Source organism: Globicephala melas, chromosome 18 (genome assembly GCF_963455315.2).
Source record: "Globicephala melas chromosome 18, mGloMel1.2, whole genome shotgun sequence".
Taxonomy (NCBI): Eukaryota; Metazoa; Chordata; class Mammalia; order Artiodactyla; family Delphinidae; genus Globicephala; species Globicephala melas.
In genome coordinates this window covers 24732735-24980686 of record NC_083331.1, presented here as the reverse complement: position 1 = coordinate 24980686, position 247952 = coordinate 24732735, and the positions used below count along the sequence as shown (strand labels likewise).

Genomic DNA, 247952 nt, shown 5'->3' with positions numbered 1-247952 from the left:
TTCTTAGGTAAAAGGGAATTTTTAGAACAGTTTTAAGTTCACAGCAAAATTGAAAGGAAGGTACAGAGAGTTCCTATATACCCCTTGTCTGCACACATGCACAGCCTCCACCAATATCAATATCCTTCACCCAAGTGGTACACTGTTTACAACTGATGAACCTATACTGACACATCATAATCACCCTAAGTCCATAGCTTACATTAGCATTTACTCTTGGTGCGTACAGTTCTCAGATATTCTGTTCCAGTGTTGTGGCTGTGGTTGTTTTTTGTTTGTTTTCCTTTTATTTCTTTGCATTTCACTTTGGGAGGTTTCTATGGACATACCTTCAAGCTGGCTGCTAACTTGACCATGCCCAGACTACTGAAGAGCTCATCAAAGGCATTCTTCATTTTTAGTGTTTTTTATTTCTAGCATTTCCTTTGGAATCTTTGAATTTCCATCTCCCTGTTCCCACATGTTGCCCACTTTCTCCATTAGAGCCATTAGCACATCAATCATAGTTATTTTAAATTCCTGTTCAGATAATTCCTCTAGAAATTCCTTCTTGAATAGGATCTGAGCCTTTGCAGTTCTTTCAGCTGAAATCCTTTGTTAAGATACCGGAATCGTATCAATGTGGTGGTAAAGTTTAGCGCAAGGGAAGCAGTCTATAATCTGATGATTAAGTCTCAGTCTTTTGGTGAGCCTGTTTCCCTGGGTTGCGACCTTCACAAATGCTTCTCAGCTTCCCCTCTCCCCCACGTAGGTGATACAGGAAGACTGGAGGGTCCTGGAGTTGAATATTTCCCTTCTTCCCTGCTCACATTAGCTATGGCTCTGGTAAAGCGGTTTCCCCTGATAGCAGGCCTTAATATGAAAAATGATACTCTTGGGGATATTTCAAAATGCTTCTTCCCCTGGGCATATTTCAAAAGGATTAATTTTCCCAGACCAAACAAGAGGGAACTCTTCTCAGGTCTTCACTAGGAGAACAGACAATGCTCCCGGAGAGTAAAATTAAAGACTGGGCTCCCAGGAGTTAACTCTAAACTAGTCCACACTCAGCCTCCAGCAATTCGTCAATTACCTCTTGAATATTTCTATCAGTCCTGGGTCCAGTGCTTCTACTTCAGGTAAGCTGACTTTTGTTCTCTGTATTTATCTGTCTCTCCAATTTGGGGGAATGGTGGATTGTCCTGTGACCTCAGTCCTCTGACTGATCTAAGAAAAGTTCTTGATTTTTAAGTTTGTTCAACTTATTTCTTCTTGTGAGGGCTGGAGTGATGACTATAAGCTCTTTACATGTTAAAGCTATGGCTCTACCAATTTTAAATGGCACTTGTTATGAATAGAATCGTGTTTTTCCAAAGTAATATGTTGAAGCCTTAACTCCCCAGTACCTCAGAATATGACTGAATTTGGAAATAGAACCTTTAAGTTAATTAAGTTAAAATGAGGCAATTAGCATGGGCCATAATCCAATATGATTATTGTTCTTGTAAAAAGAAGACATTAGGATATACAGAGAGAGACACCAGGTATGCACACCCACACAGAAAAGACCATGCCAGGACATACCAAGAAGGCGGCCATCTGCAAGCTGAGAGGTGCCTCAGGAGAAACCAACTCTGCTGGCACCTTGATCTCAGAATTCTAGCCTCCAGAGCTGTTAGGAAATAAATTCCTGCTATCAAAGCCACTCGGTGTGTGGTATTTAGTTATGGCAGCCCTAGCAAATTAATACAACACTGTAGATTTGAGACATTTGTGACAGAGTTTTTAAGGTCCTAATTTTTTTATTTAAAACTTCAAGATTTGTTCCAGATGGCAGAGTAGAAGGACATGCACTCACTCCCTCTTCCGAGAGCACCGGAATCACAACTAACTACGGAACAATCATCAACAGGACGACACTGGAACTCACCAAAAAAGATATCCCACATCCAAAGACAAAGGAGAAGCCACAGTGAGATGGTAGGAGGGGTGCAATCACAATAAAATTAAATCCCATAATCACTAGGTGGGCGACTCACAAACTGGAAAGCAATTATACCACAGAAGTCCACCCACTGGAGTGAAGGTTCTGAGTCCCACATCAGGCTTCCCAACCTGGGGGTCCGGCAACAGGAGGAAGAATTCCCAGAGAATCAGACTTTGAAGGCTACTGGGATTTGATTGCAGAACTTCAACAGGACTGGGGGAAACAGAGACTCCACTCTTGGAGGGCACACACAAAGTAGTGTGCACACCAGGACCCGGGGGAAGGAGCAGTGACCCATAGGAGAATGAACCAGACCTACCTGCTACTACTGCAGCATCTCCGGCAGAGGCAGGGGGTGGCTGTGGCTCACCGTTGGGACAAGGACACTGGCAGCAGAAGTTCTGGGAAGTACTCCTAGGTGTGAGCCCTCCCAGAGTCCGCCATTAGCCCCACTAAAGAGCCCGGTAGGCTCCAGTGCTGGGTTGCCTCAGGCCAAACATCCAACAGGGAGGGAACCCAGCTCCACCCATCAGCACACAAGTGGTTTAAAGTTTTACTGAGCTCTGCCCACCAGAGCAATGCCCAGTTCTACCCACCATCAGTCCCTCACATCAGGAAGCTTGCACAAGCCTCTTAGACAGCCTCATCCACCAGAGGACAGACAGCAGAAGCAGGAAGAACTATAATCCTGCAGCCTGTGGAATGAAAACCACATTCACAGAAAGATAGACAACATGAAAAGGCAGAGGACTATGTACCAGATGAAGGAACAAAATAAAACCCCAGAAAAACAACTAAATGAAGTGGAGATAGGAAACCTTCCAGAAAAAGAATTCAGAATAAAGATAGTGAAGATGATCCAGGACCTCGGAAAAAGAATGGTGGCAAAGATCGAGAAGATGCAAGAAATGTTTAACACAGACCTAGAAGAATTAAAGAACAAACAGAGATGAACAATACAATAACTGAAATGAAAAATACACTAGAAGGAATCAATAGCAGAATAACTGAGGCAGAAGAACAGATAAGTGACCTGGAAGACAGAATGGTGGAATTCACTGCCATGGAACAGAATAAAGAAAAAAGAATGAAAAGAAATGAAGACACACTAAGAGATCTCTGGGACAACATTAAACGAAACAACGTTCGCATTATAGGGGTCAAGGAGGAGAAGAGAGAAAGGACCCTAGAAAATATTTGAAGACATTATAGTTGAAAACTTCCCTAACGTGGAAAAGGAAATAGCACCCAAGTCGATGAAGCACAGAGAGTCCCAGGCAGGATAAATCCAAGGAGAAACATGCCAAGACACATAGGAATCAAACTGACAAGAATTAAAGACAAAGAAAAATTATTAAAAGCAACAAGGGAAAAACGACAACGTACAAGGGAGCTCCCACGAGGTTAACAGCTGATTTCTCAGCAGAAACTCTACAAGCCAGAAGGGAATGGCACGATATATTTAAAGTGATGAAAGGCAAAAACCTACAACCAAGATTACTCTACCAAGCAAGGATCTCATTCAGATTCAACAGAGAAATCAAAAGCTTTACAGACAAGGAAAAGCTAAGAGAATTCAGCACCACCAAACCAGCTATACAACAGACGCTAAAGGAACTTCTCGAAGTGGGAAACACAAGAGAAGAAAAGGACCTACAAAAACAAACCCAAAATAATTAAGAAAATGGTAACAGGAACATACATATCGATATTACCTTAAATGTAAATGGATTAAATCCTCCAGCCAAAAGACACAGACGTGCTGAATGGATACAAAAACAAGACCCACATATATGTTGTCTACAAGAGACCCACTTCAGACCTAGGGACACATACAGACTGAAAGTGAGGGGATGGAAAAAGATATTCCATTCAAATGGAAATCAAAAGAAAGCTGGAGTAGCAATACTCATTTCAGATAAAATAGACTTTAAAATAAAGAATGTTACAAGAGCTAAGAAAGGCAGTATATAATGACGAAGGGATCAACCCAAGAAGAAGATGTAACAATTATGCACATATATGCACCCAACATAGGAGCAGTTCAATACATAAGGCAAATGCTAACAGCTATAAAAGAGGAAATTGACAGTAACACAATAATAGTGGGGGACTTTTAACACCTCACTTACACCATTAGACAGATCATCCAGACAGAAAATTAATAAGGAAACACAAGCTTTAAACGACACCATAGACCAGATAGATTTAATTGATATTTATAGGACAGTCCATTCGAGAACAGCAGATCACACTTTCTTCTCAAGTGCACATGGAAAATTCTCCAGGATAGATCACATCCTGGGTCACAAACCAAGCCTCGGTAAATTTAAGAAAATTGAAATCATATCAACCATCTTTTCCCACCACAACACTATGAGATTAGAAATCAATTACAGGGAAAAAAACGTAAAAACCACAAACACATGGAGGCTAAACAATACGTTACTAACTAACCAAGACATCACTGAAGAAATCGAAGAGGAAATCAAAAAATACCTAGAGACAAATTACAACGAAAACACGACCAACCAAAACCTATGGGAGGCAGCAAAAGCAGTTCTAAGAGGGAAGTTTATAGCAATACTATCCTACCTCAAGAAACAAGAAAAATCTCAAATTAACAATCTAACTTTACACCTAAAGGAACCAGAGAAAGAAGAACAAACAAAACCCGTAGTTAGTATAAGGAAAGAAATCATAAAAATCAGAGCAGAAATAAATGAAATAGAAACAAAGAAAACAATAGCAAAGATAAATAAAACTAAAAGATGGTCTTTGAGACGAAAAATAAAATTGAGAAACCTTTAGCCAGACTCATCAAGAAAAAGAGGGAGAGGACTCAAATCAATAAAATTAGAAACGAAAAAGGAGAAGTTACAATGGACACCGCAGAAATACAAAGCATCCTAAGAGACTACTACAAGCAACTCTATGCCAATAAAAGGGACAACCTGGAAGAAATGGACAAATTCTTAGAAAGGTATAACCTTCCGAGACTGAACCAGGAAGAAACAGAAAATATAAACAGACCAATCACAAGTAATGAAATTGAAACTGTGATTAAAAATCTTCCAACACAGACCTACTACAGAATGGACTTGAGGATACGGGGAGGGGGAATGTTAAGCTGTGACAAAGCGAGAGAGAGGCATGGACATATATACACTACCAAACGTAAGGCAGATAGCTAGTGGGAAGCAGCCGCATAGCACAGGGAGATCAGCTCGGTGCTTTGTGACCGCCTGGAGGGGTGGGATAGGGAGGGTGGGAGAGAGGGAGACGCAAGCGGGAAGAGATATGGGAACATATGTATATATATAACTGATTCATTTTCTTGTGAAGCAGAAACTAACACACCATTGTAAAGCAATTATACTCCAATAAAGATGTTTAAAAAAATTTTTTAAAAAATCATCCAACAAACAAAAGTCCAGGACCAGATGGCTTCACAGGTGAATTCTATCAAACATTTAGAGAAGAATTAACAGCCATCCTTCTCAAACTCTTCCAAAAAGTTGCAGAGGAAAGAACACTCCCAAACTCATTCTATGAGGCCACCATCACCCTGATACCAAAACCAAAGATTCTACAAAAAAGGAAAATTACAGACCAATATCACTGATGAATATAGATGCAAAAATCCTCAACAAAATACTAGCAAACAGAATCCAACAACACATTAAAAGGATCATACACCATGATCACGTGGGATTCATCCCAGGGATGCAAGGATTCTTCAATATACGTAAATCAATCAATGTGATACACCATATTAACAAACTAAAAATAAAAACCATATGATCATTTCAATTGATGCAGAAAAAGCTTTTCACAAAATTCAACACCCATTTATGATTAAAAAAAACTCTCCAGAAAGTAGGCATAGAGTGAACCTACCTCAACATAATAAAGGCCATATATGACAAACACACAGCAAACATCATTCTCAATGGTGAAAAACTGAAAGCATTTCCTCTAAGATCAGGAAGAAGACAAGGATGTCCACTCTCGCCACTACTATTCAACATAGTTTTGGAAGTTCTAAACACAGCAGCCAGAGAAAAAAAAGAAATAAAAGGAATACAAATAGGAAAAGAAGAAATAAAACTGTCACTGTTTGCAGATGACATGATACTATACATAGAGAATCCTAAAGATGACACCAGAAAACTACTAGACCTAATCAATGAATTTGGTTAAGTTGTAGGATACAAAATTAATACACAGAAATCTCTTGCATTGCTGTACACTAACAATGAAAGATCAGAAAGAGAAATTAAGGCAACAATCCCATTCACCACTGCAACAAAAAGAATAAAATACCTAGGAATAAACCTACCTAAGAAGGTAAACGACCTGTACTCAGAAAACTATAAGACACTGATGAAAGAAATCAAAGATGACATAAACAGATGGAGAGATATACCATGTTCTTGGATTGGAAGTATCAATATTGTGAATATTACTATACTACCCAAAGCAATCTATGGATTCAATGCAATCCCTATCAAATTACCAATGGAATTTTTTATAGAACTAGAACAAAAAATCTTAAAATGTGTATGGAGACACAAAAGACCCTGAATAGCCAAAGCAGTCTTGATGGAAAAACATGGAGCTGGAGCAATGAGACTCCCTGACTTCACACTATACTACAAAGCTACAGTAATCAAGACAATATGGCACTGGCATAAAAACAAAAACATAGATCAATGGAACAGGATAGAAAGCACAGAGATAAACCCATGCACCTATGGTCAACTGGTCTATGACAGGGGAGGTGGGGATATACAATGGAGAAAGGACAGTCTCTTCAGTGAGTGGTGCTGGGAAAACTCTACAGCTACATGTAGAAGAATGAAATTGGAACACTCTCTAACACCATACACAAAAATAAACTCAGGGTTGATTGGAGACCTAAATGTAAGACCGGACACTATGGAACTCTTGGAGGAAAACATAGGAAGAACACTCTTCGACATAAATCACACCAAGATCTTTTTTGACCCACCTCCTAGGGTAATGGACATAAGAACAAATGGGACCTAATGAAACAGAAGCTTTTGCACATCAAAGGAAACTATAAACAAGACGAAAGGACAACCCTCAGAATGGGAGAAAATATTTGCAAACGAATCACTGGACAAAGGATTAATCTCCAGAATATATAGACAGCTCATGCAGCTCAATATTAATAAAACAGACAACCCAATCAGAAAATGGGCAGAAGACCTAAATAGACATTTTTCCAGGGAGGACATGCAGAAGGCCAAGAGGCACATGAAAGCTGCTCAGCATCACTAATTATTAGAGAAATGTAGATCAGAACTACAGTGAGGTATCACCTCACACCAGTTAGAATGGGCATTATCAGAAAATCTACAAACAACAAATGCTGGAGAGGGTGTGGAGAAAAGGGAACCCTCTTGCACTGTTGGTGGGAATGTAAACTGATACAGCCACTGTAGAGAACAGTACGGAGGTTCCTTAAAAAACTAAAAATAGAATTACCATATGACCCAGCAATCCCACTACTGGGCATATACCCAGAGAAAACCATATTTCAAAGAGACACATGCACCCCAATGTTCATTGCAGCACTGTTTACAATAGCCAGGTCATGGAAGCAACATAAATGCCCATCGATAGACAAATGGATAAAGAAGATGTGGTACATATGTACAGTGGAATATGACTCAGCCATAAAAAGGAGCAAAACTGGGTCATTTGTAGAGGCGTGGATGGACCTAGAGTCTGTCATACAGAGTGAAGTTTGGTGGCAGCAGAGGGACTGAAGGAGACTTCTGATGGCTTCAGGGACAATGAAAAACACAGGTGGCAAGCAAAAACAGCATTGATCTGGTGTCCCTGGAAGTTCTTCCAAGTGACCTAGCAAGACCAGAACAGCTTGGAAGAAACAGCCTGCCTACTCAATCATCCCATGCTGTCAGAAAGGACTTCTAGATTCAGCATCTTCACGTGTGCCGTGTTCCAAAGACTATCACACAGCGGCAGAGGCAACAGAACTACCATCACCTCTTGAGCTGAGCCGGTCTGCGAGGGTGCTTGGCCCCAGAGCCTAAAGATCCAGAGAAGCTGAAGAAGGTTCTCTAAAGCCGTGGGGCCACCACGGAAGCCACTGCCAGGAGCTGAGACGTGAGGCTTCTCGTTGGCCGTTCATGAAGCAATACAGCCACTCTAGAGAGGAAGGATTTTTAGCTGTCACACCCAGGCCTTTTGCTAGTGGAATCGAGGGGGCCTGAATGCAGTGGGTTTAGAAAGTTTGAGAGAAAACTTAGAGTCAGCGAGTGTAGACAACACTTTCAGGTAATTTTATTGCCAAAAGGGTGAAGAGAGCAAAAAAACAGGGAAGTAAGTGGCTGGCAAAGTCAATGAAAGTTCTTCTTTTTTAAAGATAGAAATAGTAGGGCTTCCCTGGTGGCGCAGTGGCTGAGAGTCCGCCTGCCGATGCAGGGGACACGGGTTCGTGCCCCGGTCCGGGAAGATCCCACATGCCGCGGAGCGGCTGGGCCCGTGAGCCGTGGCCGCTGAGCCTGCGCGTCCGGAGCCTGTGCCCCACAACGGGAGAGGCCACAACAGTGAGAGGCCCGCGTACTGCAAAAAAAAAAAAAAAAGAAAAAAACGAAATAGTAGCAGTTGGGATGTATGATTCAGAGTTGCATGGACTATTATGGATATATCTCAAAAGCATAATGAGCAGTGAAAAAAGCAAGTACAGAATAGTACAAATATGATATATTTTTTTTAGAAATATGTCTTTTTAAAATAAATTTGTTTGGTTTTGGCTCTGTTGGGTCTTCGTTGCTGCGCGCGGGCTTGCTCTGTTTGCGGCGGGCAGGGCCTGCTCTTCATTGCAGTGCACGGGTTTCTCATTGCGGTGGCTTCTCTTGTTGAGGAGTGTGGGCTCTAGGTAAATGTAATATATGCTCATAGTAAAAAATTCCAATAATAATCAAGTGTATGAGGGAGAAAGTTAAGGTGTTTCCCTAACCTCTGACAACTCCTGCATCCAGAGGTAACCAGCCACTGTCTAGAATGTATCCTTCCAGATATTTCTTTTGGACACCTACATGCATGTGATTTTGTTTTGATTTTTGTTTTTATAAAAATGAGAGGGCTTCCCTGGTGGCGCAGTGGTTGAGAGTCCGCCTGCCGATGCAGGGGACACGGGTTCGTGACCCGGTCTGGGAAGATCCCACATGCCGCGGAGCGGCTGGGCCCGTGAGCCATGGCCGCTGAGCCTGCGCGTCCGGAGCCTGTGCTCCGCAACGGGGGAGGCCACGGCAGCGAGAGGCCCGCAAACCGCAAAAAAAGAAAAAAAAAAAAAAATGAGAATCACCAGGGAATTCCCTGGCAGTCCAGTGGTTAGGACTCCACACTTCCACTGCAGTGGGCCCAGGTTCCATCCCTGGTCGGAGAACTAAGATCCCGCTAGCCAGTCAGAGCGGCCAAAAAAAAAAAAAAAAGGAATCACCGTAAGCGTGTTATTCCTCAACTTAATTTTGCTCTGAACAATGTATCATAGACATCATACCAGTCTAGATTCTTGGTTGCAAACAACAGAAACTTCCTCTGGTTAATTTTAAAAAAAAAGAAAGAAAGAAAGAAAAAGGAATTTGTTGGAAAGGCAAAGAACCAGCTCAGAAAATGTGCAGGAAAACCAAGATTTCTCAGGCAGCTAGAACTAAAGTCAAAATCAAGTCAGAGCAAAATCAGTAAGTCTAATAACATATTTCGGGGAAACGGCACCATTACACATTGCTGGTGGAAGCATAAATTGGTGTAAACTTTCTGGGGGGAGGGATTTTGTAATACCTCATCAAAATTCCAAATGTACATATCCTTTGAGAAATTTATCCTACAGATATTTTGGCAGAGGCCTGAAAGATCACAAGTACGAGGGTATTCACAACAGCATTGTTTGTAAGAGCAAAAGATTGTACATCACCCAAGTATCCACCAATACAAACTGACTGAATTATAATACCTTTGTATGTATGTATGTAGTGTCTACTCTGTAGCTATAAAACAAAGAATGAACAGGTTCCTGACTTAGGATACAGAATATGCTTCAAGATCAGAAGTAGCTTATATAGTATGATGCCATTTTAGTAAAAAAAAAAAAAAAAAAAAAGGTTGGGGGAAGAGAAAGATTCACTTACTGTTGTGTATGTCCATAAAATATTTCTGGAAGGATATACACACAAAATTAAGAACATTGGAAAATAAAACCAGGTGTTTACGGGACAGGGATAAGAAGGATGGGAGAAAAGAGGGGGGACCTTTCCTTTGTACTCTTTGAATTCTGAACCAACTGTATATAATACTTTTTTTTTTAACTGATTTTTTCTTTCTTTTTTTAAAAATTGAGGTAAAATTGGTATATAACATACTGGTTTCATGTGTACAACATAACACATTTGACATTTGTATACACGATCACCACAATAAGTCTAGTTACCATCTGTCACCATACAAGTGACCCCCTTCACCCATTTCACTCTTCCTCACAACACCCTTCCCCTCTGGTCACCACCCATCTGTTCTCTGTATTTATGAGTTTGGTTTGGTTTGTTCATTTGTTTTGGTTTTAGATTCCACATATAAGTAGTATTTGTCTTTCTCTCTCTCACATATTCACTTAGCATAATCCCCTCAATGTCCATCCATGTTGTCACAAATGTGTAATACAAATTTTGAAAGTAAAAAGCCACATTAAAGGGTCTTATTTATATGCTGTTACTCTCCTGCCCCAGCACATAGATGTTCTTTCCACTACTGCTGCCATGACCAGAAAGAATTCTAAATACGCTGTTTCTTTGTGTCACTTCTTGAGATTCAAAGTACTAGAAAAGAACATACACGCTCATAAATTTTGCCCACAAGCTCTCTGCCAGGAGTCTGGGAAAGTACCTACCTGCAAACTTTTTTGCTTTTGTAGAAAAGCCCTGTCCCTAGGAGACTTCAAACAGTCTCAGGCTGTCCAAACAGGAAGGGGTTTCAGAAGTCACACAGTCCAGATAACAACAAATTCAATGGCAACAACTTTCCACATCAAAACGCACAGATCCACCTCATTCTTTTTAATGGCTGCATATAATTCTGTAGTATAAATGTTTGTTTACTGAATTTTTGTTTATATGTTTAGGATCCAAATATTTGCTGATGAACATTAATGGCGTTTTAAATATGTTGCTATTATAAATAATACGGTAATAAGCATCCTTGTATATATATAGCCTCTTTATCATATTAATTTGCGCACATGTACAATTATGTTGGGAGAACTTTTTGTGAAATAAGAAAGTATGGCAAAATCATATAAAATCATATCTATAGTATGCTATATAAAGTCTATGTAAGAAAACACTTTCAATAAAAGACTGGAAGGAAGTGTACCAAAATGAAAATAATCCAACCTGGAACATGAAAGGAACATGAAAGGAACATGTCAGTCTAAATCTATAAAATCTTGAGTGTTCCCCTTATTAGATGAGGGTGAAGCAAAGACCTTGGTTAAGCATCGAAACACATTTGAGTCAAAAGGAAAATGTTCTTCAAATCCAGCGAGCAAGTGAGCAATCAAGAATAGACTAAAAAATGTATGAACATTTTGCTTTGAGAGGTTAAATTTTATTGTCTTTGAAGTGCTCCTTAATATACATAAAACGAATTCTAATTTTGCCCCCAAAATAAGTTATATTATAACTTGTTACTCCAAAAAGGATCTATATAATCTATTTATTTTTATTTTTTTTAATTTTTATGTTTTTTATTGGAGTAGAGCTGATTTACAATGTTGTGTTAGTTTCTGCTGTACAGCAAAGTGAGTCAGTTACACATATACATATATCCATTGTTGTTTAGATTCTATTCCCATGTGGGTCATTACAGAGTACTGAAGAGAGTTCATGTATAGTCTATTTCTAAAACTAGAAAATCCCCACAAGACCTCTTCATTCTCCTGAAATTGAATCCATCTTTCCTCAAGTATAGCATGAAAAAAATATATTTAAAATTATTATACAATACTCTCAAGTTTTCTAATTTGTTTTGATACAACAATACTTGTTTCAATGTGAAGTACAATATTTTACTTTGCTATGGGCTCTTGTGCTCCACAGGGGATTTAACCATAATGCTGAATTATCACGTGTGGCCTACAAGTATTATGATGTACTTATTTACATTATGGCTTATAATCACTGGGTTGTTTAAAATAATGACACAGGAGGTCTTGAAATTGAAAAGCATTATCAGATGCAGTCATTTCATGAAATCTCTGCTGACCTGATTTTTCCAGTAGATGGTGTGGCTAATATCTGCACAATTTTTAGCAGATGACATGACAGTATTTCTCATGTAAAACAAATAATAAAAAGGTAGGTGGATTGGTGGTATGTCTAGTGGTATCCTAAATCCTAGACTCCATCTTCTTCTTCAACTTAGAAAATCTTGTGGTTTTTCTCCCCTTTTCTTTTCTTAATCCAAGCAAGGAGAAACAAATTTAGAAGAGTGAAATAATGAACTCTGTGGGAATTCCCTGGCGGTCCAGTGGTTAGGACTCCAGGCTTCCACTGCAGGGGGCACAGGTTCAATCCCTGGTCGGGGGAACTTAGATCCCACAGCCGTGCAGTGCAGCCAAAAAAAAAAAAAAAAAAAAAGAACCTTCTTCAAAATAATGAACTCTCTTTCATTGGTGGTATTCAAGCAGAATCTGAATGATCATCTATCAGGAATGCCGTGGAACTGAAACAAGCAAAACTGGTTGGTTGATTTTTAGGGTAATTTCTAAATCTATCATTTTGAGTGTTGAAATATAGAGCCAAACAATAATGTGAGATAAAATACAGACAAAAATTCAACTTCATTTGATCACTAACTGTAACTTAGTAATAAAGACAAACATCACAGACAGTCCCAATGTTTTTAGACTGGAATGTGGGGAAACCTTGGTATTATATATAGAAATGAGGAAATTACAAAAACTTGAGGATAATAAAACACATCAGAGTTAGAAATGGCTTTCCAGACCAAGTTCTGTTCCTGCCAGCAGAGTATAGGAGAAAACAGAGGGAAAAGACAGAATGTCTGCTCTTATTAAGATTACAATCCAGTAAGGGTACAGATAAGCAGACAGGCAAGTACTAACACACACAGATGGTCAGTGGAAGCACTAGAGACCGGGAGAGCTCATTGGAGAAGCCCCAGCCCAGATGTCAGGGTCAAGGAAGGCTTCCTGGAGTAAGTATGTCTAACCTGAGAACTGAAGAGTGAGTCGGCACTGGTGAGGCCATGAGGTGCAGAAAAAAGGGTTACAGGATGAGGGGCGAGCACATGCAAAGGTCTTGGCAAGGGAGAAGAAGAAGGGTGTTTTCAAGGATCTAAGAGTAGTTTACTAAGATCAGAGCACAAAGTATGAGGATGAGGCAGAGGTACAGAGACAGGCCAGAAAGGCAGGCAAGCAGTGACAATGCATACAGGAACTTACAAGCTATGGTAAGGAAACTGGACTTTCGTCTGAGGCCACGGACAGTCAGTTACAAGTTTTAATCAGTGAAGAGACATGGTCAGATTTGTGTTTTATAAAGATCATTGGCTACAACGCAGAGTAGGGCTTTTTATTTTATTTTTTTTCCTTTGAACATATTTGATAGTCTGGTGAACTCTATAGATCCCATCTCAGAAGAACTGTTTAAATGCCTGAAATAAAGGGAATTCCCTGGCGGTCCAATGGTTAGGACTCCATGTTTCCACTGCAGGAGGCACGGGTTCAATCCCTCGCTGGGGAATTAAGACCCCTGCAAGCCATGTGGCATGGCCTAAATAAATAAATAAATGCCAAAAATAAAATACATAGGATTACACTAAAAAAAAGAAATTAACATAATTCCATTCATAACCACATCAAAAAGAATAAAATACTTAGGAATAAGTTCAGGAAAATAAGTGCAAAATATGTACTCTGAAAACTACAGATCTTTGCTGAAAGAAACTGAAGAATATCTAAATAAGTGAAGGATAGCCCATGTTCACGAATTGGAAAACTTAATGGTGTTAAGATAGAAATATTCAACAAATTGATCCAGATGCAACACAATCATTATCAAAATCCTTAGCTGATCCTAAAATGCATATGGAAATGCAAGGAATTACAAATAGCCAAAACAGACTTGAAATAGAAGAACAAAGTTAGAGGACTCACACTTCCTGATTTCCAAACTTACCACAAAGCTACAGAAATCAGGACTAAGTGTGGTGCTGGTAAAAGGGAGACACATAAATTACTGAAACAGAATTGAGACTCCAGAAATAAACCTTTACTTTTATGGTCATTTGAATTTTAACAAGGGTGCCAAGCCCATTCAATGGGGGAAAGAATAGTCTTTTCAACAAGTGGTCCTGGAATCATTCAATCTCCCCATGTAAAAAGAATGAAGTAGACCCCTTCATAATACCATACACAAAAATTAATTCAAAACGGAGCATATACAGCAACCCCACTCCTGGGCATATGCTGAGACAAAACTGTAATTCAAAAAGATACACGCGCCCCTATCTTCAGAGCAGCACTATTCACAATAGCCAAGACAGGGAAACAACCTAAATGTCCATCAACAGCGGAATGGATAAAGAAGATGTGGTACGTATGTATGTATATATACACACACACACAATGGAATATTTTATATATATATATATATATATATATATATAATATACACACACAGTGGAATACACACACACAAACACTGAAATACTACTCAGCCATAAAAAAGAATGAAATAATGCCATTTGCAGCTACATGGATGGACCTAGAGGTTATCATACTAAGTGAAGTAGGTCAGAAAGAGAAAGACAAATACCATATATTATTTACATGTGGAATCTAAAATATGACACAAATGAACTTATCTATGAAACAGAAACAGACTCGCAGACATAGAGAACAGACTTGTTGCCAAGGGGGAGGGGGAAGGGGCAGGGAGGGCTTGGGAGTTGGGGATTAGCAAATGCAAACGATTATATATAGAATGGATAAACAACAAAGTCCTACTACATAGCACAGGGAACTATATTCAGTATCCTGTGATAAACCATAATGGGAAAGAATATGAAAAAGAATGTATATATATATTTATAACAATCACTTTGCTGTACAGCAGAAATTAACACAACATTGTAAATCACCTATACTTCAATAAAATAAAATTTTTAAAAATGGATCAGAGGGCTTCCCTGGTGGCACAGTGGTTGAGAGTCCGCCTGCCAATGCAGGGGACACGGGTTCGTGCCCCGGTCCGGGAAGATCCCACATGCCGTGGAGCGGCTGGGCCCGTGAGCCATGGCCGCTGGGCCTGTGCGTCCGGAGCCTGTGCTCCGCAACGGGAGAGGCCACAACAGTGAGAGGCGCACGTACCACACACACACACAAAAAAAAAAAAAAAAAAAAGGATCAGAAACCTAAATGTAAAGCTATAAAACTTTTGGAGAAGAAAATGTAGGAATAAATCTTTATGACCTAAGGATAGGGCTTTCCCTTCTTAGACATAATGCCAAAAGCACAAGAAAGAAAAAATAGATTGATTGAGCTTCAGAAAAATTAAAACCTTTTGTGCTTCAAGGGACACTATCAAGAAAGGTACTTCCCTGGCAGTCCAGTGGTTAAGACTCCGCACTCCCAATGCAGGGTGTGGGTTTGATCCCTGGTCGGGGAACTAGGATCCTGCATGCTACACTGTGAGGCCAAAAAAGAAAAAGAAGAAGAAGAAAGTGAAAAGATAACCCATGAGGTACTAGTTTTCTGGGGCTGCCATAACAAAACACCCCAGCCAGGATGGCCTCAAAACCAGAAATTAACTTTCTCACAGTTTGGGATCGAGTTGCCAGCAGGTTTGGTCTTCTCTGGGGCCTGTCTCCTTGGCTTGCAGATGGCTGCCTTCTCTCTGTATCCTCACCTGGTCTTTCCTTGTGCATGTGCATCCCTGCTGCTTCTTTGCATGTCCTGATCTCCTTATATTATAAAGACACCAGTCGGATTGGATTAGGAGGGCCTAATCCAATCTTTTTAACTGAATTTCCTCTTTCAAGGCCCTATTTCCAAATACAGTCACATTCTGAGGTACTGGGGATTAAGCTTTCAAATATACATTTTAGAGGGACACTATTCAGTCCATAACAGTTCACCATCTGGACCCCCAAATTCATGTATGTCCCACATGCAAAAGACACTCATCCCCATCCCAACAGCTCAAAAGTCTTAACCCATTCTGGCATCTGCGTGAAGTCCCAAGTTTCAACTAAGTATAATCTAAATCAAGTGTGGAGGACTTCCCTGGTGGCGCAGGGGTTAAGAATCTGCCTGCCAATGCAGGGGATGTGGGTTCGAGCCCTGTTCCGGGAAGATCCCACATGCCGCAGAGCAACTAAGCCCGTGCGCTGCAACTACTGAGCCTGAGTACCACAACTACTGAAGCCCTCGCATCCAGAGCCCATGCTCCGCAACAAGAGAAGCCACCGCAATGAGAAGCCCGCACACTGCGACGAAGAGTAGCCCCCGCTCGCCGCAACTACAGAAAGCCCGCGCACAGCAACAAAGACCTAACGCAGCCAAAAATAAATAAATAAATATTAATAAATAAATCAAGTGTGGGAGAGACTTGAGGTTTGATTCATCCTGAGGCAAAAATCCCTCTTAAGCTGTGAACCTGTAAAAGCAAATTATCTGCTTCCAAAATACAATGGTGGGACAGGCATACAATGGACATTCCTAGTCCAAGAGGAAGAAATTGGAAAGAAGAAAGGGGTCATGGGTCCCAAGCAAGCCCAAAACTTAGCAGGAAAAATTCCCTGATTTTAAAGCTCAAGAATAATATTCTTTGGCTTGATACTCTGACCTTAGGCCCACTGAAGTAGTGGCCCTACCCCCAACTCCCCCTGCCCAGGCTCCAGGGAGCAGCTCCAGCCCTGAGGCCCTGGGCAGCCTGTCCTGCTGAAACTCAGGGACCCTGTGGGAGTGGCAGCCCTCCCAGTCTCAGAATCACCCTCAGGGTCATTCTTCCCTTTTGTTGAAAGATAAGGCATGTTCACAGAGAACAGCTCTGTCATCCCCTCTGTTGAATCCCAGAAGTTCAATAGCCTTCCTCCGTTTTGTCCCCTTCCTGGCCTCTGCTGAAATGGCTGATTAGATCCAGGACTCACAGCCATAATCTCTTTATCAAGTGATTGTTCTGCTATACCCTTGATGTTCTCTCTGGAACATGCTTTCTCAATTTTTTGCAATAAGGATAGGCTGAGAACTTTCCAAATCTTCACTTTCTGGTTTCTTTTTGCTTAACATTTCCTTCTTCAGTTTCTCTCCTCTCACATTTTACTACAAGCAACAAGGAAAACCTAAGTCACACCTTGAATCCTTTGCTTAGAAATCTCAGCTGAACATCCAAGTTCATCACTCAAAGTTCTACCTTCTACAAAATACTAGAACACGATTCAGCTAAGTTCTTTGCCACTTTATAACAAAGATCAGCTTTCCTCCAATGCCCAATAACACGTTCCTTATTTCCATCTGAGGTCTTGAAACCAAGCAGCACCCTGTGGGGCTACTGGCGAAGCCTTTCCATGTCCCCCGTTTCTTGTTTGTAGGGAACAGACTCCAGCCTCCATGACTTTCCCTGAGTCCCAAAAGGCAGATTCAAACAGTTGCTAATCAGGGAAGGGAGGGGATGCAAAGACAAGGGAGGAGCAGTCAAGAAACAAGAGTGCAGCCTCAGGGCAGGGTCCTGGTTCCCACCTCAAGGGACACACATAACAATACCTTTAAGCCCTTTACAGAACTAAAACCCCCAACAAATGGAAGATGTCAGCATTCTTCATTCCAGAGAAGACCACCTGAGGCCAGATTAAAGCAACCAGAGAAGCTCATCAAAAGATTAACTGAGGGCTTCCCTGGTGGCGCAGTGGTTGAGAGTCCGCCTGCCAATGCAGGGGACACGGGTTCGTGCCCCGGTCCGGGAGGATCCCACATGCCGTGGAGCGGCTAGGCCCGTGAGCCATGGCCGCTGAGCCTGCGCGTCCTGGCCCGGAGCCTGTGCTCCGCAACGGGAGAGGCCACAAGAGTGAGAGGCCCGCATACCGCAAAAACAAACGAACAAAAAAAGATTACCTGAGACCAGATTACTGGAGTGCAGGCCCTGCACACACCCTAGTTTTATCAACCCCACACTTGAATCATTGCTATAAAACTCCTCACCAGGACTTCCCTGGTGGTGCAGTGGTTAAGAATCCGCCTGCCAATGCAGGGGACGTGGGTTCAATCCCTGGTCTGGGAAATCCCACATGCCGTGGAGTGACTAAGCCCGTGCGCCACAACTACTGAGCCTGCGCTCTAAAGCCCGCGTGCCACAATTACTGAACCTGTGAGCCACAACTACTAAAGCCCGCGTGCCTAGAGCCCGTGCTCCGCAACAAAGAGAAGCCACCACAGTGAGAAGCCTGTGCACCGCAGCAAAGAGTAGTCCCCGCTCACTGCAACTAGAGAAAAGCCCGCACACAGCAACGAAGACACAACGCAGCCAAAAATAAAAAATAAATTAATTAAAAAATAAAAAATTAAACTCCTCACCAAATCTTCCTGGGTGGGGACACACAGTTTTCAAGGGCAGAAGCCTGCTGTGTCCTCCTTTGTCTGGCAAAGCAATAAAGCTCTTCTTTTCTACTTCACCCAAAACTCTGTCTCCAAGAGTCAATTCGGCACTGGTGTAGAGAGACTGAGTTTTCAGCATTAGTCTCACCAGAAGCAACTTTAACAGCCATATTTCTACCAATAGTTTCCTCGAGGCAACCTAGGCTTTTTCTAACATGCACTCAAAATTCTTCCAGCCTCTACCCATTACCCAGTTCCAAAGCCACTTCTACATTTTTAAGCATTTAAAACAGCAGAACCTCAGTTCCAGTATCAAAATCTATATTAGTTTGGAAGGCTGCCATAACAAAATACCACAGCAAGGATGGCCTAGACAACAGAAATGTATTTTCTCACAATTCTGGAGGCTAGAGGTCCAAGTGCCAGCAAGTTTGGTTTCTTCTGAGGCCTCTCCCCTTGGCTTGCAGATGGCCACCATTGTAATGTATCCTCACATGGACTCTCCTCTGTGCACACGTATCCCTGGTGTTTTTGTATGTGTCCTAATCAACTCTTTTTATAAGGACACCAGTCAGATTGGATGAGGGTCCATCCTGGGTGTGGGTCTCATTTTAACTTAATTACCTCCATAAAGGCCCTATCCTCAAATACAGACACAAAATGAGGTACTGGGGGATTAGGGCTGCAACATACGAATTGTGAGGAGAACAGAAGTCAGCCTATAACACATAGAATGCAATAAAATATGTGCAAATCATACATCTGATAAGGCAGTAGTATCCATAATATACTAAGAACTCTTACAACTCAATAAGAAGACAACCCAATTGAGAAATGAGCAATACGTCTGAGAAGACATTTCTCTAAACAGGATATACATTTGGTCAAGAAGCACATGGAAAAATGCTCAACATCATCAGCCGTTTGATACCAGGCGAATGCACATCAAAACCACAATGAGAATGTACTTCATACCTACTAGGATGGCTATAATAAAAAAGACAGAAAAATAACAATTGTTAACGTGGAGAAATTGGAACCTTCTTACATTGCTGAAAGGATTGCAAAAGGAGGCAGCAGCTTTGGAAAAGCCTGGCGCTTCCTCAAAAAGGTAAACATATACACCCAAGAGAACTGAAAATATATGTCCACACAAAAACTCGTAGGTGAATGTTCACAGCAGCATGATTCATAATAGCCCAAAAGTGGAAAAAGCCCTAATGTCCATCTATTGAGAGCGTATAGTAAAATACGGTACGTCCAAATAATGGCATATATAATGGCATATCATCAGGCCATAAAAAGGAATGAAGTACTGACACACGCCACAGCACGGGTGAACCTTGAAACCACTATGCTAAGTAAAAGAAGCCAGACACGAAAGACCACATTTTGTATGATATGATTTCATTGGTATGAAATGTTCATAGAGACAGAAGGTAGATTATTGGTTGTCTAGGTCTTGGAGAAGGGGGTGAAGTTGAGGGAAAATGGGAAACGACTGCTAATGGATACAGGGTTTCTTTTTAAAGCGATGGGAAAAAAATTTTAATTGTAATGATGGTTGTACAACTCTGAATATACAAAAACTATTAAATTATAAGTAGGGGAATTATACAGTATGTGAATTATATCTCAATAAAACTATTAAAATACCTAGGATTACATACAAAATCATTTTAAAATATAGTTATCAAAATATTTTTAAGTACAAGACAGTATCTTACGTTTTCTCTTTGCTGAAATTCTCACTTTGTTCATGCATTGTTCTCCTGACCTTGTAAGCATTTTTATTACCATTACTTTGAGCACTTTATCAGGTAAGTCATTATCTTCATTTCATTAAGGTCTTTTTTCTGGGGTTGTATCTGGTTCTTTTGTTTGGAAAATATTCCTCTGTTTCTTAATTTTCTTTGACTCTCTGTGTTGGTTTCTGTGCATCAGATAAAACAGCCACCTCTCCCAGTTTTGTTTTTTTTGTTTGTTTGGTTGGTTGGTTTTTTTTGGTCGCTCAGCCTGTGGGATCTTAGTTCCCTGACCAGGGATTGAACCCGGACCCCGAGCAGTGGAAGCACGGAGTCCTAACCACTGGACTGCTAGGGAATTCCCCCTCTCCCAGTTTAGAAAGAGTAGCCTTGTGTTAGAGATGAATCTTGCCATTCGGCATGGCTTGAGCTCCTGATTGCCTCTCAAACTTTTTTTTTTTTAATTTATTTATTTTTGGCTGCTTTGGGTCTTCGTTGTGGTGCATGGGCTTCTCATTGTGGTGGCTTCTCTTGTTGCGGAGCACGGGCTCTAGGACGCACAGGTTCAGTAGTTGTGGCGCAGGGGCTTAGTTGCTCCGCGGCATGTGGGATCTTCCCGGGCCAGGGCTCGAACCTGTGTCCCCTGCATTGGCAGGAGGATTCTAAACCACTGCGCCACCAGGGAAGTCCCGTTTCTCAAACTTCTGTGCTTATCCAAATCACAGTCCTTATTCTTGGTGGCTTCTAGAAGATTCGGGTGTGCCAAGACCCATTATTGTTCCAAAGGCATGGGAAGTGCCCACGCACACGTTCAGGCTCCCAAACGACTACTAATTGCTTGTCCCTTCAGGTCCCCAGTGCAGGCTAATTGGAAGCCTGACCTTCAGGCAGCAACTGGGAAAGGCAGGATGTTAGCTCTACAGTCCAGCCCCTATCAAAGGGAAACCAGGAGCTGGGTATTTGAGCCTATTCACTCTGTGCTGAGCCAGAGGGAATCACTGCTGGGAACACTTGTGCACCCATATAAAAATGCCTCTTTGTTCTCTGTGGTCTCAGGGGACTCATAACTGCTGAGCCCCATCATCATCCAGAGCTAGGAGATTTAGGACCAGTCCCTCAGCTTGTAGCCATAGAAGGTGGGGTGCTAGATATGTTGACAAACTCTTTTCACAGCGTATCTGGAGACTTGGCTTTATGGCTGGGGTGAGTTAGGCGGGGAGAAGGCACAGGAAGGAGAATGCACATGCCCGTTCAGACCCTCACATGATGACTAATTATACGCCTTGTCAGCTCTCAGGTATGGGCTAATTCGAAGCCCAAACCTTGGGCAGAAGCTGGAAAATTATGCAAATACCTTCCAGGGAGAAACTGAGAGCCTTGCATTTTTGTCTGTTCCCTGTGTGTTGAGCCTGCTGACATTTCTGTATCAAACTGCCCCTTGGTTTAATGGGGCTCCAGGGTCGTTGTGGAAGCTGGGCCCTGTTGGCTTCCAGAGCAAGGTGGCTTGGCAGCCAGTCCTTCAGGTGGCAGCCAGGTAAGTTGCGGTGCTGGATGTGTGGACAAGCTCCTTCCAGAGAGAAGCTGGAGACTTGTTTGTATTGTTGGAGCGAGCTTTAGACAGCAAGCAGGGGGACTGCCCAGGGCTCCTTCAGTCTCCTGGGAGAATCCCAGTCAACATCCATACACAAGCTGATTAGAAGCTGGACCTTCAGAAAGTAGCTGGGAAAGTATGCAGTAAAGCTCCTTTCAGGGAGAAACTAGAGGAGGGGTGTTTTTGCCTGTCCCCTCTGTGCTGAGCCCATGGAAGTACTTGAGTACCCATTTGACATCACTCCTTTTTTTAATGTGGTCCTGGAGGACTTGCAAATGACAAGGCTGGCTGGTTGGTTCCCCAAGGCTCCCCAAGCTACGTGATTTGGGATGCAGGCCCTTGGGTGGCACCCTTCGAATTTGTGGCACTTGATACACGGTCCAAACTCTTCACTCCCGAGGGAAAAATTGGGCACTGGGGGCTCCCTCCTGAATGCAAAAGCTCTATTTTCTTTTTGTAAGTTAATGTATCAATATTACGGATTTTGTATATTTGTTTGATAGTTTGGTTAATCTGACTCAGTACCCAAATCCAACCAAATCAAGGTGCAGTAATTACTGAATACCCTAACTTCTACAGGAGAGAACTAGACTTGGGAATTGGTGATTTTGTCAAGAATTGTTGCAAGATCTGTGTGGCTGGACGTCTGATCCTGCCCTGGAGAACCCTTCCCTTCCATCCTGCCCTGGAGAATCCTTCCCTTCCACTGGGCCATTTTCAATTTTTACAATAGGCAGATATCTAGGTTTAGCTGTCTCAAAGTTTTGACATCTCAGCTAATGTGTAGGATTCAGAGCTTATTTAAAAGAGTAACAGTGCATGGAGATTTCTAGAAGACTAAAATGAAGTTCTTAAAAATATGTTAATCAGACTGATTCACTTTGTTATAAAGCAGAAACTAACACATCATTGTAAAGCAATTATACTCCAATAAAGATATTAAAATATATATATATATGTTAATCAAAATACCCCAGGTGTTCAGGTACCCAAATCTGCAATCTTGACATTACAGACGATACCATCCTCCCTTATCTTTCTCTTTGTCTTCCTGACAGTATCCCCATTGTATATTATTTGTTGAAGATCGTTGCATGTACTAAAGTGTTACTGCTTTTATAATGTCAAAGCCCAGTAGGTAAGCTAAATGCAGTATCACTTCTTTTAAATAAAGTTATGGGACAGTTTCCTGATGGGTATCACAACTGTATGTATAACAAAAGCATTAGAACTGCACAGAGAAAGGGTGTAGTGAAGTATTTTTCATAGGATCTACTTGGAACTAGGTGGTAACTGACTCTCCATACTGCATGTGACCAAAACCTACAGAAAAGAAAATACAGCATAACATACATGTAAAATCCCATTAAGGTATCCATCATTAGAAAATAGACTCTGCTGGGAATTCCTTGGCAGTCCAGTGTTTAGGACTCTGCGCTCTCCACTGCTGAGGGCCTGGGTTCCTTCTCTGGTCAGGGAACTAAGATCCCACAAGCCACGCAGCCAAAAAAAAAAAAAAGGAAGACTCTGCCTTTTAAAAACTACAATCATGCCTTGTTGAATGGGCCAGAAAAACCCTGTTTTATTGAACTGATAATGAGTTTTCTATGATGACTAACCCAGTTTAATAAAACTCTTCTCAATTCTTGCCACTAAAATATGAATGGAAGGAAGAATGAGGTTGGAAAAGACCTCATTTTGAAACTTTTCCGAGCAAATCTCAATTTTTGCAAGGCTATTATCATTTGCTAACTTAACATGAAATTTAAGAAACAAGCAAGGACTGGGAATTCCCTGGTGGTCCGGTGGTTAGAACTTCGTGCTTCCACTGCAGGGGGAAACAGGTTCGATCCCTGGTGGGGAACTAAGATCAGGGAGGGAGGGACGGAGGGAGGGAGGGAGGGAGGGAGGGACAGAGGGAGGGACAGAGGGAGGGAGGGAGGGACAGAGGGAGGGACAGAGGGAGGGAGGGACAGAGGAAGGAAGAAACAAGGAGGAGAAAAAGAAACTAAGCTGTAACAGAGCTTTTTTAGAGTTTGTCTTGTAGCAATTAACTTTCAAAACTTCCTTAATAACTTGGTCAGAACACCCAAGTGAATTCACAGGTGCTTATGGAAAGGTGGAGAACTTGGAGGAAATATGAAAGGGTTGAGAGGAGAGATGTGAGTCATACTGCTTAATTTCCCCTAGCCTTTGTTGATTTGAACAGACTCGTCTCTGTTCTAATTCTCTGCCATCTTTATAAAAGATAGAGAAATATAGTGTCAGAAATGTGATTTATAATAGCATCATTACTCCATAATTGAAAACGCTGCGTGTTTGGTTGTCTAGGAGAATATGCCCATCAGAAATAACCTGTAGCTCTGGAGGCCAGTGGGTTGCTATGACAACCAGACAAAAGAGTTTAATAATAGCTCTCCCTCATAGCTGGAAAATTGACAAAAAGATGAGAGCTCTGAATGCAAGTGTTTCTCATATAAATGCAAACAAGCACGAAATACATTTCTTTCTTTGTTCAACAAACATTTATGGAATGCGGATGATGTGCCCGGCACTATGTTAGGAGCTGTGGAAAAGACAGACGCGGTTCCTCCGTGAAGAGTGCACAGTTTAGTTCAGGAGACATATAATAAAGAGTGAACAGATCAATACATGGAATAACGCCAGCATGTGAGGAGGCCATACAGGAAAGTAATGGGAGTGGGATACTAAACAAGCAGTATCTAGTACAGAATATGGAGAAGAACCCAGTCACAGCATTTATCAAAAATCTTGTCTTTAGACAAGAAATGAAACAGAGAATGGAGTCATATTCTTCATTCATGTACTAATAGAAATACAACTACTAACACAAGTATTACTTACTCTTCACTTGCGGGCGGACGTTAGGGTTCCATGTGAAAATCAGGTTGTTTGAGTCTTTTTAAAATAAGTATGGCTATCTGTAATGAAAATTATGATGATAAAAGTGATATACTTGACAGAAGCAATTACTCAAAATGTTCTCTGGCAGCTGTTTTGAAGTTTTCACAAACACAAAAAGTGACACTATATGTGTATATTGCACGAACTATGATTAACCTGAAGTCAGTATAAGAATTCAAAAAAAAAAAAAGAATTCAGCAAGAAACTAAGTTTTGAATAGACTATTGTGGTTAATTGGTCTGGGCTTCAACAGAGGGGGAGAGGAGTAGCTTATATTCACACAGCACTGCAAAGATGATCCAGGCACAGAAAATGCTACAATGCTGCTAAACAGCCTATTTTGCTCTAAGAAATGTCCAGTTTTCATCATTACTCTATAATTGATATCTCACATTTTAATTAGAAGCAACGTTTGCTGTTTAAGATAATTAATACTGCCATTGATTACACAGAGCCATTTTTCAGTACTCTTTTCCTTCCTTTTAGGAAGCTGGAACATTCTACGATATAATGCCAATATAAGACTGGCTCATGATGTAGGGTACCAGTACACACTGAGCCTAGAAGGCTTTATTTAATCAAAACAATATGAAGTGCCCTTGCCTCTTCTGTACAGAGCGGCAGCGGGAGCCCAGGGAGCTCTCTGAGTGTTTCTGGGGTAGGACGGAGGCCTAGCCATCTTGCCTTGACTGCAGTAACTGCTGGGATGGTGTTATCACTCTGGCTGCCATGTGACAAAACCTGGCCTGACAGATGGTGTGATAGAGACTGCTGTTTAACCTAATAGCCTTTCCCCTCATTCTGTAAGAAGGAACCCTTGAAGTTTAACTAGATACATGTTGACCCAGAACAAAGACTACCTCTCCTAGGCACTCTTGCTGCTAGGTATGTCCATGTAGTTAAGATGTGGCCAGTGTCACGCAACTGAAGCAATGCTCACGACTTCCCTCACAGGGAAGGGTCGTGTCCTCCCCTCCCCCTTCCTCCCCTTTTAATGGCTGGAATGTGGACACAAGGGTGAACCGGCTTGGACCATGTGGGTCGGGACAACACCCCAAGGGTAGCAGAACAAGAAAACAGAAAAGCCTGGGTGCCAGTCAACTTTCTAGATGAGGGATAACACAACAGATTAGACTTTGACATGAGAAATTTCATATGAGAAACTTACTTACACAATTACAGGTCTCCATTACATACAACCGCCCCTATATTCTAATCAATGCACAAAATGAGGGAACCCATTGCCCCATGATATCTTCTCTGTACAAAGAAAGCCCTGAGGACGCTGAGACCCTGGATCAGGCTGTACCTGAAGTGAGCGCCACGGCTGAATTTTTCAGTTACAGTACGCGAAAACAAAATTCTATTCTATTTTCTTAAGATGATCTAAATTAAGGTGATATTAATTTATCTGAGAGTCCTGGCTCTTCTTTTTCTTCAAGGCACAAACATATCTGTTTTGGAAGAAATACTTTGCCTGACATTTACATAGTCCTTTTAAACTAGTTTTCCTACAATTAATGAATAGTTTGCCCAAAAGAATATTCCTGATTGATATAGTGGGTCTGAGCAGCAATTTTAGCTTTAGAGGTGAGAATGAAAAATGGTGACTCCAATACAGACAGGTGACTCCCCACAGACTAGGCTGTTTTAGGACAAAATGTCTCAGATATGGATGGAATGTTATACAACAGTATCTGTTTCCTACTCTCCCTGTGCCTTGGACCATGTTGAGTCCTCAAGGTTAAAGATGTGAGGAATGGAAGTTTGATGAAACAGATAAGAATGACAAAGGGCGCAGAGTAAAGGAGGGGGGCCCTTCCCCCTATTCTGCACAAACCTATGCCTCCATGGTACTCTGAGGTTTGGCAACTTCGGTGAACAGTGTCTTTTGCTTTTTATTATTATTAAAAAAAACAATTGGTTTGTATACATTGAACCCTCTAGTTGGTTCTAAAAATGACACTGATTCTTTTAGGTTTCTACTGATAGTCACATTTTCTGTAAGTAAGGTTGCTTCCTCATACTTCCCTGCTTTATCATATTTGCTCTAACAAATGTTCCTTTAAAGTTAGTTAGAATGATGAAAGGGTTAAAGGTTTTACGCAGGTATGGGGAGGAGAGACTGTCACAAGTGCTCTTATCTTGAGTCTGATGAGCTTCAGAAGTAGTCATACTTTTATAATTTCAGGGATGTTATGACACCGGCCTTTTTCTTGGGAGTAGATCAAAAGTGTTCCCCAGATTCTCAACAAGATCAGGTACAAATATTTCTACTTTACCCTTTTGGAAATCCTAACACCACTTATGGTTTGAACTTAAAAGAATTTTTTAAAATTGGGGTCCTCTGAACTTTTCAGACTACAGGGACAGATACGAAAGATAATTAACATCATTCTAAATCTTACAAATAGCAGTCCTACAAACATATTTATTAAAAGATGTGATTAATTGGAAAACAGAGACAAGGGTACTTTCCAGTCAAGAAGGGATTTCAACACTGCTAGTTGTCATTCACTGTACAAGCAAGGGTTTTATACATTTAACAGAAACAATGAATTAAAAAATCAGAAAGTCTAGATTCTAGTATGTTTTATTTGTAACTAATCACATACAAATCACTTATCCGTAAAATAATGATTAACAACTATTCTCTAATTCACAAATATAGCACGAAACCAAATTCTTCCCAAGAAAATCTCTTTGTAAACCAAGATATTACTACTATTTCGCTTAGGCTTTAACTTAAAGGTTGAAAATGACAATTGGAGAATCTGTCTTTTATCAATCAGTTGCACACCTTAATTCTGCAGAAGGATAGTCTGGTTGAGATCATCACTGTTCTATTTCAACCCGACAAAGGAAAAAGCTATCAACAAGAAGTTCCTGGTGAAGAAAAAGTTGGCCAAAAAAATAACCCTATTGAGAAACAGCTTTGTGTTAAGGACACTGCCGAAAACAACCCTGATGTCAAATGGAACAAAATTGAGCCTCAGGCAACTAAAAGCATGTCTGTCCTTCTGAAGGAACACATACTGGTAGGATAAGCAAGCATCTTATTTCACTAAAAATGTTGAACAGGAATGTCTTGTAGAATCTTCAAACAGCCCATCAAAATGGCTAAGAAATATCTTTAAAAAAAAAACACAACCTTTTACGTCTTCCTCTCTGTTTTCATCCTATGGTATTTCAATAAAAAATCCAGTTCCCTACCAGAAAGAGCACATTCCTCTGTACTCTGCCCGGGTGTAAGAAATGTTAGCACGCTGTCACTAGAGAATAAACACAGAAGAGGAATTATCATGTCACTGAATGAAGATTCAGGGAGATCATTCTGATTGTGTGTAGAAAAAGTTATACACCATAAACATCTGGTCACTTATCATGTATATGTATCAATAACAACTATATCTAATAAACCCTCAAGAGGTAAGCACTTATGTTTTCATGTATTTAACAATGTAAGTCTTGTGTGATTTATTCTCTATTTCTGGACTTTCTTTCCCTTACATATGCTGACAGAAACAAAGACTGGAGCATGGTTCATAGAGAAACACAGAACAGATACAAATACCATACTAAAATAGCCTTGTACACCACTGCATAGAGAAATATTTTAGACGAAATATACTTTCACTACTGGCCCCAAATGCTATCATCCACTTATGTTATTGAACTGTAAACTTTTAATAGAAAAATACCTTTAAGCTGATAATAACATTTAGCGACTTACAAAACTGACAGAATTTTTCAATGCTACACAAAACAGTTCTATACACAACTTAGAGTTTGAAAATTCTTTGCTGGCACTTGATCTTATAGTTGACAGACACAATAGCTACTGATTTCAATAAAATACTGTTCTTAACTAATACATACTTTCAAAACCAATATTACTCACAAAACAGTAAAGAATAATCACATCTTGTTGACAAATCTTCTAAGATAAACACCAAAACTGTACAGCCAAAATATTTTAAGAATCACATAAACTTTTTAGGACAGTGGATAAAAATTTTCACAATCATGTCCAGTGAAAAAAGGATTATTCCTCTGATTCAGTGAAGCATGTATCAAGTATAGATTTAAAATATGAACCTACAAAGCAAGTTACTGGGTTTTTGTTTTTTTTTTAAAAAGGTTTTTAGATGATTGGTGACACTACTAGAATGGAATTTTTTTAGATGGAAAATTGGTCACTATTTGCAAATTACACGTTATATTACAGATTTAAAACTGAAATTTCTTTTCAAAAAGTAGAATCCTGTTTTTCTGTTTTTACTTTCAGTGAGCGTATGACCATTCTATATATTATCACAAATGAAATCACCATTCAGTCACATTAAACATATGTATTTTTTTTTCACAAAAGAGGAGAAAACTGAACTAAAACTTAGCAGACTATATGTGTTAGAACACATTTTGTAAAAACCCACTAGTTTAAAGTTTTGGAAATCTACTACACTGTTCTGAAGGAAAATATATGCTTTCCAACCCTCTCTAATAATTCCTAACCAATCAGTTTTTCTATTGTAGAAATTAAAATTCAAGTTGAAGTATTTGTGGCACAAGACAGAATGTAAGATTTAATAATAGAAGACTATTGATTACAACTAACTTATATTGTCATCAAACATAAACATACTAAACAATCAACACTGGACTTTTAGAACAGTAAATTATTAAATAGGTTGATTTCTTTTAATGTTTAAATTCTGTAACATTAAATTACGTTAGTATTTCAAACAATACCCTTTCTAAACCAAACCTGAAATTAATCAACTTTTTTTCTTTTTTTTTTTCCAGCAAAACGAAAGCGTCTCTTTAAGATACCTTCCAAAGCAGTAAAAACACCTTAGAGTTTCAGCTTATCTATAACACACTCTGCTGACCCTGCGCATTTCACTGAGGGGCTACCTGAACCCACAAATCATCATCAGATAAAGAACTTGAACTTCCTGACTCAGAGTCCAGCTCACTGAATCCACCTAAATCCCACTCAGTGCTAGATTCACTGGGCACTTCTTCCTCCTCAGTGAGAAAACTCTGACCAGGTTCAAGGCAGGAAGGATAAACGCGAGCTGAGAGGCAAAAAAAGTTAGAATCAAACTGGAACAGGCCTAATGTGGTACCTATATTAATCCACTGGTCACCCCTAATATCATATTCATACACGGTCACCCGGTTCTTTTTCCACTGCGGGGTGCGTGAGGTGATCAGCAACAGTTTTTGGCCATGATTGATAATCCGGTAGTTGTTAGTCTCTGACACCAAGGGAATGTTATTAATCTGCCTCCACTCTCCTCTGACTGGATTGTAGACCTTCATGACAGGGATGTCGCAGATGCAATAGATCTCATCATTGAAGACACAGGCTTCCTGAAAATCATTGCGCTTCAGAGAAACACACTTCAGCCACATATTGTGGCTGGGATCAAAGCAGAACATGCGCTTACTATTGAGAGCGTACAGATAGTTCTGAATTACCATCAGATCGAAGGAAATAAAAGAATGGGGCAGGGGAGCCACCAGTGCCCACTGGTTCCTCTGGACACTGTAGCACTCCACCTCCTTCAGTTTAATGCCGGTAATAGGGTCTCGCCCACCCAAAATGTAAATGTAGCCATTGAGGTATGCCACATCCATGCCCTCACGGCAGAGCAGGCGGTCAGCAAGTTGCTGCCAACTATTCTGGGCTGGTTTATACACCCAGAGGTCTTTCCTGGGCTGGGCGGCCAGATAGATGTCATGGTCTGGAGAGACACAGACAGCTAAGGTGGTCACAGTCCTAGTGTGAGCAAGGCAGGTCAAAGGTGATGGCACTTTGTAAATGTCCCCCGAGTATGGGTCACAGCACAGAAAGGGATCTCTGGGATGTCCAAAGAAGATCACCATCTTCTTGGCATACACACCCAGCCTCTGGGGTGGATTTTCTGCCACCGATACAACAGAGCTGCTGCTGCAGCCGCCGCCGCCACCAGCGCCGCTAACGACACTGCTAACGCCGCCGCCGCCGCTGCTGCTGCTGCCACCGCTGCTGCTCTCTGGCTTTGGCACCAGAGACTTGCACAACGTGTCACCATATCGCATCTGCCGGGCCCCTTCAACAAGGTCCAGACAGTACTTCTTCACCATGGTGTTGGTCAACAGCCCCTCCAGGTAATTCCGATCTTCATCGGTGAAGTGTGTCCAGCGGACACACTTGAAGACTTCTGCAGCGCTGGGACCCCGCTCCTTGGGAGCCGCCTCCAACCACTGCACCGCCACGTGGCACACGGTCTGCTCATGCTCGATGTTTAGGCTGTCCAGGCGCAGGACAGTCAGAAGTTGGGCCAGGGTCAGATCTGCCAGAGACTCCTCCCGAATCGAACTCATCTGGCTGAGCTGCTTGAAGTTGTGGGCTATAAACGACTGAGCCTGTGATCGCAGCTTGCGATGGCCAAAGGCGTCGGCGAACTTGAAGATGGCCGTGCAGTTGGCCAGGTCAAGGCGGCGGGCTAGGAAGGAGGCACAGGCTTCACGCACATACTCGAGCTGCAGCATGTCGGAGGCGGCGTACAGGCGCTCCACGTTGGATTCACTCAGAGACACACGACCCGTGTAGCAGTAATCGACCAGCACCTCGAAGGACTCGGCATCCACATCGTGCATGGTCACGTTCGTCTGGTGACTTTCGTACATGCCGCCAGTGAACATGCTCTTGAAGTAGGGACACGCGGCAGCCAGCACGTTACGGTTGCAGGGGAAGAGGCGGCCCGTGCCAGGCCCGCTGCCAGGCGTGACCACCTCGATGGTCACATCACAGAGCAGCCGCGCGTCGTAGAAGGACTTGAGCTGGGCCAGCAGGGCTGCGGAATGGGCCGTGTCCTTCAGCTCCTCCGGGCCCGTGAAAAAAGCTGAAACCGTGGGTTTGTGAACCCTTTTGGGCCGCTTCCCGCCGCGGGGACTGGCAAGGCGGCGAGAGCGCGAAGCTTCTTCCCGGGACTGCATGGTGGAGATGCTGGCGGAGAGCTGAGGACGAGTACGGGTGCAAGGACCGGGCTCTGGCGCCTCCTCACCCTCTGCTCGCTGACGCTAAGACCGCGGTGTCTCCGGAGAGACTGCAGCACGGGTCCATTTATTTAAGTCAACCCTAAGCCGCGGTGCCGCCTCCCTCGACCGCGTAGACCGCGTCCGACTCACCCGTTTCCAGTTCCACGCCCTTTCTCCGCCTCAGCTCGCCCTCACAGGACCTACTGGCTGGAACCGAGCGATCCGCCACCGCCGCGCTGGCAACACCAGTAGGCGTCCAGGAGAACTACGGCTCCCAGGTTACCTTTCGCGCCTCGAGGCACGACGGGGCCCTCCGGACTCTGCGGCATAGGCTGCGGCACCAGCTGCGGCACGGGCTGCGGCACGGTAGCCGCTTTGCATGTTGGGAGTAGTAGTAGCCGCAACAACATCGCGAGATTGTCGGCTGTTCATTGTTTCGGATGACGGAGTTAGAAATCGCTAATTCTCTTCTATTCGGTGTTATGGTTTCGAACTTTGGGTGTGGAATTCAGTTTAGATACCCGTTCTAGTGTTTATTAGTTGTTTGACTTCTCAGAGTTCTTGTTTTTGAAAACGTTAATAGCAATAGTATTTCATAGCGTGTGACGATTGAACTAAATTGCGTAGGTGATATACCTCTAAACGTAGGCTGGATATACTTGCTCTGAATAAATATTTGTTGATTAGTAGAATAACATACTTATACGTAGTACCCATAATATAAAGGTTCAATAAGTTTTAGCTTTTCTTCTAACGTTTATGAAAGATGTAGCAACCTCTCATTTGAAATCATGAGCCTGTAGGAAAATGGGAAAAACCCTGCAGGTTTCTGCAGAGATACCTTTAAGTTTTGGGGGTTTTGTTTTTTTAATAAATAGATTTTAAGATCAGTTTTAGGTTTACTGGAAAATCCAACAGAAAGCTACAGGAAGCTCCCACATATTCCACCCCTTCTCAGTTTCCGCTGTTTACAACATATTGCATTAGTGTGTGCCGTTGTTACAAGTGATGAACTTAACACTGATATATCATTAATTAAAGCGTGTAGTTTAATGTTAGGGTTTACTCTTTGTGTTGTACAGGTCTATGGGTTTTGAAAAATGTATGTCATGTACCTATCATCATTACAGTAATATACAGAATCGTTTCACGGTCCTAAAAATCCTCTGTTCAATCTACTTATGCCTCCTCTTCCTTGCCCCCAGCCCCTGGGAAACATTGATCTTTTTATTGTCTAGTTTTATCTTTTCCAGAGTGTCTTGCAGTTGGAATATATCTTCTTTCACTTGGTAATATTCAGTTAAGATTCCCATGTCTTTTCACGGTTTGATAGTCATTTCTTTTTATCATTGAGTAATATTCCATTGTGTACGTATACCAGTTTACTTATCTATTTCCCTGCTAAATGACATTTTGTTAGCTTTGAATTTTTGCAATTATGAATAAAGCTGCTATAAACACTCGTGTTGGTTACTGCATGGACATAAGTTTTCAACTCATTTTGGTATACGCCAAGGACTGTGACTGCTGGATCACATGGTAATACTATGTTTAACTTTGTAAGGAAGTGCCAAAATGTTTTCCAAAGTGGTGGCTTGTACTGTTTTGCATTCCCACCAGCAATTAATGAGCGTTCCTATTGTTCCACATCCTCCCTAGCATTTGGTATTGTCAGTATTTTGGATTTTACACTGTGCAGCCTTTAAACTTGCCTCTCTGGGAGAAAATTCTGAAGGATCTGATCATATTTTAAACATCTAGCAATATCGGCAGGGCTGTTCAACTGTGGTCTCAGCAGTATGTATGAATTTTCTCAAGTACGCAAATCAAGAATTTGTGGTCTCACAAAATCTATATTTCATGTTCCAGAAGTAGGGCTGAAGTATATTTCATTAATTAAATAATTAATTCTTAATTAATTCTTAAATAATTAATGAATTAATTCATTCATTAATTAATTAAATCAAGAATTTGTGGTCTCACAAAGTCTATATTTCATGTTCCAGAAGTAGTGCTGAAGTATTTTCATTAATTAAATAATTAATTCTCTTCTAATCCAGTATAGCTCCTTTCACTACCATCCCCAAATTAACTGAAGATTCTGGAATTCTAGTTATTAAGGAGAATTTTAAATAAAAATATTTAACAAAGAGACCCTGTACTGTGTGGGATCCTAAGAGTTCAGCATCATACATACCCAAACATCCCTTGAATTAGTCTGGTCTAATGTATGCTTTACAAAAGTGTTTTTATATTTGTATTTATCAACATTGTTTCACTATAAAATCCTCAAAATAAATTGTGCTCAGTCATTGAGTTTTAACTTTTTCATATGTGCCTCTAACAGTGTAATTTGCTTTCGACTGCTTTTCACAAAATTCAAAACATTCATTAGACACTGTGCTGTAAGGCCTACAGCAGTATTGTTCAGTAACATTTTCTGTGATGACGAAAACGTTCTATGTCTGGGTTATCCATTATGGTAGCCATTAGCCACATGTGGCTCTTAAACACTTGAAATGTGGCTAATGCAACTGAGGACTGAAGTTTTCATTTTAGAAACAAAGCATTGGCAGCAACAAATCTTTTCAACAAATCTACCAAAACAACTGGATCATAATGGAAAAAAATTAACCTTGAAACTGACAGCGTTGAACTTTACCTAATCCCTGTGCCACAGGACAAACAGTGATGATTAAGAAATCTCTTCAACCGTTTTTTTTTTTTCCTCCCTGGAGATGATCCTATCCTTTTGTGATTGGAAATAGGTAACTGCGGCAAACCACCTTCTCCCGCGTGACTTAGATGAGAGTCATTGTCTACTCTTTCTCATGACTACCATAGGGCTCACAGAGGAGCCCCTTATTTACCTGTGAGAAGGTTAAACACAGACGTTTCCATTTTTGCCTGAACCTGCCAACAAGGCCAGACACAGGGTCTCTAACTCCAAGTCCTTTGTCTCATGAATGATTAACTGAGATTAGAAGTGCGCCCATGGAAATTCCCTGGCGGTCCAGTGGTTAGGACCCGGTGCTCTCACTGCTAGGCCCAGGTTTGATCCCTGGCCGGGGAACTACGATCTCACGAGATGCGCTGTGAGGCAAAAAAAAAAAAAAAGAAGTGCGCCCAAACTAGCTAGACACCAAAATACACATTTCCTAGTCAGCCGACCAAGACTTCCCCTAGTTACAAAAGCAATTCTAACTGTAAACTACTCTACCTATAACTTGTCCAAACCCTCCCTATAACAGTCTAAGGCAAACTCACCCTGCCTTTGATTCTGAACTGTTCTCCACGATGGCAATATTCTGAATAAACTCAGTCTCCTTACTCGTTTGGTTTTTGTCTTTGACAGTTTGGTGCCATTACTGGAATGGAACTAGAAGCCCACCTCTGGGCCCCCATCTTCTCCACCCCGGTCCTGAGGCTTTTTGAGCCCCTGTGCCGCTTCCCTGAAGGGCGATTTAGGGATCTCAGGCTGGAGTCCAGCCCCTGATCCATGTGCTGCAGAAAACTATCTGTGGTAGCACGGTAAGGATTTGATTTTGGTTTTGGGGGCCATCTCTCAGTTTGGTTTGGTTTTGGTGGGTTGTTTTTTTTTTTTTTTTGCGGTACGCGGGCCTCTCACTGTTGTGGCCTCTCCTGTTGCGGAGCACAGGCTCCGGACGCGCAGGCTCAGCCGCCATGGCTCACGGGCCCAGCCGCTCCGCGGCACGTGGGATCCTCCCGGACCCGGGCACGAACCCGTGTCCCCTGCATCGGCAGGCGCACTCTCAACCACTGCGCCACCAGGGAAGCCCTCTTGGTTTGGTTTTGTTGCTAGCTATTGTTTAATAGCTCTGTAGTGACCTTAATGGGAAGGAATTCTAAAAAAGAGTGGATATATGTATACGTATAATTGATTCACTTTGCTGCACAGCAGAAACTAACACAACATTGTAAAACAGCTATAGTCCAATAAAAATTAAAAAAAAAAAAAAAGACCCCTTCCCTGAGACCAAGACAACCCTGAGGGTTTCTGGGATTAGGTGCCTATTGCTGAGCCGGATCCCTAGCTTTTTCACGATCACCTCGCCTCTCTATGCCACGACCAAGGAAACAACACTGATCCCTCGAACTGGGACTCCTTCCACGTCTGTGTTTCAAAACCTGAAAAACTCTATCCTCTTCTTCCACCTTTAGACCCCTCAATTACTCGTTACCCTTTTCCCTCTTTATACACAAAAAAAGAAGGACATGTATATCCTTGTTTGCGGGATGGTTAGAAGCTTTTTTTCTGCAAACAGGCTACTGCCACAACTGTAGCTAAGCTGGTACCAGAAAGAATTTTCCCTACGTGGGGGTCCCTTTGTTCCTCTCTAGTGACAGAGGAACCCACTTCAACAGTAAGGTTATTGAGGATATTCAACAAATACTTCCACTGCTACAAAAATTTCACTGTCTTAGCCACCCTCAATCCTCTGGAAAAATAAAGCAGGCCAACAGTGCTCTTAAATTCAAACTAGCCAAACTCTCTGAGGCATCCAACCTGCCCCAAATCTTGTACTTGGTCCTGGAGATCCTCAGATCCTCCCCCTCCAGTCAACACTGATTATTCCCTTATGCATAATTATGTATTATGAAATAATACTGGCAGGCCAATGAAGATTTCTCACCTCTTCTGGACCTTACGTGACCCTAATTTGATCTAATATCTATCCTTGTATCACCTCACACTGGTCCCAACGGCCATCATCAAAAAGTCTACAAACAATGAATTCTGGAAAGGGTGTGGAGAAAAGGGAACCCTCTTGCACTGCTGGTGGGAATGTAAATTGGTACAACCGCTGTGGAGAACAGTATGGAGGTTCCTTGAAAAACTAAAAATAGAATTACCATATGATCCAGCAATCCCACTCCTGGGCAAATATCCAGAGAAAACCATAATTCGAAAAGATACATGCACCCCAATGTTCACTGCAGCACTATTTTCAATAGCCAAGACATGGAAGCAACCTAAATGTCCATCAACAGAGGAATGGTTAAAGAAGATGTGGTACATGTATACAGTGGAATATTAGCCATAAAAAAAGATGAAATAATGCCATTTGCAGCAACATGGATGGACCTAGAGATTATCATACTCAGTGAAGTAAGTCAGACAGAGAAAGACAAATATCATATGATATCACTCATATGTGGACTCATTTTTTTAAATGATATAAATGAACTTATTTACAAAACAGAAACAGACTCACAGATTTCAAAAACAAACTTATGGTTACCAAAGGGGAAAGGTAGGGGGAGGGATAAATTAGGAGCTTGGGACTAACATACACACTACTATATATAAAACAGATAACTAACAAGGACCTACTGTACAGCACAGGGAACTCTACTCAATATTCTGTAATAACCTATGTGGGAAAAGTATCTGAAAAAGAATGAATATATGCACACGTATAACTGAATCACTTTGCTATACACCTGAAACTAGCACAACATTATAAATCAACTATACTCCAATAAAATTTTTAAAAAATAATATCTATCCTTAAATATTGTTAAAGTTTTATTAAATACACTCATATTTATCATCAACAGGTCAGGTTTCCTTTCCCACCACACACCCTACATGACCTTCAAATTGGAAATTCTCTCTTCTGGAAAAGATAATACCACCAAAAGACCAACCTTGAATCCCAGTGGAAGGGATCTTACACTGTGTCCTAACCACCAATACCGCCACAAAACTACAAGGGGTACAACATGTACTTTATGTGTCACGATTAAAAAATGCAAAACAGGCACCCCCGGAGCAGGCAGCAGCATTATTCCTGCATGGGCCCCGGCTGCCGTTCGCGTGCGCGGCTGGGAGGAGGGCAGCTGACTTCCTCCAACTAAAAAAAGAGAGAAGGATGTTCCCCCAAACCCTCCCTTCTGGTCCCTGGTAGAGCGCTCAGAACTGATGACCACTTCAAAAAAGAAAAAGATGCCATCCGCAAAAAAAAAAAGAAAAAGAAAAAGAAGCAAAACAATTTCGGTTTCTCATGTAAGGGGCGTGGAAGTCACCGCTCTATCCTAACAACAATTAAAAAGCTGAATGGAGTGAAAAATCAACAACTCTTCTTGGATCCATAAGAGAGGGGAGGACACAGGGCACACGGCTGTTCCCAAGACTGGAGACGCAACAACAGGGAGTACTGGCTTACCGGGAGGGCAGACGCAGGGGCAGGAACCGTGGCAGGAACCAGGGCTGAGGTAGGAAGAATCCAAACACAACTGACAAATTGCTAGAGGCTCAGGGCAGACACCTCTGAAGTTAAAAGCTCCAGAGGACCCATTCAAAGGGGGGCCTCCGACTCTGGGAGCTTGAGAGTTTTCACGGTAAACATGGGAGAAAAATCCCCTCGTGCTTCCGAAGGGAGAGGGGAAATGGAGCCTGTTTTTAAATACCCCAGGGCACTCTCGCACCAGGCCTGCCCTCAGGAGAAACTAGTTAATCAGAGCCTAATCTGCTGGGGTCTTATAAGAGCCCGACTAAGGGAAATACCCAGCTCCACTTAACTATAGCCTTCCAGGTGGGAGAAGGAAAATACCCAACTCCAGCCCACTCTATCCCACCTAAGGGGAAGGAAAACAGTAAAAAACACACTTAAAGCTCACAGTTCAGAGGCACAGGCTCCCTAAAAGGCTGAAACCTAATCATGAACAATAGGGCTTCCCCTCCCCACTCCTCACGGCTGCATTACTACAGGCCTATTTGCTGCAGTTCCCTTTACCCAGCACATCAGGTCCCAATATCAACAAAAACTTAAAAGGCAAAACCACAATTTTTTTTTGATAGGGAAAAAAATGTTTTTTAATTGCATACTCAATCCATTTTGTGTATTTCAGAAGGTGCAGTACTTTTCTTCATTTGTCAGTGAAAAAAGTTAGAAATTAACTTAAAAAAAATCAATGGCAAATGGCAAACCAGTTTCCTTGAGAGTCAGGGTCACATATATAGTGCATCCTAGAACAGAGGAGGGGCAAGACAGATTCCAACCACTTTTCATCAGTTTCGTCAAATACTGGACCTATTCAAGGGTCAAGAGAAAAGGCAACTTTCAAAAAGAGTATATATATATATATATATATGTAAAGTTTTTCTTTTTTAGCCCCACTGCGTGGCTTGCGGGATCTTAGTTCCACCGACCAGGGATCGAACCCAGGCCTACGGCGGTGAAAGCACCAAGTCCTAAACACTGGGCCGCCAGGGAATTCCCAAAAAGGAGTATATTGTTAAATGAGGCGTTTACTATACTCCTTCCTGAGAGCACCAGGTGGGGAACATGTTTTCTAAACTAGATCTAGGAAGTAGAATGTGAAATCAATCAGTCCTCCTCCCCTTAAGGGCTGTCCAATGGTTAATGAATTAAAAAAACATGACTAAATAAAAACAAATCCCACACACACCTCCCTGCCCCACCCCCCAAAAAAGGAAAATTTAAAAAGCTAGATATCCCAGATTGCTCTCCAGAGTGGAAACCGGGAACTGTTTCAACAACCCAAATTAGTCTGTTACAGAGTCATCACAAGCATGCCTTGCTTTTAAACAAAACAACAACAACAACAAAAAATTTTTTTTGAAATGACAAAACAAAAACTAGTACTGATCATTTTTCTGACAATGCACAATCACTCAAAATTAACTATTGAGAGGGGGAAGGGGGCCATACCTATGGGCCTTGTCTCACGGGAGTGAATGTGGGTAGGTGCAGGGCATTTGTCATTATTGCAAAAACGAATCTTAATTTTTAACATTGTTTGATTTAAACATTGCTTTTAGTATGATGCCGACACCAGCTGTGCAGAAAGGCCTCTGGAGAGATGGTCATAGCAGCACACACCTGCAGCTCCTCAGTTCTGGAGGCTCCAGGGCAGCCCATATTGCTTTGTTAAATACACTCTTTAGGCCTTCCTGTATGAGTGCAGAACACTCCACATATATGACAGCCTTCAGGTCACTGGCCAGTTTTTCAGCAGCCTCTGGAGTGACAGGATTCCGTTTATTCTTGGCAAGTTTCTCAATAGTGGAGTGGTCATCTCTGAGATCAATTTGGGTCCCAATAAGCATGAAAGGAGTCTTTGGATAGTGGTAAGTTATCTCAGGCACCCCCTTTTCTTTCACATTTTGAATGAGGATGGAGAGACCACTGAAAAACAGACTAGAAATACATCTGTTTGTGGATAACTCAGAGGTTATCTGTCATAATCCTCTTGCCCTGCAGTATCAAAAAGTCCAAGAGTAGGGCTTCCCTGGTGGGGCAGTGGTTGGGAGTCTGCCTGCCGATGCAGGGGACACGGGTTTGTGCCCTGGTCCGGGAGGATCCCACATGCCACGGAGCGTCTGGGCCCGTGAGCCATGGCCGCTGAGCCTGCGCTCCGCAACGGGAGCGGCCACGGCGGTGAGGGGCCCGCGTACCACAAAAAAAAAAAAAAAAAAGTCCAAGAGTATATGGCTCTCCACCAATCATAACTGTGACTGCACAGTTGTCAAAAACAGTCCATACAGGGACTTCCCTGGTGGTCCAGTAGTTAAGACTCCATGCTTCCACCGCAGGGGCCACGGGTTCTATCCCTGGCTGGGGAACTAAGATCCCTGCATACTATGTGTGGTGTGGCAAAAAAAATTAAAAAAAAAAAAACAGTTGGTACATACTTAGATGGAAATTTGTTTGTTGTGTAGGATATCAGGAGACATGTTTTACCAACAGCACCATCGCCGACAACACACTTAATTGTCTGCGTTGCTGAAACGGTTCTGTATCCACTTTAAATATTTCAAATTTGATGCTGACCTCAGCTCCACTGCCCACAAAACCACAATTTGAAGAGACAGAGCAAGCATCAGAACCAGACATGGCAGGAATGTTGGAATTATCAGACCAGGAATTGAAAATAACTATAAATAATATGCTAAGGGTTCTAGGGATGAAATAGACAGGATGCAGGAACTGATGGGCAATGTAAGCAGAGAGATGGAAATCCTAAGAAAAAAACCAAAAAGAAATGATAGAGGTTCCGGTTCAAGATGGTGACATAGGAAAATCCTGAACTCACCTCCTCCCATGGACACACCGAATTTATGTGGAACAGTTTCCTCTGAAAGAAAGCTAAAAACTGGCAGAGCAGCCCTTCACACCTGGTAAACGAGGGCAGCCCTTCACACCTGGTAAAGCCACATGGAAGCAGGTGGGAAAGGCTGAGGCAGAATCTCACCATAAATCCCCCACCCCCAGTGCAGGGATCTGCAACAGAAGGGAACTCAAAACCCGAATCGTCTCACTGAGGAGTGAAGGGTCTGTACCCCATATTGGGCACCCCAAACTTTAAGACCTGCACCCAAGAGACAAGCCCCCAAATATCTGGCTTAGAAGACCAGCAGAGCCTGCACACGGGAGACTCATGGGCTGTAGCAAACTGAGGGCTGGTGCGCAGACCCATGGGTACCAGGGCCCAGCAAAGAAGCAGCCCTTTGAAAAGTGCCCAGGCTTTCTGTGAAAAAGGACTCACTTGCTACTTTTGACAGTGTTGGTCTGAGGGGTAGAGGCCTGCTGGGAAACTCCCTGGGGATGGAGGCTGGCGGGTGAAATATTCTGGCTCTCCCTCTTTTTTTTTAACTTTTTTTCTTTCTTTTCTTTCTTTCTCTTTCTCCCCTCCTTCCTTCTTTCCTTCCTTTCTTTTTTTGCTTTTTTTCCCCTTTTTTCTCTTTTTGGTGGGTACCATCTTTGCACTACCCTCCCCCCGCCCCACCTTGCTCCAGCCAGTGGGTGCATCACCACCCTCTCTGCTGCTCTCCAGAGCACCAGTATCTCCCAAAGGGGAAGAACTTCTATACATGTCCAGTGCCCCAGTTTGTATGTCTGGTGACCTGGTTTCTGCAGCTGCCACCCAAGGGATGCCCCTTGATAACCTGGCTCTGGAAGCCAGAGGGGCTTGCGCTCCTGGGTCCCACAGAGAGACAGTTTTTGGTAGGGTATCACCCCAGGGCGCTGCACAGATAGCAGGCTGAAACGCTTCCCCAGGTTTTCTGAGAAAGAGGCCTGTTTCCTTACTTGTATTTATTTATTTATTTATTTATTTATTTATTTATTTATTTATTTTTGGCTGCGTTGGGTCTTCATTGCTGCATGCGGGCTTTCTCCACTTGCGGCAAACGGGGTCTACTCTTTGTTGCGGTGCACGGGTTTCTCACTGCGGTGGCTTCTCTTGTCGCGGAGCATGGGCTCTAGGCACGTGGGCTTCCGTAGTTGTGGGACGCAGGCTCAGTAGTTGTGGTTCGCGGCCTCTAGAGCGCAGGCTCAGCAGTTGTGGCACACAGGCTTAGTTGCTCTGCGGCATGTGAGATCTTCCCGGATCAGGGATCAAACCTGTGTGCCCTGCCTTGGCAGGCAGATTCTTAACTACTGCTCCAGCAGGGAAGTCCCCCTGTTTCCTTCATCAGGATCTTTGCCCTAAGGGACAGGCTTCTGCTTTGGCTCACTTATGTGGGCCTATGGAGGTGCTCTCAGGGAATGGAGACCCATGGATGCAATCTTTGCTTTCTCCCTCTGTCTTGCTCCAGCTCACTGGTATCTTCCCATAAAGAGCTTATACCCTTGTCAGGTGCCCTGACTTTTGTGGCTGCTGCCAGGAGACACCTCTATATCACCCGGTTCTGCTGGCCAGTGGGGTTTATGCTCCAGGAGTCCTACAACTGGAACCAAGGAGAAAGAGTTTATAAACTCCTACCACCCCTGGGGCACGGCAGGAGGCAACAGACCCAGGAGGTCTGTCTTTCCCACAGCAAGTCGGAGAAGCCTATCGCCTTATCATTATAGCCACAGCCTGAGGGGCAGGCTTCTGATTAATGACACATCTAAGGCTGACCTTAGACCTTTCCTGAGACCTCGAGGACATGCTATCTTCATGCTTTACCTCTGCCCTGCTCCAGTGTGCCAGCATCTCTCGGAGAGGAGCTCTTCTACGTATCTGGTGCCCGTGTTTACATCTGGTGCCCTGGTTTTGGCAGCTTGATTCCTTGGCTCTGGTGGCCGGGCGGCTTGCACTCCTGCATGTGTGCAGGACTGTAACAATCCCATAGACAGTTCTTGGCAGGCTACCACGCCAGGGCACTGCCCAAACAGCTGACTGAAACACACCCCCGGGCCTTCTGTGAAAGAGGCCTACGTTTGTCCTGGAGCTTTGGCCTAGGAGCAGGCTTTACAACTGGCATGCATCTAGAGGCTACGGAGGGGCTCAAGGAATGAAGGCCAGGGGACGCCATCTTATACTGTCCCTCTGCCTCGCCACAGCTCACGGGTATCTCCTAGAAAGGAACTAATGCACTGTCTGGAGCCCTGATTTTTGTGACTGCTACCCCGAGGACGCCTCCAAGTTCCCTGGCTCTGGTAGCCAGTGGGGCTTATGCTTGCCGACAAGGGACTGTGTATGTTTGCATTCTGTAAGAGCTGCTGCCTGAGGGTCTGGCTTCTAATCAGCCTGACTCCTCTCCTTTGTCACTGACTGGTCTTGGTACAGCCTCAGTGACGGGGAGCTGTTAAAGGTAAAATAAACTGCTTGGCTCACAAAGGTTTGAGACAATGAAGAGCTAGGACAGCTAGAAAAATAAAGCTCATCTCCTACACAAGGCCAACGCTGCAAGACTGGGAGGGGTAACTGTTTCATCCAGTGCGTAGAAACCAACACAGAGCGTCAAGCAAAATGAAGAAACAGAGGAATGTGTTCCAAACAAAAGAACAAGATAAAACCTCAAGAAAAAAACCTTAATGAAGCATAGAAAAGTTAAGAAATGATAGAGGTCAAAAACGCCATAAGAGAAATGCAGAAGGCCTTTATGGGCTTGTTAGTAGACTGGACACAGCTGAGGAAAGAATCACTGAGCTTGAAGATATATCAAGCAAAACCAAAAACTAAAAAGCAAAGAGGGACTTCCCTGGTGGTGCAGTGGTTAAGAATCCGCCTGCCAATGCAGGGGACAGGGGTTCGATCCTTGGTCTGCGAAGATCCCACGTGCCGTGGAGCAACTAAGCCCGTGCGCTACAACTACTGAGCCTGTGCTCTAGAGCCCTCAAGCCACAACTACTGAGCCTGCATTCCACAACTACTGGAGCCCTCGTGCCTAGAGCACACGCTCCACAACAAGAGAAGCCAGCGCAATGAGAAGCCCGCACACCACGACGAAGAGTAGCCCCCGCTCGCCACAACTAGAGAAAGCCCGCAAGCAGCAACAAAGACCCAACGCAGCCAAAGATAAGTAAATAAAAATAAATAAATCTATTAATAAATAAATAAATAAAAATAAAAAGCAAAGAGAACAAAGACTAGAAAAAAAAAAAACTGGAACAGAATCTCCAAGGACTGTGGGAAAACTACAAAAGGTGTCACATACACACAGGGGGAATACTAGAAGGAAAGGAGAGAGCAAGAAATTTTTAAAAAAGTGAAACAATAATGACCTAGAATTTCTCCAACTTAATGTCAGACACCACTGCTGGGGGTCCGGGTTCCATCCCTGGTCAGGGAACTAAGATCCTGCAAGACGCGAAGCGTGACGGGAAAAAAAAAAAAAAAGAAATCATATAAAATATGCTCTCACACCACAGTGGAATTACTAGAAATCAATAACAGAAAAATAACTGGAAAATCTCAAAATGCTTGAAGATTAAACAACACACTTCTCCCCCATCCCCACCTTTATTGAGGTATGATTGACAAATAAAAATTATATATATGCTAAGTTCATACAACATGATTTTTAAGGCGTATAACATGATGATTTAATATATTTTGTGTAATGATTACCACAATCAAGTGAGTTAATACATCCAACACTTAACATAGTTACCTTTATACGTTTTTTATGGTGAGGACACTTAAGATCTATTCTTAGCAGATTTCAAGTATACAGTACATTATTATTAACCATAGTCACCATGCTGTACATTAGATCCCCAGAGCTTATTCATCTTACGACTGAAATTTTGTACCATTTCACCAATCCCTCCCTATTTTCTCCACCCTCAGCCACTGGCAACCACCATTATACTACTCTCTGGTTTTATGAGTTTGAGATTTTTACATTCCATATATAAGTGAGATCATACAGTATTTGTCTTTCTGTGTCTGGCTTATTTCACTTAGCAGAATGTCCTCCAGGTTTATCCATGTTGGTGCAGATGGCAGGATTTCCTTCTTTTTTGTGGCTAATATTTCATTCTCTCTCTATATGCCACATTTATTTTATCTTTTCATCCAGCGATGGACATTTAAGTTATTTCTGCTTCTTAGCTATTGTGAATAATGCTGCAGTGAACATAGGAGTGCAGATACCTCTTCAAAATACTGACTTGCTTTCCTTTGGATCTGTACCCAGAAGTGGGATTTCTGGATCACATGGTAGCTCTATTTTTAACTTTTAGAGGAACCTCCATACAATTTTCCATATTAGCCCTACCAATTTAAATTCCAAACAACAGTGCTCAAGGGTTCTCTTTTTCTCCACATCGTCCTCAACACTTGTTATCTCTCATTTTCTTAATGACATTCCAACAAGTGTGAGGTGATAGCTAATTGTGATTTTGATTTGCATTTCCCTGATGATTAGTGATGTTGAACACCTTTTTGTACACCTGTCGGCCATTTGTATGTCTTCTTTGGAAAAATGTCTATTCAGGTCCTTGCCCATTGTTTAATCGGTTCATTTGAATTTTATCAAATATTTTTCCGTATTGATTGAGATGATCATATAATTTTAATCCTTCGTTTTGTTAATGTGCTGTATCACATTTATTGATTTGTGTATGTTAAGTCAACCTTGCATCCCAGGGATAACTGCCACTTCATTATGGTGTCTGTTTTTCTAGTTTCTATCATTTATTTCTATTCTAATCTTGCTTATTTCCTTTCTTCTCATACCTTTCAGTTTAGTTTGTTCTTTCTTTAGTTCCTTGAGGTATAGTTCAACTTTAGGTTGTTTATGTGAGATAGTTCTTTTTTCTTAATTTAGACATTTATCACTATAAACCTCCCTGTTAGAACTACTTTCAGAAGTTTCCTGGTGATTTAGTGGTTAGGATTCGGCACTTTGCTGTGGCCCGGGTTCAATCCCTGGTCGGTGAACTGAGATTCTGCAAGCCACATGCCACAGCCAAAAAAAAAAAAAGAACTACTTCACTTCATCCCATATGTTTTGGAAAGTTGCATATCTATTTTTGTTTGTCTTTAAAACTTTTTGACTTTTCCTTTTGATTTCTTCTTTGACCCATATTTGTTCAGGAGTGTATTGTTTCATTTCCACATATTTGTGAATTTTCCAATTTACTTCCTGTTATTGATTTCTAGTTTCATATTGTTGTGGTCAGAAGAGACACTTATACTAATTTTATTTTCCCTTTTTCTCTCTCTCTTCTCTTTCTGGAATTCCCATAATGTCAGTGATGCTTCCTTTGATGGTATTGCATAAGTCCTGTATGCTTTCTTCACCCTTTTTCTTTTCTTCTTCTTGATCCTCTGACTGGAAAATTTCAGAAGGCTTATCTTCAAGTTCACCGATTCTTTCATCTGACTGTTGAAACTCTCTATTGAATATTTCAGGGCAGTCATTGCTTTCTTGAGTTCCAGGATTTCTGATTTTTTTCCTTTAATGATTTCTATCTCTTTGCTGAACTTCTCATTTTGTTCATGCACTGTTTTCCTATTTTTGTTTAGTTATCTCTGTGTTTTTTTCCTAATTTACTGAATTTCTTTAAGAGTTTATTCTGAATTCTTTGTTCTTCAATTCATAACTCTAACTATTTTAGGGTGAGTGGAGCTTTATTAGTTTCCTTCGATGGTGTCATGTTTACCTGATTACTTGTGATTCTTGAATCCTTGCATTGTTATCTGCATATTTGAGGAAGAGTTCTCCTTTTCCAGAGCCTACGGATTTACTTTGGCAGAGAAACCGTTCGCCAGGCAGCCCAGTCTGGGGCTCTGCATGTGTCAGCTGGGAGCACCCACAGGCAAGCAGGGCTTGCTACGGGGTCTCTACTGGGCAGGGCTGTTGCCTGTGCTCTAATGTTGCGGGGCGGGCTCTGTTCTGCAGTCAGACAATGTTACTATCTGGGCTCCCTGGTGGGGAGTCTTGTAGGCTCTGCTCCACCGTTGGGCAGGGTAACTAACCGGGGCTTTCCGTCCAGGTTCGGCTGCAGGCTATGCTCAACAAACAGGCGGGGCCCCGGGCTGCAATTCACGCGGGGCTGAAGGTTAGGCTCTACAGATTGACAGGGTTACTGTGCAGGAGCCTTACACAGGCTCCTCCGGATGGGTGGGGAGAGACAGCACGCTCTGTGTTTGGGCAAGGCTGCTAGCTTGGCTCCCTGTGCCCTTGGGGCGGTAGAATGAGCTCCATGGCCTGGCGGGACTGCTGGTTGTGTACCAAAACTGGATAGAGCTGCAGACTGTGCTCCCTGGCCAGATGGGGAGCAACTAGCTCAGATGCGTGGGTGGATGGAGTCACTGGCTGGGGCTCTGATCGGCCGCCCTCACCAGCAGGAACACCGTGCCACAGCATGATCCCTGCGCTGGTTGCTATGAGCCCTGTCCTCCTACTTTGTTTCTAGCTGACCCCATTTGGTGTAGCCCTGCTGATTCACCCAGTGTTTCCTACGAGATGAGACAGCAGCGTGCCCCCGGGGAAGCACTTCTGAATACCTGCCAAGCAGGATGTCAACCTCCGGCTCTCTTTTCCCAGCTGGAGAAACCGTAGGTGCAGGGGAACGCTGTCTGTGTGGCACTGTTCCAGCCTGGGGGAGGGGCAGGCACATGGTCAAAGTGAAACCACTCCTCTTACCCACTTAATGTGGTTTTTCTCAGTTTTGTTGTTCAAGGGGTGCTTCATCCTCAACCCTGGGTTCTAGGATTTTCACACAGGTGTAATTTTTTTGCGGGGGGGGGGCAAACCCCGGCCCTCGCAGTGAAAGCATGGAGTCCTAACCACTGGACCGCCAGGGAATTCCCCACCCAAGAAGAGTTGTGTCTGTGAATAGTTGCTTATTGGTCTTTCTGTGAGGGGGACCAAAACCTGGAACCTCCTAATCTGCCATCTTGCTTTTGAAGTGGAAATAACACTATTGATTCAAATAAGATGTAATTATCTTTCAACTCAAAAAAAATAAAAATAAAAGAAAGCTTTCTTTACAGAAGAATAGCAACTAGTAAACATAGAGTCAGGCAGTGATTGTTAGTGGATGCTAAAACCATGAGATGAACAGTTTTGGGTAAATACTTATTGTTGGAAAACAAGTAACACTCAAGTTCAGCATCTTTAAAATAAGCAACATTTATTACCCTGCAGTTTCTGCCAACCAGAAATCCAGGAAAGACTTAGGTGGGTTTTCCTGGCTCGCTGTTTCTCATGAGGTTGCAACAGCTGTAGGCCAGGGGTGCAGTCATCTCGAAACTCTACTTGCACTGCAGAACCTGTTCACAAGCTCTTTCACAAAATTGTTATCAGGCTTCAGTTTCTTAAATATGGTTGGAATGAGGGCCTCAGATTCTCCCCATACCACACTATCCCAGCATGAAAGGAGAGACAGAGAGACGGAGCCCACGTCAGAGTTTTTTCCATAACCTGATCTTGGAAGAGACGTCCCACTGCCACTGTCATACACTTTGTTAGAAGAATAGATAGATAGATAGATAGATGATAAATAGATAGATAGATTTATTACAAGGAGTTGGCATATATGAATATAAAGACTGAGAAGTAGTTCAAGTCTGAGTCCGAAGGCTTGAGAAGAAGCACTGATGGTACAAATCCCAGCCGGAGGGCGGGAGAGGACTGATGTCTCCATTCATTCAGGCGGAGAGAGTGAATTCTCTCTTCCTCTGCCCTTTTGTTCTCTTCTGGCCTTCAATGGATCGGATGATTCCCACCTACGGTGGGGTGGGCCATGTGCTTTACTGTCTATCAATTCAAATGCTAGTCTCCTCTAGAAACATCCTCACAGACACACCCAGCAAAAATATCCAGGCCAAATATCCAGGCACCTTGTGATCCACTCAAGTTGACACACAAGATTGAACATACAGTTACCAGCACTATGAGGAAGCAGCCAGACACAGCCAGAATGTAGATTGTTCTACAAAACAACTTTGCTGGATTGTTCAAAAGTCAATGTCATAGAGAAGTGTGAATCAAAACGACAATGAGGTACCACCTCACATCACTCAGAATGGCCATCATTAAAAAGTCTACAAATAAATGCTGGAGAGGATGTGGAGAAAAGGGAACCCTCCTGCACTGTTAGTGGGAATGTAAGTTGGTGTAGCCACTTGGAAAACAGTATAAAGTTTCCTCAGAAAACTAAAAATAGAATTACCATATGATCCAGCAATCCCACTCCTGGGCATATACCTGGACAAAACTATAATTCAGAAAGATACCTGCGTCCCTATGTTCATAGCAGCACTATTCACAATAGCCAAGGTATGGAAACAACCTAAATGTCCATCGACAGATGAATGGATAAAGAAGATGTGGTACCTATATATGATGGAATACTACTCAGCCATAAAAAAAAAACAATGAAAAAATGTCCTTTGCAGCAACATGGATGCAACTAGAGATTATCATACTAAGTGAAGTATGTCAGAAAGAGAAAGACAAATACCATATGATATCACTTATATGTGGAATCTAGAATATGACACAAATGAACCTATCTCTGAAACAGAAACAGAATCACAGACATAGAGAACAGACTTGTGGTTGCCAAGGGAGAGGGTGTTGGGGGAGGGATGGAGTGGGAGGCTGGGGTTAGCAGATGTCAGCTATTATATATAGAATGGATAAACAACATGTCCTACAATAAACCATAATGGAAAAGAATATATATAAAAAAAGAATGTATATATATATATGTATATATATATAACTGAATAAATGGAAGATTGGGATTGACATATACACACTGCTATATATAAAATAGATAACTAATACGGACCTACTGTATAGCACAGGGAACTCTACTTAATACTCTGCAAGGACCTATAAGGGAAAAGAATCTAAAAAAGAGTGGATATATGTATATGGATAACTGATTCACTTTGCTGTACAGCAGAAAGTAACTCAACATTGTAAATCAACTATACTCCAATAAAAATTTTTAAAAAAAGAAGTAGAGGGCTTCCCTGGTGGCACAGTGGTTGAGAGTCCGCCTGCCGATGCAGGGGACACGGGTTCGTGCCCCGGTCCGGGAAGATCCCACATGCCGCGGAGCAGCTGGGCCCGTGAGCCATGGCCGCTGAGCCTGCGCATCCAGAGCCTGTGCTCCGCAACGGGAGAGGCCGCAACAGTGAGAGGCCTGCGTATCGCAAAAAAAAAAAAAAAAAAGTAGAGCTGAGACAATACTTTAAATATTGGTTTATAGTTTATACTATATAGAATTCATTCAACTCCTAAAGAACCTTATAATCTGTATCCTGGAGCTGCTCATTGTTATTGAGTGACTCAAATTCTTCATAATTTGTAAATACTCTTTTAAAATAAAAGTAACAATGCTTCTTCCCAATTTGATCTATAGATTCAAGCAATTCCAACCAATATCCTGGAAAGTTATTTTATGGATAACAACAAACTGATTCTAAAGTTTATATGGGGAGTGACATCAGCATCACGGTGGTGTAAGACATCTCTCTTGTTTGTCCTTTTTAACAACTAGTTAAACATCCATCCATTAACAAAAGTTCCTCTGCAAATTGAGGGATCCAGCACCATCTGCCACGGGACGTGGTAGGAGTCTTGCGCACCTGTGCCTATGGTGATAGGCAGACAGTCCTCAGTATGGGCTGCAGAAACAGCAAGAGTCGGAGAACCTGCTTATCCCCTTCTAGGCTGCAGTTGGGAAAACCTAAAGAGTGCTGACTTGGGCAGAAACCCAGAGACAACAGAGACTTTGTAGAAGTGAACCTTCCCAAAGAAAGATTCCAGCACATAGTTGCAGCAAAAAAATATAAACACATACGAGTTTGGACACATAGGAGATGGTAAGAGGAACTTTGCCAGTGCCACCACTCCCCCCAGGTAACACTGCAGAACTAGCCAGCAGCGACCCTTCCCATAGCGGAGACAAAAAAGTGGTGTTTGAGTGCTCAGCTTCTCCAGCTGTATGGGATGCTGCTGGAGAAACCCGTTTCTCTCCAGTAGCATGCAGAGTACTGAGGTGGGGTGTCCGTGACTGGGGGGAGGGAGATCAGGAAAGATAAAGAATATCAAAAGGCATTAAAGGAACACAGTTCCTGATGACTGCACCCAGGATTTCTGTAGGAATTCCACCCAAGACCCTTTGGGAGTACCTCACCCTAGGATTCCCCCACGAGGCCCGAGGGCACCATCAATGCCCTGTGTGCTAAACCCACACCTCCCCCAAGTCTGTGGCTGGCTCCTTGTGTGCACTCCTGAATGCAGCAGTGAGAGTGAGCTCTGTCTGGCAGAGTCGTTGTCCAAAAAATAGACCAGGGTCTGTGGGCAAGGGAGAAACCACAAACTTGAGCTGTAGCTCCACCTTCTAGAAAACAAAAGAGAAGTTTTCAGCAGCCAGCCTGGTGAGATATAAATACCGGGAGAATGGCGGTCTAGTGGTTAGGACTCCAGGCTTTCGCTGCCGTGGGCTGGGGTTCAATCCCTGGTCGGGGAACTAAGATCCTTCAAGCTGTGTGGTGAGGCAGAAAACAAAAAACGGGAGAAGATAAAAAAGGCCTAAGAGTCCTACCATGAGAGAGAGCAAGAAGTGCATAGCAGGTGTATCTATACAAGGTCAGAGAAAAATCTCTGATATAACAGGGCCAACAAACAGTATATCCCACCTGAAGGCAACTAGTAAAGATTTGAAGAGCTTTCTGCTACTTCAAATGAGAAAGCAGCAATGGAAAACTACAAGGAACATGAAGAATCAAGGAAACATGTCATGAAAAACAGATAACAATCCTCCAATAACCAGACTCAAAGGCACAGAATTTTGTGATCTAACTGACAAAGAATTCAAAGCAGCTGTTTTGAGGAAACGCAAGGGGCTAAAAGAAAACACAAGTAGACAATTCAATGAAATGAGTAAAATAATACATGAACAAAATGAGATATTTAACAGAAATATAAATAATAAAAAAGAACCAAACAAAAATCCTGGAGCTGAGAAAAAAGCAACAAATGAATAAAGCAAAAACGCAACAGAGAGTATCCACAGCAGAGTAGACCAAATGGAAAACAGAATAAATGATCTAGAGGACAGGAACTTTGAAACAAGACAATCAGTGGAAAACAAAGAATAAAGAATGAAAAACACCAAAGAAACCCTATGTGATATATGGGACACCATCAAGTGTACAAATATTAGAATAATTAGGGTTCTGGAAGGAGAAGAGTGGGAGAAGTGGTCAGAAAGTTTATTTAAAGACATAATAGCTGAGAATGTCTCGATCCTGGGTAGAGAATTGGACATCCAAGTTCATGACATCATCCTATCATCTCAATGCAAAACAACCTTCTCCAAGACACATTATAATGAAACTGTCAAAAATCAAAGATAGTGACAGAATTCTAAAAAGAAACCAGGATAAAAAAGATCATAACCTAAAAATGAACCCCATTAGTCAGTCAGCAGATTTCTCAGGAAAAACTGTATAGGCCAAGAGAGAGTGGAATGACATATTCAAAATATTGATGGGAAAAAAAATGCCAGCCAAGAATATCCATCAAAGTTATGAAGGAGAAGTGAAGACTTTCTTGGACATACAAAAGCTGAGGGACTTCACCACCACCAGACCTGCCTTGCAATAGATGCTACATAGAGTACTTCAAGCAGAAAGGAAAAGATGCTAATTAGTGAAATGAAAACATACAAAAGTATCTAACACACTGGTAAAGTTATATATACAACCATATTTAGAAAACTCTAATTCTGTAATAGGATGGTGTATTAACCCCTTAACTATAGTATAAAGGTTAAAGGAACAGAGTAATAAAATAACTATAGCTACTATATTTGTTAATGGATATACAATTGAAAAAAGTGGTAAAGTATAACATCAAAAATATAAAAGGCCAGGGCAAAAGTGTGGAGCTTTTATATGTGATTGAATTTAATTTTCTATCAGCTTAAAATAGACTGTTTTATCTATCAGAAGTTTTATGGAAGTCTTATGATAACCACAAAGCAAAAACCTAGAGTAGATTCACAAAAGATAGAGGAAACGGAGCATGCCACCATGGAAAATCACCAATTTACAAAGATAGGCAAAAACAAGGGGAGGAGGAAACAATGGAATTACAAAAGGCCCAAAAAGCAATTAATAAGATGGCATCAGTAAATCCCTAGGTATCAACAATTACTCTAAATGTAAATGGATTGAAGTCACCAGTCAAAAGGATCAAAACAAAACTAAATAAGAACCAATTATATACTGCCTATAAGAGACTCTTCTGATGTAAGGACACACAGAGGCTCAAAGGGAAGAGATAGAGAAGTCATGAGATAAGTGAGTAATGGGGGTGAAATGTAAAGCATAGGGAATATGATCAATAATATTGTAATAACTTTGTATGATGACATAATAACTAGACTTATCATGGTGATCATTTTGTGATGTATACAAATATTGAATCACTATGCTGTGCATCTGGAACTAACAGTGTTGTAGGTTAGTTATACTTCAATTTAAAAACAAAAAGAAGAGGAAGAGACAGCAGAAGAGAAAAAAAGACCATGTGAGGACACAGAAGGTCACCATCTCCTTGATACCCCTCAAGGAGAGGGGTATCACCAGAAACCAATTTTGCTGCCACCTTGAGAAAATAAATTTCTGTTATTTACATCCCCCCCCCCAAAAAAACTCCAAAAAACAAAAACCACACACACACACACACACACAAATTTTGTGCCACTTCCTTCTGCTCGTCCTGGTTTTAGATGAGATATCATCTGTTATTCAAATTGATGTTGTCCTACAGGTAATTTGTCACTTTCCTCTGGCTTCTTTCAAGGTTTTTCTTTGTCTTTGGTTTCAAGAAGCTTAATTATGGTGTATCTTAGAAGGGATTTCTTTAGGTTTTTATCATTTGGGGTTTGCTTAGATTCTTGAATCTGTAGTTTTGTGTCTTTTAAGAAATTTGGGAAGTTTTCAGCAATTATTTCTTCCAATATTCTTTCAGTTCCATTCTGTTCCTCCCCTCATGGGACTTTCATGATACAGATGTTAGATATTTTGTTATTGTCCCACAGGCCCTTGAGGCCCTGTTCATTTTTTTCCTAGTCTATTTTCCTCTCTGTTTTTCAGACTGGGTAAATTCTATTGACATGTCCTGAAGGACACTGATTCTATCCTCTGTCATCTCCACTCTACTATTTGGCCCACCCAGTAGAGTAGCTATGATATTTTCCAACTTTATAATTTGCACTTTAAAAAATAACTTCATTTCCTTTACTGATATTTTCTGATATTCAGTTATTTCAAGAGAATTTATAGCATGTTATTAGAGCACTCTTTAGATGCCTGCTTTAAACGCTGAGATAATTCTAACAGCTGATTTATATGTGGTGAATCAGTCGATTGTCTTTTCTTATACAAGTTGTGATTTTCTTGGTTGTTGGTATGACTGATACCTGTTATTTTATGTTGAAAATTTTCTCCATAATATTATGAGGCATTAATATTTTTGATCATCTACTTCATATTAAACATTTTATCATAAGTTATCATATATTATTTCATTTAATGAGACTAAATATCTGAAGATAAATTTTGCACAAATTTGTACAATTACTACATTACTACACAAAGAATAATTTTGCTTTACACTTTTCTACCAAGATTGTGTTTTAGGTTTTCCACTTTAAGTTGAGCTGAACATAGTAATTAATCCTTCAATATTTATATATTCCAACCATGGGAAAAGCAGGATGGATTATGTTCAATATTTCAGTAAACTTATACCTAAAATTACATAGTTGATCCATCTCCAAATTTATGAAATTCATCATATACACAATCATAAAAGATGTCCTTCCCTGTGCCCTCTGCATAGTAACATTTCACAAAAATTAATAATACTAAGATGACCAAATCACTGATACATGGTTAATGATATGCTGATGATAGGTTAAAGACTTAGTAGTGCATAGAGGCCAAAAAAACACACAGGTTCCTCCACCCCCAAAACACACAAAAAATTGGAAATTGGTATATGTATACATGCCCCACAAAAACTTAAATTGCAAAGAAAATAATCAGAGAAAATATGTAATCTTAAAGAGGCAAAGTAGGTCCCACTCCACAACTTTACTATTAGTCTGATTTAGTAAATGATGTAGCTATACAAATGAAGTGAAGGAAAAATGGTAAAGCAAAGTATATGGGAACTAGAGGGATGGGGGAGTCGTACCAGTACAGAAGCCTAGGAAAGACTTAGCCATGCCATCATGGGTATTATAGATCCAGCTCTATCCAAAGAAACCGTCCATTTGGTGGGTTAAAGACCTAAATGTAAGTCCGGATACCAGAAAACTCTTAGAGGAAAACATAGGCAGAACACTCTTTGACATAAATTGCAGCAAGACCTTTTTCAATCCACCTCCTAGAGTAATGAAAATAAAAACAAAGATAAACAAATGGGACCTAATTAAACTTAAAAGCTTTTGCACAGCAAAGGGAACTATAAACAAAACAAAGAGACAACCCACAGAATGGGAGAAAATATTTGCAAACAAAGCAACTGACAAGGGATTAATCTCCAGAATATACAAACAGCTCATGCAGCTCAATATCAAAAAAACAAACAACCCAGTCAAAAAGTGAGTAGAAGACTAAATAGACATTTCTCCAAAGAAGACATACAGCTGGCCAAAAAGCACCTGAAAAGATGCTCAGCATCACTAATTATTAGAGAAATGCAAATCAAAACTACAATGAGCTATCGCCTCACACCAGTCAGAATGACCATCATCAAAAAGTCTACAAATAATAAATGCTGGAGAGGGTGTAGAGAAAAGCGAACCCTCCTACACTGTTGGTGGGAATTTAAATTGATGCGGCCACTATGGAGAACAGCACGGAGGTTCCTTAAAAAACTAAAAATATAGGTACCATGTGATCCACCTATCCCACTCCTGGGCATATATCTGGAGAAAACCATAATTTGAAAAGATACATGCACCCCAATGTTCATTGCAGCATTATTTACAATAACCAGGACATGGGAGCAACCTAAATGTCCATCAACAGAGGAATGGATAAAGAAGATGTGGTACCAAAAAAAAAAAAAAAAAAAAAAAAAAACAAAGAAAGATGTGGTACATATATAGAATGGAATATCACTCAGCCAATAAAAAGAACAAAATAATGCCATTTGCAGCAGCATGGATGTACCTAGAGATTGTCATACTGAGTGAAGTAAGTCAGACAGAGAAAGACAAATATCGTGATGTTGCTTACACGTAGAATCTTAAAAAAGGGTACAAATGAACTTATCTACAAAACAGAAATAGAGTTACAGATGTAGAAAACAAACTTATGGTTACCAGAGGGTAAGGGGTTGGGGAAGGATAAATTGGGAGATTGGGATTGACATATACACACTACTGTATATAAAATAGGTAACTAATAAGGACCTACTGTATAGCACAGGGAACTCTACTCAAAGCTCTGTAACGTCCTATATGGGAAAAGAATCTAAAAAAGAGTGGATATATGTATATGTATAACTGATTCACTTTGCTGTAAGCAGAAAGTAACACAACATTGTAAATCAACTATACGCCAATAAAAATTTAAAAGAGAAAAAGAATAAACATCCTTCATTCACTATTAAAAAGAAAAGAATATGTGCTGGTCAGAAATCATCAGTATCTATCTAGTTATGTGAAAGCCGTGTTTTCTAATTGTAAGTTAATATACCAGTATTATGGTTTTTGTACATTTGATTCTTCTTTTAAATTAATTTATTTATCATTTACTTTTGGCTGTGTTGGGTCTTTGTTGCTGCATGCGGGCTTTCTCTAGTTGCAGCGAGCAGGGGCTACTCTTCATTGTGGTACACAGGCTTCTCATTGCGGTGGCTTCTCTTTGTTGCAGAGCACGGCCTCTAGGCATGTGGGCTTCGGTAGTTGCGGTGCACGGGCTCAGTAGTTGTGGCTCACGGGCTCTAGAGTGCAGGCTCAGTAGTTGTGGCGCACAGGCTTAGTTGCTCCGCAGCATGTGGGATCTTCCCAGACCGGGGCTCAAACCCATGTCCCCTGCATTGGCAGGCAGATTCTTAACCAATGCGCCACCAGGGAAGTCCCCTGTACATTTGATTCTTGATGGTTTGGTTAATCTGATTCAGTACCCAAACCCAACCACATCAAAGTATAGTAATAACTGAATACCCAAACTTCTAAAGCAGAAAATTAGACCTGGGATACGGTGGCTCTACCAAACAATCGTTGAAAGATGTTTCTGGCTGGACATCTGATCCTTTCTTGACAAAACCTGCCATTTGAGCAGACAATTTTCAATTTTTCTCAATAGGCAGATATCTAGGTTTAGTTGTTTCAAAGGTTTGACATCTGAACTAAAATGTTGTGTAGGATTCAGTGCTTATTTAAAAAAAATTAAAAGGCATGGAGATTTCTAGAAGACTAAAATGATGTTCTTACAAATAGTAAATCAAAATACCTCAGGGGTTTAGTTACCAAAATCTGCAGTCTTGACACTAAACTCTATATTATCCCTCCTTATCTTTCTCTTTATTCTCCTGACAATATCCTCATCATACAGTACTGAAGATGGCTTCAATAATATATTGAAGTAGCTACTGCTTTTGTAATGTCAAAACCCAGTAGGTAAGCTAATTGCAGCATCACTTCTTTTAGATAAAGTTATGAGACTGTTTACTGTTTGTATTACAACCCTATATATTAGAACTGCACAGAGGAAGGGTGTAGTGAAGTATTTATTATAGAATCTACTTGGAACTGGGTGGTGCCTGACTCTCCCTAGTACAATATATGTGACCAAAACCTACAGAAGAGAAAATATAGCATAAAATACCTGTAAAATCCCCTTAGGGTATCCACCATTAGAAAACGGACTCTGCCTTTTAAAAACTACAATTGTGGCTGGTTGAATGGGCCAGGTAAATCCCATCTTACTGAACTGAAAATAATGAGCATTTTATGATGACTAACTCAGTTTAATAAAAATTTTCTCAGTTCCGGTCCCTAAAATGTGAGGAGAGAGGGATAGAGAATTACCTTACAGTGGATCTTTTCAGAGCAGAACTCAATTTTTGTAAGACTATTATCATTTACTACCTTCACATGACATTTTAAGCAAAAAGCAACAGGAGAAAATGAGAAAATATTTAAGCTGTAACAGAACTCTTTAGCGCTTATTTTGTACTATTTACCTTTCAAAACTTCTGTAACAACTTGGACAGAAAACTAAACCAAATTCACAGATGCTTATGGAAAGGTGGAGAACTTGGAGGAAAGGATTAGGGGTGGAGATGTGTGTCACACTGTTTTGTTCTGTTCTTCCTAGCATTTATCGGTTTGAACAGATTTGTTTCCTTTGTAATTCTCTGCCATTTTCATAAAAGATAAAGTGAAAACCCCATAATGCCCCTTTATAGTATGAGAAATGTGATTTACAATAGCATCGTTATCTCATAATTGAAAATGCTGTGGGACTTCTGGGAAAATAAGTGCGTCAGAATTAACTTGTAGCTCTGGAGGCCAGTGGGTTGCTATGGCAACCAGAAAAAAACGGTGCAATAATAGCTCTCCCTCACAGATAGATAACTCACTAAATGATGTGATCTATAAATGCAGGTGTTTGTCATATAAATGCAAATAAGCACCAAACACATTCGTTTATTTCTTCTTTCATGAATCCTGACTCCATGTCTGGCAATATGCTAGGAACTGGTGAAAAAGAGAGACATGGTCTCCCTTATAATGGAGTGCACATTCTAGTCGGGGAGACAGAAAATAAAGAGTAAATAAGTCAATCCACTAAAAATTCCAGCATGTGAAAAGGCCATATAAGAAATAAAACAATGGGCCTTGATACCGGACAAAGCAGAGAATGGCTGTTCTAATATAGAGCATGCATATATCATAAATCTTGACTTTTAAGGTATGTGAGCTTTAGTAAAGTGAAGGAATAAAAAATGGAGTATTTCAGTCTTTATTAAGAAAAATAATACATGTGCTAACTGATTATTATTATTATTGCTATTGTTTTGGCTTGAATTTCCCTGAAATTGGGTGGATTTAACATGAAAATGAGTTGTGTATTTTAAAAATGAGTATTGTTTCATATCAAGCAATCATGCTTTATTCATGATAGCCAAAAACTGGAAATAAATCTGAATGTCCTTCAATGTGTGAATGTTTAAACAAACTATGGTACATATATCCTCTAAAACACTATTCAGCAATAAAAAGGAAATAAAGTATTTTTTAAAATAACTTTATTGAGATATAAATTCACATATAATGAAGTTCATCTTTTTAAAGTTTACAATTCACTTCTTTTTTATTACAGTCATGATATAAAAACTAGATTTCTAAATGATTTAGATAGTTGTACAACAATCAAGACTAATTCCAAAATATTTTCATCACCCCCCAAAGAAATGCCATACCTATTACCAGTAACTATCCATTTCCTCCTAACCCTCCATATGCCCAGTCCCCCAGTCCCAGGTAACCACTAATCTACTTTCTGTCTCTGTGGATTTGACTATTCTGGATGTTTCATGCAAATGGAATCATACAATATGTGCCCTTCTCTATCTACCCTTCTTTCGCTTAATGTTTTCAAGGTTCATCAAGGTTGTAGCATGTATCAGAGCTCTGTTCCTATTTATGGCCAAATAATACTCCACTGCATTGATATTAACATTTTTCATTCATTTATCAGTGAATGGGCATTTTTTTCTACTTTTTGTCAGTTATGAATAATGCTGCTATGAACTTTTGTGTACCAGTTTCATTTTTTTCTGGAAGTATGTTTTCAATTCTCTTGGGTATACCTAGAAGTAGAATTGTTGAGTCATATATGGTAACTCTATGTTTAAATTTTTTTACTGTCTTCCAAAGAAACTGCACCATTTTACATCCCATCAGCAGGAAATGAGGGTTTTAGTTGTTCCATATCCTTGCCAACACTTGTTATTTTCCATTTGTTGTTGCTGTAGTTTGTGTATGTATGTATTTAACAAATTTCCAGTCTTTTTTATTCATATTTGTTAGATTTCCAGAACATCTTTCCTTCAAGTTCTCCTTCACTTTTATGTAAGAATCTGTTGTATATTCAAAGACTACTCCTCAGGCATATAAGAAACTTCCAGGTTGCCTAGGACTTACCTCAGGCCTACACACTTTTTTGAGCTAGGACTGCAAATTCACCTGCCAGTCATCTTCATCTAAACACAGACAGTACTCCAGCTGAAGGCAAGGCATCCATCAAAGATTGCTATTGTGTCTTCTGGTTGTTGGCTCCGCCACCAGTATTTGTCACTGTGATGATAATTATAGTTCTGGACTCTGTCTGAGTTCAACCCTTCTCTCCACTGCCACCTTCTCCTTTCATGAACTGGTTAAGTTACTGAACTCGTGTGTGCTCCAATAGTCTCATCTTTCTAGGCCTTCACTCTCTTCTCTTTCTGCCCTTCAGGGGCGCACTCTGGACACCTACACCAGCGGTCCCCAACCTTTTTGGCACTAGGGACCGGTTTTGTGGAAGACAGTTTTTCCACGGACGTGGGCGGGGCGGGGATGGTTTAGTCAGTAATGCGAGCAATGGGGAGCGAGGAAGAGCAGCAGAGGAACCTTCCCTCCTTCGCCTGCCGCCCGCCTTCTGCTGTGTGGCCTGGTTCCTAACAGGCCGCAGAGCAGTGTAGGTCCACGCCCGGGATTAGGGACCCCTGGTCTTTCACTGCGGAAACTAGAAACTGCAAATCGCTGTGCTGCCTCCAGGCATTTCCTGACCGGGGTGCGACTTTGCTGAGGAGGTACATGGTTAGATCTGCTCTCCTGGAGGTGCTATTTAAGGTCCTCATGGGGAAAATCACAGATTTATAAACAGGGAGGGAGGGAGGGAGGGAGGAGTCTTTTCTTCTTTCCAGCCACTGACATTTTAGTGGGGCCCGTTCCTCCCAGGCTGGCTAGAGCACCACTGCCTCTCCCCTGCAGCGAGGAAGTCCCAGCAAGAAGGCGCTGAGGCACCAGACCTGTGGGGCATGAGCGGGCCACTTTGTTTTGTTTTGCTTTGGTTTTGATTATAGCAATCCAGCAGGTGTGAAGTAGTATCTCATTGTGATTTTGATTAGTTTTTCCCTAATGGCTATTGATGTTGAGCATCTTTTCATGTGTTTGTTGGCCATTCGTATATCTTCTTTGGAGACATATCAGTACAAATCCTTTTTCCATTTTCGACTGGGTTATTTTTATTTTCATTATTGAATTGTATGAGTTCTGTACATATTCTAGACACAAACCCCTTATCAGAAATAAAATTTGCCCATATTTTCTCCCTTTGCACGTGTTGTCTTTTCATTTTATTGGTGCTATCATAAGAAGCATAAAAGTTTAATTTTGGGGCTTCCCTGGTGGCGCAGTGGTTGGGAGTCCGCCTGCCGATGCAGGGGACGTGGGTTCGTGCCCCAGTCCGGGAGGATCCCACATGCCGCGGAGCGGCTGGGCCCGTGAGCCATGGCCGCTGAGCCTGCGCGTCCGGAGCCTGTGCTCCGCAACGGGAGAGGCCCGCGTACCGCAAAAAAAAAAAAAAAAAAAAAAGTTTAATTTTGTTTAAATCCAATTTATCTATTTTTTTCTTTTGTTGTGCCACTGATTTTGTTTTTCTTTTTGACAAATGCTGTGTATGTCAAGCTGTTTTCACAGAGTGTACTCTGAAATAGGTCAAATGAAGACAAGTCCTGATAACAGAGCTTTTCCGTGAGCTATCAGACAAGTCAACTAGTGACAACCCTCTAGGGATAGGGCTTTTAGAGAGCTCCAAATCCATTTTGTCCCCTACAGTGGCTGCTAAACTACTGTTTTTCTCAACTACTGTAGTTGTGAAGCTGTTGAATTTCAGGCTCCCATGGTGCTGGGGAGAGAGGTGTAAACAAAGAATGTTGCCTGCCATTCCTGTTCTACAAGGATCAAGCCAATTAGCCACTGCAGTCACGCACCAAGTCACCTACACCTCATTGTGCCATGAGAGGAATTCAGGATGGAGAAAAATAGGAAGCATTCTGTGCTTTGGAAACGGCCCTAGATACTTAACATGCATATATATATATGGAATAATTTCAGTGAACCCAGATTCTTGCATCTTCCCATACATGGAAAATCACTAAAAGCATTAACTTGAGACATTTGTTCTTCCTAATTCACAGTCATCTTTTGAATTTCAACTACATGTTTTGTTTTGCTTTTTTTTTTTGTCCAGCAAAATACCCCTATATATATCCTGGACCCTCTTTGGAACAGTTCCTCAGAGCAATCTGAGAGACTGCCTCCTGGGCTATAGTCCTCAATAAGGTCCCTGAATAAAACTTAACTTACAACTTTTAAGTTGTGTGTTTTTATTCAGTAGATAGTTTTGGCAATGGCGAAGGGACCCAGAGTAGACTTCTCTCCTTTGCCCGAACTCTATGAGGATCTGGAACTTTGGTACCAGCAGAGGTCCCCTGTGCCCACCTGTCTCCTAGGTGAGTCCAGGAGAATTTAGGTGAGTCTCTCCTGGGTGCTGGATCTCCCGTTATTAGCTGCTGATCCTAAGTTTTATTCTGTGGTGGACAGACTCCTTGCTGTGAGGAATAGGTTTTCCTTGAACTTAGCTTCAGGAAGAGGTACCTGGGTTACCCCATTTGAAAAACAGAAGAGTTTGCTCAGTTGAAAGACATGGGGGTTACCCCAATTGAAAGACACTGGCAAAAAAAGAAAAACAAAACAAAACCAAGCAAAAAAAAAAAAGAAAGAAAGAAAAAGGGAATGCCCTAGCGATCCAGTGGTTAGGACTCCGAGCTTCCACTGCAGGGGTCACAGGTTCGATCCCTGTTGGGGGGAACTAAGATCCTGAAGGCCACACAGCATGGCCAAAAAAAAAAAAAAAAAAAAAAAAAAATACACTGGGATGATTTTACTCAGTTGAAAGACACTGGGTGGGTTTGGACTGGGTGATTAGCTAGGAGACTGGCCTATTGCTTTTCCTTGAATTGGCTACTTTGAGTTTGTTGGAATAAAAGTCAAGATATCACATAAGAGCTTCCACCTCTGAAGAAGAAAACATCTCCTTCTGGGCAGCAGTGGCTTTCTTAGGCAACTGAGAAACTTTCAGTAGTGGTGGAAGCAAGTCCTCATACCATGTAGCAGTCCCATAGGCAAACTCACTCATGTAATTTAAAAACTTCTTGTCCCAGGACTACATATGAGAGCTGGCCACTCAGTGTTCTGAGCACCCAGGTCAGTTTTAGACTGCTGGAGGGAGAAACCGAGACACGTAAAAGAGCTGAAATGACTCTAGGGCGACACCTAGAGGAGTTAAGCTCACAAACAGCATGTTGGCCCATCACACAATCACTAGCACTTTTATCTTGGCACACCAGCCCTGGAATGGGAAAAAAAGCTTTCAGAACCAAAGAAAAAGGAGAAACAGATTGCCAACCTCTAACTAACACCCTAGCCAGGCTCATGAACAATACGTATAGAATTTATACTTGCAAATACTTAGTTAATTGAGGAAACTATACTAAAGGAGATCTCAACCTAAAATGGCCAAATTGAGGTTCCTCTGAGATTCTAAAATTAATTTTTGTGTGTGTGCGAAGCTAGAGAAAGATGGCCATAAGATTAAATAGGCTGAATGGAATGCTTACTTTGATTGGTATTTAGAGGCTTCTAAAAGAGGAAATGATAAAGTAACTTCTTTGCAGAAAACCAACAACAACAAAATGGCTTGAAATGATATTGGAATTTTATAAAATCACTAGTGTTAACCCTGCCTCTCCCTTTGCTACTCCCTCATATCCTCTTTTATCTGGACTGCCTGACCCAGATGCTATTTCTTTCTCTCTTCTGTCACCTCTGCAACCTGCTGCTTCCTCTCCCCCAGTAAAGGAGGACATAAAATCAGAAGTAATTATAGTAAATCAACTATATTTCAATAAAATAAAAATTTAAAAAAAGAAGTAATTATAGCCCCCTTTAAAGAGATACCTATTACAGGAAGAGGTGAACCAGCCTTGGTGTCTAGGTACACAGCCTTGACATGAGCAGAACTTAGAGCTTTAGTTAAGGAATTTCCTGGTCCTAGTCAAGACCCATTGGGATTTGCTAAGGAATCTGAGTTAACCACCTGAACCTATGAGTCCAGGTTTTCAGACTGTATCAATGAATACAGCTCTTAGTTTCTGAAAGTAAGGCAAAGGAATGGATGGAGAAAGCGGAAAGGAAACACCCCTTAACAGATTCTGATTTGCATAGCCCATAGGCTTGAGTTGAATGCAAGAAATTAGGTCATAAATGGCTTGGATTTATCCCAGAGCTCTTCCCAAAAACTGTAGACTGGACAAAGATTCAGCAGTATAAACAAAGACCAGATGAATAAATTCTGGATTATTATGAGGGGCTCAAGAAAACTTTTAAACAATATTCTGGCATGACACCTGAATCATTCTCACCACGAAAATGATCCTTTGCTTAACTCTGCTGTTTCAGAAGGCATAGATGAGAAATTGGCTAATCGTGCCTAATTAAAAGGCACGGTTTAAGTTGGTCTGCATTACATACAAACACCCTTATCACAGTGGCCAAACAATGTTCCAAAACCATTAAAAAGAAGAGAAATACATCTATGAAGACTATAAACTTTCAATTGTCCCAATTAAGTAATCAAGGTCAGTCGCTGTTTAACAAACCCCTGTTCAATCCATGACTGACAAAGGAATATAGAATTTGCTTTTACTGTAGAAAATCTGGTCATGAGAGAAGGAGCTGCAGAAAAATGCAGAAAGATTTCAGGGGAAAACAGGATTTCAAACCAGAATTCCAAGCTAAGCAAGAATAGGGCTGCTCCAGGGGAACAGTGGGATTCTTTCCTTTTCTTTTCTCTAACACCCTGGGATAGTAAAAATACTACCTTGAAAATACGAGGAACAAAGCCCTCATGGATACAGGGGCCACCTTTTCAGTTTTAAACCCTACCAAAATCAAAGCCTCCCTCCCTCGGAGTAATACTTCAATGCACACGGTAGGGGTCTCTAACGTACCTATTAAGGCTCTTAAATCATTACCTTTAGAATTTTATTGACACTTAGGAGAAATTAAAGGAAGACACTCCTTTTTCCTACTAGAAAGTGCCCCTATTCATCTGATCGGTAGAGAGTTTATCAGAAACTCATGAAGCCCATATTTATTTTACTCCTAAAGGGAGAATGTTTTTAGAACTGAAGGATTAATCAGATTTCCTTCATCATATAATATTTGTGACCCATGATGAGGGTGATGCAGAACAAGAAAAATTGCTGGGCTTAGTACCTCAAGGATTACGGGCAATTAATCCTACTGACATTAGAAAAATACATTCCACATAACCCACTAAAATTACCATAGACCAGAACAACCCCCTGCCCAATGTTTGTCAATATCCATTGAGGCAGGAAGCCAGAGAAGGAATAAAATCTTTGATATCAGCTTACATTAATAAAAGTCTTATTGTGCCTTGCACCAGCCTTTGTAACACTCCCATTTTGACTGTTAAAACACTGAATAGCAAAGGTTGAAGATCTGTACAGGATTTGAGCTCTATCAATGCTATTATTAACCCTCACCATTCTGTAGTGCCAAATCTCCACACCTTACTGTTCTATATTCCTGAAAATAATGAGTTCTTTTCTGGGATAGACCTCTGCAGTGCATTCTAGTATCCCTGCACACTCTGATGACCCATATCTCTTCGCCTTCACTTGGAATGAGCAGCGATATACATGGATTGTGATGCCATAGGGCTATACTGAAAGCCACACTTACTTTTCCCAGATATTAAAAGCAGACTTAGAATATCTAGTTTTTCCACATAAGTGATTGTTGATACAATATGTAGATGATTTGTTGTTGTGTTCAAAAATTCTTTGATAAATAGTCAGCAAGACACCCTGTGCTTGCTTCAGAAGCTAGCTACAAAGGGACATAAAGTGTCCAAGAAAAAAGTTACAATTTTGTAAAGCTAATGTGAAATATTCAGGACACATGATCTCTAAAGAAGGACTTTTAAGTGATCTAGATAGAATGAAAGGCATTTTGGTGTTTCCCACCCCTAAGACAAAAAGGCAATTAAGGGGCTTTCTAGGCCTTGCAGGCTACGACAGAAACTGGATTCCAAATTTTTCCTTAGTGGTTCAACCATCATATAGTTTGCTTAAACAAGACCAACCTGGGGACTTCCCTGGTGGCACAGTGGTTAAGAATATGCCTGCCAATGCTGGGAACACAGGTTCGAGCCCTGGTCCAGGAAGATCCCACATGCCATGGAGCAACCAAGCCCATGCGCCACAACTGCTGAGCCTGCGCTCTTAAGAGCCCATGAGCCACAGCTACTGAAGCCCCTGCACCTAGAGCCCGTGCTCCGCAATAAAAAAAGCCACCGGGGCTTCCCTGGTGGCGCAGTGGTTGGGAGTCCGTCTGCCAACACAGGGGACACAGGTTCGAGACTTGGTCCGGGAGGATCCCACATGCCGCGGAGCAACTAAGGTTGTGCACCACAACTACTGAGCCTGCGCTCTGGAGCCCGCGTGCCACAGCTACTGAAGCCTGTGCACCTAGAGCCCGTGCTCTGCAGCAGGGGAGGCCACCACAGTGAGAGGCCCACGCACCGTGGCGAGGAGTGGTCCCCGCTCGCCGCAGCTGGAGAAAGCCCGTGCACAGCAATGAAGACCTAACACAGCCAAAAATAAAAAATTAAAAACAAAAAAAAAGCCACCGCAGTGAGAAGCCTGCACACCGCAATGAAGAGTAGTCCCCGCTCGCTGCAACTAGAGAAAGCCCACACACAGCAATGAAGACCCAACATAGCCAAAAATAAATAAATAAATTTATATATAAAAAAAAGACCAACCTGAACCTCTCTGCTGGGAAACAGAACATTCTGAAGCCATGGCAACCCTTTAAAACCTCCTGGCAAAGGCCCCAGCCCTGGAGCATCCAAATTATGATTCACCTCTTTTCTTTTTTCTTTTTTTTTTTGGCCACATGGCTTGTGGGATCTTAGTTCCCTGACCAGGGATTGAACCTGGGCCCTGGCACTGAAGTGTCGAGTCCTAACCACTGAACCACCTGGGAATTCCCTACCTTTTTTTCTTTTTATACATGAAAACAAAAGTGTCACACCAGGAGTATTAACCCAGCAGCCAGTAGGATATTACAGCCAACAGCTAGATTAGGTAGCTAAGGGCCTTTCCTCTTGTCTCCAGGCTATCACAGCAACATCTGTGCTATGTCAGACCGCAGAAGAGATAGTCATCAGTCATCCTTCTCACCATCTTTGTTCCCCACTCCATGGAAACTTTATTAAACGCTCAGCACACACAACATTATTCAGCAAGCTGATTAACTTCTCATGAAATTGTTTTGCTCTCACTGAACGTAACTTTTTCACAGGTATAACAAACTTAATCCAGCCACTTTGCTCCCAGAAGAATCAGACATCAATAATGAAAAGCATGATTGTTTTGTTTTAACTGACAATCTTTTATCTCCTAGGACTGAGCTTCAAGAAAGCCCTATGGATAATTCTGATTTTATATTATTTACCGATGGGTCATATCTGTGAGGACCTCATGGAAAGTACCAGGCTGACCTTGCCACTGTTTCTCCAGTGTATATCCTTGAAAACACTTGCATAATGTCTTTGCTGCTCAACAGTCTAAATTAATAGCACTAACAAGAGCCTGCCAGTTGGCAAAAGGAAAACCTGGTAATATTTACACAGATAGCTGCTATGCTTTTGGGGTGGCACATGATTTGGCCATGTTTTTGAAACAAAGGGGATTTTTAACATCCTCAGGGCAGCCTATTAAAATTGGGAAACAAGTAGCAGAATTATTAGATGCAAATCTGCTTCTGAGCACACTTGCTGTCATTAGGGTATCGGATCATTCAGAGGCTGACACTGCAGATGCAAAAGGAAACTCTAGCTGATCATGCTACCAAGACAGTGGCTTTACAAAACAAAAACAACCAACTAATGGTTGTTATTTGTTGTCATTTTCAGCCTCCCGGAACTTACTGACATATTGTTAAAATTTCAGGGAATGGTGCCAGAAAGACACCTGGACACAAAAAGGAGGAAGATTCAACCCCAGCCCAAATGGGAGGCCTATCCTTCTGTTTGGAGCTCAACTCGCTGAAGGTAACTCATTGGAACCCAGATAAGATGATATTATGGGGTAAACAATATTTTTGGAAGCCTTCTTTTACAACAGTTTGAAAGGTCTATTCAAGATGTACCATTTGTGGGCTTCCCTGGTGGTGCAGTGGTTAAGAATCCGCCAGCCAATGCAGGGGACACGGGTTTGAGCCCTGGTACGGGAAGATCCCACATGCCGTGGAGCAACTAAGCCCGTGCGCTATAACTACTGAGCCTGTGCTCTAGAGCCCGTGAGCCACAACTACTGAAGCTTGTGCACCTAGAGCCTGTGCTCCACAACAAGAGAAGCCACCTCAATGAGAAGCCCGCACACTGCAACGAAGAGTAGCCCCTGCTCACTGCAACTAGAGAAAGACTGCGTGCAGCAACGAAGACCCAACGCAGCCAAAAATAAAATAAATAAATTTATTTTAAAAAAAGATATACCATTTGTTATCATATATTAACGCATATATGTGGAACCTAGAAAAAATGGTACAGATGAACCGGTTTGCATGGCAGAAACAGAGACACAGATGTAGAGAACAAACATATGGACACCAAGCGGGGAAAGTGGGCTGGGGTGGGGTGGTGGTGGTGGTGGTGGGATGAATTGGGGGATTGGGATTGACATGTATACACTAATAAGTATAAAATAGATAACTACGAAGAACCTGCTGTATAAAAAATAAATAAAATAAAATTCAAAAAAAAAAGATGTACCATTTGTCCAAAATGTAACGCTAGGAAGTCATTACACAGTTCTCAAGGAAATTTTCCATGACCTGCAAGTCCCTTTGAAATTTGGCATATTGGTTTTATACAAATGCCTCCTTCTCGAGGTTATCAGTATGTTCTTGTTATGATTTGTACATTTTCACACCGGGTTGAGGCATTCCCATGCAGAAGGGCAACAGCATAATCTGCAGGGAAACTGAATTTAGAAAGAGTGATTCCTACTTGGGGAATCCCCTCAGAACTACACAGCTATAGGAGAACTCACTTTACTGGACAAATGGTTAAAGAAATTTGTAAGATTTGCTTGATTATGCAGCATTTCCGTTATGCTTATCACAGCCAACCTTCTGTGTTAGTAGAAAGAACAAATGGCACAGTTGAAACCCAGTTGGTTAAGATTACGGATGCTTATTCCTTACCCTGGCCTAAGGCCCTTCCATTGGTCCTCCTCAACTTCAGATCCACTTCTTTTGGCACATACCATTTGTCTCCTTTTGAGATTATCATGTGGAGAGCAATGAGACTGGATGAAGGATTATATGAACCTGTATTACTGAAAGGAGATATGCTATATTATTGCAAGGGTCTAACTGAATTATTAACAGAACATCCTAAGCTGGCTTCTGAAGCTTATCACAATAATCTATCTTTAAATGAAGATCAGATGCCCCATGACCTACAACCAGGAGACGGTGTATGCTGGAAAAGGCACCACTGAAAGACTCTCTCTAATCTAGATGGAAGGCCTTATCAGGTTCTTTTAACTAGCTCCTGCACAGCAAATCTGAAGGGAAGTGACACTTGGATTCATATTTCCCACTTAAAAAGGGCCCCTGCACCAAACTGGTCTATAGTGAGAACTGCTGACCTAAAACTCCTATTAAAATGATGTTCTAAAAGAAAAGAAAGACACCTATGCCAGGACAAAATGAGGGCATAAGAAGTTGACAGCTATCCCCAAATGCCAGACGTGACTTGTTTGATTATTTATAATGTTTTCTTAATTTCTTGGACTTCTGAGCATAAATCAAAGGTTGTTCTGTCATGGGCACAGTCCTACGCAAATTTTAGAAATCAATCCAATTGATGGGTTTCTTGTCAATTAACTATGTCCAATACTTCTGGTTTACTTTGGTGGGATTCTCCTCTCCAAGGTTCTGATTGGATGGCCCTTAGAAAATTTATTTTAGAAGAAAGAAGTTATAGTTATGTCTGGGCCACTGTTGCCATTACTAGATGGGGCCCCTCACTTGGCCAGTCAATCATACTTGCTATGACCCTGGCCATAAATAATTTTCCTTTAAAGTTGCTCAAGCTCAATCAGAACAGTGAGCTAAATTTCAGTTAAAAAATATAACTTATCAATTATTAGTAGGGACCATCCCTCAGTTATGGAATGGATTTATATGGCTAACACCAGATTGTGGTCATTTAAGTTTAAGGGCCTCCTGTATTGGGAACAATTTAATCATACTAAAGATAATCAACCTAATAAAGACTAGAAAATTAGGCTGGGTGCCTTATGAAAATGCCAATATGTCAGATTGGCTGAAGAAGGCAGAGTAGAATGACGTATGTTCACTCCCTCTTGCGAGAGCACCAGAATCACAACTAACTGCTGAACAATCATCGACAGGAAGACACTGGAACTCACCAAAAAAGATACCCCACATCCAAAGACAAAGGAGAAGCCACAATGAGATGGTAGGAGGGGAGCAATCACAATAAAATCAATTCTCATAACTGCTGGGTGGGTGACTCACAAACTGGAGAACACTTATACCACAGAAGTCAACCCCCTGGAGTGAAGGTTCTGAGCTCCAAGTCAGGCTTCCCAACCTGGGCGTCCAAAATGGGAGGAGGAATTCCTAGAGAATCAGAATTTGATTGCAGGATTTTGATAGGACTGGGGGAAACAGAGACTCCACTCTTGGAGGGCACACACAAAGTAGTGTGCACATCAGGACCCAGAGGAAGGAGCAGAGACCCCACAAGAGACTGAACCAGACCTGCCTGCTAGTGTTGGAGGGTCTCCTGAAGAGGCAGGAGGTGGCTATGGCTCACGAAGGGACAAGGAAACTGGCAGCAGAAGTTCTGCGAAGTACTCCTTGGCGTGAGCCCGCCCAGAGTTCACCATTAGCCCCACCAAAGAGCCGGGTAGGCTCCAGTGTTGGGTCACCTCAGGCCAAACAACCAACAGAGAGGGAACCCAGCTCCACCCATCAGCAGACAAGCAGATTAAAGTTTTACTGAGCGCTTCCCAGCTCTACCCACCACCAGCCCCTCCCATCAGGAAACTTGCCTCATCCACCAGAGAGCAAACAGCAGAAGCAAGAAGAACTACAATCCTGCAGCCTGTGGAACAAAAACCACATTCACAGAAAGATAGACAAGATGAAAAGGCAGAGGGCTATGTACCAGATGAAGGAACAAGATAAAACCCTGGAAAAACAACTAAATGAAGTGGAGATAGGAAACCTTCCAGAAAAAGAATTCAGAATAAAGATAGCGAAGATGATCCAGGACCTTGGAAAAAGAATGGAGGCAAAGATCGAGAAGATGCAAGAAATGTTTAACAAAGACCTAGAAGAATTAAAGAACAAACAAACAGAGATGAACAATACAATAACTGAAATGAAAAATACACTAGAATGAATCAATAGCAGAATAACTGAGGCAGAAGAACGGATAAGTGACCTGGAAGACAGAATGGTGGAATTCACTGCCATGGAACAGAATAAAGAAAAAAGAATGAAAACAAATGAAGACAGACTAAGAGACCTCTGGGACAACATTAAATGCAACAACATTCGCATTACAGGGGTCCCAGAAGGAGGAAGGAGAGAGAAAGGACCTGAGAAAATATTTGAAGAGATTATAGCCAAAAACTTCCCTAACATGGGAAAGGAAAGAGCCACCCAAGTCCAGGAAGTTCAGAGAGCCCAGGCAGGATAAACCCAAGGAGAAACTCACCGAGACACATAGTAATCAAATTGACAAAAATTAAAAATAAAGAAAAATTATTGAAAGCAACAAGGGAAAAATGACAAATAACATACAAGGAAACTCCCATAAGGTTAAGAGCTGATTTCTCAGCAGAAACTCTACAAGCCAGAAGGCAGTGGCATGATATATTTAAAGTGATGAAAGGGAAGAACGTACAACCAAGATTATGCTACCCAGCAAGGATCTCACTCAGATTCGACGGAGAAATCAAAAGCTTTACAGACAAGCAAAAGCTAAGAGAATTCAGGACCACCAAACCAGCTCTACCACAAATGCTAAAGGAATTTCTCTAAGTGGGAAACACAAGAGAAGAAAAGGACCTACAAATACAAATCCATAAAAACTAAGAAAATGATAATAGGAATATACATATCAATAATTACCTTACACATGAATGGATTAAATGCTCCAACCAAAAGACACAGGTTCTCTGAATGGATACAAAAGACCCACATATATGCTGTCTACAAGAGACCCACTTCAAACCTAGGGACAAATACAGACTGAAAGTAAGGGGATGGAAAAAGATATTCCATGCAAATGGAAACCAAAAGAAAGCTGGATTAGCAATCCTCATATCAGATAAAATAGACTTTAAAATAAAGAATGTTACAAGAGACAAGGAAGGACACTACATAATGATGAAGGGATCAACCCAAGAAGAAGATATAACGATTACAAATATATATGCACCCAACATAGGAGCACCTCAATACATAAGGCAACTGCTAACAGCTATAAAAGAGGAAATTGACAGTAACACAATAATAGTGGGGGACTTTAACACCTCACTTACAACAATGGACAAATCATTCAGACAGAAAATAAATAAGGAAACACAAGCTCTAAATGACACGCTAGACCAGATAGATTTAATTGATATTTATAAGACATTACATCCCAAAACAGCAGATTACACTTTCTTCTCAAGTGCACACAGAACATTCTCCAGGATAGACCACATCTTGGGTCACAAATCAAGCCTCAGTAAATTTAAGAAAATTGAAATCATATCAAGCATTTTTTCTGACCACAGTGCTATGAGATTAGAAATCAATTACAGGGGAAAAAACATAAAAAACACAAACACATGGAGGCTAAACAATACATTACTAAATAACCAAGAGATCACTGAAGAAATCAAAGAGGAAATCAAAAAATACCTAGAGACAAATTACAACGAAAACATGACAATCCAAAACCTATGGGATGCAGTAAAAGCAGTTCTAAGAGGGAAGTTTATAGCAATACAATCCTACCTCAAGAAACAAGAAAAATCTCAAATGAACAATTTAACCTTACACGTAAGGGAACTAGAGAAAGAAGAACAAACAAAACCCAAAGTTAGTAGAAGGAAAGAAATCATGAAGATCAGAGCAAAAATAACTGAAATAGAAACAAAGAAAGCAATAGCAAAGATAAATAAAACTAAAATCTCATTCTTTGAGAAGATAAACAAAATTGATAAACCATTAGCCAGACTCAACAAGAAAAAGAGGGAGAGGACTCAAATCAATAAAATTAGAAATGAAAAAGGAGAAGTTACAACAGACACCGCAGAAATACAAAGCATTCTAAGAGACTACTACAAGCAACCCTATGCCAATAAAAGGGACAACCTGGAAGAAATGGACAAATTCTTAGAAAGGTATAACCTTCCAAGACTGAACCAGGAAGAAACAGAAAATATGAACAGACCAATCACAAGTAATGAACTTGAAACTGTGATTAAAAATCTTCCAACAAACAAAAGTCCAGGACCAGATGGTTTCACACGTGAATTCTATCAAACATTTAGAGAAGAGCTAACACTCATCCTTCTCAAACTCTTCCAAAAAATTGCAGAGGAAGGAACACTCCCAAACTCATTCTATGAGGCCACCATCACCCTGATACCAAAACCAGTCAAAGATGCTGCAAAAAAAGAAAATTACAGACCAATATCACTGATGAATATAGATGCAAAAATCCTCAACAAAAATACTAGGAAACAGAATCCAACAACACATTAAAAGGATCACACACCATGATCAAGTGGGATTTATCCCAGGGATGCAAGGATTGTTCAGTATACTCAAATTAATCAATGTGATACACCATATTAACAAATTGCATAAAAACCATACGATCACCTCAATAGATGCAGAAAAAGCTTTTGACAAAATTCAACACCCATTTATGATTAAAAAAAAAAAACTTTCCAGAAAGTGGGCATAGAGGGAACCTACCTCAACATAATAAAGGCCATATATGACAAACCCACAGTAAATATCATTCTCAATGGTGAAAAACTGAAATCATTTCCTCTAAGATCAGGAAAAAGACAAGCACGTCCACTCTTGCCATTATTACTCAACATAGTTTTGGAAGCCCTACCCATGGCAATCAGAGAAGAAAAAGAAATAAAAGGAATACAAATTGGAAAAGAAGTAGAACTGTCACTGTTTGCAGATGACATGATACTATACATAGAGAATCCTAAAGATACCAATAGAAAATTGCTAGAGCTAATCAATGAATTTGGTAAAGTTTCAGGACACAAAATTAATGCAGAGAAAACTCTTGCATTCCTATACACTAATGATGAAAAATTTGAAAGAGAAATTAAGGAAATACTCCCATTTACCATTGCAACAAAAAGAATAAAATACCTAAGAATAAACCTACCTAAGGAGGTAAAAGACCTGTATGCAGAAAACTATGACACTGATGAAAGAAATTAAAGATGACATAAACAGATGGAGAGATATACCATGTTCTTGGATTGGAGGAATCAATATTGTGAAAATGACTATACTACCCAAAGCAATCTATGGATTCAATGCAATCCCTATCAAATTACCAATGGAATTTTTTATAGAACTAGAACAAAAAATCTTAAAATTTGTGTGGAGACACAAAAGACCCTGAATAGCCAAAGCAGTCTTGATGGGAAAAAACGGAGCTGGAGCAATGAGACTCCCTGACTTCAGACTATACTACAAAGCTACAGTAATCAAGACAATATGGTACTGGCACAAAAACAGAAATATAGATCAGTGGAACAGGATAGAAAGCCCAGAGATAAACCCACGCACCTATGGTCAACTAATCTATGACAAAGGAGGCAAGGATATGCAATGGAGAAAAGACAGTCTCTTCAATAAGTGGTGCTGGGAAAACTGGACAGCTACATGTAAAAGAATGAAATTAGAACACTCCCTAACACCATACACAAAAATAAACTCAAAATGGATTAGAGACGTAAATATAAGACCGGACACTATAAAACTTAGAGGAAAACATAGGCAGAACACTCTTTAACATAAATCACATCAAGATCTTTTTTTGATCCACCTCCTAGAGTAATGGAAATAAAAACAAAAATAAACAAATGGGACCTAATGAAACTTAAAAGCTTTTGCAAAGCAAAGGAAACTACAAACAAGACAAAAAGCCAACCCTCAGAATGGGAGAAAATATTTGCAAACAAATCAACAGACAAAGGATTAATATCCAAAATATATAAACAGCTCATGCAGCTCAATTTTAAAAAACAAACAACCCAATCTAAAAATGGGCAGAAGACCTAAATAGACATTTCTCCAAAGAAGACATACAGATGGCCAAGAAGCACATGAAAAGCTGATCAACATCACTAATTATTAGAGAAATGCAAATCAAAACTACAATGAGGAATCACCTCACACCAGTTAGAATGGGCATCATCAGAAAATCTACAAACAACAAATGCTGGAGAGGGTGTGGAGAAAAGGGAACCCTCTTGCACTGTTGGTGGGAATGTAAATTGATACAGCCACTATGGAGAACAGTATGGAGGTTCCTTAAAAAACTAAAAATAGAATTACCATATGCCTCAGCAATCCCACTACTGGGCATATACCCAGAGAAAACCATAATTCAAAAAGATACATGCACCCCAATGTTCATTGCAGCACTATCTACAATAGCCAGGTCATGGAATCAAACCTAAATGCCCATCAACAGACGAATGGATAAAGAAGATGTGGTACATATATAGAATGGAATATTACTCAGCCATAAAAAGGAACGAAACTGGGTCATTTGTAGAGACGTGGATGGATCTAAAGACTGTCATACAGAGTGAAGTAAGTCAGAAAGAGAAGAACAAATATCATATATTAACGCATATATGTGGAAACTAGAAAAATGATACAGATGAACCAGTTTGCAGGGCAGAAGTTGAGACACAGATGTAGAGAACAAACATACAGACACCAAGGGGGGAAAGTGGTGGGGAGCGGGTGGTGGTGGTGGGATGAAATGGGAGATTGGGATTGACATATATACACTAATATGTATAAAATGGATAACTAATAAGAAACTGCTGCATAAAAAATAAATAAAATTCAAAAAAAAATTTAATTAAAAAAATAAAAAATTCTAGATATAAATCTCTTATCAGAAAAAAATAAAAAAGAAAATGCCAATATATCATTTTCCTTAAAGATAGTAATTGATATGGAACAAATTGGGTCAGGTGACTAGGAATATACTGGGTAGCACCTAATGGAACTCAATGGTTTTGCAGGACCAATCTTTGGCTCTGACCTCCACCAGGATAGAAAGGAAGGGGTACCCCTAGGATTCCCTTGGGCTCAAGGTCACTTGTGTGCCAATTTAGATATGACTCCAGCAAATTTACCATTAATATGAGCCTGATGGACCAAGAGACCTGTATTCCACTGATATGACCATTTAGCAGCTATTTTTGTCCCTTCAGTAGGATTGGGAGATGTAATGGTCCACAGTGAAGCCTTAACAGAATTCACCCAAAAGCCCTTAAATGACAGTAATCAGGCTCTTAGCCTACTGAATTCTGAGTTTGCTATGATGAGAAAAGTGGTATTACAAAACTGCATGACTCTCGATATCCTTATAACGTCTCAAGGAGGCACCTGTACTATGATTCAAATCGAATGCTGCATTTCCATACAGATGAATCCTCTAATACAACACATTTAATGACCCACAGGAAAAATCGTATTTCTGCCTTAAGTGATCCTATTCCTAGTCTTGGTGACCTTTTAGGGAGCTGGTTTAGTTCATGAAGCTCATGGCGTGAATCCCTACTTATGACTTTATTACTGTTACTAGCTATATTACTTACTTATATCCTGTTTTATAAGATTGTCGCCTCTTGCATTACCCAATGTATAAGCAGGCCCCTGACAAAATTAATGATGGCTAAACGTTTTGAGGCAACTGATCACATATTTAAGTATATAGAATAATTGTAATAGTGCAACTCTAGATACGGAAGGAACAACAAGGGAAACCATTTCCGGGATCATAATAGAATGGTATGATAGATGATCCAGACAATTTTAGGTTATCAATGGGGCCTAATCCAAAAATAGCACATTGAGTGGCCTATCAATGAAATCCTCATCTGATCTAGGAATGAGACTTCCTAGCGCTGTGGGATAAATTGGCAGTCAAATTCCTCCCAAACCTTGGTTGAATTTATGAAAGAAAGAATGCTGCCTGCTGTTCCAATTCTACAAGGATCAGGCCATTAGCTACTGCAGTCGCCCACTGACAGTGTGCCCTGACAGGAATTCAGGATAGAGAAAATCAGGAAACATTCTGTGTTTTGGATGCTGGCCCTAGATAGTTAAGATGTATATCTAAGGAATAATTTCAATGAACCCAGACTCTTGCATCTTCCCATACAGAGAAAAACACTAAAATCATTAACTTGAGATATGTTTTTTCTGACTAGCAGTAATCTTTTGATGTTCAACTACATGTTTTTTTCCAGCAAGAAAACCTCCTATATATCCTGGCTCCTCCCTTACCTCTTTGGAGCAGTTCCTCAGAGCTCTCTGAGACACTGCCTCCCAGGCTAGAGTCCTCAGTAAGATTCCCAAATAAAACTTAACTCAAAACTTTGAGGTTGTGCATTTTTCTTCAGCCAACAGGGGGATGGGTTGAGGGCATGGTAAAACATCACAAGGCTTACTGTTCTTACCAATATTCAGTTGTTTTTCTTGAATAAACACTTCTTGGAATGTTTCAAGCCTTTGACTTCCAGAGTTCTAATAAGTTTATTTTGAGAGTTTTTGCTAGTGTTCTCATTGCTTTTATGGAGAAGCAGATTTTTGGGTGGGGAGGGGGTTGTTACTGAACCATCTGGAATGTCTACACCCTGAAGTGAATCACGGATACACAAGATAACTTGCATAAATCTCAAGAGAATTATGCTGATTGAAAAAAAAAATGACCTCAAAAGTTTACATACTATATGATACCATTTATCTAACATTCTTTAAGTTAAAAAAAATTACGGAGATGGATTACAGACTCTGGGTGGAAAAGGTTAGGGAAGTGAGGAGGGAAAAGGCTGTGGTTATAAAAGCACAGCACAAGGGATATTTGTGATAAAACTGTTTTATACTTCAATTGTACTGGTGCTCTAATTTCATGGAATTAAATATACAGACACAAATGTATGCATATAAAAGTGGTGCTACCTGAAAACTGGGTTCAACTCTTGCTGTTTGTCAAGCCAAAAGACACAACCAAGCCAAAGATGAGGAGAAATGAAACCAAGCAGGACCTTGTGGGGCTCCTGGGTCCAGAAGCCTTTCTGTGTCCCCATTTCTTGTTTGTAGGGAATAGGCTTCAGCTTCCATGACCTTCCCTGATCTCCAAAGGGCAGATTCAAATAGTTGCTAATCAGGGAAGGGAGGGGATACAGAGAAAAGGGAGGAGCATTCAAGCAAGAATAGTGCAGTCTTGGGACAGGATCCTGGTTCTGTCCCAAGGGATACATATAACAATATCTTTGAGCTCTTCTGCAGAACTAAAACCGGGAGCAAATGGAAGATGTCAACTATTATACTTGATGAAGCAGTCTTCATTCCAGAGAGAAGATCACAGCTTGTTAACCTTGAGAATCACAGAAACTCATCAGGAGACCACGTGAGGCCAGATTAAAGGAATGCAGGCCCTGTACACACTCCCATCCTTATCAGCCACCCACACCCCCAACCTTGAACCACTGCTATAAAACTCCTCACTAAATGCCCCCGGGTTGGGACACACAGTTTTGAGGGCACAAGTCTGCTGTGTCCCCCTTTGCTTGGCAAATCAATAAAGCTCTTCTTTTCTACTTCACCCAAAACTCTGAGATTCAATTTGGCACCCAGGCACAGAGGCTGAGCTTTTGGCATCAGAAGGAAGGATTTATTATTACTTGCAGCAAGGAAGGAGAATTCCGGGGATCCTTCCCAAAGCAGTGTCTCCCTGAACAGCAAAATTGGGGAATTTTTTAAAAATAAATTTATTTATTTATTTTTGGCTGCGTTGGGTCTTTGTTGATGCATGCAGGCCTTCTTTAGTTACAGCAAGCAGGGACTACTCTGTGTTGCAGTGTGCAGGCTTCTCACTGTGGTAGCTTCTCTTGTTGTGGAGCACAGGCTCTAGGTGCGCGGGCTTCAGTAGTTGCGGTGCGTGGGCTCAGTAGTTGTGGCTTGTGGGCTCTACAGCACAGGCTCAGTAGTTGTGGCCCATGGGATTAGCTGCTCCATGGCACATGGGATCTTCCTGCACCAGGGCTTGAACCCATGTCCCCTGCATTGGCAGGTGGATTCTTAACCATGGTGCCACCAGAGAAGTCCCAAAATTAGGGAATTTTTAAGCTAGGGGTACATGCATATTCATGAAGGGACTTGGGCAGTCAACAAGTTTACTTGATTGAAATTTAGTTGAGGTTCAGAAAAGGTCAACATCATCATCCCTTAGGTTCCACTTGATCTGGTGGTTGAGCACTTCAGGCTAATCTTTTTTTTTTTTTTAATTAACTTTATTTATTTTTGGCTGAGTTGGATCTTTGTTGCTGTGTGAGGGCAGCAAGCAGGGGCTACTCTTCATTGCGGTGCGCAGGCTTCTCATTGTGGTGGCTTCTCTCATTGCGAAGCACGGGCTCTAGGTGCGCAGGCTTCAGTAGTCGTGGCTTGTGGGCTCTAGAGTGCAGCTCAGTAGTTGTGGCGCACAGGCTTAGTTGCTCTGGGGCATATGGGATCTTCCTGGACCAGGGCTTGAACCTGTGCCCCTGCATTGGCAGGCGGATCCTTAACCACTGCGCCACCAGGGTAGCCCCCCAGGCTAATCTTTACCCTTGAAACAGAACTGGGAGTCTTCACAACAGATATATTATCTTTGCTATTGTTACTTCTCTTGCCTAATAACAGTCATTTGTTTCTGCATCCTTTGTCCCCTTAAGATCATTAATTACTGAGACCTGTTCAAGGGCAAACATTGTGGCCAGGCTTAGATCACAAGATGGTTTAAGCCAAACATAACCTCTCTTCTGTGAAAAAAAGCCATGCCTGGTTCTCTTTCTCCAGGGATCCCCTGCCCTTCTGCTTACAGTGGTAATATATGAATGTAACTGGTTTGTATCAATGTTAATTTCTTGGTTGTGACTAGAACTAAACAAGATGTTACCACTGAGGGACACTAGGTGAAAAGTTTATGAGATCTCTATTATTACTTACAACTGCATATGAATGTACAATTATCTCAAAATTTAAAAAAATTAAAGCAAAAAAAGAATATGGCACATGGTATTTCTGGTATTTAAAAAAAATCAAATTGTAGTCTCATTGGTGTTTCAAAAATTATAGATATGAATAATCCTAGGATAAGCTGAACAAGACAAAGATTCATCGAGGTTCTCTGGATGTGCTGGAACTTAGTTAAAACTGAACACAGCATATTCCTTATCCTTCATATTACTGTAAATAAAAATTGGGGATTCTGGCGTTCAAAATCTTATCTATTCTGAAAAAAATGTCAAGGTACTGCTTAAAACATGTCTGCAGTATGCTATTCCAAAGAATTTAACATAATTTTGTCAGACTTACATTCAAGGCAAAATGGATACAACCTATGTTGATTTTTTAAAATGTTGTATCTACTATAAGATTTGAGGAATATACATACTTAGAAGAATTTAGAGGAATGACATATTTAGAGGAATTCTTGTTTTAGAGATATTATGTGTTCATCAAAAAGACACTAACAGTTACCTCAGTTATAAAAGGCTATGGGTAGGGAATTCCCTGGTGGTCCAGTGGTTAGGACTCTGTACTTTCACTGCTGAGGGTGTGGGTTCGATCCCCGGTCAGGGAACTAAGATGCATCCTTCAAAAAAAAAAAATCTGTGGGTAAGTGACATCCATGGAAGCTTGGACTCCACAGATCTTATTTTATTTAATTTACTATTCTTTCTAAAATTTATTCTATACCTTTCAGGTATAGAAAGGTCACAATGAAAATAAAAACAAATATTGGCCTTCAAGAATGCCTGCTCCCAGTGCTGACCAAATTTAGTACCTTTGGCCCAAAACACGTCTCTACAAAGAGTCTATGGAATGCTCTGTGATAGCTCTTCAAAATGACATTATCAAATGAGTGTCCATTTTGGACAAAAAAAATAGAATGTGGAACATTAAAAACAGGATGAACTTTGTCCTATTCTGGCCCCCACTGTTACTCTTGCATATGCAACATAATATCACTATTTCCTCCAATGAAGCATTTTATTATTATGTTTTAAGATATAATTGAAATATAACATTGTGTAAGTTTAAGGTATACAAATAGTTGATTTGATATATTTACATAGTGCTATATGATTACCACTGTAGTGTTAGCTAACACTCCTATCATATCCCATAATTATCATTTCTTTTTTGTGGTAATAACAATTAAGATTGAGTCTCTTAGCAACTCTGAAGTTTAAAATACAGTATTGTTGGGACTTCCCTGGTGGTCCAGTGGTTAATATTCCAGGCTTCAACTACAGGGGGCATGGGTTTGATCCCTGGTTGGGGAATTAAGATCCTGCCTGCCACGAGGCAAAGAAAAAAAAAAAGAAAAGAAAATACAGGGGGGCAGAGTCAAGATAGTGGAATAGGAGGATGCAGAGTACACGTCTCCTCACAGATAAGGCACCTACCAGGCACTGGTGGGGGACCTTGGACACCTATGGGGATGGGAGGAACCCCCGTGCAACCGGGTAGGACATGGTGGGGGAGGGAGAGGGGAGGACAAGTGGAGGTGGGAGGGGACTGGTGACCCTGAGGGGTGGCTGGAGGAGAGGAGGGGTTCCCACACTCGGAGGGGCCCATTCATGGCGAGGGAATCAGCGGGGACAGGGAGAGATCTCTGGGGGATCGGAGCATTAGAAGGGAATGCAGCCAGCATTTCCCCCACACATTCGGGCCCCAGGGAGCCTGCTGGGGTCCCACAGGCCTGAACTTCCACCCTCCGAGGCCCCTTCAGGCCCCGCTCTACCTAAGCCCTGCTCCTGCCTAAGCTAAGACCTTTTCCGGTCCCCCCCGCCGGCCCGCCCTTTTTTTTTTGCTGTAGTGGTTCTGTTTTGTCTTGTTGTTGTTGTTTCATTTACATTTTAATTTTTTAAGTGTATTTTTTACTTTTCTAATTTTATTGTATTTTTTTATTCTTTGTTATTGTTCTGCTCTTTTTTTTTTGCTGTGCCATGCAGCCTGCAGAATCTTTGTTTCCAGGCTGGGGGTCAGTCCTAAGCTCCTGCGGTGGGAGCACTGAGTCCAAACCACTGGACTAACAGAGAACCTCAGACCCAAGAATATTAATTGGAGTAAGGTCCCCCAGAGGTCCTTATCTCGGCTCCAAGACCCAGCTCTACCCACCTGCCTGCAAACTCCAGTGCTGGACGCCTCAGGCCAAACAACCAGTAAGACAGGAACACAGCCCCACCCCTCAAAAAAAAAAAAAAAAACCGAGGCAACAAAAAATAAGTTACAGACAAAGGAGCGAGGTAAAAACCTACAAGACCAAATAAATGAAGAGGAAATAGGCAAACTACCTGAAAAAGAATTCAGAGTAACGATAGTAAAGATGATCCAAAATCTCTGAAATAGAATGGAGACATGGATTGAGAAAATACAAGAAATGTTTAACAAGGACCTAGAATAACTGAAGAACAAACAAACAGTGATGAACAACACAATAACTGAAATGAAAAATACACTAGAAAGAATCAATAGCAGAATAACTGAAGCAGACGAATGAATAAGTGAACTGGAAGATAGAATGGTGGAAATAACTATCAGGGAGCAGAATAAAGAAAAAAGAATGAAAAGAAGTGAAGACAATCTCGGAGACCTCTGGGACAACATTAAATGCACCGACATTCGAATTATAGGGGTCCCAGAAGAAGAAGAGAAAGAGAAAGGGTCTGAGAAAACATTTGAAGAGATTATAGTCAAAAACTTCCCTAACATGGGAAAGGAAATAGCCACCCAAGTCCAGGAAGCACAGAGAGTCCCATACAGGATAAACCCAAGGAGAAACAGACCAAAACACATAATAATCAAACTAAGAAAAATTAAATACAAAGAAAAAATATTAAAAGCAGCAAGGGAAAAGCCACAAATAACAAAGAAGGGAATCCCCATAAGGTTATCAGCTGATTTTTCAGCAGAAACTCTGCAGGCCAGAACATGTCCCCCTGCACTGGCAGGCAGATTTTTTTTTTTAATTCGTGTGACTTGCTTTTTTTCGAGGGGGTGGAGTCAAGATGGCAGACTAGGAGGACGCAGAATTCACGTGTCTGCACTGGGGCACCTACCAGGCACCGGTGGAGGACCACGGACACCTAAGGGGACAGAAGGAACCCCCAGTGACTGGGTAGGATGTGCGGCATCTCGGGGAGTGAAGCGGGCGGAGAAGTGGAGGCAGGACGGGACCGGCGCCCCTGAGGGGAGGCTGGGGGAAAGGAAGAGATCCCATGCCCAGAGGGGGAAATTGGGGAACCACGGGGAGAGCAGAGGATCAAAAGGGAGCGTGGCCAGCGTTTCCCCTGCCCACTTGGGCCCCCCAGGAGCCTGCTGAGATCCTGGGCCTGATGCTCTGCCCACCAAGGCCCCCTCCAGACGTGCAGGTCATGAGGGAGTGGGAGGGAGGGAAGGGGGAGCAAAAATAAAGGCCAGACCTCCAGGACCGGCACGCGTGAGGGGCGGCTGGGCGTGGGAAGGAGTTCCTACAGCCAGCAGGACCCACCCACGGTTAGGGGTCCAGCGGCGACGGGGGAGACCCTGGGGGAGATGGTGGGAGAGGGGAGCAAAGGAATGGAAGGGAAATGGGCCAGCGCTTTCCCTGTCCACTTAGGCACCTGAGAGCCTGTTGGGCTCATAGGCCTAATTCTCTGCCCTCGGAGCCTCCCTCCTGCCGCGCAGAGACCAAGCCCCGCCCCTACATCCCCCCGCCCCAGGGCCCCACATCTACACTCGGAAACCCCGAGACCCCCTCCAAGGCACTGGGCCTAAGCCCCACCCACACACACTCACCCAGGGCCTTACCTCCAAACTCCGTAACTCCACACTCTGGAGGCCCCCCATTTTTTTTTTTTTCCCTAATGTTTGTTTTTCTAAAAATAAATTTATTTATTTATTTATGTCTGTGTTAGGTCTTTGTTGCTGTGCGTGGGCTGCGTGGGCTTCTCTCTGGTTGAGGCAACCGGGGGGCTGGCTATTCTTCAGTGTGGTGTGCTGGCTTCTCATTGCGGTGGCTCTTCTTGTTACAAGCACGGGCTCTAGGGGCGCGGGCTTCAGTAGTTGCAGCATGTGGGCTCAGGAGTTGTGGCTCGCGGGCTCTAGAGCGCAGGCTCAGTTGTGGCACACAGAACCAGCCACTCTGCAGCATGTGACATCTTCCCGGACCAGGGATCAAACCCATGTCCCCGGTGCTGGCAGGTGGATTCTTTTTTTTTCTTTTTTAATTCGTGTGACTCGCTTTTATTTTGATATTCACTTTATTGCGGTGGTCTGGAACTGAACCTACAATAACTCGGAGGTATGCCTATAAATAGTATTTCTTCCAAGAATCATTTTGTATATGGTGTAAGGAAAGGGCCCAACTTCATTCTTTTTTTTCTTTCTTTTTTTAAAATTAATTAATTTATTTTTATTTTTGGCTGCATTGGGTCTTTATTGCTACGTGCAGGCTTTCTCTAGTTGCACCAAAGGGGGGCTGCTCTTCATTGTGGTGTGCGGGCTTCTCATTGTGGTGGCTTCCCTTGTTGCAGAGCATGGGTTCTAGGCATGCAGGCTTCAGTAGTTGTGGCATGTGGGCTCAGTAGTTGTGGCTCATGGGCTCTAGAGAGATGGTTCAGTAGTTGTGGCACACGGGCTTAGTTGCTCCACGACACATGGGATCTTCCCGGGCCAGGGCTCAAACCCATGTTCCTTGCATTGGCAGGCAGATTCTTAACCACTGCACCACCAGGGAAGTCCTGGCAGGCGGATTCTTAACCACTGCACCACCAGGGAAGTCCTGGCAGGCAAATTCTTAACCACTGCACCACCAGGGAAGTCCCTCCAGCTGGCTTTTGTCAAGCATTAGTTGGCTGCCCTCAAAGCAGAGCTGCCTGCTTGGGAAGACTGCAGGATTAGCTGGGACCCCAGCTGGAGGCAGGGAACCCATTCCTCTGATGTGCTCGGTTTCCTCAGGGCCTGAAACCCATTCCTTGCTGAGTTGTCAAACGACTACTTTAGATCCTGTAGAGTTGGCAGGAGTCCCGAGAACACCCATGTCTTTGTGTGTGAACTGCTTGTCACTTGCCTCTTCCCTCTGGCTTTTACAAAAAAGACAGAAGAAATTAAATGGCTGTAAATGACTGAGATCCTCTAGTTCTGGTTTTATTTATGCATAATTTTGACAGGTTGTCTCCTTATTGAGAAATGGCATGCCTCTCCCCTTCCTTGCAGGTGCCAAGCCTCTCCACTTCCATGCAGGTCCTAAGCAGAGGCCTCGCCCCACATTGAATGTTGCCCCGCCTAGGTCCCTCCCCAAAGGCCTTTTCCAGCTGTAGGGGTCATAAGTCCATCCAACCCTAAAGCCCGCCCCTGCCTACGTTAAAACCCCCCACGTAAGCTCACCCCCCATAGCCAGGGCCTTTTTTTTTCTTCTTCTTCTTTTAGGTCAGAGTTCTATTTTACCTTGTTGCTGTTGATTCGTTTGTTTTTTTATTTTTTCTAATATATATTTTATTTTCCTAATTTTATTTATTTTTTAAAATTTATCTATTATATTTAATTAATTAATTTATTTTTGGCTGCATTGGGTCTTCATTGCTGCGCATGGGCTCTCTCCAGTTGTGGTGAGCAGGGGCCACTCCTTGTTGCGGTGTGCGGGCCTCTCATTGCGGTGGTCTCTCTTGTTGCAGAGCATGGGCTCCAGGGCACATGGGCTTCAGTAGTTGCAGCACACAGGGTCAGTAGTTGTGACTCACAGGCTCTAGACCTCAAGCTCAGTAGCTGTGGTGCACAGGCTTAGTCACTCTGTGGCATATGTGATCTTCCCAGACCAGGGCTGGAAGCCATGTCCCCTGCATTGGCAGGTGGATTCTTAACCACTGCGCAAACAGGGAAGCCCCCTCTAATTTTATTTTATTCTTTAGACTATGTTATTGTTCTGATCCTTTTGACTTGTTCCCCCATTCTTTGTTTTTATTTATTTTTCTTTTTTATTTTTTCTGTTGTGGTTTTGTTTTACGTTGTTGCCTCTGTTTCAATTATATTTTTATATTTCCTAATATATTTCTTATCTTTCTAATTTTGTTTTGCTTCTTATTCTTTGTTATTGTACTGCTCCTTTCTTTCTTTCTTTTTTTTTTTGCTGCACCAAGTGGCTTGCAGGATCTTGGTTCCCAGGCCGGAGGTCAGGCCTGAGCTCCTGTGGTGGATGTGCTGAGTCCAAACCGCTGGACTAACAGAGAACCTCAGACCCCAGGGAATATTAATTGGAGTGAGGTCCCCCGGAGGTCCTTATCTTAGCACCAAGACCCAGCTCTACCCAACTGCCTGCAGACTCCAGTGCTGGACGCCTCAGGCCAAACAACGAGTAAGACAGGAACACAGGCCCACCCATCAAAAAAAAGAAAAAAATGAAATGACAAAAAAATATGTTGTAGATGAAGGAGCAAGGTAAAAACCTAGAAGACCAAATAAATAAAGAGGAAATAGGCAACCTCTCTGAAAAAGAATTCAGAGTAATGATAGTAAAGATGATCCAAAATCTCGGAAACAGAATGGAGGCATGGATTGAGAAAATACAAGAAATGTTTAACAAGGACCAAGAAGAACTAAAGAGTAACCAAACAGTGATGAACAACACAATAACTGAAATTAAAAACACCCTAGAAGGAATCAATAGCAGAATAACTGAGGAAGAAGAACGGATAAGTGACCTGGAAGATAGAATGGTGGAAATAACTGCCAGGGAGCAGAATAAAGAAAAAAGAATGAAAAGAACTGAGGACAGTCTCCACTGGGACAACGTTAAACACACCAACATTCGAATTATAGGGGTCCCAGAAGAAGAGAAAAAAAGGGTCTGAGAAAACATTTGAAGAGATTATAGTCAAAAACTTCCCTAACATGGGAAAGGAAATAGTCAATCAAGTCCATGAAGCGCAGAGAGTCCCATACAGGATAAACACAAAGAGAAAACACATCGAGACACATAATAATCAAACTATCAAAAATTAAATACAAAGAAAAAATATTGAAAGCAGCAAGGAAAAAGCAACAAATAACATACAAGGGAATCCCCATGGGTTAACAGCAGATTTTTCAGCAGAAACTCTGCAGGCCAGAAGGGAGTGGCAGGACATAAAGTGATGAAAGGGAATAACCTACAGCCAAGATTACTCTACCCAGCAAGGATCTCATTCATATTCAATGAAGAAATCAAAAGCTTTACAGACAAGCAAAAGCTATGAGAATGCAGCACCATGAAACCAGCTTTATGAAAAATGCTAAAGGAACTTCTCTAGATGGGAAACACAAGAGAAGAAAAAGACCCACAAAAACAAACCCAAAACAAGAAAATGGTAAAAGGAACATATATTTCAATAATCACCTTGAATGTAAATGGATTAAATGCTCCAACCAAAAGACAGAGACTGGCTGAATGGATACAAAAAACAAGGCCCTTGGGACTTCCCTGGTGGCACAGTGGTTAAGAATCCACCTGCCAATGCAGGGGACATGGGTTTGAGCCCTGGTCCAGGAAGATCCCACATGCCACGGAGCAACTCAGCCCGTGTGCCACAACTACTGAGCCTGTGCTCTAGAGCCCGTGAGCCACAACTACTGAGCCCACAAACCACAACTACTGAGCCTGCATGCCACAACTATGGAAGCCCGTGCGCCTAGAACCTGTGCTCCACAACAAGAGAAGCCACCACAATGAGAAGCCTGCGCACCGCAAGGAAGAGTAGCCCCCACTCACCGCAACTAGAGAAAGGCCGTGTGCAGTAACAAAGACCCAACACAGCCAAAAATAAATAAATGAAATAAATTTATAAAAGATAAATTAATAAATAAAGTAGTTACTTGGGGGAAAAAAACAAACAACAAGACCTTTATATATGCTGTCTACAGTAAACCCTCTTTAGACCTAGGGAAACATACAGACTGAAAGTGAGGGGATGGAAAAAGAGATTCCATGCAAATGGAAATCACAAGAAAGCTGGAGTAGCAATACTCATATCAGATAAAATAGACTTTAAAATAAAGACTATTACAAGAGATAAGGAAGGACACGACATAATGATCAAGGGATCAATCCAAGAATAAAACATAACAATTATGAATATTTATGCACCCAACATAGGAGCACCTCAATACCCAAGGCAAATGCTAACAGCCATAAAAGGGGAAATTGACAGTAACACAGTAATAGTGGGGAACTTTCACACCACACTTATACCAATAGACAGATCATCCAGACAAAAAATAAATAAGGAAACACAAGCTTTAAATGACACAATAGACCAGATAGACTTAATTGCTATTTTTAGGACATTCCACACAAAAGTGGAAGAATACACTTTCTTCTCAAGTGCACACGGAATGTTCTCCAGAATAGATCACGTCTTGGGTCAAATCAAGCCTTGGAAAATTTAAGAAAACTAAAATTGTATCAAGCATCTTTTCCTACCACAACGCTATGAGATTAGAAATCAATTATAGGAAAAAACTGTAAAAACACAAATACATGGAGGCTAAACACTGTGCTGTTAAATAACCAAGAGATCACTGAAAGAAATCAAAGAAGAAATTTAAAAATACCTAGAAACAAATGACAATGAAAACATGATAATCCATAACCTATGGGACCTAGCAAAAGCACTTCTAAGAGGGAAGTTCAAAGCAATTCAAGCTCACCTCAAAAAGCAAGAAAATCTCAAATAAACAATCTAACCTTACACCTGAAGCAACTAGAGAAAGAAGAAGAAGAACAACAACAACAAAAAACCCCAAAGTTAGTAGAAGAAAAGAAATCATAAAGATCAGTGCAAAAAAAAAATGAAATAGAAACAAAGAAAACAATAGCAAAGATCAATAAAACTAAAAGTTGGTTCTTTGAGAAGATAAACAAAATTGATAAACCTTTAGCCAGACTCATCAAGAAAAAAAGGGAGAGGACTCAAATCAATAAAATTAGAAATGAAAAAGAGGAGATTACAACTGACACTGAAGAAATACAAAAGATCATAAGACACTACTACAAGCAACTATATGCCAATAAAATGGACACCCTGGAAGAAATGGACAAGTTTTTGGAAAGGTACAACTTTCCCAGGTTGAAACAGGAAGAATTAGAAAACATAAACAGACCAATCACAGGTAATGAAATTGAAACTGTAATTAAAAATCTTCCAACAAACAAAAGTCCAGGACCAGATGGTTTCACAGGTGAATTCTATCAAACATTAAGAGAAGAGTTAACACCTATCCTTCTCAAACTCTTGCAAAAAATTGCAGAGGGAGGAACACTCCCAAACCCTTTCTACAAGGCCACCATCACCCTGATACAAAAACCAGACAAAGATATCAGAAAAGAAGAAAATTTTATAGACCAATATCACTGATGAACGTAAACACAAAAATCCTCAACAAAATACTAGCAAAGAGAATCCAACAACACATTAAAAGGATCATACTCCATGATCAAGTGGGATTTATCCCAGGGATGCAAGGATTCTTCAATACGCAAATCAATCAATGTGATACACCATATTAACAAATTAAAGAATAAAAACCATATGATCATCTCAATATATGCAGAAAAAACTTCTGACAAAATTCAACACCCATCTATGATAAAAACTCTCCAGAAAGTGGGCACAGAGGGAACCTACCTCAACATAATAAAAGCCATATACGACAAACCCACAGCAAATACCATTCTCAATGGTGAAAAACTGAAAGCATTTCCTCTAAGATCAGAAAAAAAACAAGGATGTCCACTCTCGCCACTATTATTCAACATAGTTTTGGAAGTCCTAGCCACAGCAATCAGAGAAGCAAAAGAAATAAAAGGAATCCAAATTGGAAAAGAAGTAAAATTGTAACTGTTTGCTGATGACATGATACTATAGGTAGAAAATCCTAAAGATGACACCAGAAAACTACTAGAACTAATCAATGAATTTGGGAAGTTTGCAGGATACAAAATTAATGCACAGAAATCTCTTGTATTCCTATACCCTAACAATGAAAGATCAGAAAGAGAAATTAAGGAAACACTCCCATTTACCATCACAACAAAAAGAATAAAATACCTAGGAATAAACATACCTAAGGAGGCAAACACCTGTACTCAGAAAACTATAAAACACTGATAAAAAGGGCTTCCCTCGTGGTGCAGTGGTTGAGAGTCTGCCTGCCGATGCAGGGGATACGGGTTCGTGCCCCGGTCCAGGAAGGTCCCACATGCCACGGAGTGGCTGGGCCCGTGAGCCATGGCCGCTGAGCCTGCGCGTCCAGAGCCTGTGCTCTGCAACGGGGGAGGCCACAACAGTGAGAGGCCCAAGTACCACAAAAAAAAAAACAAACAAAAAAACACTGATAAAAGAAATCAAAGATAACATAAACAGATGGAGAGATATACCATGCTGCTGGATTGGAAGAATCAATATTGTGAAAATGACTATACTACCCAAAGCAATCTACAGGCTCAATGCAATCCCTATCAAATTACCAAAGGCATTTTTCATAGAAATAGAACAAGAAATTTTATAATTTGTATGGAAACACAAAAGACACCAAATAGCCAAAGCAATCTCAAGAAAGAAAAATGGAGCTGGAGGAATAAGGCTCCCTGACTTCAGACTACACTACAAAGTTACAGTAATCAAGTCAGTATGGTACTGGCACAAAAACAAAACTACAGATCAATGGAACAGGATAGAAAGCCCAGAGATAAACCCACGCACATACAGTCTCTTTATCTTTGACAAAGGAGGCAAGAATATACAATGGAGAAAAGACAGTCTCTTCAATAAGTGGTGCTGGGAAAACTGGACAGCTACATGTAAAAGAATAAAATTAGAACACTCCCTAACACCATACACAAAGATAAACTCAAATTGGATTAAAGTCCTAAATTTAGGAGCAGACACTATAAAACTCTTAGAGGAAAACATAGGCAGAACACTCTTTGAAATAAATAATAGCAAGATATTTTTTGACCCAAATTCTAGAGTAATGAAAATAAAAACAAAAATAAAGAAATGGGACCTAATGAAACTTAAAAGCTTTGGTGCAGCAAAGGGAACCATAGACAAGATGAAAAGACAACCCTCAGAATGGGAGAAAATATTTGCAAATGAAGCAGCCAACAAGGGATTAATCTCCAAAATATACAAAACAGCTCATGCAGCTCAATATCAAAAAAACAAACAACCCACTCAAAAAATGGGTGGAAGATCTAAATAAACATTTCTACAAAGAAGACATAGAGATGGCCAAGAAGCACATGAAAAGATGCTCAACATCACTAATTATTCAAGAAATGAAAATCAAAACTACAATGAGGTATCACCTCACACCAATCAGAATGGTCATCATCATAACATCTATGAACAATAAATGCTGGAGCGGGTGTGGAGGAAAGGCAACCCTCCTACACTGTTGGTGGGAATGTAAATTGGTACAGCCACTATGGAGAACAGTATGGAGGTTCCTTAAAAAACTAAACATACAGCTACCATACAATCCAGCAATCCCACTCCTGGGCATACACCCAGAGAAAACCATAATTTGAAAGGATACATGCACCCCATTGTTCATTGCAGCACTATTTACAATAACTAGGACATGGAAGCAACCTAAATGTCAATCGAGGGCTTCTCTGGTGGCGCAGTGGTTAAGAATCCGCCTGCCAATGCAGGGGACACGGGTTTGAGCCCTGGTCCGGGAAGATCCCACATGCCATGGAGCAACTATGCCTGTGCGCCACAACTGCTGATCCTGCGCTCTAGAGCCTGCGAGCCACAACTACTGAGCTCGTGTGCTACAACTACTGAAGCCCACGCACCAAGAGCCCATGCTCCGCAACAAGAGAAGCTACTGCAATGAGAAGCCCGCGCACCGCAACGAGGAGTGGCCCCCACTCGCCACAACTAGAGAAAGCCCAAGCGTAGCAGCAAAGACCCAACGCAAACAGAAATAAATTTAAAAAATTTTTTGTAATTAATAAAAACAAATGTCAATCGACAGAGGAATGGATAAAGAAGATGTGGTACATATATACAATGGAATATTACTCATCCATAAAAAAGAACTAAATAATACCATTTGTAGCAACATGGATGTACCTAGAGATTGTCATACTGAGTGAATTAAGTCAGGCAGAGAAGGACAAATATCACATGATATTGCTTATATGTAGAATCTAAAAAAAATGGTACAGATGAACTTATTTACAAAACAGAAGTAGAGTTAAAGATGTAGAAAACAATCTTATGGTTACCAAGGGGGAAGGGGGGGAGGGATAAATGGGAGATTGGGATCGACATATACATACTACTGTATATAAAATATACATGGGAAAAATTAAGAACCTGAGTTCCTAGTAAGTCAGGAACTGACTACATTAAGAATCCTTGACATTTCAGAGATCTCAAGCATTATAGCATATAACTTTGAGGTTGACTTCAGCTATAATACAAAACTTCACGATAATAAATGTGTACCTTTGATAAATTTAGACTGCATTTTGAAGTAAAATCTGACAGAGCCTGTCTTTAAATTAGTAGTACAGTACCATTCAAAATGATTCAAACTTGGAGACTATTTTATCGTTCCTCAAGCAGTCATTCTACCGGTATTCCATGAGTACACAGAACAGAGGTAGTATTTGAGAAAGTATACCTTATTATTACCTTGATATATTTAATATCATAACTGTGAATTTAAATATAAGAAGAATTTGATATTTATTAAATTAACTCAATGCTCTGATTGACATTACTGTATCTGAACTGAAATGTTCAAAATATAACACTCAGTAAAAATATAAATAGTATAAATACTAAATATCCTATTTAAAATACAAGCATAATACTAAAAATAATACCATATTTTTTAATATCTAAAAACTTTTAATCTGATCACTGGAGGTTTTCTGGGGTTTTATTTTGAATTAAAACCAATTTTCATTTCCTTTCTCAATTGTGCTAAGATGCCTTTGCTTTAGGTCTGGGCCTCTCTTTATTCAGCGTTCTTGGTAAAGTGTGCAGAAATTCCAGATTCAGTGCCCTAAGGCGCATCAGAGCAAGCCTAAAGGACCAAAGACATCTCAAGCAGAACAACAGTGATTTTCCTTTCAAAGTCCTCTGTTTGGATGGTGTACACTTTGGAAAAATGGTATAAACTTCGTCACTAATGCTACTTGGGAGGCAAGAGGGTATACTAGAAAGTACCCTGATTTAAGAGACAGGAAACCCAGTTCTAATTCTGGCTTTACTAACAACTAGCAGTATGACCCTTGGTATAGTTAAAGTTCTTTGGGTTTAAATAAGAAAAATGGGCTCATATTCTATAATTCCAGTTGACAAAAAATCAAGAATCAGCTACTGATCAAGAACAATATACAGAAATTCAAGCCATGTAAGGATTATTTTTTTAAATTTTAGTTATGTATCTATATATTTAGTACTATAAATTTTGTTTTCAGCTCTGTTCAGGGCACTTTGATTGGTGTTATGAGAGAAAAAATAGCCCCATCCCTCCCGCTCTCTTGAAGCTTACCACTCAGTTAGTTCACGCTTTCCTCAAGCCTCTTCCCGTGCTGCTCCCTTTCTTTCAGCAGAAAACCTTGCATCCTAATTTAAAGATAGAATTAAGCTTAGAGGTGTAAGCTACCTGACGTCTAAAGCCATTCTTAGAAACTCATCTCCATTTATAACAAGCCTCCCTTTCTTCCTCCAGTTTGGAAGAAGGTTCCTGGCACCTGTTCCACCTGTGCTTTGGTCCAACTCCTCCCTTCCTCTGAGCTTCTAAGCCCAGGCCCTTCGTTATTCTTTATAATGGCTTTTTGCCTGAGCCTAGTAAAGTGTTTAAGACTTAGAGCAACTAAAACACAACCTAGGTATTCTCTTCCTGACTAGGTACTACTCATTCCCTTCCAAAGAATAGCCCATGCTTGCTGTTTCCACTTTCTTACATCTCACCATGTGAGGGAAGATAAATTGCTGTTGCCATTGTCAGCTGTCCTGCTGGATGTCCCACAGACTGGATCTGGCTGATTGCATCTTCGTGGTGATATTAACTCATCCTTCTGGCCGTTGTCTTTCCTGTAAACTGGAATTTTGTTCTAAAGGCTTAATTAGATTCAGATGCACCATTTTGGCAACATAGTTTTTATAAAAACATGAATTTTTTTGTTGTCATGTTACACGAAAGGCTGTGAGGCTTGAATCGGCCTGTGCACTCTACAGGCAGGGTAAACCCATATTTGGCATGTGGCTAAATTTCATCTCACTCATTCTAATCCATTCTTGGCAGGCTTCTGCTTCCAAGCAAAGATTCAGATTGAAACTTCTTTGCAAAACACCACCAATGGCAAAGATTCAGATTGAAACTTCTTTGCAAAACACCACCAATGGCAAAGATTCAGATTGAAACTTCTTTGCAAAACACCACCAATGGCAAAGATTCAGATTGAAACTTTGCAAAATACCACCAATGACCTTCTAACTGCCAAATCAAAATTCTGTGGTGTGACATGGTTGACCATACCCTGAAAGTGACACAGGGAAGATGTGTTACTGAGTTGATCACTGCTGTGGGAGACTGGGGTTCAGTTCAGCAGGGGACCTTCTGATGATCTATACAGAATGCATTTCAGAATTGGCCCTTTCTTAAAGTCGGGATTCTGAGGCATGTATCTACCAATTCCCAGCCTCTGCCACACGAGGACTACCCTGGGGGCATTAACGTCCCCTCAAACTCCTGTCCTGTGGTTGCAGGATCCTTCAGAGGAAGCCCTGAGGCAGAAAAACGAAGTAAAGTAGCCTATTACCATGGCCTGAGGGTGTCCATCCTAGTTGCAGTTGGGGTCAGAGGTTGGCCATGGGATACCACATGCATCCACTGGTGTCTCCAAATCTGATCTGACTCCTGTATTCTCAAACTCATTCTTTTTCCTCTTTTTTAATAATAGTGGGAGAGTCGTTGGAGTGGGAGATGAGTAAGAGGGCTACACTGGTGAGTTCCCAGAGGAGAGAGGATTGGAAAAGAGCTTGGGCACTTAGGGAGAGGACCCTGACTCTGGAGGCGTAATTTCTGTCATTTCTAGGAATACTTGGACCGAGACAGAACTTAATGGCAAGGATATGACAAGTGTGTGTGTGTGTGTGTGTGTGTGTGTGTGTGAAAGGCACTCAGGGATGCATTTGTTTGTGAAAAATCATTATTCAGCATTACATGGAATTTAACTTTTGGCTGTGAATTTATTATAGAAGGAGGATTAGGGAGATCTGAAATAACCAGCAGAGTGATAAAGTTCGCATGTTGTTGTGAACTGTCTACATTTGAATACAGGAAGCCTGGGCACATCTATATTAAAATCTATTCATTTATTAATCTGTTTAGTAAGAGAAACCCTGAGTTTTAGCTGGACACGTACTATGCATCTAATGACAATATTTCCGAAACATGCAGCTGGATGAGGTGATACGATTAAATTCTCCCCAGCGGAAAAATGGCAAAAGTAGTGTAAAGGTCCTTAAAAAAGGAATTTTTTGCTCTCCATTTCCTCTTTCCCCAACCCTGCAGGCTGCAACATAGATATAATCCTGGTGAGTGTGCTTTGTTCATGAGGATGAAGACAACTCATTAGGAGCTGGCGGAAAACAGTGAGGGAACCTGGGCTCATGAAGAACCTCATGGAGCCAGAATCGCCCTGCCAACACTTAACAGCTCACTTCTGGACTGAATGGAGAGAAACCAGTTTCTGTCTTACATTTTAGGGTCTCTTTGGTATAGATGTTCGGCTTGTACTCTCACACAATATGAAAGCAGAAAACTTAGGAAATAGCCTGTCGTCCTTCCTTTCTCATACTCCTTTCATACTTCCTTTCCCAGCTCCCTCATCTCTAAACATACAGTAATAGGTCCAGCTCAATCTCTTTAACCCCTCTTATAACTGTCCCTTCTTCATCAAGCCCACAACAACTGCCCCCATTGAGGGCTGCAGTAGTCTGGACTACATCTGCCTTCCTTTAACTGGTCTTGCCCCCTCCGTTTTGCACGGAGAGGAGTCTCAACAAAACATTCAATCACGTCAAGTCCCTACTTAAAAATTCTCAACGAATTTACACTCTATGCAAAAAAAAGTCAACTCCTTGGGCGTGACATACAGTGACTTCAAGATGTGATGCTTAAGAGCTTTGCCAGCTTGTTCTCATCCCAAGTTTCCCCTCACATCCTAGGATCAGGTCAAAACAAAATACGCTCTGTAACCTGAACATTCCCACCTTTGGAACTGTACTGTCTTTGAAGAGTCTGCCACAGTAGAAATTATAATCCTCATTGAGGTAATTTCCTTACTTGTCTATCTTCCTCAACATTTCCACATTCCCAACTTCATCTATTACAAGTGACTCAATTTGGTTATTCAGAGTCCTAGGTCGCCCAGGAATTATCTACAAGAGATATCAGAAAATACTGCCTTTCCACTGGGGTTTCTAAGCTGGTAGGATGTGGGTCTGGGGAGTCCTGGCAATCATTTTGGCTGCCATGTGATAAAAATCTAGCCTGACAGATGGTACAGTAGAGACTGCTATTCATACCACAATACCCTTCCTCAGCATTCTACAAGAAGGAACCCTTGAATTTTAATAAGATACATGTTGACCCAGAATAAAGACTACCTTTCTCAAGCACACATATAGGTGTGGACATAAGGTCAAGATCTGGCCAATGTCATGTGACCAGAAGTGATGTGAACAACTTCGCTCACAGGGGTCATGCCCCCGCCCCCCTTTCCCTTTCTCCATTCCTCATGGCTGGAATATATACATGAGGGTGAACCAGCTTGGGCCACGTGAACCAGGACAATACCCTAAGGGTAGCAGAATGGGAAAACAGAAAAGCGTGGGTCTCAGGTGACTTCCTAGATCAGGGTCTACATAACAGATTAGACTTTTATATGAGAAACTTCTATCTTATTAAAACAACTATAGGGTCTCTCTGTACATACCACCACACCTAGATCCTAACTAATGTATGAAGTGAGAGGAAAACATTGCCCCGTGGTATCTTCTCTGTACAAAGAAAGCCATAAGGATATTAAGACTGGATCGGGCTGTGCCTTGAAGTGACAGCCATTGCTATTTGCTCGTTTCCCCAGAATTAAGGGATAGTTTGCCCCCGCGCCGCTGCTATATTCCTGATTAAGACATGGTACTTACAAGCAGCTAAAATTGCTTTGGAGGAGAATGTAAAAGGTTGACTCTGTCATGGAGAGGTGACTGCCCACAGAGTAGCATGGTTTCTGAGAAAATATGCCTCAGGTATGGAGGGGAATGGTATGCAACAATACTGTTCCCTACACCCCGTGTCTTGGATGGTGTTGAGTCCACAGGCTTAAATAAATGAAGAACAGCAGCTGATGGAACGGATCTGGGTGACAAAATGGCCCAGAGTCAACAAGAGGGCATAAAACGTACTGCCTATCTCGTACTTGAAGACTTGGCAGCTTCTACGAGCACTATCGTGTTTTGCTTTGTTTTGTTAAAAAAATTTGGTTTGTATATATTTAACAATCTCTATGGTTCTAAAAATACCCTATCAATTAATTCTCTTAGGATTGCTAGTTAGCCATATTTTCTATAAACAATTTTGCTTCCTATACTTTCTTGCTCTATCATATTTGCTACAATAAATATTCTTTTAAAGTTACGATGAAAAGATGTTGAAATTTTTAAGCAGGTAAGGGAGAGATCAGAGGAGAGGACAGAGAAAAGTAAAACAGCTAAGAAGCAAGCAACAGATTTTAGGATTTCAAAGACAAGTAAACTTTCAAGGGCTTCCCTGGTGGCGCAGTGGTTAAGAATCCATCTGCCAATGCAGGGGACACAAGTTCGAGCCCTGGTCCGGGAAGATCCCACATGCCGCAGGGCAACTAAGTCCGTGCGCCACAACTACTGAGCCTGAGCTCTAGAGCCCGTGATCCACAACTACTGAAGCCCACATGCCTAGAACCCGTGCTCCACAACAAGAGAAGCCACCGCAGTGAGAAGCCCGTGCACCGCAATGAAGAGTAGCCCCTGCTCACAGCAACTAGAGAAAGCCCGCGCACAGCAATGAAGACCCAACGCAGCCAAAAATAAATTAAAAAAAAAAAAAAGACAAGTAAACTTTCAAGTTTAAGGGACTGACACAGAACTGCAAAGTTTTTATATTTCCAATTCATGAATATTAAAACAAATTCAATTAAATAATTTTAGTTTACAACTCATTCATTATGTTTTATATTTTTTCCTCATTTCAGCACAAATTGGTGAAAATGACATCAGGCAAAACACTGGTTTCTAGTTTAATGAGCAGTGAGTAGCAAATTTATATTTTTAAATTATATTTTAAATAGATTCCTTATGGGTAGATGCCCTTTTCCAAGCACCTGTTCACCTGCTCATTATGAGATAAAGAACTCTTGCAATTTAGATATCTTGCAATTTAGATATCTAATGAACATCTGTGATGGCCACAGTTTGAAACACCTGGAACCTATAATATACTTTAAATCCTAATATATACACAGCCTTCCTAGACAATATTCATATCACATGTATGTATAACACCTCAAGTTTCAAAGCTTTCATATACACTAGCTCATCTGACCCATTATTTTTTTTAAAGTAACATATTTTATACACTTTAAAAAAATTTATTTATTTTTGGCTGCGTTGGGTCTTTGTTCCTGGTCGCAGGCTTTCTCTAGTTGTGGCAAGCAGGGGCTACTCTTCCTTGCAGTGTGCGGGCTTCTCATTGCAGTGGCTTCTCTCGTTGAGGAGCACGGGCTCTAGGTGCGCGGGCTTCGGTAGTTGTGGCACGTGGGCTCAGTAGTTGTGGCTCGCGGGCTCTAGAGCGCAGGCTCAGTAGTTGTAGCGCATGGGCTTAGTTGCTCCGCGGCACGTGGGACCTTCCAGGACCAGGGATCGAATCCATGTCTCATTGGCAGGCGGATTCTTAACCACTGCGCCACCAGGAAAGCCCTGACCCATTACTTTAAATCGCTTACATTTACTTAACTGTCCTTATGTTAATCATCATGAGGAAATTTGAAATTCACAAGTGTCAACTTTGCCTTTGTTCTGAGGTACCCATTAATATTCACATCCCTTTCAGATGGTAAATGTATATGATTGCTTTAGCTCTATTTTAACAATGCCCTTCCCCCCTTACAAACATTTGAGCAATATATCTTGTGCAAAATGCTAATTCCTTTTTGTTGAAGTGTTCTTGGGACTGTCACAGTGTTCTTACCCTGGGTGTGTGGATGAGCTGCAGAAGTGTCATAACTTCTTTGAAATTATGAAATCATAAACATGTACATTTTTCTGGGGAATGGGTCAAAAGCTTTCATCAGATTCTCAATAAGATCCAGGTACAAAACAGAAAAACAAAACAAAACAAAACAACACTGCTCAACTAGAGGAGATAGAAGGACATTAAATTTAATCCTAAACCCAAATTAAGTTATTTGCTAAATTAGTCTTATATTTTATACTTTTGAAAATACCAATGCTAACTGTTTGAATATTTAAATTATTTGAAATAATTTGGGTTCTCTGAGCTTTTCAGACTTCAGGCAGACAGAGACAAAAAATAAGATCATTCGAAGTCTTATAAATAGTAATCCTGCAAATGACATTATATTGAGAATTTGCTAAAATCTGTGTCAATTAATTGTAAAACTGAGACAAAGGCGCTTTCCTGTGATGAAGGGATTTCAACACTGCTACTTGTGTCACTCACTATGTAAGCAAGGGTTTTGTACATTTAGCAGAAACTAAATTAAGAGGTCAGAAGGCCTGGGGTTCTAGTGCCAGTTTTATTTGTAACTAACCATGTACAAATCACTTATCTATAAAATAAAGGTTAATTAACATCTATTCCCTAATTCACAAACATATCATGAAACCAAAATCCTTTCTAAGAAAAGCTCTTTGTAAACCAATATTTTCCTACTAATTAGCTTATACCTAACTCAGAGGTTGAGAATGACACATTAGAGAATCTGTCTCTTATCAGCTGGTTGCATACCCTAATTCTGTAGATGGATAATGTGGTTGAGACCAGCATTGTCCTATTTTGACCTTACAAAACAAAAAGCTATCAACAAGAAGTTATGGATTAAGAAAAGTCGGTCGAAAAATACTATTAAGATACAGCTTTCCATGTTAAGAGCAGCGCTTGTTGACACCCCTGATATGGGACAAACAAAACTAAAGCATGTTTGCTGTTTTGAAGGAACACATGCTGCTAGGGTGAGAATCTTATTTCACTAAATAATGCTGAACAGAAATGTCCTGTGGACTCTTCAGGTGGCCAATCAAAATGGCTAAGAAAACATTATTTGTGTTTTTGGCTTTTTTAAACCCTTTTCTCTCTCCCTCCCTTTTCTTATTCAAAATTCACACCTCAGTACTCTGCCAGTGTGAAAAAATGTTAGCATTTGGTCACTACAGAATAAACATAGAAGAGGAATTAGCATGTTACTGAACAAAGATTCAAAAAGATAAACTAAGTGGGTATAGAAAAATTTATAGAACATAAGCATCTGTATATATACACCATTTATCGTGTATATGTATTGTGACAACCATATGTATTAACAGACCCTCAAAAGTAAGCACCTATATGTTCTCGTATTTAACAATGTCAATTTTGTGCAATTTAGTCTCTATTTCTAGACCTTCTCTTATTATGGTGATACAAAACAAACAAAAAACAGACTGGAGCATGGTTCACAGAGAAATATAGGACAGATACAAATAACCTAATAAAATAACCATGTACACCACTGCTTAGGGAAGTATTTTAGAGGAAACATACTTTCACTATTGGCCCCAAACGCTATCATCCACTTATGTTCTTTAACTGCCAACTTTTAATACAAAAATAGCTTCAAGCTGATAATCATTTACAGTGACTTACAAAACTGACAGAAAATTTCAACGCTACATAAAACAATTCTATACACAGCTTAAAGTTTTAAAGTTCTCTTCTGGCACTGGATTTTAGAGTTGATAGACACAATAACTACTACTGATCTCAATAAAACACTGTTTTTAGCTTATACATATTTTCAAAACCAGTATCGACTCACAAAAGTCACTTCCTGCTAAAGAATCCTCTAAGACAAACAGCAAAACTATACAGCCAAAATATTGTAGGAGAGCATATAAACGTTTTAAGACAAGGCATGACCAACGGATAAAAATTTACATTACCCAATCACACGTCCAGTGAAAAAAACAATTGTTCCCCTGATTCAACGAAGCATGTATCAGATATAGATGAAAAAATATGGCAACTTACCTATTGCTTTTGGTTTAGAAGGGTCTAAATAGTTGGTGATGCTACCAGAATGGGTCTTTTTCAAGATAGAAAAATGGTCATATTTAGCAAATACACATTTTATATTCCAAAAATAAAAATGAAATTTCTTTTAAAACAGTGGGATCCTGATTTTTTTTTTTACTTTCTGTGAGTGCTTAAGACCATTCTGCATATTATCAAAATGAAATCACTCTTTAATAACCTTAATATATATGTCCAATTTTTTTCTTTGCAGAAGAGAAGAACACCAAACCAAATTTTAACAAACTGTATTAACTTAGAATCCTAAAAACTGACTATTTGAAAAATTTGGGAAATCTACTACTTTCATTATTCTGAAGGAAGATATAAACCTTCAAAACCCTACCAACAATTTCTAGTCCAATTTTCTATATAAAAATTAAAAAGCTAATTTCCTCACAACACTAAATAGAATTTAAAAACTAACAAGACTAAATTAGATAATCAAAATATAAACAGTGTAACTAATCAAAACGATTCACTGGTGCAACAAATACTTGAACAAAGAAGAAAACCACCAAGCATTCTAATCAATTATATGGTTCATTGTTTTGCATACTTTAATCTGGACTTTCTGCACAGTATATCATTATATAGTTGATTTCACGGACTGTTTAAACTTTGTAACATGACATTAGCAATTCACACATTACCCTTTCTAAGCCAAATGTGCAGCCCTAATCAATTTTTTTTTTTCCAGAAAAGGACATCTTTTTAAGATATATTCCATAGCAGTAGAAACATCTTAGTATTTCAAAATATTTACAAAGAACCCTGCTGATCCTGTGCATTTCGCTGCGGTGCTACCTGTACCCAGACTTCATCATCAGAAAAAGAACTTGAACTTCCTGACTCAGAGTCCAGTTCACTGAATCCATCTAAGTCCCATTCAGTACTAGACTCACTCCGTGCATCATCTTCCTCAGTGATGAAACTCTGACCAGGTTCAAGGCAGGAAGGATAAACACGAGCACAGAGGCAAATAAACCCAGAGTCAAACTGCAAAAGACCTAACATGGTACCTATATTAATCCACTGGTCTTCCCTAGTATCATATTCATACACAGTCACCCGGTTTTTTTTCCATTGTGGGGTTGTAGAAGTGATGAGGAGCAACTTTTGGCCATGATTAACAATCTGATAGTTGTGGGTCTCAGAGTCCAGGGGAATATTACTAATGCGCCTCCATTCTCCCCTGGCTGGGTTATACACCTTCATGACTGGGATGTCACAGATACAATAGATCTCATCATTGAAGACACAGGCTTCCTGAAAGTCACTGCGTTTAAGAGAAGCACAGTTCAGCCACATATTATGGCTAGGATCGTAGCAGAGCATGCGCTTACTGTTCACAGCATAAAGATAGTTCTGAACCACTATTAGTTCAAAGGAATAGAAGGAATGCGGTACAGGAGCCACTAAGGCCCACTGGTTCCTCTGAACACTGTAGCATTCCACTTCCTTTAATTTAACTCCAGTAATAGGGTCTCGCCCACCCAAAATGTAAATGTAGCCATTGAGGTATGCCACATCCATGCCCTCACGGCAGAGCAGGCGGTCAGCAAGCTGCTGCCAACTATTCTGGGCTGGTTTATACACCCAGAGGTCTTTCCTGGGCTGGGCGGCCAGATAGATGTCATGGTCTGGAGAGACACAGACAGCTGAGGAGGTGACAGTCTTAGTGTGAGCCAAGCTGGTCAAAGGCGATGGCATTGTGTAAATGTCCCCTGAGTATGGGTCATAGCACAGAAAGGGATCTCTGGGATGTCCAAAGAAGATCACCATCTCCTTGGCACACATACCCAGCCTCTGGGGTGGATTTTCTGCCATGGACACAAGAGAGCTGCAGCCACTGCTGCTCTCTGGCTTTGGCACCAGAGACTTGTACAACATGTCACCATACCGCATCTGCAGGGCTCCTTCGATAAGGTCCAGACAGTATTTCCTCACAATGGGCTTGGTCAGCAGCCCTTCCAGGTAATCCTGATCTTCGTCGGTGAAGTGTGTCCAGCGGACACACTTGAAGACTTCTGCAGCGCTGGGACCCCGCTCCTTGGGAGCCGCCTCCAACCACTGCACCGCCACGTGGCACACTGTCCGCTCACTCTCGACGTCTAGACTGTCCAGGCGCAGGACGGCCAGCAGTTGGGCCAGGGTCAGATCTGCCAGAGACTCCTCCCGAATCGAACCCATGCGGCTGAGCTGCTTGAAGTTGTGGGCTATAAACGACTGGGCCTGTGATCGCAGCTTGTGATGGTCGAAGGCATCGGCGAACTTGAGGATGGCCGTGCAGTTGGCCAGGTCAAGGCGACGGGCTAGGAAGGAGGCACAGGCTTCACGCACATACTCGAGCTGCAGCATGTCGGAGGCGGCGTACAGGCGCTGCACGTTGGCCTCACTTAATGACACACGACCCGTGTAGCAGTAATCGACCAGCACCTCGAAGGACTCGGCATCCACATCGTGCATGGTCACGTTCGTCTGGTGACTCTCGTACATGCCGCCGGTGAACATGCTCTTGAAGTAGGGACACGCGGCAGCCAGCACGTTACGGTTGCAGGAAAAAAGGCGGCCCGTGCCAGGCCCGCTGCCAGGCGTGACCACCTCGATGGTCACATCACAGAGCAGCCGCGCGTCGTAGAAGGACTTGAGCTGGGCCAGCAGGGCTGCGGAATGGGCCGTGTCCTTCAGCTCCTCCGGGCCCGTGAAAAAAGCCGAAACCGAGGGCTTGGAAAGCCTCTTGGGCCGCCTTCCGCCGCGGGGACTGGCGAGGCGGCGAGAGCGCGGAGCTTCTTCCCGGGACTGCATGGTGGAGATGCTGGCGGAGAGCTGAGGACGAGTACGGGTGTAAGGACCGGGCTCTGGCGCCTCCTCACCCTCTGCTCGCTGACGCTAAGACCGCGGTGTCCCTAAAGAGACTGCGCGGGGGCCGCGCTAACTTAACTCAACCCTACGCCGCGGTGCCGCCTCTGTTTAACGCGCAGACAGTGCCTGACTCACCCGTTTCCAGTTCCGCGCCCTTTCTCCGCTTCAGCTCGCCCTCACAGGACCTACTGGCTGGAACCGAGCGATCCGCCACCGCCGCGCTGGCAATACCGGTAGGCGTCCAGGAGAACTACGGCTCCCAGGTTGCCTTCCGCGCCTCGAGGAACGCCGAGGCCCTCCGGCCTCTGCCGCTTAGGCGGCTTCACAGAAACCGCTTTGCACGTTGGGAGTAGTAGTTCGAGTAATATCGCGAGGCTTCTGGGGGATGACTGCTTTGACTAACAGAATTGGGAAGCGTTTATTCTCCCGGATTTGACGGTTTAGAGCTGTGGGTTTGAACTCCACAGTAGAAGCCCCATTTTAGTATTCATTAGTTGTGTAACTTTTCTCTGAGAACTTTTCCCTCTTTGCAAAATGGGGATAATAGTATTTCATAGGACTGTGTGAGGATGAAATGAGATAAACTGCGAAGGACCTAGAACGCTTCAATAAATATTTGTTGATTAGAATAATTAAGTGCTTACACTGTGCCTAAAATGTAAAGATTCAATAAGTGTTGGTTTTTCTTCTAGAATTTATGAAAAATGAGGCACCCACTTAGTTGAAACCATGAACAATTTCTGCAAAGAAAACTTCCAGTGTTTAATGTTGCTTCTTTTCAAAGGTTCTGAAGTGTATTACAATATTATTTATTTATTTTTGGCTGCATTGGGTCTTCACTGCTGCACCTGGGCTTTCTCTAGTTGCCGCGAGCAGGGGCTACTCTTTGTTATAGTGCGTGGGCTTCTCGTTGTGGTGGCTTCTGTTGCAGAGCACGGGCTCTAGGCATGCAGGCTCAATAGTTGTGGCTCACAGGCTGTAAAGCACAGGCTCAGTAGTTGTGGCGCACAGGCTTAGTTGCTCCTGTGGCATGTAGGATCTTCCTGGACCAGGGCTCAAACCGGGGTCCCCTGAATTGGCAGGTTGATAATTTTTTTAAATAAATAAATAAATTTATTTATTTATTGGCTGTGTTGGGTTTTTGTTGCTGCACGTGGGCTTCAGTAGTTGTGGCACACGGGCTCTAGAGCGCAGGCTAAGTAGTTCTGGCGCACGGGCTTAGTTGCTCCGCGGCATGTGGGATCTTCCCGGATCAGGGCTCAAATCTGTGTCCCCTGCATTCGCAGGCGTTTCCTTAACCACTGCACCACCAGGGAAGTCCTGAAGTGTATTACAGTATTTTCATTACTAAACAATATGTAGGTTCATTAGGATGTCTTAGACAAAGATGAGGTCTTAGAGAACAGCATTTATAGATGGCCTTAAATATGCAAATCAGGCATATTCATAGACAGGGTGGCATCTCACCAAATCAAAACTTCATCTTCTGGGAAGCAAGCTTATTTTCATAACTTCTTAATAGGAATATTACACTACTTTCATTTATTTCCACAAATCAGTTGAAGATTCTGGAATTGTCTTTATTAAGGCGTTTTAATGAGAGTTTTAAATTAAAATATTTGTTTTTTTGTTTCAAATATTTATTTATTTTTATTTTTGGCTGCATCAGGTCTGAGATGTGGCACGCGGGATCTTTTGTTGCAGCACACAGGCTTTTCTCTCTAGTTGTGGTGCTCGGGCTCCAGAGTGCATGGGCTCAGTAGTTGCAGTGTGCAGGCTTAGTTGCCCTGCAGCATGTGGGATCTTATTTCACCAACCAGGGATCGAACCCATGTCCCCTGCATTGGAAGGCAGATTCTTAACCACTGGACCACCAGGGAAGTCCCAAGATTTAAATATTTAAACAAATGCACCTTGTATTGTACAAAAGCCCAAGATCCTCAAGACTTGGTATTCATACATGCTCTAACATTCCTTGAAATAATATAGTAGTTTATGCCTTACAAAAGTTTTATATATATACATATGTACTGATCAACATTTAAATATTCAAAATCAAGGGCTTAGAGATTTTTTTAAGTTAGAGATCTTTTATTTAAAAACCAGACTGCTCCTGGGACTTCCCTGGTGGCAAAGCACGTGCCACGGAGCAACTAAGCCCGTGCGCCACAACTACTGATCCTGTGCTCTAGAGCCCGTGAGCCACAACTACTGAAGCCCGTGCACCTAGAGCCTGTGCTCCGCAACAAGAGAAGCCACCACAATGAGAAGCCTGCACACTGCAATGAAGAGTAGTCCCCACTCGCTGCAACTAGAGAAAGCCTGCACACAGCAACAAAGACCCAACGCAGCCAAAAAACAAAAAAAAACAAAAAAACCCAGACTGCTCCTGCTGCTAGTTTGCCATGTGTTACCATAACCTAATGAATGAAATCTTTAGTATTATTACATGAGTAGGTATATAACATATAGCAGAATAACTCTCAAATTGTTTTTCTCTCTTTTCTTATTAGCTGATGAGGGTCTAATGGAAATACTCCGAGATAGAGACATTAAGCTAAGTGGGGCTCTGGGCTCCAAAATCTCTTCTGTACCTTCATTGGGTATCCTTCAGGTACACCAGAGACAATTAAGTCATTAGTAACACCGATTGCTTCCTCTCCTGCACTAACACCAGCTGGGGGAAAAGCAATAAAAACAATTTTTAAGTTGATAAAATATACTTAACATAAAGGTTACCATTTTAACAATTTTTAAATTGTTCATTGCTTTGGCATTAAGTATATTCACACTGGTTTGCCACCATCACTCTACCACCCATCTCTAGAACTCTTTATATGTTGCAAAACTGAAACTCTGTACCCATTCATAATAACTCTCCTTTCTTCCTCCCCCAAATCCCTGGTAACTACCATTTTACTTCCTGTCTCTTTGAATTTGACTACTCTAGGTACTTAATATAAGTTCAGTGATTAATTTTTACCTTCCTTATATCTGCCCATACTTTGTTATTTGGTTTAGTTTACTGTTCACAGAACCCAAAATATTTAGTGGTACTGTGCTCTAAGCTCTAGAACAGTGCTATCACAAATCTTTGTGCAATGTTGTAACTATTTTATGTCTGCCCTGACTCATCCAGTATCCAGAGCCGCCCGTAGCTCTTGAGTACTTGAAATGTGGCCAGTGGCCCAAGGAACTGAATTTTTAAATTTAGAAACACCGCATTGTTATCAGTGAAATTCAGTGGCGAAAGGAAAGTCTTCTCAACAAATGGTGTTGGAACAACTGGATCACAATGTGAAACAAAAAACAATCTTGACCCCTGCCTTATACCATAAACTAAAATTAAATTGAGATGGGTCTTAATATTAAATTGAAAACTTAAATAGAAAAGGGAAAATGATAAACCTGCTAAAAGAAAACATAAACCTATCTCTGTAACTTTGAGGTAGGCAGATTTCTTAGGCCACAAAAAAAACCAGTAATCTTTTAAAAAAAATTGATAAAATGAACTTCAACAAGATTACAAGCTTTTGCCCATCAAAAAAGCAGTGAAAACAAAATAAAAAGGCAAGCCAGGGCTTCCCTGGTGGTACAGTGGTTGAGGGTCCGCCTGGCGATGCAGGGGAAACGAGTTCGTGCCCCAGTCCAGGAAGATCCCACATGCCGTGGAGCGGCTGGGCCCGTGAGCCATGGCCGCTGAGCCTGCGCGTCTGGAGCCTGTGCTCCGCAACGGGAGAAGCCACAACAGTCAGAGGCCCGTGTACTGCAAAAAAAAAAAAAAAAAAAAGGCAAGCCAGAGACTAGGAAAAAATATTCGTAATACATACATCCCATAAACATATGAAAAGCTGCTCCATGTCCTTCATCATCAGATGAATGCAAATTTAAGTCACAATGAGAAAACACTGCATACCCATGAAAATGGCAAAACTTAAAAAGATCAACAATACTAGATGTTGGTGATGATAGGGAGCCATTGGAAACCTCATATGTTAATACTATGACTATAAATGGATATATCCACTTTGAAAAACTGTTTGGTAGTTTGTTTGAATGTTAAATGCCCAACAATTTCACTCCTAGGCATTTGCCCAAGGGAAATTAAAACGTGTCTACAAAAAGACCTGTGCAAGGATGTTCATAGTAGCTTTACCCATAATAGCCGAAACTGGGAATAATCCAAATGTGCATCAATAGAAGAATGAATAAAATGAATTGTGGTATATTCATACAGTGTGATACTACTTAGAAATAAAAGCAAAACAACCCTTGATACCTGCAATATTGTAAATGAGTATCAAAACTTTTGAACAAAGAAGCCAGATATACAGGAGTACATACCGTATGACCATTGATGTGAAGTTCCAGAACAGTAAAATAAGCTATGGTGAATAAAAATCGTAATAGAGGTTGCCACTGTTGGGGGAGGGGGAGTTGGCAGATGACTGGATTGACTGGAAAGGAGCACAAGGAAACTTTCAGAGGCAGTGGAAATGTTCTCTTCTTGAATGGGCCGGCAGTTACAAGGGTGTATGCAATTGTCAGTTGCATACAAAACTCAGTTAACTCAATTGTAAATGCAGTTATCACAAAATGAATACACCCTTGTAACTACCACTCAGGTCCAGATATAGAACATTACCAGCATCCCAAAAGCTCCACCCCTGCCAACACATGTCTTCCTAATCACTGTTGCCCCCAATACTAGAGTCTATGATTTTAGAAATATTTTCTTTTAATTTTTAGTTGACTGTAGTAGTTTGTGATCCGAGGTCCCTTGACTCAATTTCAAATTCAATTTTAAAATCTCTCTAAGGTTTATTTTTTAAATAAAGTTTGTTACTCCTTAATATTCCAAAGGTGTTGTGCATATGAGGCAATAAACTTTGGCTTTCCAGATTTTTTACAAGAACCCTGATTTATCTTTGGCTTATATATTCATTCCTCATATTTTTCTACTAAAGTTAAAAATGTCAAGTTTATCTTTGTAGTTTAGGAGACTAAAGGTCTGTCTGAATAAAGCAAGATTATGAGTTTAACTGAATCTCACTGTACAAAAATAAAGTGTGTAACAACAGAAAGTACTCATTAATTAAATAACAGATGTCCTAGATGCTTGCTACTCCAAGTGGTGTTTGCGGCTCATCATCATCCATCGTCACCTGGGAGCTTGCTGGAAATGCAGAATCACAGGCTCCAGACCTACTAAATCAGAATCTGTATTACGGCAAGTTTCCCAAATGATCTGTATAAATACAGAGGTTTGGGAAATACGTTAAGTTAGACTATCTTCATTTTGCCTTGTTTCACACAATGTTTTAATATTTACATTTCCTTGGATAAACGTTTCTGTTACATAAAATGCCTGAAAACAAAAATCAGTTTCTGTGTTTCTAACTTTAACACTCAAACTCCCTATTCAACATTCTTTCAAATTAAAGCAGATTCTCCAAAGACATCAATTATTGGGGGGGCCGGGGGGAGGGAATGCCTACCCCTAGGGAAATCATGAATCATGATATTGATTCAAATAGGATTAAATTATCTCTCAACTCAGAGAAAGTGAGAGGGAAGACAAAGGAAAGCTTTCTTTAAATAATGCCAGCTGAACTCTACTCAATACTCTGTAATGGCCTATATGGGAAAGGAATCTAAAAAAAAAAAGAGTGGATATATGGATATGTATAACTGATTCACTTTGCTGTACACCTGAAACTAACACAACAGTGTGAATCAACTGTACTGCAATAAAAATTGAAAAAAAAAAAAAAGAATTCCAGCTAAGGGACTTCCCTGGTGGCGCAGTGGTTGAGAATCTGCCTGCCAATGTAGGGGACATGGGTTCGAGCCCTGGCCCAGGAAGATCCCACATGCCGCAGAGCAACTAAGCCCGTGCGCCACAACTACTGAGCCTGCGCTCTAGAGCCCACGAGGCACAACTACTGAGCCCACGTGCCACAACTACTGAAGCCTCGGCAACAAGAGAAGCCACCACAATGAGAAGCCCACACACTGCAAAGAAGAGTAGCCCCTGCTCGCCGCAACTAGAGAAAGCCCGCACACAGCAACAAAGACCCAACGCAGCCAAAAATAAATAAATAAATAAATTTATATTAAAAAAAAAGAGACAGAGCCAGAAGCAAGTCTTTTTACAACCTAATATCAAAAGTGACAATCCCACCACTTCTATTGTATTCTACTTGTTAGTAAAGAGTCAATAAATCCGGTCCACATTCAAGGGGAGATTATACAAGTGCATGAAATGCCAGGAACAGGGTCACTGGGGTCATTTCAGAAGCTGTCTTGCACAATGAGAAATCAAATGTTTATATGATGCTAAAGTACTACCCCACAGATTACATACTGATTATTAAGGAGAGCATGTACCATTACAATGGAGAGATTTGACAGTTTTCAAACTTAGTATCACTAATAGTGGAACTTCCTGATATGATACAGTATCACAACATCACCTGTGAAGTAGTCTTACCAAATGTGTTTAATGTGAATTTAATTAATCTTTAGACATAATTTTACTTTATAGTACATTAAGGGCAAGCCAGGCAAATTTAGAATGTAGACTATTCTACAAAACAACCTTGTGGGACTCTTCAAAAGGTCAATGTCATACGGAAAAAAACTTGGGGGATTAATCCAAAAACTAAAGAGATACTGGCAAATGTAATGTGTAAGTCTTGGTTGGATCCTGGATTGGACAAAACAAACAAAAACAGCTAAAAAAAAGATATTTTGGGGATAACTGAAGAAATTCTGATATGTAATAGCTATTAGATCATATTATATAATTATTATTGATATACAATCGGTGTGATAATGGAGTTATAATTTTGTATGAGAATGTCCTTTTTCCTAGGATGTGATGAAACATTCAGTAGTGTTATAAGATCTGCAACTAACTTTTAAATAGTCCAGCAACCACTCTGTGTGTGTGTGTGTGTGTGTGTGTGTGTGTGTGTGTGTGTGTACAGAGAAACAAAAAAAGCTAATGTGGCAAAATATTAACAATGGTTGAATCTAGATGATAAAATATTCATTGAACTGTTTCTTAAAAATTATTTTTAAAACTTTTCTGTGTGCTTGAAAATTTTCAAAATAAAAATTTGGGAAAAAATTTCTCTCATCTTTACCTCCAAATCATTCAATTGGTCTTAAAACTCTATTTTAGGGCTTCCCTGGTGGCACAGTGGTTGAGAGTCCGCCTGCCGATGCAGGGGACGTGGGTTCATGCCCCAGTCCGGGAAGATCCCACGTGCTGCAGAGCGGCTGGGCCCGTGAGCCATGGCCGCAGAGCCTGCGCGTCCCAAGCCTGTGCTCCGCAACGGGAGAAGCCACAACAGTGAGAGGCTTGCATACCGAAAAAAACAAAAAAACAAAAAAACAACAAAACTCTATTTTAATTAGCCTTTCCTGGCATACAGTTCCTCTCTTGAGGAACTATCTAAAATAACAACCGCTCTCTTTTTCACTCAAGAAACTTCCCGAGAAAAATTACTAAATACAACATGCCACTTTGAATTAGAGTTGGGGACTTATATTTTGGCTCCCTGCTCAGCTGGAAGTTCTGTAAGGTAAGGACTAGGTTTTATATATCACGGCACAAAAACGACCTCAGTGAATTACTCATATTACACCACATCTGTTGATGCTTGTTAAGTCAAAGAACAATTAGAAAATAGAAGCCAAGCAGAGAGTCTGCTTTAAATATTGACTTGTAGTTTGTACACTACAGAGTTCACTCAGCTCTCCAAGAGCTCTACCATCTATATCCTAGAGATAGATGCTCACAGTTAGCAACTCATATTCTTCACAACTTTTATTTACTTTTTTATTTAAAAGTAGCAGGTTAGGGCTTCCCTGGTGGTGCAGTGGTTGAGAGTCCACCTGCCGATGCAGGGGACACGGGTTCATGCCCCGGTCTGGGAAGATCCCACATGCCACGGAGCGGCTGGGCCCGTAAGCCATGGCCGCTGAGCCTGCGTGTCCGGAGCCTGTGCTCCGCAACGGGAGAGGCCGCAACAGTGAGAGGCCTGCGTACCGCAAAAAAAAAAAAAAAAAAAAATCAAAAATAAAAGTAGCAGTTTAAGTCCTAACTTTAACATGATTAATAGTACTTTGTCTTTAAATCGGAGTTTACAAACAAGTTTCTAAATTTATATCACTAAATTTTACCACGGGCAAAGTCCTGAAGTAACAGATGTGAAATGTGTCTAAATTAATTTATAGATGGTTAAAAGAAAAGGCATATAAAGAGAACAAGTGATCTGTCCTACATCACACAGTCAATTCTCAATACTTTATTTCTCTTTTCAACAATGCATGCTTTGTTTCTACTTGAAGAGCTGGATTGTACTTTACAGGAAACCTAAAATAAACTTAGGTCAAGAAATGTGACTAGATTCATTAAAAAATATTTTTGTGAGTACCATGTATTTTTAGCTGCTCTTTATCAACTTTCATAAAGATTTCCCTACCTCGGTCTGCTTCTTGACATAGGTCCATTTCATTTATATAATAATAAATTATAAATCAGTATTTATTTTGCTGATTTAAGATTTTCATCCAAAAATTCATTAATGGTTTCTTCATCCGCTGATTGAAGCAATCTCTGAATTAGCTGATCCAGGCACTTCTCCCCACATAAAAATTCCTGGTGAAAGAGAGTTACTATGAAAACCTGATTACTAGAAATAAAGGAGAAACAAAACAAAGAATTAAGCATATATTTATTTCATTTCTTTAAAGTTATTATTTAATAGCAACAAAAGATTGCTAATCTACAATATAATGAACACAGTTGCTAACTTGGGAGGATCCCTAGTTAATTTTGCCTTTTTATGTAAAGCGTGAATCCAAAAGAGTAAATGGAATTAAACTCTTACTTAAATTGTTTAAATTAGCATTTTTAAATTAGCCAACCATCCAAATTCAAATTATTTAATCCGTAAGTGGTTTATAATAGTTCTGTTTTTTCTTAAATTAGAAATACAGCGGTTTTAATATCTACAAGTCCTGTGTAATTGAAAAATATTTATACTGAAATATTTCGGGGACAAGTGTCTTGAGGTTTGCAACTTGCTTTCCAATGTTTCAGTAGCAACACAGGTGTATCTATAGAGAGAAAAGGGAAGTGGAGGAGAAAGAGAAGGCAAACATAACAAAATGTTCACAACTGTTGCATCTAGGTATAGGGTATATATATATATGGACTAGTCTTTAAACATGCGTGCTTAACATTTCAAAATAAAAAATTGAGGAAAAAACCTCTCTCATGTTAACCTCCAAATAATTCCATTGGGTGGAAACTGTTTCAGTTAAGACTTCCCTGCAGTCTTCCCTGAGGCTTCTCTCTGAGAAACGAGTAAAATAATGACTTCAAGTACCTTTCTTGTGTTATAAAGGTTCTGTGTAATAGAGTTGTTGGGATTAGTGAATTAGCACGGCCTCCTATTTTGGAAATGCTAAAAATCCAGACATTGGCTTAACAGAAATATTTTAATGTTGGCATCTGGAACATAGAACATTTGAAGTTTAGATGTAGGCATGAACTAATCTTATATTTAGTCTTTCTTGAATGGTCTTGAAGTTAAATTTCAGGTTAAGTGTACACATTTCTCTTTCAAATTAAACTGTAGGGGAAAAGATATGCCTTACTATCTTTGTATTCCACAAAACACCAGCATATAGTAAGATGTCGATTAAACTTTAAAATTAAACAGAAAGCAAGAGCACTATGATGAAATTTTAAAATTAAGATTTATACCACTTTGAACATAATATGAAAATTGCTTTTAAAATTAGTGTGCCTGTAAGCTCAAATTATTATGATATTGCCAATGTGACTTCACCATCTGGAAGTTATGTTAAAAGGATTATTACTCTTATTGGTAATCACATCACATTTAGAGCTCAGTTGGATTAACCAGAGTGCTAGTGATACAAAGATCAAAGATGAAGGAGCTGGGGTTTCCCTGGTGGCGCAGTGGTTAAGAATCCACCTGCCAATGCAGGGGATACGGGTTCTATCCCTGGTCCAGGAAGATCCCACATGCCGCAGAGCAACTAAGCCCGTGCACCACAACTACTGAGCCAGCGCTCTAGAGCCCACGAGCCACAACTACTGAGCCTGCATGCTACAACTACTGAAGCCCGCGTGTCTAGGGCCTGTGCTCTGCAACAAAAGAAGCCACTCCAAAGAGAAGCCCATGCACAGCAATGAAGAGTAGCCCCCGCTTGCCACAGCTAGAGAAAGCCCACGCACAGCAATGAAGACCCAATGCAGCCAAAAATTTTAAAAAATATATGAAGGAGCTGTAGCTCCCAGCTTTCAGAAGCTCACAATCTACTGGGACACCTAGGTAATACATAAGCTTAATACAGTGCAAGAAATTAAAAAATAAAGGAAGAAAAATTTGAATTAGGTCTTAAAAAGAGAATAGTATTTCTCCAAACAGAGACAAACAGAGCATTTCAGTCAAAAGAATGAATATGAAGAAAGGTATGGCAACAAAATACATTGAAAGCCCAGGACAAGGGTAAATTTCCAGTGTAACTGGAATACAGGGCGGGAGATAGGCTGATGCTAAGGAATCTGCACAAGAACTTTGGGAAACAGAATAAAAATACAAAACAATATATTACATGGTAGTCTGTGCTTATTATCTACATAAACACAAATACAAGTAAAATTAGCTACAAGGGAATTCATAATAAGCATACTGAGTGACCTCAGAGAACCCAAGGGCAGGAATGTACAGGGCTGCTGCCACCACCCTGGGAATGAAGCTGGGCCTCAGAAATAAATGAACGTGGGGATTTATATCATCAGGATTCTTTGCATCCAGTTCTCCCATTTTTGCTCCTTTCAATATATCAGCTTCATTCTTCTCTCACTGAAGACTGCTTTCTCCCCATGGCTGGAAATGTGGCTTCTAACCTCTTGTAAGCTTTACATATTTCAGCTTCATCCACCAAGAGAATGAGCATCTTTGTCTCTAGTTTAAAAATCCTGGGGAGAAACTCATTGACTGGGGCTTGTTTGGATTTCCCCCCCCACAACAAATCAATTACAGTCTTGGGTCAAAATCATGATCATGTAGGAACATAGCTCTGTCAGGAACTATGTGGACGCAGTAGGGAGAAGGCCAGGTATTACGTTATTAATATGTAATACGTCATTAACGTATTACTGTCAGTGATCCCGACGACATGGGATTTAGTTAGGTGAATGTTCAAACCAAACTGACAGAGTAGGGAGAAGGCCAGGTTCTAGAATAAGGGAGGAGAGCTGAGCAGAGTCCCACAGGCACCCACTTTCTTTCCTCTCCACTCCTTCCATTCTGTCCTGTGGTGGCTGCCCTGGAGTTAAGGCCTTCAACACTTTTCCTGCCTCATCTGCAACTCTTCAGTTCCTAAATTATTCAGTCTGACTAGTCTCTTTCCTGTCCTGCATACAGATTTTAACGTTTCACTGCAACATTTTTTTATACCATTTTCAAACTTTTTCCCTTCACTAATATGGAGCACTTTCTTTCTTTCCAATAAGTTGATCAGTGATTTGTACAGCATACCGATATGACTGTCCTTACTCTTTCTGAGTCTGGCATGCTAGTTTAGTTAGTAATAACGTGTTAGTATTTAGGCCAACGTCAGATATTTTATAACTATAAAAGCCAGTTAATCTGCCTCTGTTTCATGACTGAATACTATGCTGAGCACCTATGTGCTCTTCTGAAAAGTATTACTGGTCATGAGAATGTGGCTGTCTCATGGAAAACCATCACCACTACGAGAAAAACAACTGAAAGACTATGGTGTAATTAGAACAGTATGGCCAAACATGTTTGGTTATTACTGTGTGTTTCCTGAGGAAAGGGAAGCTACTAAATATTTTCTTTTTCAACAAGGCTATGATGTTCTTAGGCAAGACAGCTTTAAATTGCTGCAAAGACAGAGGAAGTGGCATAAGATACACAGAAATTTCTAAGTATGTTAAAAACACTGACATTTCCTCTGTAAAACTAGGACTTTACTTTTGTGTACAGAATGAGACAGAATCAAGTGAAAGAAGCCCGAGGTATCACACAGCACCAAGGACAAGGATCAAAACCTTCTACCTTCCGCCTTATCCACACAGTCTTTATGGGAACCAGTTCACTTTCCCCTTCAATGGAAGGAAAAATAATTTTTCTGTGCTTCATCATTAATGTATGACTGTCAGTGATCCCAACGACATGGGATTTAGTTAGGTGAATGTTCAAACCAAACTGACAGGGTCTTTTCCCCCACAATAGAATCATTGTAACACCTGAATAGAATGACACACATTGTGGTAGGCAGAATTCTAAGATGGCCCCTGGTGTACACACCTGGCAAAATTCCCTCCCTTAAGTGCAGGCAGAGCTGTGAATATGCTGGACTATCACTCCAGTGATTAGATGGCTAATTAGTTGACTCTGAGTTAATCAAAAGGAATAGTATCCAGGTAGGCCTGACCTAAACAGGTGAGCCCTTAAAAAGGCCATTCCTGTAAGAGATGCAATGGGACAGGGCACACGAAGGGGACTAGACAGCAAGCAACTGTGGTCAGTCTTTGGGAGCTGAGAGCAGCACCCAGCTGACGACCAGCAAGAAAATGGAGGCTTCACTCCTACAACTCAAGGAAATGGAATACTGCCGACAACCACCTGAGCTTGGAAGAGGACTCCAAGCTCTGGGAAAGCATGCAGCCTGGCCAGCCCCTTTCAGCTTTGGGAGACCCAGAGCAGAGAACTCAGCTCTGTCGTGCCTGGCTTTCTGACCTACAGTAACTGTGAGACAATAAATAGGCATTACTTTAAGCCACTAAATTTGCAGTAATTTGGTAGTCGGTAATAGAAAACTGATAGACATGTACTGAAAATACATTAAAACATTGTGATTACATAACAAAGAATTTGGAATTTAAAAGATAGCTGTTTCATACTGGCATAAAGACCATATTTCTTACTAGCAAACTAATAAAAATGTTCACAAATTTGGGGTACTAATATAATCTATCTCAATGCTTTTAAATTACGTGGTGATATTTCAGAGATTACTCTCTAGAATTCGACTATACTTTCTTTGAAAATCAAAGGCACATAAAGCATACTCATTCGTATTACCTTAATATTACGAACTTCATATGCTATCCTGTGGTCAGTGACTCTATCCTGGGTGAAATTATATGTCCGAATTCTCTCTGACTGGGCTCTTGTTCCCACCTGTGTCATAACAAAAAGCAATTCATATTTTAACTTTATAATTACTTTTATTACAACAGAAACAGTGCTTGTAAATGACTTTTCTATTTTAACAGTTTAAATCTTTTCTAAATCCATATACACAAAGTGACAAGGAATAAGAATGGGCAGAACTTATTAAGACTACAGGTCTGTAAAGCTCAGTTATAAGAATTAACATCTCTTTGGTACCTCAAACTCCAAATATTTAAAACCAAATTATCTTTCTACCTCAGTCAGTTCTTCCTGCTGGTTTCTATAAATGACCCTACAATGATGTTCCCTTTGATCTAAGTAGGAAACCTGACATCCTACACTTTAACAAACATTTCATGGTAGCTTACTATCTGCCAGGCTGTGATATAGACCGTGAAAGGAACTTCAGCTCATCCTGTTCTCTAACTGCCCAATTCCAGTGGTTTCAAGGGTCTTTTATTCTATCCTGCCCTTTCCATTTCTACTGTCTATCATTCAAGGGCTCATGACTTCCATTACACTCCTGTAAAAATCTCCTGATTAATCTTCCATTTCTCTGCTTACATTGTGGTGCCCTGCTTAGCTTTCCTAAAGCCCAGCTTTCTGATACATTTCCTTCTTTGGCTCCTTCCTGTCTACTAGGCAGACACAACTCAACTCAGTATTCAAGGTACTTCACAATATGGCCAACTTTCTCAACATTATTTCTGAAAATTATATGAACCTCTATAATGCCACTTATTATACCATATCATAATTATGTGCAAGTCTGTTAACTCTGCTTAAACCTCATCTCAAGGGGTGCCCTTCCTTAACACTCTCCTACCATCTCTGTCTTTCCTGGTCCCAATGTGAAATATGTTATCTTCCTCCTTCAAAACCCCATGCACTTGGAATCTTCTTCACCGCACACCAGTTTGCCTTTTCCTATGGTTATTTGTATTCTTAGTCTGCTCATCTGCCCTCCCTCCCCCCACATACAATGCACACAACACCCTCTCTCACTCACTTTCAGTTTTTATTTTATTTTTTATTATTTTTTTACCTTTTTTTGAATTTTATTTATTTTTATACAGCAGGTTCTTATTAGTTATCTATTTCACTTTTTATTTTAAAATTTATTTTATTATTTATTTTCATCGAAGCATAGTTGCTACAATATTATATAAGTTACAGGTATCTCACTTTCACTTTTTAAGATAAAAGAAAAAGATTGCTATAACTTACTTTCTAAAGCAAACAATATGAAACTGAAGTCCTAAGTATGGCTGATCACCAGGGGAATGTTTTTAAATGAAAGATTCCAAAACCTAACCTAAGATATACTGAATCATGGATTATGTATTTTTAAAACAGTCCCCAGGCCATCCATTCTGCAACCAGCCAGGTTTGGAAACTACTATCCCAAGGCACCACAGTTATGCCTAGGATCCCACCCAGATCAATTATATCAGAATCTCTGGGGATGGGGCCTAGACATCTACAAAGCTCTCTAGGTGGTAAGTGGAACGAGGGTTGAGAACCTGGCATAATGCCTTCCATATAAAAGCTACTGTATATATTAGCTGAAGAAAAACTCCTAAGTGTCAGAAATATCTACTAAAAAATTTCACACAGATGGACAAGTTAATTGAGAGACACGGAGGTCATTTCTGCCCTTTCAAACCAGACCACTAAAGACGACACACATGCCCACAATCTACATAAGGCCGATCTTGAATACTTACTTTGAAAATTACTGTGTGAAACATCTGATGCCAAAATGTCAAACGGCAAGTAAAACCCGATGTCTTTTATTAAATCAAATGTGGCAGAGCTGACAGTGTGTATGTTATCACTTAGCTGCCAAGAAGTAATGCTTTGTAAATGAGCATTCCTGTCTGCAAACGTGTATACTGATGCTGTGCCACAGGCTGCGATTACCACAGATAGAGGCTTAATACATTATTTATCCTGTCACTTTTACTACTTGCAAGTTAGAATGTGGGTAAGGGAAACAAGAAGGGCAAAAGTGTGAAGGACTAGGACATCTAGGTGAAAAGAATAATTAATGTTTAGTTTTATACAATTAATTTTCCTAACAGGCCGCAAAAATCTTCCAAATTTACCGTAGTATAACTACCTGCAAATAACACAAAAGCACAGTTATTTCTGGGTTCCACTGTCTCTTCCAATTTCTCTCAAAGAAAAAGTTTACCTTTTTAGAGTTTAAAATCATACAACCCTTTGTTTACTTAAGACAATGACATTTATTCATTTTGCTTAAAACTTATCTATTTATATATTTGTATAAATAATAATACAAATGTATATAGTACAAAATTCAAAAAGTACAAAAGGGTATATAGCAAAAAATTAATCTCTCTTCTACTCCTGGTTCCCAGACTGTATCAGAAGCAGCAGTATTACCAGTTTTTTGCAGTGCCATATATTTTTGATCCCACATAAAGTTATACAATAACAGGGACTTCCCTGGTGGCGCAGTGGATAAGACTCCACGCTCCCAATGCAGGAGGCCTGGGTTTGATCCCTGGTCAGGGAACTAGATCCCACATGCATGCCACAACTAAGGAGCCTGCCTGCCGCAACTAAGGAGCCTGCCTGCCGCAACTAAGACCTGGTGCAACCAAAAAAATAATTTTTTTTTAATGTAGGAAAAAAAATAGTTATACAATAATAAAAGCATAGGTTTTTAAATTAAAAATCTGAAAAATCTCTTAATTTCCAGAGAATTGTCTTTTACACTAATTTCTTTTAAAGACAATTATGATCTAAAACTGGAGGGAAACAACTGGGAAACAATTTTTAGTTTACACATATCTCCTCTACTTATTTCCAAACTGGCATGTCCAACTTTAGCCATAACCAGTCAGTCTTAAATTATTACTATTTACAAATGAGCATGTTTTCCTGTGCTCTAAGATATTTCCATTCTATTAAGAATATTTACTCCATTTTCTGCATAAAATGATGGCTTTCTGTACAGAGGCATTAAGTTATTTCACTCAATAAATCTTACCTGCAGTTTTCTCACACTCTGTTGTTGACACTTGTCTTTCTCAATAATCTGCTGGTAGAGTCTAGCTCTCAACACACGCAAAGCTATTTCTTTATTTTTTATCTGTGATCGTTCTTGTTGGCATTCTACTACAAGTCCTGAAAAATAACAGGGATCAGAGATAAACTGGAGCCTCCACAAATCAAATTAGAATAGAGATGACGTGTCGATTATATCACAATAAAACTGATAAAAAAGATAGAACTGAGGAACATGTTAAAGGGGGAAAGGTTAATCAGGAAAAGGATGAAAAACATTTTAGATTTAGCACACTCCAGAAACTATTCCTGGGTCATGATGGTAATTGCTTAGATAGCTCTTTAGATTCTGATGTCTAAATGAGGTATTTCAGATGAGAAGGGTATATTGTACAGTACAGGGAAATACAGCCATTATTTTGTAATAACTTTAAAGGGAATATAATCTGTAAAGGTATTGAATCACTATGTTGTACACCTGAAACTAATACAATATTGTAAAAATCGACTATACTTCAAGTAAAAAAATAACAGAGGGCTTCCCTGGTGGCGCAGTGGTTGAGAGTCCGCCTGCCGATGCAGGGGACGCAGGTTCGTGCCCCGGTCCGGGAAGATCCCACATGCCGCGGAGCGGCTGGGCCCGTGAGCCATGGCCGCTGGGCCTGCACGTCTGGAGCCTGTGCTCCGCAACGGGAGAGGCCACAACAGTGAGAGGCCCACGTACTGCAAAAAAAAAAAAAAAAAAAAAAAACCAAAAAAAAAAAATAATAATAACAGAAAACAGGAAAAAGAAAAAAAGACTTTATATATAGAAACCAATAAAAAGAAACTACCCAAACTCTTTCAAAGGAAGAGTTTATAGTGAACGTTTCTTAGTTGTCTTGGTTCTAAATCTAGCTAATCAACATATCTAACTGCACATGTTTTGGTTAGTCGACTTCTGGATTTGGGTGGGTTTGACTCACTGTGTAGCCCAGTTACCAGCCCAAATCTAGCCCCGAAATGGTGACTCTTGAGACTTCAGGCTGTGTTCTTAATTTTGCAGCTACCACTCTGAAGGTCTATATCCAATCCTGCTCCCAGGTACACTAGAGGTGAAAGGTACTTTCCTGTCTGCATCACAAAAACCAAAAGCACTCTTAGCTTAGGCCAGTTGCACCGATAAGGCAGTAACTATTTTGCTGGAGATTTTTAAAAGTTCTATAAAATTCTACTCTTCAAACTATGTTTTCTCCCTGTCTAAATAAGCTACAATCACACCTGCTAATGACTTTAAGCAGGCTTCGCCCTTATTGGTTCAATGTTATTTCTTGACTGCTCTATTGCAGCCATGCATTTGGGCTGGGGCACCAGCTTGCTCACGTCCTCCAAGCACTTGCCTGGAGCTCTCTTAAATCAGGAATCCTTTTTTTCAGCACCCAAAGGAATATGAAAGTTTCCATTTCAAGATAACCAGACAGTCATGAGATCTGTTCCAAATTCCTCTTATTAGCTGACCCATACTGACTTTGTCTATATACCTGCACTGTTCTCATCCAGTGGCTCAAGCCAGATCTTTTCTTACTCACCAGCTCAGTAATTCCTGAGGGAACCACTTCATTATCTATTTTAATACATTTTCTGTAGAGGAGTATTTAATCGTTAAATACTCCCTCAGGAATAGAGGACTGAGGGGAGGGGTAGAATATGTTGAAACAAGGTGCTGGAGTTGTTAAAAAAAAATTATAAAAGGGCTTTGAAAAAAAGGTTTGTGGGTAAGACTTAAGTCCTCTTTAGGTCCAAGAACCACATCTAAGTAGGTAAAAAATTGGCCCAAGGTAGTCTGGCAATATAAGCATCAGTCACTTTTGCAAAGTTAGTAATTTATGGCTGACCAGGGTGTAATGTTTTTTTTTTTCTTTTTGAATAAGACACCATCTATGCTCTCAAGGTGCCTTTATTTTATTTTACTTTTTAAATTCACTTATTTATTTATTTTTATTTTTGGCTGCATTGGGTCTTAGTCGCGGCACGCGGGCTCTCTAGTTGAGGCACGTGGGAGCTCTATTTGTGGTGCGTGGGCTTAGTTGCCCCCACAGCCTGTGGGATCTTAGTTCCCCAACCAGGGATCGAACCCGAGCCCCTTGCATTGGAAGGCGGATTCTTAACCACTTGACCACCAGGGATGTCCCCAGGGTGGTTTTATAATCCTCTAATGTTTTAAAGTATTTTAGTTCATTTTTTTCAGAAATTTGGTCACCTTTTACTTTGTTTTTAATTTTTAATTCATCTTAAGCTAATTATTACTGTTTATAATACAGAATACAGGATTTAGGTAAAACACACTAAGTATTCAACAACTTGTGGATTTCTTAAGTAAATTATGGTAAGCTACAAACATTATAACTTCACTTTTGGTGAGAAAGGATATATTTATATATGCATAGAAAAGAATCTGAAAGGATATACACCAAAGATACATACCAACAATGGTTGTTGGGGATTGCTTTAGATGTTTTCTGTTATTTTGCTCATGTATATAATTCTAGGTTTTTACAGTTTCTTATAGAAGGAAAGTCAATAAAGAACTTTAGGGGCTTCCCTGGTGGTGCAGTGGTTGAGAATCCGCCTGCCAATGCAGGGGACATGGGTTCAAGTCCTGGTCCGGGAAGATCCCACATGCCATGGAGCAACTAAGCCCGTGCGCCACAACTACTGAGCCTGCTCTCTAGAGCCTGTGAGACACAACTACTGAAGCCCGCATGCCTAGAGCCCATGCTCTGCAACAAGAGAAGCCACCGTAATGAGAAGCCCACGCACCACAAAAAAGAGTAGCCCCAACTCGACACAACTAAAGAAAGCCAGTGCGCAGCAACGAAAACCCAACACAGCCAAAAATAAATAAATAAATAAATCTATAAAAAAAAAAACAACAACTTTAGAACACACCGTCTCACCGTCCACAAAAATAAACTCAAAATGGCTTAAAGACTTAAATGTAAGACATGACAGCATAAAACTCCTAGAAGAGATCATAGGCAAAACATTCTGACATAAATCCTACCAATGTTTTCTTAGGTCAGTCTCCCAAGGCAATAGAAATAAAAGCAAAAATAAACAAATGGGATCTAATCAAACTTACAAGCGTCTATACAGCAAAGAAAACCATAAACAAGACAAAAAGACAACCCTCAGAATGGGAGAAAATATTTGTAAATGATGAGACGGATAAGGGCTTAATTTCCAAAATATACAAACAGTTCATGCAACTCAGTAACAAAAAAACAAACAACCCAGTCGAAAAATGGGCAGAAGATCTAAACAGACATTTCTCTAAAGAAGACATACAGATGGCCAATAGGCAAATGAAAAGATGCCCATCATTGCTAACTATTAGAGAAATGAAACTCAAAACTACAAAAACGACCTCACACTGGTCAGAATGGCCATCATTAAAAAGTGTCTACAAATAATAAATGTCAGAGAATGTGTGGAAAAAAGGGAATCCTCCTACATTGTTGGTGGGAATGTAAGTTGGTATAGCCATTATGGAAAACAGTATGGAGGTTCCTCAGAAAAGTAAAAATAGAGTTGTTATATGACCCAGCAATCCCATTCCTGGGCATATACCCAGACAAAACTATAATTCGAAAAGATCCATGCAACCCTATGTTTATTTGCACTATTTACAATAGCCAAGACATGGAAACAACCTAAATGTCCATCAACAGATAAATGGATAAAGAAGATGTGGTGCATGTATACAATGGAATATTACTCAGCCATAAAAAGAGTGAATAATGCCATTTGCAGCAACGTGGATGGACCCAGAAATTATCATACTAAGTGAAGTCAGAAACAGAAAGACAAATACCATATGATATCACTTATATGGGGAATCTAAAATACGACACAGGGCTTCCCTGGTGGCGCAGTGGTTAAGAATCCACCTGCCAATGCAGGGGACACGGGTTGAAGTCCTGATCCGGGAAGATCCCACATGCCACGGAGCAACTAAGCCCGTGAACCACAACTACTGAGCCTGTGCTCTAGAGCCTGCGCGCCACAACTACTGAAGCCCGCATGCCTAGAGCCCGTGCCCGCAACAACAGAAGCCACCGCAATGAGAAGCCCACGCACTGCAATGAAGAGTAGCCCCCGCTTGCCGCAACTAGAGAAAGCCCACACACAGCAACCAAGACCCAACGCAGCCAAAAATAAATAAATAAGATAAATAGATTTATACATAAAAAAAGAAAGCCGAGGTGATTTACAAAAAAAAAAAAAAAGACACAAATGAACATACCTACAAAACAGAAACAGACTGACAGACATAGAGAACAGACCTGTGGTTGCCAAGTGGGTGGTGGCGTGGGAGGAGGGAAGGATGGCGAGTGTGGGATTAGCAGATGCAAACTAGTATATACAGGATGGGTAAACAACAAGGTCCTACTATACAGTACAGAGAACTATATTCAATATCTTGTGATAAGCCATAATGGAAAAGAATACGAAAAAAGAACGCATATATCTATAAATGAGTCACTTTGCTGTACAGCAGAAATTAACACATTGTAAATCAACTATACTTCAATAACATTTTTTTATAAATTGCACTGAAACAACAAGAACAGGAACGCAAACTCCATCTGAAATAAAATGAGATGATGAGTGTAGTCTCCAAACACAATATATAAAGACAAAGTGGATGGATTGCTGTACACCTAAAACATTGTTAATCAGCTATACTTCAATTTAAAATTATTTATTTAATTAATTAATTAAAGAAAAAAAAGAAAAAGAGGCTGGAAGAATGGCAAATGACTCAGCAGAGAGGAGGAAGGTGAAGTCGAACCCCCTGTCGAGGGAGATGCTGACCAGAACCAAGCCCATCTGCCTGCTGAGGGCCAGACAGGCTCTGGCATTGAGGCACTAACGAGGCACCCCAGAAATCAGGGTTGACAGTTTGGGGACTAGATAAAGAAAGTCTGTGTAACAACGAGATCTTCAAGTCCCCTCCCTCAATCTGCAGGAAGCAGGAGGTACAGTCTTTAGAGAATTAAATAAGGAAAGTTCCAGACTTGAGTCTAATAGGTGCAAAGGAAGGCAAGTGTGAGGCATACAACTGAATAAAAAAGGATTAAGTAAAAGTGTGCTTACTGAATGGTGAGACCTTGACCTTACTCTCAGGTGTCCTGGAGGAGGATCCTTCTTAGGAGAAAAACTACCCAAGAGAAAAGATCTACAAATGCTGACATTTGAAGAGCTCTAATAAAAAAGCTGATTAATCACCTGACTGCCCTTCAGTTGAAACTTATTAGTGGATAAGTGGCACCCATGCACTCAGCTTTTAGAACCTCACTTTTAAATAGACACAGCCAAGGAGGTTCCTTTTCCAAACAGAAGGGAATATGAACACCTTGGGGACCTCGGACCCATGACCCCAGTGTCACCTTTAAAGCGTTTGTGCAAGGAACCAGACACAACGTAAGACTCTTTCTAAATGCCAGATAGTTTTATAAGATGTGAAGAAAAGTTAAAAGTACAAAAGCAGAAGGACTAGCTTACCTGTGGGGACATGGACAAGTCTGACAGCACTATCAGTTGTATTAACATGCTGCCCTCCTGCTCCTTTGGCTCGAAATGTATCTATTCGTAAATCCTTGGGGTCCACTTTCACATCTACCTAGAACAAAAAGTACAGCATGAGTAAATTCCACACTCAACAAATACTTTAATACTAAATTGATCCCAAATCTTTCAAATAAACTGTACTATTTTGTGTTAAGTCATAGCCATTTGACTAAGAGGTGAAATAACTTAAACCTAAATTCCCTATTCCAACAGATGCTATTTTTTAAAAAAATATTTATTTATTTGGCTGCATCGGGTCTTGGTTGAGGCTTGCAGGCTCTCTAGTTGTGGCACGTGGGCTCCAGAGCGCGCAGGCTCAGTAGTTGCGGCACGTGGGCTTAGTTGTCCCACAGCATGTGGGATCTCAGCTCCCCGACCAGGGATTGAACCTGTGTCCCCTGCACTGGAAGGCAGATTTTGAACCACTGGACCACCAGGGAAGTCCCCAACGGATGCTATTTTTAACACTGACTTATGATGCTATGAGATCACTGAGTTATGTAATCTTTCAGAAGTTTCATCATCTATCATCCCACAAAGCTACATTAGATACAAAATATATTTAAAAAATATATATACATACATATAAAGTTGATCCTCATTATTCCCTGATTCTGTATTTGCAAATATACCTACTCGCTAGAATTTATTTGTTCCCGCAAGTCAATTATTGCAGCACTTTCACAGTCATTTGCAGACATATGCAGGGCAGCAAAAAATTCAAATTGCTCTACACATGCATGTTCTCAGCTGAGGTCCAACAAGGTGACTCTCTGCTTTCTTGTTTCAGCTCCTATAGAGATGACAGAGGATGAGGACAGGAGGGGCAGGGCAGGGCAGTGAAAGAAGCTCTGGCTCTGGGGCCAGGTGGACAGGGTTTGAATTTCAACTCTGGCACCTGTGAATGATGTGCCTCAAGACAAGTCACTTACCACTTCTGAACATCATTTTCTCTCTTGTAAAATAAAGAAAATAGAATCTACCAGGATAGGCTGTTTCTAGGATTTAGGATTATAATCTATGTGAGATATGTATATATACTTTCCCTAGAAAAAACTGTTCAGTATTCACTAAATCAGTATTCACTGTGACTTTGTAGAACATAACTACTGCGAATGAGAATCCACTGTGTGTGTATGTGTGTGCTTGTTAATGGACTGAACCGAGGCACCCCAAAAGATATGTTCTATTCTAACCACCGGAACCTTATTTGGGAAAAGGGTCTTTGCAGACACAATTGAGTTAAGATGAGATCATACTGGATTATTCAGATAGGCCCTAAATCCAATGACAAGTGTCGTTATGAAAGACACCTAGAGAAGAGAGAGGAGGAGACCATGTGAATTTGGAGCCAGAGATTGGAGTTGTACAGCTACGAGCCAAGGAACACATGGAGATACCAGAAGCTGGAAAAGACAAGGGAGGATTCTCCCCCAGAACCTCTGGAGGGAGCATGGCCCTGCCAATACCTTGATTTTGGACTTCTGACCTGTAGAACTGAGAATACATTTCTGTGGTTTTAAGTTACTAAGCTTGTGGTAATTTGTTATGACAGCCTTAGGAAATTTTCTGATATTTATACACACACACACAAATGCACAGAAATACATATCTATATATGAATACACAGATATATATACAAATATATACAAAATATGCTGTTTTTGAGGGGAGACCTAACATTTTCTTCTACATTTATCATTTATTTCAATAAATGACAGACAGCAAGTATGACCATTCTCTTTGAAAAGTACACTAATAACAGGGTTGAGGTTAGAATCTAATATATAACTTAGTTGGTTGTTCTTTTGTTTCCTCTAAAATGAGTACTATATGGTGAAGAAAAAGATTACACAGTGCAAAGATTATACAGGCTTTGTTAAAATATGCCAGTGTTGGCTAGCTTAAAATTTCAATAAACACTAAAGAGATGAAGAGTTATTTCCCATTTCTTGTGGTTACAGTATATTAAGTAGTTATACAGCAAACATGTCAATGTTATATGTCATGTTCTCCCAAATGTTATAGAAACTACCTAATAACTTCTGGGGAATTCTGAACATAGAAACAGTGACGTATTAATATACAAAGAATTTAAAATATCAATTAAGAGAATAAGGCCCTGTTTAGGAGAATGAAGCTTCACTAAATGAGTTTAATTTTCAAGAATATGAAGACAACAAGGGGATAGGTGAGAATGGGGTGGAAGGAATAAGGATGGAAGCAAGACAACTCTATGGTTTTGATTTCTGAACCACATAAATGCTGATAACACCAAAAATAAAAGAGAAAAGAGGAAAGAAAAATTAAATCTTAAAAATTAAATACAACCAGAAGCAAATGAATCGAAATATTTACCATAATAATAACATAACCACACAGAAAAACATTATTTCAGATGGTCTTTGAACATATTACTCTGACTGCTTTCTTGGTGGGTTACATTCTAAGGACAGAAATGTTAAACATTACTAAGTAGTTTACTGAAAAATTCTGAAACTATTTTATATATAGTATAATAAAGCAAAAAGTAAACATATTAAAAGTGATTAAGAAAGAAGATTTTAACTCCAAGTGGAAAGATATAAAACAAAATGCAAAAAGGTGCAGGAAAGATACTCCCTGTAAATTTGAATTGGAAGTAATAATAATAGGAACCTTTGATTTAAAATCATATGTATTTCCTAATGATATCCACTGAAGAGTCTTGATGTAATAAGCACACTTTAGTAATAATGAGCAGACCTAGTATCCATACGTTGATTTCTGGATACATTCCCCACTAAAAAGAACCAGGTCTGACTCCAAGTCTGAGGCAGGAGAGTACAAGGTAGCCTGGGATGTCTATTATAGCAGAAAGCAAGTATGCACTCAAAGACTGATTGGGTCATTTCAAAAGGGGCTACCCTAAAAAGGCTACTATGGGCCAAAATGGGACAATTTGAACATTAAAAACAATAGCGACTGCCCAGCCTCAGCAATCACACAAGAAAAAGTAATAAAAGGAATCCAATTGAAAAGGAAGAAGTAGAACTGTCACTGTTTGCAGATGACATGATAATATACATAGAAAATCCTAAAGACAGCACCAAAAAACTTCTAGGGCTCATCAATGAATCTGGTGAAGTTGTAGGATACAAAACTAATATACATAAATATGTTTCATTTCTATATACTAACAACAAACTATCAGAAAGAGAAATTAAGACAACAACCCCATTTACAATAGCATCAAAAAGAATAGAATACCTAGGAATAAACCTACCTAAGGAGGTAAAAGACCTGTAACTCAGAAAACAACAAGACACTGATGAAAGAACCTGAAGATGATACAGATGAAAAAACATACTGTGTTCATAGATTGGAAGAATTTTATGTTAAAATGACCATACTACCCAAGGCAACCTACAGACTCAATGAAATCCCTATCAAAATACCAATGGCATTTTTCACAGAACTAGAACAAATAATTTTAAAATTTGTGTGGAAACTCAAGAAACCCCAAATAGCTGAAACAATCTTGAGAAAGAACAGAGCTGGAGCTATCACACTCCCTAACCTCAGATTGCACCACAAAGCTACAGTAATCAAAACAGTATGGTACTGGCACAAAAACAGATACACAGATCAATGAAACAGAATAATGAGCCCAGAAGTAAACCCAAACACTTATGGTCAATTAATGTGCAACAAAGGAGGCAAGAATATACAATGGGGAAAAGACACCCTATTCAATAAGTGGTCCTGGGAAAACTGGACAGCTACATGTAAAGGAGTGAAATTAGAACATTTTCTCATTCCATATACAAAAATAAACTCAAAATGAATTTAAGATCTAAATGTAAGACCATAAAACTCCTAGAAGAAAATATAGGCAGAACACTCTTTGACATAAATTGTAGCAGTATTTTTTGGATATGTCTCCTAAAAGAAACAAAAACAAAAATAAACAAATGGGACCTAATCAAACTTAAATGCTTTTCCACAGCATAGGAAAAAATAGGTAAACAAAAAGACAACCTACTGAATGGGAGAAAATACTTGCTAATGATATGATGATAAGGGGTTAATATATAAAATATATAAACAGCTCATGTAACTCAACATTAAAAAAAACCAAACAACCCAGTCAAAAAATAGGCAGAAGACGTGAACAGACATTTTTCCAAAGAAGACATTCAGATGGCCAACAAGCACAGGGCAAGAAACTCAACATCACTAATCATCAGAGAAATTCATATCAAAACCACAGTGAGATATCACCTCACACCTGTCAGAATGGGTATCATCAGAAAGACCACAAACAACAAGTATCAGCGGGGATGTGAAGAAATAGGAACCCTTATACACTTTAGGAATGTAAATTGGTGCAGCCACTGTGGAAAACAGTATGGAGGCTCCTCAAAAAACTAAAAACAGAACTACCATACAATCCAGCAATTCCATTCCTGGGGTGTATATCCAAAAAAACACGAAAACATTAATTCGAAAAGATATATGCACCACGGTGTTCACAGCAGCATTATTTACAATTGCCAAGGTATGGAAGCAACCTAAGTGTCCATCAACAGATGAATGGATAAAGAAGATGTTATATATATATGCAATGGCATATTACTCAGCCATAAAAAATAATGAAATTTTGCCATTTGCAATAACATGGATGTATGTGGAGGGTACTGTGCTTAGTGAAATTAGTCAGACAAAGACAAATACTGTATGATATCACTTATATGTGGAATCTAAAAAATAAAACAAACTAGTGAATATAGCAAAAAAGAAATAGACTCATAGATACACAGAACAAACCAGTGGTTACCAGTGGGGAGAGGGAAGGGGAGAGGGGAAGAACAGAGGTAGGGGAGTAACATATACAGTAAATGTACGTTTATAAAATAAATGAGCCACAAGGATATATTGTACAGCACAAAGGAACATAGCCAATATCTTATAAAAACTATAAAACTTAAAAAAATTGTGAATCACTATGTTGTACACCTGAAACTAATAGAATATTGTAAATCAACTATACCTCAATTTAATAAGAAAGAAAAACAATAGTGATTATAACTCATTGAATTTAAAAAATCCATAGGTCTATAATGAGGTCAATATATGAAATTCAATATATGAGTTTATAATGAGGTAAAATAAAAGAGAAAGAGAGGAGGAGCTTCAAGATGGCAGAAGAGTAAGACACAGAGATCACCTTCCTCTCGACAAATACATCAGAAATACATCTACATGTGGAACAGCTCCTACAGAACACCTACTGATGCTGGCAGATGACCTCAGACCTCCCAAAAGGCAAGAAACTTCCCATGTACCTGGGTAGCGTAAAAGAAAAAAGAAAAAACAGACAAAGAATAGGGACGGGACCTGCACCAGTGGGAGGGAGCTCTGAAGGAGGAAAGGTTTCCACACACTAGGAAGCCCCTTCGCGGGCAGAGACTGTGGGTGGCAGAGGGGGGAAGCTTCAGAGCCAAAGAGGAGAGCACAGCAACAGGGGTGCAGAGGGCAAAGTGGAGAGATTCCCACACAGAGGATCGGTGCCGACAGGCACTCACCAGCCCAAGAGGCTTGTCTGCTCACCCGCCAGGACGGGTGGGGGCTGGGAGCTAAGGCTCGGGCTTCAGAGGTCGGATCCCCCAGAGAGGACTGAGGTTGGCTGCGTGAACAGAGCCTGAAGGGGGCTAGTGCGCAACAGCTAGCCGGGAAGGAGTCCGGGAAAAAGTCTGGAGCTGCCAAAGAGGCAAGAGACTTTCTTGCTCCCTTGTTTCCTGGTGCGCGAGAAGAGGGGATTAAGAGCGCCGCTTAAAGGAGCTCCAGAGACGGGTGCGAGCCGCGGCTATCAGTGCGGACCCCAGAGACGGGCATGAGACGCTAAGGCTGCTGCTACCGCCACGAAGAAGCCTGTGTGCAAGCACAGGTCACTGTCCACATCTCCCCTCCCGGGAGCCTGTGCAGCCCGCCACTGCCAGGGTCCCGTGATCCAGGGACACCTTCCCCAGGAGAACACACGGCGCGCCTCAGGGTGGTGCAACGTCATGCTGGCCTCTGCCGCCTCAGGCTCGCCCCACATCCGAACCCCTCCCTCCCCCACCCCGCCCCTTGCCTGAGTGAGCCAGAGACCCCGAATCAGCTGCTCCTTTAACCCCATCCTGTCTGGGCGGGGAACAGACGCCCTCAGGCGACCTACAGGGAGAGGCGGGTCCAAATCCAAAGCTGAATCCCGGGAGCTGTGCGAACAAAGAAGAGAAAGGGAAATCTCTCCCAGCAGCCTCAGGAGCAGCGGATTAAATCTCCACAATCAACTTCATGTACCCTGCATCTGTGGAATACCTGAATAGACAACGAATCATACCAAATTGAGGAGGTGGACTTTGGGAGCAACGATATATATATATTTTTTCCCCTTTTTCTCTTTTTGTAAATGTGTATGTGTATGCTTCTGTGTGTGATTTTGTCTGTATAGCTTTGCTTTTACCGTTTGTCCTAGGGTTCTGTCTGTCGGTTTTTTTTATTACTTAAAAAATATTTTTTCTTAAAAATTATTTTTATTTTAATAACTTTATTTTACTTTATTTTATCTTCTTTCTTTCTTTTTTTTCTGAGCTGTGTGGAGGACAGACTCTTGGTGCCCCAGCCAGGCATCAGGGCTGTGCCACTGAGGTGGGAGAGCCAAGTTCAGGACACTGGTGCACAAGAGACCTCCCAGCTCCACATAATATCGAATGGCAAACTTCTCCCAGAGATCTCCATCTCAACGCCAAGACCCAGCTCCATTCAACGACCAGCAAGTTACACTGCAAGACACCCTATGACAAACAACTAGCAAGACAGGAACACAACCCCATCCATTAGCACACATGCTGCCTAAAATCATATTAAAGCCACAGACACCCCAAAACACACCACCAGACATGGACCTGCCCACCAGAAAGACAAGATCCAGCCTCATCCATCAGAACACAGGCACTAGTCCCCTCCACCAGGAAGCCTACACAACCCACTGAACCAACCTTAGCCACTGGGGATAGATACCAAAATAAAAAGGGAACTACGAACCTGCAGCCTGCAGAAAGGAGACCCCAAACACAGTAAGTTTAACAAAATGAGAAGACAGAGAAACACACAGCAGATGAAGGAGCAAGGCAAAAACCCACCAGACCTAACAAGTGAAGAGGAAATAGGCAGTCTACCTGAAAAAGAATTCAGAATAATGATAGTAAAGATGATCCAAAATCTTGGAAATAGAATGGAGAAAATACAAGAAACGTTTAACAACGACCTAGAAGAACTAAAGAGCAAACAGAGATGAACAACACAATAAATTAAATTAAAAATTTTCTACAAGGGATCAATAGCAGAATAACAGAGGCAGAAGAACGGATAAGTGACCTGGAAGATAAAAGAGTGGAAATAACTACAGCAGAGCAGAAGAAAGAAGAAAGAATGAAAAGTATTGACAGTCTCAGAGACCTCTGGGACAACAATAAATGCACCAATATTCGAATTATAGGGGTCCCATAAGAAGAAGAGAAAAAGAAAGGGACTGAGAAAATATTTGAAGAGATTATAGTTGAAAACTTCCCTAATATGGGAAAGGAAATAGGTACATCCAGGAAACACAGAGAGTCCTGTACAGGATAAATCCAAGGAGAAATATGCCAAGACACATATTAATCAAACTATCAAAAATTAAACACAAAGAACAAATATTAAAAGCAGCAAGGGAAAAACAAGTAACACATAAGGGAATCCCCATAATCCCTGCAAGCCAGAAGGGAGTGGCAGGACATATTTAAAGTGATGAAAGAGAAAAACCTACAACCAAGATTACTCTACCCAGCAAGGATGTCATTTAGATTTGACGGAGAAATCAAAGCTTTACAGAAAAGCAAAGGCTAAGAGAATTCAGCACCACCAAACGAGCTTTATAACAAATGCTAAAGGAACTTCTCTAGGCAGGAAACACAAGAGAAGGAAAAGACCTACAATAATAAATCTAAAACAATTAAGAAAATGGTAATAGGAACATACATATCGATAATTACCTTAAATGTAAATGGATTAAATGCTCCAACCAAAAGACACAGACTGGCTGAATGGATACAAAAACAAGACCCATATATATGCTGTCTACAAGAGACCCACTTCAGACCTAGGGACACATACAGACTGAAAGTGAGGGGATGGAAAAAGATATTCCATGCAAATGGAAATCAAATGAAAGCTGGAGTACCAATTCTCATATCAGACAAAACACACTTTAAAACAAAGACTATTACAAGAGACAAAGAAGGACACTACATAATGATCAAGGGACCAATCCAAGAAGATATAACAACTGTAAGTATTTATGCACCCAACATAGGAGTACCTCAATATATAAGGCAAATACTAACAGCCATAAAAGGGGAAATCGACACTAACACAATCATAGGAGGGGACTTTAACACCCCACTTTCACCAATGGACAGATCATCCAAAATGAAAATAAATAAGGAAACACAAGCTTTAAATGATACATTAAACAAGATGGACGTAATTGATATTCATAGAACATTCCATCCAAAAACAACAGAATACACATTCTTCTCAAGTGCTCATGGAACATTCTCCAGGATAGATCATATCTTGGGTCACAAATCAAGCCTTGGTAAATTTAAGAAAATTGAAATGATATCAAGTATCTTTTCTGACCACAACGCTATGAGACTAGATATCAATTACAGGAAAAAATCTGTAAGAAATACAAACACATGGAGGGTAAACAACACACTACTTAATAACTAAGAGATCACTGAAGAAATCAAAGAGGAAATCAGAAAATACCTTGAAACAAATGACAATGAAAACACAACGACTCAAAACCTATGGGATGCAGCAAAAGCAGTTCTAAGAGGGAAGTTTATAGCTATACAAGCCTACCTTAAGAAACAGTCCCTCCCAACAAGCCTCTTATATAGCCTCATTTACCAGAGGGCAGAGAGCAGAAGCAAGTAGAACTACAATCCTACAGCCTGTGGAACAAAAACCACATTCACAGAAAGATACACAAGATGAAAAGGCAGAGGGCTATGTACCAGATGAAGGAACAAGATACAACCTGAGAAAAACAACTAAATGAAGTGGAGATAGACAGCCTTCCAGAAAAAGAGTTCAGAATAATGATAGTGAAGATGATCCAGAACCTCGGAAAAAGAATGGAGGCACAGATCGAGAAGATGCAAGAAATGTCTAACAAAGACCTAGAAGAATTAAACAACAAACAAACAGAGATGAACAATACAATAACTGGAATGAAAACTACACTAGAAGGAATCAATAGCAGAATAACTGAGGCAGAAGAACGGATAAGTGACCCGGAAGACAGAATGGTGGAATTTACTGCTGCGGTACAGAATAAAGAAAAAAGAATGAAAAGAAATGAAGACAGCCTAAGAGACCTCTGGGACAACATTGAACGCAACAATGTTCGCATTATAGGGGTCCCAGAAGGAGAAGAGAGAGAGATAGGACCAGAGAAAATATCTGAAGAGATTATAGTCGAAAACTTCCCGAACATGGGAAAGGAAATAGCCACCCAAGTCCAGGAAGTGCAGCGAGTCCCATACAGGACAAACCCAAGGAGAAACACACCGAGACACATAGTAATCAAATTGGCAAAAATCAAAAACAAAGAAAAGTTATCGAAAGCAGCAAGGGAAAAATGAAAAATAACATACAAGGGAACTCCCATAAGGTTAACAGCTGAAATCTCAGCAGAAACTCTACAAGCCAGAAGGAAGTGGCATGATGTACTTAAAGTGATGAAAGGGAAGAACCTACAACCAAGATTACTCTACCCGGCAAGAACCTCATTTAGATTCGATGGAGAAATCAAAAGCTTTACAGACAAGTAAAGGCTAAGAGAATTCAGCACCACCAAACCAACTCTCCAACAAATGCTAAAGGAACTTCTCTAAGTGGGAAACACAAGAGAAGAAAAGTACCTACCAAAAAAAAAACACCCCAAAACAATTATGAAAATGATTATAGGAACATACAAATCGATAATTACCTTAAACGTGAATGGATTAAATGCTCCAACCAAAAGACACAGGCGTGCTGAATGGATACAAAAACAAGATCCATATATATGCTGTCTACAAGAGACCCACATCAGACCTAGGGACACATACAGACTGAAAGTGAGGGGATGGAAAAAGATATTCCATGCAAATGGAAATCAAAAGTAAGCTGGAGTAGCTATACTCGTATCAGATAAAGTAGACTTTAAAATAAAGAATGTTACAAGAGACAAGGAAGGGCACTACCTAATAATCAAGGGATCAATCCAAGAAGAAGATATAACAATTATAAATATATATGCACCCAACATAGGAGCACCTCAATACATAAGACAACTGCTAACAGCTATAAAAGAGGAAATCGACAGTAACACAATAATAGCAGGGGACTTTAACACCTCAATTACACCAATGGACAGATCATCCAAAATTAAAATAAATAAGGAAACAGAAGCTTTAAATGACACAATAGACCAGATAGATTTAATTGATATTTATAGGACATTCCATCCAAAAACAGCAGATTACACTTTCTTCTCAAGTGCGCACGGAACATTCTCCAGGATAGATCACATCTTGGGTCACAAATCAAGCCTCAGTAAATTTAAGAAAATTGAAATCATACCAAGCATTTTTTCTGACCACAACGCTATGAGATTAGAAATGAATTACAGGCAAAAATATGTAAAAAACGCAAACACATGGAGGCTAAACAATACGTTACTAAATAACCAAAAGATCACTGAAGAAATCAAAGAGGAAATCAAAAAATACCTAGAGACAAATGACAATGAAAAAACGACAATCCAAAACCTATGGGATGCAGCAAAAGCAGTTCTAAGAGGGAAGTTTATAGCTATACATGCCTACCTCAAGAAACAAGAAAAATCTCAAGTAAACAATCTAAATTTATACCTAAAGGAACAAGAGAAAGAAGAACAAAACCCAAAATTAGCAGAAGTAAAGAAATCAGAAAGATCAGAGCAGAAATAAACGAAATAGAAACAAAGAAAACAATAAGAAAGATCAATAAAACTAAAAGCTGGTTCTTTGAGAAGATAAACAAAATTGATAAACCATTAGGCAGACTCATCAAGAAAAAGAGGGAGAGGACTCAAATCGATAAAATTAGAAATGAAAAAGGAGAAGTTAAAACAGACACCGCAGAAATACAAAGCATCCTAAGAGACTACTACAAGCAACTCTATGCCAATAAAAGGGACAACCTGGAAGAAATGGACAAATTCTTAGAAAGGTATAACCTTCCAAGACTGAACCAGGAAGAAACAGAAAATATGAACAGACCATCACACGTAAGGAAATTGAAACTGTGATTAAAAATCTTCCAACAAACAAATGTCCAGGACCAGATGGCTTCACAGGTGAATTCTATCAAACATTTAGAGAAGAGCTAACATCCATCCTTCTCAAACTCTTCCAAAAAATTGCAGAGGAAGGAACACTCCCAAACTCATTTTATGAGGCCACCATCACACTCATAGGATCATACACCATGATCAAGTGGTATTTTTGCCAGGGATGCAAGGATTCTTCAATATATGCAAATCAGTCAATGTGATACACCATACTAACAAATTGAAGAATAAAAACCATATGATCAAAAAAACCCCAAAAAACCCCATATGATCAACTCAGTAGATGCAAAAAAGCTTTCGACAAAATTCAACACCCATTTATGATAAAAACTCTCCAGAAAGTGGGCATAGAGGGAACCTACCTCAACATAATAAAGGCCATATATGACAAACCCACAGCAAACATCATTCTCAATGGTGAAAAACTGAAAGAATTTCCTCTAAGATGAGGAACGAGACAAGGATGTCCACTCTCACCACTATTATTCAACATAGTTTTGGAAGTCCTAGCCACGGCAATCAGAGAAGAAAAAGAAATAAAAGGAATACAAATTGGTAAAGAAGATGTAAAACTGTCACTGTTTGCAGATGACATGATACTATACATAGAGAATCCTAAAGATGTCACCAGAAAATTACTAGGGCTAATCAATGAATTTGGGAAAGTTGCAGGATACAAAATTAATGCACAGAAATCTCTTGCATTCCTGTACACTAATGATGAAAAATCTGAAAGAGAAATTATGGAAACACTCCCATTTACCATTGCAACAAAAAGAATAAAATACCTAGGAATAAACCTACCTAGGGAAACAAAAGACCTATATGCAGAAAACTATAAGACACTGATGAAAGAAATTAAAGTTGATACCAACAGATGGAGAGATATACCATGTGCTTCGATTGGAAGAATCAATACTGTGAATATGACTATACTACCCAAAGTAATCTACAGATTCAATGCAATCGCTATCAAATTACCATGGCATTTTTTACAGAACTAGAACAAATCATCTCAAAATTTGCATGGAGACACAAAAGACCCCAAATAGCCAAAGCAGTCTTGAGGGAAAAAAACGCAGCTGGAGGAATCAGACTCCCTGACTTCAGACTATACTACAAAGCTACAGTAATCACGACAATATGGTACTGGCACAAAAACAGAAACATAGATCAATGGAACAAGATAGAAAGCCCAGAGATAAACCCATGCACCTATGGTCAACTAATCTATGACAAAGGAGGCAAGGATATACAATGGAGAAAAGACAGTCTCTTCAATACGTGGTGCTGGGAAAACTGGACAGCTACATGTAAAAGAATGAAATTAGAACACTTCCTAACACCATACACAAAAATAAACTCAAAATGGATTCAAGACCTAAATGTAAGACCTAACATTATCAAACTCTTAGAGGAAAGCATAGGAAGAACACTCTTTGACATAAATCACAGCAAGATCTTTTTTGATCCACCTCCTAGAGTAATGGAAATAAAAACAAAAATAAACAAATGGGACCTAATGAAACTTCAAAGCTTTTGCACAGAAAAGGAAACCATAAACAAGACAAAAAGACAGCCCTCAGAATGGGAGAAAATATTTGCAAACAAATCAACGGACAAAGGATTAATCTCCAAAATATATAAACAGCTCATGCAGCTCAATATTAAACAAACAACCCAATCCAAAAATGGGCAGAAGACCTAAATAGACATTTCTCCAAAGAAGATATACAGATTGCCAACAAACACATGAAAAGAATGCTCAACATCACTAAATATTAGAGAAATGCAAATCAAAACTACAATGAGATACCATCTCACACCGGTCAGAATGGTCATCATCAAAAAATATACAAACAATAAATGCTGGAGAGGGTGTGGAGAAAAGGGAACCCTCTTGCACTGTTGGTGGGAATGTAAATTGATACAGCCACTATGGAGAACAGTATGGAGGTTCCTTAAAAAACTAAAAATAGAACTACCATACGACCCAGCAGTCCCACTACTGGGCATATACCCGGAGGAAACCATAATTCAAAAAGAGTCATGTACCAAAATGTTCACTGCAGCTCTATTTACAATAGCCAGGACATGGAAGCAACCTAAGTGTCCATCAACAGATGAATAGATAAAGAAGATGTGGCACATATATAGAATGGAATATTACTCAGCCATAAAAAGGAACGAAACTGAGTTATTTGTAGTGAGGTGGATGGACCTAGAGTCTGTCATACAGAGTAAAGTAAGTCAGAAAGAGAAAAACAAATAGTGTATGCTAACACATATATATGTAATCTAAAAAAAAGAAAAAAAGAAAATAGAAGAACCTAGGGGCAAGACAGGAATAAAGATGCAGACCTACTAGAGAATGGACTTGAGGATACGGGGAGGGGGAAGGGTAAGCTGGGACAAAGTGAGAGAGTGGCACGGACATATATACACTACCAAACGTAAAATAGATCGCTAGTGGGAAGCAGCCACATAGCACAGGGAGATCAGCTCGCTGCTTTCTGACCACCTGGAGGGGTGGGATAGGGAGGGTGGGAGGGAGGGAGATGCAAGAGGGAAGAGATATGGGGACATATGTATATGTATAACTGATTCACTTTGTTATAAAGCAGAAACTGACACACCATTGTAAAGCAATTATACTCTAATAAAGATGTTAAAAACAACAAAAAAAGAAAGAGAGCAAGAAGAAAGGAGGAGAGAAGGTAGTGGGGAGGAATGTTCCTTACAGAAAAGAATGCCAGGTAATACATGTAGAAGGAATGGTAGAATTAGAAAATCACCATTTTGCAATCCCAAACTAAATAACTAATTCAGGCAAAGATCACTAATGGATGTTAAAACCATGGAAGAAAAGTTGTTGGGAATAGGACATATTACCCTAGAGATTGCTTAGTAATTACAAAGGGAAAAATACACTTTCATAATGGAGATATTTTTGTGGTCACCATCTTAACTAAATGCTCAAACCAGTCCTCACTAAGAGTCGGACAATATGATATTCTATGCCTTCTGATAAGTTGCAACATGAATATAACTACATCTGAAAAGTATTCTTGCTCAAAATGTATAACCTGAATAGAATGGAACATTTAAATATAACTTTCAATACAACATAGGACATAAAGGAACAATTTAAAGAATACTATGAGGAAACAATCAGATGAATGCAGATGTGGAACATTCTATAAGGCAAATGGTTTAGACTCTTCAAAAAGTCAATGTCATTAAAAGAAAAAAAAAAAAGAAAGGTTGGGAGACTGGTTCCAGACTTAAAGAGATATAACAACCAACTGCAATAAGTGAAATTTGACGGGATCCTGGTTAAAAAAATTGCTGTAAAAATAAATTGTGATATTGTGATTTATAATAATATATATTTGTCCAGTTCTCACCCTAAGCCCCTTTCAACCACACTTGAGTTTATGTTAATGGGGTGATATTTGGAAAGCCTCTAGATAACCACAGGACAGGGGCTGATCCTAGGGGAACCAACCACATGATTAGAGGGTTGGAACTTTCATCTCCACTGCACTCCCAACCTCCAGGGAGCAGAATCCCCAAAGCCCGATGATTTAACCAAACATGTCTATGTATGGAAGCCTCCATAAAAATCCCCAAAGCACAGGGTTCAGAGAGCTGCCAGGGCTGATGAACACATGAAGCTGCTGGAAGGGTAGCGAGCCTGGAGAGGGTACAGAAGCTCTGCACCTCTTCCCACATACTTTGTCCTATGCACTTCTTCCATCTGTCTATTCCTGAGTTGTATCTTTTGTAATTAGCCAGTAGTCTAGTAAGTAAGCTGTTTTCCTGAGTTCTGTAAGCCACTTTAGTATTATTTAACCTAAGGAGGGGGTCATGGGAACATCCAGATGGATAACCAGTTGATCAGAAACACAGAAGACAACCAGGCCTTGTGATTGGCCTCTGAAGCAGAAGGGTAGGCTCTCTTGTGGGACTGAGTCTAGCCTGTAGGATCTGACGCCATCTCCAGGTAGATGGGGTCAGAACTGAGTTGAACTGTAGGACGACCACATGCTGTCCACAGAGAACTGAAGAAGTACTTCGTCGGGGGGTAATGAACTCCATACATTTGGAGTGCAGAAGTACTCTGTGAGTATACAGAACACACAGGACTTTTTCCTAGACAATAAAATTCTGGTTGATCTTCATAGATAATGGTATAGAGTTTAGGTAGGAGGTTACCTCATCTGGTTGAGGGAGGACAATAACCGACATCGTTCCCGTGTGAATACGCTGCATCCTTGACGACAGGCCCACCTCAGGAATTCGCTGAACTCGGTGAATCCCACCTTCATACTTCAAATGCTTATAGACATTGTCACCGGAAATTCGGGCGGCTGCATGATGTAGCCCACCTATGAAAAAATGTTCCAGCAATATTAATGAATTCTACTTTGAAAGGGATCAGGATCTTAGATGCCCTTAATGTAAGGCCTGGATGTGAGCATAGAGCCTGACATGAGAACATAAGGTAGGTACAAAACTATATTTTCCCAATGTTAGTGAATTAATATATAAAAGGAAACATACCAAAATATTATTTATGGTTACCTCTGGAGAATAGAATAACAGCATGTTTTTCATTTTACTTTCTATACTTTTTTTGTTGCTAAGTTTTATATAAATGAACAAATTTCACTTTTCCAAAAATAGTATTAGAAAAAAAGAATAGTGGGGTGTTTTCTACATTGAACTATACCATGCAATCTAGGCTGACTTGGTGCCATATATAAAAGACTGTTCAGTAACATAGTAATTTGATAACGATGAATAATTCTATAGGTTCTCTCAAGTTCTCAAGAATCGATTGAAATTTATCTCTTGCTTATCTGTGGAGTGGGAAGATAAGCACAAAAAAATCTTAATGCCTAAGCTAGTTTCTTATTGATTATGTTTTTAAAAAATGTTTTTATTACAAAATAATATACATGGGAAACCACATGAATGAAATGTATAGTTCAAGATCAAGAAAAAGAACTTTGTTGGACTTCTTTGGCGGTCCAGAGGTTAAGACTCAGCACTTCCACTGCAGGGGGCACAGGTTCGATCCCTGATCAGGGAATTAAGATCCCACATGCCGCGCAGCACAGCCACAAAAAAAAAAAAGAAAAGAATTTTGTCAGGCACCCCCAAAGCCCTCTCACATGCCCCTTCCTAGTTACAATTCCCTCCCCTTCTCATGAATAACCATTATCCTTCTATTCCCTTCTTTATTATAATTTTATTACCTAATGTGCTGCCCTAGCTACTACAGTTTAGTCTTTTTTTTTTTTAAGATTTTGTAACATCTTTATTGGGGTATAATTGCTTTACAATGGTGTGTTAGTTTCTTACAGTTTAGTCTTGTCCATTTAAAAATTTTGATATGTCTTTCAAACCTCTCAGTCTGTAAGTTCGTCATCCATCTCTTTTGTTTACTTCATATTATCTGTTGAGGAACTAGGGCTATTGATAGACAGAAATTTCCCACGTTCTGTTCTTTTTTTTAATTATTTTTTTTTAAGTTTTAATTTTTTTTCTGGTCTCTGACTATAATTAGCAAAATAGAAGGGCAATTACAGAAAATAGAAGGGCAATAAAAACGTGAAATATTACCACAGGGATGCAATCAGCAAAATCCAGATGATCTGGGCTTCCCTGGTGGCGCAGTGGTTGGGAGTCCACCTGCCGATTCAGGGGCCAGGGGTTCGTGCCCCGGTCCGGGAAGATCCCACATGCCACAGAGCGGCTAGGCCCGTGAGCCATGGCCGCTGAGCCTGCGCATCCGGAGCCTGTGCTCCGCAACGGGAGAGGCCACAACAGTAAGAGGCCCACGTACCGCAAAAAAAAAAAAAAAAAAAAATCCAGATGATCTATAGGACAAATAATCTAGTTCCCTTAACAAATGAATTGCAAGGAAAAATATTAAAATTGAGGAGGTAGCTGTGGATTACAAGAGATTTAAGAGACATATCAACCAACTGCAACGTAAGGAAGTTCTTAGGTTTCAGTCTGAACAAAAACTATACAAAAAAATTTATGAGCAGGGAAATGTGAACACTCACTGGATATTTGATTATACTAAGGAATTTTTTTTGGGGGGGGTCTGATAATACCAAAGTGACTATGTGGTGTTTTTTTTTAATAAGTGTTTACCTTTTTTTTTTTTTCACACACACACACTGTATTTTCTTCTTACAAGAGATAAACTGACACCAAGCATTGTAAATGGATGACCACAACAAAATCAACAATGACTGCAATTACCAAACACACTCACACTATGTCATAACATTGACATTCAGTCCAGTAATCCTCCACTGTAACAGCTCCTTTACTTTGCAGTGATAATTGATTTGTATACTTTTTGCCTCTGAGTCCTTGTGGAATATTTTTTTTTATTCAAACAGAAAGTCACAAAAATTATAATGATCCTTATCAGTTCACTCAGTCCCATGTAATTAATTTTTTTTTCATCTTGATCTTTTGTTAGCACTTTTATGAATTCATCAGTTTTCCATTAGAGTTCTGAAAATGCTCATTCATTCAGTTCAGCAGTATAGTCAGTTACCAGAAACCTGTACTTGTCAGAGTCTTTTCCATGAATTCCTTGAAAATGAAACCCTTTTATAGGAACATTTTGGCAAAAGCATCAGAGTACACCCAGAACTGTCCGTAAATGACAAAAGACTTAAAAATGACCACGGTTAAAGATTTGATGAAAGTTCATAATAATGCAATTGACAAGGAAATTTAGTTATTTCTGAGATATACATTTTAAATAACTAGAATTATGACTTATAACATTACACCAGAACGTATAAGATTTTTAGAAATTTCATGTAATGTCTGAAACATTTATGTTAACATATTTCCATATAAATAACCCAAAGAAAGTTTAGTATTAGTTGTTTTTTTAGTTTTTTTGTTTTTTTATACTGCAGGTTCTTATTAGTCATCAATTTTATACACATCAGTGTATACATGTCAATCCCAATCGCCCAGTTCATCACACCACCATCCCCACCTCACCGCAGTTTTCCCCCCTTGGTGTCCATATGTTTGTTCTCTACATCTGTGTCTCAACTTCTGCCCTGCAAACCAGTTCATCTGTATCATTTTTCTAGGTTCCACATACATGCGTTAATATACAATATTTGTTCTTCTCTTTCTGACTTACTTCACTCTGTATGAGTCTCGAGATCCATCCACGTCTCAACAAATGACTCAATTTCGTTCCTTTTTATGGCTGAGTAATATTCCATTGTATGTACCACACCTTCTTTATCCATTCATCTGTTGATGGGCATTTAGGTTACTTCCATGACCCGGCTATTGTAAATAGTGCAGCAATGAACACTGGGGTCCATGTGTCTTTTTGAATTATGGTTTTCTCTGGGTATATGCCCAGTAGTGGGACTGCTGGATCATATGGTAATTCTATTTTTATTTTTTTAAGGAACCTCCATACTGTTCTCCATAGTGGCTGTATCAATTTACATTCCCACCAACAGTGCAAGAGGGTTCCCTTTTCTCCACACCCTCTCCAGCATTTGTTGTTTGTAGATTTTGATAAGCCCATTCTAACTGGTATGAGGTGATATCTCATTGTAGTTTTGATTTGCATTTCTCTAATATTTAGTGATGTTGAGCAGCTTTTCATGTGCTTCTTGGCCATCTGTATGTCTTCTTCGGAGAAATGTCTATTTAGGTCTTCTGCCCATTTTTGGATTGGGTTGTTTGTTTCTTTAATATTGAGTTGCATGAGCTGTTTATATATTTTGGAGATTAATCCTTTGTCCGTTGATTTGTTTGCAAATATTTTCTCCCATTCTGAGGGCTGTCTTTTTGTCTTGTTTATGGTTTCCTTTTCTGTGCAAAAGCTTTTAAGTTTCATTAGGTCCCATTTGTTTATTTTTGTTTTTATTTCCATTACTCTAGGAGGTGGATCAAAAAAGATCTTGCTGTGATTTATGTCAAAGAGTGTTCTTCCTATGTTTTCCTCTAAGAGTTTTATAGTGTCCGGTCTTACATTTAGGTCTTGAATCCATTTTGAGTTTATTTTTGTGTATGGTGTTAGGGAGTGTTCTAATTTCATTCTTTTACATGTAGGTGTCCAGTTTTCCCAGCACCACGTATTGAAGGGACTGTCTTTTCTCCATTGTATATCCTTGCCTCCTTTGTCATAGATTAGTTGACCACGGGTGCGTGGGTTTATCTCTGGGCTTTCTACCTTGTTCCATTGATCTATGTTTCTGCTTTTGTGCCAGTACCATATTGTCGTGATTACTGTAGCTTTGTAGTATAGTCTGAAGTCAGAGAGTCTGATTCCTCCAGCTCTGCTTTGTTCCCTCAAGACTGCTTCAGCTATTCGGGGTTTTTTTGTCTCCATACAAATTTTAAGATGATTTTTTGTAGTTCCGTAAAAAAATGCCATTGGTAATTTGATATGGATTGCATTGAATCTGTAGATTACTTTGGGTAGTATAGTCATTTTCACAATATTGATTCTTCCAATTCAAGAACATGGTGTATCTCTCCATCTGTTGGTATTATCTTTAATTTCTTTCATCAGTGTCTTATAGTTTTCTGCATACAGGTCTTTTGGCTCCCTAGGTAGGTTTATTCCTAGGTATTTTATTCTTTTTGTTGCAATGGTAAATGGGAGTGTTTCCATAATTTATCTTTCAGATTTTTCATCATTAGTGTACAGGAATGCAAGAGATTTCTTTGCATTAATTTTGTATCCTGCAACTTTCCCAAATTCATTGATTAGCTCTAGTAGTTTTCTAGTGGCATCTTTAGGATTCTCTATGTATAGTATCATGTCATCTGCAAACAGTGACAGTTTTACTTCTGCTTTTCCAATTTGTATTCCTTTTATTTCTTTTTCTTCTCTGATCGCCGTGGCTAGGACTTCCAAAACTATGTTGAATAATAGTGGTGAGAGTGGACATCCTTGTCTCGTTCCTCATGTTAGAGGAAATTCTTTCAGTTTTTCACCATTGAGAATGATGTTTGCTGTGGGTTTGTCGTACATGGCCTTTATTATATTGAGGTAGGTTCCCTCTATGCCCACTTTCTGAAGAGTTTTAATTTTTTAAACAATTCTTTTTTAAAAAATATATTTATTCATTATTTACCTATTTTGGCTGTGCTGGGTCTTAGTTGCAGCACGTGGGATCTTCGCTGTGGCATGCATGTGGGATCTAGTTCCCTGACCAGGGATTGAACCCAGGCCCCCTGCATTAGGAGCATGGAGTCTTATCCACTGAATCACCAGGGAAGTCCCCCATGGTCTGGTTTTGCTGACTGCATACTCTTGGAGTGATTCAACCTGTTTTTCTGCCCTCTTTACTGGCTGCAATTGGGCAGCTGGATCCAGAAACTGGATCATCAGCTTGAGGTCCTTGGCCAGACAACAAGAGAGTTCCCACTGTAAGGTCTGGGCTACAGAGAAAAGCAATTACAGAGCTCTTCAAGGATGCCAGGGCTCCCTTCACAAATTTATTTCTCAGAGTTATGGTGAAATGTATGTCTTCTGTACACACAAAATTAACCACCACATTACTTTAAGTGACCTATCCCTGAATTCAGTGGTTGAGCACAGAATAACAAAACATATTTATAAACATTAATCTGTTGGAAGAGATGATGTAATATATTTCATAGACTCCCTTTAACTTGAAAAATATTTCAATTCCTTAGGTACCAGGAATACAGAATAGTGTCAGACCTACACTACATATCAAGAGCCATCACCCTCCATTGCTTCCACAATGACTATCTTGTAATTATTTAGTTTCGATTATTTATGTAGTGGTTGAGTATTTCCCCTATCTGTCCCAATGTCACAAAACTACAAGACTTTAAGTCATTTGATATATGAATTTTTGCATGAAAATGTATTTTTTCCCAATCTTAGCTGTTAGTGCTGTATCTCTGTGATTCTATTTCAATTAAACATTAAATATATATACATATAATTTCTTATAAATTTATTTTTTAATTTATTTTTGGCTGCGTTGGGTCTTTGTTGCTGCGTGCGGGCTTTCTCTAGTTGTGGCAAGTGAGGGTTACTCTTCTCAGTGTGCGGGCTTCTCATTGCGGTGGCTTCTCTTGTTGTGGAACATGGGTTCTAGGCGCGTGGGCTTCAGTAGTTGTGGCACGCGGGCTCAGTAATTGTAGCTTGAGGGCTCTAGAGCGCAGGCTCAGTAGTTGTGGCACACAGGCTTAGTTGCTCCGTGGCACATGGGATCTTCCCGGACCAGGGCTTGAACCCGTGTCCCCTGCATTGGCAGGCGGATTCTTAACCACTGTGCCATCAGCGAAGCCCATACATATAATTTAATATACATACTTTATAGGGCAGGTATCTTTTCCTCTTTCTCTAGCTTATTTATTTTCTGGTTGCGCCATGCAGCATGCAGGATCTTACTTCGCTGACCAGGGATCAAACCCAGGCCCTGGCAGTGAAAGCAACAAGTCCTAACCACTGGACCACCAGGGAATTCCTGAAAATTTTTTCTTTTTTAATCAAAGACCTTTTTTTGTGCTCACTTCAGCAGCACATATACTAAAATTGGAACGCTACAGAGAAGATTAGCATGGCCCCTGCGCAAGGATGACCCACAAATTTGCGAAGCATCCCATATTTTTTAACTAATAAGGACCTACTGTATAGCACAGGGAGCTCTACTGAATATTCTGTAATGGCCTATATGGGAAAAGAATATGAAAAGGAGTGGATATATGTGTATGTATAACTGATTCACTTTGCTGTACACCTGAAACTAACACAACATTGTAAATCCACTATATTCCAATAAAAAAATAAAACAAAATAAAATAAAAGTTCTTTTACTTTCTAAAATGTCTTTATTTTATTTTGCTACTGAGTTAATGTAACTAAAAGAAATATTTCCCAACCATTGTTTGGGCTGCTCTGGGCACCTGAAACGGAATCTCTCTTCCTGTTATTAAGTTCATCTCCCTTTCATTATTGAAAGTTGAATTCAAAATATACGTCTCAGCGATTACATTCTCTCTTTCATATGCTGGTGTTTCTCATTACATTCTTGAAACTCTCTCCTCTCCTGCTTCCAAAATATTATACTGTTCTCATCCCTTTTCCTGCTTCTCTGACCCCTCTTTTTCTTTTGCCAACTAGTTTATCTTTCTAAATACGGCCATTCTCCAACGTTTGGTACCCTGAATATTCCCTCTCTATAAACTCTCCCTCACTTATTCTCTCTCAGTATCAGACATTATCTCTGTGCTAACAGCTATCAAATCGCTCTCCTCAATTCTATCCTCTCACCAAAGCTCTGGCTACACGACTTCAGCATTTACTGGATATTTCTAAAGGAACGCTCACTATAACAACACACATAATAATTCAAAAACAACTTTCACTGTTCTGCCCAAATGGAGACGGCCTTCCAATTTCTATTCCATTCAATGGCATGAATGAATATCACAATCTTCCCAGCTAGAAAGATTAGATCCCTGTGGCTCGTCTCCTTTGTATCAGAATAAACTAATGGGATGTAGTGTGGTTCTGGATCAGACAGACTTAAATCTAATCCCAGGACTGCCATCACTTATTGTGTGATCTTGGATTAGTTACCTACTCTCTGAGCCTAGACCTTCATCTGTAAAATGGGATTAACAATACCCAGGGTTGTGAAGATCAAACGACACATACTGCACGCAGGACATAGTGGGCAAGCAATAGATCTTGTCAGTTACAAATTTTGCTCATTCTTCACCTGAAGTTCTCTCATATGTGTCCCCACTCCCAGTTCTAACTCTTAGTCATACCTGGATTACTCTAATAACCTCTCTGCCATCTGCCTTAAATCTAGCCTCTTCAGTCCATCTTTCACACTGCTGTCAAAATAATCTTCTAAAAACAAACTTATGGTTGCCAAAGGGGAAAGGAGAGTGGGGGGAGGGATAAATTAGGAGGTTGGGATTAACATATACACACTACTATATAGAAAATAGATAACCAACAAGGACTTACTGTATAGCATAGGGAACTATGCTCAATATTCTGTAATAACCTATAAGGGAAAAGAATCTGAAAAGGAATATATATATATACATACACACACATAACTGAATCACTGTGCTGTACACCTGAAACTAACACCATATTGTAAATCATCTATACTTCAATAAAAAAAGAAAAAAAGAATCTTCTTAAAATAGATATTGATCAAATCATATTCTTATTAGCAAAATCTTCAACAGTTCTCTAACAATCAAGGCCTGTCCCGCTTTAACGTCTGCTCAAAATCTACTCTTTTGAACCTATTTCCTCTCACTTCTCATCACAAATATCCTCTGGTTTAATTGGCTTCCTCACTTCTACACACACAGCAAGATCTTTCCCACCACCATGCTGTTGCTCAAATTGGTCCTTCCATCTGCTCTCGTTGGTCTTCCCTTTGAAACCATGTACCTCAGACTGGGACTTGAATCCATGTGCTGGGACTCGAACCCAGCCTAAACCCTGATTGGGACTTGAACCCACATGGCTAGGACTCAAACCCGGCCAAAACCCACAGTCTTCCAACTGAGATCACACACCTGGTTTTAGGACTTAATGAAGCTCAGGTTCTTGATGTCTCATCACAGAAAGAATTCAGTGAGAGGCAAAGTGATAGTAAGAAGTGGATTTATTTAGAGAGAGACACACTCCACAGATATAGTGTGGGCCATCTCAGGAGGTGAGAGCAGCACCAGGGTATGGGGTTGTCAGTTTTTAAGGGGTGGGTAACTTCATAGGCTAATGAGTGGGAGGAGTATTCCAGCTATTTTGGGAAGGGGGTGGGGATTTCCGGGAATTGGGCCACCGCCCAATTTTTCATCCTTATGGTTGGCCTTGGCACTGTCATGGTGCCAGTCAGTGTGTCATTTAGCTTGCTGATGTATTACAATGAGCATATACTGAGGCTCAAGGTCTAGTGGAAGTCGACTTGTCCACCATCTTGGACCCATTTGGTTCTCATCAGTTTATGTCATGTGTTCAGGCTATGTCATTCTTTCGAAGGTTGCGCCCTGCCCGCTTCCCTCCTGTTTCACCTTTCCTAGCCACTGCCTGTATTTCAAATCCATATGACGCACAACCTTACTTATGCTCTATACTTGTTTTCATTTCCCTCGATTGTTTAACTTACATGAATCCTCTTTCCCCACTTTGATAATTTGTGGGTTATTATTCATTGGCCCTCTGTCTACTATAGTGTATCTTTGTGTAACCAAGCAGACAAAAACTTCCAGGTGGATTAAGAGAATTGAACAAAAAAGAATTACTATCAGATGTTCTGATTTAACATACTTGAGTATTTAAAAGTTTAAAGACTCACATTGGTTCTTATTGTTTATGTTGTCTAAGTTTTTATCAGCCCAACTAGGGTGGGAGCTTCTTGAAAATAAAGACAAATGACTAACTACTTCTGCATTCCCATAAACCTCCAACACATCATTAGTACTTCAGAGTAAAAACCTTAATACATCTTGGCTTTGAACAACAGAGCAATGATTTTTCAGGCGAGGCATATATCAACCCTCCACAGGGAAAGTTTCTCTAATTCAGATACTCCTTCCTAGGAGGATACTTCCTTCCCTCCCACTCTCTTCTCCCATAGTAAGAATTCTACTATAGTAAGCCACTGTGATTGATGAGCCCATGTCACAGTATTTAGTAGATATAGGTCAAATGTTTTAAAAAATGGGACAACATGGTTCTAATCAATATCAGAAGAAAAACAACTTCCAGCATCATCTATGGACAAATCCTCAAACACACCTACCATAATCAGCTGGTGTATAATTCACAAGTTCAAATTTCCAGTGTTTGTAGCTTGAATAATTCTGATACATATCAAATATTTCCCGGGTAAATTGTTGGCAGATATCACCTAAGAGAAAATATAAAAATATTCAGTCAGCACACATTTCTCCAAAGAAGACATATAGATGGCCAGTAGGCACACGAAAAGATGCCCAACGTTGCTAATTATTAGAGAAATGCAAATCAAAACTACAATGAGGTATCACCTCACACTGCTCAGAATGGTCATCATCAAAAAGTCTACAAACAATAAATGCTGGAGAGGGTGTGGAGAAAAGGGAACCCTCCTGCACTGTTGGTGGGAATGTAAATTGGTGCAGCCACTCTGGAAAACAGTATGGAGTTTCCTTCAAAAACTAAAAATAGAGTTGCCATATGACCCAGCAATCCCATTCTTGGGCATATATCTGAAGCAAACTCTAATAAGAAAAGATACATGCACCCCAATGTTCATAGCGGCACTATTTACAATAGCCAAAACATGGAAGCAACCTAAATGTCCATCAACAGAGGAATGGATAAAGATGTGGTACATATATACAATAGAATACCACTCAGTTATAAAAAAGAATGAAATAATGGCATTTGCAGCAACATGGATGGACCTAGAGATTATCATACTAAGTGAAGTAAGTCAGAAAGAGAAAGACAAGCACCATATGATATCACTTGCATGTGGAATCTAAAATATGACACAAATGAACTTATTTACAAAACAGAAACAGACTCACACACATAGAAATCAAACTTATGGTTACCAAAGGGAATACGGGGTGGGGAGGGATAAATTAGGAGTTTGGGATTAGCAGATACAAACTACTACATATAAAATACATAAACAACAAGGTCCTACTGTATAGCACAGTAGGATAGAAAATATTCAATATCCTGTAATAAACCAAAATAAAAAGAATATGAAAAAAATATTCATTTATAACTGAATCACTCTGCTGTACACCAGAAACTAACACAGCATTGTAAATCAACTATACTTCAATAAAAAATTTTTTAAAAATCAGCACAAATTTCTTAGAGAGTCCTCCTTAAGTAAAAACCCCTTAGGAGTTGAGAAATGACTACTTCCGAAGTGAAACACATTTAACAGACTTTTAAAGTTACAGTGTGTCATATCAAGGTAACATTTAAGTATTTTTTAAGATCATTTACGATAAAATTATTTTATTGACCTCCAGTAGTTCTTCCAGATGTCACCTCTAAAATAACATCATTTTTGTCATATTTCTCCTTTGGCACTAGACTCTGGAGAAGCTGAAAAAGAAAAAAAAAAATCAGTATTAGTGTGTATATTTTCCATGGCATACTGCTATTCCTTGAACTTAGATAAAAGACCCCCAAATACTAAAAAATCAGTAATTAACAAAATCATAGAGCATCTCAAAGAGGTCTGGTCCTAAAATGCTTTAATAAGTAGACCTAATTAGGCCTAAAATAAATGATGATTCATGTTAACAATGAAGTTACTTGTTGGCATATTTTCTACAATGCTATCAAATTATCTTAATTTTCTAAAATGCAAAAGTTTAGATCAAAGGCCAGTGTTCCATTCAATTTTCTTCGAATTTTGCTTCTGATTAGTCTTAAACAGTAACTTCTTTCATCTAATGAAAGAAGTAAGCTCTGAAAGTCTTCATTTGGAGAAAACGAGGACTTTTAACATATGATTATATATTCTCTCCCACAATAAATGACAGCGGACGGACACCAGGCCGTGCCCTGTCTTCTCAGCAGAGTTGCTGTTTAAAGAGTAGATTGAGGACTCCCGAGGTAAGGCTCAAATAGTTTCTCAGTGTGACAAGAAAAAAAGGGGCTTTCTAATAAAGAAAGCAACCAACTTACCTCTTAGGAAGAAAAGGGAAGCAACTTTATTATTACTAAAAGGTCTTTCAAATCAAACTGAAAGTATCTATGCGTCATGATTCCCCCTACCGACAATTTTTGAAATAGTCCATCTCTGCTAGAAATGATATAGCCTGCAGGAGAGAATAGTAGACTAAGAGTCAGACGTCCTACATCTGCTTTTGACTAGCTGTTTAAATCAGTGAAAACAATAACTGATACCTCCATCCTCATCCTCAAAAAGTCCCTCTAGAGATTATCATACTAAGTGAAGCAAGCCAGACAGAGAAAGACAAATATCATATGATACTGCTTGTATGTGAAATCTAAAAAAAAAAAGATACAAATGAACTTATTTACAAAACAGAAATAGACTCACAGACATAGAAAACAAACATATGGTTACCAAAGGGAAAAGGGGTTTGGGATTAACATACATCCACTACCATATATAAAATATATAACCAACAAGGACCTACTGTATAGCACAGGGAATTATACTGAATATTCTGTAACAACCTATAAGGGAAAAGAATCTGACAAAGAAGATGTATGTATATCTGAATCACTGTGCTGTACACCTGAAACTAACATAACATTGTAAATCAACTATACTTCAAGGAAAAAAATGTCTCTCTACTGGATTCCCAGGGTAGGGAAGACTGAAGGTAGGAGGGTGGCAGATATGACAAAGGGGAACATAGTACATAGCACCGTATTTTCATTTTCTTGTAGACAAACCATCCATTGAGCTAGAAGGGACTAAAGACTTGTATTAACCCACTGTCTCTATGCCCTTGGATTCATTCCATTCTATCCTGAATGCAAATTTTCAATCCTTAATTAACCCAGTTACCATGTACCACTCCCTCTTCCTAAGACTTAAAACCCCCTGACTCTACTCCATGTTGAAGTAAATTTCTTCACTAGCATGTGTTCCCTTGTCTGGTAACTTAATAGATTCAGCTTTGGAATACTTTTGTCTGGGGTGGGGTGGTTTCGTTCCTTGCCAACACAATCTCTTCAATCTCATTCTGTAGTAAATGACAGCACTAAACCCAATATTATCAATCATCATAAGAGAAGACTTAATCAACTGGTGTTTGGAAAATACTTTGAGCAGCAAAACATAGTCTAGCAAGAATAGTATTCCTTTACATTAACATTGCTGAGATTAGTTTACCTCTTAAAACATACCTCACTGTATAACATGTTGATTTTCTGAAGAATGGTTTGCCTCTCTTCCAAAGCAAGTTCTTGTAACTGCTTTTCATCTTCTTTATTGAGACCTACAAACCATCGACAGAAATAATGGTAAAAATGTTTAAATACTTAAAAAGAAATTCTTAAATAGCTATCTAATCTCTACCTACTAGGTTTTATTTCAGTTGTGAAGGCAAGGGATTATACAAAAGAACAGAATAGTTAGAGAATGTAAAGTATTTGCTAAGTGTGTCCAAAAAACTCAGTGTGAAGACAAATACGATCTTGCCCCAACGAGCTGGTGATTTGAATGTCTGTAAGTAATTATAGAAATCAGTGATAAATCAAACAGGTTTAAAAAGGGACTGGCTAATTAAATGTAAACCCGAATAAGCTAAGTTTCAGGGTAAACTGGGGTGACCATTTCTTGTCTAAAGCTGGCAGCCATTACCCAGCACACTGTGAGTAATGTAGCATGGCTAGAACCTCCTCTTTTTTTTTCAAGAGAAGTCAGAAATAAGACCTCTTTAAAATTCTGAAACCTTTTGAAATGTTCATACCTAGTAAACATTTTTTAAAAACACCACATGGGTCAAACAACCACACATCCTTGCAAGCCTCTGCTTTATGGAAAGAACGGTCATTTTCACATCATTTCAAAGCAGAAAGTTAAATCATGGAGCTCTAATAACACAAGCTATCAATGAGATAGTGGCCAAGTAGGGTGGATCCCATAACCTTTGACTCCATTGCTTTAGATGCTCAGAGATTCCATTTGTCACTGGTGATGTGTGCTAGATGAGGTAGAAATTTTTAATTCTTAAAAATAAAGAAGAAAATAGAAATGAAGACTCATAAAGGAGAGAAGGCTCTTTAAAATTCTTTTCTAGTCATGGAAGTCATGGGGGTCTGGCGGGATTCTATGCCTCATTCCTGCTTTCAACATTTCACACTTACTCTGTGCTAAATACTCTGCCAGTTGCTGGGGACACAAGGATGAATAAAACATGGTTCAGGGCTAAAGTGGCTCAGTCTGGTGGGAAAGGTGGACACATTCACTTGATTACAATACGTGGTGTGGGCAGCGCCATCGAGGCCTAAAGGGTGGTCTAACCCAGACTTCAACCCTTAAGGAAGGCTCCTAGATAAGGTGCCATCTGAACTCAATTCTAATTATGGATCACCTGTTGCAGAATTGTAGTATCGCTACTGGCCTCACCTTGTGCACATAAGTCTCGGGTCAGAGGTACCAGAAAAACCTGCTGATCTGCAATCATATAAAATTATTTTTGTGGCTTTTTATTATTTACTGAACTGTAAGATCCAATCTAGTTCAATTTCACTGTACCAACAGATTCAAGAGTCTATTATACCTTATGTTTGGTGCTGCAGGAAATAAAGATGAATAAGACACAGGCCCTGTACTTCCCTGGTGGCACAGTGGATAGGACTCCATGCTCCCAATGCAGGGGGTCTGGGTTCGATCCCTGGTCAGGGAACTAGATTCCACATGCATGCCGCAACTAAGAGTTTGCATGCTACAACTAACACCCAGTGCAACCAAATAAATAAATAAATATTAAAAAAAAAAAAGAGGGCTCATGTCGTTTAAAAAAAAAACAGGGAAAGGGACTGAAGTTAAGACAACTACATAATGGATCAGAATATAAAACAGAGAAAGGCAATCATACTTGTTTTACAGAGGGGAGTGAAGCCAAAGGATGATATTCAAGCCATACTTTGTAAGCAGACTGAACTTTAAGAAGGTGAAATTGGTGGGTTAACAACATGAGCAAAGACATAGACATGGGATGGTCTGAGTATATTCAGGGAATGGCAGATTGTCTGTTTTGGTTGGAAGGGAGAATACGCAAAGGGAATTAATATACCGCACAGAGAGGTGGGGGTCACTCGGCAGAGACTATTAAATGCCAAGCCAAGCAATCTATATTTACAGGCAATGGGAGTTACTGGAAATTCAGAGCAGGAGGGAAATATGATTAAGGTTGTACTTAGGCTGGGAAAGCTTGTAAGTGAGACTACAAGTTAGGAATTTATTGTAATCATCTAGGACTGGGATATAATGAAAATATAAACTAGTGGAAAGAATAGAAGAGGACTCATGCAAGATACATTACAGAGGTAGACCCTATTGGACTTTGAATCATTGTGCAGTGGATAAGAGCAGAGGCTGTGGAGTCTCCTTGATTGGGTTCAAATTCCTGCTCCTCTCCTGACTGGCTAAGTGACCTTTGGCATTTTAACCTCTCAGTTTCTTCATCTATAAAGTGAGAATATTAATAATAATTTCTACCTTATAAGGTCACTGTGAACATTTCAAATGAGATATTTGCAAAATACTTACCTTAGTGCCTGGCACATACTAAGACTTAGTAAACGTAGCTATTATCACTATTATTATAAAATAGCAGAATTGTAGAAGAAACTTTAGAAGCAAACTACTAATACTTTAATCCAATCTACTAATATTACACATGATACAAACGTGGCTGAAAGAGGTTATGTCAATTTAATTTGGAAAGCATTTAGTAAGCTCCTATTATGTGCAAGCAACTTTCCCAAACTAATTAATTACAAATTTGAGTGGTATTATGCGAAAGAATAAAAAATAATCCTCATTAAAAGAGGTGAGAGGGAATTCCCTGGCGGTCCAGTGGTTAGGACTCTGCACTTCCACTGCAGGGGGCACATGTTCAATCTCTGGTCAGGGAACTAAGATCCCGCATTCCTCATGGCCAAAAAAAAAGTGAGAGACTCGCAGACCACTAATAGGAGGCAGAAAAAGGTAAGGCTTTGGACATCCAGGACTTTACAGGTATAGCTGTGACTGGCCTCGATGCTGCTTAACATCTCTAAGGCTTAATGAAACAGGATGGAGCACAAAAGCAAGTTTATAAATTAAACTAAAAGCCAATAGCAAGGAACTTTCCTGGTGGTCCAGTGGTTAAGACTCTGTGCTCCCAATGCAGGGGGCCTGGGTTCCATCACTGGTCACGAAACTAGATCCCGCATGCTGCAACTGAAGATGCGGTGTGCTGCAACTAAGACAGGTGCAGCCAAATAAATAAATATTAAAAATAAAATACAATAAAAGCCAATAGCAAAATTTGGATCGGGACTTCCCTGGTGGCGCAGTGGATAGGACTCCATGTTCCCAATGCAGGGGGCCCGGGTTCGATCCCTGGTCAGGGAACTAGATCCCACATGTACGCCGCAACTAAGAGTTTGCATGCTACAACTAAGACCCAGTGCAACCAAATAAATAAATAAATAAATATTAAAAAAAAAAAAAGAGGGCTCATGTCCTTTAAAAAAAAAAAAAAATTTGGATAAATGTTGAATCCCAGGTTAGTCCATTATACTTTTCTCTCAACTTCTGTATATTTTGGAAATTTTTCATAAAAGAAAAAATGTTAAGGCAATAAAATATTAAGATACTAAAATTAAAAACTAACACCTCTCACATTATATATAAAATTAACTCAAATAGATCAATGACCTAAATGTAAGGACTAAAAATATAAAACCCTTGGAAGAAAACTCAGATGTGAACTTTTGTGACCTTGGATTATGCAATAATTTCTTAGATATGTCACCAAAACACAAAAAAGAGAAAAAAAAGATAAACTGAACATCATCAAAATTAAAAACTGTGGTGCTTCAAGGGACAACCCACAGAATGGGAGAAAATTTTTGCAAATAATATATCTGATAAGGAACTTGTATCTGTAATATAAAGAACTCTTACAACTCAATAATAAAAAGACAACTCCATTAAAAAATGGGCAAAGGATCTAAACAGTCATTTAAGCAAAGGTGATATACAGCAGCCAACAGGCACATAAAAAGACACTCAACACCATTAATCAGGGAAATGCAAGTCAAAACCGCAGTAAGATACCACTACACACACACTAGGAAGGCTAGAATCGAAAGGGCGGATCACAAGGGTTGGAGAGGATGTAGAAACACCAGAACGCTCATACACTGAGGATGGAATGTAAAATGGTTCAGCCACTTTGGAAAACCAGTCTGACAGTTCCTCAAAAGGTTAAACATGGAGTTACCACACAACTTAGCAATATATGTCTACACAAAAACTTGTACACAAATGTTCATAACAGCATTGTTCATAATAACCAAAACAGTGGAAAAACTCAATAACAACTGATGAATGGATAAATAAAATGTGGTATATCTATACAATGGGACATAATTCAGCAATAAAAAGAAATGAAGTACAGAAACATGCTACAACATAAATGAACCTTAAACATATGCTAAGTGAAAGAAGCCAGTCACATAGGGTAACATATTGTATGATTCCATTTATATAAAATGCCTGAAATAAGTAACTGTATAGAGACAGAAAGTAGATTAGTGGTTGTCTAGGGCTGGCAGGGATCGGGTGGATTGGCATGGGATAGCTAAAGGGTGCAGGGTTTCTTTTTGGGGTGATGAAATAATACCCATACCATATAAGCCCTCTGACGGGGTAGGAATTGTATTTTTGTGTCCCTGGTATGTAGCACATAGGACAGTGCCCAATAAAGATCTATTAATAAATTAAAAATTCTGAAAAGGTCAATATTTAGTCTCCCAGACCCTAAGTGCTTCTTGGCAAGTACCACAAGGACCTCGGTCTCTTAGTAGTTGCTCTTTAGCAGCTGAAATACTTCAAACACCCAGAGTACAGAGTCCTGTCCTTTCTAAGTGCAGGGCTTACTATGTGCAGGCTTTTTAAAAGACTGTGTTCAATATACCTTTAACTTAGAAAATCAATCCTGTACTTGTACACACACATCTTTTACCTACTTTTACACATTGATTCTAATTCTTCAATGGCTTGTTCAGCCTCCTGAATTTCTTTGTAAATGACTGCAAGCGGAGCCAGCTCAGCATGCCGTTGATTCAAGGACCTCCGGTCCCCTTCACTCACAGAGATATGCTGCAAACAATGATCAAGTGTTTGGTACTCCTTACTCAGGTCCTCCATGTATTTCTGTAGTCCTTTATGCTTCCAGAGCATCCTGGTATCTTGATGACAATATCTCCTGGACCAATTCTCACTTAACAGACAATGGAGAATGGGATTCCTGTTTCGTCTAAAAACCCACAGCCTTGTGTCAAGAGGTATCTGTGTAAGTTGATGAGAATGGAGATGGACATGGCACTGGTGGTGACCATTAAGACACGGATGTCTAAAAAGCCAAACAAACAGGTGACGATTCATTTCGGCATCTGAAACAAAATAAACACAATCTGAGAAATATCAACTCCACAGATATAAAAGCTGAAGGAGCCTCAAGAAATCTTGCTCAGTTCACTGCCTCAGCCAGCTCCAAACACAGTCCCTAAATTCAATAACCCACAAAAAGAAAACGAATCTTCAAATCTGTGAATATAACAAAATAAATGAAGGTAGTGCTGTTTTATACCCATTCAACATATATAATTAACTAAGGCAAATGAGTAGGAGTGTAACTAATAAATATATCAATAGAATGGGTTAAATCAGCTATTTTCTAGAAAGTACCCAGAATCTAAAATTGAGTGTGTGAATAAGCTCTTGACAAGTATGAAATAATCATGCAAACTTTAGATGGTTCGTATATTAATAGATTTTTAAAGTTTAAAGGAAACACTACTTCCTTGTCTAATTCTTAGGTATCCAAATGCCCAAGGAAGTCAAGTAACTTAATCATGATTATTCATTCTGCTAGATAGAGGCAGAGCTGAGATGAATGCAGCTTGCCTATTCAGACTTCAGTGCTTTTCATTCCCAACTATGCAATCACTCTTCGAAGGTGCTTCCCTTTTAGCTGAGATCCTAAAGGACGGAAAATTTACACACTGACAGACTAAGAAAGTAGAAAGTTTGGTAAAAAAAAAAAAAAAAGACAATGATGATAATTATATTAAATGAAAAAAACAGAATCAAAACAATATAATCTCAATTAGGTTTTCAAATTTGTCTACAGTATATGGAACACATGGGTTTATGGGGACATAACTGCATCATAAGTTGAGGAAGAGCTTTATTTTGAAAAAAGAAAACTAAAAACATACCAAAACGTTAGTAAGATGATCTCTAGTTGTGGGATGATGGATTCCTTTTGCTTCCTTTTTTTTCCTACTTCTTCGTGTTTTCCAAGTTTCCTATACATTTAGCACATACTACTTTTACAATCAGGAAGAAAAATTACTTTAAAAAATTACATGTTAGGTGAAATTAGTTATGTACAATAATAATTATCTGTTCTTCCTTCTAACAGAGATAATCAAAAGAGCTAACAAATGTACACAATGGTTTTACTGAGTAAGAAAGAGAAGATAAAGTGTTCTAAGAAAAATACTTTGCCCCTAAAATCCTGAGGTTCAAAGTTGAAATAAGGGTCAAAATTGATCAGAATCAACCTTTATTGTCTCCAGTGTTTCTACTACGTTAGGTGTATTCATATATTAGCTCATTTGATCATTGTAAGTCTGCTAACTTGGATATTGTTATCTCCTAGGAAATAAAATAGTCAGAATAGTCTCTAAAATATTCACAGTTTGCAGGGTTGTACTAAGGAAATTTAACATACTGAATCACATTGAGAAAAGGACTGCGGGAAGCATGCACAAAGGCACAGTAGCCACAAATGTTACAGTCCTCCAGCAGGAGTTTCTGCCTGTCTTCACATTGAGACAAGCTGGGACCCGGGACCCTTTGCTGCAGTGCTGCAATGCTTGCACCTGGACAAATGTTTCCTTAAGCAACAAAATACAAAGAAACAAATATGGGCTAAAAATAACTGTGTGCATGGGCAGTTGGGGCAAATTCTGGACAACTAGATAAAAGGAGACCAAAAAGCCCAACTGGCACCTCTGAAGAGCTGGCAGCAAAAGCAGAGAGTGGGGAGCAAAAGCAGGGTACTGCGCATGCCCCCTGCACACAACGTAGCCAAGGGGATGGGTAGACCACTTAAGCCACCCCTCTGCTGGATCCCTGAACACACCCCTACCCTCACCCCATGTAAGGAACCTGCTCACTCCCCTCTGCTGCAGCAGGGGCCACGATATAGCCTTGACTGAATTTCTTGTCTGGCCTCTGATCAATATCTATTGATTAAGGAGGCCAGGAACCCTGGTCTAAAACAACATCTAGTCACAGAAAGTGTGTCCATTTGAAAAAGGACGTAACAAAAAAAATGGCAAAAAGATTTTTGTTAAAACACCTCTAGCTAAATTTCCATTTTAGAAATAGTAGAAAAAGCAACTCTCAAGGTCATGAACCTCAGTGTTAAGTAAATCCCAAGACATTCATCTGCTAGGTTTATCTATACCTGAGAATAGCAAGCCTTCTCCATCACTCCCCGACAGTAACAGGATTAAAATGATACTCTAGGGGCTTCCCTGGTGGCGCAGTGGTTGAGAGCCCGCCTGCCGATGCAGGGGTGCGGGTTCAAGCCCTGGTCCGGGAAGATCCCACATGCCGCGGAGCAACTAAGCCCGTGAGCCACAACTACTGAGCCCTCATGCCACAACTACTGAAGCCTGCGCGCCTGGAGCCCGTGATCGGCAATGAGAGAAGCCACCGCAATGAGAAGCCCGCGCACCGCAACGAAGAGTAGCCCCCGCTCGCTGCAACTAGAGAAAGCCCGCGCGAAGCAACGAAGACCCAACGCAGCCAAAAATAAATAAATAAAATAAATGAAAATTAAAAATAAAATGATACTCTAGGGACAACTCTCAGCCTTGGCAAGTCAGAAGTGACACTAAGCCGGCACGAGAGGATCACGTGTAAGCCACACTAACTCGGTATACGGAGTGATCCCATAGGGAGACACCATGGGGAAAAAAAAAAAAAAGCTGGAGAAGGAAAATAGACTTTTAAGACCAGAAAAGAGAAGTGAACTGTGAGCACGTTAAAAAAAAAAAAAAAAAAAAAAGACAGAAAGGACGTTAGGTTTCCTTACGGAGGTCTGAACCTTCTGTGGTCCACTACGTTTCAGCCCGACAGACACCGGATCACTTTCATTGCCAGGTTCACCCCTTCCGGCTTAGAGCTTGATCCCGCCTCTTCCGTCTCGACTCTTCTCCAGAAGAGTAGTCCTTGCATGTGCCTAACAATAAGCTAACAGAGGAAACAAAAGAGAAAAATGGAAAAGCGAGAAAAATTCCCACGAGAGAGATGACCAGGCGACTTACTCATCCGGATTCTGAGCCCAGGGTGTAGGTTGCGATGGAAGGGGGAGGGGAGGTGCAGGGGCATTGGTGCCGCAGTGTTCACTGAACCACAACTCCTAAGAGCTCCCCACCCGGGAATCTTGGGAGTTGTAGTTTATCTCGGACGAACGCCCAGCCTCCAACCCCCTAGGCCAAAGGTGGAGCTTTGGTTGTCAAAGTTTCAGGCAAGCCCAAAAGGGAGATTCCCTACAGTTCTGATTAAGAGATCAAGATATACAAGAATTTTCGTGTATATAGAGCCACTAGAGCAGAGATTCCTGATTTTTTTAAATGAGGATCCCTTTTCATCATTCAAAAATGTGCAGGATTCTGCATGTTAATACTTGTACTTTCAGCTTCCATTGCCTGAGAAGATACCTAATGACTAATTGAGACTATAAAGTTGTATTTTTTTAAATCATAAGGAGGATCCAAAATATGAGAGACTATATATAGCCACAACTTAGTGAATTTATAGCTGTTGTTTACATAAACACAATTTGGGGGCTCAATTTAAGTTTGTAGCTTGTAAACCATCAATTAAGTAAAGCATTAAAAATCCTAAATAATAAACAATTCCAGGAAAATGCAAATATATTGCCTTACTTTGAATATTCAAGTAGGATACACATTTACATGTCATTTGACCTCTGTGCCCTAGTATTTCTTCCTGAAAAGCAGAGGCAACAAGAATTCCACATTACCAACTTCACAAGACATTTTCTTAGTTTATGACCACATATATAAAAAGGAGAATTAGGCATAAATATAAATATCTAACACGTATTGCCTATTTCAAGGTATCTACTTCTACCAACTACATATTAGCTACTACTCTAAATGGCTTAAGCCTATTTATTAATTAATTTAATCTTTACAACAACCCTAAAATACCCATTTTGCAGAAGAGAAAACTAAGGCACAGAGAGTTTAAGTAACTTGTCCAAGGTAAAAGAACTAGTTAAGTGATAGAGCTGAGATTCAATGAAGACAATCTGTCTTAATGATCTATGGCTCCTAAGCTCTGATACTGCCTCCCTCCTCCAGAAAAAAGAAAAGAAAACATTCAGTCTTTCATGCAGTAAACACTGAGCACCAGTTATGTGTTAATCACTATTCTAGACATGAGACTTCAGCAATGAACAAAAAAGACAGAAATCTTTGCTCTCACGAATACCAAAGTACCCACATAAATCATTCTCCTAAATTATCCAACAAAATATTTTAATTCTTTATTTTGATATATATATAAAACTTCCTTCTTAAAAAATAAGCTTTAGTGCCATGGACTAATCCCTCCCAAATTCAGTATGTTGAAGCTAACCCCCAGTATGACCCCACTGGAAATAGGGCCTTTAAGGTGATTAAGGTTAAATAAGGTCATATAGAGGGAACCCTAATCTGATAGGACTAGTGCCCTTACAGGAAGAGACCAGAGAGCTTGTGTAGTCTCTTTCTGCCCCCCTCTTTCCCTCAACAAGCGAAAAGAGGTCAGGGGGTGAGCACACAGCAAGATAGCAGCCACATACAAGCCAAGAGAAGAGGCCTCAGAATGAAACCTACCTTGCCAGCACCTTGATCTTTCCAACCTCCAAAACTGTGAGAAATAAATTGCTGTTGTTTAAGCCACTCAGTATGGTACTTTGTTATGGCAGCCCAAGACATTTACATATGTAAACATTTATTGAGATATACATGAAACGTTATACACTTTATGAATGTTATTTCTAAATTTAAAGAAAATCCCTAAAGACTATAAATATTGCTTCCTCCTCCATGTGTTTTTAAAGAAAGTAATGTGGTTATAATTATATTTATTAATATGCAAAGATGTCCACAATATATTATTAAGTGAAAGAGAATGTTTAAAAAATTCATCAAACTATTTCACTTAAAAAACGTATGTGGGACTTCCCTGGTGGTGCAGTGGTTAAGAATCCACCTGCCAATGCAGGGGACACGGGTCGGAGCCCTGGTCCGGGAAGACTGCACAGAGCAGCTAAGCTCACAAGCCACATCTACTGAGCCCTCGTGCCACAACTACTGAAGCCCGCGTGCCTAGAGCCCATGCTCCGCAACAAGAGAAGCCACTGCAATGAGAAGCCCACGCACAGCAAGGAAGAGTAGCCCCTGCACACTACAACTAGAGAAAGCCCGCGTGCAACGACGAAGACCCAATGCAGCCAAAAATAAATAATTAATTAATTGATTTTTTTAAAAAGTATATGATGCATATTTAAAAGTCTGGAAGAGGGAATTCCCTGGTGGTCCAGTGGTTAGGACTTGGTGCTTTCACTGCTGTGGCCTGGGTTCAATCCCTGGTCGGGGAACTAAGATCCTACAAGCCGTGCACTGCAGCCAAAAAAAAAAAAAAAAAAAGAAAAATCTGGTGGAATTATAGGTAATCTCTATTTTCCTTTTCATAGTACTATGAATTTCTTGAAATTTTGTGATGGGTATTGTAAACAAGAAAGCTATAAAAGAAAAAAGACATTCTTTCATGTTTGATTGAAAAGCCTTATGGAAGTTATTATTCTCAAATTGTTCTATGAAGTTAAACAACTTCTATTTGCAAGAAGTCTGATATATTACAGAATAAAAGTTTCCAGAAATAGTAATAAAAGAGGTTGATTCAGTGGGGGAAAAAGAATTAGCATTTTGATTGAACTAGAAACAAGCACTACCATGTCTGAAATATTTCTCACAATAAAGTCAACTATGAATACTTTCTTTGTTGAATGAATTTGTAATGGGCACTGACGATTTGGTATCTCTTTGTCAGAAACTAAATGACCTGTGTCCCCCTCCTCCAACTTGGAGCATGCTAACACAACAAAATACATGGGGTCATTTTCATCTCCATTTAGAGCAAATCAGTCCCAAACCCAAAGGGGTAGGGAATGGGGATTTTCACTTAACTTCCTCTCAGAGACCTCCGGATTCTTTTAAAGATTCTGAGGACACTCGCGTCTAGAGTACTAACAAGAGGTCGATTTGTGTCCTTCAGCAGAGATTTCACATCAGTAAACTGTCTGCTTAGGGCTTACCCCGAGAGAAGCAGAGCACCAGACTTTCCTCAGCCCTGGACATTCTTTGGGGAGCTAGACAAGGGTGAGTGTAGAGATTGTTCCAGGCTAAGTTGAAATTTTGGTCCTATCTGGGAAATTTTCAGTGGCACTGAAAGCAACATAAAATCTCAGCACACAAGCCATACCACATTGTTTTTTAGCACACTGTGAAGATACACCTGGCTTTCTGATTCCCGGTAGTTTAGCTCTTGACCAATGCCATCTTGAGACTGGCAATGGCTTGGGATTTGAATCAGATATATTTTACTATAGAAAAAGTGAAAGCAGGTAGCAATTTAATACAAAATTCAAGCTCTCAATATGGTGGAAAAGTAGAAAAACAGAGTTTATTTCATTTGTATCCTTATAAATTATTTTCCCCGAGAGAAGCGAAATATAAAGAATGAAAAAAGAGCATTTCTTATTTTCACATGTTCATACTGCTTCTCAAATTTTTCGGAGCTTGAAAAAATTAAAGCTAACAAACACGCCACCTGCTGGCATTAATGAAACTAGATCGCAAGTTATTTTCAGAGTCAAGAGGTGTTCAAGGAGTCTTGAAATGTCAACTTACGATGTATTTCTTTTACTCTAATAATAATAATAAAAGGGTAGATCCTGGAAACTCATCTTTTACCCCATAAACTGGTATTAGCCTAGGCTGAGGTCAGCTTTGTTAACAAGCTCATTTAGTGTTGTCTCCTACAACTTCTTGGTAATTTCACCTCTTCCATTTTTCATCCTAAATTTCAGGCTAAATATTTTTCTTAAATTATTTCCTTCAGTTTTGAATTATACATTTTCAAATTTTCATTTCAATGAGTTTAGTTTTCCCATCTTTTTCTACTAACAGTAGTCTTCAAATACCCTTTATAAGCATTAAAGTACTTTCCAACTTAGATACAAATCTTCCCTTGAGGAATACAATGTAATCTATACTCTCTGTGTGTGTAGATATATATCTTTTTATTTTTTTCCTTTTTAATATGAAAAATTTCAAACATGTTCAAAAATAGAACAGTAAAATGACCCCTGTGCACTCATCATGAATTCTCAACATTATCAACTTAGTGTTCACCCTCCCTCCTCCCTCTCTCTTCTCATCCTCACTGGATTAATTGGAAGCAAATACAAGACATCGTAACTCTTCGTCTGTAAATATTTTTGTATACATCTCCAGAAGATAAAGACTTTTAAAATATATGATCACTCCTAAAAATTAAAAATAGCTCTTAATATTATCAAATATCTAGTCAGTATTTAAATTTCCCTGATTGTGCCAGATTTTTTGTCTTTTTCTTTTTTGGCGGGGGGAGGCAGTTTGCTTGTTCATATCAAGATTCAAATAAGGTCCATGCATTGCAATTTGTTTCTATGTATAATACTTGGTTTGTTTTAATCTACAGGATCCCCCCTCTTTTTAATTTTTTTTATTTGCAATATATTTGTTGAAGAGACCAGATCTTTGGCCTTGAGGAGTTTCACACAGTCTAGATTTTTCTAGACTCGTGTTGTGGTGTTTATCATGTTCCTTTGTTTCCTGTATTTCCTATAAACTGGTCTGGAAGCTTGAACAGAGTCATATTTACTTTTTTTTTTTCAAAACTAATTCATAGGTGGGTTAGATACTTACAAAGGAAGATGCAAAATATTTAGTTGTGATTTTTTAAAATACTAGAAGCTCTTGATTGCCTAGATCCATTATTCCATTAGAAGTTGCAAAATGGTGATATTTTATCATTCTGACTTCACTTATTTATTTATTTATTTGGTTGTGCCGGGACTTAGTCGCGGCTCGCAGGCTCCTTAGTTGCGGCATGCGAACTCTTAGTTGCGGCATGCATGTGGGATCTGGTTCCCTGACCAAGGATGAAACCTGGGCTCCCTGCATTGTGAGCGTGGAGTCAACCACTGCGCCACGAGGGAAGTCCTCTGACTTCATTTATTATTTGGAATCTCTATAAAGAGAAACTTTTCCTCATCAACTATTTGTTGCCCTTGCTTTGAAATTTTTAAAAGAAAAAATTAAAACTTTGCCAAAGTGGAGAGGTGATCAAATTCAAAATTTTGCTTTCTGAACAATATCCAGGATTTCCAAATTCTATTTCAATCTTATCTTTTTTTTTTACTTTAGTAATATGGCAATTCTCTGCAATTCTCATATCCCCAAAGCTCTGAAAAACCTTGTTTTCAATGCAAACATCAGAAAATCTCTGAAAACTGAAGGGTTTTTAGTAACTTATTTGATGGCCAGACCTGCCCTAACCCAAACCCAGTTTGGCAGGTATACCAACTGAGACTGAAGTGAGGCTATTTATATCTGTATTTATCCCACTTAGAATAAATATTCGTATTTTTAATGAAGAAATATTTATTCATGGGGGGAGGGATAAACTAGGAATTTAGGATTAACATGTACACACTACTGTATATAAAATAGATAACCAACAAGGACCTATTGTATAACACAGGAAACTATATTCAGTATTTTCTAATAACCTACAAGGGAAAAGAATCTGAAGAAGAATATATGTCTGAATCACTTTGCTGTACACCTGAAACTAACACAACATTGTAAATCAACTATACTTCAATAAAAAATAAAATTTAATTTGATTTAATTAAAAAAAGAAATATTTGTTTGTTAGATTACAGGCTGCTGCTCCAGATCCCGCTGAAAGTGTTATAATGTACGGTATATGCATTTCCTTTCTAAATCCAAAGCATCCTGAAGTTTGAAAACATCTGGTCCAAGTATTTCAGGTAAAGAACTGTGAACTGTAACAATAATATAGTAGTTAACATTCACTGAGTACTTATTCTTTACCAGGTAGTGCTCTAAATTTTTAACATTTAACTAACTCACTCAATCTTCCCAACAACCCTACGAATTGCTGAGGCACAGCATGGCTAGGTGACTTGCTCAAGGTTGTGCCCAACAGACAGATGAAGAGTGGCCAAAGGGATTTGAACCAAAAAGGCTGGGTTGCACTGTGACCTTGATTCTGCTGCCCGTACTCTCTCATTAACTTGCACATCGTTCTCCCAGCTCTCCAAGATCTGACTCCAATCTAGCTAGCCTCTTTTCATCTCTCATGATATCCTCTAAGAACTTCATGTCCTCATGTTTCAGCTCAACCAGATAACTCCTTATTTCTTCCAAAACACATCTTCAACCTTGACATTTTTGTTCATATTGCTAAAAGATATATATATAAATATATATATATATATACACACTTTTTTTTTTTTTTTTTTTGCGGTACGCGGGCCTCTCACTGTTGTGGCCTCTCCTGCTGTGGAGCACAGGCTCCGGACACACAGGCTCAGCGGCCATGGCTCGCGGGCCCAGCTGCTCTGCGGCATGTGGGATCTTCTCGGACCGGGGCACGCACCCGTGTCCCCTGCATCAACAGGTGGACTGTCAACCACTGCGCCACCAGGGAAGCCCTAAAAGATATTTTTAAAGGTAAGATTATGACTTTTGTATAAATATGAAATGTACAACTGTCAATTTTTAAAAAATTATTAATTAATGAGGGATGTTATAATTTGTGAAACAAAATCTAAAGAGAAAACATAAATACACCATAAGGAATGCTGAAATGAATCTGTTTAAAAGATGAAAAACTGGTCAGTACACGCAAGACATAACCACTTGCATCTCAGTTATACAAATTTGCATTTCTAGGGAAAAGAATCATGTGCAGGGCTTCTCTGGTGGCGCAGTGGTTAAGGATCCGCCTGCCAATCCAGGGAACAAGGGTTTGAGCCTTGTTCCGGGAAGATCCCACATGCCGAGGAGCAACTAAACCCCAGTGCCACAACTACTTAGCCTGCGCTCTAAAGCCTGCGAGCTACATCTACTGAAGCCCACGCGCCTATAGCCTGTGCTAGGCAACAAGAGAAGCCACCGCAATGAGAAGTCCGCGCACTGCAACGAAGAGTAGCCCCCGCTCGCCGCAACTAAAGAAAGCCTGCCCCGCAGCCATGAAGACCCAACGCAGCCAAAAATAAATAAATTAATTAAGTAATTTTTTTAAAAAGGGCAATCTCAGTAAAAGAATCATGTACATTGTTAGCAGTTTTCTACAACATAAAAGAGTTGTAAAATAGCTCAAAGACAATGAAAAAACACAATTCAACAGGAGGTCTTATAATCTCTTTGCCTATTTCAGCGTCTCCCAATTTTTCTTAACAATACTAATTCCTCTGCCTGGAGTGCAATTCATTGAAATTATCTTCATCAAATCAGTATTTACTGAATATCTACCATGTGCCAAGCGCTCTGCTAAGTGCTAGGGGTTCAATGGTGAGGAAAACAGACTCCATTCCAGCTGTCAGTGTCTTTGATAGATCAGCTCATCCACCTATCATAGTCCTTCATTTAAGCTCTCATATAATCTCAATTACAATTCTTGTAATATTGCTGAATCTTTCCTTGTATTATACTTAGCAATTTATTATTCACACTTCATTTTACAGTTCTGGGGAGCAAGATACAAGTCCCCAATTCTGAATCTTTTTGGCAGAAGATGATATATTACTTTCCTATTCCTGAGGAGGTGAAAACAACTATAGCTCAATTTAGCAAATATGTTTTTGACTCTGTACGATACATAAGATATTATGCTATGTGCTACAGGAAGATGATTAATTCAGCAAAGATATTTTTGAGCAACAACTGTAAAACACAGGGAATGCACAGTTAAATAAGACATGGTGTCTGATCCAGAGGGACTTCAGTCTAATGGAGGAAATAGACGAGTAAGTTAGTGACTTCAACACAGTACGATGAGCACTATATTAGAGGTGAGTAGTGAGTGTTTCGAGAGTGTAGAGGAGAGGCAGCCATATCAGGGTCAGGGACAGGGATGGCTTCTGGGAGAAGCTGACCCTTAATCTGAATTCCGAAGGACAAGTAGAAGTGAGCTAGGCACAGATAGGAAGGGCATCGCAGATACACACTGAGAATCTGGGAAATTTCAAGAGATAGGCAGGAACTAGATCATAAAGGGCTTCACATTCTCAGGTAAAGAGGCTCAGCTTTCTCCTGGAAACCATGGAAGAAATTTAAGCAATAAGCATCATTAGGGACTTCCCTCGTGGGCCAGTGGGTAAGACTCTGAGCTCCCAATGCAGGGGGCCTGGGTTCTATCCCTGGTCTGAGAACTAGCTCCTACGTGCATGCCACAACTAAGATTGCACTTGCCACAAATAAGAAGTCCACATGCTGCAACCAAACAGGCCACAACAAAGACCCCAAGTGCCGCAACTAAGACCCGGAGCAGCCAAAATAAATAAATTAATTAATACTTTGTAAAAAGCATCGTTAGATTTGTATTTTACAAAGATCATGTAGTAGGCTGAATGTGTGTAACACTCTAATCACCGGGATCTGTCTATGTTACCTTATATGGCAAAAAGAGATTTTGCAGATGTGATTAAATATATTAAGATGGGGAGATGATCCTGCATTATCTTCCTGGGCCCAGTGTGATCACAAGGGTCCTTATAAGAGAGAAGCAGTAGAGTTAGAGTCAGAGAGAAGATGTGAAGAGGAAGCAGAGGTCAGTGAGTAGAGGAGATGCTTTGCTGTTGGTTTTGAAGATGGAAGAAAGAGCCATGAGCCCAGAAATGCAGGTGGCCTGGAGAAGCTGGTAAAAGCAAGGAAATAAATTCTCTCCTAGAGCCTCCAAAAGAAACATGGTCCTGCAGACACATTTCTGACTTCTGACGTCCAGAACTGTGAGATAATAAATCTGTGTTGCTTTAAGACATAATTTGTGGCAATTTGTTACAGCACTGATAGAAAATTAATGCAGATTCCCATTAATACAGATTTTTCCCTTGGAAATTAATGCAAAAAATAAACTGAATGAGGCTGGCTAAGGATCTATGGAAACTCATTAGTATGCTATGAAAAGCAGTTTAGCATAGTAGCTACAGGCATGAACTTTGGTGAGATGGCCCTTACTTAGTTTCATAATTGGGTATAAATTTACTTTTTTTAAGCTTCAGTTCTCATTTGTAAAAGGGGGATAACAGTATTTTTCTCATGGTGTTTTCATGAGGATTAAATAAGAAATAGCAAATTATACATAGTGTCTGGTTCAGGGTATGTGCTCAATAACAGTTATTATTATTATTATTTTTTGTGTGTGTGTGTGGTACGCGGGCCTCTCCCTGTTGTGGCCTCTCCCATTGCGGAGCACAGGCTCCGGACGCGCAGGCTCAGCGGCCATGACTCATGGGCCCAGCCGCTCCGCGGCACGTGGGATCTTCCCGGACTGGGGCACGAACCCGTGTCCCCTGCATCGGCAGGCGGACCCTCAACCACCGCGCCACCAGGGAAGCCCCCCAATAACAGTTATTATTAAATGATTACTGTAATTGAGAAGGGAGAATAAGGAGAGAGAAGTAAAGTCTCCAAAGAAGGTAGAAATGTATTCCCTCCTAAGCACTGTTGGAGGAATTAATTCTGCAAAGGCCAGAAGGCACTGTTGTTTTTGTTTTTTGTTTTAATATTTATTCATTTATTTTCGGCTGCGTTGGGTCTTAGTTGCAGTACGCGGGATCTTTCGCTGAGGTGAGCGGGCTTCTCTCTAGTTGTGGCACACGGGCTTCTCTCTAGTTGTGGCGTGCAGGCTCCAGAGCACACAGGCTCAGTAGTTGCAGTGTGCAGGCTCTCTAGTTGTGGTGCGTGGGCTCAGTAGTTGCAGCCCGCGGGCTTACTTGCCCCACTGCCTGTGGGATCTTAGCTCCCAGACCAGGGATTGAACCCGTGTCCCCTGCACTGGAAGGTGGATTCTTAACCACTGGACCACCAGGGAAGTCCAGAAGGCACTGTTTTTGCTGAGAGGGGAAGAAAGAAGAAAAGTGATGGGTGCTGAAGGGCATTCCACAAATGAGGGTTGAATGAGTGAACAGATAAGGAGAAAATAGTGTGATCCCCTGCATCTTGAAGAGTGAAAGCCTCTTATTAAGGAATCAGCAAATGCTTGTGGAAGAAAAGATAGGAGATTGTCATTAGAACATGAATTGTCCCTCAAAGAATCTGACTGAAGTCACTAGCATTAGAAATGATAGATGTATACAGAACAACCCTATGAGAGCAACAGCCCTTGGGCTCATGCTGGAGGCAGGAGCTGGAACCTCAGTGCAATGGCAAAAAGGCTTCTCTCAGTGTCACCCTGCCAGGCTACTAATCCCAGAAGCTGGCATCTCATCTTCAATAACAGGGAGTTATGCCTGTTGAAACAAGTTTCCTTGGAGTTAAAAGGATATTGGCAAATCTCTTCTCATTTAAAAATAATTTAAGGGACTTCCCTGGTGGTCCAGTGCTTAAGACTCTGCACTTCCACTGCAGGGGGCACAGGTTCGATCCCTGGTCCAGGAACTGAGATGCCGCATGCTGTGCGGCGTGGTAAAATGAAATGAAATGAAATAAAATAAAATATAAGGTAGTAGATTGCCAGAATTTATGATTTAAGAGGAGGGGCAGGTCTTGCTGATTCTAAATTTGGCCATGGGAGTGGGTAGCTAAAATAGTGTAGAAGGTGAAGGTCTTTGTAGATGAAACCAAGGAACTGTAAGGCTAGGGATGTTTTAAAAAATGGATTGTATTTTTTAGAGCAGTTTTAGGTTCACAGAAAAATTAAGCTGAAGGTACAGAGATTTCCCCTATGGAAACCCCCTGTCCCCACATATGCATAGCCTCTTCCATTGTCAATATCTCCCACCAGAGCAATACATTTGCTACAACTGATGAACCTACATTGACACCTTATTATCACCCACAGTCCATAGTTTACATTAGGGTTCACTCTTGGTGCTGTATACCCTATAGGTTTTGACAAGTGTATAATGATGTGTAGCCACCACTATAGTATCATACAGAATACTTTCACTGCCCTAAAAACCCTCTGTGCTTCACCTAGTCATCCCTTCCTCCCCCTAACCCTTGGCAATCACTGATCTTTTTACTGTCTCCATAGTTTTGTCTTTCCTAGAAAGTCATATAGTTGGAATCATACAGTATGCAGCCTTTTCAGATTGGCTTCTTTCACTTAGTAATATACATTTAAGATTCTCTGATGTCCTTTCATGGCTTGATAGCTCATTTCTTTTTAGTACTAAATAATATTCCATTGTCTAAATGTACCACAGTTTATTTATCCAAGGCTAGGGTTTTAAATCATACATATAGTTACTGGAATCATAGTAGATGGACGCTAGGAGTGAAGTTGAAATGACAACTATTGTCACTTGGCAAATGAACAAATGAAGGATAGTGACCAAGAGGAAAAGGAGAAGAGAACAACAAAGCTGGTGAGTATGGACTCAAGTATCCTGTCCTTAAATGAAGGTGAAGTATTATGATTTGGGGGGGGGCAGTGGGATGGGGAAAAAAGTGCTGATTTTTCCCTCACGAACTCCTACGGTATATAAGCAGAGGAAGATGCAAAACGAGAGACAATGTCCCTGATGAAGGGCTGGATATCAATGAAGGTAGGGAGGAAGAAAATGCTCAGTGAAAGGGTTGAGGATAAAGCCGAACAGGAAGGTGTGGCATAGAAAGGAGCAGTAGGAGGACGAGTTTGGAAAGAAAGCAGAGAGACAGACAAACAAGAATACAACAGAAGTGAGAGGACTGGAGGGCGTGAATCTGTTGAAAGTTTTGAGGGAACTCTTGGGTAAAGTTGTTTCTGCGCTGATCCAGAGTCTTTGAAGGGTGCTAATTCTAGGTCACTTTCACTATCTGTGGTCCTATCTGCAATTTGCGGCTTTTGCCTAGGGTTCCAAATTGAATCTTGGTGGTGACGGTTTTTTTGTTTATGTGCCTTATCTAAATTCAACCTCAAGAGGAATGGTAGCATGTTTAAGCCTGGATTTTGATGAAATGCCTTGAAACAGTGGTTCTCAACTCTGGTTGCACATTACAGCCATCTGGGAAGATCTGAAATGCCCCACCTCCACCCCACCCCAATTGAATCAGAATTTATGGAGGTAGGACTCAGGCATCAGTAGATTTTTAAGCTCCTTAGATGATACAAAAGTGCAGACAAGGTTGAGAACCACTGTTTTCGAACAATTTACAATTTATAAAACATAAAACACACTAAGACTAAAGGCATAAAAGAAGGACAAAGTGCTACGTAAATACAGAGAAGAGAGAGATTAGATCTACTGGGAAGACTTGGGAAGATCTTATGAAAGTCATGCCATTTGAGATGAAGAACTTACGAAGATAAAGATTAGGGTATTGAGAGAACAATCTCATAAAACTATCAGGTTGAGCGAAAGTATGGAGTTTAGAAAATACTGGACCTGATGTACCCACTGGTTCCGCTGCTATATAAGGTAATTGTGGGAGCAAAGTGAAAGAAAAATCTGAGAATAGACTGAGTTCTAGACAATGGGTGGTCACTGAAAGTTTTTATACACTGAGTCTAGATAGAAAAGACAAATCTAGAGCGATGTGCATAATGAAATGGTGGGGAGAGAGCCTGAAAGAGTTATGAGGTTACTGGGTTTTGCAATTATGAGGTTTTTGCAGTATTTAATGTTAAGCTGGAGTGGGAATGGAAGGCAAGGAGGAAAGGGAGAAACGTGACAGACCTAGAATTTAAAGGACTAGGCAACTTGAATGTGGAGGATAATAAAGGGGAGTCAAAACTGATCAGAAAATTTTAACTACAGAAGTGGTGTCATTAACAATAATAGAGAAGTTGTTACTTAGTCCAAGTTCATACTGCTTGCCACATGACAGACCAATAAATCAGAGACCAGATGTTGGGGCAAGGAATAGTGACTTTATTTGGAAAGCTGGCAGACTGAGAAGATGGTGGACTCGTGTCCCAAAGAACCATCTTGCCTGAGTTAGAATTCAGGCTTCTTTTATACATAAAGGGGAGGGAGTAAAGTCAAACATTTCCTGGTTCCCATCAGCCTCCAGAGGGGATGTGTTAATTTCTTCCTCCCTGCAGTCATTCACAGGTGGGCCTAGTTAGGATGCTTCCTGTGAGCTAAATAAAGGTATTTTAGCATAATGCTCATTACCTGGGAGGCAGGGCTCCCAGAGATGGGCTATTATGTATAATTTAAGCTTATAGGCAACATTCCTTTAGTGAATAACTTGCAATAGAATACAAAGGTTCTTCCCTGTTACAAAGTCAGGACTTGAGCTGGCTTGATGGAAAGATGATAAGTTTTATTTTATTTTATTTTTTGTTTTTATTTTTAAAATAAATTTATTTATGTTTGGCTGAGTTGGCTCTTCATTGCTGCGCTTGGGCTTTCTCTAGTTGCAGTGAGCAGGGGCTACTATTTGTTGCCGTGTGCCGGCTTCTCATTACAGTGGCTTCTCTTGTTGCAGAGCACAGGCTCTAGGCACGCAGTCTTCTGTAGTTGTGGCATGTGGGCCCAGTAGTTGTGGCTGGTGGGCTCTAGAGTGCAGGCTCAGTAGTTGTAGCGCAGGGCTTAGTTGCTCTGCGGCATGTGGGATCTTCCTGGACCAGGGCTCGAACCCGTGTCCCCTGCACTGGGAGGCAGATTCTTAACCACTGTGCCACCAGGGAAGCCTCAATAAGTTTTATTTTTACTGTTCAAGTAGAAAATGTTTATGCGACATCCAGGTGGAGATATTTAACAAACAAGTGGGCATGAAGGCTAAGAGATCAAGAGGGTTTGAAACTGGAGACAGATTTGTAATCTGCTTGGTGTTAATAGTGGAGGCTATGGGGGCAGGAGAATTATTAATTTCATCTTGCTGCTGAGCAGCAGGTGCTTGATGAACAGGTTTTATTGCTGCTGTTGAAAGAGAAAGCCAAGTTGTCTAGACAACCAACATTTAGAAAGAGGAGAAGGGGCTTCCCTGCTGGCACAGTGGTTAAGAATCCGCCTCCCAATGCAGGGGACACGGGTTTGAGCCCTGGTCCGGGAAGATCCCAAATGCAGCAGAGCAACTAAGCCCATGTGCCACAACTACTGAGCCCGTGCTCTAGAGCCTGCGAACCACAACTACTGAGCCCGTGTGCCACAACTATTGAAGCCCATGCACCTAGAGGCCGTGCTCCGCAACAAGACAAGCCACCACAATGAGAAGTCCATGCACCACAACGAAGAGTAGCTCCCGCTCGCCACAACTAGAGAAAGCCTGTGTGCAGCAACGAGGACCCAACACAGCCAAAACTAAATAAGTAAAATAAATTAATTTAAAAAAATAAAGAAAGAGGAGGAGATGATGGAGGACCCAGAGAATGACTAGGAGGAGAGACAGGCAGAAACCCAGGATTCCGCTGGGGCTTGGTGACTGAAGGCAGAAAAAGTCAAGGATGGTGATCCACTGTGTGAAATGCTACAGAGAAATTAAGGAAACTGTGAAGTGAAAAAAATCTTTGGATTTGGCCACTAGGCAATCCTTAACATGTGAGCTTCATAAGGGCAGCTAGTTTTGTTTGTCAGAAGACTGTCACATTGTGCTCCATAACTAAGTACTGAACAAATGAATTGGTGAGATTTCAGAGAACATTTTCAAAAGAGGCAGAAGCCAAGTCTTAAGAAGGATTAGATTAGAATTGCACTTTCCTAGAAGAAACCCCATTATCTCTTTCAGAGTGACCTTTTAAAAAAATAAATCAGATCATGAAACTTTCCTGCTTCAAATGCTTCAATGGTTCCCTCACTGAGTTTAGGATGAAACCAAACCAAACCACATTGCCTAAGATGACAAACCGAAGACAACCTGGGCTACAGTTTCAACTGAACTGTACCATCTTCCTCCCCGCATGACCCCCCAGCCACCTCCTTGAACCTGTAGTTCTTAACCTGACTCTTTTAATCATAACCTGACTCTTTTAATCATGTTCTTTTAATCATGTTAACGTGACTCTTTTAATCATGTTTTAATGATTGATCTTTTAATCATTAAAAGAGTTCCCAACTCTTTTAATCATGCACGTGGTTCCCTTTCACTGGAAAGTGATGTTCCAGTTTCTCATCTTGTTAATTCTCTTCTCATCCTTTAGGTCTCTGTTCATGTTATCACGTCTCCAGAAGCTGTTCTAGATCATTCCTGAGTACCTGAAGTATTTCACGTATTTAAACACATTTGTTCTCTCCTCAACCCCCATTGCCCTCACATGACCTTGTTTTATTTCCTTCCCAGGACCTCCCACAGTCTGGAATAATCTTGTTTCTTTATGTGTTTTTTCTCCGCCTCCTCCCATAGAATATAAACTACATAAGGAGGGAGAAAATGCAAGTAGTGGGGGGAATAACCGATGAATGAAAGTTCAGGAAAAGCAAAAGGAGATGGGATCAAGAGCTCCCAGGGAGGAATGAAGTACCCTCTTTTCTGAAACAAGAGCACAGAAGGGAGAAGTGAGCAGAAACATTACGCAATCTGATGAGCTCTTTTCCATCCCTTTGGTGGTGGGAATAGCAGCAAATGACTTGATTTTACCCTGTCAGCTGGCTTTAAGATATGCTATGCATATGGGGTGGAGACCATCCTTTTCTAGATTCTTTTCTCCTTGGCTCTACGAGACTTTGCAGGAGAATCACTAGCCCATATCCCGTATGTAAAAAGTGCTCCAGGAACTGTTCAGGTCTTCACAGGGGTTGCTACTGTTATTTTACCATGTGCATGATTCTAAAGGAGGTCCACCCCGCCTGAAGCACCAGGAGAGAACATCTGGGTAGAGGCCCTCAGTGGGGCTTCAGCATTCTTCCTGAGAGACAACGAGTTCAGATTTACAGTGCATTTGTTTTTTTTTCTAAGGGTTTAGGAATGACTAAGCATTACATTCACGTAACCCTGGTGTGCAAGATTACCATAATGTTATTATAACCCCATTTTCTGTTGAAAGGTGGAAATAAGATTTGCTCCAGACTAAACAGGAAGTCAGTGATAAAATTACAGCCATAGGGCTTCCCTGGTGGCGCAGTGGTTGGGAGTCCGCCTGCCGATGCAGGGGACACGGGTTCGTGCCCCGGTCCGGGAGGATCCCACATGACGCGGAGCGGCTGCGCCCGTGAGCCATGGCCGCTGAGCCTGTGCGTCCGCAGCCTGTGCTCCGCAACGGGAGAGGCCACAACAGTGAGAGGCCCGCGTACCGCACAAAACAACAAAAACAAAAACAAAAAATTACAGCCATGGGCTAATCCAGGCTTTCTCACTGTGTGCGCATCACGTCTTTTAGACACTCTAAGGTTCAGGCTGACAACTGCCAGGTACGATATTGGCATTCTTTTCAATTCCCCACCTCTCCCTTCACCCCCGCCCCCCGCATCCCACTGTAGACAAACGAGGTGTGCGTGCACTCTTTTTTCAACTTGTCATTTTGAAGTCGGCATTGAGGTGAGGCAGAGTGGCTTGAGCTGGCTGAGGTACATTCCAGAAAAGTCCATGTCCTATGAGGATCAAGGGATAATCTGACTGGAGCACTGGAGCTTCTGCTCTTCCCACAATGAACCCTTTACATCTGAGGATGTAGATAAACTGGGAGCCAAAAAATTTTCAGCAATCAGTAATGTGAGCAAAGAGTGAGCAGGGACTATAGGAGTGGTGGAGTCGGAGGGTGCTGTGAGCAGGCACTCCCCTGTCCCTGCTGCTCGTCTAGGACAGCGGTCCCCAGCCTTTTTGGTACTAGGGACCAGTTTGGTGGAGGACAATTTTTTCCATGGACCAGGGGCTGAGGGGGTGGGGGGATGGTTTGGGGATGATTCAAGCGCATTACATCTATTGTGCACTTTATTTCTATTATTATTACATTGTAATATATAATGAAATAATTATACAACTCACCATAATGCAGAATCAGTGGGAGCCCTGAGCTTGTTTTCCTGCAACTAGATGGTCCCATCTGGGGGTGATGGGAGACAGTGACACCCGACGTGTGCTGCTTATGTCCAGTCTACTCTGTAAGATGCAGCTTAATTGCCACTCACTGATAGGGTTTTGATATGAGTCTGCAAGCAACTGATTTATTGTGGTCTCTGCAGCCAAACCTCTCTGCTAAGGGTAATCTGTATTTGCAGCCGCTCCCCAGCGCTAGCATCACTGCCTCAGCTCCACCTCAGATCATCAGGCATCAGATTCTCATTAAGGAAAGTGAAGCCTGGATCCCTCGCATGCGTAGTTCACAGTAGGGTTTGCCCTCCTATAAGAATCAAATGCGGCCGCTGATGGAGCTCAGGCGGTAATGGGAGCAATGAGGCCCGGCTATAAACACAGATGAAGCTTCACTCACCTGCCGCTCACCTCCTGCTGTGCAGCCGGGTTCCTAATAGGCCACGGACTGTTACCGGTCTGTGGCCCGGGGGTTGGGGACCCCTGGTCTAGGAGACCACCACCAGCTCAGGTGCCACTCTGCCACGTTTCCCATGAAGCCCTCTTTGCCTACTTCCTCTCTAATAGCTTGCGGAGCCTAGTTTCTGTCTAGAACACATAGGCCCTTCTGGACCGCCCCCGTTTTAATAACAGTCCCTTCCTTATTTTAAAAGTGAGGTAATTCCCTGGCAGTCCAGTGGTTAGGACTCTGCACTTTCACTGCTGAGGGTGCGCGTCTGATCCATGGCTGGGGAACTAGTATCTGGCAAACCCTGCAGAGGGGCCAAAAAAAAAAAAAAAGACTGAGGTGATACTTTTTCCCATCTCCGACCAACTCAGGCTACAGGGAAAAAAAATCAAGTAAGCCCGACCCAGTTCTGATTATAGCCGATTAAATGCAACTATGCATCAATTACCCTGTAGTCTCACAACCATGCACAAATGAAGATCCAGAACATGTATAAGTTTATGTACCTAATATTTACATATACCTTAATATTAAACCTACACCGTATGTACGGCTATTCTTGTCAACAATGTATGTCCAGATCTTTCTAGACTCACACATTTCTATCACTATGCTGCCTTTTATGTATGGTAGAAAGCGCCCCAGAGTTGGAAGATCCTGGGTTTGAATCTTTTTTCTTTCATTATTATAGGGCTTGTATAAAGGAGAACCACCTGAGGAGAAAGCGTAGGTAGACCTGGGGAATCAGGCGCCCCATAAAACCACCGTAATTCTCACTGACAATGTTAGGTGTTCTAAACTGCTGAGAATATTTTTCTCTGACATTTCAAACGTGCTTTCACATTAGCGCTTTTCAAGTCCTGCCCAGTGACCTCACGTACGTTGTCAATACTTCTTTGCTCTGCCCTGGAGAGAAAAGGCTTCTCTTAAAGACAAGTCGAGGGAGAAAATAAGGAAAACAAGTTCGTCCTACATCAAGAAATTTACTTTGTGTCCAGCACTGTTTAAATTCCTGACTGGAGAGAAATCAAAAAAGTCAGATTCTGATATAACTAACATTATCTTGGGCCAGAAGCCTAACAACCAAAGCACAGTACAAGGCAGCGACTTACGAACGGCTACGGTGCAAGCTCCCTACCCGGAGCCTCGGTGCAGGTGACAGAAGCGACCGCCTGACACAGGGCCCCAGTTCCTCGCCGCGGGGCGCCCTGCGCATGCGCACGCCGCCTCGCTCGAGGGGGGCGGGTCCTAGCTGCCATCTTGCCCCGTACGGGAGCCGCCGCCGCTTACCCCAAAGCAAGGCTGGGGCTGAAGGGTATCCTACCCAGACCGGCTTCCTTTTCCATTGCCAGCCCTGCTCGGCAGCTCTGCCCAGGCTGCTCAGCCCCAAGTATGAACTGACCCGTCGCCCGCAGCACGACTCTTAGCCGCGGCTCGTCCCGGTGCCCATCCCGCGAAACGGAGCGCGCGGGCACCCAGCCTCCTCTCCAGCCGCGATGCCGAACGTGCAGCTGCCGCCAAAGGAGAGCAACCTCTTCAAACGCATCTTGGTAAGTGGCCAGTGGCTGCGCCGCCCACCCCTGGCAGCCCCGGGCCCGGCGCGGCGAGCTGTCTGGCGGCGATGGCGCCTGCGCGGCTGGGCCCGGCCCCCCTGGGTTCTTTGTTTGTGCGCGAACCCGCACGGCCCTACCCCTGCCTCGCAGGGCCCGCCACCCCGCTCTCCTCCCTCCCTCCGCGGCCGCTCCTTCCAGAATCTTCCCGCCGCAGTCACCCTGGGCCTGGGCGCGCCGGCCGGGAGTGGCCCGTGCCCTCTGCGGCGCCTAGCGGCCGGCCTCGCGACCTCCTCCCCCCGGTCCACCCCAGTTACTTTTGCCAGCATCCCTGCGTCCAGGTGTTCGTTCACTGCCTTATGTGGAATCTATTGCACAGCGCACCTCGACACCTTTGAAAGCAGGAGCGATCCTGTAATGGGGTGGGATCCGATTTATACCGGTTACGGGAAACTAAAACCCCGGAGACTCATCCTCCCTTTGGTAGAGAGTTTGCCTATTTTTGGTGTGTCGTACTAAGCCTCTTTGGGAAGTACGTGACTCGAAGTGCATTTCTAAGTTCAAAAGCCGAACGTAGCTCTGATTGTTTTTAACTCGTACAGGCCCTGTAAGTGGTTAAAGCCGCGCGGACTGGCTGGTATTGCACTTGAGGGGTGCATTTACTTTGATTCCGAGCAGAAACCTGAATAATGGCCCCGTAATGATGACGGCTGCCGGGTGGAGAGGGGAGTTTTCTGTGGGTTATATGTCACAGTCCTGGTACCTTAATGGTTTTCCAGGGAGGAGGGGCAACATGCCTTTGCTTTTCTCAATAGACACTGGAGACTGATTGTCTTTCATCTGAAAACCAGCGTTTAGATTTTAAGGGTGAATTTATTAATCAGAGCTTGTGTTGGTTATATGACCATTAGCTGTTGCTTACCTTTATTATATATAAAATAAAGTATAAGCAATTGCAGATAAAAAAAAATCATAGTAGCCGTTCTGTTTCAAACCAAATAGAAACGTCACACTTAGTTTTCAGAATGTTACAAAAGCTACATAGTATATGGGATGAAAATTTTGTCTTAATTTTATATGGTGCTCAGTGTTGTGCAAATGATGAGAAACGAGTGTAAAAACATAAATCTAATTAAAGCATTGTGGCAGATTGCTTCATTCGACTTTGCATATATTTTTTCTTTATTTTACTTTCATTTTTCTCATACCCTTGTATTTTTCGCAGTGTGGAATTGGAGAAGTGAACTTTTTTGCCCCTTTTGGGTGGGGTGTTTTGTTGTTATTTTTTTGGTCTAAGGAAACTGAAACATGTTAATGAAAAATTATATAAATTGTTGGATTTTAGGACATTTGGTATTATACCTAAAAGATGACAGACACTTATTTTCTCTCTGTATGGATATTTTCTAGTTCAAATCATGTTATCAGTAGCATAATGAAAAACAATTATATGATTTATTATTACTCTAGTTATAAAAAAATGTAAAGACCACTGCAGAGTTAATTTTATCCCCAAATAAATTGGGAAATGCTAAACATTTTTTATCTGGGTATGTAATGCTTATTATAACGTTACATGAATTTAGGAGGATACTGCAAAAGTGAATGATTTGATTGTCTCAAATTGCAATAAGTGTGAGTAAAGTTTTACTATGACAAATTCCATAGCAAACAGAAGTCTATAATAAAATTATTCTTTAAAGTTTGGTTGGTGGACCAAAATGCTTTGCCACCAACAGTAATTTTTAAAAAATTATCATTTTACTGAAAGACACCCATACCAAATTCACCAGGTTGCTTATCACATGTTCTGCATGGCTTGTACCTGCCTATCTTATTCCCCAGATTGGCTGTTAGCATTATGTTTTGTTGAATTTTGGAGCTATTGCAGGCCCTCTGTTACAAATGAGACAATCAAACCCAGGGATGGTAAATGACTAAGTATCTAAGGTTCTTGGTCTGGTTAGTAGCAAAGTTGAAACTAGAGTCTATCTTTTCTACTAAGTAGATATTCCTTACTGAACTTAAGACTTTTCTTTAACCTGAGTACTCGGATACTGGAGATGACCACCTGGGCTTGAATTGTGGCTCTGACACTTACTGGCTGTGTAAACTCAGTAACTGTGCCTCAGTCTGTCCATCTAAAATGTAGATAACGTGCATCTCATAGGCTTTCCTGGTATTTAAGTAAGGAATAAATGAGAACAGTGCCTGACACATAGTAAGTGCTTCCAATAAGTGTTAACTATTACTATTACTGTTATTGGTAGTATGATATTATTACTTCCAGATCACTTGGTAAGGCAGAAAAAAAATAATATTTCTCTTCTTTTCCTCTTCCCCAGTAGTTCCTTCTGCTTGTTTTTTGGTTTGTTTTTTTTTAAAATATTTTTGGAATACGTAATATATTCGCATGGTTCAAAATTCAGGTTTTCCCATCCTCTTTCCCAGCCACTAAGTTCTCTTCCCCATAGGCAATCAGGAAGCCTTAATATAAAGATGTTTTTCTGTGAATACTTTTCTAATTCTCCTCTCCATATCCCACCCCTGTTGGCAAGAATTAATCTCTTCCTCCTCCTTTGCTGGTACTGTTTTGCTTTGAACTTGAATGTATATATTGACTATGTATTGAGCAGTTCTTATTTGTCTAGAACCTGAGGATGCAGCAGTGTTTAAAGTAGGCAAGATCCCTGTTCTCAGGAGCTTACAGTATGGTGGGGAAGATAGACACTAAATAAGTACAGAAATGAGTAAGAATGTCAGGAAGTGATAGCGCCGTGTAGAAAATAGAGTAATATGATAGAGTGTTTTGGGGGGTGCTGTAAGAGGCTGGCATTGTTAGAGTTGTCAGGTAGATGATATGTAAAACTTGATCGTAGGGAATCAGCCATGGGAAGATGTGGGGAGGAACAACATTTCAGGGGGTGGAAGGAACACAAGTGCAGAGGCCCTGAGGTGAGGATGAGCTTGGCACGCTGAGTACTAAAAAGAAAACCCGTAACCACGTAAGTGAAAGATTGAGTTAAAGATGCGGTGTTCTGGTGGTTAATGGCTGTGGAAGGCAGGCGTGATTACTTAGCCTGGCTGGTGGCATTGAGGAATAAAGAGGGTTTATTCCTAAATAAATCTAGTCTAATACAAGTGTAAGAGATTTGCTTACACTTGTATTAGACTACAAGTGATGGAAAGACCATAGTCTTGGAGTCAGAGGAGAGTTTGCAACTAAGCTGAGCCACTTGTAAATTAATCTAATGGACTTTTAAATTTCAGTTTCTACATCTGTAAGGTGGAGGTCATGACACCTACCTTAAGGAGTTGTGAGTTATAGCAAGTTTTGTACAGACACGTGGTAGTTGCTCAGTAAATAGCAGTATTTTTTTGTGTGTATGCCTTGGTTCCATTCTTGAAGTAGCAAAGACTTTTAATGCAGTTTCTAGTATTTTTCTGTGTTATCACATATGTTTTTGCTTTTTGATTTTGAATAAAAGAAAGCTGTAGCAGTGTGTTGGTTGACAATTAAGGTGTTTTTTTCTTTATCTTCTATAAAAGTAAAGATACTCAGATACCAGAATAGTTTGGCAAGGAGCAGGTTACAGAAGTAAACTTCATGTTATAACTGATACGAATTGATACAAAACCTTTCCATCACGTATGTTTTAGACCTAATTTTGGATCTTGAATTTAGAATTTATATAATGGAATGAAAAGTTGCTACATGTGTATTCATTTTATATAATAATTTTTGTTCATATTTCTTTACAGAAATGTTATGAACAGAAGCAATACAAAAATGGCCTCAAGTTTTGCAAGTTGATTCTTTCAAATCCAAAATTTGCTGAACATGGAGGTATTATCTCACCTATGAGAGATTACTTTGGGGAAATCTAATTCTAAAACCAGATGGATAGGATTCCCAACTGTGAGGGAAGAATACTTCCCAGATTCCATGGCCTTGTAGTTCTCTATTAGAGTGCATAAATGTTTAACGTTTTCAGATATGCCTCATATCATTCTTATTCTAGATTACTTCTTTTATGCTTAGGCGTATTTACAGTCTTTACTTTTAGATGAGAAATGATTGGTTGATATATTGGTGAGTAATTGGCATATATACCTGTATTTTTATAGACCTGATTTCATTTGTTACTTTGAATAGAATTTAAGTTTATCCCTTGATTTCTCGTGTGTAAAATTAGAACAATATTTGCAACACCAAAGTAGTATGAAGATACAATCAAATGCATTTTATTTTTTGGTAGATGTATTTTTTTAATCTATCTGCTAACCTTCATATGTAAATAAGATACTACTGATTTACCATTGTGTTATCTTGGGTTGTTTTTCTAGCACTGATGTTAGTAAGTCTGTATTTGCTTGTCTCATCCTTTTTCGCTGGTTACCAGTGTTTGGTAAAAGGATGGATCAGGTTAGACATGTAAATTATGGTCCTGTAGCAGAGCAAAGCTGATTGGGGTTTCTGAATATTAGACTTGAGTAATTATTGAGACCATCTTTTTGGGAAAATAGACTGACCCTACTCGGCTTTCTAATAACACTTAAAACATTCTTTGAAGGAAATGGAAAGAAGTAGTTTCATAGAATTTTAGAAATTAAAGCTTGTTTTCAAGCTGTTTAGCAGTGGAACCCTTATCCAAAGGGGAGCTTGTGGGGAAATTCATTATGTAAAAACAGATAAAAAAATAAGATGTTTGGTCATAGGGGCCTGGACTGCTGGATCACCCGTTCTGAAAACCATAGTCCATAGAGATCAGTTTGAAAACCATTGTTCTTGTCTAATTCCCATGTTGTGGATTATTCAGAGAATTATTTCATTCTAAACAATCTTTGATTAACTACCTTCAACATATTCTTGGGTTGCCTTCAACATATTCTTGGGTTGCCACTCATGCTTTTCAAATGCAAACTGATGTTAATTAGCCTAAGTGGGATTCATTGGAATAAACTTGCAGCCAAAAATGAAGTCTGTTCCAATAATGAGTAAGGTGATTTTTAAATTCTGTACATCTCTTTAAGGTAGATTGAATGATTTTGTGGGGTATAAATCAGATGATTTGATTCTTAGTAGGCTTGATCTCAGGTGAAAGCTGAGGTCTGTTGCGGTAGACTTAACTCAACAGGACTCAGGACCCTGCTGTGTTACCTTTTTTCAGCAGAATAATCTTAACCTCCTTTATAGAGTCTTCAGAAAGACAGAAAGCATTTTACCAACTCAGTCCCAGCCTGAGGAATTTTAGAAAAGGACTTGGGCTAAGCTTTAAGCAGATACATAAATATACTTTTACTTTTTTTATTTGGAGAGAAATTCTTCTAACTATAGGATTAAAAGGATGAATAATGTAAGTATTGGTAGAGCTCAGATATTAAAATAGTGCTAAGAGAATAATTTGAATTTTTCATGTGTAAATAGAGGTTAAAAATGTTTTTCAGAGACTTTGGCTATGAAAGGATTAACATTGAACTGTTTAGGAAAAAAAGAAGAGGCGTATGAATTTGTTCGTAAAGGACTTCGTAATGATGTCAAGAGTCATGTCTGTATCCTTTTGCAGTAGTTGAATAGTTTAATTTCATTTATGTATTTTCCATTTATGAGTTTTTTCTAACTCAAATTAAAAAAAACTTCACTATGAAAAATTTTAAACTATATGGAAGAGTGAATGTAATGAACTTTATGTACCCATTATCAAGTTTCAATAATTATCAACATTTTTAATATTAGTTTCATCTGTTCCCTACTTCTTATTTTTTTTGTTTATTAGAGTATTTTAAAGAGAATTACTATGCACTGTATATTTACTGCAGTTGTGCCTAGTGTGAGAGAATAGTAACTAATAATTATATGTGATTTAAAACCCATTTTTTTCCTATATATCCATAAACTGAGTGATACTTTCCTCATTCCAAATAATGACTTACCTGTATAGTACTTACCTGTATAGTAAAACTTGTGTTCCTTAAAAGTTCCTTAAACTTTCCTTTAGAAAGTTTAGGAGAAAAATTCAGAAGCAACTTGATGTAAAATAGATTTTATTTAGTATTAAATATTATGTTGATTTTCAGCTTGGTTTCTGTTGCACAGGGACTTAGCTGTTACTTCACTGGGTACTTAACAATCGTATTTTTCATTGACTAGTATCCCAGTTTGTTAAAAAAACAAAAATATTCTTTAGGGATGGATCGTTGAAATTGTTTTAATCTCTGTTTTACCTATTTATATACTTACAACCTTTTCACATATTACCCTTGTACCTTAATTTTTAACATTTAAATCATCTGGCTATTGGCCAGTATTGAACGTCAGTAGTCTTAGTGGTGTTTTTACATATTTAGCTTAGGGTTCTCTCAAAATACTAAATACTTATTTCTTTATCCCAGTGCTTACCCCAGAGCGAAGAGAGAGGGCATGTAAGTATGATAGTTTTTTGGCTCCAAGATATCCTAAGACTTGACTTTACATTAAATAAAGACTTAATTTTTGTGGTCTTTAATATCACTAGTGAATTAATTGATGGTTACATGTTGTTTTATAATTGATTGAATATATACTTGTTTTAAAAGATAATTGCAATTTTTATATAATACATATTCTGTTTCCTTACATAGTGTTTGAGAATAAGTGAGTGTTGAGGTGCTGGCATAGGAAAGTGAGGGGATAGGCAACATGAAGAATTTTTACCAATAATTTTCTAAGGTTACTTCAAAATATATTACGGAAAATTTCAGACGTGTACACAAGTAGAATAGAATAATGCACCCCTATCCGCCTATCACCTAGCTTCAGTAATTTAACAGTTGTCAATCAAGGCAGATCTGGTTTCATATTTTGTCACCTGCTTACTATCCCCCTCCCTCTGAGGCCAGATCATTCTGAAGTAAGTCCCAAACAAAATACCATTTTGCTAAGGTAAGCTTTCTATTAGACATGTAGCATAGTATATTCTAGTAGCTGTGAATGTCTGTTTCCTTAACTTAATAGGTTGGCATGTATATGGACTCTTGCAGCGTTCTGATAAGAAGTATGATGAAGCTATTAAGTGTTACCGAAATGCCCTCAAATTAGATAAAGATAATCTGCAAATTTTGAGGGATCTCTCTCTGTTACAGATCCAAATGAGAGACCTTGAAGGTTATCGAGTAAGTACTTTAGTCTTAAATGTACATGTTTTTATAATAGATATAATTTAAAAGCATGTGAATTCAGAATGAGGTGAACTTAAGACGAGATCATGTAGACTTGATTGTTCATTACAGTCTGTAGTAGAAGGAAAAAGTCACTTTGGATCTTCCCTCCAATAATATTAGTGGAACTGCATACTTTTTAAAAAAATTAATTTATTTATTTATTCTTGGCTGCATTGGGTCTTCATTGCTGTGTGCAGGCTTTCTCTAGTTGCGACGAGCAGGGGCTTCTCTTCATTGGCGGTGTGCAGGCTTCTCATTGCGGTGGCTTCTCTTGTGGAACATGGGTTCTAAGCGCGTGGGCTTCAGTAGTCGTGGTGCATGGGCTCAGTAGTTGTAGCGCACTGGCTTGGTTGCTTTTGCGACATGTGGGATCTTCCTAGACCAAGGATTGAACCCGTGTCCCCTGAATTGGCAGGCGGATTCTTAACCACTGTGCCACCAGGGAAGTCCCTGGAAGTGCATACTTGATCATCAAAAAAGGATAACTAGTTTATTCATTTTATGGTTTTTTACTTAATTAAAAAAATTTTTTTGGCTGCGTTGGGTCTTTGTTGCTTTGTGTGGGCTTTCTCTAGTTGTGGCAAGCGGGGGCTACTCTTTGTTGCGGTGCGCGGGCTTCTCATTGCGGTGGCTTCTCTTGTTGTGGAGCGTGGGCTCTAGGCACGCGGGCTTCAGTAGTTGTGGCACGCAGGCTTCAGTAGTTGTAGCACGCGGGCTCAGTAGTTGTGGCATGCAGTCCCTAGAGCACGCGAGCTTCAGTAGTTGTGGTGCACAGGCTCAGTAGTTGTGGGTGGCTCGTGGGCTTAGTTGATCCGTGACGTGTGGGATCTTCCTGGACCACGGTTTGAACCCATGTCCTTTGCATTGGCAAGCGGATTCTTAACCACTGCACCACCAGGGAGGTCCCTCATTTAATGCTTTTTGAAAAGCTAGAATATCGCCTATGTGCTAATGCTGTACTATATTCTTTGTGGGCTTGATATTTACAGATTTGGTAAACAGAGCTTTTATAATTAAAATCTAAATGTGGAGATTAATTAGCTTTCTTCATTATGGTTTAGAAAATACAAAATATTGTGAGGATTGCCATAAATGTAGTCCCAGGCCTTTTCACACTGTTACCTTCAACTCTGCTGGGCATCTCCATGTGCTTACTCCACTTAGTTTCCTAAATCCAGTATGTCCAAAATGGAATTATCTCACTTTCTCATGTGAAGGAGGCTACCAACTCTTAATAGTTCTGTTTAGATAAGTCTTTTTTCATTTACTGTTGTCCTTCTACTGCCATGTAAGTCTTTGCATAGATTTTTGCAGAAGTTTCAAGGGTTCCTCTGAGCTTAATAATGGTACCATTCATCACGATTGTGTGAATTTTCTTCATTAGGACTTAGCAGCCTAAGTTTGGTGAGAGTTAAAATCAGTTATCTTTAGAAATAAAGAAATTAGTAATGGTGACAGACTGGTTGCTAGGAGGGGTAGTGAAATAAATGAAGATAAAAGAGCTGGTGGTTAGAAGTTAAGGATTCAAGGAACTAGAGGTACTGGGGTGTCCAAGAACAAGGGCAGGAAAGTCACTGAGTGACAGTGTTGGCAGCATAGGAGCTGTAGCGAGAGTGAGTATCTGAATTTATGATTTCTGGGTGGCAGTAAGGTCTAGGGTGTGGTGGTGGAAGTGGGTCCCTGAAGTGGGGTGGAGATCATTGTAGATGAGGAAATCGTGGATCTAAGAAGATAGGTTATTGGATAGGTGATCCACAGTGTTGCATTTGCCCAGAATAATGGCAGAATTTGGTAGAGAGATGAAAGCTGAGTCAGACTTTAATGAAGTGGGGGAGTGACAGAGAAGCAACAGTGAAAGTAAGGGTGATACAGTGGTAGAGCTTAATGACATATGCCTAAAAGGAGCAGACATTTACACATGAATGTAGAGGAGTGATATTGTCTAAGTTGTTTTGTTGAAGGTATCTTTTTTTAAAAAGATCTGATCATGGTTCTCCTTGTGGCATGTAGCGTGGATGGACGGCACCCATTCCAACAACAGAGTCACAGAAGCTAAACATTACATTTTCAAAACTCGTTGCAGCTAGTGTTCTTCACGAGACCCTGTTCGGCCAAGCAAAGTTGCACTTGCCTAAAAGTTGGAGGCGGATATGAGCTATGAAGAAGTGGGAGCTGTGTAGGGAGGTTAGATTTTCTGCTGGTCTGAAGGCATCTTGATTCTTCTGGAGCAGCCATGGTGGAATTTCTGGTGTTTTCTCACTAATGTCGTAGATATTGAACTGTCTTAGAGTAGCAGCAGTGGTGTTTCTGCTAGAAAAGTCCAGTCACATGTTTGAGTGTTTTCCCTGGCTGTGTCCATCCTATCTCTGGGGCCTATTATAATAATGTAAAATATGTTGTGATTTCATATAACAATATTATAAACAGTAAACTCTAGTTTCATAAAAAGCTATCTTAGTCTCTCTTCTGAGATGTTTAGTTACCAGAAGAAATTCTCATTATATAAAGGTAATTTTATAGGGCAACCTAAAACCATTGACCCCAAGGACATTACATTACAGGGTATTCTGGAACTTAAGTTTAGATCAGGAACATAAAAAGTATTTCTGTTTGTTCAGAGATGTTTGTTCATTGAATTCATTAGAAAGGAATTAAAGGTATTTTTTCTTAAAACTCTGTGATGAATTATATTTTAGAGAAACTTAAGAAAGTGAAAAAAATTTTAAAGAATTGTTTTTTTTTTAAAGGAGACGAGATATCAGCTTCTTCAGTTGCGCCCAACACAACGTGCATCCTGGATTGGATATGCTATTGCATACCACTTACTGAAAGATTATGATATGGCACTAAAACTATTGGAAGAATTTAGACAAACTCAGCAAGTAAGAACTGCATTTTAACATTTTCTTCTACCTTCACAAACTAAAATAGTTAACTTCTATATTGCCTCCACCTGCAAGCATGAGTTAGTCTTTCAGACCTATGGAAGAACTTGAAAAATTTTTGAAATAATTGGAAGAAGTTAAAACAAAGAATTCTTAATACAAAATAAATAATATAAAGATTTTTGTATACTATAATTTCAGCAATATTCAAATGAATAAAGTAAAGAATACATGAAAATGAAAATAGTTTTGTGACTCTGGGACTTGTTTCTCTAATATATATTGCTTTATATTTTATATAAATACGTTAATACATACATTTTAATATATATGTAAAATAGAAAAATACAAAAAATACACTGTGTATCACAAGAGAAATTAAAAAGATGTTAACATTTTGCCGTAATTGCTCCAGATTTAATTATTTTTTAAAGAAATGTTACAGAAACAGCTGAAGTCTTCCCACATCCCTCCCTAGAGGTAGCCACTATTCCGAAATTGGTATAGATCATTTCTTGTCATGTTTACATTATGTTTTAAGTCCATGAAAGTTACAAACTATTATTTTGTATATTTAAAATTTTACATGAATGACATGTAGTTTTTAAAATTCAACATTTCTTGAGATATATCTATGTTGATACATGTTGACTGGTTTATTCATTTTAAACTGCTGTTTGGTGTTCTGTTATATAGATAAGCTAAAGTTAATCTACTGTACTTTGTCTGTATTAAAAATTAGTGCTGCAGTGAATATTCTTGTCTGCTGTTTCATTAGCCACATTTGTGAGTTCCTCTTCAGTTTATACCTAAAACTGGAATTGCAGAGTTGTGGCTCTGTGTGTTTAGTTTTACTAATTTGAAGCACCTGTACTAATTTACATGCCCGCTAGCAAGGTTTTATGCTTATTGTTTGCCTATATCCTTACTGACACTTGATGTCAGCTTTATTATTTTTTCCATTCTTCTGGATGTGAAGAAGTTTATCTCATTATTTTTCTTTTTTTAACTTTTATTTATTTATTTATTTTTTGACTATGCTGCATGGCTTGCAGGGATCTTAGTTCCCCGACCAGCGATTGAACCTGGGCCCTCAGCAGTGAAAGTTCCAAGTCCTAACCACTGGACCACCAGGGAATTCCCTCATTATTCTTTTAATTTGTGTTTCTTTGATTATTAGTGAGGGATATTGGAATAAGAGATATTATCTGTACTTTTCTTTTGATGTCTGTGTCTGGCCTCATGGCATGAGTTAGGAAGTGTTCCCTCTTTTGAAAGAGTTTGTGATAGATGGTGTTAGTTCTTATATAAATATTGGTCCATTTCATCTAGGTAATCTAATTTGTTGGCATACAACTTTTCATAATAGTCCCTTATAATCCTTTTTATTTTTGTAGGGTTTGTGGTAATGTCCCTCCTTTTATTCTCAATTTTAGTAGTCTTCTCTTTTTCTTTCTTGGTCATTCCAGCTAAAGGTTTGTCAATTTTGTGAATCTTGTCAAAGAACCAACTTGTAGTTTTGTTAAATTTCTCTGTGGGTGTGCTGGTGCATGTATGCTTTAGCACTCAGCCAGGCAGCTTACAACTCTACCTTAGCTTTCGCCTCAAGGTGAAAGGTCAGAGTCCCAAGGTCAGCAAGAGGTGAGAGTTTAGGGCTTTCTCAGGTCTTTCTTGAACGTGTGTGTAACTCTGTATGTGTGTGTGACTTTTCAAAGCCCCTGTGGACATCACATTTCCCAGCTTTTACTTTCAGGTTTTTGTTTAGTCTGTTGTTTGTCCTGACTGTTAGCCGTGTTTCAGGCACTGTAAAGGTAAAACACATGCCTGTAATCACTTTTAATAAGCACTTTTGGCCCTTCCCTTCCCCCCAAGGCTTTTTTGCTCTGGGCAAACTCTGAGGTAGCCTTGTACTTGGAGGCTTGCAGTGAACCCACAGGTAGGTCAGTTAATTACAGGTCTTTGGGAGTGAGGAAAGAGCTCCAGCTTTATTGTTCTCACTGGTGGCTGTCAAGCTGCTCTGGGAAGACAAGCTTATTTTTCAAGGCTACTCTGTAGCTGGAGAGCACTGGACAGGATTAGGGCAAGTTAAAATGACACAAAACTCACTGGTCTTACCAAGATCTAGCTGTTTTCTTCAGTAAATGCTCCCCAGGTGTGCCGTAAGCCTCTGGTTAATTTCCAGAGTTCTGAAAAAGGTGATTCTGACAGTTGTTGCCAGTTCTTTCCTCGCTCTTTTGGAGAGGTGAAGTTTTGGAGTTCTTTCTGTACTCTGCCGGTTTTCCTGACATCATTCTCTTTGTATTTTCTTGATGAAAACTTTTTCTTTTGACACATTACCCTAAAAGCAAGGTATTGTTTTTTGGAATGATAGCCAAACTAATTTTACCTGCTACAGTGGTAAACTTTTTTTCACTTTTCATTTATCCAGTAATTCTCATTACAGAGTACACATGGTAACAGTCCCCTATTCTACCTTTCTGTCCCTGCCTTGCTATCCAGAGTCTAGTTCAGAGAAGACATGGAAGAACACAGCCCGCCATATGTCTAAATAATGCACGTTCAACTTTTTTATATGTATTTTAGGCATTCTCTACGGTTTTTGCTACAATAGAGTAGTAAATAGTTCTTTTATGTCACCTCACCGTCTCTTCCCCATTCTCCTGATAATAGTTATATGAATATTTCTGGTTCTTTAAGTGTAACCTTTATAACATTAGGGAATATACTTACACTTTTGTGTCCTAAGCCAGCAAATGGCAGGAATTCCTTGTTTCTCATGGCTGAATATTATTCTGTTGTATATATATATCACATCTTTATCCATTCATTTGTTGATGGACACTTAGGTTGTTTCCATATCTTGACTATTGTGAATAATGCTGCAGTGAATATCTCCGCCCCCACCTTAGCATCCAGTTCTCTGGGGCTGTCTGCTTTCTTTGAAGAAGAGCTCTTGACTCTTTGAGTGGGATGGATGCCTGGTTACAGGGTAATATTTTAAACAAGGATTTGGCTGCTGAGTTGATGGAAATGGGGTCAGGGTCAGCCTTTCAGTTAATCCCTTAATCTTGAGCCCCATTTCTCATTCCTGCACCCTCTGTTTACTTGTCATTTCAGAATCCTGACCCTGTTTGGTGATTTCCAGGGCAGATAGCCACCCTCCCTAAAGATTTCCTCTAGGCTTTAACTTCTGCTTTACTTCATCCCTTATTCTTCATTTGCTTTCCGTTTCCCAGAAGTTTGTTGAAATCTCATATGTTCTATTTTCATAAGTTAATATATTTTTAAACCCTCTATTATTTTTATTCTCATAAGGGAGTGTGGTAAGTTCATCATGTTTACTTAGATTCTTAGCTTTTTACTGCGAACTAGAGAATTCTCTATTGAGACTAGTTCTTTGTCTTTATCCAGGAATCAAGTCCTTACCATAGGAAGGTGTACTGTACCATATTCACTGGGGTTTGATAAACACTCTTTCATTTTAAATACAATCTTATTGCAATTTGATGGTTAAAATTAGGTGTGTGGAATTTTCTTATTTTTTGTAATAATAAGTATAATTAAGAGGTATACAAGGCTTTTTTGAGGTATAATACATGCCATAAAATTTACCCATGTCAGTTGTACATCTCAAAGATTTTTTTTTGTAAATTTATAGTCATGTAGTCATTACCACAGTCCAGTTTTAGAATGTTTCGTCACCCCCCCAAAAGTTCTTTTGTGCCCATTTGTCGGTTTCCACTCATCCCCAGCCAACCACTGATCTGCTTTTTGTCTCTATAGATTTGCCCTTTTTGGAAACTTCGAATAAAGGCAATCAAATGCAGCGTTTTCTCTCTAAATTCTTTTATTCATAATGCTTTTGAGATTCACCTGTGTTAGAGCATGTATTAGTGGTTCATTCCTTTTAATGCTGAATACTGTTTCATTATATGGATACACTGTAGTCTATGGATAACACTTTATCCATTCATTAATTGGTGGACATATATATTGTTTTTAGTTTTAGTTGTTATGAATAATGCTGCTATGAACATTTGTGCATAAGTTTTTGTGTGGACATATGTTTTTATTTCTTTTGGGTAGATACCTAGGAATGAAATTACTTGGTTATATGGTAAGTATATATTTAACTTTTTAATAAACTGCCCAGTTGTTTTCCTACGTGGCTGAACCATTTTACATTCCTACTAGCAATGTGTGAGAATTCCAGTTTCTACCCATCCCCACACCTGTTACTGTCCAATTTTTTGATGATAGCCATCTTAGTGGATATGTAGTAGTATCTGTTTTAGTTGTGTCTCTGCATTTTTCTAACAACTAATGCTATTGAGCATTTTATCATGTTCTTATTAGCCATTTATATTTCTTCTTTGATGAAATGTCTGTTCAACTCTTTTGCCCATTTTTTAGTTGGGTTATTTGTCTTACAGCTGAGTTGTAAGAGTTTCTTGAATATTCTCAATACAAGTTCCTTATCAGATAGATCATTTGCAAATATTTTCTCCTAGTCTATAACTTGTATTTTTATGTTATTAATGGTGTCTTTTGAAGAGGAAAGTTTATAATTTTGTTGAAGTCCAATTTACCTGTTTTTTCTTTTATGCAAAGGGTCACAAAGATTTTCTCCTATTCCTCTAAGGTTTCTTTTATTGTTTTAATGCTCACATTTAGGTCTGTGATCCATTTTGATTTAATTTTTGTAAATGGTATGAAGTATGTGTCTGTTTTTGCATATGGATATTAAATGTGTCCCACCATCATTTGTTGTAAAGACTAACCTGTCCCTGTTGAATTGTCTTGGCACATCTGTTGAAAATCAGTTGACCAGATTATAAGGGCTAATTTCTGAACCTTGTATTCTGTTCCATTGATCTATATGTGTATCCTTATGCCAATACCAACCACACTGTCTTGATTACTGTAATTTTAAAGGATGTTTGAAATTTGAAGTACATGTCTTCCTACTTTTTCTTTTTAAGATTCTTTTGTCCATGCAGGGTTCCTTTTATTTCCATTTGAATTTTAGCATCAGCTTATCAGTTTCTAAAAGCTTGCTGAGAGTTTGATAGGGATTGCATTGAATTTTTAGATCAATTTGGGGAAAATAAATATAGAGTCAAAAAAAGATTGAGTATTCTTTGGTATATGGGTCTTGTTTCTTAAATTTATTCCTGAATATTTTGTTCGTTTTGATGCTATTGTGAAAATTATTTTACTTTCATTTTTGGGTTGTTCGTTCCTAGTATATAGAAGTATAATTGATTTTCATATATTGATCTTGTATTCTGTCACCTTGCTAAACTCCTTTATGGGTTCTAGTAGTTTTTTTTTTGGAAGATTCTTTAGGATTTTAATCATTGTTAGACTTTCCTTTGGTAATAGGATTTGCTAACCTCTTCACTTTTCTGTAGGCAGAAGTCCCCACTCCTTTTTTTGTTTTAAAGAATATATTAATCTTCTTTGCTGTTAATCACTCTTCTATTTGTAACTGCTTGTGGGTTGCTTTTTAAAGTCTGTGTGAATGACTGTCCTGAGAAAGCAATTAAATTAAAGATCTGTAACTGCTTTATATTATTATATAAGTAAGATAATTTGGTTATTTTTTTCAGGTTTCTCCCAACAAAATAGACTATGAATATAGTGAACTGATACTGTACCAGAATCAAGTGATGAGGGAGGCAGATCTATTTCAGGAATCTTTGGAACATATAGAAACTTATGAGAAACAGATATGTGATAAACTTTTGGTGGAAGAAATTAAAGGTAAGTTGAACTGCTTTTTCTTTTTTATTGGCTTCAGTTAAAGAAAAGAATAAAACCTATATACTTTATTATGTCCGAACACTTAAATGAGACTTACTATATATCAGGCAATGTTCTCAACACTTTATTATTAAGCCATTATTAATTAATGTAATGGTTTAATAATAAAATTAATGTAATCTTCATAACAACCCTATGATGTAGTTGTTACATCCATTTTAGAGATCAGGAACTGAGGAACAGAGAGGTAAGTAACTTGCCCAGAGTCACACAGCTAAGTAATCTGGGTAGTGCTGGATTTGAGTGCAGGGATTTTGACTCCAGATTCCATTTTCTTAAGCAGTATGTTATACTGCCTTCATATTCAACCCCCTCCCCCAGTATTTATCTCCATATATAGTAAAATGAGAAGAGTAAATGACACTTGGGATCCTCGTGAAAGCAAGATTCATTTATTTTCATTATGGGCTAATTAAGAAGACAGGATTCTGAGAAATAGTTTGTTAAGAATGTTTTTCAACAAAGTCAAACAAATTTTCTTTTTTATACATAGCTTTGCTCATCAATTACCCATTTCCTGAGCAATACCATATTAAATAGAATGTCCATCTAAATAAATAATTAGTTTAAAACTAAAATCTCATGTAGTTGCAGGACTTCTAAAGCTTAAAAATACTAGCTAAGGTTTATTTACTCTTCTGTGTTTCACAGTATGGTAACTGCTTAAACTGCTTAATTTCACTTAATTTTTAGCACCTCTAACATGGGTATTACTGATTGTCCCTTTTTATATTTGAAGAAACTAAGAGAGGTTAAGGACTTGCCCAAGTTGCCCAGCCTTTCAGGAGGTAGAGTTAATTTCTAAAAATATCTTTCTGACTTCAGAGCCTTTACTTTTTTTTTTTTTAAATTTAAATAGACTTTATTTTTTAGAGCAGTTCTAGGTTCACAGCAAAACTGAGTGGAAGGTACAAAGATTTCCTATATACCCTCTGTCCCTGCACATGCACAGTTCCTCCTACCCTCACCCCCCATCCCCCCAAGCCTGTAGTTTATATTTGGGTTCATTCTTGGTGTTGTATACCCTCTAGGTTTTAAAAAATGTATAATGACATTTTACATACTACCATTATAGTATCATACAGAGTAGTTTCACTGCCCTAAAAATCCTCTGCTCTGCCTGTTTCTCCTTGCCCCCAACCCTTGGCAACCAGTAATCCTTTTACTATCTCCATAGTTGTGCCTTTTACAGAATGTATTAGAGGTGGAAGCATACAGTATGTAGCCTTTTCAGATTGGCTTCTTTCACTTAGCAATATGCATTTAAGGTTCTTTCATGTCTTTTCATGAATCCTTTTAACTGCTATCCTCTACTCTTGTGGAGGAATGGGGCACGATCATAGTTCTTTTTTTCTCCTTTTATTATTTTTTGAATTCAAGTATAGTTTAAGTTTAATGTACTGTTTATGGTTTTAACTAGTAAATGTATATGTGTGTTCACTTTGTACCAAGTAGTGTGCTGACCGTTTTAAGTACATTATTTCAGTTGATTATCATAAAAACAGACTGATGTAGTTGATACTTTGCAGGTAAGGAAATGGAAATTGGAAGTTTTGTAAGTTATTCAGTCACAAAGCTAGAAAGTGGTAAAACTGGTAGTTACACCTAGTTAGTCTTACTGTAGAGCTTGAGTAATATACAGTATAATAAAATAAATAGTAAAATGATATATATAATAATCACTGTAATATGATGATGATGAAAGCTGAAATAGTATGTATGACTGAAGACATTTCAAAGGGTTGTTTGAAACAGATTCTGTAGGGAATGGGAAAGCTTAGGGATAGAAAGTCGAGATATATTTTTTGAGATGCTCCCTTTTATCTTGATTAGGTGTGCTTTCCATTTTATCTGAAAAGTTTGTTATTTATTTATTTTGGCTGCGCCGTGCAGCTTGCAGGATCTTAGTTCCCCCACAAGGGATTGAACCCGCACCCCCTGCAGTGGAAGTGTGGAGTCTTAACCACTGGACCGCCAGGGAAGTCCCTATCTGAGAAATTTAGATTCTCATTTCCCATACCCACTTGCAATTTGTATGGCTTAGTAAAAGAAATTGAGTCTTAGAGGTGACCCCCCTGTGAACATGGTTTGTGTAGCTTCTTGCTGCGAAGTGGTATTTAGTGTTATTGTTTTGTGAGTTAAACTTCTCCAGTTTTAGTGACCTGGAAAGGACAGTAAGAGAATTGAATGGAGAATTGTTTAACATAAGAATTGATTAGGAAAAGTACATTAAAAATCTTGCAGTAGGAAGGCAGGGATATTTCATTAGAATTATTTACCAATCTATATCTAAGGTAACTTTAGTTACTTTAAACGGTGTACAAAAATGTGCGTAATGCAAAGATTTTTTACTAACAAGTTAATATCATATATACAGTGTGGGAGGGAGCCAAAAATGAATGTTAGTATAATAGAATGTGTAAGTGAAGGTTCATTTCTGAAGACAAGCTGTGAATTAATCTATGTTTAGTTATTTAAACTGCAACAAGCCCTAAAGGGAAGCACCATACCGTTGTCTTTCATAAACATCTATTATACTAATAATGCTTAGTGAAATCTCTGGAATTAGAAAGGTATTTAATGTTTAAGCAAAATGAATGTGACATTTAAACTTAATTTTAGGGGAAATGCTGTTGAAATTGGGACGATTAAAAGAAGCGAGCGAAGTATTCAAAAACTTGATTGATCGGAATGCAGAAAATTGGTGTTACTATGAAGGCTTGGAAAAAGCTCTACAACTTAGTATGTAATGATTTTTCTCCTACCTTCTCTTAGCTAGTGTTCTTTTTTTTTTTAATTATTTATTTTTGGCTGCGATGGGTCTTCGTTGCTGCGTGTGGGCTTTTTCTCTAGTTGCGGTGAGCAGGGGCTTCTCTTGTTGCGCAGCACGGACTCTAGGCATGCGGGCTTCAGTAGTTGTGGCTCGCGGGCTCTGGAGTGCAGGCTCAGTAGTTGTGTCGCATGGGCTTAGTTGCTCCGCGGCATGTGGGATCTTCCCGGACCAGAGATCGAACCCGTCTCCCTTGCGTTGGCAGGTGGATTCTCAACCACTGTGCCACCAGGGAAGCCCTTAGCTACTGTTTGAAGTATAGTAAAATATAAAGTTGTAAGAATATTTGAGGATGCATATTTTTAGTTTTAGCATTCATGTTTCCATTTAGGAAGATTACAGGTTAAACATGGGAGTGAAAATGAATTCAGATATTTATATTTAAGTGATAAATGCTTACAGATTATTTTAGGTTTCTTGATCCATTAAAATGTTACCAATTTACACTAACTAGAGTGGTGGGGAAGAAAATGGGCATTCCCTTTCTGGGAAATGTCATAATTATTTAGTATTTTTAAAGAATTAGAGGACTGTTACTGTCAATCTCTAAGAATAAGAATTGGGCCAAAGAAATGTTGCTGAGAGTACGTTGTATATAGCATCGACATAAAAACTATTCTTTTACTTTCAAACTAGGCTAATTTGTGTAGAATAAATTGTATACATCGTCTTTTGAAATTTGATAACCTTGACCCTTTTCAGAAATCTAGAATATTATTCTAAATTTTCCCTAATATTCTCATAAATAAATATCTTTAATATTGCTAAAATCATATTTAGTCATGGGTAAGTAAATATATGGCTGAAATAATTATGAAACTTATATGAAATAATTATGAAACTCGAAGGTGTTGAAACAGCAGAATTTTTAAATTTAAAAAGTATGGTAAGTAGGTAGCTACCCATATTCATTTATAGTAGGAAGAGCTATGAGAAAAATTTATTTGTTGTATCTTAATTACTTGTATACATGAATCCAGGTTTTCGGTGTGTATTTAAATTTTTATATCACAAATTATTAAAAAAAGTTCCTTAAATAATTGTTTTTAAGAAAGTAATGAAAATTAAAATATTGATTAGATCAATAGTCTGTCTTTAAAAAAAAAAACAGGACAAAAGTCATTGTGTCTGAAGGTTGGAAATGTGAGATAACTGATTTTTCTTTAAACTACCAGTTACTGGCATGTTAATCACTTAACTGCTTTAGTAAAATGAACGTAATATGTTCCATATATCAGGATCCATGCTTACTATAAAATATATTGATTATAAAACTATTTTTTTAGGTTCCTTAGGACCTTTTCTCCCCCATGGTAGGTTCTGGAGCTCCAACTTGTGACTTCAAATAGGGCATTGAAATGGTTTGGTTTTTGTCTTAATGTAACTACATTTATAAGACTTGTTTTATCTGGGTTAGTGGGAAAATGTTTTTTATACTCATAGTTCGTCTCATTCTCTAAGATTAGGTATAAATATGAGAACTGCTTTTTAAAAATATGCAATAGGCTTCTTGTAGATTTTAGTATAAGGGTCCTTAATAGTTCATGAAGTCTCCAAATCATTAACAGAACGTGAAAATAATTTTTCACATATCCCAGTTTTTAAAATTCAACCACATTGGAGCTCCAAAGTGTATTACTGGGGGAAGGAAGGAGTCTAAACAAAATCGGACTTTACTTTTTAAAGTGCTGTGTTTATAATCTTGATACTGAACACTACATTTACGGTGGCTTGATTGCTAGCACCAAGGGTTATTTTTATAATAATTATATTTCTGTGGTTCGAATTAAAATCCACCTAGAACCTTATAGTTTAAAAATGGGTTTGCTTTTTCTTAAAAATTCTGCTGTAAGTTATCTTATTGCTTATGTAAAATAATGCATGTAATTTCTCTTTGTAAATTATGCTGGATATTATTTTAGAATAATAAACTAGACCCAGATCCGGTTCTGCAGATTGTTAATGTAGTTTACATATAGATCCTGTATTTAGTACTATAAAATTAGGTTGGTCTTGACAGGGAAGATATAACTTTCTGTTATAAGTATATTTTATATCATAATATTTGGGAGAAGTAATTGACACTTTAAAAGTCTGTTCTAATGGGGTTCTTTTTTTTGGCACCTGGACAGGGACATGAACTAATGGAGTTCTTTGTAATAGAGTTTCATTGAAGATTTTAAGTGTCAAGCCTCCTTAGAAACTGAGTTCATCTTTTAAAATATTGCATTCATGACCCTAAAACTATTGCTTCTTTAAGCCTATCTATAGGCATTATAGACTTTTGTTGGGTTTATGTGGGTTATATTGGGTTAGAGGATTTATGTAAGATACGTTATAAAGGAACATTTTCTTTTTCATGGGTTGTGCATGCAGGAATATCAGAGAAGTGCAGTGTATCTTGAGTCTGTCTTGTGTGTATATGATTTGAGTGGTGACATTTTGGTTTTCTCTGGACTTTGGGTTTAAAATGGTGATTTAATGATTATTTCATTGCCACAGAGTTTTTAATGTCATTCTTACAAAAATTGAGAGCAGCTTTAATATTGATAATGTGATTTTTAATTTATAACATAATTTTTAAAGTTTATTAGCATTTTATCATAGATAAAAGTTTTGATGCTTTGAATCTGACGCATATTTACTGATAATAGGCACTTTAGAAGAGAGGCTTCAAATTTATGAAGAAATTAGTAAGCAGCACCCCAGAGCAATTTCACCTAGAAGATTACCTTTGAATCTTGTCCCAGGTAATTTAGGATATCTTTTGTAACACTAATAATACTTGTTGAAATTACTCAACACCATTCACATTTTAAAAACTTGTTTCTGGAATAGAGTTTACATCTACACCAGTCTTGGGGGTGGGAGTGATCAGTTATTTATTTGTTATGTATATGTTGTTTAAATAATTGTGTTATTTTCTTTTTATCAAAAGATTAATGGAAATTAAAAGCTTTTTATTTGACTGACTTTAAAAATACATGAAATACCTCGAAGTGTACTGGGTTAGACAGTAGATACAAATTTATTTAAAAATAAATAGTGCCTTTCATTTATGTAAATGATGAATAGTATTCTGATCCTCCCTGTTTCGTTTCAGCTTTGTGAAGTAGGCAGATTTCCTAATGTTTTCCAGGGAACATTAAGTCCCAGTGGATGTTAATAGGCTTGGTGGGGAGGATGCCTGTGTACTGAGATATTCTTCATTCAAATGAGTTTGGGAAACTTTTGGTTAAATACAACAATCAGGCTTCTGCAGGACTTCCTAGAACTTTCAGTATATGAGTTGTGAATTTGCAAGGTGGGATGTACTGTGCAGAGGGGAGCATTTCCCTAGTAAAAGCATTTTCTGGAAGATGCTCGAGCTCACATTTCTGTATCTCCTTTTTAAAAAAAATAGCAGCCTGTTGAAATATAACTCACATACCATAAAATGCACTTTTTAAAGTGTGCAACTCAGTGTTTTAATGTGCTCAGGGAGTTGCACAACCATCATCACTCCCTGGTTTCAGGAAATTTTTGTCACTCCGAAAAGAAAACTCATGTCCATTAGCAGTCACTCCCAGCCCCCAACCCCTGCACCAGGCAACCACTAACCTAACTTTCTGTACCTGTGGACTTGCTAGTTTTGGACATTTTGTATAATTGGAATCATACCATAGGTGGCCTTTTGTGTATAAGGTAGGAAGTATATTTTTACTGAAAGATAACCTGGAGCCAGTTTTTGAATGTAAAGTGTGATTTGGGTAAAAGTGGGATCATTCTGGACCCTCTAGGACATTGTCTTTGAAACGCTAAAAGGATCTTTGTACAAGCTAGGCCTCAGTTGAGGGGTATTGACGGCTTGGGCTTCAAGGTCAGCGTCATTTGAGGTTCTAACATACATGTATTTACAAAGCTCTGGGGACCATATATAAAATTGTGCAACTACTTAATTGTACCTGTGCAACAGCTGAATACTTCATGAAGTGTTTTCGCTGTTTAGAAATATTTTTATGTGTAATAAGAAAGGTATCTTAGCTTTATCAAAGGCAATAAGATCTTTCTCGAGAAACATGATGGAACTTGAGAATGCAAGTTTTGAAAAAGGCTTACTGGTTTTTAGATAAAAATGTTTATTACCTACAGATTAGTGAACAGCCAAAGTCCTGGGGAGATTCTCCAACAGCCTGAAATATTAAGTGCTGTGAAAACAGTACTTTTCAAAATAGCTAGTTTAATTCATCGTGATCTATTAGTCTTCACTGGCCAAGGAGGGAGAAAGAGGGAAGGAGATAATCCAGAGTATTAAACGAGAATGCTAATCCCATTTTGCTCCTATTTTATTTTTGTTTCATTGGATTGTTTTTATTTTTTATTGAGATATAGTTGACATACAATGTGTAAGTTTAAGGTGTATGATGTATTGATTGATACATTTATATATTCCAATATTATTATCACTGTAGTGTTAGCTAACACCTCCATTAGGTCACATGATTATCATTTCTTTTTTGTAGTGAAAACATGCACCATTATTTAGAGTAAATTCCCAGGCTATCAGATACAGTCTGATCTTGCTATTTATGTTCATTATTTTATCGGTGTTTTTTGGGATATCAGTTTTTAGGTGAATCTGTACTACATCTAGTGAAGAATTAGCATAGCATCTCTGTAGTCAGATAACTTGTTTTACAAGCTGCAGTGCTAAACAGGCACATAATGATTTTTTTTTTAATTTTAGAATTTTATTTTTTTATACAGCAGGTTCTTATCAGTTATGCATTTTATACATATTAGTGTATATATGTCAATCCCAATCTCCCAGTTCATCCCACCACCACCAGCCCTTCCCCACTTTCCCCCTTTGGTGTCCATATGTTTGTTCTCTACATCTGTGTCTCTATTTCTGCCCTGCAAACCGGTTCATCTGTACCATTTTTCTAGGTTCCACATATATGCATTAATATATGATATTTGTTTTTCTCTTTCTGACTTACTTCACTCTGTATGACAGTCTCTAGATCCATCCATGTCTCTACAAATGACCCAATTTTGTTCCTTTTTATGGCTGAGTCAGGCACATAATGATTGATAGCTTTTTTTCCCCCCTAAAGGAAAGACTATGGGGGTACTAAAGAATTATTTTAAAATAGTTAGGAAGAAGGGAGGTTATTTATTTTTGTGAAACAGTTTTTCTTATATGTAAAGAAAAAAATTATGAGATGGGTAAATAGTAAGTAATTTGGGGATATAGTGTGTGACTGAGCAGTTGAGTAGCTGTGTAGGCTTCTGGTTTAGACAGTGCATTCATACAGTTCTGAATAAAAGGGTGCAAAACAGGTTTTAACTGAAAAGTCTTTTCTGTGTCTCTGTCCTCTGGCCACCAAGTTTACTTCCCCAGAGACAGCCATTGTTACTAGTAGATGGTTTAACTCTTCCAGAAATACATTGTGCATATACAAGCAAAAGTATGTGTTTGAGGGTTTATGTATAGTTTTCCTTTTTCCTCCACCTTTTGTACAGAAGTGACATAGATTGTTCTGCACCTTGTTTTCCTTTTCACTTAACTGTGTATCTGGAATTCAGTCCTATATCGGTATGGAAGACCTTCCTCATTCTTTATCATAGCTAGCTGCACAGTTGAAATAAAAGTTTAATGGGAGAAGAGGCTTGTAATATAGTGGATACTTGAGAGCTGAGTACATTGTCTTTTAAGTAGAATTGCCAGTATGATCTAAATAGATTGAGAAAGTTGAAGAGGAGTTCAGAGTAGCCTCTGACATGAAGATAAAATGCATGTTTTCTCAGTAGATGATGATAGCAAATGTGGAAAACTTTCTTAACTATAGAAATGCAGTAGCTATCAGATGTCAAGGTGTAAATAATTGACATTTATTGAGTGGTTACTGTGTGCTTATGCTGTTTACTTTTCATCTTGTGTGAGTCATGAAAGAGTACTCTTGAGGCTGGTGGTGTTACCGTCATCTTACAGTGGAGAAATTGAGGCTTTTAGTGGACAGTGTCACATCCCTGACTGCCTGCCACAATACTGTTAACCTTTGCTTTATATCAGAGAAAGTGCTGGAAAGATTTGATCTCTGAAACTTTTTAATTTTTAAGGAAGTAATGATGTATATTTAACCCAGAGTGAAATTTTGTGCAGTCCTGATAATCTGTGATTTTCAAAAGATTATATACAAAGTATACCGAAGGAACACAAAATACCACACTGGGTCGAATATACATGATTACTTCCTTAAAATTCAAAAGTAGTTTTAGAGATCAAATCTTTCCAGCACTTCCTCTGTTATCAAGATTAGAGATCATCTGAAAACAGTCTTCGTAGTAAGTTGAGGTAACAAATGTTGATCCTGTTTTTATATTAGATAAAATTTTCACTCAATAAAATTTAAATTTCTCCTCTTAATATTTATGATATCTGTAATGTGTTGAGTATGCATGTTTTGTTCAGTAGTGTCAGTCACAACAAATAACAATAACCACTTGGGTTGTTGAGTATTTTGGTGAAATGTGATTCATAAAGAAACCTTAAGAAAGGTCATTTCAGTAGTCTTACTTTAGCTTAAAACATTCATGACATATATGTATCTTTTTTTTTTCTTTTGAGTGGGCAAATCCATGTCCTTACATATTAACCCTTATTGTCAAAAAATTAGAGCTTTTGTATTTAAAATTAATTTTTTCAATTTTTTCTGCTTTTAAAAAGTGACACTGAAACTTTTTGGTAAGGGTTTAGCAATAATAGGAGATTTATTTACTTGATGTTACAAATAGGGTATTTATTTAATTCTAATGTTAGCATGCCTCAGGGCTCTGTCTGATGTCTTATGGATGTTATTTTACTTACTGTCTATCTCACCCACTAGAATGTTAATAATTTCCATGAGGGCAGAATTAAAAACAATTTTTTTGTTTTAATCACGGCTATATCCTGGATACCTGGAACAATGCCTGGCACATAGTAGGTGCTTGGTAGATGATTGTGGAATGAATGACTGTTGAAATAAATCACTAGTTGATTCGGAAAACATTTGTAAATACCGTGTTAGCGTTTAAAAAGATATTTTGACTGCTACTTAAATATAGTGCTGGTTACAGTAGAATCCTTATATAGTTTGCAGAGTGCCTTCTGAGATGTAGGATTGAGATAGTAGCATTGAGCCTCTGCTGGTCAGTGAGATTAGGAAAGGTACTTCCTATGGGGACTGTATTCAGAATAGATAGTACGTTACTTTTCCTCAAAGCAGCACAGTCATTTTGTTTATCTATCTTTTGAAGTGTTCCTTGAAGATACTTTGAATCTGCATCTAGGGAAAATACACTTGCCAACCGAACCGAGATATTTGGTGTTATGCTTTTTGGCGGTAACAAATAATGCTGACTGACTTTTGGGGTTTAAACATTGGATAGGGGAATCATTGTTTCTGAAGGAGTTTTATTTTTATTTATGAAATAATTTTGCGAACTGTTTGCATCAGTCGAAGTATAACAAAGTACACTTTTGTTTCTAGGTGAAAAATTTAGAGAACTAATGGATAAGTTCCTGAGGGTTAACTTCAGTAAAGGCTGCCCACCCTTGTTTACTACTTTGAAATCTTTATATTACAATACAGAAAAGGTAAAATTTGGTCTTTATTCAATTTGCTGTAGTCTTTTTTACTAACTTAATTATTACAGAAGGATTTCCATGTAAATAATATGCTATGATTCAATCATTTTCTCTATTCTAATAATAGTGTGCACCTTAGTCTAATAATAGATGAACTGAAATTGTATGCATGTACTATAAGTAGTATCAAAGGAAATGTCAATCTGAAATTTACCGAGTAAAGGGTTTATAAAAGCACTAAAATAAAGGTTGTTGTTTTTAATGGGTATACTTTTGTAGTGGGATTTTAAGTTTGACCTATTGTCACCAGAGGTCTATATCTAACTATTTGATGATTATCTGTTATTTTATGGTATGACTGCGGATTTTTAAATTCGTTATGCTTGCTTTAAAAGTTAGAGCTTGGGGCTTCCCTGGTGGCGCAGTGGTTGAGAGTCCGCCTGCCGATGCAGGGGACACGGGTTCGTGCCCCGGTCCGGGAAGATCCCACATGCCGCGGAGCGGCTGGGCCCGTGAGCTGTGGCCGCTGAGCCTGAGCGTCCGGAGCCTGTGCTTCGCAACGGGAGAGGCCACAACAGTGAGAGGTCCGCGTATCACACAAAAAAATAAATAAATAAAATAAAATAAAGTTAGAGCATGGAAAATTGTTACTGCAACAGTAACATGTCATTTGGCACTGTTAGTTTTAACTAATAGGCTACATTTTAATGTAGTTTTAGCTAGTTTTCAAATGAAGAGAATCACTTTCTGCTTTTTAAAATTAGGAAATAGACTTGGTTTTATATTAGAGAGCTAATTAGAAAATTAAAAGTTAATAGAAAATAATTATACTTCTATTTCCAAGCATTGCTTCTTATTTCTTAAGGTCTAAAATCTTGTGTTCATTTCTGTAATCAGTTTTTGAAAGTTACTAGTGGATAAGGAAAAGATTTTATTAAAAATGCTAAAATATTTTTAGTTAAACCTATATCACTTTATGTTTATTTAGTTTTGACCCATAATTATTTGTAAATTAGTAATAATTGTGAATAATAAAATATTGAAAAAAGTCAGTGTTAGGTATAACTGACACTTTCTTCCTTTGGCAGCAGGTTTCATAAACTAAAAGGGACAACTGATAATATCTAGAGGGGAGTGGCTGAGGATGGCTAACAGAACTTCTGTACTCTGTTCCTACCATTGGTGCACCCAGTCTCCATGCCAATTGGGCAGATCCCCACTTCGGGAAAGAGACCTATAGTACCCGAATAGTAAAAAGTGTCATTTACATTAAAACAAACAAACAAACAAACAAAACCTAACAATTATTTGATGTCTGTAGTATGCTTTATTTGATTGCAATGGTACTGTTATCAATTTTTTTCTGCAGTTGATTTTTTTCTGTTGATTTTTTTTGATAGTGATTGATTCATATGAAAACATGTAGCAGTGCCTACCAGTAATTTTTGTAGGTTATTTAAATTAGCATTTGCCAAAATTCTTCTCTTACTCATTTAGGCAAGGGTGACAGAGAAGAAAGATGAGATAAAATGTCGGAAATAATAAAGAACATGTATGTGAATGAGAATAGAGTAGTGCTTTTGTAACACTGTCTTACAGCAAGTACTGACGACAGAATTTGTTCCTTACAGAATTCCTTACAGAATTTGTTCCTCTTAAGGTATCACTGGGCTTTCACTGGCTTTCTCAGTTTTCATAAGAGGCATAGACTTAAAAAAAAAATCTCTCCAATATTGATCCAAAATTACCATCTTAAAGGTGTTAAGCACTTGTTGGTATTTTATTTTATAAAGCTTGGAAATTGCAGTTTTAAAGAAGGCAGTGAGAATACATTCATCTATATGTGAACCTTTGACATCTCTTTAGTGTTAATCTTTGAGCATGCAACAGGAATGTTTACCATGTGTTTTTGAGAACTGAATTAAGCTGCAGAAAATTGAGTTTAAGTTGTCAGAACTTAGTACAGTGAGAAGAAATGTACAAGTATGGGAAATGCTTCTCAAATCATTTTGGTCACATATTTGTGATTACTCTAGAGGGCGTTTTAAAATTTGCATATTTCTAATCAGCAGTGAGTCCTGTTTTTAGCTAAGGGCTGCATTTTAACTCTTGAAGGATTTCAAAGAGGTTAAGGCTGATAAACAATTATAGTTTTGTAAGCTTCCAAGTCTTAAAAAATAAGCCATGTCAGGGACCATGAAAATAAAATTATCTTTTGAAGTTAGCTTAGGATATAGTACAAGTGTCAAAAAGTATTTAAAAAATGTCTCCAGCATTTTAAATTGTGAATTTTGACCATAAATATTTTAGTTTCCCCCCCCCCAGCAATTTCACAATCAATTAATGTGTTATTGTGTAGTCTTCAATATCTTCTTTTTAACGACAGCATAGTCTTTTATCAAAATCATACCTCCAACTGAACTTTGATTTTCAAAGTTTTTGCAGTTAAAAAAGTATATCTTTGTACACATAGCTTTACTTAGGATTTTTGTCTCATAAATTCTCAGAATAAATTAATGGGTAAAAGGTAAGAACATTTTGTTATTCTTGTTAAACATCAATTTGTATTGCCATTACCAAAGTGTGTGAAAGGCTCACTGTGCCCTCACCAGCATTAGGCAGTGTTAAATATTTTCTTTTCTTATGTTTGCTTTTCTAATGAGATTTTATTTTAAAACATAAAGAAGCTAAATTTTAATGTAACCAGATTTGCTGATCTTTATTTCTATTGTGGAAGTTCACCTATTGTTTCACAAGCAGTTTGGAAAGTCCTCTTCCTCTTGAGCAGTGCTTCTCAAGGTGGGGCGGGGGAGGGAATTTTGTCCCCCAGGGGACATTCTGCAATGTCTGGAGATGTTTTGGTTGTCAGCCTGGTGGGTGTGCTACTGATACCTAATGTGGGTGGAGCCCGGGGACGCTGCTGAACACTCTTCAGTGCACAGGACAGCCCCCCACAGCAAAGAACTGCGTCACCAACATGTTGGGCTGCGTAATTCTAGGGCCTGTCCTGTGCATCACAGGATATTTGGCAGTGTCCTTGGCCTCTACCACTTAGCGTCAGCAGCTTACCCCCAGTATCTTTGTTGTTTTCTTAATAGCTTTATTGAGATGCAGTTCACATACAATAAAATTGACCTATTTGAAGTTTACAAATTCACTGATTTTTAGTATATTCAGAGTTTTGCAACCATCACCACAGTAATTTTAGAAAATTTTCATCACCCGAAAAAGAAACCCCATTCATATCTGCCCGCTGCACTCGCCCAGTCAGGCAGCCACTAGTCTACTTTCTGTTTCTGGATTTGCCTGTTCTGGGTATTTAATACAAACAGAATCAAACAATATGTGGCCTTTTTTTCTCTAGCTTCTTATTCTCAGCATAAATATTTTGACCTGTGTGGTAGCATGAGTACTTCATCGCCTTTTATGTCCAAATAATGTCCAGTCGTATGGCTATACTACATTTTATCTATCAGTTGATGGACATTTTGGTTGTTTGTACCTTTTGGTATGAATAATGCTGTGAACATTTGTGTACAAGTTTTTGCATGTACATGTTTTCATTTCTCTTGGGTGCATATACCCGGGATGGAATTGCTAGGTCAAATGGTAACTCCATGTTTAAACTTTTCAAAAACTTGTCAAGACTCTTTTCCAAAGTACCTTCACCATTTTACATTCCCACAAGTAGTGTATAAGGATTCTGATTTCTATACATCCTCACCAACAATCCACTTGTTATTATATGATATTTGATTATGGCCATCCTAGAGGGTGTGAAGTGGTCTATCTCCTTGTGGTTTTCGTTTGCATTTCCTTGATGACTGATTATTTTGAGCATTATTTCAAGTGCTTGTTGGCCATTTGTATATCTTCCCTGGAGAAACGTCAGTTCAGGTTCTTCTCCCAGTTTTTAATTGGGTTATTTGTCTCTTCATTATTAGTTGTAAGTTTTTAAATATATTCTAGGTACAAGTTTCTTATCAGGTATATGATTTGAAAATATTTTCTACCTTTTGTGGATTGTCTTTCCACTTTCTTAAAAGTGTCTTGATGAAGCCCATTTTATCTTTTTTCCCTTGTGTTGCTTGTGCTTTTGTGTTGTATATAAGAAACCTATTTCCAAATTCGGGGTCATGAAGATTTACACGTATTTACTTCTAAGAGTTTTATACTTTTGGTTCTTATATTAAAGTCTTTGATTCATTTTGCGTTCATTTTTGTATATGGTGTGAGGTGGGAGCCCAGCTTCATTCTTTTGCATGTGTTTGTCCAGTTTCCCAGCACCATTTGTTTTTTTTTTTCCATTGAAAGTCTTGATAGCCTTGTTGAAAGTAAATTGATCATAAATGTGAGGGTTCACTTCTGGACTCTCATTTCTGTTCCATTGATCTGTATGTCTGTCCTGAGGCTAGTATCATGCTGTCTTGATTACTGTAGCTTTGGGGTAAATTTTGAAATTAGGAAGTGTGAATCTTCCTAGTTTTTTTTTTTTAATATTCTTTTGGCCATTAAAGATTTATTTTATTTCCATATGAATTTTACGATCAATTTTTCAGCTTCTACAAAGAAGCCAGCTGGGATTTTATAGGGATTGCATTGAATCTGTAGATCACTTTGGGAAGTATTTCCATCTTAACACTATTAAGTCTTTCAGTCTATGAACATTGGAAATTTTCCATTTATTTAGATTGTCTTTAATTTCTTTCAACAATTTTTTGTAGTTTTCAGTTTATAAGTCTTATACATCTTTTGTTAGATTTATTCCTAAGTATTTTATTTTTTTATGCTATGCTAGATGGAAGTATTTTCTCTTTTTTTATTATATAGTTTTAGATGTACATCCTGAAACTTATATAGGGCCAATTATAATTTGACATCTGTGTACACTATAAGTTGTTCACCACTACAAGCCTAGTTACCATCCATCACCATACAGTTGACCCCCCCACCCCGCCTTCATCCATTTCACACCCACCCCGTAACCGCCTTCCCCTCTGGTAACCACTAATCTGTTTTTTGTGTTTAAGTTTTTTTTTTTTTTTTTAATTTTTTTTAAGATTCCACATATGAGTGCAATCATGTGACTTTTGTCTCTGATTTATTTCACTTAGCATAATGTCGAGGTCCATCCATGTTGTTGCAAATGGCAGGACTTCATTATGGCTGAGTAAATAGTCCATTGTATATATACATCACATCTTTATCCATTCATCCATTGATGGACATCTAAGTTGTTTCCATATTTTGGCTATTGTAAATAATCCTGCAGTGAACATAGGGGTGCATCTATCTTTTTGGATTAGTGTTTTTGTGTTTTTTGGATTGGAATTTTTCTTAAATTTAGTTTTCAGGTTTTTTTATTGCTAGTATATAAAATACGGTAGATTTTTGTATATTGTTCTTATATTCTGTAACCTTGATGAACTTGTTTATTAGTTGTTATAGTTGGTGTAATGAATTTCTGTCATCTGCAAATAGAAAGTTTTATTTCTTCCTTTCCAGTTTGTATCCTTTTTATTGATTTTCTTGACTAATTACCCTGTCTAGAACCTCCAGTCAGTGTTGAATAGAAATGATGAGCATTGACATTTTTGTTTTGTTCTTGATCTCAGTGGGAAAGCATCTAGTCTTTCTCCATTAAATATTGTGTTAACTATGGATTTTTTTGTATATGCCCTTTATAATGTTGAGGAAGTTCCCTCCTACTCCTAGTTTGTTGAGCATTTTTATTGTGAAAGGGTGTTGGATTGAGTCAAATGGTTTTTGTCTATTGAGATGATCATGTGTTTATTGTTTTTATTCTGTTGATACTGTATATTACATTAATTGATTTTCAGATGTTAAACAACCTTGCATTAGTGGGATAAAACCCACTTGGTTGTGCTGTATAATTCTTTATATATGTTGCTAGGTTCAATTTGCTGGTATTTTATTAAGGATTTTTGCATCTATATTTCTAACAGATACTGGACTGTAGTTTTCTTGTGATGTCTTTGTCTGGTTTTGATATCAGGGTAATAATGGCCTTATAATGAGTTGGGAAGTGTTCTCTCCTGTTTTGTTTTTTTTTTTTGAAAAGTTTGTGAAGATTGGTATTGGTATTAAATATTTGGTAGGATTTACCAGTGAAACTATCTGGGCCTGGACTTTTCTTTGTGGGTAGTTTTCGATTACCTGTTGAAACTCTTTACTTGTTATTGGTTTATTTATATCTTCTATTTCTTCTTATTTGGTTTCTGAAATTTGTGTTTCTAGAAATTTGTCCATTTAAGTTATCCAGTATTGGCATATATGTTCATCATATTCCTTTATAATCATTTTATTTCCAGTCAGTAGTAAGTAATGTCTCTTCTTTAATTTTTAATTTTAATAACTTGAGTCTTCTTTTTTTCTTGGTCAGTCTAGCTAAAGGTTTGGCACTTTTGTCAATCTTTTCCGAAGACCAAGTTTTGGATTTGTTGATTTCCCCACCCCTCTTTTCTGTTTTATTGGTTCCCAAATCTAATCTTTATTATACCCTTACTTATGCTGGTTTTAGGTTTAATTTGCTCATCTTTTTCCATTTTTTTTCCCTAATATGTGCTTAGTGTTCTGTATTTTTGTTTTTTACTTTGCAGTTTTAATCGATGAGAAAAATGTTTTTTCTAAGGATAAAGATCTCTATTTGCACGGAAAGATACTGAGTAAAATCAGTTTTTATTTAATTTTAGTTCAACTGTCAAGGCTACAGTATATACATTGAAAAAAATTGTTTTAGTGTTTTAAAAGAAACCAGAATGACCCTAAATAAGAGGTGGAAATTAATTCTGGACTTCCATTTTCACCTATAATGGAAAGGACTTTGCAGTTTTGTTCTGTAGCTATTCACTATGTCAGACTATTGAGTGAAGGCAGTGAATCATCAAGGTTTGCTGGGTTGTTACAGGTGCATTTGATTCCATTGAAGCTGGACATCAGTGCACAGGTGCAGTGAATATGAGTAAGAACATGGAAATTGAGTACTTGACGAGACTGACTGGATGAAGCATAGATGTCTCAACAAAAAGTGTATGGCTGTCCATACACAGGAAGGGGAGGTAGGCTGTTTCCCAGAGGACATTTTTTTTGTGTTAAATCTGCCCATACTATGAAAATATTCCAAGATCCTCATTCAGTTAAAGAACATGTAGAGGTTTGTGTGCCCTTTAGAAACTGGTGACTGTAGACCCAAAGAGTTACAAAAAACTTGGCCTGTTCAGTGGAGAAAGAGAATCATCATGAACTTCATTGGAGTATTTCTACGGGAAGTACTAAATTGTTTGGCTGTTGTTAGTGGGAAACAACTATAATTTGTTGGTGGAGGTGGTGGGTAAACTAGATTTTGATCCTGGAATATATTATCTGTAAGGTATCTTTGATTCTTTCTTTATTTTTAATTAACTCAGGCAGGTATAAAATTTGAGTTTTGTATCTGTTTACTACCTAACTGTAATTGTGAAGGTAAGTTAGGAAAAAAATGAAGCTAAACAGCATTATAAAAATGTTAGAATTCTGTTATCATTGTAAAAATGGCTTCACAGTTACTAGTAAAGCAAAATGATTCTAAAAATGCTTCATTTCATATATACTTTTGGAAAACTAGGTGTTTCAGAAGGTGATACAGGGGAATAATTGGCAAGGAAAGCAAGAGTTTGATTTGTATTTCAGGGCAATATAAGGAATTTTTTTCTTAGATGCTCTAAATAATAGAAGGACTACATTAAGAATGTTTCTTTGTGAGAATCCTGGATTTCACACGAAAAGGGAAAAAATGAGTCAATAACAGTTCTATCTTTAAAAATTCCAGAAGGCATTATTTGCAGTGGTAACAGTATCAGAGTTAGTATTTTTCAGACATGCTGATCAACAGTTAATGGTAATTGTAATGATCATGAATTCATTTTTTGTTTGTTTAAAAACAGTTAAATTTTGGGAGAAGAAAATAAAAGCAAGTATTGGCTTGGCCAGAAAGTTCTTTCGGTTTTTCCATAACATCTTACAGAAAACCCGAACAAACTTTTTGGCCAACCCAATACTTTTCCTAGGTATTCCAATACCTAGGAAGGTATCACAGTATACTATAATGTCTGCTGACATTTATTAATCCCCTTCACAATTTTTGCCAAATCTACATAACACCTATAGTGTTATTTAAAAAATATTTTTCAGTAAATTTGATTACTTTTTTGTTTTTCGTAAAAACCACAGATTTGTGCTAGTATCATTTTTATAAAACACATAAAATTAAAATCTAACTTAAAAAGTTTCAGTTGGTGAATTAGCTGTAATCATCTCTTGTTCCAGCGTGGGCACCACTCTTTGGGAAATACTGGTATAGGGAAAGGAGCATTGCTTTGGAATCAGGCCTGGTTTGGAATCCTGACTCCATCACACATTTGCTTGAGCAACTACCTGAATCTGTTTCTGGATCATAAAGTTGGGGAAGATAATACTTAAGGAGTTGCTGTGTTCTTTAATTAAATGATAAAGTTTGTAAAGTGCTTGGTTCAGAGAGGGTTTTCAAGAACTGGTTGTTCTCTCACCATCCCCACCCATCACACCTCATCTCTTTAAGAAGTTACCTAGTTTCATTTTAGTGTCATAGATCTCGGACAACTTATCTCTAGCTAGCTCCTTTGGAACCAAAATTGTCACTGTTAATTGTACATTTATTAGAAATTAATCAAACAATTTTGGTCCTTGTTGATAAACTGTTGTGCTTAGTTTTCTCATTTGGGTTTAAAAAAAAAGTCTGAAAAGACAGTTTCAGTGCCTTTCATGTTACAGTAACATTTTAAATGGGATCTGTATTTATATTGTGAAAAATTGTGTATCAGATATGGTTTGTAGGGCTTTGTCTTTAAGGGTAGTAAAGAATTCTTTTAACTCATACATAAGAAAAGCTGGATAAGGGCAGTAATTTAGGAAATTATCTACAATAGTCACAACATTTGCCCAGGTTAGATTTTATTAGCAGAAACAAAGCTTTTTCAATCCTGGTCAAATTACAACTGTTAGAAGAAAATATTTAAATCAGGAGAAGGTGGTTGAACTTGGAAATTTTTTCAGTTCATAAAAAATTTTGACTGTATAATTTAAGCTATTTTGAGGCTTAAAGTTTTATTGTGATCTTAGATACCTAACAAGTGGATTGGCTTTCTTGATTTTAATTGGCAGCGGCAGATAGCTATTTTCAACAAGAATAGCCATTACATGTTGTTTTGCAAGAAAGGAGTTGAATATACAGTTATATTGTATAATTGAATATAGTTATACAGTATACAATTATATAATTGAATATACAGTTATACAGTATTATTGAAATATAAATGGTAAGTAAACTTGAAGTAAAATGGGTCCTTTATACCTTAGTAAAACTCCTTAGACTAACTTTCATAGACAAGTTTGGAAAATTGAATTGTTCACTTAATTACTGAGTGAATGACTATAATATACATTTTTTAGATTCAATAAATATGCCTAATAAACCAGGAAGGACAGTGTTCTCTGCAGTTTTTTTATTTAGGACATTTCATGTGAACTTTCCATTACCTTGATTTATTTCCCCAATTAAATCTTGTTTTGAAGTTCTGAAGCTGGAGATTCTATTTTATTCAGTAGTATTTTATACTCCTTTATGAAGAATTATGTGTAACTTCAGTATATATTTTGTTGTACTTTTTAAAATGATTAAAACTGATTTTAAAAATTTATTTCACCCTATAGAGATGGAAAGGTACACCCTTATTTAAAGCTCTAGCTGTGGGTTTAGTAACTGCCAGTAGATGGCAGTGTAAGTTCATGGAAAACTATATCCTTCCATAAATTGAGTACTGAACGTTTTTTAAGTTACACATACTCTCAGTGAGATTGATCCTGGTGGGTTAAAAATGCCTATTACTTTTTAAAAAATATTTATTTATTTTTGGTTGTGTTGGGTCTTCGTTGCTGCACACAGGCGTTCTCTAGTTGCGGCGAGTGGGGGCTACTCTTCGTTGCGGTGCGTGGGCTTCTCATTGCGGTGGCTTCTCTTGTTGCGGAGCACGGGGTCTAGGTGTGTGGGCTTCAGTAGTTGTGGCACGCAGGCTCAGTAGTTGTGGCTCGTGGGCTTTAGAGCGCAGGCTCAGTAGTTGCTCCGCAGCATGTGGGATCTTCCTGGACCAGGGATCGAACCTGTGTCCCCTGCATTGGGAGGTGGATTCTTAACCACTGCACCACCAGGCAAGTCCCTAAAAATGCCTATTGGTTTTTATTTTGCTTTGTAGTAATAGTCTTATTGCAGCACTTTTAAAAATCAGTTCTCAAACTCTAGGGTATGTCAGAATTATCTGGCGGCTTGCTAAAAGCATTGCTAGACTCAGAGTTTCTGATTCTATAAATTTGGAGTTTGGTCAAAAATTTGCATCTCTAACAAACTACTAATGATGCTAATGCTGACATTTATGATATTGATGGTGAGGATTGCACTTTTAGAACCACCTTTTTGTTGTTGTTGTTTTATTACAGCAAAATACACTTAACATAAGGTTTACCATGTTGACCATTTTTAAGTGTACGGTTTAGTGGTATTAACTACATTCACATTTTTGTGCACCCATCACCACCATCCATCCCCATAACTCTTTTCATCTTGTATAACTGAAATTCTGTACCCTTTAAACAACAACTTTCTGTTTTTCCCTCCCTCTAGCCCCCGGCAATAACCATTATACTTTATGTCTTTATGATTTTGACAACTCTAAGTAGGCTGATATGGAATCATACAGTAATTGTCTTTCTGTGACTAGGTTATTTCCCTTAGCGTAACGTCCATGTTGTAGCACATTTCAGAATTTCCGTTTCAAAGTTTAATAATATCCCATTGTATGGCTATACCACATTTGCTCTGCTTCCACGTTTTGACTATTATGAACAATGATATGAACATGGATGTACAAATATTTCTTAGAGATCTGCTTTCAGTTCTTTTGGATATATAGCCAGAAGTGGAATTGCTGGATCATTTGGTAGTTGTATTTTTAACTTTTTGAGGAACTGCTGTATTGTTTTCCACAGCAGCTGTACCATTTTCCACCAGCAGTGCACAAGGGTTGCAATTTTTTTCACATCCTTGTCTACAGTTGTTTTCTGTTTTGTTTTGTTTTAAAGTAGCCATCCTCCTGGGTGTGAGGTGGCATCTCATTGTAGTTTTGATTTGCATTTCCTTAATGACTAGTGATGTTGCACATCTTTTCATGTGCTTACTGGCTATTTGTATATCTTTGGAGAAATATTTATTCAAGTGTTTTATCAAACATTTTTGAATTAGATTTTTGTTGTTGAATTTTAGTTCTCCATATATTTTGGGTATTAACCTCTTATCAGATACATGATTTGCAAATATTTTCTCCTATTCCGTGGGTTGCCTCTTTATGGATGGCATCTTGGTGTACAAATTTTTAAATTTTTATGAAGTCCAATTTGTCAGTTTTTTCTTTTGTTACCTGTGCCTTTGGTGTCACATCCAAGAAATCATTGCCAAATCTAATATTGTGAAGTTTTTGTCCTATGTTTTCTTTTAAGAGTTTTATTGTTTTAGGTCTTACATTTAGATCCTTGATTCATTTTGAGTTAGTTTTTGTACATGGTATTAGGTAAGGGTTCACCTGCATTCTTTTGCATGTGGATATGCAGTTTTCCCAATACCATTTGTTGAAAAGACTTCTGTTTCTCCAGTGATTGGTCTTGACACCCTTGTCAAAAATCATTTGACCTTATATGCGAGGGTTTATTTCTGGACTCTCTGTTCTATTCCATTAGTCTCTACATCTGTCTTTAAGCCAGTACCACACTGTTTTGATTACAGTAACTTTGTAGTAAGTTTTGAAGTCAGGAGTGAGTCCTCTTGGTTTTGTTCTTTTTTAAGATTGTTTTGGCTCTTTGGGGTTCTTTGAGATTCCATGTTAATTTTAGGGTGGGCTTTTCTTTTTCTGCCAAAAAAAAATAGGCATTTGGATTTTGATGGAGAGAATGTTGAATTTATAGATCTCTTTGGGTAGTATTGATATTTTAATAATATTAATTTTTCCAATTCATGAATATGGGATGTGTTTCCATTTATTTGTGTCATCTTGAATTTTTTTCAGCAATGTTTTATAGTTTTCATTTTACAAGTTTTTCACTTCCTTGGTTAAGTTAATTTCTAAGTATTTTATTCTTTTTGATGCTGTTGTGAATGAAATTGCTTTAGTAATTTCCTTTTCAGATTGTTCGTGTGTGTAAAAGTGAAGCTGATTTCTGTGTACTGACTTTTTGTATCGTGCTGCTTTGCTGAGTTCATTTATTCTAACAAGTTTTTCTGTGAAATCATTAGGGTTTTCTACTAGTAAGATCATATCATCTGCAGAGATAATTTTATTTCTTTCTTTACTATTTGAATACCTTTTATTTCTTTTTCTTGCCTTCCAGCAGTAGAACTTCCAGTACTATGATGATAGATGTGATGAAAGCAGTCATCCTTGCCTTGTTCTTGATCATAGTGGAAATGTTTTCAGTCTCTCACCATTAAGTATGATGTTCATTGTGGGTTTTTCATATTTGGCATTCATTATATTGAGATAGTTTCCTTCTATTCATAGTTTGGTGAATGTTTTTATAAGGAAAGGGTGGTGAATTTTGTCACATACTTTTTCTGCAGCAATTGAGATAATCACGTGGGTATTTTTCCTTCATTTTGTTGATGTGGCAAGTTATATTGATCAATTTTTATGTTAAACCATCCTTGCATTCCAGGAATAAATTCCTCTTGGTCATGGTGTATAATCCTTTTAATACGCTGCTGAGGCATGTTTGCTAGTATTTTGTTGAGGATTTTGCATCCATATTCATTAGGGGTGTTGGTCAGTATTTTTCTTGTGGTGCTTTTGTCTGGCTTTTGTCTGGCTTTGGTATGAGAGTAGTGCTGGCCTCAGAATGAGTTTGGAAGTGTACCCTTCTGTTTGGTTTTTTGGCAGAGTTTGGTATTAGTTTTTAAAATGTTGGGTAGAATTCACCTTTGAAGCCATTGGGCCTAGGGCTGTTCTTTGTTGGTAGGTTTTTTGTTTGTTTGTTTTTTAAATTAATTTTTATTGGAGTATAGTTGCTTTACAATGTTGTGTTAGTTTCTGCTGTACAGTGAAGTGAATCAGCTATATGTATACATTACCCCTCTTTTTTGGATTTCCTTCCCATTTAGGTCACCACAGAGCATTGAGTAGAGTTCCCTGTGCTATACAGTAGGTTCTCTTTAGTTAATCTGTTTTATACATAGCAGTGTATATATGTCAATCCCAGTTTCCCAATTCATCCCACTTCCCCTTCCCCCCTTGGTATCCGTATGTTTGTTCTCTGGTAGGTTTTTGATTTCTGGTTGAATCTCCTTACTAGTTATAGGTCTATTCACATTTTAATAACCATTCTTTTTAAACAGTCCTTTGCTTTAAAAATCTTATTAAAATAATACAGCATTATTGTGTTTTAAAAGAGTGTCCTCATATTCTACTACCCTAATCCATTTGGTCATATTTCCAATGAGTATGTATCTATACATATATGTTTTAGTGAAGTCATAATGTGCGTAACTTCTTTTCACGTTCTGTTTTTTATATGTTACTTACATATTTTCCCCCACTTTTAATGTGTGCTGTCCCACCTATTCCTTATTGCCCTTCTATCTAAGAGAATTATGCCCTACAATGCAACATTCTTGTCAGAAAGAGATCATGTAAGCCTGAGAAGTGTTTTAATTTGATCTTTTTGGTTTTTTTGACTGCTGTCAGTGGGATGGTTTTAAAATAATACTGTATTGGTCACATACTATTATAAGTTTTAATGGTTTCTCTTCACTTTTGACCTTTGTTTTTCTGAAGTTCACAAATAAGGTGGTTATATTTTCTAACTCATTTTGAACAGGTAACATCAACAGACATTTAAAACAAGCCATGCATAGAAGCTACTTTTTTCCCCTGCCACTTCTAACTCATGCCACTTTTCTTTTGCACTTTCAGGGCATAGCATGTTTACAGTGTAGTGTATAATATTTCAGTCCTACCTAAGTGCAGCATTGGAATGAAAATCTATCAAAATGATCACTAAAAACAAAGGTAGTTTAAACATCTAGTTAGTTTACTTAACTTCTTCCATCAACTCACTGTATAATTTAGATGATTTCACTTGACTTTTTTGTAATGAGTGACATTTTAGAAAATCTGAATATATAATGGCTTACAACTTCACCCTGTAACAATGGGAAGCAAAAGGCAAATAAATTGTTAATAATAATATATTATACAGGTGTGTTCTTTGGCCAAAAAGAAGAAGAGTGTGTGGTAACTAGTGATGATTTGTCCATCAAAACCTGAAACTATTGATATTTATTGAGATGAGAAATTAATGAGATTCTGTTTTACTATTGATAAAGAGAGCAGTACGTTTTCTGTTTTTCTAATTTCCCCAGCACAGGGAGTAGGGAAAAGCAGACACCCCAATTTATAGTTAATTTATTGTACTGAAGTAAGCTGTACATTGCTTCCACATCTAAATTAATCCATAGTAAATAAAAATACCTGCATAAAATATTTTTAAATTTTAAAACTATGTTTCTTTAACAGATTTCTATAATCCAGGAGCTTGTTACTAATTATGAAGCCTCTCTGAAAACGTGTGACTTTTTTAGCCCTTATGGTAAGTTTAAATTAGATTGAGTTGAAATTTGATTACTCGTTTCAATCCATTTTCAGTCACTAACACTATCTTATGTTTATTATGTATGTGCTACATGATAGCTGTTCCCTAAATAGTTTTTGAATTAGTGAATGAAATGAGAAGAACACTTGCAATCTTAAGTAATTAAAAATGTCCTAATCTTGTCAGGGGAGAGTTAACTCCATTTTAATATGAATAAACAGAATTGAGAGGTTGAGCAGCTTGACCAAGATCAAGTAGTTAGGTTATGTTGAAATGTATTTTTCGGGAATTCCTACTTCTTTGTTCTTTCTACTCTTATATTACTTTAAATCCTGTATAATTTGGTTCTTTGTTTTTCTGTTTGTAGGGGCATATGTAAATCAAGGCAGCTTTATTTAGAAAACACTCTAGAATGCTTTCAGTCATGCAAATGGTACCTTTGGTTTCTTCTTGCATCTTTTATTTGTTATCATCCTTTTGTTCTTGTTAGTTTGAAACAAATTTCACAATAAAATAACAGACACAGAAGTAAATAATGAACCCTCGTGTCCCCATCACCTACCTTCTTTTATCAGTGTTTCACCAGTATTATTTGAAGTATCTTCTGTCGACTTCTTTATCCTGGAGTATTTTTAAAGCAAACATACTGTTTCCCCTGTCAGTACCTTAGTATGCATCTCTAACTGTTTAAAACACTTAAACACAAGATGTAGCCACAGTGCTGTCTTACACAAAATTAACTCTCATACCACAGTATCTAACACCCAGTCCGCATGCAAATTTTCCCAATTATTTAAAAAATTGTATAACTGGTTTATTTGAATATGGATCCAGCTAAGGTCCACACTTTACATTTGATTGTTATGTCTCTGATATTCTTTTGATCTTGAGCAGTACTGTCCACTCCTTTCCCTTTTTTTCTGTTTGTTGAAAGGCCACGTGTCTTGTGGGACGTGCCATGTTTTGAAGTTGGCTGATTGTCTTCTCATGGTATCATTTAATACATTTTGCTGTCATCCATATTTCTTACAAAGTTCGAGTTAGATTTACCTACTTTTTTTTTTTTTTGTGATATTAAGATTGATCAGGATTTTGATGTTTGTCAGCCTAATCTGCCCATTAAAAGTTCTTCATTGGCCTAATGATTTTTGCAGCCACTGAGAATCGTTGCCTTCATCCCTTATTTCATTCTAATCATCATTCCTTCTGCATTTATTAGCTGGAATTCTTATAGAGAAGTGTTTTTTTATTAGTTATCTATTTTATACATATTAGTGTATATATTGTCAATCCCAAGTAAAGAACTTTTCTTCATCAAATATTTGGTTCCCCTGAAATATAGTTTATATGAGAGGAGCAAGATAAATGCTTGGCTCTTTGCCTATGTTTATTATTTGTGTTTTAATTTTATGCTAATCTGTGTGTTTTCATTGTTGTCATTTCATTTGGTCATCTAGTCCAGGAGACCTTCTGTGTTTTCTGAGGTGGCATGAGTAAATTCTCCTTTCTGCTCTTTCTACCTCATTTTATACCTGTGTGTCTTCCCTTCCGAAATCCATTTTGAGTGCTTGGTATTTCTTTATCTACTCTTCTGTAGGTTGAGTGTACAGAATGGGGAACCAGATGGAGCTCTGCTGATTCTGTGTGACCATCTTGTCAGGAATGTGTCCTCCTAATACCCTTCAATTTTGGGTTTCCCTGATGTAGTGTCGAGGCCTACTTACAATGCTAAGTAAGCCCTGGCCATTCTTGCCTTTGTGGAAATTTTGCAGTGGTAGTTAGGGACATCTTTTCTTCAAGCTATTTTCCTTGACTTTTCCTGGACCTGCTGCCTTATGCTCTCAGCCTGAGAATTCGTAGAGTTAGATTGATTTACCTCTTTTCCCCAAACTATTTCTTTGGAGTGAGGTATGGGTAGAAGCCTATGAAACCAGCATCTTGTTTCTCTGTTTGGCTGCTACTTTTTGAACTTTACGACATGAAGTCATATCTCTTTCTGTTGAACTTGGTCATTTTTGCTGGATTTGTACTGCTTATCGTAATAGTCAATTTCAGTATGCATTGGGAGAAAGAAAGTATGTGAGTTGCTCTACTTTGCCTCATTCCCTGTAATGATGTATATTTGTTTGATTGCAGAGAATGGGGAGACAGAACCCCCAACGACACTACTCTGGGTTCAGTATTTCCTGGCACAGCACTTTGATAAACTTGGGCAGTATTCTTTGGCTTTGGATTATATTAATGCTGCAATTGCTAGTACTCCAACTCTAATAGAATTATTCTATATGAAAGCAAAAATTTACAAGGTAAAATCTTTGTCATGTTTTTTGAGTAGTTGAAGAATTTGGCCATTTTAAGAACGCTTGGAGTTCTTTCTGTGTAGAGATAACTTTTAGGACACCCTGGTAATCTATTCCTAATATTCTAATAATCCTAAGGAGTTTTATGTTACATAGTTGTATAGTCAGTATGAATAGTTTCATTCAGCTCTTAGTAAATATGAATTGTAATGTATCTAAAGACTTCTAGATAAACTTGACAGAAATGTAACAGATTTCTAATTTGTCTTTAAGAACTTTTTCCATTATATTGTACCCATAGTCTCTTAATCATAAACAGTGATTTCTTTAATACTTTCATTTCTTAAAGCATATAGGTAATCTCAGAGAAGCTGCCAAGTGGATGGATGAAGCTCAGTCTTTAGACACAGCCGATAGATTCATCAACTCCAAATGTGCAAAGTATATGCTTCGAGCAAATATGATAAAAGAAGCAGAGGAAATGTGCTCCAAGTTCACAAGGGTAGGACATAGCGTGTAATTGTCTGAGTTAGTAAAATTAAAGTTAAGTTCTGTGGTGATGTGTGAAGTTTACTGCTGAAGTTCCTAAGAATTCACTTTTGTTATTATTATTTTTTAATCTTGTTTAGCTCACATCCTAAGTATGCTTTCTTACTGTGGTTGATGTATGTGTGTGTGCTTCTGGTGGGAGATGATTAAAAAGCAATAACAGGAGCAAAATACCTTTATACAGAAATAAGCATTATGCCATACTTCAGTGCTCATATGCAAGATTTGATTTATTGTTCTTTTGTTTCACTAGTAATTTGTGACTGCTGTTTAATTTCTCAGTTACAGTGTCTTAACTTCGTAATAGCTCATAGAGTTCTTTCTCTGTAGAACTAACTTCTGAGGACTACTGGTCTCTGTGACATTAAGAATTTAAGTTCTTTCAAATTGTTAGGCTAAACATTTATTCCTTTGTTTCATCTTTCACCATCCTTTCATATCCTTTTCTACACAGACTTTCTGTTATATTGTAAAAACAGTACACGTTTATGGTTAAAAATATAAGGAGGCTAATGGAACAGAATAGAAAACTATTCACACATATTTGGAAACTTGGTATGTATCAGAGGTGCTTTAAAAATCAGAGATGAAAAGATACTGTTTGGATAATTATTTATTTGTGTTGAAAAAAATAAAATGACATCCTTATCTTACACTGCACACAGATCAGTTACAGGTGGATTAAAGATCTAAAAGCAAACCTTTCACACTTCTGGAAGAAAGTATAGAAGTTTATCTTTAGGGCTCAAGGTAGGAAACATTTCTTAAGACACCAAACACATAAAGATACACTTGATTATATCAAAATTAAAGATAATGTATAGCAAAAAATAATTATAAGCAAAATGACAAGGCAAACCATAGAACTGGAGAAGATATTTCCAACTCATATAAGAAGAATTTATAAAGAAAGCCAAAGAATTCGCTGAAATAGTTACACATTGAATGTAACATAGAGGCATTATGAGAAAACCATGTTTCAAGTTTGATTTCCAAGTTTTAATTAAGATACTTCAAAATAAATAATTTATATCTCCTAGTGCATTACATACAAAGTAGGGGGCTTTAGTGCTGGTATTTGTAAGTAAGTTGTTGAGGATGAAAATAAGTTACCACTGTGCTCTGTGATGTTAATGTATCACTGATACAGCACCAATGTACCACCTTGTTTAAATGTTAACTAGAGTCTAGTTGTGTCTGGGTGTTAAGGGAAACCCCTTATAATTTAGAAGCCACAGAATAGCTTGAACTTTTTTTTTTTTTTTTTTTTTGCACCATACAAGGAGTCCAGGACAGCTAACGCTCAGAAAACCTGAACTCCTCCATACAGTTCAGCACAGCCTTTTTTATTTATTTTTATTTTTGCTGTGTTGGGTCTTCGTTTCTGTGCGAGGGCTCTCTCTAGTTGTGGCAAGCGGGGGCCACCTTTCATCGTGGTGTGCGGACCTCTCACTATCGCGGCCTCTTGTTGCGAAGCGCAGGCTCAGTAGTTGTGGCTCACGGGCCCAGCTGCTCCACGGCATGTGGGATCCTCCCGGACCAGGGCTCGAATCGGTGTCCCCTGCGTTAGCAGGCAGATTCTCAACCGCTGCGCCACCAGGGAAGCCCTAGCTTGAAGTTTTATTGTGAAAATTTAACTACTTGCAAGAATGATGTCATAGAAACATTAAATACACATACACACACAATACTCAATAAGAAAAAGATGAGACAATACAAATATGGGCAAAGGAGATGAATAATTAGTTCACAGAAGTAGAATATGGAATGGCCAAAAGATACCTTCATTAATAATCAGGGAAAAAAACAATATATCATTTTTTACCCATGAAATTACCCAGAAATTTAAGACTGACATTACTTGGTATTGACAAATGGTATGTCATTCATACACACACAGACACACACATGCACACACATCTCACATACGTATACCATATATCTGTATTGTGTATATATTTATGATGAGAAAGAAACAACATATGGTCTATGCATGTGATGTACATGTACACATATAGGTTTAATTTTTCATTAAAAGCTACTACTTATGGACCATTTGTTGTTTCTTACCGTAAAAGAGCTGGTTTTTTTAAATTTTTAATTTATTTTTGGCTGTGTTGGGTCTTCATTGCTGCACGTGGGCTTTCTCTGGTTGTGGTGAGCAGGGGCTACTCTTTGTCGCAGTGCGCGGGCTTCTCATTGCAGTGGATTCTCTTGTTGTGGAGCAACGGGTTCTAGCCACGTGGGCTTTAGTAGCTGTGGCGCACGGACTCTAGAGCGCAGGCCCAGTAGTTGTGGCGCATGGGCTTAGTTGCTCAGTGGCATGTGGGATCTTCCTGAACCAGGGATCAAACCCATGTCCCCTGCATTGGCAGGTGGATTCTTAACCACTGCGCCACCAGGGAAGCCCTAGGTAGACTCTTTAAAACCCATGTTTTAGAATTGTGTAGTAGGATACAAACTAGTATTTCTAAAACTCATATGGCATAGGATCAACAGTAATTGTAAAGTGGCAGATGTAGTGGTGGTGCAGAGTATTAGCAAGAACGATGGTAATGATCAAGGGGTCAATCCAAGAAGAAGATATAACAATCGTAAACATACATGTACCCAACATAGGAGCACCTAAATACATAAAGCAAATATTAATAGACATAAAGGGAGAAATGACAGTAACACAGTAATAGTAGGGGACTTTAATACCCCACTTATATCAATGGACAGATCATCCAGACAGAACATCAGTAATGTTCTAAATCATTTCTGAATGCTTTCTAAAGCTGAAAGCATTTCCTCTAAGGTCAGGAACAAGACAAGGATGCCCACTGATGCCACCTTTATTCAGCATAGTATTGGAAGTTCTAGCCACAACAGTCAGACAAGAAAAAGAAATAAAAGGAATCCAATTTAGAAAGAAAGTAAACTGTAACTGTTTGCAGATGACATGATAACTATATATAGAAAATCCTAAGTGTACCACCAGAAAACTGCTAAAGCCCATTAATGAATTGAGTTGCTGGATACAAAATTAATATACAGAAATTTGTTGCATTTCTATACACTAACAACAAACTATCAGAAAGAGAAATTAAGGAAACAATCCCATTTACCATAACATCAAAAAGAATAAAATACTTAGGAATAAACCTATCCAAGGAGGTAAAAGACTTGTACTCAGAAAACTGTAAGACACTGATGAAAGAAATTGAAGAGGTCATAAACAGATGGAAAGATATATTGTGTTCATGGATTGGAAGAATTAATATTGTTAAAATGACCATACTACTGAAGGCAATCTATAGATTCAGTGCAGTTCCTTGGTATTAAAATACCAAGGGTATTTTTTTCACAGAACTAGAACAGATAATTTAAAATTTTTATGGAAACTCAAAAGACCCTGAATAGCCAAAACAAGCTCCCTGACTTCAGACTGTACTACAAAGCTACAGTCATCAAAACAGAATGGTATTGGCACAAAAACAGACACATAGATCAGTGGAACAGAATAAAGCCCAGAAAGAAATCCCACACACTTACGGTCAATTAATCTACAACAAAGGAGGCAATAATATACAGTGGAGAAAAGACAGTCTCTTCAGTAAGTAGTGCTGGGGAAACTGGACAACTACATGTAAAAGAATGAAATTGGAACATTCTCTAACACCGTATACAAAAATAAACTCAAGATGGATTGAAGATCTAAATGTAAGACTGGAAACCATAAAACTCCTAGAAGAAAACATAGGCAGAGCACTCTTTGACATAAATCATAGCAATTTTTTTGAATCTGTTTCCTAAAGCAAAGGAAATAAAAGCAAAAATAAACAAATGGTACCTAATTAGACTTAAAAGCTTTTTCACAGCAAAGGAGACCATCGACAAAATGAAAAAGCAACCTACTGAATGGGAAGAAAGATTTGCTAATGATGTGACTCATAAGGGGTTAATATCCAAAATAAACAGCTCATACAACTCAACGTCAGAAAAACAAACAACATGATGAAAAAATGGGCAGAAGACTTGAATAGACATTTTCCAAAGAAGACGTACAGATGGCCAGCAGGCATATGAAGAGATGCTCAATGTTGTTAATCATCAGAGAAACGCAAATTAAAACCACAGTCAGGTGTCACCTCACACCTGTCATAATGGCTGCCCTCAAAGAGACCACAAATAAATGTTGGTGAGGATGTGGAGAAAAGGGAACACTGTTGGTGGGAATCTAAACTGGTGCAGCCAGTGTGGAAAACAGTATGGAGGTTTCTCAGAAAAAATAGAAATACCATATGACCCAGCAGTTCCACTCCTGGGTATAAATCCAGAAACAAATGAAAACACTGATTCGAAAAGATATATGCACCCTAATGTTCATAGCATTATTTACAGTTGCCAATATATGGAAGCAACCAGTGTCCATCAACAGAAGAATGGACAAAGCAGATGCAGTATATATGTATATACAATGGAATACTACTCAGCCATAAGAAAGAATGAAATTTTGCCATTTGCAACAACATGGATGGACTTGGAGGGTATTATGCTAAGTGAAGTAAGTCAGACAGAAACACAAATACTGTATGATACCACTTATATATGGAATCTAAAAAATAGAGCTAGCGAATATAACAAAGAGGAAACAGACTCTCAGATATAGAGAACAAATTAATGGTTACCAGTGGGCCGGGAAAGAAGGGGACAGGGGCAAGATGGGGGTAAGGGATTAAGAGATACAAACTATTGTGTATAGAATAAATAAGCTACAAGAATATATTGTACAACACAGGGAATGTAGCTAATATTTTATAACTGTATAAATGGAGTATAACCTTTAAAAATTGTGAATTACTGTTATACACCTATAACAAATTATTGTACATTAGCTATATCAATAAAAAAGGATGATGGGTATTAGAGAAAAAATTAGGAAAATAGTAGTACTGTTTATGTTCATATAGCACCTAATCCCATGTAAAATCACATGACATTTTACAGCAAGGTAATTAAGGCTCTGAAGAGGTTACTTGAATCATCTTTGGTCACATAGTCAGTAGTACCGGGGCTCAAACTCTTCAGTGCCCTTTCCACTGTGTCACAATTTTGAAGATTAGAAATTAGAAGAAAGTCCAAGAGTAGATGTAAAAGCAGTGATGCTTGTAGAGAAAAGTACCACCTGGAAGGCCACGCTAGATTAGAAATAAAGTACAATTAGAAATGAGTATATAAAACTTCTTAAGTTAAATAAATTCAGTGGTTTAAAAAAAATAAAAAACAGAAAACACCCACACAGCAAACCACAGCCAACTCGGATATGTCTGAAAAGGCCCAGAAGAATGAAGGGGAAGAAAGAAGGGGAAAGGTTGGCTGTTCGAGGAGAGTAGTCCTCAAAGTCGGGGGCTCAGCTTGCTCCTCGTAATCATGTCCGATCATCCACTCTTGACAAGTTGCTGTGCCGTGTGGAGAGCCTGTTAGTGTATCCATACTGCTTCACTGGCCAGGCGTGTCCCTAACGTGTGGTGGATAACAGTGAACTGGGGGAGGAGAATTGCTAATGACTCTGATAATCAGTTTATATCTGCTTGGTAATAAGTGAGTACAGTGCTCATATTTCCGTCTTGCAGATTTTTCACAGTTTAGAATGTTTGTAGAGTTGCTGAGGCAAGTTGGAAAGTTCTAGTTAGTAAAGTTTTGAAATGAAAAATGATGTAGATTTCTTGTAAACATATGTAGTCATCAAAAAATGGAATATATATGCAGCCCTAAAGATGACATAAAATACCACCATAATTTCCTTTACCCAGAGATAACTAGTTTTTATACTTGAATTCTGAAAATTGAACTGATAACTCACAATGGGTGTGAAAGAGAAGTGAATATTAAACTTATATAAATGTACCCATATTTTTACTGTCTTTACTGGGGTCACATAAAGTATATTTTAAATAACTGTTCTAAATTGTGACAAAGCTCCAGTGCCCCTGCACTGAAACTAGGTACTCTATGTCTTACACTCTTCTAGAATACACACTGAGCCTGAGTTAACAAATATTCTTTTTTTTTTTTTTGCGGTATGCGGGCCTCTCACTGTTGCGGCCTCTCCCGTTGCGGAGCACAGGCTCTGGACGTGCAGGCTCAGCGGCCATGGCTCACAGGCCCAGCCGCTCCGCGGCATGTGGGATGTTCCCAGACCTGGGCACGAACTCGTGTCCCCTGCATCAGCAGGCGGACTCTCAACCACTGCGCCACCAGGGAAGCCCCACAAATATTCTTAATAAATTCCATTATTTGGTTTTGTCAGCCCACTGCAAAGAGTTGGCATGCTGTTAGAAGCAGACACTTGGGTACAAAGGAAGTGACAACTGATAGCCTGACGTGGAGGGAGGAGACTTGGGAAACTGAAAAGCAGGCTTGGAACTACTAGTAAGCAATTTGAAAATGATGTTGTAAATAGTAGTGATCCTAAGTTGGCAAGGAAAGATTAAGTAGCTTTTGCTTAATAGACAAAAGATAGGCAGTGCTTCTTAGGATTACTGTCTTAAATAGATTGAGTAAAAGCTTTGGTGTTTAAAACTTAGCTTCAGTAATCTGCAGTCTTTTCTATGTAGGTTGTTGAATATCTCAACAGAGCTGGAAAATAAGACATGTAATTTTAAGTTGATAGGAGCCTTTTGGAAGCACATTGATATATTTGTTATACAATTTGTTAATACTATTTATTGTCGTAATAATCCTTGTAGACATAGTTGTAAAAGAGAAAATGGGATTTGTAGGATCTCTTCTATTTGTTTCCTTCCTTTATTTATGACTGCTTCCATTTCAGGAAGGAACATCTGCCATGGAAAATCTAAACGAAATGCAATGTATGTGGTTTCAAACAGAATGCATTTCAGCTTATCAGCGTTTGGGAAGATATGGGGATGCTTTGAAAAAATGCCACGAAGTAGAAAGGGTAAGTTAATAGAGTTTTGGCTTTATTTTTCTCCTGTAAGGTGACCAAAAAAGCAGGTAGATTTCTGCATGGGATCATCTACCTCTTATAACTACTTTGGAAACTTCATTGTGAAAAAATTCTTGATCTTTAGCCTTTCAGACATTCAGAAGTTGTGAATAAATGATTGCTTTCTTTTGATCCTCAAATGGTTATGATTTCGACATGTCTGCATACTTTTGCCTGAAGGAAGAAGGAAAAGATTAGTAAGTTATTGTTGCTATGATTAACATATACTCAAAACTCCTGTTCCCTAATCGGGCCATTATTGATTTTCACCTCTAGCCTAGAAAGGTGTACAAGCTGATGGCCACCTCTCTCCTCTTTATGTCAGGATCTGCTCTATAGTCAGCCTCTCTCCAGTTTGTCTTCCCAGGATATTTGTTCTCACATTCAGCACTTTGTACACAATGTGTGGCTGGTTTGCAAGCTTATTTTATTACTTGCTAGGATTATGTGTGTGATGTGCCTTAGTAAGGGGACTTTTCTTTTCCTTGTGTGTGAATTTTTGTTTTCCTGTTCTTTGTCATCTCTGAAGCACTCTCCTTCCAAATGGACCACAGGAGGAAAAGAGCCACAAATGCACCCCTGAGGCAGCCCTCAGCAGCCCTCAGCTGGGGGTCACTCGGCAGCACTGTCCCAAGCTGACGCAGTATAGAGCCACAGGCGTCGTAGTCAGGTGAGCCTGATGTCTGCACTCTGGCAGTCACTTTGGCCTTTTTCCCACGTGAAACTTCTGAGGTTGCCCAAAAGGAAGGCTAAATCTTAGGGGGTGGCTTTGGTTGGGAACTGGAACTAGGATTCTACCTGAGCCCTTTTAGAAATAGCTTAGTTTTTGCTTTGCTTTGTTTTGTTTTGTTTTTTTCCTTTTTAAGCCTGGGCTTGATGGCTGGATTGCTGGGGAAAATCCTTCTCATCTTCTTGGAAAATATAAAGCCTTTGGATGATATTTTCAGGCAGTATCCAAGCATTCTAAGTTTAAATCAGGCTCTTACTTCTGTGACAAAACCTAGATCACTAGCTTGCTTCGACACTCCTAGACGATGGTCACGCTAAAAGCATTCTGCTTGTTACTAAGGAAAGACATTTTTATTAACCAGGACATTCTCAGGGAGCGGTAGATTGTTTCCTGAGTGAACAGCCTACTCGGCACGTATGGACCAGTAATTCCAGCGAGACCATAATTAGAAATTTATCAGATTTTCTGTGAAAGTCAAATTTGAACACCTGGGGGTCATCCTGAACTTTTCCAGCTCTAGTCCCATTCCTCCTAACATTAGTAACTGTACTACTTTACTCTTTTTAATATTTTTTGAAGATTGTTAGACTATGATCGCTAGCTATTCCATTACTAAGTTTCATTCCCCTGAGTTTTCAGTGATTTTGAACTACTGCAGTTGAACCCTTGACCAGAGTGGGCGTTGGGGTGCCAGTGCTGTGTGAGGTTGAGAATCCCTCTGTGCCTTCTCGTTGCCTCTTTGTATGTGCGGTGCCTGCGTATCCGTGGTTCTGTATCCGTGGATGCAGCCAACCGTGGATTGTGTAGTCCTGTAGTATTTACTGTTGAAAACAATTCACATATTGGTGGGCCCACGTGGTGGTGTTCAAGGGTCAGCTGTACTTCCAGTTCAAGAAATATGTTTTGACTGGTAGAAAGCATTTTTGAAGGAAAAAAAATTAGAGGAAACCATTGGTTATCAGAGATTAAAACATGGTAGAAATCGTCACCCTCTGGTCATGTTATATAACTGTTATTGCTAGAAACTTTACAAAGTGTCTTCAGGGTTTGCTGTTGGTGCTTGAAAATATAACCAGAAGCAGATAAGTAAGAAAAGGTCCTTCATATTCCACTTGTAAGCTAGTCTTTATGGTGAATGATTTATACTAAAAAGTAAATATTATAAGACTTAGCTCTTCTAGTGGTTATGTGTAAAAACATTAGTGTATAGTACAAATAGGGTGATTAAATGTTTGCTGATTAATGCTTCTGAAATTAATTTCTAATAAAATTAATATAATCTAAAAGAAAATTCTTGATATAATTGTAAGGATTTACAAGTAATTACAGAAATCAAAGATATAATAGGTATCTGTTTGAGTTACTTTTGTGCCTAGGTTTTAACTATTTTAGTAAAGAAATGAGCACCTTTCAGATATAAAATTTCGCAGTTGACCTTCTAAATAGAAGGTCATTGAATAGAGAAATAAGTTCCAAGAAGGGCTAAGTCCTTCTCCCTTCAAGAATTCATTCAAGAGTTCTTTCACTGAAGGCAGTTTCAGCTTAGGACATACTGCTGTATGCTCTTACTAATTGGATTTGAAACATTAGATTTCTAGAATGGCCCACTGTAGTACCTCTTCTGCCTTCATCTTGCCCCACTTATAGGATTTTAGGATTATATATAAAGATTATGTAGTCCGACCCAATCTGATGTTTAGAACTTGTTTTATTAAAGACAAGACAAAATGACCACCTTCAAAGTATTGGCTGTAAACTTGTGTTCATAATAATATTTTTAACTATTTTATCTTTCAAGAATTGAGCTTTCTTTTCCTTTTTTTTTCAGGTGATTAGTTTCTCATTATTTTAGTGTATTGATTTATATCTGAAATAGGAACAATGTATTCTAAAACTTTTTGATAAGATCTAAGATTTCTGATAGATCAAAACCATAGGAAGTTCATAAATTTATCTTCTAGTGCATCTTAATCTTTATCAAATTGACATGTGCTTTTATTTATTTTAAAAAATTTATTTATTTTAATTAATTTATTTTTGGCTGCATTGGGTCTTCGTTGCTCCACGCGGGCTTTCTCTAATTGTGGCGAATGGGGGCTACTCTTGTTTGCCATGCGTGGGCTTCTCATTGCGGTGTCTTCTCTTGTTGCAGAGCACAGGCTTTAGGCACGCAGGCTTCAGTAGTTGTGGTGCGTGGGCTCGGTAGCTGTGGCTCACAGGCTCTAGAGCACAGGCTCAGTACTTGTGGCGCACGGGCTTAGTTGCTCCATGGCATGTGGGATCTTCCCAGACCGGAGATCGAAGTCAGTCATGTTCCTTGCATTGGCCGGTGGATTCCTAACCACTGTGCCACCAGGGAAGTCCTGACACATGCTTTTATAACAACTGATTTTCTATAAAGAAAATAGAGTTGCTTATTGCCCTAGTTGGTCTAGTTATTATTATTTCTTAAGTCCAGAGATTTTTGTAGCCTTTCCATGTATGAGCTCCTATTAGTCTCCTGCAGCAACTCTGAGAAGTACTGGGTGGGAGAATCTGGGTCAGAAGAGAAGGCCTAATAGGAAATTCCTAAAGAAAACCATACTTTTAAGCTGTGAATAGCATTTCTTAATTTTTTGATACAAGCCTAATTTTGACAACTTAAGCAATTCCTGTCAGCATTCCCGCCGCATTTTCCCTCACCCCCAAAAGAGAGAACTAGTGTTCATGATGAGGGGGAAAGTGAGTTAAGGGCATAGGCTGTATGTTAAAATTAGGGTGCCTAATTTCTGCGTGACCTAAGTGACCATATCATGTTCATGTTTGGCTGAAGTGCAGGGAAGGTAACTTTACCTATTTGCCTGTTTTTGTTATCTAGTATATTTTTATGTTTTATAAATTTGGAGACTTAAACATCACCCCAGGGTAGTTCTAGGGAGATCTTTGTGGTAATGGACTAGTTCTTTATCTTGATTGTGGTGGTGGTTACACAAATCTACACACGATAAAATCACATGGAACTATACACACACATTAAGCCAATGTCAGGTTTTTGTTTTGATAGTTACTATAGGATATAACCTTGTGGGGAAACTGAGGGAAGAGTATATGGGACATCTCTGTACTATCTTTGCAACTTCCTTTACCTATAATTATTCCAAAATTAAAGTTAAAAAAGAAAATCAACCTAGGATTATTTAATTGTTTTTAAGTAGGAATATGCCATTCCTGAGCAGGTTCCTGAGACACAGGCTTTCAGTGGAAAAACTGAGAAGGCCTCAGACAAACTGGGATTAAGTTGGTTACCCTATTTATGGAAGACATTAACTGGAGAGAGGCGGCCTATGGGCTGTTACTGATACAGAGGCGGCTTAAATGTTTGTGGTTCCATATGGCTCCCTCTAAGACTTGACTTAAATCTACGTCTACTAATGCTATAGGAATATCTCTTGAAACTTGTGTCTGCCTTTTTACACATAAATGTTTCTCACCCTTAAAAAAAGGTCCTGTAATCTCTCAGATGCTTTCATCTCATTATGTGTGCCATGATCTTGGGCACTGCCATTTGTCCTCAGTCAGTTGTATTGAATTTTAAGATATTATAGTGCTAGATATAACTTGATTTATATTAGCCGTGAACAACTATGTAATTCCTTGATTTAAAAAAAGTTTATGTTATTATTTGTCTTATTAATGGGAGGAATGCAACTTTCAAATATAACATTAAAGCATGATTCTTGAACTAGGAAATATAAACTAATTTAAAATGTTCATTTTTTTTCTTCCCCATTTCTTTCCTTCACAATGTATACTTTTATTCTTTTTATCTTAGTATTCTTCCCTTAAAGTCTCAGGTACTTACAGTAATTCTGTGTATAGTGTATTTCTAATTACCAAGATAACTAAAATTATCAAATGATATGGACAATTACTAATGTGTTCTCTGCACAGTGAGTTACTAGGCCTCTAGGACAGAGGGAAAATGAAGTAGTAGCAGAGTTTGATCTGTGTTTGTGTAGTGAATCATTCATTTTCCTATATATTTTTGGCGAAGTTAAAATAGGGGAAAAGAAAGAAGATGGAGGTAGAGATGCATGTAGGGAAGAAAATAAAAGTATAAATTGTTTTGTCAGAGGGTTAGTTGTCTTTTTTCCGTGTAGGGGATTAGTTCTTAACCCTTTTTGGGCCACGGACCCTTTGAGAATTGGATGAAAGCCTCAAGCTCTCTCCTTAGGAAAATGTTATTATGCTTGTTTATAAGTAGACTCCAGATTAAGAACTTTTGCTAAAATGGAATGTAAGTAGATAAATGGGAGTTTAATGAGTGAGAGAAAACCATAATGTTCTGCCTTTGTAAAGCAGTTTGCTGTTCAGAATGAACTTTAAAATAATTATTTGATCCCTTAGCAACCTTATGAAATTAGCTGTATATATTGATATTTCTTTATTCCTAACTTAGGTTAAATAATTGAGGCTCTAGGAAATTAACAAGTCACACGAATGATAAGCAGCTTCTCTCCTGAGTTGGCAGATATTGTGCTTATTGAATGTCTACTGTGCTAGGCCCTGTGCCAGGTAGTGGGGATGGATATGATAGGCTTGTCCTTGAAGAGCTCTTGGTTGAGTAGAACCATCTAATTTGTAGACATTCAGTGTGAACCTATATATATTTAGTCTCCGTTCAGCTCAGTTTAACTCTGCGTTGCTGATTTTGGGGGGAATACTGAGGAGAAGTATTTCATTAAAACGAAAATATCAGTATGTTGTAATTTCCAGGTTTAAAAAATAACCTGATCATCTGACTTTAGTTCCCTGACCAGGGTTGAATTCGGGACTGGCAGTGAAAGCGCTGAGTTCTAACAACTGGACCAACAGGGAATTCCCTTCATCTGACTTATTTCATAGAAATTGAGTATCATAATAAAACATAATGTATAGAGAATGGGCATGGATCATAGGAAGAGAAACTTAAGTTTAATGCAAAGAACACCTTGAGGTCCTTCATATGTTAAACACTGGAGAGGGCAACTAAGTGAAATTGTGACTGCTTACATTATCTTTCGGGCTTTTTATGATTTTCTTTTCAAAAGTAGACATTATTGACATAAACGTAAGGGATAATTTTGTGGTTTTGTTTTTAAGCATTTTTTTGAGATAACCGACGATCAATTTGACTTCCATACTTATTGCATGAGAAAGATGACCCTTCGTGCCTACGTTGACCTTTTGAGATTAGAAGATATACTCAGGAGACATGCCTTCTATTTCAAGGCCGCTAGATCAGCTATTGAAATATATTTGAAATTGTATGATAATCCCTTGACCAATGAAAGCAAACAACAAGAAATAAATTCAGGTAACTGAAAAGGGACTTGCTTAAAGAGATTTGAAAAGAACACAAAATTTCAGAACATCATTAACATAACGATGAAAAAGTATATTATCAGATGGATGTGAAGACAACATTAGATAACTGATAATACCCAAAAAAGTGGGGGGAAGACTTAGAAAAAGTCGACAGGATGATGTCCTGTAACTGATGCTTCTAAATTACCCTAATGGAATGACCTGTAGTCATCTAATTTTTATCGTTGGTAGGGCCCATTCAGGAAAAATAGAAATGTTTATGGGCTGTTTTTTTTTTTTTTTTCTTAAATAGGAATTGAAGATAGTTTTGAGCTTTTTAGGGGAAAAAATATATATTTGTACAACTTCGAATACCTACTTGATTGAAAATAATAATACCAATGAGAATATCTGTATAGAGCCTTTTATTCACTAAAATGTTAATATCTAAGAATATTTGAGAAATAGCATGGAGGCAAATTTCTGATCAGATCACGGGTGTTTATGTGCACTTATCCTTGATATATTCATATTCCAAGAGGATAGTCATCAGCCCCACTTTATACAGTTTGGGACTTGAGCCTGAGAGAAGATGATTTGCCTAAACCCATGTATTGTGTAGGAAGCAGAACCAGGCTAGAATTGGTTAATTTTAGTTGATGCAGCATTTGCTATTGCATTTTGTGTGCCAGGTTTGAGCTAGTCATTAGGAGTACACTTTCTAAAAACTTCTATATAGTTGCCCCCCAAAAAACTATACTAATAGTATGTATTGAATAAGAATATGAGGAAATTGGAAACATTGACTCAGAATTTTCATTCATTTGGATATTTATAGAAAACCTGTCAGCCAAAGAATTGAAGAAAATGCTTAGCAAGCAGAGAAGAGCTCAAAAAAAGGCTAAATTAGAAGAAGAGAAAAAGCATGTGGAAAGGGAACGTCAACAAAAAAATCAAAAGAAAAAACGGGATGAAGAAGAAGAAGAAACCAGTGGTCTCAGAGAAGAACTTATACCTGAAAAATTAGAAAGGGTGAGATGAACTTACTGTCTTTACTTGGTAAAATTTATGTTATTTCGTTCTGTTCTGACCGTAAACATAATTTATTTAAATCTGTAAATCAGAAGCTATTTGTAGTATTAGCCAAGATCATTATGATAGTCATCAATTGTTTTTGAGTAATAATATGCACATTTTGGCTAATGCAAATTATAGATAGAATTGTAGTTGTGGTAGGCAGAATAATGGCCCTCCAAAGGTGTCTGTGTTCTAATCCCTGGAAACTGTGAACATGTTATATTTCATGGCAAAGGGAATTAAGGTGGCAGATGGAATTTAAGGTTGAACTTAGCTGGCCTTTAAATAGGGAGAGTAGCCTAGATTATCCAGCTAAGAGCCCAATGTAATTAATCACCAGGGGCCTTAAACGTGGGGGAGGGAAGCAGGAGAGGAGGGCTGAGTGGTGGGAAAAGGACTCAATCCTCTGTTGTTGCTTTGAAGGGGGTGGGGTGGGAGCCACAAGCCAGAGGGTGTGGGCATCCTTGAGAAGCTGGAAAAAGGCATTGAAACATACTCTCCCTTAAAGCCTCCAAAAGGAAATGCAGTCCTGTTGACACTTTGATTTTAAGCCCAGTGAGACCCATGTTGGACTTTTAACGTACAGAACTACAGGATAATAAATTTGTGTTAATACAGTAAATTTTTGGTAATTTGTTAGAGCAGCAATACAATTAAATATGGAAGCATTTCATATACCTTGCTAGATAATGTTTTAGCTGCAAAGAGAATAGCATCTTATCTCCAGGATTTTCTCAAAGTGTTAATAGTTACTTAGGAACCAGATTTAGGGAAATATTTCCTATTTAGGGAAATAGCTTTCTGGTTTATTCACTATGAATCTAGTATAAGTATTTTAAACTTGTCCTTTTTTTCAACTATGTAGTGCAATTATATTTGCCTCCTTTAAATGTTTGTAGTTTAAGGGGCTTGGTAGCATAATGGTACTTGTAGTATAATGGTACTTGTAGTACCATTTCATCAAATCAAGTCTGTGGAATAATTTCCTGTATTTTTTTTGATTTTTATAAAATTATCTTGATTTTATAATCAGAAAAGCAATAGAACTATTTCTGTTTTTGAAAAGTATTGACTATTTGTTTATAGTTGATAGTTTTAAAATTTTTTCTTGCTTACTTGGTTATATGAAGAGAACTGTCTAAATTACTTCAGCTATGTATTAATATAAAATTTTGGGGGAAATTTGACTTGTGTAACTGCTTTTTAAATACAATAATTTTTCTTTCTGTTTCAAAATAGATAGAAAATCCATTAGAAGAAGCTATCAAGTTTCTTATACCTCTTAAGAACCTTGTTGCTGATAACATTGACACTCATCTATTAGCATTTGAAATATATTTTAGAAAAGGTAATAGTTTGAATTCAGATTTTAATCCTTGATTTTATTGGTGGCCATATTCAATAGAATCTTTGTGAATTAGATCTATTTTTGTTTCTTAGAGTTTCATTTCAGCCTTCCACAAAGGCTCTTAATTCCTTTTTCCTTTGCTACTCAAAACTTTACTGAGTAATAAATTAGAATATTATGATCAAATGAATAATTTGAATAGTCATACAAGTTGTTTACCTGAATCAATCCTTCATGATTTTTCAAGCATTTCTTTAGAAAATAATATTATCTTTGATAACCAAAGGCAGCTTTGAATTTTGCTTTTGAATGTTACAGGAAAGGTAACACTTTGTTACTGGATTTTAAGTGAGGCTAAAATAAAGTGAAGAAAAAACATACATAAATATTGATGCTGTTACTTTTGTAATTTTTTCTGACATAGGAAAGTTTCTGTTAATGCTGCAGTCTGTCAAACGAGCTTTTGCCATCAACAGGAATAACCCATGGTTACATGAATGTTTAATTAAATTTTCTAAATCTGGTAAGTATAAAAAAGGTAATATTTATGTAAAAGTAAATATAACAGTTCAGCTGTCTTCCATTAAGCTGGACATTAAAGAGATTTGTAACAATGTAAAGCAAAAAAAGTATAATGTTTATAGTATTTAAATGGAGATTTATCTATAAAATGAACATGCTAGCAAAGATATGTTAGAAATTAGTGCATTTTAAGCTAGAATGTATTTATATTCCAAAGGAATAATACTATTTTTATTATGTAAAATATATCAAGTTTAATAATAAATATAAATGTATTTCAATTGATTTTGTTTCAAAGTACAGACCAAAAATTTTATAAACTTCACATGTTCTCTTTTTATAGTGTCTAATCATAGTAATCTTCCAGACGTTGTGAGCAAAGTTCTGTCTCAAGAAATGCAGAAAATATTTGTTAACAAGGATTTGGAAAGTTTTAATGAGGATTTTCTCAAACATAATGCTACCTCTCTTCAGCATCTACTTTCAGGTTCGTATTTAGTTCCCAGGGTTAAAATGTTTATGGGAAAAAGTTAGAATGTGACGAAAAAAGAAAAGTTTGGAAAGATTATCAACCTCACTAACTATCAGAGAAAAAGAAATGGAACACAATACCATTTTGATCTTTCAAATTAGGAAAGATTATTTTTAAACACAACCATACAAAATCTGTGGGATGCAGCAAAAGCTTAGTTCTTAGAGGGAAGTTCATAGTGATACAGGCCTTCCTCAAAAGAAACAAGAAAAGTCTCAAATAAACAACCTAACCTACCACCTAAAAGGAAAGATTATTTTTGTGTGGGAAAAGGAGACTAAAGTATGGGAAAGATGTGGTATATAAGCACTCCTGTATTTTCTGCTGCAGGTGTGAATTGCCCTGGCCATGTAGGAAAACAATTTGTCATTCTTACCAAGAGCTTCATTACAACTGTGCCTTTTACTGTAGTCACACATATTTGTGTAAATAATTTTAAAGAAATAATCCAAAGCAAAGAAAGAGCTTTAAGGGCAAAGATATTAACTGGAATGCTCTGTGTAAGGATGGGGAAAAGACTGGAAACATATTTAATGATGTCCAGTAATAGGGAAAACAGTAGTAGGTAGATTCATATAAAATGACAGGTAGTCATGTAAAGTAATATTTATTCAAAAGATTTGTAATAACAGGGGTACTTTTGTAATATATATGCAGAATTAACATATAATCTCAGCTATGTAAAAATACACATGGCATAAAAGCTGAAAAGAAGCATCAAAGCTTTAATGGTTGACTTTGGATGTTGAGGTTATGTGACACTTATTTTTTCTTGTATTTTTTATTACTGTATGCATTTTGTGTTTGTGGGTTTGTTTGTTTTCTTTTTCACTTTTTGGCCGCACCTCATGGCATGCATGTGGGATCTTAGTTCCCCGCGCCCCCTGCAGTGGAAGCGTGGAGTCTTAACCACTGGACCGCCAGGGAAGTCCCCGTATTTTGTGTTTTGAGGATTTACTGTATCCTGTCTTGTTACAGGAAGGATTTTAGGCAGCATATACAAATTCATAAAATGACAAGATGGCAAAATGGAAGCTGGAAAAAGATTGCGGAAAAGCAGTTGGGGACAAGATGAATGGAGTACATAATATAATTAACTATGCTCCTACTTTAAATATTTTAACCTGAGCTTTCTTGTTGTAAAGGGATACCGCTTGGTTGTGATATCTATGGAAAAAAAGTTAATTCCTGTGAAAAACTACAGCACTTCTTGGTAGTAAGGGCAAATAAGAATTTCTCTTCAAGAACACAGAATAATGGAGGGAGACATTTCTTTATTATAATAATGGGACATGCCTTTCTAAACATCATATGAAATTCTAAGGAAAAGATAATTTTTGCCACATTAAAAAAAAAAAGCCATAAAGTCAGAAGGCCAAGTGGGAAAAATACATTAGATATGTAACTAATTAAAAGCTGATAATATACATACTACTCTTATAAATTAACAATAGAAATATAAATTAATAAAAGCCCAATAGAAAAATGAGCATAGAACATGGACCATGTAATTTATAGGGGGAATATAAACTGGATTTTACTTTAAAACAGCTTTAAAAATTATTTTCTTCGTGAATATGCAAACATTTTCCTGTTGTCCGTCTGTCACACTGCTCTCTTTTTTAAAAAAATTAATTTATTTGTTTATTTTTGCTGTGTTGGGTCTTCACTGCTGCGCGTGGGCTTTCTCTAGTTGCGGCGAGCGGGGGCTACTCTTCGTTGCAGTGCACGGGCTTCTCATTGCGGTGGCTTCTCTTGTTGTGGAGTACGGACTCTAGGTGTGCGGGCTTCAGTAGTTGTGGCACGTGGGCTCAGTAGTTGTGGCTCGTGGGCTCTAGAGCGCAGGCTCGGTAGTTGTGACGCACAGGCTTAGTTGCTCCGCGGCATGTGGGATCTTCCCGGACCAGAGATCGAACCCGTCTCCCCTGCATTGGCAGGTGGATTCTTAACCACTGTGCCACCAGGGAAGTCTCTGGAACCATGTTTTAAGTCACGGATAAGTATAAATCAACTCAAATGTAAGACATAGGAATGCACTCATTTTGTAATGTCTTGGTATTTCAGGTGCTAAAATGATGTATTTTCTGGACAAGTCAAGGCAAGAGAAAGCAATTGCTATTGCCACTAGACTGGATGAAACCATAAAAGATAAAAATGTAAAGGTAAGAGTTTTCACACACTGATTCCCAGAGATTGTGGATACTGAGTGATCTAACAAAACATATCTTTACAACATAATTCTTGAGTGGCCCTTCGGAGTTATGTGTAGATTTGGATCTCAGCTCTTCTACCAATTATGAGCTGTGTCATGTTAGGCAAGTTACCTTTCTTAGCTTCCTTTTCCTCATTTATAAAGTGAGGATGAAAATACTGTCTATCTCAGAGTTGGTGTTAACTGAAACAGTAAACTGTGAAGTGCTTGGCATATAATAAGCACTCAGTAAATGGGAACTATTGTTATTAATAAAGGACACTTTCAGTGGTCACAGTTTCAGAGACTCACTTTTTTTAAGTATTAGAATTCTATCACCCTCCCCCCCTTTTTTTTTTTTTTGACTGTTGGGTCTTCATTGCTGGGCGCGGGCTGCTCTTCATTGTGGTGTGCAGGCTTCTCATTGCAGTGGCTTCTCTTGTTGCGGAGCATGGGCCCTAGAGCACGCAGGCTTCAGTAGTTGTGGTGCTTGGGCTCAGTAGTTGTGGTGCATGGGCTTAGTTGCTCTGCAGCATGTGGGATCTTCCCGGACCAGGGATCAAACCTGTGTCCCCTGCATTGGCAGGTGGATTCTTAACCACTGCACCAGCAGGCAAGTTCCTTATTGCTTTTTTAAGGTTTTGTAGAATTGATTTTTTAAATATTATTTTTTTTGTGGTGATTACTTATTATAGATAGCAAGAAGTTATTTTAGAGTGTGGCATTGTTGGTTTTCTCTTGCTTAATTAACAAATTGCATCTTTTGATTAAAGTAGTTATTAACCAGAGTTTTTTAAAAAAAATAATTTTTATTTTTCCCTTGTTTAAATAGACTTTAATAAAGGTTTCTGAGGCACTGCTTGATGGCAGCTTTGGGAACTGTAATTCTCAGTATGAAGAATACAGGATGGCCTGTCATAACCTGCTTCCTTTTACTTCTGCTTTCCTGCCTGCTGGGAGCGAAGTCGGCGGTCATAGCGCAGCTCTAAACCACACAGCTAACTGTGATGTCTTGGCAAGTGAAATTTGAAATCCCGTAGAAAGTTGACTTCTGTAAAACTCAAAGTTGAATTCAGATCAGGGTTTCTTTTCCAGCTTGTATGTTAACATAGATATGAAATGAAGTACAGTTGACCCTTGAACAACATGCGTTTGAATTTCGAGGGTCCACTTATATGTGGATTTTTTCAATAGGAGATACTACAGTACTATGCGATCTTCAGTTGGTTGAATCCAGGGATGCAGAACCTCAGATAGGGAAGGACTGCTTATACAGAGGGCCACCTGTATGTTAAGTGTGGATTTTTGACTGCTTGGAGGGAGGGTCAGTGCACCTAACTCTTGCTTTTGTTCAAAGATCAACTGTATTGGATAGAATTTTTAAATGGAGTATGCTGTAAGCTTATTTTATTCTTTATCCATCTATGCCAATTTACATTAAAAGCTCTTAAAATTGCCTGTTATATACTTGTACAGCTTTCTTAAACTTTGGAATTATCAGCATTGTGATTGGTGCTGTCACTTCGTATCATAACTATAATTTCTTAATTAACCTAAGTTGCATACAGCTCTGCTGTATTATTTTTTTTAGATCTGGGTTTCGTTTCAGAATCTTATGTTTTGATCCCTTATTGGTTTGTTTTGTTATTGTTTGTTTGCTTTTTATTAAAGCATATCAATATTAAAGTGTTAACTATATGTCAGAAGTGATATGGAACTCCTTTTGACAGATATTTATTTAAAATTTACTTCAGTTTGAGCTTTTGTCCACCTTACTTTTTGTGTGATTTACCGTTTTCCTTTTTAATAGCCGTGAAAATGCTATTTTCTGTTGAACAGGGGTACTCCAGTTTTATATTGATGATTCAGAATATGGGGATCTGTTTGCCTCTTAATCATGGAAGTTCACTGGTAAATTGGTTGCGTATCTAGATCAGTCTCAAAGACCCCCAGGCAAGAGTTATGCTTTCTTGGCTAAATTGCTTTGCGTTACCAAGTAGTTTGTACATGAGGGCTTCAAGGGAGCATAATAGGGTAAAATACAAATTACAATGAGATATTCTTACTCTTATAGCCATGCATTGACTATTAAATACATTTTTATATCAGCAAAATGAGAATTTAAACTATCAGCTAGTTTAACTATTAAAATATAGTATTGTTGAGCAATATTTTTGGGGGGGGTAGTAGCTTTTGTTCTATCTTGTACAGAAAACAGTAATAGAATCATTGAATATGTTTCTTTCAGAACTGTATAAATGTCTGTAACATTAATACTTCCTTTTAAAGGCAAATATAAATTCAAAAGGGGAGATTTTATTTAGAGAAACAATTAATTAAAATGGTTTTCCTTCACTCTGAGCTAATATTTAGATTCATAATTGTTGAGAGAAAAAAACTTACTGTAAAATAATGCCAACCTATGTAATGCTATAATAAATTATTTTGTACACATTTGCTTATTTGTGTTTGTGTTGTTTCACACTATCAAAATATTTTTTTAAGGAATTCCTTTATTTTCTTTATTATTATTTATTTATTTATTTTTGGCTGTGTTGGGTCTTCGTTTCTGTGCGAGGGCTTTCTCTAGTTGCGGCAAGCCAGGGCCACTCTTCATCGTGGTGCGCGAGTCTCTCACTATCGTGGCCTCTCTTGTTGCAGAGCACAAGCTCCAGATGCGCAGGCTCAGTAGTTGTGGCTCACGGGCCTAGTTGCTCCGCGGCATGTGGGGTCTTCCCAGACCAGGGCTCGAACCCGTGTCCCCTGCATTGGCAGACGGACTCTCAACCACTGTGCCACCAGAGAAGCCCTGTCACAATATTTTTGCAAAATGTTTTTTCTTTGATGGAGTAAAAACTTAATTATCTTAGTTTTTACAAGTTTATTTTAAAAAAATAAC

The 247952-nt window shown here is 39.1% G+C and overlaps 4 protein-coding genes, 1 non-coding gene and 1 pseudogene across 23 annotated transcripts; 2 read left to right on the top strand and 4 right to left on the bottom strand.

Moving 5' to 3' along the window:
* Positions 1–27317: 27317 nt before the first annotated feature.
* On the bottom strand, positions 27318–32228 carry LOC115839065 (kelch repeat and BTB domain-containing protein 6). The gene has a single exon (XM_030830374.2). It carries the CDS (start codon positions 31881–31883, stop codon positions 29796–29798), a length of 2088 nt encoding a protein of 695 aa, XP_030686234.2. The 5' UTR covers positions 31884–32228; the 3' UTR covers positions 27318–29795.
* A 7552-nt stretch (positions 32229–39780) lies between these two features.
* On the bottom strand, positions 39781–47502 carry LOC132593828 (cell division control protein 42 homolog; annotated as a pseudogene).
* Positions 47503–98962: 51460 nt separating this feature from the next.
* On the bottom strand, positions 98963–105401 carry KBTBD7 (kelch repeat and BTB domain containing 7). Its single transcript, XM_060288083.2, has 2 exons — positions 105089–105401; positions 98963–104917 (listed from the first exon to the last, which is right to left on the bottom strand). Exon 2 carries the CDS (start codon positions 104894–104896, stop codon positions 102851–102853), a length of 2046 nt encoding a protein of 681 aa, XP_060144066.1. The 5' UTR covers positions 104897–104917; positions 105089–105401; the 3' UTR covers positions 98963–102850.
* Positions 105402–111922: 6521 nt separating this feature from the next.
* On the bottom strand, positions 111923–182466 carry MTRF1 (mitochondrial translation release factor 1). Of its 7 annotated transcripts, XR_009559704.2 has the most exons (13): positions 182258–182466; positions 163235–163392; positions 161343–161432; positions 160089–160514; positions 155247–155338; positions 153380–153461; positions 152152–152259; positions 142532–142704; positions 126796–126913; positions 121232–121368; positions 118120–118218; positions 113449–113624; positions 111923–113004 (listed from the first exon to the last, which is right to left on the bottom strand). XR_009559704.2 is itself a non-coding variant. In XM_060287732.1 (12 exons), the coding sequence occupies exons 4-12, from the start codon at positions 160504–160506 to the stop codon at positions 113511–113513; spliced, it is 1341 nt and encodes a 446-aa protein (XP_060143715.1). In that variant the 5' UTR covers positions 160507–160514; positions 161343–161432; positions 163235–163392; positions 182258–182466; the 3' UTR covers positions 113257–113510. The 7 variants fall into 7 exon arrangements, 6 of the variants coding, with proteins under 6 accessions (XP_060143715.1, XP_060143719.1, XP_060143720.1 ...); XM_060287732.1 differs by lacking the exon at positions 111923–113004 and having other exon boundaries at positions 113257–113624; XM_060287736.1 differs by lacking the exon at positions 111923–113004 and having other exon boundaries at positions 113257–113624; positions 160257–160514.
* LOC115866842 (U6 spliceosomal RNA) lies at positions 148881–148987 on the top strand. Its single transcript, XR_004044871.1, has one exon. It is a non-coding gene; the product is annotated as a U6 spliceosomal RNA (small nuclear RNA).
* On the top strand, positions 182111–247498 carry NAA16 (N-alpha-acetyltransferase 16, NatA auxiliary subunit). Of its 13 annotated transcripts, XM_030882133.2 has the most exons (20): positions 182111–182405; positions 186168–186252; positions 187854–187958; positions 189400–189557; positions 192353–192487; positions 198103–198256; positions 200939–201058; positions 203801–203896; positions 208664–208770; positions 223410–223482; positions 225622–225791; positions 226135–226287; positions 233152–233280; positions 239180–239393; positions 240222–240415; positions 241700–241808; positions 242233–242331; positions 242674–242817; positions 244927–245024; positions 245886–247498. In XM_030882133.2, exons 1-20 carry the CDS (start codon positions 182352–182354, stop codon positions 246081–246083), a joined length of 2595 nt encoding a protein of 864 aa, XP_030737993.1. In that variant the 5' UTR covers positions 182111–182351; the 3' UTR covers positions 246084–247498. The 13 variants fall into 13 exon arrangements, 9 of the variants coding, with proteins under 9 accessions (XP_030737993.1, XP_030737996.1, XP_060143711.1 ...); XM_030882136.2 differs by lacking the exon at positions 186168–186252; XM_060287728.1 differs by lacking the exon at positions 203801–203896.
* Positions 247499–247952: the final 454 nt, after the last annotated feature.

Bases quoted from the DNA above. Each gene is read 5' to 3' on its own strand.
- NAA16 (XM_030882133.2), top strand. From the start codon at position 182,352: ATGCCGAACGTGCAGCTGCCGCCAAAGGAGAGCAACCTCTTCAAACGC. The intron at 182,406-186,167 runs GTAAGTGGCCAG...ATTTCTTTACAG, and splicing joins ACCTCTTCAAACGCATCTTG to AAATGTTATGAACAGAAGCA. The intron at 187,959-189,399 runs GTATCCTTTTGC...TTAACTTAATAG, and splicing joins TGATGTCAAGAGTCATGTCT to GTTGGCATGTATATGGACTC.
- KBTBD7 (XM_060288083.2), bottom strand. From the start codon at position 104,896: ATGCAGTCCCGGGAAGAAGCTCCGCGCTCTCGCCGCCTCGCCAGTCCC.
- MTRF1 (XM_060287732.1), bottom strand. From the start codon at position 160,506: ATGAATCGTCACCTGTTTGTTTGGCTTTTTAGACATCCGTGTCTTAAT. The intron at 152,260-153,379 runs GTCAATAAAATA...ATTTTCTCTTAG, and splicing joins ATCTGGAAGAACTACTGGAG to GTGATATCTGCCAACAATTT. The intron at 126,914-142,531 runs GTAACCTCCTAC...TTTTTGTTCTAG, and splicing joins TCCTCCCTCAACCAGATGAG to GTAGATGTGAAAGTGGACCC.
- LOC115839065 (XM_030830374.2), bottom strand. From the start codon at position 31,883: ATGCAGTCCCGGGAAGAAGCTTCGCGCTCTCGCCGCCTTGCCAGTCCC.